At 38.3% G+C, this 214,807-nt stretch overlaps 1 protein-coding gene across 2 annotated transcripts; it reads left to right on the forward strand.

Moving 5' to 3' along the window:
- The first annotated feature begins 11,106 nt into the window (after window positions 1-11,106).
- On the forward strand, window positions 11,107-126,018 carry ATP11A (ATPase phospholipid transporting 11A). 2 transcript variants are annotated; one of them, XM_053970944.1, is made up of 30 exons: window positions 11,107-11,398; window positions 68,023-68,145; window positions 75,939-76,028; window positions 77,170-77,250; window positions 78,739-78,846; window positions 81,634-81,762; window positions 82,270-82,373; window positions 84,853-84,903; window positions 86,421-86,485; window positions 86,870-86,951; window positions 88,201-88,351; window positions 89,526-89,723; window positions 92,129-92,302; window positions 93,645-93,808; window positions 94,097-94,168; window positions 95,662-95,735; window positions 95,974-96,077; window positions 97,752-97,933; window positions 98,393-98,644; window positions 100,512-100,686; window positions 101,909-102,011; window positions 102,269-102,414; window positions 103,387-103,446; window positions 105,021-105,148; window positions 106,881-107,016; window positions 112,756-112,821; window positions 113,231-113,334; window positions 115,124-115,289; window positions 119,389-119,493; window positions 121,793-121,879. In XM_053970944.1, the coding sequence occupies exons 1-29, from the start codon at window positions 11,360-11,362 to the stop codon at window positions 119,476-119,478; spliced, it is 3,417 nt and encodes a 1,138-aa protein (XP_053826919.1). In that variant the 5' UTR covers window positions 11,107-11,359; the 3' UTR covers window positions 119,479-119,493; window positions 121,793-121,879. The 2 variants fall into 2 exon arrangements, with proteins under 2 accessions (XP_053826919.1, XP_053826918.1); XM_053970943.1 differs by lacking the exon at window positions 119,389-119,493 and having other exon boundaries at window positions 121,793-126,018.
- Window positions 126,019-214,807: the final 88,789 nt, after the last annotated feature.

Below are 214,807 nucleotides of genomic sequence, written 5' to 3' on the forward strand. Positions count from 1 at the left end.
TATCTACTTCATATTTTTCCACCAATTAATATTAAGTAAACATCCAGGCTTCTAGACAAGACTTTCTAGCGCATTTCTAAAACATTATATGCATATGAAGCACCTCAGTAGTTCTTTAGGTCTTTGAAGATGACAATAGTTTTATTACTAAATGTTCCTTTCTTGTATTATTTAGTAAAGTTATTTTATACCATTTTGTTTATGTGATGAACACAAGAATAAAACAAGTCAATACTCATATTTCAATCAGTTTTTAATTTCATGCAGTAAAAATGCCCAACCATGCTTCCACTGTAAAAGAAAGCTTTTTAAAAAAATCCTATCAGAGTATTTCACTGATTCTCATTGAAGTCCAATTACCTATTTACTTTCTGTATAAACACAGCTAAATATATCCTGATACCAGAAGATTCACAATTGTGAGATAAAATGTTGTTTGTTTGCTTTTAAATTTTTTTCTGCGTGTAACATAGTATTCCCACAGCCTTCTTTTGCTCGCTGGGTATGAGACTGAACAGAAAGTCTATGACTTAACAAATGCTTTTATTATCCAGGGTTTCAGTGCCATTAAGAGCTTTTCTAAAAACTACAGAGCTGTAATGGGGCCATCCAAATTCTCTTTAGGCTCACTAGCATAAAGCATCCTGGCAGCAGTCTACTCATGGAACTCAGACAACATATGCTGCTTCTTGACTAAAATTAGCTTTTATGTCCCATAATTGTAACACTTAGGGGATATGTAATACACTGTAGTAATACAGTTTCAGCTTCTGTATTCCAATTATTTTTTAGCAGCAAGTTAATCTCTACAAATAGTGTAATTCATATGTATCTGCATTGCATCATCCTGTATATGTGCAATATATACAAATGTGTAATGCATCAGACACCGGGCTATGCATTATTAGAAAGCTGCCATGATTTTGTATTACTCTATGTGTGTGTGCGTATACAGTGACTGGTACTAAAGGAGCTCACTGTAATCATGCTGTTAAATAGAAAAAAGAAGTTTGTATGCATATGGTCATGTACACATTTATAAATAATTATGTCAGGAAATAATTGATAAGAGCTACCCACCTTTGTTCTCTCTACTCCATTCCCCTTATCCCTCTTCTCTCTGGCTACCCAAGACCTGGTCAAATTTTTTCATAAGACTTTGTTTCTGTCTTCACTGTCACCACTCCTCAAGCTCAAAACAGCTCTACAGAAATGCAAGAAGCCATTCAGATTCATTCAGTGTGATGCAAATTCATCTGTTAGGAGCAAATTCATCTGTTTCTCATATGCCAGCCCACCAACATCAATGAGACTGCACAGTAGTTAAGCAAAGATGGGAAGGCAGTCTAAGGGCTAAATATTTCAAGTAAGGAATCCCTGACTCATGACCTTAAAGCATGGAAGCCTTCGTAAATCTCTTATCCCTTTATTGGGTTCTTAATATCTTGCCTTTGATGATTAACCTGAGCCACCTTCTCTTTTCAAAGGGGGAGGAAGGGCATAGCAGGGAAGAGTGGAAAAACTGACATTTCCCTTACTCCCCTCTCTAAGCAATATGGAAAACTAAGGCAAAAATTTGAAATTCCTCTTTGCTCATGTGCTTCTCAGTATAGAGGAAGCAAAGTAGCTGCTAATTGTAGAACTCAATTTCAACAGCACTATGCAAACATGAACAAACCCTCCCATATCCAGCTATAAATCAATACCCATTATAGGACTCATTCTAGAAATGTCACACAGGCACATGCACTCCCCAGTTCAGATGCATCAGGGCAGGCCTGTGCCTCTCGGGACAGAACTCCTACTTTACTTGGCTTTCAATCACAGCTCCATCTCCATGAATAGGAAAATTCAGCCACATTGATATTTCTGCAGAAACACAGAAGATCTTTTGTAATGGTGGCCTAATTTTAGGCAGTAAACTGCCAGCAAACAATTATTTTAGGAAGTAAAGAGGCATACTCAAAAAGTCAGTTTTTATTCTCTCCTTTCACCTGGGGATGTTAAAGTACTAGTTGTAGAAGATACCAACCATGCACTTGTCACAGCTTGGCCCTTCCTTTCCAGCACCAGCCAGCTTTGATGCTACATCAAAATGGGGAAAAGCAACAGCAGCCTTAATTGTCTAAAATCAGTAAACACTGAATGGCTGCTGCAGGATTGCCCTAGTTGACATGTCTATTTATAGAGTACCAAATAGTGTTGGTGGCACTTATAGTACTTAGCTTACTACTGATACATCCTCTCAAATGGTTTCTGGTTGTATTATCCATCTCCATTGTAAGTTCACTACTAAACATCAGTTCCCCTGGATTAATTCCTAGCTAGGAATTAATACCTAGGGTATTTTTTTCTGTCCCACATTTCTGGACACTAGAAAGTCAAACCCCCTGTTAGCAGCTTCTGCCTGGGTCCAGCAGAGGCTTTCACCCGTTGACAAGGTGGTAACTGATGTCCCTTGCCAGGACAGCCTAATCCAGCAAACAGGCTTTTCAGGTCAGAATACAAAGTCAGGAAGAGCTTTGGTTTGCCTAAGCAGAACTTAGCACCAGTTACATGAAGACATGAGCTTCCTCAGAACAAGCCACCTCAGTCTGCACAGTCTGAACATCTCAGGAAAGACTGCTGCTTTGCAAACTACAGCCTCTTGGTAAAATTTTTTCCTCACCAGCCTTTTCACCCTGTGTAGATGTTGATTCCCTTTCTGCTGTAAGTAAGTCAGGTGGGCTTGATTTCCCTACTCTGCTCTAAGTCAGGTGGGCTTCCTTTCAGAACTGACAGCTTTGGGAAGCATAATGACAAGGCATAGCTGCCATGACTACTGTTTATTACTCCTTTTCTATTTAGCACACAATCCTTATTCCCATTACATGAAATAAAAAAAAAGACACAGAAAAAAACCAAACCTGCAGTAGAGCAAAAGCACACAGAGTGTCAGTGGGCAAGCTACTTTCATAGTCACAAAAATCTACCTCCACGCTCTCAGCAAGCTGCACAAATTTTGTCATGCTTACAAAATTTATGCAGACCAGAGCTAGATTTGCCAATTTCTACATCTGTCCACAGAGAATACCAGCCTCTATAAAATCTGGCTCCCTTCCTGCTTCCCTCTAGAGGATTTAAATGTGAGGAATGTTAAACGAGAATATGGAATTGAAACATCTGTAATGATATAGAGATATTTTACAAGATAATATGCTGTGCTCTGGAGAGGAAAGATAAGACAATGAAAATGCTATTATCATTTTTATTTTTGCCCTTTTATGCAACTAATTTATGTCTTTATGAGCCCTTTTGTAAAGATGTAAAAGTTTGTGATAATACATCTCTGTCGGAAGGAAACATTCTTCTTGGAATTATTGCCTACTTAACTAAAGCAATTTTTCTTAATATACAAATGTCAATTGGAACAAACTTGTAACAGCAACTATATTAAAATTACAGGCAAACTCTTACATAAAAAAAGGAGCAATGGCTGTAGCCATTGCATGTTTCACAGCAAGTGACATGACGGAATTGAATGTAGTCATGGTTGAAAGCTTTGTGGATCTCACACACTTCACTGAATCCATCTACAAAATGCTAAGTCTCACTACGTTCCCTCACAGCAAGATTCCCAGTCCACAAAATGCTCATCATGCCCAACCTCTGCAGTGCTCAAGGAGATAAGACAGACAAGAGCTGCAGAAAGGGAAAACATAGCAGCATCTTAAAGAACTACTTCTCAATTTAATAAGCTGTCACCATAAAAGCACTTCTGATACATGCTACAGGCAGATGAAAAAAACATGTATAGACCATTAATACTGAACACATGGCCAAAAATTACTTTGAAAAAAAAAATATATATACAAATACTGATTTTTTTTTTTTTCTAATCTGAGAGGAAATGCTGATGCTTTTTGGACAATGGAAATGAAAGAGGTGCAGTCTGTGTCACTGTCAGCTGGGATTTACCTACAGGAAAAATAATGGACTATAGCCATTCTACTTCCACCCCTACTGACTGGGGGGGTCATCAGGAGGCATGAAGGGGTGAAGAAAGGACCCTATTTTGGATATTCTCCTGCCACCACCACTCCTCTACCATGTCCACTCCCAGCCCTTGAGCATGCAGGTTCCAAGAAGCATAAAGAGGCAAGGGAGGAGAGAACAATGCAAAGGCACACAGGCAGTGGGACAAGTCGGAATGCCTTAGGCTGCAGTGCCGTGTCCCTTTCTCAGGAATTTGTCCTCCAGCTAGCAGTAACTCTCAAATTGGAAAATCTGATGACTGTATGACTGCATCATTATTATCTAAGTGAAAGGCTCATTTTTGTAGTGTTTAATATTTCTGGTACTTTATGTATTGATTTGCAGTTACTCATGCTTCCTAAATAAACAGTAATAAAACAAATTGAACACAGTCAGGAGAAAAAGCAGATATTCTTGAGAAACCTGAACCACAGCTTTTTTTGAAGCCCAGAATGCTGATATTGCTATATTTAGTGTCTTATTTGGTGGGACAGAGCAAACCACTAAACGATTTCTTCCAGCTTCGATTGAATGCTACATCAAAACAAAAGTAATTTTACAGATGACATTAAAGTAGCCAGAAAGTGATATCCTTATTATTTACTACCCCTTTGGAGAATCAGCTGCTTGCTTTTATGGCTATAAAGTATTTTCAAAAAGTATTTTCACTTTTCACACTAACCTGGAAGTGTGTTATGATAAATACTAGTTGTACTAACTAGTCCATCTGGTAATTATCATGGAAAATGACAGGAATTTTCACACTTTAAAAAAAGTTATCTCTTTTTTTCTTGATACGTGGTGGGGGGCAGGGGGGAGTAGCCTCAAGACATGCAATTTATTTGCAATTTGACAGTTTCATAGTGTAGGACTACTATACAGATAGACTGTCTGATCAGAAATGTGTAAAAGGTGAAAAAAATGTATGTAAAAGTGGGAACAAGATCTGGGAAGTGCTACCAAAATAAAATAGCAAAATAATGTGCTTGTTCCTTTAAGATACCAAAAATAAACCACAATATTTTACTCATCTAAATCCTGATGCTGCACTCAGCTCTACAGTCACAGGAGTCTGACAGTGGGGAGTTCTCTGCCGGATCGAAGCACTGAGGTGTAAAATAGAGACATAAGGCAAGACTAACACTAATGCAAATCCAAAGTGAAGAGAACACAAAGTTCACAAAGCAGCAAGGACAGAATATTATTTACAATACTCATACATTCCAGCACTTTCCTTTCTTCTGTTTATTTGCTGATAATTTGTATATTTTTTCTCTTTGATTGTGCATGGCTGCCACTAATGAGATTTTTCACTATTCCAACAACAAATATCTCTGGAGGTACTTGTGCGTGGTGTTTGAATGAGAAAGCAGGTGAGTGAACAAGGAAGCAAATGGAAAATCACATTAGTAACCATAGCAGCCAACAGCAAGACTCTTCCCAGGAGAAGCTTTCCCTGGTGGAGGCTGGGCTTCCTCTTAATAGAGTTGCATACACTGTTTTACAGTGATGGGGTAAGCCTTCCAAATGGTCCATGTGACTGTTCTGTGCCTGTAGTAAGACCTTCCTGACTCCTGTGCCTTTCCTGATGAAGAGGATTGCTTTGCAGCAGCCAGGGACTGGATCTCTTGCATCAGGTAAAGCAGATGAACAAATTTTGGTTGTAATTGCAGTTGACTGCCTGAGCTGGCAGAAGATGGCAGCCAAATTATTTTAACTGATGTGCATTAGTTTGATTGCATCTGTTCAGAAGGCTCTGTTCTTTTAGAGGATTTTGTTAAGAAACTATTTAACAAAGGTCACCTTTGTTAGCAAGGATGTGGGAATTATATGTTGTCATAATGACAGTGCATTTAACTTTTGACTATAAGAGAAGTTATGCATTATTGCCAGAGGTTAGAAACAGATAGGTTAAAGAGCCAGAAATGTGTCTCTTTTTCATGTACATGTTTTCTGGGGAAAAAAAAAATCAAAACCAACAGATCTAGACAAAGAAAGTCAAGCAAGAGTGATCTTCAATGTCCAGTGTTTTTTTGAGTCTCTCTCTGTCCTTTGGGCTACTCTACTTCTACTGCAATCTTCATCAGAGCAGTTTGATGCTGGTCATTTTACTTGCTTTGTCTTCACCTTCAATTTGTTATCTGTCCTGGGCAGGTAAGTTGTCAGAGTACCACCGTAACTGTTAGTTATATTCTTCTTCAAATGAAGTACATCTGTCACAAACTCCAGGCAGTGAAATGTTTTCAACATAAAGCATATTTCAGAATTATTGTTGGTATCTCGTTTCACAAACAATATTCAGAAGGATCTGAAAAAATACTATTTCAATAGATCAAAACACAAACATCCGTTCACTAAGGGAATAATTTCTCTTTCTAGTACCAATTAACTAGTTTAAATATATGGTGACTCAAGAATGAGAAGTTGTTCTTTTCATTAACTTTTCAGAAATATAACAGAGGGAGAGACACAATTAAGAAGTGATATAGGGGAAAAGCCAGGAACACTGCAGGATAAACAATTTCACTCAGAGCACATACCAGTTTCTCAAGCAAATAAACTGCATACAATTAACAGCTTTTCAATCTTTGCCATTTCCCACTCCTCACACTATTCTCATACATGCCCAAGTCAACTCTTATCACCTACATACGGTTTTTCCAAGTATTTAGTAACTTTGGCCAGAACTACTAGAGGTAAATAGCCACTTCCATAATAGGAAGCAGGAACCTGAACAGATGTTAAATGAAAATCTATAACAAAAATCCTAAAGTCTACCATGTTATCCATTTACATTGTATCACCAGCATGCTTGTGAGAACTGTGACATGTTATTGGAGCCCAGCTTTAAATTCTGCCTTCCCACCCTCCAAAATCAAGGTGGACTAAATTGCAAAATATCCATTACTGCCTCAAGAAGAGAATCCAGCATGTAGTGAGCTGCTGCCCTTGGACCAGTCTCAACATTTTCACTGCAATGATGAAATCAAGTAACTTAGTAAGGGTTGAAAAGTAATAGAAAATACATCTGTACATAAGAAAAGTACATCTTTTGCACACTAATATATTCATCTTGATTTCTAATGCTATTATAGAATGAGTGTGATGTTTCAAGCAGAGCTGTACTGACACAGTAAGTAAATCAGAAGGGGTGTGAGATTCTGTGGTAAGGAGTAAGATCTAGAGAATGTGGTAATTCAGCTGGGCAGGTAGGAGTATCCTGAAAGGCCAGTAATGGACCACAAGGAATCAATCAGAAAAATAGGAAGGAGAAACAGAGAGCAATGGAACAGGTCGTCAAATCTGCAGTCAGAAAAGACACAAGAAATTTAGAAAATACAGCATACAGGTAATTTTAGGAATTTTTAAAATGAGAAAGGAGGAGTGAAATAAATGTGATGGCATATTCAAAGACAAAGATGATTAGTTTAATAAATTGCTTCAAAGTGAAACATTGCGTAATAGGCAGAACAGATCCTTGACCAATAAGATCAAGGCTCCTCATTTGGCTTGACTGCTAAGTCACAACGTGACCTTCAGCAGGTCACTTTAGGATAGATCCAATAAAGGACTCAGGCACCTAAAGCCTGACTTAGGCAGATTTGATGTACCTAAGTCTAGAAGTGTGACCTCTACACCCTCCTCAGTTGCACACCAGCCCTGGAGAAGCTTGTCACTCCAAAAGTCAAATATATGTGCTGTGCAGTCCTCCCTGCACAAACATGGCCCAGTTGGCAAGATCCTGTGCTAACTTTCAGTGTCCTACCAGTGCTATCTTCTGCGTTGCACAATTAGGTGCCCTTTTTGTGGAAATATGGGCACAAAGGACTAACGTAGCATGGGATTTCACCTCGGTATGTGCCCAGAACCCAACCGTGCTCATTTTCTCTTTTTCCTGGCAGTGTAGGGAAGGGCAGAAAAATGGCTCAGTTTTGTTTGAGCAGTAGCCTGGAAACAGATGTATCTGTGTGTCCTCTTGCCTTGGACTGAAAGAGTCAGTGAGGACAGGAGTTTTTTGGTCCCCTTTTCACCTCAGGGAATGCAGCCAACGTACACTTATGAGTCGCTTCCAGGCTCTGGATCTGAGGAAAATGCTTCTTCCAGCCCCACCTTGATTACCTAAGCTGCGGAGACAGCAAGGATTTCAGCAACATCTCCATGATGGTCATGCTTAGAATTGTACCGTTGTTAACTGTTCCCAGCTCAGCAGGTGAAATTCCCTTCAGAGATGCTCCATGAGGTGCACCAAGTAACGTGGGCATGGCACACAGGGACACTCAATGAAGTGAAAAAAATAGATTGCGGCATCTGGATGAAAGAAACTACTGAAAGTATTAAAAGAAAGAAAACTTTAGAAAGCAACTTTCTGCATAATTTGGAAATTTGCTTTCACTCCAAAGCCAGGTAAGAAGCAATGTCATTAAACAGATTGGTTTGACTAAATGGTACTGTTTGAATAAAAGCTGAATAACTTGAAAAAATATTACAAAATATGAATATTCCATAAGTTCTTTGAAATTGGAATAGCTAGACAGAGAGGTATGCTAAAAGGCGATGGAAATAATTTCCTATTACAGCTTTGCAATCTGTTTGCTTTGAAACTATCACTTTATGTTCATGAAGTTCTTCCGTAGTTTTTTCTTGATAATAAACTAGTTTCCTGAAGACTGATGACATGCACACATAATATTATTTTAATATGCAACTGTTCTTGTAAATAAACAGAAAATAAGGAAGTTTTGTGTTAACTCATGCAGAATTGCTAATTTTGAGAAAAACTCCTGTTATTTCATGATTTTTTTTAAATTTTCACCTTTCAATTTCAGTGATGATTTCTTGAAGCTGAAATGCAAATACAGAAACATATGTCACAGAAGTGTTAGGTCTGCAAATAGGAACATAAAAATGGGAGGTGCTGCAAAATGAATATAAATTATTAGTCGTAACCAAGATGAAAACTGGTGTTTACACCAATGTCCCTTTAGAGTTTGAACAGCAACATTAGCTTGACCACAGTGCACTTAGTGTGCATTAAATTATACATTTTGCAATCTAACCAGCAATAAAAACTGCTGAATTTATAAAATGCACCTACATTAAAGGTGACCTGTAAAGAAACAGTCATATGTTCTTTCTCTTAGTATTTATGTAATGATACCAAACAGTTCAATTTCTATTTTTTCTACGTGTTTGTTGTACTAGAAATTTATGTGTTCTTTGAGGTGGAATATTTGGTGTCCAGAGAGCTCCATAATTGTGACAAAACAAAAGCCAAAATAAGCAAATTCTTCATTGTTTAAGCCATGAACTAGACAATAAGGGATAGCTTATGTGATTGCTGCTAAAGAAGGGAATGGATTTTCATAAACATCCAATTCAGATTTTGTTAAAATCGACTTTTGTAGTAAAAGATTGAATTTTCTAAAATTAATAATTTTCAATTGATTTTTGAGAAAGTATTTGGTTTAGAGCCTTCATTTAATATGAAGTTGTACAGAGTAATCCGAGACTACCTACAAGATTCCTGCAAACTTGAGTGAGTTCCTCGGTATGAATGGCATGAAAAAACAACAGCTGCAGAAAACAAAGGCCTAAATACCTAAAAGGTGTTGTCTTAGGCATCTAGGAAAAAAAAAAAAAAGGGGGACTAACGATACGCTTCTACTTCTCCTCTCTCTACCTCTCCTTCGCGCATACTTCTCCTTCCCTCCTATTTTGCCGAGTACTGCTTACCCCTGTACCTACCACCAAGTAATTTCTACTGTTTACGGGCTTAGCAGGGCTGTGATATTTGGGCTTGTCACCGGCACAGAGGTTTCCTAATCTGTTCCTGCCGCGCTCTGCAAGCGGAGTGGGTCCCGCCTGTCCCCGCGGCGCTGCGCCCCAGCGCTGCCGCTCCTCGGTCGCCGGGCCGGGCGCAGCGGGGCTCGCCTCCAGCACAGCTCGGACCCCGCAGCACCGCTGGCAGCCCGGCCCGCGGCCGGGCGGGAGGAGGCACGCCGAGCTCCGCCGGACCGGCACGGCGGGGCAGCGTCCCCGGGAGGCGCCGGGGCGGGCGGGGGTCGGCGCCGTCCTGCCGCGGGCACCTCCGCCCCGGAAGGGCGCGGCGGCCGCTCCCTCCGGCGCGGGGCGCGGAGCGGCGCAGGTGAAGGCGGGGCGCAGGGATTTACCCATTACCACCGCCTGTCGCTCCTCAGCGCTCCCCGTGTCTGCCCAGTATCATGCATTGTTTCCCTCCATTGCTCCCAGTTTCCTGCCAGCACTCTCAGTATCACTTCCCGGCTCGCCCTAGTGCTCCCAGCAACATTCCCCGGCTCCACCCCCGTCCCCCCACGGTCCCCGTGCCCATAGTGGGGGGGTTGGACCTTGATCCATCTTTAAGGTCCCTTCCAACCCAATCCAATCCATTCTATAGTTATGAGTACTCCCAGCATCATTCACTGACTTCCCTTAGTGTTCCCAGTTCACTCCCAGCATCGCTCCCTGCTCTCATGCCACCCCGGTTCTTCCACTATCGCTTCGTGGCTACCCTCAGTACTCCCGGTTCCCCTCCTACTCCCCCCAGTGCCACTCCCTGGCTCTCCACCAGCGCTCCCAGTTCCCTCCCAACGCATCCAATATTATTCTCTGGCTTCTCCCTAAGTTTTCCCTTCCCTCCCGGTTTCACTCCCTCCAGTGCTCCCGGTGTAATGCACTGGCTCACCCCAGTGTTCCCAGCCCATTCCCAGGCACGGGCAGGTTTCCCGCCTCCCCCCGCCGGGAGCCGGTACCGGCCGCTCCGGGAGCCGCGCGCGGGACGGGACTGTCGGGACGGGGAGCGGGCACCGCCGCCGGCGCGCGCGTACCCGCCCCGCGTGACGTGCGCGCCGCCGGGGCCGCCCGGCGAGATCAGAGCGGCGCGCGCCGGGCGGGGGCCGGGCCGGTACCGGGCGAGCCCGCGCGCGCGCGCGCCAGGACCGGGGAAGGGCGGGGGGAGCGGCGCGGGGGCGGCCCCGGCCCCGCCCGCCGGATAAAGCCCCGGGCGGCGCGCGCGGCGGGCAGAGCGCAGCGGGCGGGGGCGGGAGAGCTTTCCCGGCGGCGCAGTCCCCTCCGCCTGCCCTCGGCGGGACTGTAGTGGCGGCAGCGACAGCGACGGAGGGCATGCGGGGCCGCGGGGCGACGCGCCGCAGCGGCGGCGGCGAGCACATGGCATAGCCGGGGGACGGCGGCGAGCGCCGGGCCGGCGTCACAGCGGGTCCGGCGGGGCGAGCGCGGCTCTCTGCATGTGGCAAGTGAGGAGGCGAGCCAGGGAGCCCGGCGGCACCGGCGAGCACCCGGCGGCGCGGTCCTGAGCCGCCCGCCCGCCATGGATTGCAGCCTCCTGCGGACCCTTGTGAGCCGATACGTGAGTACCGCCGGTGCCGCTCGACCCCGGGCGCGGGGGGGCAGCCCCCGCCGTGGCCCCTGGCTCGCACGAAGGGCTCGGTCAGGAGTTGGGCGGTCCCGTGACCGGCTCGGCGGCCGGGGAGCCTCGGGGCCGCCGCACGTGATGCCCGGTGCAAGCGGGGATGCAGCAGCGGCGGCACCGGGTGCCGTGCGCTCCCCGCAGCCCGCCCCACAGGACTGTCCTTCGCTGAACCTCAGCGGCTTGACCTGAGTTCAGAGCACTGTAACTCACAGCGTACTGCGATACGTGGTTATCAGGGCAGATAAAACCTCCAGCTCCCCAGCTTATTTTAGATATATATATATATATATGTTTGCTTTTGGTTTGTTTATTTCCTTTCTCTTCCCTCTATTGTTTCAGCCAAGCGACTTTTTTTTGTGGAATTGTCCAGTTTAAGTATACAGACGAATGGTCGGAACGGTCCCAAGTTTTTGTAGGTGTGTAGGTAGTAAGATTCAAACACGCCAGACTTGAGAGTGCTCCGGGAAAAGAGGACAGATGTAGCTTGTTGGTCAGCGTGTGAAAACCCATCCGCACCGCCCGAGAGAGCAACTCGGCAGCGCATTAGAGTGGGGTCCAAGTGTTGGCTGAGGTGCGTCAGTGAGTGCAGCTCCAGTTCCGTGGAACCCCTAATAAATGCTCAGGATAATGGTATAAGTAGATCAGCAGGATGCCTGTAAGTGTGGGGCTGTTCAGTACAAGGCATGGGGACCAACAATTCTGGGAAATGGCAAATTTCTGCTTTTGGGCGTAGAAGTAATTTTTAAAAGATAGGGAGAGATAATAGGAATTTTCAAATACAAATAGCTTTTCTTCCTATGTAGGAAGCAGTTTTGCCTTGGTCAGAGCACTCACGTTTTCTCACTTACACTAAATGCACTTAGTTTTGTGTGTGCCAAGAGCTGTGTCCACGTAATACAGGCTGAAGTCTGTCTTTTTAAAGTATAAATGAAGAAAAGTAGCAGAGATGAAAACTCATACTTTTTTTTTCTTCAGATTTACAATAGAGTAGATGTAGGATGAGGAGAGAGTAGAGAGGTGAGTTTTAAAAGCCAGCTGTGTGTCTATGGATCTTCAGAAAGTGGTCCTAAGAAAAGGTATACTCTAAATAATGTGTAGCAACAATAATAATGAGGTATAAGAGAAGCAATGGTCTCTATGGATGTAAAGACCAGGTGAGTTGTGTTGAGGTCTCTTTGGAAAAAGGTAGGATCACTTTGGGTGTAGAGATCTGTCAGTGCTGGTCTAACTGTTGGATTTAGTTTAAGATTTCTTTCTCTGTGTGTGCTCACATCTGGAGCCTGTACAAATGGCGTGTTCATTTTGCACCGAGCAAGCACGCTGTTAAATCACTTGTGCAACAAGCTGACCTCTTCCAAGGTAGGCTTAAGCATCAAATTTGAAGGAAGTGGGCTTGAGAGCAGCTGCAGTAAAGGCACATGAGAAGACAGTATGTTGAAAGTAAGGGGCTTGAGCTCTTGAGTTGTTGACTGTCACCACCCTCCTGCACTGCTGATGAGACTAATGCAGCAGCAGTCTAAAAGATAAGTGAAACATTATTATGTCCCATGTGAAGAAGGCTTCCTGTTGCCTAGGTCACACTACCTTCTGTATTGTGTGTATGCTGATAGGCTATGCCTAGGATGGTCTATGCTACCTTGTATATTTTCAGCTGTTACTTCTTGTTATTTTGCTTTTGCTCGGTGTCTTAACTTTGAAACCTTTCTTCCACGGAAAGGTAATTTTAAGGAAAAGGTGCTGTAAGTAAATTTGTGTTCATTTCAGTGAGACCATTGAGGTCTGGCAACCTTATGTTTGTGTTGTGTGGTTTTTCTCGTCTTTTTCTCTTTTTTATCTCCATGATTCAACTACTTTTGTACATCTATAGCAGTGAAAATGAAAAGTACTAGTTTGCTGGACCTGAAACTGACTGCTCTGCATGAGTAGCAGATGTACATGTCAGGTACATCACTCCAGAGCTGTTCACCAAAGCTCTGTGTGCACCAGCCAGGCACACAGATGTAGATGCGCAGTTACCACTTTCCAAACTGCTTTTAATAAGGGAGACAAGGCAATGACTCTTCTGTGGGAGAGCTGGAGTGGATAGTTACATCTTGTGCTTATTTCCAAGTAAGCTCAAGCTTGGGTTTAGTTGAAGTCAATACAAAAACTGATCAGGGTCTTAGAACTATGAATTTTTGTTCTGCAAGTCTCCTGGACTTGTTCAGCTGCAGGTCCTTCCTAGAGAAAGACTGGTCTCTGGATTATGCTGAAAACCTTGGCTGCTGTATCTGGGGATGCTGGGTTAGCTGGGAACTCTTATGGTATGATCTCAGTAAAACAAACAGTTGGGATGTGATGTACTAATGGAGACTTCTAATAGGATGGTTTCTAACAGTTCTGTGTCATTACTTTTCTTTCTTGGTTCTGTTTGTTGTAGGGCATAAAGGCATAAGTTAAATACTTTGTTGTGATTGGTTAGTTCACTCCCATTTCTCTTTCATTTGCTGGACAGTTTCTGTCCTGAAGCAGTGCAAAATCAGTGCATATATTTCCAAGGCCATGTGGAAGAACAGCAATGACTGGGTGCTGTCAGCTTCCTGGTTAGCATTTTCAAATATTTGCTGTTTTACTTGCATAGAGTGTTCTTTTTATATCTTCGAGGCATTGAAGAATTTAGTGATATGGGTTGAATAAAATACATTCAGCATACTAGTCATACTCTACTTCATATCTCTTTACCAGGAGATGCTGTAGTCTCTTAGAAGGACAGAGGGAATTGTCTTTATCTTACTGAAGTTTTAAATGGACCTTCTTTTGTTCTGCCTCTTAAGATGATCCTGCAAATTTTGAGTTCTTTTCACTTCACCTCTTGCTTCCTGTAACCATTCCTGTAGCCATACTCAGTTTACAGGACTGATGGTGAAAAATAACTTTTTTACAGAAAAATTGTTTGTTTCACTGCAGTACAGCTGACATGGAGTTCAGTTTTCCAAATCCTTTGGAAGCTGATAAGTAGCATTGTAATTTTCTTATTTGTGTCTATTGAGGTTAATCTGTATATTTTACTGCTTTAGAATATGTGTGATCTATATTAGAGGCATTTTTAAGTAACAAAATAGAAACACTCTAATATACAGCTTTGCTTCTACATGGAATCATAGGAACTGAGTAAGTCTTCTACATTAAGATAAATAAGATAAATTTTGACACAAAAAATTGTTATTATTGTTTCCCAAATAATGGCTGTGTGTGGGTAGTATGAACCCACTCCATAGTGGGGACCTACTATGGGGACCCACCCCATAGGTGGGACTATACTTTTTGTCACATACTCTATAAAAATAGAACCTTTTTTATAGATGTTGCTTTTGCATCAGACAAAATGCTTCGTTATCTTCTTCTTGGATTCCCCAGAGGACATGCCCTACCCCAGGGAGGGCATCTGCACAGCCAGAGAATACAGAATTAGCATGGGGTATCCTCTAAGTATCATGCAGAACCTGCTTAGTAACAAGAGAAACTTGTTGGCTTAATATTAAGCAGTACACTATTTAGGGGAGAAAACAAGCATGCAATGGCAATTAAAATTGCCTCCATACAAGACTAGCTTCTGTTTTATTTGGGACACTGTGAATATCATTAGATGATCTGTTCTGCCTGTGTGAATGCAGCTGCTTTAGTTTTCTCTGAGATTTTTTGCTGGTGATATGACTTCTGAAGTCTGTCCTCATCACAGCTGAAAGTTGGTTAATAATATTTAAGCACATTTTGGTGACATCTTTCACCAAATGAACACTTTCCTTAATAAAACATGGGCATATGTCTTTTGTAGCTGTTCATGGCTGAACACGGATTTGGATATTCCTGAATATTGTTGATTTGGCTATATCTGGGCAAACTGGGAAGATGTTGCTCTTCAGCATATGCCTGTTTGGACACTAAACGGTTGCTGAACATCTTGCTGCCTATGGTGACAGTCTGTTCTGTATTTGTAAGACAGCCGACCCTGGTCACTAAAAGCTCCTGCCCAAGGTTGATGCCTTTAGGTTGTACAGTAAATGCTACTGGGTCAGAGGTCTGTATTACTGAAGAGTTTTGCCTGTGTTACATAGTATATTTAGAGGTCTTGCTACTTTACTGTTTCTCCTCTTTCAGGTTCTCTTGTTACTTTAGGATTACAAATCTGCATCTTAAGTATTTACTACCTGTGTAAGTATCTCTAAATGAAGGTAGTAGCAGGTAAGATGTGTTTCCAGAAGGAGCAGTGATTTACTACAGCTTTGGTCTCTGGGGAGCTGCTGGCCTATTAGTTGTGCAGGTATTTCTGAAAAATCTCTTTTTTTGGGAGGCTGGAATAAATTGAATTTACAAATGGATGCTCTATTTTTCAATTTTGTAGAAGTGGGTCAACTTTAATTGTAGTTTGAAAAGACATTTGACTAGCCTAACCAGGAAGTTATGGTAGGGAGTTTTAGCAAGTTCTTAACTAAATTTCGTGACAGTCTGTGACTTTTTGTCATTGACTTAGATTATTTTGTTGCTTTTGATTGGCATTATAATTCTAAAACTGTTTTCTAATTAGATTACATAAGTATTTTACTTGTGTATGTAGTCTTAGTAGATACAAATTAATATTGAACTTGAGTTTATTTATTTATTTATCTAACTTTGATGCAGTAGAGGTTGATAACTGCTTTGACCTGAAAGTCAATGAAATTGTAAGCCTTGGCGCTTTATAGTCATTTGTGTCTTAAAGGACAATCCATTTGTCAAGTGTTTCAGATCACCTATTGTTTTTAATCAAAATTTAGTTAATTCATTTGAGGGTGTTTGGTTCTTGTTTTTACTTCTGAATTTATTCAGCCTCCTTTGCAGTCTTGCAGGTGCTGTCTGTTTCTTAGTCAATGTTCCTGTTAAACAGTTTTCTTCCTAGGCAGTAAGTCAAAAGCTTTGTTATGTTTTGTTTCTAAGTTCAGAGGTATAATTTAACAAAACTTGAAGCTGTTTTAAGCTGTGTATAAACACATCTATATGACAGACTTTGTCTGCTGGCTGTGTTGAGTGTACAAAAGATGCTCTGTGTAGGATCTCTATATGTATTCATGGGTCAACAATTAGGAACTTGCAGCTCTTGTGTCTATTCCTGGTATGTAATCCATTTTTGTTATCTCTTGTGCAAGTCTGTGTGTTACAATGTTTTTTTGAAACTTGAGATGCTTCCCATCTCTCAGCTCTGCTTCACTGCAGGTACCAGTTCTTCCTGCTGTGGAAGGTTCAACAGAGGGCATGAAACAGCACGAGTAACTTTTGAATTCCTGTTTCCCCAAGCACCATTGCTTTGTTATTTGCCTAATTGCCTTTTTCTCTTATTTTTTGGGGGGTGGGTATCTGTATGGAATGCTTCCTGCTGACTTTTCAGCAAGTTACTTTAAAAAGGCAAAGTTTCAAAGCTTTACCAAAAAGTTAATTCTGTTGAATGTGGCTGACAGAATTTGGCTCTCCTGCAAATTTAGCTCTTCATACTGGTAGTGAGTCTTGTGTTCACTCTAGTTTGTAATGTATTCTAAAGATATTTCAGTATTATTTGATGCTCAAAAGGCGCTCAGATATTCTCCCTTCCCCCCTTCCCACATCAAATATTTATTGCTGAAGGGCAATAAACATGGAGAATTTAATGAGCTCTGTTTTTTTCCCCTCCCCCCCCCACTCCATCAGTTAACTAATTTACACAAGAAAAACACAATTTCCTTCTTCTTTTGATAATAAACAAACAAAAATAAGACATTGCATATGTTAAACAGTTAACTTGCAGGAAGTCAGTGTACATATTACATGCTGGTTGCTATTGACTGCAAAATATTACTCATCTGCACTCATCAGATGTTCTGTGATAGTAGAAAACACTGCTTTTGGAGCATCTAAATTGTAGAACTGTTTCAGTGACTTAAAATAGATGAAGAAGTTTTGATCTTTTTTTAGCATCAAAAATCCCGAGATGAGAACTGTATAGCTGCTTTTGTCTTTTGATAACATGTTGTTTGAAAAAAGTTTAATATTGTTCTGCTTTTATGCATTTTCTCAAGCACCACTGAGTATCTGTTCTGCAAGCAGGAAGCCTTTTGAAAACTCTTTTTGGGAATGGAAGAGGACAAAGTACTGCATAGCATGTTTATAGCTTAACATCTCTGATCACCATTTCTCATTGATTCTTTTTCTTCTGTCATACAGTAGTGGTCATACCGCACTCAGAAAATGGTGCCTGGGCTGGCAAGTAAAGTGTTCCACAAACACCATGGCTGGCTACTGTTTGTGGTGTTGAGATGGACATAATAAAACTTGTCCATTTAATTAGGTTTAAGTGTGACTAGAAACCCATTGTGGTTTCTGAGGCGCTGCAGCGGGATTTACTGTGGGATGCCTGCTGCATGCCATGTGTGTCAGGGAGCAGAAACAAGAGAAAACTGTGTTGCAGAGAAGACTGAGCAGATGTTTTAGAACCTGTTATACAACTGGATTCAACTTTATTGGGTTTTTTCTTTTGTTTTTTTTCTTGGGCTTTTTTTTTTTTTTTTTGGTTGTGGTTGTTGTTTGAGCAAAATAGCATGCCTCTCCTCCTAGTCTTTTAAGACAGATGATGTTTTTTCCAGAATAATTCTGCTTATTCTAGTGGCTTACCATTACACAGGATAATGTATTATTTTTATAATTGCTGAGGGGCATTTCAGCAGAAGTTCATCCTGAGCTGTGAAGCAAAATGACACTGGAATGCTATTATCTTCTCTGCTATAATTGCCATGGCAACAGCTGCAGGTAGACAAGGCAAACTCAGGATTCTTATTCTATATCATATGTACCCAAGCTGTTTTTCTTCCCTCTCAGTAATGACTCTGAGAAGCCTGTGGCACAGACTCTTGAGTTGTCATTAGAAGTGTTTTATTTGGTGGTTTTTTTTCAATTTTACTTTGATTTTAATTTTGAAAGTATTGAGTATTTGTGATACTATATTAAAAAATGCACTCTTTTTAGGAAGAAACTGGCAGCCTAGCTTGGATTGTTCTAGGAGACTGAGGAGATGGGCCAGTGGCCCAGTAATTTCTTTTGTTTGGAAGATCACAGAAGACCATAGGCTGATGAATCACCTAGATATCTTTGTGGATCTGGATGTTAATTTCTATGTGCATTCATCCTTTCTTGGGACAGGGATGAGAGTATTGTCCACCTTTCCCATAGCAAGAAGTTGTAAGGGTACTTTAATGCTTCCAGGTAACAAAATTACTGTGTCAGAGGAGGAAAACTGGGTGTGAACGCAAGCTTGTAATGACTCTGTTTTGGGGTTGTTTTTTTTTTTTTTTTCTTGTTACCTAAGCATTCTGCATTGCTTCACCTGATACCACCTATTTCCCTCTTTATTTCTCCATCTGCATTTATATGCATTCATGTGCAGATGGGTGTACATGTGCTTCCTTAAATCGTGTGCTATTCATTTAGCAATGTCAAAAATTATGCCAAGATTTACCAGGGATACAGATGTGTATTGGTATTTAAGAAAAGGGTCTTCTTATGAGCTCTTTTCTGATTACTAAGGCATACTTGGAAAGTGTGTTTTGGTGTGCTTCTTATTTACATCATCCTTGTCATTACTACTAGCATGGAATCTTAAAAATGTGGAGATTTCATAGAAACTTTTTCCCCTTTTTTTTTTTTTTTTTCTTTTCCCTGTAGACTAATTTCCCTTTTTGAAATAGGAGAATCTGTTTCCTTCATTAATCATTAAGCTCATCTAGATACGGGCCATGGTGAGGTGGGAATAGTGTTTCTTTTTCCTGGTGACACTCACTAATCTCTTTGCTTCAGTCCAAAGAGGATTTCATCTAACCTATTTTGAATAGAGGATTAAGGACAATTAGGCTCTTCCTCTGCTTCACCATTAAGATGGGATGCTGTGAAATCCTCTGAAAAGAACATCTGCTGATGTGCCATTAAAGTTTTGCAAAATTAATGTTAATAATCAAAATAGTTGTATGCAGAAAACAAACCTTGTGTATGAAGTACTTGTCTGGAGATAATTGTATGGATGGACTGGGAAGAGGGAAGGAATACTGAGCTGTTTGCCCAGTAGGTTTTTTTTTTTTTTTTGTCTCTAATGCTTTGAATTTACATTGTGGAGTAGACGTGCAGATGAACCAAAATGGACTTTTTGTTATCTGAATTGCATTAGTTACTTGCAGTTCATGCTTAGCATTTTACATAGTTTTTCACTTCTTTTCAAAGTCCTATTAATGAGCTGTTTGCACAAATTATTTATGCTAGTTATATTCATTGTAAGTAGCATCTCTTGAGATGAATCTGAATCAGCAGTGGCATTTGATGGCTAACATGAAACTTCTATATTTGTTGAGAGGTCATTAGAAAATAAAACCGGAAAATGCTACTGTTACTGGAACATATATGATGTGCATAAGACAGTATAAAGATTAATGTGAAGGAGAAATGGCTGTGTGTATTTTTTGAGAAGTTTGCTTACGATTTAACACTGTAAATGATAGAAGTGGTTGCCTTCCATGAAGCATGGATAGTACCCTGTGAAGCTACAAAGAAGGTAGTTGAGTGACACTTGCCTCTGAGAAATTGCACTTGCAGTCTAATTTCATTAATAGCAGTTGTAGGTAGATTACTGAAACTCATAGGTTCTCTAGGTTTATTTCCTGCAGAACACTAGAGAGTCAAATCTAATCCTATTTTTTGGGATGGCAATATATCTGAAGAAGGGTTGTCGAGAAAAAACTGAAGTCTATTTACTTGGTCTTATTCTTGAGGTGACTATGAGTGGAATAAACTGTAATTTCCCAGGCTGGCATTATCTATGGTTTAGGAATGAGAGGAGTGTTTGGCTCTGGGATCCCAAAGCTCACTCCAAGGAGAACTGGGTTCTGTTAAAATGTATCTGGTGTCTTTGCCTATGGCTTGGGCTTGAGGCTATAGTAATAGAGGGCATGCCAGTTACTGGATGAATTTTGGGAATGTGGAGGAAACATTGTTGGGGAATTTGACATCTACTTATTTAGTGATTACTTTTTCAGAGAGGGAAGGCATTATTTAAAATTTAACTGCATGAAAGTTCTTAAAAACCAGGCTTCCATTTAATCTTACTATAAAATGTGCCTGTGTAGATATACACTCTTTTATTATGTGAAATATAATATGTATGAAAGAGGTTAGTGTACATGTAGGCTTAAAACAGTTTTAGTGAATCATGGCTAAAAAAGTAATTTTTTATGCTGATATTTGCAGAAGTGTAGTGTAAGTAAGTTCAGGTTAGATGTTTTGCTTTGGTTGAAAGGACTCCTTACACTCTAAGCAGATTTTGGTAGATTAATGTTAGTCCTTTAGTTTAATGCTTAACATTTTTACTGTAAACCTAGAATACACTGACATGCTGTTGTTTTTTATTGGTGTGTTGTGTGTGTGTTACAGAACATCTGTTAACTTCTTTCTATTAAATTGTGTAGTTCCTTTTTCTTTGGTGTTGGTTTTTTTTTGGGTTTTTTTTTTTTTTTTTGGTGGAATTACACTAACAATAACTGTTTTGTTTAGAGTTACCTTAATCTTTCATATTCTAGTCTCCTCACCATCAGTATGAACTTTGGAAAGTTTAACTCTGATAAATCAAATTTTTTGCTCACCTAGGCCAAGAAAAAATAATAAAGTAACCTTAAGTATTAAAAACATTATCAAGTTAATTTAATGTTTAAAATCCAGTATATAGATTTTAAAATATCTTATACTGTTTCTTTTTAATGAATATTTAGTGTTTTTATCCTTTTTAACCAGAAATTTTTATCAGATTTTCAATTCCTGACTACCTTAAACAAGCAGTTTTCAGAGTTCTAAACAAATCCCCTTTTTTATTTTAAGCTCTTTCTGTATTGTTGGTAGGACAGATACATAGCTAGATGAATATATGATTGGTTGTTAATATCATAGTGGGGAGGATGAGGGCAGGTAGGCTAAAGCTAGGCTAAGCAATTTGTTTAATGACAATAATTAAGCACATCTATGCAATTCTTTCACTTCTAAGATTAAAAAAACCCAAAAAGACAGCACAAAACTAACCCACAGGGTTATTGTAACTTCTCCTGCAAATGCTGTGGTATTGTTAATCTCCTGACCAATGTTAACTGACTGCTTGCTATTTACAGCTGTCCAGTGACCAGATGGCCTAATTTGCAGGAGGTGCCTGTGTATTGGGGCTGAGAGGGAAGAAATGTAAAGTGGGAAAAAGCTCTCTGCTTAGCTCAGAATGGCATGATTGCTTTAAGCTGATTCATGAATATGAATATGTTGACTTCTCGATGCTGTAAGCTTTTCTCTGACATAAGGAGGTTATGTTTCCATCCTGGTTGGCTGTAATGACACAGAAGCAATAGGAAAGTTTCACATGCTTTTGTGGAGCAGTGCACAGTGAGCACGGGTGGGTATAAAGACATGTTTATAAAGGGCAGTCTGGATTGTGGTTTTGCATCTCCTGCCTCTTTGAGCCCAGGAGGTCTCAAATTTAAAAGGCTTATCTTTTTGTCTTAAAGGAAGGTTCTTAAGCCTCTGACTTACTTCCTAAGAAGTGAAGAGGTTACCTTGAGCATTTTTACTCTGTTAGTGATATTTGTTGTAATTTGTTTAAAGACTTTTTACGGCAGCATATATATGAAAGAAATTTTTAAAAAATGACTTGAAGCTAGATTTCTGCTGGGTATGTAAAATTAAAATATCAGTAGTTCTTTGCTATTTCCTTGCAAATTCTAAGGTGTTTTAAGATGAAAATAATAATGTTTTTATGCAGGCATTTGCTTTCTTAAATGTTAAAAATGGTGACAAAAGCCAAACAAAGTTTGCTTGAGTTGTGGTAATAGTTGAGTCATTGAGAGAACTGCAAATACTTGCAGACCTTTAAGGCTTGTAAGGCAGTGGCATTGGCTTTTCTTGCTTTCTCACTCTGCCTGCAGTCAGAGCACTTAATTCTGCTTATAATGGCTATTTCTTGCTGCAGAATAGCAGCTGCTTGGCTATGTGGCTCGTAGCTGATCTTTGACAGTACATGATAAAGGGTAAAAGTGCTACTGCACTGTCAAATTCATAGTTATATCTTGGAGATGTGGAGTGGAAAAAGGTCTTTCCAGCCCTGTGGACTGGAGCACAGGGAGCTTCCCACCTGGCACTGGGCACTTAGGTCACTGCAGGAGTGAAAAAGCGTGTTTGTGGGGCTGCAGGCAGCTGCATCTTATTGCTTCTTCCTTAAACTGATTAAAGGTGTGATTCCCTTCAGTTTCCTGCAGTATGTGGAAAAGACCAAAGCAGAAGCATTAAGGAAGCTGAGGCAGTGGCATATAGCTTCTGGAGTCTTGCAAGAGCTGTCAGAAGGGACTGTGGCTGCACAGGTTTGTGCTTTTTTTTCCTCTTGGGATGTGCTGTTGGCTCGTTCATCGAGACATCTGTTTCACTTTGCTGAGTGACAAACCACTGGGCAGTGACTGTGCGTGGGTGCATTCCTGGAGAGGCAGCTCTGTTCCTCTGGGTTTGAAGCTGAAATGGGTGAAGCAGTAGCAAGTTTTGCTGTGAGGGAAGGAGTGCTGCCAAGTGCCAGAGTTGTAGTAGTGCTTCTGACTGGGTGACGTCCTTGAGTGCTGACTGATGAGTCAGGGGCTGATTTGGCAAGATGCTGACATCCATGGAACACTGCCTTGTTTTGTGAGTAGCAGCTGGCATCAGAAAAGAAGTAATTGGGAGAGGGGTGGGAGTTAACAGTTTGTGTAAATGTCAAGCAGCTTGATGACTTATAGAATGAGGAAAAGTATGTGGGGGACTACATACTGGAGGGAATGTTACTTAAAATTAAACCAACTGGGAAATAACTCCACTTTTTTCTACCCAGACTAACTCTCTGATGTGCATGCTCTTGCAGCACTTGTGTCATGTGGCTTGACCTTCCTTAAGTTCTAAGTGCAGTCAAAACATAATGATGTGTGGGGGAAATGGAACAACCCTTAAATGCCTAATGTTTCCTCCTGTGTTTATGAGGAGATGTTCTATAGAAATAAGGATGCCAGTGCAGGAATACTTCAAGATTATGAAAGTCCATAGTACAGGCAGCTGTAGGAGACTGGTATCTTTGGTTTAATGTGAAGACCAGTGTCAAATGCTTAAAAATCAAGGTTTTCTTTGCATGAAGACAAGGTGTACACAATCTATTTCACTAATGATATTTGGAATGAATTCTGAAAATGATTACTTAAATTCAGCATTGCTAAAACAAGCAACAGAAAAAAGTTGCTAATATCAGGCTAGTCTGAAAAAGCTTCATGCTTTTAACTCTTTCAATAAAAAGTGACAAGAAGATCTGGAGAGATCCCTTCTAATTTGCATTGCTCTAATTCTGAAATAAGAACTAGTGACTTCTGCTTAATTTAAAGGAAAAAACACTCTTACCTTTTTTGCAGCCATCTTGGTTTTAATCTCTGAACCTATGGTAGGAATAAGACACCCTGAAGTTCAAAACAGGCTTTGTGGATAAAGCTGCATAACACCCTTAAGTGATAACCCAGAGGCTGCACAGCAGCAATTAGACTGTGTGGTGCATTTGTTCATTTGTGCTTCAAGATCACTACAACAGAGGTTCACAACAACTTCCTTGTGTTTATCTGCTCAGTGAAAACTACTGTAGGTGGAACTGAGGCTTTCACAGCTGTGTTCCTGATCAGGCTAAATATTTCTTCTGGTTCCTGTTCCTCTAGTTAAAGAAAAATTATTGCAGTCAGCCTATACATGATTATTATCATCCTTCCCTACTCTCTTTAACCCATGTGCCTATTACAAAAGCTTTTTCCTTCAAAAATGGATTTTTCTCCAAGTAGTGAGTAAGTGTTAAGCTGTCTGATTAATGTACCTTAATTCAGATGTTTATAATATCTAAGGAAGTCCTAGCCTGAAAAAGGATGGTGGAGAGGGAGCTGTGGATGAGAAACTCTTGGAGAGCTGCATGCCTATAACTTAATTTGGAAGCTGCTGTTGTGTAAGTGTGACCTGAGAGGCTGGAAAAGAAAAGCTACTAGACTTTAATTAGTAACAAATAGTGTGAAAATGCTTGTGCCCTTGAGACTTAAGCTGGCCTGTCTCAGCTTTCATGACAAGATCGTTGTCACCATGGAGCACTGATGGGTACATGTGCTCTGAGGAGTTACTCTGCAACTCCATTTAGGTGCTGAAACTACATGTGTTTAGTTTTGGGAGTGAGGGAATGGTAAAAGGAAGATAGAAAATAGCATAAACTCTAGACCTTGTTATAGAGTTACTTATGCAATGCCATTAATATAGAAAAATACTGGATCATGGTAATGGGCATGTAGTAGTAAGCTGTTCTTGAAAGACTTCTTACTGGGTTAAGAGATTACAAGTTTTGGAAGGGATCTCAGGCCTTAAATTAAGGAAAAGGTGGTGAAGAGTATTTGACTGTTAGGAAGGAAAATATGAAAGTAAAAATCTCCTTGATCTCAGTGCAGTTGACATATTCTCTTAAAGTAATTTGGGTTAATGCAATGGGTTTCTATGTCTGTTTTAAAATATTAAAGAGAAGAATGGTAAAAGTATATTCCATAGAAGAGTGGGAGTCCTTGACTGGAAGAGAAACTTGAGCATCCTGACTTGATATCATGTGCTTGAAGTCATGTGTTGTAATGTGTCCTTCTGTGGTTTCTGGTGGCTGATGGAGAGCAGGCTATAAATACTTCTCTGTTCTCCACTTATGTGGTCAGTTGAAGCTTGATCGAACTTTTATTTAGAACTTGACCACTAAATTGGCAAATTAAGCCAGCTTTCCTGCTTCTGATTGGAGTTTACTCTTAAAAAAAAAAAAAAAGGCAAAGTGAATCTACCTGCTCCTGCTAAGTGTTTTAAATTGGGTGCACTCTTAGGAGGCACATTCTAAAAGAGGATCTGAAAGTTTAGGTAGACTATTCCAGGAACAAGGTTTTTTTTCCTCTCTTTGGAAGTAGACTTTTGAAGAATTAATGATACTCCTTTGGAAAGGCTGACCCCAGTACAATCCATTTACATAAAACAGTTTTTGCTAACAATTTTATTAGCAAATGTGTTAAAACATCTGGTCTTATTTTGCACTGTTCATGGATGTTGCCATTAGCCTTTAAAATACTGGAGGCATTCCTGAAAAGGGTTAATTCTGAGCCTAAGCTCTGAATGGATCCCGGAAAGTATACAAACCTTGCTCTGGAGGGCATCTGACAGCCTCACTTGGCTTGCTAAAGCTCTGTTTGTCCAGCTTTTGCTTCCTCTGCAGATGGTTCAGGATGCTCTGTTTCTCCATGTACTGTGTCAAAATAACAAATTAATCTTTGTCCAGATGCATCCTATTCCAGTACCTCAATTTCCCTTTGGTGCTGCCTCAGGTAATCTTACTATGGGTCCTGTTTCTTCTGTAAAGGCTTTCTTCAAGGTCTTTTTTTGCTCAGATTTCCTGGTTCATTGTTCCACAGTTATCCTCCTTGAGCCCAGATTGTGCCAGGAGCATCTCTGCAGTTCTTTGCCCACCTTGTCTGTCTCCTGGTATGCATCCCTATTGAGAAGTTACAGGAAGGAGCTCAGTGAACTCCAGATGAGTGCTCATGGCCTCCCCCTTCCCACAGTCTGCTCTGGGTCATCTGATCCCCAGCTGACCAGATCAGCTGCTGCAGTGTGGGGCCTTATACAGGAAGGATAAGTTGACCCTTGCTTCCTTTGAAGATCCCACTGCTTTGGGTGTTTGGAAAACTACAGCCAACAAATCCTGCTTTTGTTATCTCCCTCAAACTGAGCTGAAATGTATGACTGAAAGGATTATGCCACACTAGGTTACTAAATATATTTTTGCATGACACTCTTACACTAAAAAGAAAAACACAATGATAGCTATCTCCAGTATTGACAGGAGTACCTTCTTTAGTGGACATCAGTGCCAGAACTTTATTTTAGTGCCTTTGAAGTCATTAGTACAGAAAACAGTGCTGCAGCTGTCTTGGCAGGCTGTGCTAGGAAGAAGTGCAGTTCCTAATTTAGGGTGTATCTGATTGATGCATTTGAAAGTGGCAATTCAGCCTGGCAGCAAAAGAGAATTGAAAGCTGGTGCTGGAGCACAGTAGGGTTTAGCTTATGGTAGCTCAGGGCTACTTTGTTTTGTACAAAGGGGAAATGTTAGGTGTTACCTTGTGCCCTCAGAGAAATGGATTGCAGGATGTTCAGTGTTGCAGCCTGGCTGCTTCTTGCTGGAAGGAGTTGGAAAATAAAGATATATTTTGAAATAGGTGCCTTGCTGTCTTGAGGCTTTGGAACTTTGACTGGCCTCCTAGCTGTGAAGCAAGTTCTGTACCTGGGAGAACCACCTGAAAACATTCCCAACCAGCATTATTTTGGTCTGTCCAGATCTGGTTTACATTTTGGGTTATCTAAATAATGATCTGATGCTTAGGCTGGGAAGCTTTTGTGAGGATACTGGTTGCTATTGGGTCACCTCAAATAAAATCTGGAAGCTTGTTCTTACAGGCACATGGTTTGCAGGAGCAGTGATACATAAAGCTGTCTGATAGCAGTTTATAGAGACAGCAAGAGCCTGAGGGAAGCATAGTCCTTTGGCCTCTTGCTACAGACTCACAGGGAAAAATGGTTGCATTGCAGTGTGTGCTGAGGCCTGCCAAACCCAGGAATTGTGGTTATTGCTGCAGTGCAAGATGCATCTCCTTGATTGCAATGAATCTGGATGTCGCAGTGGGATTGCTGAGTCTCATTATTGTTCTGTGTGCCTGTTGCCTTGACACATGGCTATATGACTGTGACCAAGGCAATGGTGAAAAAACAGATTTAGTGTAAGCTGAAACTTTCCTTGGGTGACAGTGGATGGGCTTTTGAGGAAAGTGTGTTATCTTAAGGCTCCTGCATTCTTCATCTTAGGGCTTTTTTTGTAGATGTAACACACCTAGTTCGATTTGTTAGGTTTGCTATTCTGAAGATAGAACTGTTGCTGGCAGAGGAGGATAGATACTTTCATTGCATGCATGGAGTTGGTAAACACTTGTGACCTTTCTGGGTTTGTAATATACACCAGTGGAAAGCTTGGGAAAGCACTCACTGTCTGTCTTTCTGCTTCACTAGGAACGTTTTCTGATTTTTTTCTTGTGACAAATGTTCATTTTGTGGAAAACTGCTTTAAGGTCAACAATGCATGTTGACCTTAAAGCAAAGGGTTAAGCTGTCTCACGAGGCTGCTCTTTGTCCTGGAAAGAATCAGCAGTGAAAGTTAGGCTCTCAGCTTTGTTTGCATTTCCCAGCTATTGTGCACCTGCCAACATCTTTTAAATGTTTTAAATGTAGCTTTTGTATTTTTCTAATGCATAACATTTGTATGCAGTGGTTTTTGTGAGGATGCCAGAACAGCCATATAGTAAATATTTAATAAGTATAGTAAAGATTTCTTGTTCTCAGTGGGCTAAGTTCTGATCTAAAGGAAGTGAAACTGCCATTTTAAATTATTTATGAAATGCTGCTCATATGGAGATATGGTTTGTTTGCTTTATTATATGTAGATGGCAGGAGTAAAGGTCTCCGTTTAGTTAAGACATAAATGATGTGGGTGGGTTTTAAAGCATGATAAAAACCTAAGTAATCCTACTTTTATGGCTGTGAGGGATATATCCTCATCCAAGATGGTAGCTGTACTACAGGTTGGATGATGGAAATTCTCCTGTCACTCCATACTTCAGCTAACTCAATTTTTGGAGACCTCGCTTTGTAACCCTTTATCTGAAAAGCAAGAACTGTTTGCTTGAACGCCTTAATAATGGAACTGTCATTTGTGCTAAAAAAATTTTAAGATGGCAGACATGTCTATCAACAACTCTCATGGGAACATGAATTTCCTTTGTGTTTTACTAGTATTATAAGAGAAATGATTAGTGGTTTATCTGTAACTTCAGTGTAAGAGGAAAGAAAGTGAAGCAGGTGTGGTTGATGCTTTGAGCATCTAAGGAAACATGCGAGAAGCATTCTTTCCTCTTTGTTAAAATGCAAAAGTGACTGGGGAAGAAGTGAAAAGAAGTAGTGAGGTGTTGAAGGTAAAGGAGACTGAAGTTGTTACACAAGGGAAAAAAAAAAAAAAAGGAAACCTGTGTGGGTATCCGTTTGTGCTGAGACATAAAGCTTCAAGTGCAAGTCCTTGGGTGTTTAGTCAGTTGAGACACCCTGTGGCTATCACTTCTCCCCTCCCTCACTATCACTGTTTGATTTCTGATGTGTGGAATGCGGAGTGTTAAAATAGAGGAGAAATGTGAAAATTTCTGAAGATTCTGAAGTAGGGGCTTACTGGGTTTTCACAGTAAGGGCCCACTCTTTGAGGAGTTAGCTCTCTGGAAAGAGTGGACTTTCTTTCAGCATTATCATTTTCACAGGTGTTTGGTTTCATTGTGAGTGTTTGGTTGTTGGGTTTTTTGTTTGTTTGTTTTCCCTGGGGACCACAGCTCTTTTCAGGGATAATAAATATTTATTTCAAAACTGAGTCTGTGCTAATGATGGGAGACACGCACTGAGATGGCCTTTACCCAGCTCACTGCAGACCTTTAAATGTAATGCTGATCTGGTGAGAAGCTCCTGTAGTTTTTAGAGCATAAAAAAAAAGAATGAGCAAGATTGCCTGGCAAATAAATAAGGGCTGTACATGAGAGGAATAATACTTCTTTAAAGTGAAAAGCTCAAACGTGCTTTTTAACATACCTCAACTTTGCAGTTTACTTTTGATGTTGGGATTTTCGTTTACTTCCTATTATTATTTTTGGCTTATTATACTCCAAACAAGAAACTAAGTTGTGTTTTATAAGCTTGAGTGTATCTGGAGTGAAAACACATTGTTATATTTAAAAACATGAGTACGTACATGAGTATGTTTTGTAACTTTTAATATAAATTATCCAAACTCACTTCTTTGCAAATGAGGAAATTCAAAATAGAACCCATGGAAATTAAGCTCCATAAAAAACCCAAGTTCCTGCTTTTATATTGCATCTCAGTGGGTTTGCAGTTCTCTTCCTCTGTTTTTTGTTAAAATAAACCCATTCTGAAGCCCTTAGTGTGTGCTTTTATCTGGCTAGCTGTTTTCTACTTCCGTAAAAGGTGATCTTTCAAAATAGTAGTTCAAGGCACAAACATTATATTTGTGTTCAAATAATGCCATCTCTAAAAGTGCTGATAATTACTGTTTTATAAGCATGTTATTGTTGTAGTTTGGGCAAGATAGAGTAAATCCTTGCTATTGAGAGATTTATTTTTTTAATTTTAGTGTATGTGGTCTTTATAAGTCTTTATGAACACTTTTAAATGTTATCAAATATGCTATTGCAACATTAAAAAGGCTTTAATGATTGGGATTTTTAAATCAGTAGTGTTTGGCCTAAATCTACTATGGTTTGCTTTAAAATGTCTTGATGTCTTTGGGGGGATTGAAGTAGAGCCTGTGAGTTAACTTTTTGCAGTTGTTGTGCATGCTGTGTCTTTAATGAAAGACATGCTGGTAGATGTGTGCATGTTAATACTAGTGGACCTGGAGAGAGTTAATGGGCTTTTTGTGTTCTAAAACATTCTATGAATTAGACTTGACAATTTATTTGAAGCTGATTCCTTTTGAGGCAGTAAAGATGTAATTGCATGCTGTAAGTTCATGTATGTGTATACAAACATATAAAACTTCTTGTGGAAACAAATTGCATATTGTAGATACCAAGGATGTAGGTGTTCAGAGGGGAAATGAAATGTGAGAGCTGTTCAAAGTCTCCATATTCCTCTTTTAAGTAGCCCTTTACATTTCTCTTATTTGAATTCACCAGTTTTGCTTCTGAAATAATTTCTCCATTTCCCAATTGCTAAAATGTTTGGTTTTGTTTTGCATGCATTTTTTTAATGTTGCTTCCCATGTCTACTGCAGAAAAAGCAAATGGCTTTAACATAAGAAACAGCCAATTTCTTACTTATGGCTGGTTGAATCAACATTTGGGTTTTTCTGTGTCTGTGCTTCTGAGGAACCTGTTTCTCTCCTGGATTTCATGCTCAAGAGTCTTTTATAGGCAAATGCTTGCAGTTCTCTCTTGTCTGAATTTTGAGACCTCTTCCTGGCTTTTAGCATACTCTATTAGTTTAGTGCTTTTGTAGGAAGGCTTGTTATTTCTTCCAGTTTGGAGGAAAAGCCTGTTTCTTCTGTAGGAGCCTTTCTGGTCAGGACTGCCTGAAAGCCTATTTATCACCTGGTAAACTAACAGCCGAAATTATCTGACTTAAGGTCTTAAGTGGGTTGTTTTTGTCAAAACATAACTTTGTGTATGCTTGTGATCCTTCAAAGTGCCAAAATGAGTTTGCTTGTAGAGAATGAAGTGTTGAAACACTCATGATACTGAGCCAAACATAAATCCCCACTAGTTTTTCTTCTTATATTCAGAATAACTTCAGAATATGCTCTTCTTTCAGTGGAACCTTTGGGGTTTTTTTGTTAGGTGTTTGTTGGTTTGTTTGATTGTTTATTTGTGATTTTTGTGTGTGTGGGTTTTTATTTTTTTTTTTTTGTGCAAGGTGATGGTAAGAAAGGAACAGTGAAATAACGTACTATTCTTGTTATGTTTCCCCTCTTCTTATTTCAAGGAGTTAAAGCTACCAGCTTAGATAGCTTTCTGATTTAAAAAGGTGTCCTAGAGAAAGGATAATAAAGTAGATTGTTCCAAAGTGGTTACTAATCAGGAAGCCATGTTTTCAAGCTATAAACAGTATTGTCCATTTAGCAAATGCTTTTCCTGTACGTCTTAGTACTCTTGAATATTTTTGTTTGACTAGTTGCAGGTGCATGCAGACTTGTTTTGTCCTTGAGAGCTCTGCATGCTTTCTGTGTTCTAATGTGGGTCATGCATTTACCTGTTCTGATATAATAAAAACAGTTGTCATGGAGAAGTATAGGTAAGTGAAGACTTATGCTTGAATATGGAAGGGAAGCAGGGAGGGAGCCAAACATTAAAAATGGTGCAAAAGAGTAATTTATCAGAGCATATCATGTCATGGACTTGGACTTCAATTTCATACTTCATCTATTTAAAATGTTGGAAGAATTAAATACTTGGCAGTGTTAATCAGCTTAAGTGGACATCTAAGAATTAAACCTCAGAGAATGCTTAGACCCAGTTCCATGGGTTGTTTGTTAGGACTCTTAGTGAGAGGTGCTGTTCCCTGCAGGAAGAGAACTCTTTCTGAAACGGAGGAGTCAGGAGAGTATTGGGGCATCAGGAAGTGTGAGAAGCTAAGAGAAGTAAGGATTGTTTTTCTGGTTGTTTCTGCAGAAGTCCCTGAAGGCTCCTGTTGCAGCACAGTTAGTTTGAAGGATGCCTCCCTGATGTAAAGTGTTTTGTTCTCTTGATTAGCAATATTGCCATTTACCGCAGTGCTAACATTAGACTCCTCTACTACTACAGCGATATATGATAAAAGCCCAATCAGTAGAAGCAACTGCTCAGATAGTAATGACTCCTTCCTACAGTGCCATATTTATAACATTGATGACCTGGAGTAATGTGATTCTTGGACTGATATTGCTGCAGTAGAGATGGATATAAATGAGGAAGGAAGAAAGTGTTGCCTGCATAAAGAAAATATTTTCTAAAATCGATACAAGGTTTCCACTCCTTTGTATTTTCTGAATCTGATAGCATTGTGAACTACTATGTCATTTAGTAAAAGGTGTAAAGTTGCTCAAGTATGGTTAAGTAAATTATTTGAGCTTAGAATGGAGCTTTGGTAATTTTCTTGGCAGTTACTGCCCTTTATTGCACTTATGAAAAAAGCTCCCGTGTTTTAATCTTAGAGGATAAATCCCTCAAAATGTATTGTGATGGTACATATAGATGTTACCCTACTTCTGTGTATTTAAAAAGAAAAAAAAAAAATCCCTTTTTACTCTCGAGATTTTAGAATGTGCCTCTGATGTAATGTCTGCTTCTTGTGTGTGCATGTTTGAAGCTTTCATATTGTAAAGCATCCTGTATGCTGCTGTTATGCATTGTGGAAAGAAGCTTCACTCTCTCCATTACTGAGATAGCTTTCTAACATCCTACGGAATGGCCTTGCCTTTGTGCTCTCCAGCAGCGATGCCGTCTGTGAAGCATCCTTCCTTTTAACTGGTGTTACACACTAGCTGAGTCTGTTTCAAGGGAAAAGTGTTGCTCTCATTTCTCCAGTCATTAGGCCTGTCATTGAGAAAGTGGAGCTTGACAAGCGTCTCCCAGTGGCAAGTAAACATTTGTTCATTGAAAATTTTGGGTCTGTATCTGAGTTGTTCTTAAATTTTTGTTTTGTTTTTTTTTTTTTTTTTTTTTTTTTTGTCTAAGATACCAAAAATGAAGGGAGAACATTCAATGGGGTCTAGCATGTGGGTTGTACTTCTCAAGAACAAGTTTTACTGGTTTAAATCTTGAGAGTAAATGGCAGAAGCAAAGACTGAGTTATTACGTCAGGTCATCTGGGCATCTCAGAGCTGAAAATGGCATGCAACTAATAGCTTTAGTTTCCTAAGAGACCTTGAAGAATAGCATAACTAATAGAATAAGATTGTTAGGTATTTAGGTAGCAATTGTAATTTTGTTACAAAACAAGATTATTGATCTTTATTTTGGCATTCTGACTGTGGCAAAGTTCGTAGTCCAAATTGTAAGAAAGCTATTCATGCAATTTAGCTATTCATGCTGGGTTTGTAGGAGGACCAGCCATTATGTATACAGTTGATATCAGATGAATTAAAGCTTTGTGGAAACAGACATGTGTGGTGCCCCACCCCAGTTCAATATGTAAATAATTTAATATATTCAAGAATTCTTGTAATTTTGACCTTGGGAGATTAGCTAGGTCAGTACTGGGCATGCTTGATGACATAGCAAGGAAGTAAATGCTAGTGAATTGCTTTCTCTGTTTCCAGATCTGGTTGAGCTAGAGGAGTTTTTCATATGTGATGTGTACAGAGAGTTCTAGATAGGATAAACAACCTAGCCAGGGTCCCTCAAACCTAGTGGTGACAGTGAAAACGAGAATTTGTCTAGTGAATGCTTTCAGTAAGACTAGGCTTTCTGATAGAGCTGCTAACCTAAAATGGAGGTTTTAATCTTTCAGCACCATCTGTTGTGCAGGGCAGCAGCAGGTGTTCTGTCTATGGAGAGGACTGGTAGAAGTGGCTGGGTGTGCTGCAGGGTGGGTGGAGCTTTGGTGGCAGTGAAAGCACTGTGCAGTTATTTGCCTGCTACCACATTCTCCCTACCTGATTTCCATTCAGCAGTTATCCAGATGTTGGCTTTGAGAAGTCTGTACTTAGAAGACAAGTTAAGAAAAGCCACATCTTTGCCTAATGTTGTAAAATTACTTAGTATGTTTGGGCTGAGATCTCAGATCAACTGCAAGTATCCTCATTTCTCATGTTTACTGCTGTCACTTTCTTTCAAAGGCTCAGGCATGTAACACAGTTTAGGCATAGGATGTCTAGCTTTGACTCCCAAGGTTTGCAAGGGTAGGTGATGTGATACTGATTGCACTTGCACCAATGTACAAAAGTTACTGCACCATTCTAATCTCACACACTATTTGTCTGTCTTACTCAACTCTACTCAGAGACCTGCATGTGACACCTCTTGTGGTTGGTGAGAAGGTAATGCACAGCTCGATTGTAACATCATGTGGAAAAAAACTGGTAAAAGCAGAGAATGCTTGTATGGAAAATAACTAAGTTTTCCTTTCTTCAAAATCAAGTAGTTGATTTTAACTAATAAATGAAAGCAAATTCAAGCTACTACTTTTAGCTGTTTTTATTTATGGAAGCAGCATATCTGTGGGCTTCTGGATTTCCTTAAGACACCTCACTGCTATGTGAGCACCTGAGTCATCTAATTTGTTGTTTTAATTGTAGTGCCTACAGTACAGGAGTCTGCACTGGATGGGGGAGCAGTCCTCTGCTTCCTCTGCGTGCATACTGTGCAGGGCTGGTGAGCAGTCTCTGGCTTTACTTACCTAGTCAGACTTCACTTTTTTTCTTGTGACTGTTCATGATTTCACTAGCTCAAATGCAGGTTTTACATGTTGGGGCATGCTGAAGTGTGTGTATCACCAGCTGTGCTTACAAAGGTGTTTTTTCCATAGAAGAGAGGAGCGAAGACATTGCTTTGAGCAAAGCAGAAACTGGCAGGGTTGAACAGTGTCAGAATAGCAAGGAAACGCCTCTAATTTTGAGGCTGAGGGTTCTGTTTGATTGCTTTCTGTACCTTTAGATACTCTAGTATTTATTCTAATCATAAGAGTTGAAATAGAACAAAAATTAAAAAACTGTGGGTAAAAAAATTACTTCTGTTTATTTAGCATATTTATGAAAAGTAGTTTGCTAGTCATGATAGTTTTGAAAACAATAAAACCAAGAAGCCTCCGAACTCTTGGAAAAATTATCATGCTTAAAAAACTAGGCAAAGACTCTAATTCTCTGTTCTTCTAGGAGCAATGACTATGTAATCTGACAAAAAATGAGCATACTGTAATGTAATATGTCGTTTTTTTGGTGCAATAAGAAAGCTATTCCGTGCTCTACTTCCTTTCATGCTATTAATAAAAGGCTGACACATTATATTACTTTGTTCCTAAGCTGTGACTTAAATTTTTCACCCTTCAAGCAGGCCAAATTCAGTGATCTGATGCCCACTACATTTATTTCATATACAAAGTCAGATGAAGTGACAGAATAGCTGCTGGTTATGAAACTTTGACATTTCAAGAGGAGGCAACAAAAGGCATCAGACTTTGACAGCTAGTGAGCTACATCAGAAATGTCTAACAGACTGTAAAGGTTGCACTGTAGTTCAGTTTGATGTGTTAATAAATGGAATGCCATTTAATTTGCTGTGTGCTAACATTTTTAATAGAAGCATATATCTAAATATGTAGAAAGCATATCCCACCCAGAGAGCATCTGAGCCAGAATCAGTTTGAGACCATAAGTGAGGATTGCCAGCTGCTGTATTCTTACTGACCTTTGGGCATTTGTTAACACCTACTGTCAGTGTAGGTAGCTTTGTCTGGTGTTTTGTTTCAACCAAGTCTGGTTTTCTCAGGACTATTATGATAAGATGTGAGATGATAGAATCATTTAGGCTGGAAAATAATCCAGTGATTAACCTTACATTGCCAAATCCACTGCTGAACTGTAGTAGTCAGGTTGTATTATTGCCATGCTGTTAGTAATTTCCAGAGCCCAAGAAGTTCATATAGACCAGTATGTGCAGACAGGTGTCTGAGCTTGCCAGTGAGAAGGGTTAAGTGATGATGATAGAAAAGGGGAGCTGAAAGAAGCCAATACTGAGCAAAAGACATGCTTCAGGTAAGCAACAAACTTTTTAGACATTCTAATTCTCAGTCTAGTAGTGTCAGAGGAGATGAATGCAGAGTGCTTGGGTATAGTGACCTGCTGGTGACACTGCAATGGTTCATGAAACGTATGGCCAAGAAGGGGCTGTCTTAGGGCAGTATTTGAGAAGCAGGACTACTGTATGATGACGGTGAGCTGTTAGTCCTCCTAGGAACTGGTGAAGAGGCTAAAAGGTTTCTCAGTGGAGAGCTACTGGAAATGTAGGAATGAGCAGTGAATGGGGAGGTGAATTAAAAATGCAAGGATTCCCTTTTAGTCCCTGGGATTGGAGATGCACTTTGCCTGTTGTCAAAATCTGTAATGAAATTCAAAAAGTATCCTAGCTTTATTGTAATAAATTTTTTATTGTTCCTTAAACTGAAAGCTGTAGAAGAAAAGGGTTTTGATATTACTTCACTGAGTGATGAAAGGTCAAGGAAAATACTTCCATCCCTTTTTTCTTGTTGCCTCCTTTCTGAATTTTAATGTATTGCCAAATTAAGTCCTCTTAAATGGTATAAAAAATGGTATATAAAAACAGACAAGTTGATAAAGCATGGAATCTTGTATACCTTTACTAAAATGCTGTGTGCCTTTTGAAAAAGGTAATGGACTGAAATAACTATTTTTAAATGAGCTTGCTCATGCTAGAAGTGTTTTGAGAAATTTGACGGAATAGAGATAAGCCAAGAGACTGCTGTATCTGGGTGTGAATATGTAGGAATTGCATTACAGATGAGTTGCTTTAGTAGAAAGATGCTATATGATTAAGGAAAATGGGATAAAGTAAGATATATTAGTTTAAATGGATTGAAATACACCTTAAAGGGAGAAGGGGGTTAATACAGTTGCTGTTTTGTTACTGATAGTGTAGCTGTGCTATTGAGGCACATAAGAATACTGACAATTACAAAAATGCTAGAAGGCATGAAAAAAAACCACCAAAAGGCAGAAGTTTTGGTAAAAGTGGTACAGTTCATTTATTCAGGACTGAGGAGGAGGAACAAATCTTACTACTGAATGTGATGGAGACAATACTTATTTCAGCTGTCAAGGATGGTTTTTGATCATCTACCTTGATGCGCAAAGAGGAAATGTTTATCTTAGGCAATGCAGGAAGTCTGATTCAAGATGTTGCTTAGCAGTTTTCTTGAAAAAATTACCTGTGTTGTATTGGTATATGGCATTCCTGTATGAACAAAAATACTCCCAAATTTTTAATAAGCCTTATTCTTCTCCTTCCCAAAACCTAAGTCAAGGCTCATTCTCAGTGAGGCCAAGTAAGAAGAAATGAAGAGGTAGAGCTGTGAAGGTAAGTCTTGCATGTCAGGACAACAGATTGGAGACTTAGAAATAACACATGAAGAAATAAAAAAAAACTAAACACAACAGGTTAAATAGAATGAAAAAAGCTGATGGTAGTAATCTATCAAAGAGCAGAACTGTTTGAAGAATGACAGATTTAAAATTAAAACCCCAAGATAATTACTGACATCATTGACAATGGGCAGAATGTGAAGAAGGCTGTGGTCTGTTCAGTGGCCAGCACATCAGGGAATTCTTACAGAAGGTGCGATTACAGCAGACAAGCCACAGGAGTTTTTTGCAGAAGTGTTCACTGTTAGAAGACTGTACATGAATTCTAAGACTGAAGAATTTCTTACAGGCATAATCAACAAGATCTTTTTAATTTTTGTTGAGAGGCAATCTGTGTAAATTAATAGGACATAATGCAAACCAGTTAAAATTTACTCAAGGTGTAAAATACCTCAGACATGTGTCTAGTTTTTTTGTCAGAAGTATGTAATCCATCAGTTACAACAGGCTGTGTGTACCAGAGGAATGGAAGCTGCAAATGTGATACCACAGTGACCTAGGAAAGTAGAACTGAGTGCTTCAAGAAAGTAGAATACCATAAAAATTTTTTAAACACAGCAAGTTAAAAAGAAAAAAAAGATAGCCTTTTTTAGGTAGAAATCATACATCATGAAGCAGTTAGAATCCTTGGAGGGTGCAGGGAGGGAGAGGAGTAAGTATATGGCTGGTATAATGCACTTCGATTTATAAAAAGCATTTGACAAGACCTCCTGCCAAAGGCTTTTAAAGGAAATCAGCTGCCATGGATTAAGAGGAACCACCTCCTGTTGTATTAATAACTGACAAGAAGATAAGAAAAATGTAAGACTAAATGATCAATTTCCACAGAAGTCTTTCCAATGGGATCTTCAAGGATATGTGCCCTCAGCAAATTCATACATATTCTAGACAAAGGAACAAAGTGTCCTGACATTCAGCTAGGAATGCAAAAGCACACAATCCAAATCTAACAAAGGTAATTGTGAGATGTTCCAGAAGAATTTCAAAATAGACAGATACTGGACAATAAGTAGCTGCTGGGATTCCATATCTGCTAATTGTAATGTGATGTCTACTGCAGGAGGAAGATGAAAACAATTCTGATTTTATGTCTCCTTTAACAGAATCCTAGTTAGTTGTGAACCTTTGGCAGAAGCGTTTTTGGGCAATTCTTTCAAGGTACAAACTTTGAAGGCAGAAGGGTTTAGGAAAGGAATAGGAAGGAGAACAGAAAAGATCATTATTGTTCTTCCTTGGTATGCTGTATCCATCTTTGGTTCCTGTCCATGAGTAGTAATGGTGGTTGGGATAATCACCTGGCTTCTCTTTGAGAGAAGGCTAAACAGGATTGAGCAGTAAAAGGAAAATTTGTGGCTTAAAATTAAGCATGAGGTTCTTCTGGAAAAGGGACCCAAAGGATGTGTCTCTGTGCCTTTTTTTTTTTTCCTTTCTTTAGAAAGAGTCCCACCACTTTATTGCAAGATAATTTCCATTATATGGATTACTGTATGGTAGTAAAAGATGCTTTGCAGAGGAGATTTTATAGAGAAGGTCACAGAAGACCTTAGAGAAGAATCCTGATCAGGTTAAGAATGAATGCTAAATATAAAAAAATCACTGCAAATATAGCTGATTTTTCAAGGCTGTCATGTAGAGTGTCTATAATTCTGCTGTCTCTCTGTGATTGTGTCCTGTGTAAAACTTAGGAAATTTGTGTTTCTATTAACTACATATGGGAATACAAATGTGGACTAACTTGGGCAAGTGAGCTTTGAAACCTGAGAACCAACATTCCTAATAGAGGTGTTAATCACCTACAGCCCTGATTATCTACTTCAGGAGAAACAGTAGTGAAAATTCTTTAAAACAAGAGCAGCTTTAATTTAGTCACCTTTCTCCAGGCCCAAAGTAACAGCTCTGGTCTCCTCTTCAGAGACCTTGGTGAGTGTTTCTGGGTCAGGTTGATGGCTAAAGCACTGCTGTTTTGTGAAGAATGCAGGTGTTACAAATTCAGTTACGAAAATATTCATGTGTGTCACCCTGAGTGACTCACCTAATGGACTAGCAGAATCGTTGCCTCCCTGTGAGCTGTGGTGGTTGATGACCACCTAACTTAAATTGCTGTCAGGTATTATGGGTAGTAGAAGAAAGAAGCTGATCATCCAATGTAAGCTGCCAGGACTAATTATCATTTTAATTTTGATGTAAAGGACTGAGGTTATTAACCCTTCCTTTCATTTCCCCAAATTTCTAATAGAAATTTCTGAACAGTTTTTAGTGAAGTGTATAAAGGGAGATAAAATGGGAGTCACTTTTAAGTGGGGAGGAAAAAAAGCTCTGAAGTTTTACCTTGTCAGAAACAGTCTGGCTAAAACATTATGCTGGTTCTGTGCAGGAGTAGTTGGTGGTGGGTTTTTTAGTTGTTGTTAAAATTTATGTTGAGACGCATACTACAAAATTGCAAATGGAAATTGATACAAATTGAGATTTTTTTTTTTAATTTACTGAGTTATAAATTGTATCACAAGAGAACTGCTTTTGAAAGATTGTGGGTTTTGTCCTCAAATTAAAACCTGTGGAGAAAATTTAGCAATAAAACCTGGATTTTTATTTTGCATTTTTAAAAAATAGTATATTTTTCTGACCTAATGTTGTTAAATTGGATGTCTGTTTAATGCTATAAACCTGGTTTTATCACTTAAATTTTTTGTTGAACAGAGAGAATAGTCATATTTTGTATATGGAGATGAGAATTGACTACCCTCTCCTCTTAATGACTGATGCACTGGACTCTATATCTTAATAGTGGAAGTCACCTAAATATTAAACAAGTTAAAAATACAGCTATCTCAAGCAAAATTTTTTGTGAACTCTTGTGAAGATTATTATATATAAAGAAAGACACTTATAAAAGCCTATCAAATATTTCCTGTTGGTAGTCATGATTGGACTTTTGGAGCATTTTGAAGAACAGTACTGCCACAGCACTGCTCTTAAGCCTTTGACTGTATAGCATTTCTTTAAGGCTTTCTGTAGAAAGGAATTTTTAAACTCCAGTTTAAAACAGTCTAATCCATACCAGATCCAGATTTTTTTTGATAAAAATGAAGTTTTGCATTCTTAGTTCTGGTTGTTTTTATTGCATAGAAGATTTACGAGTATTTCCAGGTGTAAGTTCAAGAGCTCATTGTTATTCTGCAGTTACAACTTCAAAAATTATTCTTATAGGAAGATTTGTTAGTTTGTGCAAGAATTCATGTGGAAATAAGCTATGACAGGATTAGGTCTGCAGAGGGAAGGAACAGGTTCTCCTTTAGGGACTATGACTGTTGAAAATAATTTCTCAAAAGATAAAAATATTTGACTTCATTTGCAATTTGTATACACATGCCAGTCTTGTCTCTAGGCAAAATGCTTCATGTAATCAACCCCTCATAATTCCTCATTTTTTGGAAATGCCCAAATCTGTTTAAATACTTAGAATTCGTACTGTTTTGTTTGCTAAGTCTGACTGAAACATGACCACTAAATTGCTTCTGTTCATTTTGTCTATCTTTTGTGGTGGTTTACCATTTACATACTAAGCTACTTAAGCCCTTTTTCTACTTAAGTATTGTTAAACCATTTAATGCTGTGTAATGTGGGTCACTGGCTAAAACGATGTATACTACACAATTATTTTAACAGAAGGAATGATATGAAAAGGAGAAGACTGATAAACTTCTCCTGAGAAGTAGGGATTTGCCAGTTTTTCCTTTCTTAATGTTTGGGATTTTTTTCCCTGAAGAGGTTGCAGAAGTTGAACAGTTGAGATTTAAACCTAAAATATCTTCCTGAAAGGACAAGGTTCAGACTTACCTTTTTTTTCTTTTTATGACTAAGTCTTGGTGATTCTGTCAAGTTTAGGTGACTCTATTATTGGAGGACAGAGGTTTGCATGATGCTTTGCTCATTCCAGTGCAGCAGAAATTGTATGGAGAATTGTGTAGTTCATAGAAGGATTAATATTTCCCAGTTAGAGAATATTGTCTCAAAGCTAAAATTGTTATTCTCTAAGGTGTGGAAAGAACATGGTTTCAGGTTATTTGTGGAATTTCTAGGGCCTATTTTTAAAATTAAGGTACAGAAACACATCTGTGCAAGTGGATTGCAGTATTTGTATCAGTGCTTATGAAAAAAAAAGCTCTTCAATTGTGGTAAAAATCATGTTACATGCTTATTTCCACAAAACAGAAAATGCCCATGGAAAATGACAGATAATCTTAGAGGTGCTTATGAAGTATGAAATAAATACCTTATATGTGTATTGTTTGAGTGTCAATGCTGCTTAGCAATTTGCTAGTAGAGCACATCTTTCTTAAATGGATTTCTGTCAGGAATAGAATAACTTCTCTATTTGTGTTGTGTATAGCTCCCTTTTGAATGTGGAATCATATTTACCAGGAACTTCATTTTAGTGACATTGAAATGTGTCAGATTTATTTCAGAAGAAACATGTTTTTTCAGAGGACTTCCGCTTATTTGCTGTTTTCATTTTCATGACTCCTCTTTTCCTTCAGCAATTTTTTCCCCTCTTCATTCCAGCCTCTTTTGCTTCTTGTACTCAGTTATATGGTGCTGTCTTGCAGATACTATTGTTGCCTGGAAAATGAGAATATACTGATCTTCTTATGCTCAGGGCACACTTCACCTCTTGAGATTATTCTCTTCCTTGATATTAATTCTTTTGTCTTTCTACACATGATGTATTTTTGTTCCTGTGCTCATGCTAACCTATTTTCTTTGCTCAGAATGTATTTTGTTGAAACTGGATTTGAATGTCACATCTATTTCTTGTTTCAGAAGAGTGAAATTCTTGCCTCTGATGCCTATCTCTGCTGAACAGTCATGTCTGAAGAGTGCTTTACAGAGCTAATAATATCAGGCAGGATTTCATGAACTTTGTCTTAGTTGAGTACTAAATAAGGTTCTGTAGAAATGTGTTGAGATAATTTTTATATTTATTGCCATGTCCTCACAGTGAATTGTGTGGTTTTGCTGTCTTCCCAGCTGCCTTTGTCATATATGTTAGTACTATGTCAGGAGTCTGGGTGCCTTACATACAGGTGTTTATGTTTGCAGTTAAGGTAGAGTTTAAAGCCTCATTTATACTTCAAGACAAATTGTGTCACACCTGCTTTACAGAGACAGTGTGCAGTCAACTTCATGTTAGGTAATCCTTCGGTGTAAACTCACATTTCTTAATCTTCTGTCCCTTTGGTCCTCTCATTTCCTATGAGTCAAGAGTTGTCTGCCTTTCAGTGTTGAACACAGTTCAGCTTTGGCAGTATGGGGCTCATTATGCCCAGGGAGCCATCAAGGATGCCCAGCTGTGATTCTGTTAGCAATTACCAAGTATGGTTCTGCAGTTTAGGGATCACTAAAAGTTCAGCTCTTGCTGCCTGAAGCCACTAGATAGCTGGTGTTTGGTCTGTGAGTCAAATACTCTTAGAAGCCATGAAACAACTCAGTGTGGTATTTAGTGCTGTGATCTGGTTGACAAGCTGATGATCAAAGGTGCTGGACTCTGATCTTGGACATCCTTTCCAACTATAAGGATTCTGTTATTCAAAGCTGTAAATATTTCTAGCACAATGGTTATATCTCTTGCTTACAGTTAGGCCATTATTATATGGAGATTTCTGTGGGAAGTTGAATATATTAATATTGCATGACAACCCCGCAGAATAATATTTATGGGTCTTTCCAAGGCTGAAGTAGATGGCTTTCCATTAGCCATAGCTTAGGAAGTTTAGACAGCTGTGCCAGTTTTTTGCTAGTTTTTTGCTGAGGTTTCCTTCACCAGAATGACCTGTTATACTTTAAAAATTCAGTGAGTACAGCACATACAAAGTGCTTCAAAGAAGTACCATCACCTTCTGAGACAGAAGATACTTCTATGGAATTACTCTCAGCTTCTTCCTTATCTGTATCTTCAGGCAGCAGCTGTGTAGTCAGAAGCAAGATCGCTTTGTCTGTGCTGACACTTTGACATAAGGTTGACTTGGTCATACTGAAGTGAGAACAGAAGTTGCTTCACTTACCTGTGTTGCAGGCTATGAGTGCTCTTAACAGGAAATTAGGAGGGAAGAACAGGTTACCTGACTGACAGTGATGATTGATTGATTACATGTTGCTTTTAGTTTGTCACCTTTTTAGCCCTAAATATGTTTGTAGAAATCTTATTGCAAAACTAAGGTAATTACAGTGTAAGTGTAATTAAGGAAGATGTTTATGAGACTTCTGACATCATAGTCATCCCCATATAATACTACGGGGATACTCCCAGTTTCAGGCACTGTTTTCTTGGGCAGGTACCTTATGGACAGGTTTTTGTTTAAGCAAAGAACAGCCATGCCACTTGGACTTGATTTTTTGACTTGGGACTCTGTTGTTCAGTTAAATGCTGCCCCTTAACCCAGGAACTTAAAAACAATGTCTATAAAAAGGTTAAATTTAGCTGTGGTGGCTCTTATCCCAGTGGAGTATCCTTAATGGTAGGCAGTGATATTTTAATGACTGTAGTTATTGTACTGCAGGTTGAAGGCTTGAACGTTTTAGAATTGTACTATTCTCTTAATGTGTTTTGGAAACAAGGTTTTGTTTCCAAAGCTGATCCATAGCAATTAGAACAGGTTATTCTACTTCTTACTGTTGAGATTTTGTTAATATAGGTGTGCTGATCTTCAGCTTTGAGGCTACAGTCTGCTAGCCTTAGATAATTGAAATAAGCAAAGTCTAAGCTTCTTCCATTTGTTTGACACCTGCATTAGTTTTCAATTCTGACTATTGCCAGTTCTGTTGACTGCACAATACATATCTCCAATAAATACACATGTATAGGTGTAGTCATCTGTCTTATCATGTTTGTCATCAGAAAGGTTTCTGGGGTAGAAGAACATTTTAAGTGTACACTAGATAAGCAATTTGATATGTTATGGTTGTTAGAAGCTTTCTAGAACAGATGGCAGGTGATGTTTTTCTAAGCCCTGTTCTGAAATACTTTGTATAGATTTAGTAAAATAAAGTCTCATTATTTCAAGTGAGTATGTTTCTGTAATGAAAAATATTTTAGGACTTAACATTTTTCAGTAGAATGTTAACACATTTAACAGTGGAAGAAATATGCAGATTGGTGGTGACTTAAAAAAATTCTCAGTGAGAGATCATGTTTTTGTGAGCAAATGATGAGCAGTACCTTCCCTCTCTCAGATGTCTTTTGGCTTTTATTCTTACTTATAAAATTCCATATTCCAGGCAGCATTTTTGTCATCAATTTGCCAAGTTGAAGAATTGTTAGAACTTTTCCTCTTGGAAAGTTTTTCTTACCCCTCTTCCAAAAACGCCCTCTACAAACAACCAAAATTTTGCTACTTCGTTTGTAATCTTCATTTTCAGTCAAACTTTACAGACAATTGGTGCATATCTCTTCATAAACCAGGCATTTATTTAGTACTGATTCCTTTTTATTAATTTGTATTTTAGAGGAAAACATGTATTTTTCACACTTAAATGCCATGGAATCCTAGGTTTTCCTAGAACAAAGAAGGGTTTGTTTCTTCTCATTACAAAGACTCTGATTATTGATATAGACCTGCTATGTGCCTGGTTTGATTTAGATTGATCTTTTTTAAAACAAGGAAGGCCAGAACAGTCTTATTTTTTTTTTTAGATGCCACCCATGCCCTGTAAAATATTATCAGTACACTTCTTTCTCTACAGGCCCATCCTCTGGCCCTCTCCCAGCTGATGAACTGCCAGTTTATAGCCACAGCTTTTGCTTTTAGTCCTTAGAAGTGCTTCAGCTTATACTCAGTATGCTTTTTTTACTACAGTTCTCAAGGTGTTCTAGTACAATATCCTGGATCTCTTTTGGTGTCCAGCTTTGTGTTGTCATCAACATTTACCACTATTCTGTAAAACATTCTTGTGGTTGTTTCTGTGCAATGGTGTGGGTGATCCTCACTTCACCCAGGCCTTAGTCCTGTTTAGTACCAAGCTGTAGGTGTGCCAGGCTGCATGCTTGCTGTGCTGAGTGTCATCCAGACACATTGCAGCTTCCATGCTTTCATTATCTGGCACTTAGCCACAAAAAAAGCAGATTTGTTGTTCTACTCTGAATTTTATTTGGTTCTCTATAATACAGTGCAGGGCAATGGAATCATAAAGTGGTTTAGGTTGTAAATGGCATCTAAGATCGTAAAGTCCAACACTAACCCAGCATTGCATAATATTGTATATATATATTTCTTTTGGTCTGGTTCAAAGGAAAAGGTAACAGACTTGAGAATCTGCTTGTGGAATATAAACACTACCCTGCCTACACGCACACATTCCCCTACACACCAGCCCATGTAACATTCTTAATCATTTTTGGGGGACTGTTACAGAAATAACACATTGAGCTGCAGTGCCATGTGTGGTCCTGCTGCTGGGTTGGGCTTGGACCTAGCTCATTATTGTGTTATTCTTTAATAAGGAATAGCCTAAAAGCTACTTTTGTCTTGACTCACACTGATCTCAGTTGGAAAGGTTCTCAAGGTAAGGTGTGTTTATGATCAGATTTCTTTGTTCTTTTTGTTAGAATTGCATGTCAGCAAAGAACAGGATGAGCCGGCTTAGTTTCGAGAACGCAGTGTGAAACTTGATTTTTCAGTGGAAGTCTTTTGTCAATATGAATGCAAGACAATAGAAAGCAACGTTTTGTAGCAGAAATGGGTAATATAAATAGTGGAATAGCAGATAAGGATCTTATTAAAATATTGATACATTTAAGGGAAAAAGAGTTCTCATGTATGGCAGCCTTGAGAGAACAAAACTTAGAGATGGAAATACAAAGACCTTGTTTAAAGATCTTGTCATATGTCTTACAAAAAAACCTATTTTTCTGTTAGATTATGGTGTTTGCTTTATTTCCCCTTCCATGTATCCAGGCTATGGCAATGTAAACTGTTAAAGGTGGAGCAAGAGACACATTGCATAAGAGAATGCTGCTTGTTATATTATGTCTGGGTGACTTAACAGCTTATGCTATGACTTACTTTTCCTTAATGGAAGAGGAACCATTTTAATTAATCAAAGCATTTTCTTCTAGAATAATTTTGTATCATTCCCACTGTAATTGTTTAGATCATGTTATTTTGAATACAGTTAAGAATAAAGCTATATAGGAAAATCAAACCCTATTTTTTTTTTTAACTTGACAGTGTGTAGCACTATATTTAATATGATAATCTGATTCAAGTTGTCCTTTGTGATGCCTAGTGTAAAACCCGCAGTATTTGCAATTTGCAGATCAGTAGATTGCTTTTCTTCTTTTTGCAGATTTTTTTTTAGGCTTTAATATTAGTGGCTATTAGTAGATATCTTGTTTGTTCCGGCAAGTAAATCTTATTTTTCTGTAACATTTGGTGTATTGTTAACTTCTAATCTCTTATTAGCAGAACACAGAAACTGAAGTTTGTAATTCCAAGTACTTTGCTTTCCCAAGAAGAAAAAATTTTTATTTTGTGTCAACATAGAGTGAAGGGGTAGAAACTTTTTTAGTTTTTGAAATGGAGCAATATTTAGGAAATACTATATACACAATAAAATAACACTGCATGTATCTTGAAATAGGACAGAGTCTTGTGCCTTTTAGACTCATAAAGCAAGATACAGTGTTGTGAGTGAAGGATGGTAGGGCATGGGATAGTAGCAAAGCTTCTCAGAAAGAACATTCCTTTTTTATAGCATCATTGCAAATATATGAAAGTCAGTTGCTACAGTGTAAAAATTTTTGGTTATGGGCTATGTCTTTACTGCTTCAGAGTTAGTAGTTTAGCTGTTGAGGGAGGGAGGAATTTATTAGTGTATATAGCAAGAAAAAAATCTGAGATGCAGATTGCTTTGCATCAGTATGGGTAGGATTAGGCACATTGAGAGAATCTTATAGGATTATTTTTTTTTTAATTGTTACAGTTAGGAATAACCACATGTTATGTGGAGAGAAGTAATGATGGAGGGAAGTTGATGTGGTAATTGTTTATTTTACGTAAGCAAATTGAGATGTGTAAGATTTCTGAAGGCCTTAAATACCTGACTTACCAAGAGTAAAGTAGTTTTGCTGATTGGTATATGTCCTACATAAAAGGAAGGTTTTAGTGGTGATAAAGTGGTTGTCAAGTCACTGTTTATCCTAAAATTACTTGATTGTTGTCTGTTTAGCTTATTAACTTAGATGTGGCACGAAAAACATATCAGTTACATGGCTTGTTTTATGCCTTTGATGTGCAGTGGAAAGTTGCCTAGGCAGATTTGATTTGTGGAAATAGTGTTACATAGGTAAGTCATTCTGATGACTTCTGCTCCAGGGAGGAATGAGAAAGAATATTGTCATGGACTGGCTTTACAGTAATTTTCAGTGAAGAACAGTATCAGATTTAATTTTGTCTAGTAGTATATAGATTCCTAGTAGAATCCTTTGGATTCCTAGTAGGAGTCAGAAGTGATGCTGATAAGTGGAAGGCAAACATTTCTTCTGTGCTTGAGGCTTTTTGTGCCTTGGGCTTTTCTTTGTTGTTGCTCTTTTCCAGCTTATAGGAGCAAGCCAAATGCAAGGACTTAGGGAAGCATGACCTAGCATGTCCTTCCCCCTATGTATGGTAGGTCTTTATTCTCAATGGGTCATGAAGAAGATTACCCACATTTTGTCAACTTCAAATATGTTTGTTATGCCTAATGTGTTGAGAACCTTCAAAGCTTTACATAAAAATAGAGGCATTGAGCAGACAGGATTTACCAGGCAGCATAAGACATAGTTTAACAAAATCCGTCACCCTTCTGAATTTACAAGGTTAGCAGTGTTTTTGTAGAAATCTGTGACCAGACGATCTTTCCCCCCTTGTCTTTTTCTGATGGATTTCTGTTTATGATTGAAAGTTGGATATTGAAGGTCTTCTGACCTTGGAAATTGATCTACTTGAATTCTCTAGAGCCCGAACTCAGGAACCTTTAGATCCTGCTGTGAGGTTTACTTGCTCAGCATGTATAGTTCTTTTACTGTCTTGTTTTGACTTTTCATTTCTCTTCAGTTGATTGTTTGGTTTTATATTGAAGGAAGCATTTGTAAGAGGCTGAGCTGAACAAGTTATTTTTTCTTGTAAATGCCAGAAACTGACATGCAGTGTTGGTTCTTGGCTCTGTCTGTGAGTGGGGGAACAGGAAAGTTCCCTTTGGCAGATCTAAGTGATGATGAATTTGGTGAGTTTTTTCCTAGGATTAAAACAAACTACTATGTGTTTGCTGCTCTCACAGTAATTACTAAAGCTCAGAATTGATATTTAAATTATTGTAGAAAACACCTGTAAAGAATTACCTTGTGTATTGGTGTAATTCTGAGCAAACTGAAATACCTTATAGTGCCTTTTTTCTTCTGTTCCATTTTTCTGAAAGGAAAAAGCAACAGCTTCTGTGTGAAAGCACCTTTGTTATCGCATTTGGCCCACAAGACACAGTGCTGACATGTAATCCTGGGATATTGGTATTGAATGTCATTCTAGGGATGTTTAAAGAAAAAGCTGAACATTTTTAGAGAGCTGGAACAGAGCAAGTGTCAGGAGAGGATGTGAGTTTTAAAATGTTGCAAAATAGATGTCTCCTGATTGATATTTCAATTTTGGGTCTTGGAAAAGTAGTAATATCTTTAAAACAGCCTCACATAACTTTGATTTGATCTTATTGGCATCACTGGAAGTAATTGTTGTAATTAGAGCTGTGATCTGCTCTCTTATTGACATACAGGAGAATGGGAAAAAATAATTAAAGTAGAAAAATAATAGATTTGATGTGTATTGACTTATTACTAGCTGTAACTTGAAGGAAAAGTATGGGCCTTCTCATTTATTTATTAATTCCAAGGAATGGCCAAGGTGATTTCTTTTCTTAGCCTAGCCTTTTTCTATAACCTAGAGAATTTTTGTACTAAGATGATGAGACAATCCAATACATTACATCATTTGACTGAATTTAATGTGAGCTCCCTGGAGTGGAACTTCTTAAATCAATAGCATTAGAGCCACTCATTTTTAAAGGAAATGGCACGAACCAATAATGACAAGCTAGCAATAAAAGAGGAATAGCCTTTTTGGAGGCATTTCAAAAGAATAAGTGTGTTCTTAGATCTTCTGATGTGTGATCATTTCAGAGACACTGGAACTACTTAGCTAATGTTGAAGAGACCAAATCAGAAAGCTGGCCATGTGTTGGCTCTGTATAAAATGGGGGAGATTACAAGATCCTTGCAATATGATCAAAGATGCTATCCACAGTGAGATGCATAGTACTTTAAAGTAACACACAATTCCAGACCACCTTCAAGCCTTAATTGACAAAGTTCATTAGCTTGTGAAAATTTGAGTACCAGTACAAAAAAAAAAGGTAGTTAAAGAACAGTGTAAAGAAGTTTTAAGACTGTGAGTACAGGTTAAATGTATTGCTTTAAAAATGCAAACCAAATTATGCAGTTGTCAGTTGACTTAACTGTGATTCTCCTTAAAGGAAAGGACTTTTGAAGTGTAGTAGTTGCTGATTTTTCCCCAGTTTTATGATAGAAAATAAAAAATTGTTAAATCAGTGCAACAGCTAGTATTGGCATCGTCTTTTTCAGGTGCTGAGAATGGGCTGCATTGTTTCCTCTTCTCTCTTACAGTACTGATCATTTAACTGATTCAGTGGTGTGAACTGATCCACAGTATTAAAAAAGCTTGGAAATGAAAACACTAATAGATTAGGAGGTTAACAAGATAGCAGTAAGGGAATAGATTGTGTTTTTTCTATCCTGTGTAACTCTGTATAAACTCAGTTTTAACAGAATGCATAATTCAGAGCAAATATGTTTCCAGAGATGAAGTCCTACCAGGAATTCGATGTGGGAAAATACCTGTCTTCAGAACAGAAGATCAGAATAGCAAAGGAGAAGATACTTCTGTGTCTTTCAGCAGCAAGAGGTTGTTGTGGCAATCATTCTACAAGACTGTATCCCGAGTGAAAATCAGTATTTTTTATACAGGTTGTCTCACTGGGATTTTTTTGTGCTTCTCTAGATGAGATGTTCTCAGGTAGATGACTATCTCCATGCCTATAAATAAAGTTTGAAATTAATTCTCTTCAGTGCTAAATTTTTTTTTAGAAATTCTTTGTTTGCTTTCACAGCATCTTATGGAGATGTGGCAAAGAAGCTTTCTTCTTGATACTAATCTTAATCTTACAAAGTATGGAATAAGCAGCTTGATTTGTGTTACTCAGCTCTTCTGGTGGTGATGGCAGCACCACTAAGGTGGCTCTACTGTTACAGGAATTTGTGCTGAAGGTGGAATTTTTCCTTTTTTTTTTTTTCCCCCCTCTGTGAGAGACTTTATGAAATGAATGTGCCTGTAAACACTGGCATCTGTCACATGTTTGAGGCAATGGTGACTAAGTTACTCATGTGCTTGGGGCTGCCAAACAAGGATTAGATCCTCTGTAAGTGGGGTCAAGGCCAGGGTTTCAACAGACTCTGCCAAGTCACGGCATTCTGGTACTGTAAAGCAGTGGCCACTCTGGTGGCCCTGGGGACTGGATACTTCAGTGGCGTTCCATTTTGTCTTTCAGGCCGGATTTTAGGAGCACATGCTCTGCTAAACAGGGTGGCAGCTGTGTAAGTATGGCAGGGTTTGGTTTTGCTAGACTTTCAAAATAAGTTATTTGGAAAAATGTGTTTAACACAAGGAAACTGAGTATCATATGAATCAAATTCCTTCAACCACATGTGTACACTTCAAAAACTCTTCTGTTGGTGGTATGCGAATGCTTTAGAGTGTGTGGATGGTACCTTGTGAGGTTGGCCTTGCAGCAGGGGCTCTGCAGCCATTTTAGAGGAAACCATACCAGCTTTATCCACAGGCACCTCTGGTGTTCTGGGGAGATCCTGCCCTCCCTCAGCTGCTGCCCGGCCTCTGGGGAGCCTCCTGCGCAGGGCCTGGCAGTGGCCGGGGCTCCTGCCCTGCATTTCCAGCCAAGCTCTGCCTTCCTTCTGGCGCTCCCGCCGCGGCCCTCACAGACAGGGCCCTGTGGGGCCCTGAGGGGCCGGCCCGGCGCTGCCATGGAGAGTGTCCCCCTTCGTGCCCCGTGCCTGGAGCTCAATCCCCAGGTGGGTTCATCCTGTTGCCCGGCCTCCTTCGGCCAGTGCTTTAGTGTGTTACTTGTTTTCCACTCCTTTGGCCTGTACGGATTTCATGCTCCTTCCTGTTTTTAATTTTTCTTTTTTTAACAGCTCCTATCATCTAGAATTATTTTCATTTTATATTGTAAGTACAAAAGAGCATTATGGAGTTCAGGGTCTTTACAAATTGCAAAGGTTTTGCCCCCATTAACTAAGTCTAATCCCTTCAGTATATACCCTTCTGCTTGCTGGCTATTCACCTATTTTACACAACCAGTCTTCAGTTTAATTTGCTTAACAAATTCCATTGTGAATAAGTAAGAAAGAAATATGAAGTGTAGGTTTTTCCTGGAGGGCTGGCAAGGGTCATGGTGTGGCCTTTGTGTTCCTTCCTCTCTAGGATCTACCTGAGGTACACCAAGCTTGTACCTCACAAGACATCAAGACAAAACCATGTTTTTTCATGAGTATTCCTAACTATTGAATATTTGCTAAATCTATTGCTGTATTCAGCTTTATATTATTTAGAAATGCCTAGACTTTCACAATGGAGACATCAATGAGGATGTTAATACTAAGGTGAAGGATTAAAAGGGAAACAAAGGTGAAACCAAAATATTGAAGAGGTGGAATTTGGTTGTATTTTGTCTATAAGGTTTCCAGCTAACATGACATTTGAGGAAAATCCTTTTCCATGTGTCCAGTTTCATATCTGGCAGATGTCTAAACAAAGCACAAAAATTTATAAATAATATTTCACTTACTGCAAGTAAGTATGTAAAATTAAAATGGAAACCTTAGGAGTAGACAGATTACTATACGCCACTAAGAACAAAACCAGTATGCTATTTCTTCCTTGTTCTGATATCTACATTGTAAGAAATCTGGCTTTTTACTGCTCTCTCTCCAACACTGAAACAGTGTCTAAGAATTAGGAGAATTACCTTATACTGGTTAAATTGAGAGAAGCATAGAAATGAGTATTTCATGCCGTAGAACCATAGACAGCTGAAGCAATGCACATTCTGTATAATGGATAACCAAAAGCAAGTTGCTTCACGGTGTTGACACTACTGAAGTTCATATGCTGTCTCTAAATCTAGATCTGAGTAATTTTTAGACATGTTCTGTGTTACTGTATTATGAGATTTAAATACTTTTAGAGTTAAAAAACAACCTTCAAAGTATTTGTTCTCTTCATTCCAAAGAGTGAATTTGAATATAATTGTTGCTGGGTATTAAATCTGATTCTCACTCTCATGTCCAGTGACAGGACTTGAGGAAACAGTATGGAGCTAAGTCAAGGGAGGTTTACCTTGAATATCAGGAAGATGTTTTTTTAGCCAGAACGTGGTTGGGCACTGGAACAGGCTCCCCAGGGAAGTGGTCACAACATCAAGCCTTACAGAGTTCAGGAAGTGTTTGGACAATGCTCTCAGGCACAGGATGTGACTCTTGGGGTGACCTGACCAGGACCAGGAGTTGGACTCCATACTGATGGGTCCTTTCCAACTTGGTGTATCCAATGATTCTGTGATTCTGCTAGTATTTAAAGTATGGAGACCTTTAAAATGGTCAGCTGCATACAGCAACAAGGAGAGGGAGAATTGCTTGCTTAAGCATTAATTGAAAGGGATAGCTATCTGTTAGATGATGGAGGTTTTCCAGCAAAAGTTGCTTTATGACACCTTGTCGTTCCCATCTCCATGGTCTAGCTCACTTCCTTTGCACACACACACAAAGAGAATGCACTCTCTAAGGTTCATAGTGTTTCAGTTCCCTGAGCAAATGCAGAAGAGCTCTCTGAGAGTGTAATACTGTAGGGATTTTTCTGCAATAAGGCGAAGTAGAAAATGTGATTGTAACCCCTGTGCTCTCAGTAGAGCTGAAGTAAGCAGCTTCATCAGTTGGACACAATGCTGTTGTAGAGACATTGTATTTTTTTGGATAGTCTTGAGTGAAATGCTACTTATTTACCAAGTACCAAAATCAAGATTTTCTAAACCAGCCAAGTTTGATACTAAATTTACAGACTTATAGCAAGGTGCCTTCTGAAAATAATTACTGCTAAGGAAATCTAAGCAGCTTACAAAGAATATTACTACCGTTCTTACAGGGACACTAGATCATTGTAACTTTTATATTTGTGAGTTAGCAAGCCTTTCTTTTCACAATAGCTCCATTGGAATAAGTGAAAACATGCAATTTATTGTTTTGTTTTTCCTCCCTGTTAACATTGCAATGTTAGCATTACTTGTTACAAGGACACACTTTTGGTTTTATGTAGAGTTGAGGCATCATTTTATGGTCTTTTTATAGAGTATATGGGAGGGATGATACCGGTTCTAATACAGATGATTTAACATACATACTCAGGTTTTATAGTACTTGCTTTGTTTTCACTCAAGATTTCAACTAATATATACAAATAAAATAGTGGTGGTTTGGGCTGTTTGTACCTTTGAAATAGAGCTTAGTACTATGGCTCAAGAGAGGATGCTGTGTATGTGTATGTGCAAATGAAATCTGAATTTGTCTCCAGGAAGTATTTTTCTAGCATATTAAGATGATTTGGAGGTGTAGTTTTCTGATAGGACTTTTTTGTAGGACTTTAACTCTTTTCATTTGAAAGGATTTATGTTAGGTGCAAATAGTTTTTGGCTTATCTCCTATGCTTTCCTTTTACTCTTTCTGTAAATGTCAAAATTTACTCAAATTGCAAATGAAGCCATTATCTGTTTAATATCTTCCTGCTAGTGTCCTCACAAAAGCATCTGGAGGTTTTATTTCTAGAAGCTTGCAGTTGAATTAAGTTTTCTTCCTTCTGTAATGTTATATCTTCACTGAAAAAAAAAACAAACAACAAAAAACAAGAAAACAAACAACAAAAACTTCTCATTTAAACCCCAGTGTCCTTGGCTATTTGAATTTTGTCCATAATAAATTTCTCTAAAAGTTATAAACTTCGTTAACAATAGCAGATTGAACTCACTTGTGATGAACTGTTTGAACATTGCTTTCCTTCTAATGGTGGATCCAGTGCCATTTGCACCTCACAGTGCCCCCACTCATGGGAGATTGGCTCAGCTGAAGTAAAACGTTCCAGCTGCCATCGGATAGCCTCTTGCATAAGCACATAATCAACTTACATTAAGAAACAAAGTAAGTCATTATCTCCTCTTATCAGAACACTTGCTTTATTTGAATTCAATGTACAGTGTATAATTGACCTCTTAGGAGCCATGTGTACTAGGAAAAAAACTAACAGATTAACTGGTAGACTCACAATCTTGCTCTGCACTAGACCTACAGTGGCTATTTGCTTTCAGGGGTGTTCTTGTTGGATGTGTTAACTGATATGGCTGCTGTGGCAAGGCCACAGATGCAGTCATATTCTAAAAAGTAAGATAAATGTGAAAATATTTCCTGCTTTCCTTGATTTTAGTCATAGCTGCTTATTTATAAGATAAAATGTTGAGTGTACTTTTCTATTTGTACTGTGCCTCCTACAATGATTCAGGTGGGGGTCTATGGCTGGTATTCGCTCTGTCTTTATTAAATGTAGTTGTATTTTATTTCTAAGGAATTGTCTAATAGAATGCCTCCTAAAACCAAGAAGGATTAATTGTTTCTAGATGGCAAAAGTAAATTACTTTCCCCTCCTGAAATTCTCTGCTACTTATGGATTGTATCTTCTTACATTTAGAGGAGGGGAAAAAAAGGAAAGTATTAGGAAGTGGACAGAAATAACTCCTTTAAGACATTGTGACCAACCAGGGCGCTGCCAAGGATTACTTACCTCATTTGTAGTAATACTCCTTGGGCTATCACCTGAAGTTTTATTTTTGGCACTATTGTTTTGGTATCTTGCCCCATTTTTGTTGCCTACAGGACAGCTGATCCTGCCTGTAGGATACGTGTCCTGAAGAGTGCCCCATGTCGTGAAAACACATTTGGAAATGTGGATTTTACAAAACTGGTCATGTGCTCTTCTGCAGAGATCAAGTGTGCCTCATTCATTAGGAGTCTGTATTTCTGTCTATGGGTGAAGTAGGATTTCTAGAATCCTGTTATTTTACTGCATTTTGTGGGGGAATAAAAAGTTAGTCTAGAACAAGGATTTCTGATTTGATTTAGGGATTGCCTTTGGCTTTCAACATTTTTAAAGGTTTAAGGTAAAGAATTACCTAATAGAATAAATGTCATGAATGGTTCGACTTTTGTTTACAAACACAGTTGTGACTGAAATTGGCCTGGTAATCAATAAACTCATGTTAGCTGGTTTAGAAAGAGCATAGAATTGCTTTTCCTAAAATCACTGACTTCTAGGCATTTGTCTTTCAGTTTATTCAACCGGCTGATACATGGAAGTTGTTTAAGCTAAACCTCTGCTCAGAATATGGGCAGTTTTGTGGTTCATTGAACTTTGAAGTCAGTCAAATGTGATTCACACTTCCTTATTTGTAGATAGTATCAAATGATTACAAAGTGCAGAACTGCTGTGCACTTTTGACAGAAGCAATATTTGGAATATGTGTTCCAGTATTATAACAGTATTGGATATTCACTTTATAATTTATTCTTATTTCCTCCACACAGATGTAGGAAAAAAACTACACAGCATGACAAGCTAGTTCAGTAGTTCCCATTCATTTTCCTAACCCAATTTTGCAGCAACTGAGAATTTTCAGTTTGGGGTTTTTTTTCACTTGGACTGATTACAGGAATTTCTAGTCCAGCAATAGTCCAGCAAGAAAAGACATGTGAGGGGGCACACTGTTTTTGGGAATTAGTTTTATTAAGCATGAAAGCTGAAACTTTAAAAGAACATTTGTCTATTGGACTGTTTTCAAAAAGAGCACAAGGGAAAATCTATTAAAAAAATTTTTTTTGCTGTTGTAGTAACTCCGTTTCTTAAGTGTATTCATTTGAAACAAAAAAAAATTGTTTACAATTGTGCTTTTTCTGATTATCTAGCTATTTCACTTCATAGGTTCTGCCTGTCATACACAGCAGATTAAGATACATAATCCTGATGATTCTGATTCAGTAGTTTTTTCATACTTGTTCAGTTGAAGTAGTATCTCTCAGGTGTTATTTTTCTATTATAAAGGTGAATTGTTAATTTCTTGTTTTTTTTCCCCTAAGATAATCTGTCATACAGGCTATCTAAAAGCTGGGCATATTCAACTTGGTTTCTGAAGGAGATGTAGGGCCTGTGATGCCCTTAGGTATATGTGCACTTTTTAAAATTTGCTAAATAGAGGTCTTTCCTGCCAGCATGTACTGGGAGCTTAATTCTGTTTGCATTTCCCAAAATGTGGGGTATAGAGATTCCTTTTATTGAGGAGAAATTGTGGTTAGGTTTTTGTGGGTTTTTTTTTTTTTTTTCCCTTTGCTTATTATTGCAAAGGAAAGGAATGGCAGATCAGCCTTTGAAGTCTGAGAAATATTTCTTAAGGAAGATTATTAAAGATGTAAGTTGATGTTGTGGAGTATGTTTGTCTAGGGGGAAAAAAAGATTATTTTTTTTTCTTGGATTTTAGAGTCGTGAGAGAGTTTTATGGCAAAAAGCAACTATCCCATCATGAGTTGTTTTTAGGGGATGATGTATTGTAACCACTTGCCTCCATCCCTCTCCACATCAAAGAAGTCACAGCAGTAAATCAAAGCCTAAAAGTCAGTGACTTCTCTTACGTTTTTATGTATGCTGTTGCTGCTGCGTAGAAACCAGCAGCATCAAAAGGTTGTTAAACCTCTTCTGTGTATCACTGAATGACAGACATGTGGAGGTTGAGATTACACTTATCATCTCATCCCAGACAAACCTGCATAACCTCCTTTGCCTTTATTATCAAAATCATTGCAAGTCAGAATATATTAATCTCAACCTACAGTACAGTTCTAGACTTGATAGAAAAATCATTCTTTAAAAATACCTTTCCTTTTCTGCATGAAGGACACAGAACAGTTTTGAGATATTGAAGTTTAGTGTGGACATTTTGCCTTCCACATGTAAATAAAGGGAGGTGTATGGACCACTGAAAGAGTTTTTCTCACTTTAGTTCCCAAAGGGTATAGTTATAAACAGTCATTTTCACTGTTTTAAATGCTAAGCATTCACTATTTTGATTTCTTGAGTTTGTGATTTAATTACTTGTGTACCAGATATTCTGGGCTTTCTAGGTTTTTTTTTTTTTTTTACTAGCAATTGGCAACTAGCTTCTAACTAAGCAGTCAGTATTGTAATGAATTTTTAAAAACGTTATATCTTATTCTATATGTGACTATATATAACAAAAGGAAATGGTTCTAATGTAAAATAATGGTTTTGTATGAATATCTAACTTCTAAAACACAGAAAGCTAATAGAAAATGCTAATAAAGTTTATTTTTTGTAAATATGACTGATTACTGTACAACTGTAGAAGTTGAAGTCTTTTGATGCTTGTAAAAGTACAGAGTTGTGAAATATTTATTGTACTTCAGATTGTTCAGTTGCAAGTCTTTAAATCCATTCTTTGAGAGTAAAAGTAAATATTAAAAAGCTCAGTGCATCAAGAGTTGTAAAGTAATGTTTAATTTTAATGGAATTCACATTCCTTTCGTGCAGTGAAAACAAAAGAGGTTCTAAAATCTTGTGGCTATTGGTGTCAAACTTCTTATGCATCATAAGTAGGTTTACTCCTACTCCTGATGTGAGTGCTCAAAGCTACTGAATGTCCTTTATGTCGTTTTATAAGTTTAAAATTCTTGTCTTTCACCAATGTAGACTTTATCTGAAGTCAGATTTATGATCCTGATGCCTGCTAATTTTGGAAAATGTAAAAGATCTTCACTATTACGCATGAAGATTGAATGTGGCATTTCATCAGCAACACCTATGTGTTAGTAGGTAAAACTGTGAAATAGTTGGTGACCTCTTACCTGAATCAACATATGGCTTTTTCGCCTGAAATACTTCCACATGTCGCATTGCTTTGCAATATAGGAAGAAGTAATAGCTTAAAATTTTATATTCCTTGAATGTTTCAGAACTGTACTTGAATACTGTTGTGTATGTAAGAGTTAGAAGTATGTTCAATGTGTTTCAAGTAGCTCCAAATAAATGTTTCATTAACCTTATAGCCATGTGTAACTAGGATCCTTCCTTCTATTAAAGCATCTGTGTGTTCACCAAGCTGAATTTGCATAATACCAGATTTGGTGCTGATGTGCAACAAAAAGCATGGAAATGAAGGAAAATGCTAGGTAGCTTCTAATGCGACATAATTAGTCCCATTATTCTGAACAGCTAAGTTATTTTTGAACTACAAGTTCAAGATTATTTCAAGATTGAAGTATAGGGGTGCTGGGGTTATATTGTGACTCCTCAAATAGTGCTCAAAACCAATTGCATGGGAGAGAGAATTTGCATGTTAACTGCACAGGGAGTATGGCAAAATATAATTACTCAAAGTAGGAAATCTGGCTATTAGTATTGTCATTTTTGCTTATTCCAGGCCTTCCAGGCTGTTGATAAATTTACCAGTAATGCAGGCATTTGTACTATACTTCTTTACTTCTATGGATAGTTCTGTAGACTAATATCGTCTGGCCTTTGGGGGAGTAAGTTCAGGACCAGCCTACATGAGCAAGATCTTAATTTGAAAAGTTGTCAGAACATGACACTTGCCAATTTTACTGAGGATTTAGGTTTCTCCTTATAGTTGTGGAAAACTAGCAAGTAGCAATTGCTTCAGCGTTCAGTAGCTCCCACGTGGAAATTTTTCTCTCAATTTTGTCTTGGGTTATTTGCTTCTGATAAGGTTGCAGCCTGACCAGTACTGCAGCCCCAGTATGTGTGGTAGCATAGCTACAGATATATACTGGGAGACCTTTTTAAAAGTAGTCTTTGTGTAGCAAAGACAACCTCAAAAAGGTGTGAGTCACTGCTCTTTAAGAAAATGTAGTTCAGTATCAAATCTGTATAAATAACTAGGTATGTAAAAGCATATAGAGATATGATTTTACAGTAAATATTTTGGTGATTCTCCAGCATAAATATGTAGCAAGCTTTAGGTTGTTATGGATGGAACAGTTTGGACATTCAGACATTCTTTGATCACTGACTTGGTGGCCTGCAAGACCAGCATCTTACAAGCTGTTGGTTTTGCGGTATTGTCTTGGTTTGAAAAGACAAGTGTCTGCGGAGGAAGGCAGGAGCTGCAAGATGTGGAAATAGGAATAACAGTTCTTTACTAGGAAAATTAAAAATACAAATGCAATAGTACCAAAAAGAAAAAACACCAAGCCACTGACAGAGTCAGAATATGACCTCATGCCCTGTGGGTCAGGGTGTTGGTAGCAGTCCCATTAAATGGTGGCTGCAGTCCTCCTGCAGTGACAGGTGTGGTTCTGTTGAAGCAGTGAGCCTGTAGAAGGGTTCGTTCTTCCTCTGAATGTCCAGTGGTGATGTAGATGGGCATGGTCTTCCTCTGGGAATCCAGTGGAGAAGACAGCTGCCCCTCTGGGAATCCAGTGGGAAAAGGCTGCTGTGGTGTTCCAAATGTCAGATTATATCCAGGTAGGAATGCTTGGCTTCTCCCCCTGGATGGAGCATCTCACAATGGGCTTATGTAATTTTATCAGTAGTGTGTGATACTCAGTGGCCCATTAACAGATATCTCCTGGAGGAAGGATTGGTTTGTGGAAGAGATAAAGAAAACTGCCCAATTAAGAGAAGAGAACTGCCCCACCTCTAACAGATGGCAAATAGAATACACACATCTCACAACCCAGGACACATGTCATTATATAATACAAGAAGGTTGCCCCACCTTCTGTCTGCTAGAATCATAGCTTCACTAGCTCTGTATCCACTTAGGAATTAAAATAATTTTGGAGTCTAACAGGCACTGACCGTTAAGATAGTGAGTAGTTGCTACTTGGCAGTGAACTTGTTTTACAGATTTAAATGTGAGGAGAAGTGTTTTCTTGACATCAAAACTACATTATGTTTTTGTAGTAAAAGTAGGAATAGAGGTCGGCTGCTCAGCTGTGTGTCAGTAGACCGCAGAGTGCAATAGTTAACCATCCTTTTTTTTTTCACCCATATTTTATTTGAACAATTTAAAGACCAGCAAACATGTAGATGAGGCGTTGTCACAGCCTTTGTACTAAGTATAAAGAAGAATACAGAAGTCCATATATTTTAATTATCTTTGTCCTGGAATTCAGATGGGAAATTTGACTCTTCCCCTTTTGTTTGCCACAATCCTCATAGAAGGTGGTGTCACTCTGGCCAGTTCTGATCCTGTCTGATGGTGGTTTACTGTTCTAAATATATAGCATATTTTTAGGAAACATCTACTTTTGAATAATCTGAAGCTCCTGTAAGAATACCCTTTAGGAATGGATTTTGTTGCTTCTGATCTTGTAAATCCTGCTGATGCATCTTGCATACGTTGTTCCTTGTAAAAAATTCACAACAGGTATTCTTGCTTGATTTTTCTTAATAATTTAGTTACTTAATTTAATAATTAATAATGTTGATTTAAAAGAAAACTAGTGGGGCATATCTGTAGGTTTATTACTTATTTTTAAATGAATGAAACTGATCTGCTGCTTGCTTCCATCCATCCTCCTGTTTCTTTAGAATCTGTAAATATAATTTTAAAAAAAAATTCCTTTTTCTGCCCTGAAAATTTTGATAGCTTTAGATTCTTTTTCTTGTTGAATTACTGCAAACAGAAGTAGTTATTGGCAACTAAGAGTAAGAAAAATCTCTGCCTTCTGAAGTATCTATACAACTCTCTTGGAAGTATCTTTGTAAATACTCTGAGTGACATGTAGATCTTAATGGACTTCAGTTGCCTTAAAAAAATGAAATTGCTCTTCTTTTACAGCTTTTCTTGGCTGTAACAGCTTAATTTCAGCTGTTGGTCTGGAGCTACTTAGAAATAAACTTGATTTTTAATTAATTTAAGTACTAAGGCTGTCAAATATCCTGTGTCTTATGTGACATTTTCCCTTCTAGTTCCTCTTACCACTGCACTTTGCAGTGTAGGTTTTTTTCTCATTTGCCTTTCTAATTGCAAGTGAGACCCTTGAAAGGATCTCCATGTAGAGGCGGTCCTTGACTGGACCTGGGCAGAGGAGCAGGAGGCACATGGTGTCCTTGTCCCAGTGGCAACAAGGGGCAAAATGTTTCAAAACTGCTACATTGACAGGAAGGAAAAGTGTAGCAAAAGGCATTTTTCCAGTAATTCACATACATCAGAGATCTACTTTCTTACCGTCTTTGCAGTGATACCATGAAAGTAGATGAAGATTGCATATGAGGATGGAATAGGGGACTTTTATCTCTACCACTTTTATTGTTACTTTTCATGGAAATAAACAGGGAAGCTAAAGATTTTCCTGAAGAGAAAGCACACACATCAGAAATAGCTGTACCTAACTGGCCAGTAGGTCAGCAGTATTTGGAATTTACGTTGACTGCTTAGAAAAGATCTCAGTCCTCCTTGAATAACTGAGGTGAGTTTTTATGTGTGTGAAACAAAGAATTATTGTAACCTTTTTTAAGAGGATCACAGATCACTGGCTTTGTCATCCAGGAGGTCAAATTATTCAACCATTCAAAGTACAGAGTATAGGGAATTCAGATAAAAATTATATTCCGGACTGGAAATCAGAAAGGAGAATTAGACTATCTTCAGAGTGCTATATTGGGGTGTCCCAGTGCCAGCTCATGTGACAAAACTGGAATATACTTTTAGGATAGCTTCAGAAATGTTTTACTTTAAGATTTACTTTAAGATTTAAAATTCATTTGCTGAAATGAAATGCAGTAATATTCTGTGGCAACAGATCCCATTATGAGTGACCCATACGAAATGTGTTAATTAGTCACAGAAGTTTCTGGACGAGAGTAGTTCTGGGGCTTTTTTGTTTGGTTGGATTTTATTTTTTTTCTTTTAGTTTTGTTTTGTTTTGGGTTTTTTTTTTTGTGGTTGCATCTGAAGAGCTGCAATTTGGTATTCCATTAAATTAGTTCTTTAATGGCATATGTCCATGACTTGTAGGTCAATGAAGTAATTTACTTTCTGTTTACAATGTCTCATATTGAGGTAGTCCTTTTTCACAATATAAAACCTGATAGGGTATTTATCTGGTAATTATAAAATAGTTATAATTATATTATAATTATAAAATATATATAAAATAAAATCATACAATATATATTTTATATATATATAATTATAAAATAATAAAAATATTCTTTTATCTGTGCTATTCTATATTCCTATGAAACGTAACAACCTGAACAGCTTTCAATGTTATACTCTTCATTCTGAGCTTGGCAAATTCAAATTCATCATGGTATAATGCTGTGCACAAAAATGTAAAGTTTAAGTGCTCTCGCTATAAGGTATTTGTGAGTTGGCCTATCATTTGAGAGCGAAGATCCTCTAAATGTATGAGAATTTCACCCTTTATCTCCACAAATACATACATACAAATTAGAGAATTTTTTTTTTTTGCAAAAGTGGACTATTTAAAAGCTTAATTTATTTTACTGGTTTGCAACTTTAAGAAATGCAGATTACTGAAAAATTATTTCTTTAGATGGCTTTTTGTTATCTATAGATCAGCTCTATCCTTAAAAGGTGTGGATTTGGAAAGATGAGGTAAAAATGCACTATGCCATTGTTTGCAAAAGGAGATGGCTGCACCTATTCCTGCAGGATAGTGTCAAGTGTAAAAGAGCAGGTACTCAGAACATTTGACAAACGAAGACAAAGATGTGATTATATGATCTCATGGTTTGGTAAATAGTGTATTATAAGGATGGTTTCCTTACAGTATTAGAAAGGAAACAACTTTTTTTCTTTTCACTTAAGTGAATTACAGCTTTGAGAAGTTGTTTCTCTTCACTGAATGAAAAATTGAAAACTGAGAGCCTTTAGTGCAGAGCTGTTGTAATGTGTGAATGTTTTTTCACACTGTGCATTATTAGTTCTTCCTGTAGATTCTGAGTGATAATGGCTTGTCAGTATCTGTTATCCTAAAACTCCGAAGTGGTTGAGCAGCTGTATGTTCGGTGTGCAGTTTTAACAGTGGTGCTAATTGCTTAATTGGCATCAAATATTCGTGATTCAGTAAAACACCAGGCTGTTAGGAAAGCCTGCCTCTATTGGTATAAAGTACTTCTGTGTGGAGGAAAGGAGTCACAGCCTGGGTGAATAAGGCTATAACTGATGGTGAGAATTTGTTGCTGTCGAATCTGTGGTTAGAGTGAACTATCCCTTTTAATCAAAGAGCATTTAGAAAAAAGTGGAAGAGAATACTGTTCAATGAAATGTACTTTGAACTTGGCCAGGGCAGATTGAGTTTTCAGCTGTGCTTAGTGCATATTAACTTATTTTGAATAGTGATTGTATTTATATTATTTGGAAAGAAAATAAAATATTGAACTGAAGATTATTGCTGGTAATTATGCCTGAGTTAATAGTTCAAGTGGAGAGTCAGGAAATGTCATTCAGTGTTTCCACTGATTTCAAAATCATACATTAAATCTCTTTATTAAAAATATGTGGAAAGACTTGGAATCTTTTCAAAGTCAGTTACTTTTACAGCAATTACCACTAGCACCTTCCTATCATCCTTTTGCTGTCACCCATTGAATACCAAGCCCCTTGTTATTTCAGACAATACATTTGTTTAAATTAAATCTAGATAAAATTACCAGAGGAGCATGAAGGTGAATCTCAAGCTAGTTTGTATGATTTTTTTTTTTAAATCAGAAAAAAATAAGCTGCAGAAATACTTAAACTCTTAAGGTAAAATCCTGTTAACTGTCTCTGTGTCTGTGCCTTAGTCTTTTGCTGGTCTTTGCTTTCATGGTTGCTGACACTGCTTGAAAGAGTAAAAGCTATGTAACATTTCATGGATGTGCCAATAAAACTTGGTCTCAGTACATTGAACTTTACACTATAAATAGAAGCAGATAATGCAAAAGTATATTTATGGTTTCTTGGACATATTCTTAATGGGCTTAAGCAATGGAATTTAAAAGAAGTTAATGTAGTTTGTTGTTCTGGCAGTGGCATCAGACTGCTTATTTCAGTGATTCTGGTGTCATTCTGTAAGTTGCAATACCAGAACACTAAAAGAACTGTCGGATCAGGGTATTTGGCTTTGGAGGTTGGCATTACAGGACATTCAGTTGCTGTAGTTTTTCTCTACGTAGCCCATGTCCTGACTTAGAGTGCTGATTTTCTAAAAGTATCTTTTTCTGCTTCACACAAGTGTTGCCATATTGAGCAGTGCATGTGACTTTGTGCGTTGCAGTTCTACCTCACTGGCAAAGAGAGCCTTACTCTTCCATGCTTAATTTTTTACACTTGTACTGTGAATGGTTTTGGAGGTTTGAAGTTGTTGAATTAGGTTGGTGAAGTGCATTTATTTTCTATAACCTATTAACATAATGAAAAATAAAAAAATGTTCTGTACTAACAGATAGTTTAAGTTAGATATGGTTTTATACATTTGTGGTAAATTTATCAATCTGTGATAAAACCAGATGAAATTAAGCTAATAGAAGAGATTGTAGTTACTTTACATTGATGCTTAAAGTAATGCCTTGCTTTAGGGACACAAATTCCAGGGTGGTTGGCTTACTTGGTGTTGACACAATACTCCAGGGCTATCAAACCTGTAAATACTGGCAGTAATAGCAGGAGGATGCTGTTTAGAGCTCTATCTTCCCAGGTTCATAGGTAATTTTGGAGGCCTGTTTTAACTGAGTCATGATGAAGAACCAATGTATGCAGTGAAAGTTTAAATAGTGCTTTTTTGAGCTAAGAGTGTTATCAAGCTGACTTAGACTGGTTCATAATAATTGTGAGATAAATTGTCAAGCTGGGCCTCTGCAGAGGAAAGTAGAAGCTGAGTGATTTCTTCTTGGTTTTCAAAGTTTATGTGGCATTCCCATTAGCTGTTTAGATAATCATCTCTGAACTTAGCCACTTCACTTATCAGGAGTAATGTTTGTGCTGCATTTATGTCTGGAATGCATTTATGTCCATCCCAATGAAAAACTAAAAAATATTGTACAATTTGATGCATTATACAGGAATATGTCACATTCCCTTGCATTTCTAGGAGTATTAAGTGGTGCAAGTGCCAGTAGATAATTTGTGCATTGTACATTTAGTGTACTGACAAGATTAAAAAAGTATTATGTACTGATAAAATGGTAAAAGGTACCATGTTTTGTTATTGCCATAGAAGTAAGGTGGAATATGGAAACATTGTCATGCTTCCTTCCAAAATGTTTGGCTTGCTCAAAGAATGTTACCTGGCCTTCAGGAGTGGGCTGAATGACACTTGACTTTTTGACAAGTCCACTTGGTGGTAAGGGAGAAGTTGTCTGACTGGAAAATCAACACAATTTTTATAGCGACCCATGTCCTAGTTTTGAGTCTGTGCTAGCTGTGGCATGGGAGAAATGTGTGTGCACTCCCACTGAGGTAGGGGCAATTACAGGGCTTAGCATAAGCCCTGACTGGGCCATTGGTGTGTCTAATGGGGGGCTGTCATTTTTACTTCATTTGTGAACAGCTTCATATAATGTATAAAGTGACTCTTTCCAATTATCGGAAGTTGAATAACACATAAGAAAGATGTGGGCTTTACTTTTGGCTTTAGTTTTATGCTTAGTATTACAATTTGGTCCTTTGGTATGTTCTGAACATAGTACCTTCATTTTTCTGTCATGTGTAAAAATCAAGTAATGATTTTGGGTCCTTTGTGTCTGCTCCTAGTATCTACTTCTGGGATGGCAGAAGTTGCTTGTCTTTAATCCTTCTACTTCACTTTACATTTTACTTGATGGCTCCTACTCAGCTATTTTGTGGTTAATAGTCTGTGTCCGATAGGTTTTCTTTTTATATTTTTGATGTTCTCTCTAACCTCAAGAAAGTCATGCACATCACAGAGATAATTGTTTTATTAGCCTAACTGCTTCAAATCTGCAGAGTATTGCAAGATTTTGTACGTCTCTTCTCAGTAAATTATCTCGAAAGTGATCTTCGGATGTGGTGCACTTAAGGGCAGTGGAAAAATCACTTAGATGTGAATTGATGAAGAAAATGTTAGGGTGAATGTTTTTTAAGTTTGAGAACTAAATTTTGTTTTAGGCTTAATAGCCAAGTGTGTACTAGTAAAGTAAATGGACCTATAACTATTGACATTAAGACTAGTTAGTAAAGAAGGAACTATGTCTGTATGATTAAATTCTGTCAAGAACTGCACAGGTACATCCAGCTGCTGTGGGGAATGATGCTTTGGCTGTGGTGTACCAAATAGTGTACCAAAGTCACACTATTTGTTTGGGGTTAGTTTGCTCAGTGTCATTCTGACAGTTCACCTCTAGAGGCAGACAAGCACCAGTGCCCAGGAGCACTTTCAGGACATATTTAATGTACTAAATACATGTAGCTGTTGAGGATGCAGAAAAGAAGCTTCTGTCTAATAATGCTTAATGAAAGAATGTGTAAATGCATCAGTGCAACATAAAGCAGAGGTTTTGAGTTTAACTTACGACATATTTAAATTACTCTAGATTTGACCATATGATGATGTTTAAGTTGCTGATGACTGGGCTTCTCCAAGTTTTAGGAATGTGTTCTGTGCTTCAAAAATGTTTTTCATAAGGTAGGTGTGAATTAGACTGTTGACTAAGAGATGGTCATTTTATAATCCATGTCTCCCCAAAAAATTAACTTCTAAATGAAAAAAAAATGGTTATTTTGGTTTTGTGTAAATACTTTTTTGCAGTGATTTATACTTTTTTTACAGTTAAAAGAACACAGAAATAGTAATTTTGGAGAAGCTATAGATGTGGTGGAGTTTGATGTCAATGTGAAAATTTAGCACACCTACTTTTTTTTCTACAACTTTCATAGAAGAGGAAGTGCTCTGAGTTGACAAGCTGAGGTCTTCTCCTGGCAACCTAAGAGTCTCTAAGCTTATTCATATGTGGGGAAATGATTACTACTAGTATTTCAGGAGAACAGAGTTTTGCTTTGCTGCAAATGAAATTTTGAGTTATGGCTGGCTAGTCTCAAAAATGTGAAGAATTTGTCATATATTAAAATATTTTAATTAGCACAGATTTTTATTAGTGGTGAAAAGAGTAAGAAACGTATAAATACTACATGTTAATTTGACTGAGAATCTTAAACCATTCACCCCTTTTTCAGTTATAAACAAAAAACAGTGATTTTCATGGATGCACTTTCATTGCGTTGTGGGAAAGTGAAGTGCAGTTAAGGCAGAGTTTTGACATTTGACTTGGCTTTAGGTGTTTTGGTGATCTTGAGCTGATACAGAAAAGTGTGAGGGGTCATGTGCTGCTGGCTGTGTATGTGTTGATGGTCAGGCATGTGATTAGTTAATTCAGTGTGTGACTCATGTTACTGCAGAAATACTGAGTGAACTGACACAGTAACTCTTTTTTTCCCTCTGTAGTGTGCTGGAGAAGAGAATTGGGTGGACAGTCGGACTATTTATGTTGGCCATCGTGAACCACCTCCAGGCGCTGAAGCATACATTCCACAGAGATTTCCAGATAATAGAATAGTCTCATCAAAGGTACCAATATTTTCTTTCATTCATTCAGCTAAATCAGCTGAAGTTATTCTTTGTTTATTTCTTCAAGATTTTTCCTAGGCTTCCTGTATATTTTTCCTTTCCACAGCCCGCAAAGGTAAAATGAAGATATCTCAGATTTCTTCTAGAGAAACTAATTGCTAATTTGTCTCTAAAATGAATAGAAATAGAATAATTTCTCCCATGTTTACTGTAGTACCTAGTATAGTACAGTCTTTGAGTAATAATGAGCTTTTCAACAAAGAAAAAAACAATTTTCATTTGAGGCAATCCTGGGGTAAATAAAATCTTTCTAAAGAAAGACTGCATCCTTTGTACTCGAAAGCAATACCTCAAAGTACTAGAAATAATTTAATTTGTTGAGCACTTAGATTCATCATACTCTCTCTACCCGAAGTGTCATTCCCTTCAAAAGCTCCTACTGTTCCTGTGGGATTTTGTCAACAGTCTTTGTTATACACATGAAAGCGCATCACATGTAAAGTCTTGGTAGTGTAATATATTTGTGCTGCTTAGAAATCTTTTAGTTGTCCCTTGCCTCAATTAGTAAGTTTTAACTTCCATAAGCTCCACCAGCTTTTTGTGAACAGTTGGGATGTTGGTGCTTTCCAGCTGGCTTTCTTTAGCCAAAGGTTTTTATTGCAGTGGCATAGAAATTTGAATGCTTTCAGGTGATGTATGGCTAATAACTCAAGAATTCCCAAGTTTGCAATATATTTAGATTTTAATCTTCATGAGCTCCCACCTTCAGCTAATAAAAAATAATCAATTCAAAATATCTCCTTTACTGGGAATTTCTTTTTGAATAGTGTCTCAAATCCTCAGCCATTTTGAGAACCTTGGCAGCATTGTGATCTCAAGGAGCTGAGTGACTACCCTCGTGCACCTGAACACTTACCAGCCATTAACATTATGAAAGCCAGACTTTTCACAAATGGTGTGTCAGTTCTCATGTGAGATTTTCTATTTGCTACCTTCTTACCATACTTCATTCAAAGAAAGTGTACTAATAAGCAGTGTAGTATTTAGGCATCTTTTATTAGGTAGAATGCTTGACAGGTGAGGCATTCTGTACAGATTAAGTACAGTGGGAAATCTTATGCTCTACACATTGGTTTGTATTGCCTTTTGAATTATGGAAGAGTAAACACGCTTAATGCAAATTTTTGTACTCCTGTAAGTAAAAATAAAAATTTTTCTTTTTTAATCTGATTTGAGATGTATGTAAATAAAGCCATTGAAGTTACTGCTGATAGTTTTATTGAAATAAAAACATCCTATTCAACTATGTTTTGACATATTAAGTTGGTGGAAGTTACCAGCTGCTTTGCTTTGCAGAGTGAGATTTTTAAAGTATGACTAAAACATGCATTGAGCTAGGGAATCCCTGCCAGCAATTAGTAAGGATATATGACTTCAACCAGTTCAGGACAGAGACTTCACTATATTTTTATTTAGATATAAAGCATATTCAGTTAAATATTTTAAATGTTAAGCTATTTAGCTGTGAACTATACCTGTAAATAGCCTTTCATAAACAAAAAGTATTAAAGGAAATACATTTCATATATATAAGACGTTTCTCAGTTTTTCTGTTTATTGATTAAACTTACTTAAAAAGTAAAATTGTTGTAAAAAGTAAAAAAGGTTGTCTTTGTGGATGTAAATACAGTGGTGATATTTCAGGAGGGAACAGAATTCATGTAAATGCTTTATAACATTAAACAGTTCCTTAGACTGCTGAAAGCTGTCTTGATGTCTGTTGCCTGTATATGAGAAGTTCCTATGCTGTCCCTTTCAAGTGAACTCTCATATTCCCACACTCCACCCCAGACAGCCTGAATAAGCGCCATTGTGACTTGTCTAGCATTTGTTCTGATTCTGTAAGCTGCTTCCTCTTACCCTTTCACCCATCCTTGTCCCTTTCTTGCTTATGAACCCTCTGAGGGGGCACCTATTACAGCATAGGGAATGCAGACATTTGTTTCCTACTAAATGCTCAAATGTGCAAAATTAAGATGGCAAATCCATAATTGTTAGAGTAAAGGTACATGCTTACAAGCACACTGTATAATGTTACCTCAACCATGAAGGATACTTCCTTTATCTTTCATCAGCAAGACAGACAGTAACTTTCAGCTGGGCTTTTATAGGTGTTTAGTGCTTATGTAAGAAGGTGTATGATTGCTCTTCAAGGATGAGAAACTCTAAACTTCCAAGTACAGACTTTACCAATTTAAGACAAACTGAGTTTCTAAAAAGGGTAGTTAAAAAGCATGAGGAAATGGCATCAATTTGTCTGTCTGTATGCTGCTTTACTAAAAATGTCATGTCATAATGCCCTGAGAAAGACATCACCTTGCAGTGATATGAACTTTACTTGGTCCTTCCAAAGGTACACTTTGCTATGCTCCACCAGAGGCTTTCTGGTGTCAGCAAGGAAATACTTTGATTCAAGTGCAGAGGGACAGTTCATGTACATTGCAGTGTAACTGTGGAATGTGGTTAAAGCTCTGTCTGTTTAATTCCTGATTGTGAAAAGTGATACAGGGACAGACACTGGCTAGACAAAAGTGTTCTATTGGTTTGTGTTAATTCAATTATGATATTAATAATATATTGCAAAAAGTGTATGTTGAAGTAGTAAAAGACAATCTCATTTCTTTCGGATTGTGTGTGCAGTTCCTTTTACCTTCTAGAGACAGTGACCTTTATAACATGTATCCTTTTGTTGATTTAACTTTTAGCTACTTCAGCTGCCTTGGGTGTTGGCCTTTGAAGTGGCTGTTATGTGCCCTTGATTGAATATATCACATGACAGTGCTGCAGCATGGAAAAATATCAGCTGGTAGAAAAATCTCAATGTTTCAAATGTAGAAGAAAGAAAATAATCGAATGAGCAGGGAGGTGGCATGCCTTTTTCTGGAAAAAAAAAAAAAAATACACATTTTGATACTATTTACCTTTTGGTGGAACTTACAAATTAAAAGGAAACTAAGTTAAACTAGGCAGCCATAGCAGCTACCAAAATTTAGTGAGAAACAACCTAATTTCCTTCTGAAACAGGATTTTGATTTTTGAAAAAACTGATAAATTATAAAAACTTTTTAGTACAAAACTTCCTTAAGGTTCAGATGTCATGTTATTGTGCTGGGAATATAATTTTGTATTTAGTAGTTTTTAATGAATTTCTCCTCTGTGAATTCCTTCAATACCTTTTAAGCCCATGTAAATTCTCAGAATAAAGAACAGTTCAACTGTAGAAATGTTTGCCAAAAGAAACTATGAGCCTTTATTTTAAAACTTCCTGCTAATTTGAGTTAGTCATTGTCAGATGCAAGGCTTTGGAATATAGTTATCCCCTGTTTATAATCTTGTTTCTGTTGGTGGTCTTCCACCATATTTCCTGTCCAGGAGGAATGGCCTGAGCGTGTTCAATAACTTTTTATGTGAAAGCTGCTCCATGCCTTTGCTCAGGTTTGGTCTGTCCCTTTTCCCAAACCAGTGGAATCATGCACAGAACATCCAATATGGATTTATGTAGTGGCATGATGATGCTTTTAGCTTGTTATTAATCTAATATTTTTCAATATCCAAATTCCCTTTTACTGAAGTTAATCTAATACTCTCCTAGAATTGCTATACTTCAAGGAGCTAATTTGTTGACAAAGTACGGATCTGCACTTCTTGTTCTACTGGAATGAATGAATTGAAGACTGATCGAATGCGTACATTTCTCTTGAACAGAGGGGAAAATTGTACAGAAAAATAACATCTTTTTTGAAGGAACAACATGGAGTTCATTGGAACATGTTTAATTACAGCTGCTTAAGGCTTTTGGGAAAAAAAAAATCAATCCTCCCAAAAAACCCATAAAGAAAGAACCACAAGAAAGAGCCAAAGATTTCAAAAATTCCTGGATAGGAGTAACCTGTTTACCTTGAGGATGGTGAGGCACTGGAACATGTTATCCAGAGAAGTTGTAGATGCTGCATCTCTGGAAGTGTTCAAGGTCGGTTTGGATGGGGCTTGGAGCAACCTGGTCAAGCGGAAGGTGTTCCTGCCCATGGCAGGGAGGTTGGGACTAGATGCTTGAGGAGATCTTGAATGTCCTTTTCCACCCAAACGATCCTACAGTATGCACACATGCCTGCAATCTAGTTTGCAGTTTTAAGAATGTATTGTTTCTTGGTAATTGATATAAAAATGTGATCATTAAAAAAACTGAAGTCACCATGGACACAAATGAATGCAAGATCAGTTTTTCTCTATACTATTCTGATTTTATTGTCCTCGGGATGGATTTTGTTTTGCAGAAAGGATGAGAATCATCATAGGAAGACGTCCACAAACCAGGGCTAAACCAATATAGTAGATGTTTTTATTTTAGTACTTTTAAACATTTACAAGAAACAGTCAAAAAGGTTGAGTGGAAAGAGTGAAATCAGGGTGTGTTAGAAGAGAGGTGGTGACTATTTAAAACCAATAATTTGTTTTAACAACTGAGGTGTTGACAAAACTCAGTACAAAGTGCTTTTTTCTTACAGCTTCAGCTTTTGATGTAAAGTGATTACTTAAGAAACTCTCCTTTTACTTAAGAGAATATCTACCTCTTAGGGTGGAAAGAGAAGCTTGAAATATGAGCCAAAATTCTGGCATGTGGATACCAAATGGAAAGGTCAAAATACAGTGTCAAGAACACTGTCTTTTACATTTTTGAACTTGTGTGACTGGCTTTGGAGGTGTTGTAGCTGAAAGCAAGATGGTATCAGTAAAGAGCAAGAGGGAGCCAGGGGCATGAGCAGGAATACTATGGATGTGCTCATAAGTGCAGAAATACACCAGCACTGCAGGTGCTACTGCAATTATAAATGGGAAGAAAATCTACTTGGTGCTGTTTTGACACCAGATTTGTCTTACAGACTCTTGCACAGTGCTTCAGATGCATCTGTTGGCATTATGTGTTGTTCTTTTGGCTGGATTCATAATTACTACTACTTTGTGTCTGATGTATTACCTCCCATATGCAAAAAGCACCCTTGTGCTCTGGCCTGTAGTTCTTTTGTAGCATTTGGAAAAGATCAGTTAAGCCATCTCCAACTTGAAAGCTTATCTAAATAGTGTGTAACTGTTTGGATAAACTTATATCCTTCAAGTGAATTATAGTGAAGAAAAAAGATTGTTAAATATACATAAACTACTTTTCAAGAGTTTACAAAGAGTATGACTAGAAATTATCTGAAGAAGAGAGATGATAGTACTAACTCTCAGCACAGTTATCCGATGGATTTAATATGGTCAGCTTTAATGGTTTTCCTTTAAAAATTTTTGTTTTATTCCTGTCTAGCTAAGGTAGAGAAACTGCCTTGAATGCAGCAGTCATGAGATAAATCTTGTTCTGAGTGGCAGCCCCTCAGTTGTCTCTCTGAGGAGCGATTGTGTTGATTAAACATTACTTGCGCATTTGTAGATACTGCTCTGAGCTACTGATGGCTCGGGTAGGGGAAGGTCTGTCTAGACATCTTAGTGTACTTTCTTGCCTGAACTGCAAAAATCATTACTTCTCTGTTGAAGATGAATGGGCAGAATAAATACATACTTAGTATGCTTGAAATGCAGAGTCATAAAGTGCTAAAAATTTGTCAGATTGGAAATAAAGTTTTAAGAAGTAGTCTGTGTTAAAGAAGCATCCATTTTACAAAGCACTTTTCAACCATAAAAGTGATTTGTTCCCATATTACTCACTTTTATTCACCTAAGAGAGTTGCTGATCAAAGGTGGAGGTGTGCTAGACTGGGGATGCAACAGTAGACCACAGCTTGGCAGGGAAAGGAGTGAACTAAGGTTGGAATATGAGGAGGATTGGATACTAAGGGTAAAGGTGAACAACCTTTTTATGGATTGTTGTTTTTATTGATTTACTTGATTCCTCAATCAGATATTTTAAATGTCTAACAATAAAGTGGTCTTACCAGACATTTAGTCAAAGAACCCTCTAGGAGATTTAAATTGGAAGCTATTACATAAGACATTACATTTTTATTTAATGAATGGTGATTTCGGGGGCTTGTGTAAATCATTGAACTTTTCATGGTCAGAAGACCCTTTACCATGGAAAAAAATATTATTTCTATAAAAAGAGCTAAAAACAAAAATGGAAACAAATGTTTTTCACTTTTCTTTCCCAGCAGGCAGAGATTCTTAAAAAATAAATGGATAAAATTAGAAAATAAAGATAACTGACCTGGTAATGTTGAAAATATGCAATTATTGTCATTGAATAGAATCCAGATGGTCATCTATCATAATAGCAGTTTTGAATGATCAGCATTGTTGTGCAAGGAAAAATAACCAAGTGTAACTCATTCCCTTTGAAAATTCCACATAGCTGGATAATGAGTAGTGCAAACTGCATTCCTGTCTGATGAAAAGTGTTCTGATTGCAAGACTAGAACACTTGATTTTCTAGCTGTTGCATGTCTGCCTGCCTGAGTTTTGGCTTGCTCACAGGTGATTTAATACTGAACTAGCTGTTATGCAGGACTAAGTGGTAACTTAGAGCATATTGAGGATAGATACTGATTTTTGGCACACAACAGAAGAACATCATTTCATTCCTACACATGTTCAGGCTTTAACACCCAGGAAGTACAAAGATTGCTCTATGTAACAGGGTTTCATATACATTTAAAGCATGTTTCTCATGGATACTTTTTGTCTTCAGATGTAATGGGAGTACTTTCCTTCTGGAGCTCTGTCTTTGCCTTCAGGGCCAAATTCAGAAGATGTCTAGCTCTTGGAATAATTTGGTTATCAGCAAGTATAAGTGCAATCTGCCAAGAGGAGACAAGACACATTTGTAACAGAGCAAATAAATTAGGATAAGCTTCTTTCCCCATCTCGTTTGAAATGAAAGTTTTATTGGACTTGTCATTTTATTATGTGTCAAAGGATAATTTGGATAATAAGATTATTCAAAGTGTAAGTTTTCTCAACCTATTTTTCAAACCTTTTTACACAATTTTAGCTGACATTTTTTTACATGTGTTCCAATAAGCAATCCTTGCAATGTTTTGCTGGAGCTACAGAGTGAGCTGTGTAAAAAGAGTGTAGTTGAACCTGCTGCAGGGCAGGGGATGGGGACTGGATGATGTTAAGGTCCTTTATCACTTTAACATGACTTTTAAAATTTGAAGTTTTTACATTTTCTGTTTGCAGCTTTATGTACTGCTTCTTATGTCATTTTACAACACTTATTTGTAAGATCAGTGCAGAAATATGCAGCCACTTACTCTTATTCACCACTGTAGTTTATCTTGAGTATTTTTATGTCCCTGCCAAGGAACAAAAGAGCTAACAGCATTTATTTAGTTGTCTTGCTATTACAGTGTAGTTAACTCTGAGTGCCACCTATCTTGAGTCGTGAACACAACATAAAAGTGAATTAAAAGTGCTCTTTGAAATTACTAAGATGCTTTTAAAATCCATTAACAGCTTTAAATAAACCATTCCATAACTAACTAACTCTGGACAAGTATTGTTGCTAGATAAAAATGATTTCAGTCCCTAGGACAAAGATTATTACAGTTCAGGAAAACAATACTATTATAAGAATACACGATTGTCAATTAAGATTCAAATTCAGTAAATTATTAAACTAAGTAACAAAAACACTGCTGCTTCTTGTTTAGTTTCATCTTGAAATGTGAATTATAAAATTGAATGTGAATAATATTTTCTTCACAAACGCTCATAATGTGTGCATTTGTTTTCAGTACACGTTTTGGAACTTTATACCAAAAAATTTGTTTGAGCAATTCAGAAGAATAGCTAACTTCTATTTTCTCATCATTTTCCTTGTTCAGGTAAGCTATCCCCATTTCCCAGTAAGTTCTGTGCTCTTTCTAAAATAAGGAGAAGTTGAAAAAGGTTTTAAAATTACCTGATTTTGATGACCATGGAGATAAATGGTTGTGCCTAGAAAGCCCTTTTTTCACTGATGATGTGACAAAAGAGGTTTTACTTCATTTCCAGGTTGTCAGTATGAATTTAATCTGAAGAGAATTTGACAGCTGCGCTAGTTGGACGGCAAGACCTATGTCTTGAAAAAATTGAAAAGAATATCTGTAATTTTTATTTTATAATAAACATCCAGATCAGTAAACTGTTACTATAAATTCTGTTGATGACAAAGTTTTCTTTGTTTTGCAAAAATAATATATTTTATAACAAAATAATGTCTCGATCGCAGTTTTCCAACTGTACTGTGATCAAAGCCTATGAGAACTGAAATAATAGGTACTGATATGATGCTTGCTTAGGGAGGTACATAAATACTTGTTTTTGAAATGAGTTCCATGAATACTTAGTGTGCTGCTTTATAGACGTCTTAGTTCTGAACCCGTCACAGTCACTTATTGTGTTAAATAATAAAAATCTTACTAAGTTAAAAGCTGCATTACTTTGCAGACCAAATTCTGTAGAAAAAAAGCAGTGCAGATTCCCAGCACAACTTAGATTTTGTCATTTGCACTCCCTCTGTGAATTCTGCCTCTTTGTTTGTATTTGCAGAAGTTCCAGCTCAATAATTCAGAATTTAGTCTTTGTGTGCATAAGAACAGCTCTATTGTATAACATATAAATCCAGTGCCATGCTAATTTCTAATGGTGCTCCATAATTTTGTGTCCAAAGCTGCAGCTTTCCCATCTAACACTTCCTTAAAGTCTTGTACTTTAAGGCAAGTAAAGTCAGATGTAACAAGGCCTTTACATCTGATATTAATGTGATCTAACTACAATATTGTATCTTCTTACAGAATCCAGTTTTCAAATTTTTATCAGTATAGTACACATTCTTAAAGTTGTATTGAAATACTGTTTTTTCAATTAAAATTCCTTGATGTCCTGTAACATATTAATGAAATTGCTTGAAAGATCTTACTTGAAAGATGGACTGCTTACATTCACAAAAATATAACCAGAAAATACTTGTTCTTTTTGTTGCAGTTAATTATTGATACACCTACTAGTCCAGTCACAAGTGGACTTCCACTTCTGTTTGTCATCACTGTCACAGCTATCAAACAGGTGAGTAACGTAGTGAACGAAAGTAAAACTAAAGAGAGAGTTGGGTCAATTTGGGTTTGCTGTCCAAGCAACGCCCCCTCCCAGCCTCTTACCCACCACAGCCTGCTGGCCTGCTGTGGTAGAAGGTTGAAGAGAAAGCCTTGATGCTGACACTGTTCAGTAGTAGCCAAAACACTGGGATGTAACCAAGACTGGCTTAGCCCCAAGTACAAAGCACAGGACTGTTGTCCTGTGAAAATTAACTCCACGCCAGATGGACACGAAACAGAATAATTTCAGCTGTCCCTTAATAGATACCTTACTACCTTCAGAGTCTTTATGCTAAATGCAGACTTCATGAGTCTTCAAAGAAGCTATGGAGAGTTGTGTTTCTCTTTCTTTACAGTGGTAACTATTCATAATTGAGTATATTCTATAGTTAAATTCAGCACTTCTTGGTGAGCAATAGTTGTGATACATGCAAGAGCTAGTATTTTAGTGTGGCTTTCCCACTCTTAAAATTTTTAAATGTTACACTTAGAAGTCCTACTGTTAATAGTGACATACCAAAGCCTAGGTTATGACATGCTATGCCTGGTATTGCAGTTCTGTGTATTTCCTTGATTCTTCTTCCCAACAGCTTGTGTACATTTTGGCACCTACTTGAGGAGCTGTACCAACCCCTGGAAGCATATTACACTAAAGTTATAAAGTCTGTGTGAGCTCTCAGAGTATTTTTGAGAGCATCCATGGTAGTGATACTTTTGTTCTGCATTGAATTTTCAAATGTAGATCTAAAAATGCTATGGACTACAAGTGGTGTTTTCCATCTCTTAAGCACTGATTACTTTGTCAGTCCTAGTCTTTGTCATATGGCTGGGCCTTTTCAATAGAAAGTTGTAGATTGCCTATCCTTTAGTTTGTCTGCTTCTATAAACCACAATTTCATAGGGTAATTGAGCACTAAAAATAGGGTACTCTGCAAAGTTTCTTGAAACAAAATTCTTCACAACTATATGTTGTATATACGAGTTAAAAGGTTTGGCTTAATTGTATGACAGTCATCAAATATAGCAACCTTTTGTTATGTCATGTCTATCATCTTACAGGATAAAGTCCCATTCTTCTAAAATATATTGCCTACACTACCACCTTCTTGACAACTGCTTTTATAAGTACTGCGCACTTACTCGAGTCAATAGATCATGAGCAAGAGATGATCACTTAAATGCCAGAAACTGTCCTACACTTTAGAAGCCCTTATTCATCCAAATGTCTCCATTGAAATGGGTTTTTTTGACTAATTGTAATAATGAATGCTCTTTTTCATAGATATCCAGTACAACTCTGGTACTGACATGTATCACAATTTCATTTGTCCTAGTGAGAATATTTTTCCCTTACAGTGATCAAGGATAATTCTTAAAATTCTTCTTACAAGCTAGAGCTGTTCTGTGTCTTTATAGCCAAATGTGCATTGCTGCATTATTCCATTTCACTCTTTTATAGGGTTATGAAGATTGGCTGCGACATAAAGCTGACAATGCAATAAATCAATGCCCTGTTCATTTCATTCAGCATGGTAAACTGGTTAGAAAGCAAAGCCGAAAATTAAGAGTAAGTAACTATGACTTAGCAGGTATTGTGAGTCAGACTTTACTTCACCTTTCTTGTACACTTTACACATAAAACAAGTTATACAGAAATGTAGTATGATGGCAGAGCATTTATTGCATTTAATGATTAGACCTATTTTATACTAATTTTTAGTTGTATGTCTCTGAATAAAATATTTTTATAGAATTAAACTCCTAATAAGTTAAACTGTCTAATGAAATTAGATAAATCTCACTTATTATCATCATTCTAAGATTTTATTTTTAGATGTTACTATTGCTGTGTTTTATCAGGCTGTTTTGCTTAACTGGAATTAACTAACTCCTTCTGTAAATGTTACTTTCATTTTCCAGTTTTAACTTGGAATTTCTGTCATGATTTATCTTTTCTCTATTTTCTGTCCACTATGATTATCACAGGATCATAGGATACTTTGGGTTGATAGGGACCTTAAAGATCACCCTAGTTCCAATCCCTGTGCTGTGGGCAAGGACACCTTGCACTAGACCAGGTTGTTCAGGGCCTTATTTAACCAGGCCTTGAACACTCTCTGAGAAGGGGTATAATTACTATTATGCACATTAATAATTTATTTAAGCCAGATTGTGACAGTCAGTGCTACGTATAGAGATGCATGCATATGTACAGACAAAACACATTCTAAATATTTTCTCAAAATCCATCAAATCACAATCTCTTCATTGACCTTGTAATGCTGCTATATTCCCTTTTTGGTATATTTTCAAAAAATTAATTTTTGCTGCTTGGTTTTTTTGGGGTTTTTTTGTGAGCAGATTCACTTCTTAACATTATTTTCTTTAGAACTCAGAAAATTTGATAGGTATTTGGAATTTTCTTAGTTTTAGTATGTTTGTTTGGATGTCTTTTTCTGCTCTGCTGTTTTTGGGCATAAGTGTATGAACTGTGTTCACAGGCTTTCTGCTGTGACCTTCCATTTGAGTGTGATAGCTTCTGCCTAGGGCTTCCCGGTAATAAAACAAAATAGGACATCACATGCTTGAGAATTCCAGGTGTATTAACTAACCAGTTAAATATTCCAAACAAAAATATATTCAAGTACCATGTAACTGGATTTTGAGTTTTAGTGGTTAATCTGTCACCCATATTTTCTTAATTTCTCCCCTGTTTATAGCCTTTCAGAGGGTGTATATTGAATGACTAAATGATAGGAGAGACAGACCTTGAAAACACTTGCATAGAAAGGGATATCTGTGTGTATTTGTAAATGGGTGAAATTCTCAGATCTGTATTACATGAGAAAACAGACTAGGTTGTAAAAAGTAGACCCCTCTGCACCTAAAGCCTGAGGACACTTCATTAAAGAAGGAAAAGAAGAATTGCTAAAAAAAATTTATTTTTCACACAATCAGAGAATGGTTGAGGTTGGCACTGACAGTTGTGTTACTTTATTTTACTGGAGGTTTTCTGGTCCAGCCCCCAGCTTCAGCAGGGCCACCAAGAGCTGTTTGCTCAGGACCCTATCTAGACAGGTTTCAAGTCTCTCCAAGGATGGGGGCTCCACTACCTCCCTTGGGCAGCTTTTCCAGTGCTCAGTCAGCAGCGTGATGAAAACGAGGTGGAGCCTCCCACATTTCAGGTTGTGCCTACTGCCTCAGGTCCTGTCACTTTGCACCAGAAAGAACCTGTCCCTGTCCCCTTTGCATCCTTAGCTGACATACTGGCAAATACTGGAACAGCTTTTAAATTGTATTAAGATGCTATGTACTAGTACTTGGTTTGGATTGAGGAACATGAGAATTTCATACCTGATTGTTGCAGATAGGCTTAGAGTTTGTGTTCTCCTGTGCCATATGTACAATCTGCAGTTTTTCATTGCCATTGGTTAAGAAAAAAAAAGCCTTTTTTATATCTACAATTAGATAAATCTCATTTTTTATAATCACTCTAAAATTTTATTTTTAGATGTTACTATTGCTGATTTTTATTAGACTGTTTTGCTTAACTGCAATTAAATGATTCCTGCAAACTGCTAAGGATAGTGGAATTTAGCTTTATAAGGGTATAACAGGCACTGATTAAGCTGAGTCTTATTACAACAAATTATGACATAAAAGGATATTGGACAGATATTGACCTACATGGAAAATCGCAAAAATTATGTATTTTTGATGAGATTTTTATTAAAACCCTGATATTCTTAGAACATGGAGTATGTCTTTGCCACTTGTTTAATCTTCAAAAATGTAGAAAAACTCATTTTTCTTGAATAATTTGCAAGAATATTTTGAATTTGTAATTGGTTGGCTGCTCTATTGCAGGATTCTAACATACTGTAAAATATTGCCCATGTTTCCATGAATAAAAATTATTTTGCTCACCTTTAAACATGGATAAAAATAGGATGGACTTCTAGTCAAAAATTCTGCTAAAAATGTGTCCTGTTTTCATCAGCAGATTGAATTACTGGGTTCTAAGAGCAGCTCATATTTCCTGTTGTGTTTGAAACAGTTTTGTTGTATTTAGTCTTAAAACAAGGAAAATATTTTCCATCTCTCAAATAATGTTGCAAAACTTATTAAAACAGTAGTTGCAGGGTGGTTGTCCTGAGGGGAAAGCCAGAAAGAGTAGATCTCAGTCATTCCACAAGGTATAATTCAGTTTTCCAGAGATAGCTAGTTTTTGACTCTTGTGGTAAAATCCTGGTGTAAATAAAAATCGTTGAATTTTCAAAATATTTACGTTAGGAAATCTGAAATTTGGGGTGCTACATACATGCATTTTATTTTCTTGTGTTTTTTTCCTTAGGTTGGAGATATTGTAATGGTAAAAGAAGATGAAAAATTCCCATGTGATTTAATATTCCTATCGAGTAGTAGAGGAGATGGAACATGTTTTGTTACAACAACTAGTTTGGATGGTGAATCCAGTCACAAAGTAATTAAATGTTCTACATTTCTTTTATAAGGCAAAGTTTGCTTTTAATTTTTGACACAGATCGCAATATGACTTCATGCCTATATGTGTAAGCAGGTACACTCATTTGTGTAGTTTGTTTCTACCATTTGACTTCATTTCTCTAAAAGTAATATTATTTTATGAAAAGTTTTAAGACATTTATTTGTGATTTTGTTTGTGTCCAGTATAGGCATGCAGATTGCAGCGGTAATACTATAATGTTTTGTACTTATACGCTTTCATGGTGACCTGATTCATGAGTACACTGCAAGGTACTTGCACATTAGTGTAGAATCATTAAAAAACAAGGTGGGAAAAGACCATGTAAGAAGATGCCCAAATAGGAGCATTTATAGATGCTTCTTATTTGAATTATGAGCTCTTAGATAAAAGTTAGTAAATTTCATGCTGAGCTGCATTGTCTGTACAGATTGTCTTGTGTATCTGTTCTTTTTTATTTTATCTACATGTTTTTATTGATTCCAGACTTACTATGCTGTTCAAGACACAAAGGCATTTCATAATGAACAGGAAATCGATGCACTACATGCTACCATTGAATGTGAACAACCTCAGCCTGACCTTTATAAGTAAGACAATAATTCTTACCTGTTTCATTTAAGGTACCTGAGCAATAAATCATAAAAAATCATAATGAAAGGATACTGGCTGCATCTCTCTGGTTAGAGTGAGCCCCAGAGTGAACTTGAAGTCAGGTAGGTCTTCCATCCATACTCCTTTTGTGCAGGTAGCTCCCTAGGTGTGCTCTGGGGTAGTGATTTCCAAAGGGGGATATCACAAAGCAGTCCACTGAGGAACATGGTGAAAATTTTAAAACTTCAGTTTCTTTTTTTTTTTTTTAATACAAAAATAAGAAAGAAGATGAGATTAACTAATACTTAATATATTAGTATACTTCTTGATATTGGCACCCTTACCTTCTCTGTTACATACCATTTGTGAGGTTCTGCAGAGGAAGAGTGTTCCACAATATGGAGAAGTTGCCTGTGGCATTCACTCCTTTGCTTTCAGTGTATTGCGAAGTATTGTCATTTATGTGTGCCCAGTTAAGTGGATTTACAAATTACATTATCTAGTTTTAACTAAAATAATACTCATAAAATGCTGAAGTGGCTTAAAAAGACTCTTACAAAGATATTGCAGATTGAAAATAGTACTAACATTCTAGCACAAATGAACAGTAAGTAAATGGCAAGCACTTCTAGTCCTGGTAGAGGACTTCATCAGTCACATTACAAAGTAAAGCCACTGTCCATCTAATCAGATCTGACAGGATGTCAGCCAGAAAAAATTTGACTATTTGAAATACAGATTTTCATCTGCTGTTGTTAACTGTGAGCCTCATACCATAGGCTTTGGAATACCAGCTAATGACAGCATGAAGCCATCATGATTAGGAAAACACTTTAATGCAGAACATGAAGAAAAATGTCTACAGTTGTATAAAGTCGTACAGTACTCAGTATTTTACAAAAGAGCTGTACACAATTCCACTAAACCTAATGAGAAATCTTGAGAAGCCCCTTTTGAGGATTCTTTCTTAATAGTAATATAAGAAGTCCTATACCATTGAGGGAACACTTGTTTTTTTCTGCCACAGTAAAAAATAGCTGAAATAATACACTGAAAACAATATGATGTCAAGGTAAAATGCACTCTTTTGGCAGCAAATACTGTTGGAAGATGCAGAAGAAACATTGCTTATTTCTGAGGTGTGAAGGCATCTCTTTTCTCTGATCTTGGTGATTAGAAGCTGGTTTAGAAATCTGCTTGAGAATGGGTTCTTTAGAGTATCAAGTCCATCACATGCTTGATCCTTTTTTTAAATACTTGGCTCTCAAAGTGAATGACTGCAAATTGAAACTCATGCTATTATAGATGGTGAAATTCTTTGGGACAGCTCTTGACACAAAAATAATGAAGACGTTTATTGGTAGTCAGCTTGTAGTATCGTGATGCATCATAACCAACTGTACATTCTTGTCTTCAGATGTGGCCCTACCATGTTGTATAAGCCTCAGAGGTTCCATTTCAGGGTAACAGGCCCACCAGCTCCCCAGTTTCCTCTACCATTGAGAACCCTAATGTCCAGCTTAATCCCCCTTGCATTAGATTGTCCACTTGGACAGTGGTATTGCAAATACAGTGTACTGAGTCTTAGTCTAGCTGGAATGAAGTCAGTTATCTTCATAGCAGCCAGTGTAGTGTTGTTGCTCTGAGACTAAAAGAGCATTAATTGCACACCATGGTTTTAGCTATTGTTGCCAAATTTTTACAGTGTCAAACTTTTTGTTCCTCATTTTACCCCTCCAGCAAATAGACTGGGGATGGACACAGTGAGGATGGCTGACCTCTGTTGACCGGAGGGTCTGTGCCATATAGTGTCATGCTCAGCAATAGGGGCAGGGGCAGTTTTCCAAAGCAGCATTTGCTTGGAGACTGGCTGGACATTGGCAGGCTCATGGGAGGTGGGAAGTGATTGCCTTTGTGTCACTTGTTTTTTTCTCTTCACTTACTAAACTGTCAAGATCTTGCTTTTGCTCTTCCAGTTCTCTTCCCTGTCCTGCTGGGGAAGGAAGGAGCCAGAGGCTGATGGCTTAGCTGCTATCCAAGGGTCAAGCCACCATATACATATAAAATGTACTGACAGATATTAAGAGGAAGAATTACTTACTGGTTCTCTGCTTTGGTTTGCTTTGGTTTTAATTTAGCTGTAGGCTTTAGATGTTGTAAAAGATAGTAATTGCACTGACTTATCTCAGGGAATAAGACTTTTTATTTCTTTTTATTTATCCCTACTTTTTATTTATCCCTAATTTTTACACCTCTTTATTTGCAAAATTTATGTCAAGTTACCATTCTCTGTATTTTTGTATTTACATGTTTTAAGTGTATATCTATATGTATCTCTTACATTCTTGTTCATGTTCTGGTTAATTGGAGCCTGTTCAGTTGGAAAGTGTTCTCTGTGATGCATACTTCCTAGAAAATACTTTTTAAATAATCTATTAGCAGTACTGTTAAACTACTTGTATATTTCCCTTTCAGATTTGTTGGTCGAATAAATGTTTACCATGATAGGAATGAGCCTATTGCAAGGTGGGGAAATCCAGAGTTTCTACACATTTAAATATTTCACAGTTCAATAAGTATCAATAATGAGAATTACCTTTGCTTCACCATCATTGTGCTATGTTTTAGTGATAAAATATTTTTCTCTTAGAAAATTCCAGACTGCTATTTCATAAATAATTGATATTTCATCTTCTAATCATATTTCTCTTTAGTATTTTAATGTCTTTATTCAACTTTTTTCAAGATTTTATCTGAAATGTATTTAGTTTGTAAATGATGTTGATAGGATTTTGACAGCACTTGTACAATACTGCCCCATTAGTGTGAGATCTTGATAGTGCACTAAACAATATAAACAGTATCACTTGTGTATTTAATTTTTCTTATATTTTAAAGGGTTTGAACATGTCAGATAATTTTTTTATAATTTTACTAAATGTGTCTGTACTTCTGTGTAAAATGTCCATAGTGCTGTGTGTTCAAGGAAGGCAACATCCAATTTGCTGCACCTGATTTTGTTCTGATTCTTGCCACAAACAGGCAAAGCAATAGGAGGAAAAAGCTGCTTGCTGGGGTGATATCCAAGGTCCCAGCTTGTGGGGAGTTAGGCAGTGCTGGCTAAGTGCCTTCCTCGCCTCAATGTGTCTGTAGATACATTTTCTGTCACAGTCTGCTATGGAAACTGTCGATTGATCTGGGTCATTCATGTAACACTGTTCTACTAGTCTCTTGAAAGTAGTTTCGAGTTTTACATCAGAATTGGGGCCTGTTTGTTTGGAGTTCCTTTTTTTTTTTTTTTTTTTTTTTTTTTTTTTTTTTTTTTTTTTGTGGATTTTCATACCACAAGTGCACTTGGAATAACATTGGAAAACTCTGAATGTACTTCTTGGTTTGATTTTTAATTGCTGTATAGATAGAATCTGACAATTCTGCATGTCTGTAAAGTAGTCCTTGGCTTTGAACTCATATGATGATCAGTGTACATATCATGTTCCTAAATATTATTTAAACTTCATTGAGGTCCTTACATTAATTCCTGTACTCTTCAATAAATTATTTTACCTATATTTAAAATATATAAAATTATAAAATGTATTTTTAAAATATATAAACATATATTTTAAAAAATGTTTACAGCAAGTATCAAGAGTATCTTGTATGCCATTTAAAATAAAATGGAGGAGTGTATTGTCCTTAAGAAGTTCTAACGTACAGGACACTATATTTTATATAAGCCTAAAAAATAACAGAATTAATATTTGTAAGAATAAGTACTGTGCAATTAGGATGTTGAGTCTTTATTTGGGTACCTACATCTGTGGGGTTTAGGTGCATTGGTTTAAAATTTGAATTGTGAGATTGTGAGCTTAATTTTAGGCATCTGTTTATCTATTTTTAGTTTTCACTTTAAAATTTTAAATATGCCTTGTAACTTGTTAAAATAAAAGGTTTTTAGTAAAACTAATTTCCTGTTTTATGTGACTTCTACTAATGATGGTTTTCTCTAAATGTTGAAATTTTGTAATACTTACGTTTTGCAGGCCATTAGGATCTGAAAATCTGCTTCTTAGAGGAGCCACTTTAAAGAACACAGAAAAAATCTTTGGTAAATATTTCTATTGACTATTTTAATGGACCCTGAAATAATAAGCAAACCCCAAACAAGGTTACAAGCTTACAGTTACTACTGGGCTTATGGTTTCTACTAAGTCCCTTGTTTTACAACTTTTTAATGAGGTTTAATATTGTTACAGAGAAATACTTTAGCAGTTGGAAACTGTGGCTGGAATGGGATGTAAATGCTGCTTAAAATTTCAAAGTACCAAGATAATAAAGCCATTTCTAATTTTGGGTTGTTATCCAAATCTGTGGTTTCTTTCTTCAGACTAAAGAATTAAAGAAATGACAGAGTATAATAACCTAATGAATTGTGCTCTTTTGAAATTACTGCACTATGCAACCTTTAGTAAAACAAGTTGTCTAATTTCAGGTGTTGCTATCTACACTGGCATGGAAACTAAGATGGCATTAAATTACCAATCAAAATCACAGAAGCGATCTGCTGTAGAGAAGTAAAATTTCTAATACTTATTTTGGGGTTTGAAAGCTGCATGTTTAAATTGTGCAAATCAGATTTTTTTTTTTCTCTGAAAGTGTATGTTTCATTGATTTAAATGAAAGAAAAGAGGTAGAGGGACTTAAAATTTGCTTATTTTCAAATAATTTTTTACTTATAACACAAGTCATATAGCACCATATAAATGAGGTTCTCATTGTCAAATTATTCTTGTTAGATGTTCAAAAAATAAAGCCATTTCTTTCTAAATGCTTAGCTCTTCAATGTGTGATGTTTTGTTGTTCCATAAGACTTTTCTTTTACTGTTTAAGAGTACATTTACTGACAGTTTTCCAAGGCTGTATTTTTTATTATCCTAGAATTCAATGTTTTTTATTGCAATTAAGTCTTGAATTCAGTAAAAATGCCTTCTCTAATGCACTTCACTTTGGATCAGCTGCAGTAACAATGCTTGTCTGTGGCATGTTTCCCATGCTTTAGCTAAAATTAACAAGTTCCATGCAGACATATATGATGGGAAAGTATGAAAATGCTATTCTTAAGGAGTGAGCTAACATTGACTGCTTACTATTCTGTATACTACTCTATCTAAAATCATCAGCTCTGAGTTAGGTGTCCAGCCTTGTGAAAAAAAAGATGTCATTGATTGAGGCAAGACGCACTGACCAGCTGACAGCCTTTCTCTTACACAGCGACTGAGCAATGATGATGTGTCCCTTTCTGTTGGTGCTGGTGTATAACCCATGGCTTTTAGTTCATGCCCATCGTTAATGAAAATATAATCTTAAATGCAAAGTGTTCTTGCTCTTTTTTTAGAGTTAAAACATAAAAGCTACTTAGCAAAATGTTCTTTTTTGTTTTTTTATTTCTGTAAAAGTACTTATGGGAGTGATCTTATAATGATTCAGTGAAGTGGCATGAAAAGGTCTGCAGATTAAAGCCCCATTATTCAGTTATGATTATATCTATACTGTTTTCACTAATATACTAGTTTTGGTGATTTGTCACACACATTTTGGAAACAACTATAAAAACAGAAAAATAGAAATTAAAAAAAGGAAATAATGTCAGTAATATTTTTCCTCATTGGAAAAGCACTTTGGAAGAGTTATTTGATGTCTTAGCATTGTTAGACTTGCAGCAAATACTAGACTGATATATAACAGACTGAGTATAACATTTTCTAATAAACTCTGTAGTTTATATGCTAATGGGATTCTTATTTTGCCTTTTTTTTTTTTTAGATCAATGAATGTATTTCTTGTTGTATACCTCTGTATTCTCGTCAGTAAAGCACTAATAAATACTGTTCTGAAGTATGCCTGGCAGAGTGAACCATTTCGTGATGAGCCATGGTACAATCAGAAAACAGAGCCTGAAAAGAAAAGAAATTTGGTATGGAAATTAATTATAATATACCAAGAAAGTTTCCTGAAACCCTTAATTTATAGAGATTCTGCTGAAAAGTATATACAGCCTGCTTACTTACCAGTCATGCTTTTTTGCTGACAGTGGTGATAGGGTACTTATAGAAAGCTTGTATGTTAAATTTTTGCCCTTAAGTTGTGTGTGAGAATTTAACTGATGAGAAAATGTCTAGTTTAATATAAAAAGCTTCATGAAAGTGTTTTGGAACTGCCTTGTTAATTATATAAATTGCTAAAAAATTGACCTCTTGCCGAGAAATACAAGGGAGGAAGGAATCCCACAGCTATTGGCAGTCGTGTAAGAGACAACTTCAAAATAATCTGCTGTGGGAATCTCCATAAAAATGCCCCTCAACAGCTTAGTTTCATATTGCTCTGTTATGAACACTCAAGGCATCAGAGAGCATCAGTCACAGTGCCAGATGTTCTTACAGGAACAGGGACATGGTCCTGAATGGATGCCCAGAGGATCTAAAGCAGTGAGCTGAACCCTGCCCTACAGAAAGCACAACATTTATTTCACTAAATTCTCCTAGTCAGACTAGGGGAATATTTGCTTCCTTACCCTAAATGCATGAGGAGCACATGCTAGGCAGTCACTCTAGGGTTCTCATTACCACCAGTAGCACTGTCTCAACCTGCTCCATGGGTTGACTGTAGCTCCACCAAGTCTCCACCACTGAAAAATTGAGCCAGATTATGTGCATACATTCTGATTGTGTTGAGAGAGTTATTTATGAAATGCTGCCTGAAAGTTATGTATTTTGGTAATCCTTGAAGGAGTTGCTGTGGAACTATGTTATTTTTTTGGTAGTTTTTGAATGTACATGTTAATGTTTCCCTTGTTCCCCAAAAAGTCTTCACCATGCTCATTAGTTGCTCAATAATGCTATGTAACAGTATTCTGCACCTGTATAACTATAAAGAAAAATGCAAATTTCAAAGAAAAAGCTCTATTGCATGCCAGTTGTGATGTTATAAATCATGAAAGTTTATATCCTGTGCTGAACTGTGAGCTATGAAAGGCGTTGCTTACTGTTCAAAAGTTATTTGACAAAAAACAACTTGTAAATACATGTAGTAATCTTGCAGTCTTTAATGGTACATGAAAAGTCAATATTTCCATCTTGTTTCTTTGTCAGTTTCTTCAAGCTTTTACAGACTTCCTTGCATTCATGGTTCTTTTCAACTACATTATTCCTGTATCCATGTATGTCACTGTGGAAATGCAGAAATTTCTTGGTTCTTATTTCATTGCATGGGATGAGGAAATGTTTGATGAGGGCACAGGTGAAGGACCACTGGTGAACACTTCTGACCTCAATGAAGAGTTGGGACAGGTAAATTTCATTGGATGATACTTTTTATACTTTTTTCAACTGTTTCTACTGTAGGTTTTTATTTTAAAATTGTTACTTCAAGGTTTTTTAGTTTTGTTTTATTTTGGAGATTTTTGCAGCTACACGTGCATTTTCTTTAGTGCTGATTAATTTTAAAAATAAAATGAGACACTTTTATTTTCAGAATCAAAAATTCTGCTTTCTTACCCAGTCAGTGAAATTCAATTAGTACTACTATAGTATTAAGGGATAAACATTTCCTCTCCATTGATTATAGAGGGAAATATATAAGCATCTAGCTTCCTTAGATTAAAAGTTAGATGCAAAAAAAAAAAAAACCCAAACCAACCCCTTTTTGTTTGACTAGACTGACACTCCATCTCCAGACACAAGTTTCATCCATTAAAATGATCAATTGTCAGTCTCATTTTTGAAAAGAAATTCTGTTCTGTGTTAAGAAAATTACCACCTTGAGACAGATGCACATAAATTTTGTTTGAGAAGATACTTAAGATCTCAGTTAAAATGTTTTCATATGGTTTTCAAATAAATAAAATGCTGTATTTCTTTCTTTTTCTAGTCAGACTTGTAATAAATGTTTTAAGGATACATATCTGTTTGGATTAAGGGTGGTACCAGGTAGTTCATTATTATGGCAGACAATTGACATTGTCTCCAATAAGATCCTCAAAGAGGATGTGCTGAATTACGGCCTGGATGAGCAGACAGTGAGGTGGATTGAACAGGGTGTGAACAGCCGGGCTCAGAGGGTGGTGGTCAGCAGTGCACAGTGGGAGGCCAGTATCTAGGAGTGTGTGCTGGGGGTCAGTACTGGCTTCCATCCTGATCATGAATGATTTGGATGACTGGGGGCCATCCAGCTGGAAAGCCTGCGAGTCCTGATGGAAATCAAGTTCAGCATGAGCCAGCTGTCCTTACGGCAAAGAGGGCCAGAGTGTTGTGGCCTGCATTAGGCAAAGTGTTGCCAAGAGGTATGGGGAGGTGATCCTAGCCCTCTCCAGGCCTCACCTGGAGTGCTGTGTCTGGCTCTAGGCTCCCCAGTACTGCCACGTGGGCATACTGGAGGGAGCCTAGTGAAGGCCACAGAGACAGCCGAGGGACTGGACTTTTCATGGCTCATACAGAGACAGGTAGAGGGAGCTGGGCCTGTCCAGCCTGGAGGAAAGAAGGTTCAGGGAAGATCTTACTAATCTATACAAATACCTGAATGGGAAGGTACTAAGACAGAGCCAGGATTTTCTCAGTGGTGACCAGATGCAGTGGACACAACCTGAAACTGGAGGGTCTGTCTGAACATTAGGAAACACTGTGACAAAGCAGCACACTGAATGACTTGATTGATAGCATTTTGTAAATTTTATGATGAGACTGAAAGTAGGGGTTGAGATGAAAAGAATCCATATAAATTCCATCCACTCGGAAAAAGTTTATTGTGGGTATTTTGTCCACAGATAAAAAGCCACCAGAAAATTTGGTTTTTGCCTTTTTAGATTAGTGCATATGATAAAAGTCAATCTCAGTGGAAAGTGTGCATAATTAATGATGTTTTTGAAGACTGAGCAAAAATTTATTTGGTTTTTGGTTTGCTCAGTGCACTGTATAAATGGTGAAGTTTGATAAACAATCTGATGGATTCTAAATAATAGCCTTATTTTCAGTGTTTACTTCCTTACCTTACTTCATTTTCTTCGTTTATCAAATATGACATACAGTATATATACAATACCTATATCCAAAATTAGGATACAGGATCCAAAATTGAGCCAATCTAATTCTTCTAGTTGATAGTTCAGATTTTGGTTTTAGTTTTAGTGTTGTTAGACTTAAGCATTGTAAAAGATAAAGTTAATGAAAAATTCAATATCGAGACAAATTTGTGTTTCCAGGGCAATTACAATGCCCAGGCATATAACTGTATGTGTCCACAATCCTGATTTAAACTAATGTAATTAGTAATGGGGAATTCTGATACTACCCTAAAGACTGTTCTGACAGTAACTGAGCCACATGCAGGCTTATGCATTAAATAATAATCTCTGGGAAATGAAATTTGTATGCATTTTGTTTCTATAAATACCTGTCTTGCAGCAAGAAAGACATTAAAGACTAAAAAGGACCTAGAGAAGAGTGGAAGTAGGTGAAACACATAATTTACATGCATTATGAGGCTAAAGATAGCATTACTTGATTCTCTTGTAGCATAAAATCTTTCAGATCCTATATTTCTAAGAAGATAACTGCCAAAAGAAATTGTTGTCTTCCTTTTCTGAAAGAGCATAAGGATTTTCAAAGGAAGATGTAGCCCATTAATAAACTCAGTTTTGTTCAGAGATGTTGGAAAATCTCTGCTCACATTCATGTTTTTATTTTGTGCTTGTTTGCAGATTGAGTATGTCTTCACAGATAAAACAGGAACATTGACTGAGAACAATATGGAATTTGTAGAATGTTGCATTGAAGGGCATGTTTATGTACCACATGTTATCTGCAATGGACAAATCCTCCATGATTGTACAGGCATTGATATGATTGATTCATCTCCAGGAGGTAGTGGAAAGGTATGATAACTCTATGTTCTTGTTTTTTTACAATGAAACGTGAAAATTGAATTGTACTGATGAAGGGAATATTAGAAATTCAGCATTATTGAATTTTACTAATCAAAGTAGATAACCGCATAGACATTTTCATTTCCTAGTTAGAGTAAGATTTAAAGGCTTAAGGGGAAGTTTCTCATTTTAATGCAGTTGTAAAGCTGAGTTAAAACCCAAATATATAACTTTCTCTGGTTAATAGCTACAGACACAGATAACTGGTTTCCATTTAACTTTAGCTACAACAGAGAAAGCAAGACATGAAAATCCTCAAAGGGGAAAATGGGGGCTTAGTGCAATCACTTATTTAGTCATCGCTGAGTGAAAATGTGGCCAAAGAATGGTTTATGATCAAATTAAATTACTTTAAAATGTGACTTAATTTAGCCACATCTGAAGTGTGCTACATACAGCATGTATGTATTGTGGCTATTTGCTGTGTTGCAAGTTCCGGAGTCTTCACATGTCAACAGGTGAACAGGGTGTGTATGGGCAGGATAATCACAGCCAAAGTACAATGCATTTTTTATTGCATCAGTACAGTATCATATTCACACTTCATATCATACCCTTCACTGTGACAAAATGAGGTCTCTTAAAATATGTTGGTGTAATTCAGCAGCCTTATGTCTCTCACCCATGGCCCTCAGAATGTAGTCCCAAGGTATGCTGAGTTTTTATATTGGAATCACAATGGCACAGTTTGTATTTAACAGCACAGAAGAATAGGTTTCAGGCATAAAGATATAACATAGACAGATATCCATGAAACAGAAATCTCTTTCTGGTGCCAGGAGCTGTCATTACCAAACCATCTGAAATTTTATAGGAAGTGGTTGGCTGGAGCTGTCAATGTGCACTTCAGTAATTTATTTAGTTCTGAGGGTGTTCAAACTGCTCAAGAGATTGAAATCTGTAAGCCCTGCTAAGACCTGTGCTCCAGGTACTACATCCTTCTGTGTGAACTCAGGACTTCTAAATTATCCCTTGACTAGTATTTAATGAATACAAGTTGCTAAAGTTTAAGAAAAAGTAAAGAAAAAACACCTTCAGCTACATCTAGGTATTCAGAGGAGGTAGAAGATGCCACGCTGGGGGTTTTTTGCATCTTGATTGGTATGGCAATCCTAAGGGTACAAACAGCTGAGACAATTGTGTGGTTACCACAGGGAAAGACCTGGCTCCCCCTCAAGGAGCCTGCCTTTGTCTGATTAATAATCAACAGCAATCAGTGATACCGATCACCTCCCAAAAGAAGAGTTTTCAAGTGATAACACGTTATGACAACTGTTCTTTTATTTTTCAGGAGAGAGAGGAACTATTTTTCCGAGCTCTTTGTCTTTGCCACACTGTTCAGGTAAAGGATGATGATAGCGTAGATGGTTTGAAGAAAAACCAGGTACCAAGAAGATCTTGTATATATATATCATCATCACCTGATGAAATTGCTTTAGTCGAAGGAATACAGAGGTATGTGTGTACTTAGGTATTATATTTTTCTAAACTACAGATCTAATCACTAAAGCTCAAATTGGTTTTCAGAACAAAAATTGTAATAATAAACACCAAGTAATCTACAGCTGATTGCTTTCTTAACATGAATTAATCAATATTCATAGCCTAAAATCAACTAAAAACAGTTTGGGATTTTGGTGTTTATTTTTTGTGGGCTCAGTCTTAAATCCTTATGACAGTTCTTAAACTGGATAATTATATATTTGTTGCATTCATTCTTTTATTCTGTGTTTTGTTTTACAGACTTGGTTACACCTATCTAAGGCTGAAAGACAATTACATGGAGATCTTAAATCGGGAAAATAACATAGAAAAGTGAGTGGTTAAAAATAAAACAAAATAGACTAACGAGTTTTTGTTGATATGTTTAATACACCATTGTTTCCTTACAGATGAATTTTTAAGTCAGGAAAGCCAGGAACTTTGCATTTTAGTAGAAAAATAAAGAAAAAATAGTAATTTTAATTAGTTTCACTTTTTTTTTGACATTATATGCAGTATAAAATATGGATATGAAGGTGGTGTGGGATTCATGACCTAATCTAATAATTCTTGATGGTTTTATATATTCTTAATAGAAAATGCTGTGTGCCCAATTTGCTGTTCACAGATAATCAGAATTTACAGGAGGGTAATATCTGTAGAATAAATTTTGTGGAATATAATATGAGTCAAATTTTCAATGACATTGAAATAGTGCAGCTGTTCTGTGGTATGTACATACCCTTGAAAATTTGCCTTACACTCCTTTAGATGTCTGCTGGTTAAGTCTGTAGTATATCTGTGTCTTCCTGCTTGGGTACTCTGCTAATTGTAGAGGGACTCTTGGACACAAATATAGGAACCCTGCTGTTACTTTACCCCCTTTTAGGATAATACGGAGACCTTTTTTGGTTCAGCTCAAAAGAACTGGAGTCAGTATCATTTAGTGACTCAGAAGAAATCACTGGGAGAATTTTCTCCCAAATGCATCACAGTTTGTAGACATAGGCCTGATGCAGCTTTGCACAGGTCTGAGTTCTAGGGTGTTAAAAGGACTTAGGACTGAAGGATCTAATTAAACAAGCAGACTTTAGAGACCAACCCTGAAAAAGTTGGGGTTAGTGATTGGATAGCTTATGTTTGTGCTGGAAAAGAGAGGCTCTCTTAAATTAACGGAAATAGATAAGAGAATAAATTATAGAAGTATACAATTATGAAACCTCTGATGAAACCAAAACAGTGCAACAGGAGCTTGTGCTCATTTTTCCTCTTAAAAAGGAAAGGAACATGTGATAAAATCAAATAATAGGAATAATGGCAAGTATAAAACCAGTAAAAAGAAATATTTTTCTTTTCGCTTGAATAAATTATCTATCAACATTTGAGCAAGATTATGGAATTAGGTCATCACTTTTGGGAGAGTAGGAATAATAAAAACTAGAAAAATATAAAATAAAGACTTGAGTGTAAGCATCCATTTCAAGTTCTAAGTCTATGTCTAAGTATTGTACATAGAAACTTACTTTATAATCAATACAGTGCTCTGCTGCAAGGTTTCTAATCTTCTACTTAAATTAGAGTGACTATACATCTGAAGATACTTAGGGACATCACAAGTTCTGTTTCAAGTAACTAGGAGCTAAGGCCTTTCCTCACTTATTATTTGTAACCTGCTGTTTCATTCTGTACTAGTTCCACATTCCATCGTACTCAACATAATCTTCCATATTAGAAGAAATGCTTAATTTATATGCTTGAAGTCGTAATAACCAGTTGAGGAATCAGAAAAAATAGTTGAGTAAAAAATAGTTCTGTTTCTGTTTCAGGTTTGAATTATTGGAGGTTTTCAGTTTTGATTCTGTGAGACGGCGAATGAGTGTAATCGTTAAATCTTCAGCAGGTAGGGCTGTTGCATTCTGTTCAATCTTTGTCTCACTTGAATTTGTTTCAGATTTATCAGAGTTAAGCATTAAACCCAATCTGTATGCCTTTCTTTATAAAATAAGGGACCAGGTACTAGCATGAGTACAAATGTTACAAAAAAGTTGGAAGAAAACATTTTGAAGACTTACTAATTTGGATGATTTTTGAAGAAAGTATATTTGGTCATTTTGAATTCCATATGCTGTCTCTTTTAGGTGATATATTTATGTTTTGTAAGGGAGCAGATTCCTCCATATTTCCTAGGGTTAAAGAAGGTAAAATTGACCAAGTACGATCCCGAGTACAACGCAATGCAGTGGTAAGATTCCATTTTATTGATCTGTTCACATGATATCAGTGTCCAAAAGAAATTAAGTGTTCTGACCTCCTGCTTTTTCTGCTAACAGATTTGTTTTTACAGGTACCAAGGTTATTCTATGCCAAGGTTCACTCAGGCTTTGTGGCTAGCAGTCTGTATAACTCCCTTATTTGCATCTGTCCTCCATCTCATCCTCCAAATGTCAGTTGTGGTGCAATATGAATACATTAGATATGCACAAATGTATGCTAAACCAGAGGTCATCAGTTAGCTCGTCAGAATGGCAATTTCACAATTGTGGTTTGAATTAATTTTTGAATAGAAGAAAAGTGAAAAACAGTAAATCTCTATAAAAACTATTGCTAGTTTCAGCCCCTAGCCTTAGCAACTGTGATTTGCTGCCTTTGCTTTACAAGCTCTGGGGAGACAGTGCAGTGATCAGCAATATCTTATATTTTTGCTCGCTAAAAATCAGCTATGAACTGGCTGATCATCTTCAAAAGAAATTTAGAACTTGGTTTTACCTGAAAGTAGTATTTGGAGTGGTCAAGTATTGAATTTTGTTGTATCCGAAAATATGCAGAACTCATTGCGATGCAGGACAACTGCCAGTCTTACATAGAATATAATTTGCTGGCATCTATTACTCAAACTGAAAACAAAGTATTATTACAGATATGTGGGAAAAAAAAACCCTACAGTGTCACCTGCTTTTGTTTTGAAGCAAAAAGCTCTCAAAGTGCTTTACTAAGCTTCATTATATGGGACAGCTGTCTGATAATGACAAGTAAAAGAGGCTAGTGAAATTGAAAAGTATTTACATATCATATCCATTCAGTGTCTGTCAAGAAAAAAATCCCCACCAGCACCTATTTATTCATCCTGCATAATTGGAAATAGGACTGGCTCCTACACACAAAAGTCTCTTAAAGAAAATACCTGGCACCTGCTTTTATGAATTTCAAGAGGAAGGGAGGTATTTTAATAATTGTCCTTCTTGGTTTGGTAATAAGTAACTATACAGAGACCTACTGGATGAATTAAAGTTAAGGAAGCTGAAGTGCCAGTTAAATGGTGTTATGAAAAGCAATATATACCTCACGTGGCAAAACTTTACTGTGTTTCTCCCCACCTTACACAATCTATATACTCCCTTTCTTATTCATCACTCGGTCCTGAAGTTTGATGCGGTCTGAAACACTCACAGCTAAAGTCTAGTTTTCACTTGACTGAAATGGTACAGTTGGGTTTTCACTTTCAGTTCTGTTTGTGATGTTTGGTCCCTGTCTATGGATCTGCTGCAACACAGCATCAAAATCAGACTCTGCAGAGCTACTATTTATATTACAATTTATTCTGACTCATCCTGCCTAATTATACATATAGGGAAGGAAACATTTACCTTTACTTTGCCTTCTCTTGTAATCTCATATCCAGTTGGATCACTCAGCTGTTTATCTTCTGGGAGATTGAGGTTGGTCCATCAGGTTGCAACTGCTTCTGGGGCAGAACAGAATTAAGCTGAACCATATCCTAGTCTATACTATACTGTACTAGTCTATACTTAGTGACTTCATGATGTTCCTTTTTCAAATCCTCCAGCATAAACACCAGCATGAAGTCTAAGAAGAGTTTTGTAAAATGCATTTTGTTTCTTTTGATTGCATTCTTTAGGAGGGACTGCGAACTTTGTGTGTTGCATATAAGAAGCTCACAGCAGAAGAATATAGCAATGTACAGAAGCTGCTTCAGAGTGCAAAGTTGGCCCTTCAGGAGCGGGATAAGAAATTGGCAGAAGTGTATGAGAAGATAGAAAGAGATTTTATATTACTTGGTGCTACAGCTGTTGAAGATCGGTTAGTTAGCACATTTCTTAGTTTCTTATCTTCACTGATGATGTCAAAGACTTTTTCTGCATTAGAGATTTTTTTGGAAAACCCCTTATTTTAATTGATTCCACACCCTTAGCTTACTAAAGTTACACACGGTAACTTTATAACCTAGTAAGCAAGTAATAATAGTTATGTGTACAAAAATCAGTGTATTTGAACCATGTAATAATTTCTTGATTAAGATATAGGCAAAAGTTTCAGAGGAAAGGACTACAAAATGGGTATTGAGGAAATGAAGGAAGAATCTTTAGGTCTTAAAAAGATTCAAAAACATATACTAGTCCCCTAAACATTTTTGGAGTCATACTTAGGGGAAAATTTTTATATTTGATAACTTTTATCGAAACTTTATTTGTTTATGAAAATCTTGTAATAAAGACCTTTCTCATTTCTATCAATGTATATTGTCAATTAACTTTACAGACTACAAGAAAAAGCTGCTGACACTATTGAAGCACTCCAGAAAGCAGGAATTAAAGTTTGGGTTCTGACAGGAGACAAAATGGAAACTGCTGCAGCTACTTGCTATGCTTGTAAACTCTTCCGAAGAAATACACAAATACTCGAGCTAACCACAAAGAAAATTGAGGAGCAGAGTTTACACGATGTGCTTTTTGACCTAAACAAAACTGTCATAAGACAAAATGGCAGCTTAACCAGGGATACCTTCTCAGGGTAAGGACAAAGTTGGATTTTAAGGGCAGAAATGGGCTTCTGGGCATTTTGCAAACAATGAAATTTTGACCAATTACCTTAAGAACAGCAGTACGTTTCAGTTTCTGTTGCTAACATGTAAATTATTGTATGGCAATAAAGTATAAGCTTGTTTAGATAAATTTAAGGTTTCAGTCATGGTTCTTTATCTCGCTTCTGGTACTACTTTTACTATTAAAAGAATAATCACAACTGATACTGTAGTAATTTTTGGGCCATAAAACCATTCACAATGACTTAACAAGCATTCGTGACACTGTTGTAGCAGAGATTTTCTATAACTCATAGTCTTACAGCTTAAATCTCTGAACCAGATAATTTTTCATAGCTCTCCTTACAATTTATACCCCACTGGTCTAGTCAAGAACATTTGTATATTCAGTTAAATAAGTAATTTTTCTCCATGTCATCTGTACCATTTTGTTTAAGTACCATAGGCCTTACAAGTTGTGAGCAAACATGTTTGTTTAACTTTTTGTGCAATGCCAGTTTTCTACATGTTAAAACTCTTTGGATTTTTTTTGCCTTTATCTCCAGAGCTGGAGAATAGTACTAAGATAGTAAAAGCAGGATTCTGCCTGTATGTTCAAATAATTCAGGCTAAAAATATTTCACTGTAATACACCAAACATTCAGAACAAAAGTTCATTGCTTGAACTTTGTAATGATACTTTTTCATTTGGTATCATTGTACACCAGTGGCATTGCCCTATTTTTGCCAACGGTAGCAAAGTGGCGAAAATATCTGGGAACTGTTATTAAATGTAGTTTACAGAATTTTATCTTACTTGTCAAAAATAGCTTCTGTTCTAGTAAAAAATGGAGATGTCTAAAATACATAATAAAAAATCTGGTGTTTTTCTCACTTAACACTAGTCTTGGTGAAACCATGGTTGTTGAAACCCCATGCACAGTAGTATATAACCTTGGAACACTGCAAAGAGAGTAAAAATAAACCTCGGTGTACATTTATACAACATTCACTGTTGACCTGGAGCCTGAGGCTGCTGTGAAATGCAGGCAGATGCAAGGATGCTCTGAAATAACTTGTTGGGGTGCCACAGAAAATGGTTCTTGCAGTCCAGACCATCTATCTTCCCCATTATTCAGTGTATGATAAAGTAGTGAATAGACTTCCTGTGGCTGTGGTTACACTTCTAGCAATGCTCAAATTACTACAGGCATACTGCTAATAGATTTTTATGAGTAAGAATATATTGTTATATTATAGGAAACATAAATAATTATTTTAGTATTATAAATAAAAGTAAACCTGTATTTGACTTAGCCACTATTCTATAGGCAAAATATCCATACTCTAGATGTAGACAGTGGCTTTCACCATCTGGGCCAACAGGTTTCTTTTAGGCATTTCATTCAAGGCACAATTTACTTCTTTAAAAAGACCTCATCGGAGTACCAAAGGCCTTTCCCTTTATTTTATTTTTCCTCTGTGTTATGGAATGTGCCGCAAAATTAACTTTATTTCTGCAGCTTGGTTTACCTCACTGCAGTTCTTGGAACCTTTTCAAACCAAACTGAAAAGTCATTAATTATACACTCATACTTACTGGTGAAGTCACTGAGGTATCAGATTTATGTATTTGAACTGGTGAAGCACTGAATATTTCCAACATAATTCAGAATTTTAAAATGTTGTAAATACCAGTTTGATACAAGGAATTTCCTTTAGAAATATATTAACTTTGCAGTATTCTATACTTATTATTTTTTCATTAATTTATTTTCACATAATTCTTATTGCCAGATTTGAAATGTGTCTGAGAATTTTATAGTGACACTTAGTTTATATTTTATCCCCGAACAGACTTTCAGCTGATATGCAAGATTATGGTTTAATTATTGATGGAGCAGCATTATCATTAATAATGAAACCAAGACATGATGGGAGATCTGGTAACTACAGAGAGATCTTTCTTAATATTTGCAGGAACTGCACTGCAGTGTTATGCTGTCGAATGGCACCTCTGCAAAAAGCACAGGTTTGTGTTTAGTTTCATAATAACTTGTTAGCCATGCACGTATGTAAATATTGAAGATTAATACTCTATGTGACTTATTATGATAACTTAAGATGCTACCATTCACTTTTGTATCTTCTAAAATGGAAAAAGTAAAAAAAAAAATGGAGAGGGGAGAATTTCTGCTGGCAAGCAATTTAGATAATGATATTGCTAAAACAGCACCCAGCAGTGTGCCTGAATTTGATTTAGGTATGTACTATTGAAATTTTATGGTTGGTATATGCTAACATGAACATATTTAATAAATGAACTAACTGCTCTCTTTTTTACCAAACAAGCTTTGTGTAGTCTACTCTTTTGACACTACAAGAACCTGTGTTACTTATTACTGCAGAGTGGTATTTTTTTCTCGGTTTTTAACATAAGTGGAAAGCCAAGAAGAATCCAGACAAAAAGTGTGTGCATTACCATGTTTAAGTATACCTGACTGTTGCATTTGTTGTTTGTATCAAGTAAAAACAGATCCTTCCATTACTGAAACCTCTCAAGATAGCTGAAGAACTTTTAAAGGAAAGAAGTACTGGAATAGGCATTCCTTTTTTCTTTCAGTTTGTTATGTCTTTTTCTCAGTGTGCAGGTACAGCATATGTAACCCTTATTCACATTAACAGATGTATTTATCCATCACTATAACTATCTGGAAGTTTGTAGAAGTTTTTAGTTGCAGCTGACTCAGTACCAAATTTACAGAGGTGATAATTTGTAATGGAGAGATTTGAAGTCAAATTTTTGGACCGTTTATACGTCAATAGCTTTTATAGGTATACAGAATCCAATATATTAAATGTAGGAAAAAAGTTCAACACAGATGAGAAAGCAGAAGTTTTTAGTCTTTCATTTCAGGTTTACTTTAAAGTGGTGCACTCTGTCTCTGGAACCCTCTTAATTTATTGATGCACTGACACACCATTAAGCAATCTCAACAACATTATTCAGCTCTTCCTCCTGTCCCATCTCTCTCAAAGTAGTTCAGAAGTATTTAAAAAATGTTTGGAACAAATATTTTGTAACATGAAGAAACCGATCTTTATGCATAGCTGTTGCATTGAGTAATGTTGCTTTTGTATTCCTTCAGAGAATTTCTTAAAAAACTGTCTTGGTAATTTTTTTTGAATGTTACACTAAGGCAAAATAAGCAAACCATTACAGAGGAGAGTTTCTAACACTATTTTTTTTCCAGATTGTAAAGTTGATTAAGTTATCAAAAGAACATCCTATCACATTAGCAATTGGTGATGGAGCAAATGATGTCAGTATGATTCTAGAAGCACATGTTGGTATAGGTAAGCCTGCTGCTTAGTATATTATTTCAAGTGAAACGACAAAACCCATATATTTCTTAAAAATAGGCAATCTTAAAGAATCAGGTTATATGTGTTATAGACAACTTTTAGTGCATTTATCCTAGCGATTTTATGAGATACAGTTATCTCCCATTACATCAGTACCATAGAATTATTATATAATTTGACAATTACTTATATCTTTTTAATTGTTCTTTAGTTATTAAATAGCTTCACCTCTTTTTTGTTTCTTAAAGGAATCATTGGCAAAGAAGGTCGTCAAGCAGCAAGAAACAGTGACTATGCAATACCTAAATTTAAACATTTGAAAAAAATGTTGCTTGTCCATGGGCATTTTTATTACGTTAGGATATCTGAACTTGTGCAATACTTCTTTTATAAGGTAGGGTAATGCTTATTCCAATTACATAAACCTCAAAAATTTAAATGGTAATATCTGACTATATACAGTTTTTGCAGCTAATGGTACAAACCAGCAAAATTCCATAAAAAGATTTTCTTGAATACCAGATGCAGTGCTGAAATTGGATTATTCATTTTATTCTGAACATGAAGTGAAATAGCTTTTATATAGATAGATTCTGTAATGGATGTTACATTTAAAACAAAAATTTTAAACTTTTTTCATATCCTATAAATTCCATCTCAGACTGATCTGCTTATTACCAGTACCTTCCAGGTTGTCTCTATAGTGAACTTTTAAATCACATTGGAAATGGTATTTGAGAACTCAGACATGACTGCAAATTAAGTTATGCTAAATTCGTTAGGATAGTGTAGGTGGAGAAAGTTCATAGTGAGCATCCCCCTATTTAGACAGTTTTGTTATTGCTAATTGTTGGCATCTAATCCAAGTTGTTTTAGTAAGCAATTGACTTCTTTAATTATAGAAAGGAACTGTCACAGGGTAATTCAGGGTTCTAGTGTTTGATTATAGGTATAATTGGGGGATGATAGCATTTGGGGTTACAGCTAGAAGCATCTTACAGCTGCTTTGCTGGAAACCACGCTAACCAGAGTATCCATGCTTGCTTATCAGGGTTTATCTCCTCCTGCAGATTGTCCCCTTTTTGCTTTGCTTTAACTGAACTGTATTCCTGGATCCCAAATTTCACTGCCCTTGAATTTTCAAACTGTAGCCTTGTATGATTATTTTGAAAATATTTTAAGTGGATTTTTTCCTAACAGTACTGCTGCAAGATATGACTATTGGGGTTTAATATATGTAGTTTTGTCTACTGTTCCTGCAATGCTCGCTATTGTTAGTGCTACAAAACTGTGATATACATATCTATAGCATTGTATATAAATTAGTGCTTGCATTTTGCTTGACAACAGTGACTTTGTTTTTCAGAATGTCTGCTTCATTTTTCCTCAGTTTTTGTATCAGTTCTTCTGTGGGTTTTCACAACAGGTTAGTTGATCTTTCTCCATTAACGTCATGTTATCTATTTTGGGTTTGTTTTGTAACAAAAAAAAGGATTTTCCTGAGAATTTAGTGTTAATTTACAAAGAAAAACATCACTTCAGTTCATATGGCATTCAGTGGTAATTGCATTTAAGTTACAGAAGTCAGTTTTATGAATTATCACAAAAGCAATGTTAAAGTCACAGAATCCAGAAATACAATATTTGGAAATGGCAGTACAAAGTGAAATGTCTGTGGGAAACATACGGTCAGTCAGATTTAAGCCTACTGGATGTGAATAACAGAAACCCTGAGAGGTGAGTAATTGAACCAGTTGTTCATTTTTAGAATCCAGAATAAAAATGAGAAAATAAACCAGTCTTCTGTAGCATGAACTGGTATGAATTGCAAATATCAGATGAATAGCAGCATTCAATTAGTTGAAAAGAAAATATAAAATCTGAAAAATAGAGGAAAAGTAAACTGTTGCTTACCAGAAAAGTGCCAGCATTTAGAAGATGATCCAGTATTTGCCTTCCTAATTTTTTATTTATTTTCTCTTCTCCCTTGCTCTCATCTAATTTGTGTCAAAAAGATCTACCTCTTCTTTCTTCTGAATGAGGGAGCAAAAAACAAAGGAACGAATGACTGAATGTAGACAAAAAGTGTTTATGTTTTCAGTAATAAATTGAGTGATAGTTTGGTTTAATTGGGAGAAAATAGTACTATTGCTTTGAATTTGTTGAAAGAAAGCCCCAGGAGGAGTCAAAATGACAAAACTATTTTTCTGTTTTGGTTTCCATTTCAAATGACCACTGAAAACTATGTAGGTTCTTATAAAGTATTATTATGATTTAGATATGAAAGCATGTGTTATGAAAATTTAGCCTAATTTTTATCCTTTTAAGTGATAAATATAATTTTGAATCATAAAGGTGGTTTTGATAGCAATTTTTCCAGAATAAATGATCACCAAATCGGTTTTGGGAAATAAACAGCTCTTTCTGTGGGGTGACATGGTAGGTTTGAGGGTACACTGATGATACATAAATGAAAAAGCATCTCAGTGAGAAGAAGAATCAAAGACACGTTGGGATGTTTGGGAAGCTCATTGCTGTCATAGACAGCTGAAAAAACATCTGAAGTCCTCCTGCTTCTTCTCTGAATATCTCCGTGTTTTATAGACATTGAGGAGATAAAAGGGAAGTGAGATACATGGATGTTGTGTCAGAGAAGAATTTCTTCTTCTAAAGGAACGTGCTCTTCAGTGTGGGTACTTTGGAGCTGATATTACAGCTGAAACAATAGGAGGGGCCAGTATGTGGACCAGAGGTCCATGAAATGGATTTTTCTGATGATCTTTTTCCTCCAGGTAAATGGAATACAAGTGGAGAGTTGTGTCCTATATCAGTTAGCAGCTGTTCAGGGATATTTGCCTCCATTCTGAAGGAATATAACTTTGGTTGCCTGCAGAAGTTCATGTATTCATTTTAAATCAAGTCTCATGCAGATAATTTAACTTTAAATTCAGATTTAATTTTAAATTAAAAGTAGTTGATTTAATTCTTTTCCATCTACAGACTTTATATGATACTGCGTATCTAACACTGTACAATATCAGCTTCACCTCCCTTCCTATCCTCTTGTACAGTCTAATGGAACAACATGTCAGTCCAGACACACTCAAGAGAGAGCCTTCCCTGTACAGGTAAAATTAAAACACTGCACCCCAAAGTTTGACTGTTCAGTTGTGGGATCTGTGTCTGTTAGTGTGGAAGTCCTCAGGATTTCTGTACCAAAAGGATACATCAGCATCAGATACACTGCAACTAAAGGGTTGAAGACCTCATGCATGGCCTACAAAGTACAGTGGATAAACATGTATTTTTATATGCACATTTACAAATCACACAATGCATTTGCTACAAAGGGAGTGAGAGCAAAATAGAAATCACTGTTTAGAAAAATCACATTAGGAGATTTATTTTAGTACTCTTTATTTCCTCCAACCATGGGGAGGAAACATGGGGAACAAGTATTTTTAAAAAAGAAAACATGCTGGTTTTTTCTATATACATGTTTTATTCTGAAAGAAGAGATGACTGAGTGTTAGAGTGTATCAGAGGATGTATTCTATGTGGTGTCCAGCATTGTCCTCTGCATTGACGACTCACTTCTGGGCATTGGAATTGACTTCTTTAGGTTTTTAGCCACTTGAAATACAGTTCTTGCCAATTAGCTGCATTTGGCCATCTAAATTAGGAACAGTGTCCAATTTAGATCCTTGTAGCTGCAAAACTAGTACATTTCAGGGAGGGTAACAGTAGATAATCAAAGGAAAAGCATTCTTTGAAAGAAGTAATATTAGCTGCCCAAATGTTAATTAATGTAGTGGTATGTTTTTACCAGTGAAATTGAAGAGGAATACAAGAGATTACTGTTGAGTTTTAACAGTAATGTTTTTATTTTCTCTTCGATGTTTTGAATGCTTTTAATTTAGAAGGTAATTCAGAAGCCTTTTTTTTGTTTATGAAAGCTAGCAGAGTTTATTTGTCAGAAACTTCTGGCTTTGATACTGAACAGAGCCTATTGCTAAGCTGTTTTGGGCAATAGTAGTTGTTCTGGGCCATGTGAGGCTATTGTTGACCACACATGGGTTTGCAGTCTGTATTGTTAATCTCTGGGGAAAAATTACTTCATATGGTCATCAGAGGGTCTTTATAAAATTCCTATGGTGGAAGCACTGGTTGATAGTAAATATTTCTGTAACTCAGGGTTTTCATTTCACTGTGTCCTGATTTACTCTGATGTGTTCTATACTCTATGCCAAGTTGATACACACCCATTCTGTGGAGAAGAACTCTAGTTGTAACATTTAATATTTTTTATAGTAAGAAAATGCATGCTAGTGAGGAGTTCTGTTTGTTGACAAATCCCTGTATGTTTTTGTGGAAAAACATTCAAGAAACTGTATTTGACCTGAAGCTTCAAGCCAACTGCAAACCCCTTGTTTCACATTCCACATAAAATTAATGTTTTATTTTGTTGCAATAGTCTGTATATAAGTATCCCAGGGGAAATAAAGCAATGTCTCCAGAGACCTCTAGTGTTTCCATTTAATATCTGCAGTGGATCATGACATGCACAGTAAGCATTGGAAAAGAGATACCTTCTCTAAAAAGATTGAAAACTAAATGGGTACAGCATAGGGAGTTTGCCATTGTAGAAATAAGCAGAATTACAGGGAGCAGTAAAAAGTGTGTAGTAAGAATTAAATAAAAATAAATAAAGAGGACATTTTGAGGAAGGAGTTAGATTTGAAGTGGTAGACACTTAAAATGTGGAAATGTGATGGCTTTCAAGAAACAATATGGATTATCTCATTTATCTGGGATGTTCAGACCTGCTGATAATGAGTACACGTTTCTTGTTTCACACAGAGATGTTGCCAAGAATGCTTTGCTGCGCTGGCATGCATTTATTTATTGGACATTCCTAGGAGTGTTTGATGCTGTGGTATTTTTCTTTGGTGCCTATTTATTGTTGGACAACACAGTTGTGACCAGCAATGGACAGGTTAGTGTTGGATTTCATCAGTCAATCAGTAAATTTTTTTTAATGTCAGTTGCGAAATGAACATAGTTTTAATTGTTTTCTTCAATATTTCATGCAAGATGATAACTTTTTTATGAGTTACTGTGAGATAGATGGGTTATCTGTTTAATAAAATCTGAACTATGCAATAAAACATACTGTGTATTAGTAAGCAGAGACATAGGATTGGATACTAATTAGGAGAAATATATAGCATAAATTCCATGTATTCTGAATTTATACAGTAACTTTTCAGTTTCATACTTAACATGCATCTGATGAATATCTCTTTAACATATCAAAAGACTCTCAGTAGAGTAGTTATGAATGATCATAAAAGATCTTAAATATAACAGGCTTTTTAATAGTTTAATTATTTTTGACATATAGCAGCTTAAAACAATCTATCTCTACTTGCTTTGCAGTCACATGAATGCAAATTTTATGAACTTTTGCATTTTATTTATTTTATCCATTGATATTTTGGTCTATTTTATTTGTGTGCTTTTTTTCTTTTTGCTACTTGCTTCTCTTCCTATCCTCAGCTAATGACAACCAGCACTCACATGGTAAGACTATTGTGGATTTGTCATGATATCCATTTCATCTTTTCACTGTTCTTAAATTAAACTGTTAAAGAGCAGTAAAATATAATTTAAGCCTACAGGTAGAAATGTTCTTTATAGCTACTCTATAAGTACTTAAAAGAAAGTTTTTATACAAAGTATATTGAAGTATATGAGGTGTGGTAAAGAACCATGAACTTTAAAAAAGCTTTTTGCTTCCTTGCATTTTGTTATTCTGTTGTATGCTTTTCTGTAACCTACATTTTGTTGCTGACTCTCTGCTATAGAATTTTTTTACAGTTTATGCTATAATGTGCTTTAATGGCTTTAGAAAATGTCCTCAAAGTTAGAGAGAAAATAAACTCAATACAATTTTGTTGCCTGTATGCAACATGCACATTTGCTAGAAATGCGGTGTTGAGATATCATTAAAAACCACCTTTGTGACATCTGTCAGGGAAAAGACCTTCTAGTGTGAGAGACAACACTTGTTAAAAAGCGTTTTTCCTAAGAACACAGTGAACTTTCACTAGACAGAACTGTACACTGCACTATAGCTTTGTTTGGTACCATTATTCTCTCTGTTAGATGTCCAAAATTCATCACCACCATATACTTACGGTGTTGAAAATTAGAGTTACCATATCTGTACCAATTTTGTAAACAGTTTGTATTGCAAATATTCTGACTCAGTTCTTTTCTGAAATTCTAGTCAACTTTCACTGCACACATTCAATTTAATTCTAAGGCTCTAAAGCCAGATTAATGCCTAATTCTCAAATTTCAGATGTTGAAGTCTACAACTAGATACCCATGTTAACACTTAAAGATAATATGTTGCTTGCGGGGACATTGAGTCTTGAATGTCTGTGATCGAAAATTTGTCATTACTTTGAGGATGCATGCCTGTGTATATGTATAAAACTTGAGAGATACTGAGCTGCAATTTCAGATTTAAAGGCTTGAAAATTTCAAGTGTTCAGGAATAGTCAGAGACACTTACATGAGTTCATACACACATGAATGCTAATATGTGTTGATAGTTATTTGCTAGTTTTTAAATTATGCTTACATCTGGAAAAAGTCAGTGAAGTATTTGAAGGTTTGAAAGGTTTGCTACTGCAACAAGATGTTATTATTGAACAAGGGAAAGGTAGAAAGCAGTAAAAAACATAAAAGAGCTGACAGTAACACTAATGCCATGAGAGATACATAGTGATCGAAGTCAGGTTCCAAATTGTTAAAATGAGTACTGAAGCAAAAATTTTAAATTTTTTTCCCACAAATGAACTAATCACTATTATTGTAAAACTAGTAAAAAATTACCAAAGCCAAGATCTTTTATTCCCATACAATGATGCCTGTCAGACTAAAATGATTGTACCATTAAGCTTGCTTCCAAACACAATTCCCCCCAAAATGTTTCTCAGTATTTAAAAATTAGTTTGTAACTATTTGCTTCCTGTAGTGTCATATTACTAGAATAATGGAAAAATGTACTTCTAATTACTGAGATCTACTTCATTAATGCCTCCCTTAGTCATTTTCTGGTAAGCAAAGCTAAGATGCCAAAGATGTCCTATAAATTGCTATTAATTTGTGATAGTGCTTTGTGTGTATGGTGTTCCACTATGGATAGGACATCATTGTTGGTGTTGCAAAAACATACAGTTAGAAATCAGCTACAGAAGAAAGGTAAGAAGAAAGGGTGGCACTGTAGAAGTCATTGCATATTGCAAATGCCATCTTAGTTTACCCATATAATAAAAATGTATTTCCTGGGTGATTTTCTTTATTTTCACATTTGACACAGAGTATATTAAATGCAATTCATTTAACATAGTTGAGAGAGACTAAGTTAAAAGGAATAACTGAATGAGAAATACAAAGCACAGGAGAGAAGATGGATGACCAGAATGCTGAACTGGAACATGGAAGATCAACAAATACAGTCACAGTAGGAGGAAGGAAAGTCTTGGATAGGCTGGGAGCAGAACACAGAAAAATACTTGTTAAGAAACTAGATGTTAACAAACAGACTTACAAAAGAATGATTCATTGCCTGAAGGCATGAGTAGTATCTTGAGACATTCAGTCCTAAAAAGACATTGTGAATTTTTGTAACTCACACCTTCCCATATTGCTTTACCTACCTTTCTCTGTGCCAAAGTAGCAGCTTTATGGGTCTTGCCCCTGTGCTGGGACCTTACTTTCTGAGTCAATAAGATGGGTGGATAAGGGGTTTGGTTGCAAACCAATGCTTTCTATCTAGCCTAACAAACAGACAGGGGAAGGTTGTTTCAAATTCTTTATTCCATCTAGCAGCTTTTATTGCAAATATGGATAAATCTGTTCAGTATACAGAAACTTAGACTGACAGTAGGTTCTCTGAGAGATGGTACATATGACATGAGAATATTGTAAAATTTATCTGCAAGAAGAAAGTTGGTAAATGCCATGATTGGAAGTTGCTGATCCAGATTCCTGTCTGGTGTTAACTGCACAGGTTTTTTTAGGGCACAGAAAATATAATGATGGCATGAGCATATTACATATCAAAGTAAAAGATCAAAATTAAAGGTTTTCTGAATTTTATCTAGTGTTCCACAGACTCACAGTAGTTTTAAAAGAGTGAAATGATTACTGAGAATAATGAATCTTTTGGCCAGTCATTTGTTTAATTTTTTTTTTCCATTCCCAGTTGATTGCATTATCTTAGCCTAGCTTCCTACTGATTTATGTTCTGTGGCTGGCTGTGGTCTTCACTCAAAATTTTTCACACAGAGCATATTTGTGTGATCATCTTCCCACATGGATACCCTGTCGTGTAATATTGGATGATCTCATACAGAAAAGTGTAGATTGGACATAATCCAGTTCAGCTCACTGCTCTGTGCAGGGCTAATTCAAATCAATTTGCTGAAGGCTTTGTCTAGTCTTTTTCAGGTTTTCAGTATCTCTGAAGATGCAGATTCCATAACCTTCCAGGGCAACCTCTTCCAATGTTATTCTGTCTTCATGGTGGAAAAATTTATCACAATATCATCAAAAATATTATCAAAAAAAAGCAGAATATTTCTTGTTGTTGAAGAGGAATTTGTTCCAGTTCTTCATCTTTGTAGTTCTTCAGACATTTGTGGGCAGCTGCTAGATTGTTTCTCAACCTTCCCTTCACCAGACTAAGCTCCTCCACCCTTCTTTGCAGAAGAGCTATAGGCTGCTAAACACCTTGGTTGCCTGTCACCGATTATTTCTTATTTTTTTCACATCACTCATGAACTGAGGGGCCCAAAACCGAGCACAGTGTTCCAGGCTCAACCTCACTGTAGTTGAGTAGATGGAAATAATAACCTTTCTTCAGTGGCCATGTTCCTTCCAGTTGCTGTGCAGTTTACCTTATGTATAGGGAGCACAGTATAGTCTTGTATTCAGCCTGTAGTCCACATAACCCCACTGCAACTTCCCTTTCAGCAGGGCCATTGCACAGCCAGTCACTACTCTATCATAGGTGTAAATCTTTGCACTTCTCCTTATTAAATTCCATAAAGTATCTGTTAGCCTGCTTCTCAAATCAGCAGAGGTTCCTCTGGATTGAAACTCTGTCATTCATTATTTTAGCCGTTCTCTTATTTTTATACCACCTGGTAGTTTGCTCATGATATTCTGTTACCATCCAGCTACTGACAGGGATATTCCACAATTTCCAGCCCAGTCACTGTTCCTAGTGTGGTTGGCTGATTACCAGAAGCCAACCATCCATCAAGGACTTTTGCGTCCAGTGGTTCAACCAGTTTTAAACTCTAGTAGTAGTCCATTTAGCCAGCCTCTGCTTTGTCATTGTCCAAGTGTCAAATGCCTTGCTAAATTCAAAATACATTGAAAATACACTGCTTTTCCTTCTTAAAAACAACTCAACCTGTTGGTCCCACACTATTGCCTGCTCCTTTCCTTCCCTTCCCAAGCTTTGCTACTAAATCCAAGGAGCAGGTTTGTTAGTGAAGACTATTATCCAGAGTATTGAGTAATTGAGCATTTTCTTTGAAACCTTCCACTAGATTGTCTTAACACTCCATCAGCAGACTCTGTTCTTCCTCTGAAGCAAGGATAGCTGTAAATATCTTCTTTGTCTCCCTCAACACCCCTCAGTAATCCTAGTTAGAGGTGCATTTTGTCTGTGATTTGTTCTGCTTTTATGCTGTTTGCTGCCTGCCCATATTGTCATCTCTTCAATGCTCCCATTTGGCCTTTTTGTCTATGCAGTAACATCCTACTTTGCCAACTGGCTCTTCTGCTGAAATTCCATGCCTGCATGGAAGTTGTCTCATTCCTGAAGTTGTAACTGCAGAAGGAAGTTCATGAGATCTCAAGAGTTATCTTTCAAAGTAATTTGGATCTCTTGGACACTTCTCTTTCATGGGTGCAATACCCTGAATCAAACACAGTCTCTTCTAAAATACAGCATCCTAAATGTTGCTTACTTTGCCAGTATTTCTGTGGATCCTGAACCTGGTCATCTGGTAGCTGCTGAAGTCCACGCAATCCTCTGTGACAGTATTCATCACTAGTTCTTCCCTGTGTCAGCATTAATGGTCATTTCTGCCCACTTGAAAAGCAGAGGTGTTTTTATGTCATTATGCAAGTGGGGAGAAAATCAAACACAAGTTAAAAGTGGTTTATCTTAAAACATATGTGGATGTTTTTGTACTTGTATGGTTATAACATTCTTATGCTTATCTGTATAATATGCTGTTGAATCTCCAAGAAATTGTTGGATGCCAAGGGACATCCAACAGAGAAGGGACATCAGGCAAAAGATGACATCCAAGAAGATTAAATGAGTGCAGTTTGTTTTTCAATCTCAGTGATTTGTTAATTGTGCTACCCTTGATTTGTATTAGGAAATATATGTGTGAACTTCAAGTTCAGAGTAGAGCGTTGGTTGTGGTCTTTTTCTGTCTGTCTGAAATCTGAGGTGTGTACACACAGAGCAAGAAACCAGAGCACTTTGCACTGGCTAGATCATGTAGGAATTCAGTTTTTGCTCAAGTGTCAGGTCACGATACAAGGCAATACTAAGCTTTAAGATATTTACTCTGAACAATTCGCAGCATAGTGGACAATATTGCCTGTAACTGCTTTGGACCATTTTTTGTAGATATTTGGAACTTGGACCTTTGGAACAGTGGTGTTTACTGTGCTTGTATTCACTGTTACATTTAAGGTAAGGTATGCTGTATTTTATCCACTGAAACTTTCTTAAAACTTGTTTTTTAATTGTTGCTTTTTTATATTGGGTTCTTTATATCACCATGCATTGTTTTATTACTTTATATAGAGAGTTTGCGATCTGTGCCTTCTTAACTGTGCTCAAACTTGACAGATATTTTTAACTACTTCTATGTAGAATTCTTCCTTATTTCAAACTGTGCTCAAACTTGACAGATATTTTTAACTACTTCTATGTAGAATTCTTCCTTATTTCAAACTGTGCTCAAACTTGACAGATATTTTTAACTACTTCTATGTAGAATTCTTCCTTATTTCAAAAGGTATAATTCTATTTTATCTCCTGCTGGGAATTCCTGCTGCATCTAGATAGTAATAACATCATATAATATCTTTTTTTTCAGCTTGCAATAGATACACACTATTGGACATGGATAAATCACTTTGTGATCTGGGGATCGCTGGTATTCTACATTGTCTTTTCTCTGCTCTGGGGAGGAATTATTTGGTATGAACCCTAATATTAATTGCATTGTAAAAGTTGTTTCAGAAACATAAAGTTGTTATATTTCACCTTTTTGTCACAAAATTAAATTTAGCCTTTATATAATGCAGCACTCTATTTAAAACCCATCATAATTGCTAACTAGAGTGCTCAGCTCTTCTATCAATGAATATCTGCTAAAATTTTCTTAAAGTAGAATGCAAGGAGAATATCAGACCCCAGACTACCACTGGGTTTTGTCTCTGTAGTGTCAATCAAAAGCAGCCCAAGGGTTGGTTCAAGGAGCTGACACTGCCTTTCTGAATCAAAATGTCACAGAATAGGTCATGTCTGTGCAGTAGGTGACTGCCCACCTACCTGCTGGGCTTGTGTTGGAAGCTATCTGTAGCAGTCAAAACTAGAGACAGGGAACAGAACTCAATATCAAAGTCATGTGGATGTCCAAGAGTCCTGTGTTTGAGCTTATTGTTTTGCCTCCTTACTTAGCAAAGTGGAGTTACTGTAGGTGTCTGATGACCAACTTATTAATGTTGGTAAGAAGCTTTGTAGGGATTAGTGTAACTCTTGTGCATAGCCAATTTAAAGTGTTGGGGGGGTTTGCTATAAAAAGTTCTGTGTACTTGAAACTGAAATTTTTGGAAAGGAAATAAAGTTGGAACAAATTCAGTTCCTTACTGTGTCTGATTGCCGTCAGGAGCTAGAAATTTTATTTCACACTTGCAGAGATCTCAGTTACAAGGCCATCATTTTAACTACTGCTAGAGCCATTCTACTTTGCATTCACAATATTCTGAGAGATTAAAGGAGAGGGCTAACTATTGGTTGGTGATTAAGATGCCATTTAATTTAGAGAAAGGATTTGTATTTAGCATGTCTTTTGCAAATGAGTAACTACGTCTTAACTGCTTGGATATTTAGCTGCCTCTTCTTTTTTCTAGTAAGATCAGATCTCAGTTTCTTCAGCATCAATTTGCAGAAGTGACATTTTCCCAGATAATGTTTTCCAACCAGCCTTGCTGTGTATTAGATATGTGACTGTGTGTATATAAAAATGTATTTCAGCTTAGTTACCTTTTTAGTATGCAAATACTATCAAATTTTTAAAACTGTCAGGAAACTGCCCTACTGGTTTTACACTGCAGTGTTGCTGCGAACTGTCCCTTGATCTTGGTTCTCAGTGATTATGGCCTCTGGTTCCCAGTGCCATACAATGGTGGCATTTTAATTATCATCCAACTGCATGAGATACAGGGAAATCGGGAAGAGAAGGTATTAATGGTATGGTCAGATAAGTATGTGGTGAATAGGATGGGGAACATAACATGAAAGTGTTAGAGATACTTATGGGACCCTGAGAGGTATGAAAATAAGTGTGGTTAACAAGCATTAGTCTGAGGTTACATACAAAGGAGTGTGCCTTAGCAAAGACCAGGGGAATGGTGGGTGGGACAGTAAGAAGAAAGGTGGAAAATACCTGGGGCAAGATAAGGGTGTAAGAGCATAAACACATTAAGAATGAACTTAATTTATCTTTGCAAGGGGGAGACACTGTGCAGGGAGGGGACAGCATGATATTTCCTGCAGTCTGGAAGACAAAAGGAAGGTAGTTATCTCCAGATGGTGCATGGTTAGCACCGGCTCCCTTTGAGAAGACTGGGATGGATGAACCCCCACAAACTGGGAAACTGAACCTGAAGTATTTCACCACTGGCATAATTCTTGTATTTCATACTGTCAGCCTTTCTTTTGTGTATTGAAGTGTAATAATTATTTTATCTTTTTTTCCTCCCAGGCCTTTTCTCAATTATCAGAGGATGTATTATGTGTTCATGCAAATGCTGTCCAGCGGTCCTGCGTGGCTGGGTATAATTCTGCTCATAACCGTCAGCCTCCTTCCAGATGTTCTGAAGAAGGTCTTATGCAGGGAGTTGTGGCCTACAGCAACAGAAAGAATCCAGGTAAATAATCTTTTTCATTGTGAAGTTAGGTTTTCTTTGTATTACAAGTGTCTAATCACCTAGGCCAAGGTCAGAGATGAGATTAAAGCAGAAGTTCCCCATCTGTGGTGTCTGAGCAATATGGTGAAAGATGCTGCCTGTTATTTACATGGTGGTGTTAACCTGAATCCTGGGGCAACACTTGTGCCTCCATACCAGCAACCACAGGGAAGTCAGCTGATGAGGATGGTGGGAGACAGCTACATGGCTCAACATGATTTCTGATTTGAGGAGATAAGAAGGGCAAGGGGATTGGGATCTCCATAAGGGTAGATAAGAGGCACTTACATCTGATAACATGCTGATGCCTGTTAAATAAACACATGTATTAAATCTTACTCATATCCTATTAATAATTTTTTTCTCTTTTATATTTTGACTTATATTTTGCCTGTTCTGATCCATTATTTATACATAAATGTGCCTTGCTGTGCCCTTGGGAAGAGGATTTCAAAATCCATTCTCTCCTTTCATCTGATCAGCCCAAAAGGAGAAATGACTGTGTAAATACAGGCCAGCTCTTCTAAGGCTGGAGAGGAAGCCAGGTTCTTTGGGAACCATGGTACTATGATGGGGACATGAATAGAAAACGTTTTCTGTATTTTAATCCCAGTAAACTTTTATATGTTATATATGTTAGATGTGAAGGACAGGAGAGGTGTGCTGAATTTTAAACTTAATGTTACTGCCCTTGCCCTTTTCAGTCCATGAGCTGCCACCAGTAGGTTAAAAGAATGAGTTACCAACAACAAAAGGGACTAGGTAGCGTTTTGATCTTTAATTGTGAAGATACTTTGCATTAAGAGGAAGGAATAAAGGAACTTTGCTACCAAGGAAAAATTTGCCCTGTGGCAAATGTAAAACCCTCTGCCACTCTTTTGTATTCCTAGAATGTATGGGTGTAACAATGCGTTTCTTCAGGAAAGAATAAAGAATAGCAGGAAAGCATTCCCAGGCAGATCAGTACTTAACATTTTTTCATTCAGAGATGTTAGATGTCATATGTACTACTTGTGAAAGGAGTTGACCTCAGTATAGATGCTGAATAGTTCATTTAAAAGTCTAAAGAGAGAGAATGAGCAAGGGTTAAGGTAAAGAAACAAGCTAGTAAATAAAAACCCCCAACAAAGGTTTTGTAGCATTTCTTACAGACATTGTGTATTAGTACTGGAAAATGAATCAGTAGTAAAGCAGACTTTGGGCTCAACACTGACAATATTCATTTTTTAATATTTAGTCAAAGATCTGTGACTTTTAACCAGTTATATTGCTTGTGTTTCTTCTTCCCTTTGTTTCTTCCTGTCTTCCAATCCACTTTGTCTAAATAACTGCTACCTTGCTTTAAACATAAATGATGTGCTCGGTTGCTTCCTACAATCTTCTGGGGAAATCAGACTAAACATCAGTGCCTTTCTGTTGAGCAGTCCACCATCTTTATGCTTTCTCAGACTTCAAGCAGTCTAAGTTTCTAATGGAACAAAAGGTGACTTTTTTCTGCCTTTCTGCATGCTTGGCCATTTCATTCAAAGGACTTTATAAAGTTTATCATCCGAAGTTATTTACCATACTCATTATCTCCATTTGTGATTCATATCAACTGTATTTTGAGGAATACTATTTAGTACAGTTTTTTCCTTCTATGTCTCTCAAAGATTGTATGAATTGTCGTAGTCTATCACTGTCACTATCAATTTTTGTCACTGTTCTTGTTGTGTTTTACAGAATGTTTCTGCCTCAGGAATTTACAATTCTTATATTCCCATTTTAATCATTGGTCTGTCTGTAAATGTAGATGTTGTGTTTCCATTGTACCTAAATAAGTAGGATAGTGGCCACACAAACAAGTGATAATTCTAATTAGGCTGATGTTGCTAGCATCATACAGAAAATGTGGTACTGGAAAACACTTCAGCAGTCTTTGGAATATATTAATGTATCTTCTCTGCTGCTAGAAAATGCAGCTTTTTTCTTTTTCAAGCATACATTTTGAAACTGAGCTTTCCTTATGTTCCCTTTTATGAAATTCTGTGCTCTTTCTAGAAAGAAAACAATACGGGATCTGAAAGTTTGACATTATTTAATGTAAAAGTAGAAGAAATGCTAGTAAATCTTGTTTCCCCTACAGTCTGCAAGAAAGCTGTTTTTTACTTAATATTCACAGACTGTTGGTTTCCATTTCAGATTTTATATCTTTTTTTTTAAGTTGTTAAGATAAAATATGTATTTCCTCCTTCATTCCCCCTCAAAAATATATAGTCAATAAAATTTACTGTAATCAGAGGGAAAATACAGTTTTTTTCACTATCGACAATTCTGACTAAAATTGTGTCTTAGGGTCTCAGGATTGGTTTGAACTCAGCTTATAAATAAGTATTTTTAAATGTACTGCATTCCTAAAAGTGATATTGCTTCCTTTATAACAAAAGGGCTTCAGGAACAATTGAAAAGATTAACGTAGGACTAGTGACCATTTCCCAGGTTACTAATTTAGTTCTACTCAGGCAATAAGAATGCATAAAGCCTTTGAAGCAGCTCTTATACTTCTAATTTTTTCAGTTATTTGAGGGTCACTCCAGTGTGTGGTGAGCAATTGTTTACCATCATTAACATTGGATGTTTTACAACATGTCACGTATAGCTCTGGGTTTTTTTCAGGGAGCTTTTCCTTTATATATATATATATATATATATACAGACATATATGTGTATACAGATACATATATGTGCATACAAGCATATGTATATATATATATATGCATGTATATTGGTATTGATATATATACATACATAGGAACTGTTACCTTTCTTGGGCTAAAACATCTGCAAAAGCTTTGGAGGAATCTGTTGCCTTTTGGAAATTTTGGTCAAAATCTGCTTATTTCTTATACATATCGTCTCTGCAACTCTGGCTCAATGGCACAAATTGAATTTTGTGCTTTAACTGGTGACGGTGCAGCTGCAAGGTTTCTTACATCTTTTACTTTTAAAAAGCAATAGGGTATTTTTAAAAATATATCCAATCTACACTGATTATTTTTTCTTTTTTCTTCTTTCATTAGCAGCAGAATTTCAGCCACTCTGTTAGGGAAAATATAAATTCAATTTAAATTATCCTATTTCCATTTTTATAATTTTCACTTTGATTGACAGTGGTTTAGCAATGCCAAGTATTTGGTAGCTGAAATACTCGGTGTTTAGTTTCTAAGCTGTAAATTACTTCTGTACTTTCATCCCTTTTTAAGAAATATTTTTCTTTTTCTCTTTGTTTTTGACTGATTTTTTACTTTGCTTTCACTCAGTCACAAGCTTGGGCCATCAGCCATGTTATGAGATCTTTACCCTTTGCTGCACCTGGGGAAACCCAAAGTGGTCCTTTTGCCTGGGGAAGCGTCTCTGGGGATTCATCATTCTTCTGTTTCTCAGTGGGCTTAGCTGCTGTTGAACAACTGCCCTGGGTGCTCAGACAAGTGTTCACCAGCAAACTGCTGCCTTGTCAGGCTCCTCCTGTGTGGAAACAAAGCAATGGATCTTGCTGTTGCAATATTTGAATGCCGTGGAAGAAGTTTCCTTGGCAACTCCCCGGCCCTCTCTGCCCATAGTGTAATGAGGAAGCTGTAAGTCAGCCTTCATTAGCACTGCCCCATCACCCCGTGTGGGGCACTCCCTTCAGTGTGCCAGCTGTTTCGGGGAGTAGGGGAATGGGATGTCCACTCCCTCGTGTAGGATCAATTTGGCCTCCTCGTACCACAGGCACCTCTCCCATTCAGTACAGGTTATTGTTAGAGGGGCAGGATACACAGCCCACAGTACTTAGTCAGTTTAGTGCACTTGAGAGTAATTTTTAACAGAGTTTGAAATGGAATTAAAAACACCCTCAAATGATTAATCTCAGGATCCAGAAATAGAAACCTTGTTTTACACTGGATAACCTTTCCTTTTTAAGTCTGTCAGAAAATCCATCACTTTTACAGGACTTTGCTATAACAGTTACCAAATGGTACAATTCATTCACATTTCTTGTATTCATCAAGAGTCTCACTGTTTTTCCTCATCCTTGCAGAAGAGTATGAGACATAAAACAGGCCAAAATGCACTGGCGAACTGCGATGGGCCACTTCTTGAAGGAAATCTTTCACCTTCCGAGCCATAATTAGATCAAAGCTAGGTAACAGTACTGTATGCGTTGCCAATTTGGATTAATTTCTATTGGTGCTATTTACAAATCAACTGTTTCCTCCAGAGTTTTTGATGTACTTTTATCAGTATTGATACAAAATCATTATGTTTTACTTGGAGAGCCTAGTTCTTGCAAGAAATGTTCCATGCCGCAGGTAAGACTTTTTTGTCTCAGAAACTTAATCATGTAAAGCAAACCAATAAATGGATATACCCATATTCATGTTCTATAAATACATTGTATTATGTATAGGTGTTGTGTGACATTTCTTCTATAAGAACTGCAGTCATTATTGCAGTGTGTACTCACGTTACACCAGTGTAGAATACACAAAGTCAGATGTAGTTCTTACCCAGGAGCAGTTTATCCATCATCTTTCATGTTCTTGAATACGTATATAGACCAAATGCAGATGGTAACATGTGAAGATAATCATAGCGAGTTACTTATGGATAGGACCTTGGGTCAGAAGACCGGGGCTGTGCGTGTGGCAGTGTCTGCCACAGTGCTGTGTTCTATACAGACCAGGGCATTGCTGTGTTACTGCCTCAGATGGAAAGAAGTGTGAATGTCTGAGACAGCAGCATAAGCAATGAACTAAATTCCTCAAACAGAAGGCCAGCAGAATGAAGTTCTCTGTTTTACATCATCTCCCTGCTAATGCCACTGATTAAACAAGTTAAGAAGATACACTCTTTACTCTAATAATTCCCACCTAGATGCCATGACTGTTCCAGTCCCTTCATGCTCTCCTGACCTCAAAAGCAGCACATGAGGAACAAAGTAAAGGTGCAAAGTTAGCAGTATGTGAGAAGGACAGATGTCATGTGCTCTGTGTGCTGTAGGACTTTAAGGTAGCTGAAGGTAGCTAAAGTAGGTGATTTGCTTTTAATGACTTTTGCTGATTTGATTTTTAATGACCAGTAGTAGTAGGAAACACCAACTTCCTTGATTAGCTTCAGGCTTGGTAAAGGCTCTTGTCTCAGAGCCATGTGTAGAAAAAAGCATTTTATTTTTAGAACTATCTATGGTAACTAAAATGCTTCATTTTATAGCTGAAAGAATAGGAAAATTAGTTACCAAACTGTATGACTACTCCCTCTAACATTTCCAAAGCAAATCTGCTAATATGTTACCTGATTTTTATGTAATGCTGTTGCTATTTGGTCTATATGTGTTTAAAAGAACCCGGGCCTCACTGTGGTGAGCAGTTTTGGATAGTTTTGTGACCTTTGCAAGAATGTCTTTTTAAGAGAGCTTTCAGATTACTCTAGCTTATGCAATAGAACTGTTTCAAGCTTGTGATTGGCATTGAAGTGTCATATTACATTGCAGCCAAAGTTCTATAAGCTATATCATTAATATTTACTTTGTGATTTTGTCCTTTTGTTACTGTGTTCTCATTAACAGCGAAGAAGGGAATGATTAAGAATATAGGATTAACTGATTTATATAGCATTCACGGAGAGATAGATAAATAATATTGCTTTGAACCATGTTTATAATGCATTTATATGTTAGATACCATCACAAAACCTCCATACCTCTATAAATTTCAGTTTGTACACACATCCAGGCTCTTGTCATGCAGCTGTGGTATTCTGCAGTCCTGAGCATTTCCTGAGTGGAAGTGCTGATTCTGCCAGAGTGTGGAGTGATTATGTGAGAAAGATAAATTTTAATAGGCAATTAGACCAAGATAGTACTCAGATGTACAGTGTAAATTGCCTGTATAGATGCTACACATAACCTAAGCAAGTCTAAACTTTAGTATTGCTTAGAAATACAAAGCAAGTGCTGGAACCCTGGAACCTTCATCTGTTAGCAAAAACTGACTAAAGAATTTCCTCTATTTGGAACTAACGGGCAAAGTATTTGAATCTGTCCTGTCTTAAAATTCCACATAAGAAGTTCAGGGATAAAAAGATGTACTGGGAGAAATTCCAAAATTAAACATAACCTTGATTTAAAACACTTTCATTTGAAGGCAGGTCTCTGTGTCTTCATCTCTTCTCTGAAGAGCCCATTATCAGGTTTAGAAGTTGAGTATAAAATCATGCCTGGTTCTGTAGGTCTTAGTATAAAACTAATCATGTTGAAACTGGTTGATTGCAAAGCAACACAAGGGATTATACTTTCACATGAAACAAATATCCAGAGTGGTGATCCAGGGAAAGGTATTATTATACCAAGGGGACAGTGGTCCTGTGAAAGAAAATAATTATATACTTTTGGTTCCAAGATTGTCTATTTACTGTGTATTTGTTTCTTTTTTTCCCTTTAACAGAAGGCATCAAGGCACTGTCAGGAGCACATCTCGGAATTCACACCTCTTGCCTGTCTGAAAAGCCCAAGATACAGGAACAGTGACTGCAGCAATTCCCCAGCAAGAAGGTCTAATTCTCATTCTAAAAAAGTGATGTTTACGCAGTGGAGAGGCATTGATTATTCAGTACTTCCATCTGTCTTTGGCTATTCAAATAAGCATTGGCGTTCCAGTGCAGGCTACCACTACAGTGGGTCAGGTTTGGAAACGACCATATGACAGAACACCAAGTCAAGCCTTTAAAAATTGTGGGATTGTTTATTTATTTTTTCAGGAAACAGACATGTCAAAGAGGCATATTAAACTATATGTGGCTTTTGCTGTCTGAGGTAGTGTTGAGAAAACAGTATCAAGAGCTAGAAGTATGAACCCTTCCAGGCCAATAGGCCTCTTTTTATGTTTTGAACTAGTGGAGCAATGAACAATCTGCACAGTCTGGTACTGTGAGACTGGTAGCACTAAAAATTCTCTTCATCCTGTGTCAAGACTTCTGTGTATTTACTACTTCTGTCATCTTTAGTGATTTTCTTTGTTACTTGAAGTGCATAGTTTCAGTCAGGGACCTACATTTTGAGATCAACAGTTTTAATTTTCAGACAGGAGCAATTGTCTCAGTTATCTCAAATGAAATTCTCCTAAAGCGTATTTAAGAAATGCTGTTTCTGATTTTCCTCTGTCCTTTTTTCTTTCTTTGCTCTTTCTGTAGAACAAACTGGTGTTTCCTCTGTGCAAATCTGCTTTCAAGAAACACTCTCTAATGTTCACTTCCTTGTAAGTGGCCAAATCAGGGCTATGTATGGTTTTGGTTAGTTTTCCCCTGTAGAAAGACAGGCAAAACAATCCTTGTGTAGATGCACACACAATATGAAGTCAAGTTGGCTGTTAAACAGGTAAATATCACCAGTGTTGGTATCTACTTATAAACTGAATGTAAGCATTTTGCCTAAAACACCTTAGAATTTGTCAAAGATGCACATTATCTGGTGTTCTCACTTCCTGTCCCTATGATTATAAAATATATATAGCAGAAAGCTTTTTTTGACACAGTTTGTTGGGGATTTTTTCTTAGAAGAAAAGCTGTTTTTCTGGATGACTATCTTGTACTATGTTGATTCATCCTCTTGATTTTTTTTTTTTTTTTTTTTTGTGTGCGTGTATGGTTAGATACTGGCTAATGGGCTTGGTAGATGTATTACAAAGCACACAACTGTTAGCTTTTGCAAGCAAACCACGAGGTGGCACACAACTGTTGACTAACAGTTGAACCACAGTTGGGATAGAGAAACTAATTTGACTGCAAGGATTCTGTTTGAATTCCCTTAAGAATGACAGCCAACTTGCACTTCTGTTTTCTCTGCTACATTTATGTTACCTTGCTATTCAACTATTAGCTGCATCCTTGTGCTGTTTCTTTAGTCCAGTGTTTTATTTTGGGGTGCAAAAATATCTGAAGTAGTAATCCAATTTCAATTTCAGCTTGGTGGTTACAACTGATTAATAGCCATCCTCATTCAATACCTCTGTGAGGACATTACCTAAAAATGTATTTCAGTGTGAAAACAAATTATTTGGAATCAGACCTGCAGCATTTATTGGAAGACCTGGCCAAGACATTGTTAGTTGTCTTTCACATGGACAAGGGTGGCAGAGAAAAATTATTTCCCTTTTTGTGTTTTAACAAGAAAAAACCAAGGCAAAATAAGTTTACTTACTACTTTACTTTTTAATAAAAGAAAAATCAACTTACTAGAAAATGTCCCTCACAGTATTCTGTGTAGTTTTCGTATTAAACAAACAGTGATTTATTATTAAAATGCCCTGGGTCAAGCAGAGATTGTAAAGTGAGTTATGAAATCTTCAGTATACCAAAGATAACAGAATTTTACAAAGTCTAACAGTGAACACCACAGATAAAGGTTTTTTATCATTTAACATATAGCACTTTTTAAGTTTCAAAGAATATCCTTCTAGCAGTAGCATTTTGAAATGCATACACATGTGTGGGTGTGTGTACATATACTTGCCATTGCAGACTTGAATGTTGGTCAGTTAGAACCGTCCCCTACATAAAACACTGGTGTATATATTTTTAAGAAGTTAATATGGGTATACATTTTATACCAGTAGCAGTGAAAAATTTCTTGTGTGTAGTTAACAAATTATTTGTAATGTATTTTTTAGAAATCTTAAAATTGCCTTTGCACTGAAATATTTTTCATACTGTAGCTATTTATAAATCTGTTTTACGCATACATTTGTTAACACACCATTTCTATTTTTTTTAAGTATATGTTTTGAAGGCTTTTTTTATAACTATAAGTTTTGGCCACTTAAATTTAGCTTAGAGTGGAGTTGTGGCTGAATGTTGAAATTCTAATGAATGTCAAATTAGAAATACAGGTCTGTTGCTCTATGAGTCTCACCCAAGTTATTGATGTTTTGTTGGGATTTGTGGTAGCAGCGATTAGAGTGCTGTACTTGCAGTGCTGTATTATAACTTCTAGCTTTTTTACTCTATAAAGCCTCCTGCTTTTTTACTTTGTGAGTTCTATCTTTTAGCCTTAAATAAGGAAATTTTTGCTTGATACTTTTAAAAATGCTGCATTCCTGTTCTGCCTACTAACAAACCAGTTCTTTGCAAACTTCATGTAGCCCTGTATTTACATATTGTTGACAACATTGTTCAGGCTGAAACACCTGTATACATTTGAGAAATTTTAGTTAAACATGTCATTTTTTTGAGGAGAAAGAATGCTTGAATTTAAGTGGAAGTTTCTGCTTTGATTTAGCAATACTTTTACCTTTAAAAGTTGGTGCTGTTTGTTTGTTAAAATAGACTGTTTAATGAAATGAACATAAAACATCAACTTGGCTTCACTTGATGTGTTTTTGCTTCAGTCCCTGTTACTATTGCCATGTAAACCTAGTCCACTGCAGCAGGTGTTAACTTGTGAGTTTTACTGCAAAAGATAAAAAAGATGAAAAAGTAGAAATTAGATCAAAATGCATTAAGAGTGTTTTATTATGGGTAGGAGAATTTCCTCACTGAAAGGAGACAGATTTTTATGTATGAAGAAAAAAAAGGAAAGAGGAAAGGTCTAAAAATCTATGTAACCTTCTAACTTGCCTCATTTAAATTGTTGCAGCTTTAACAGCATAATGTCTCCATAACTGCTTCTGTAAATGTCTTGAAAACTGGTAAGCGCTAAGCAAATGTATGTGAAGACTTAGAAAGTATTTCAGGCTTTTTGGCCACAGGAGCTCATATATTCCTGCAGTGGCTTGTGGCAAAAGATCTTTTTTGTTTTACCATGTATAATAATTGTTTGTTCAGTCACTTAATGTAAAAGCTTACAGTTTACTTTCTTGCTTGCATTAGCCTGTGTGTCTTGAACCAACTGGCTTGCAAAAATAAGAGGAAAAAAATAGCGTAATTGAGGAACTGCACTACTTTTCTTTTGGAAGCCAGTGGGATCCTTGTGTTCATGCTACTGTCTCTGTTAAAAAAGCTTTAATGGAAATTTGTGAAAGTATTACAAAAGTAAAAACGTACATGATTCTACTTTGCAGAATAATCAAAAAAAATCAGTTTATACAGCTTTAATTTTTTACCTTATGAAAATTTACAGGATTTCAATCTGCATTGTCTTGGACATAAATTCTGTGCTATGTACACTTTGCATTTTTGAGGTTCTTTCATGATCTAATGTAAAGTAGAATCTGTGAAAGTTGCTGTATGGGGCTGGGGGTAGTTATCTGTGCTTTAAACATTAACGATGTTTGTAGTCATCGGCACCAAATACTAACATTTATTTTTAATTGAACAATTTTAGGTGCATTTATTTGAAAATAAATCAGCCTTCAAATCTAATGTTCAGATTATCCTATACTACTTCATTTATTTGATTTGAAGAGTCAATGTGTGAATACATTACTGTAAAGTTTCTTCTCAGTGCTATTTTTAACTTTTATTTCTGTAGACAACCAAATATAACTTGTTTATATTCAGCCACATTTTGGATCCTTATGTAGAATATATAAGCAGGAGATACAAATCTGCTTGCAATAAATATAAACATTCAAGAATGGTTAAGTTTGCTCACAAGTAATTACAGTAATTCTAGTATGAATATAAGATGGTTTCATATTAGTCTGTAATAAAATACAAGTATATAAAGAAAACAGAATGAGTGTTTGATTCGGTTATTGAATATGTTTGTACTCACACTCATTTCTCATACTGGAGCGGGTTCAGCGCAGCACCACAAAAATGACTAAGGGGACTTGGAGCATCTCTCTTATGAGAGACTGCAGGAGCTGGGCCTGTTTAGACTAGAGAAGAGAAGACTGAGAGGGGATCTCATCAATACCTATAAATATCTCAAAGATGAGCATCAAGAGGATGGTGCCAGGCTCTTTCCAGCAGTGTGCAGTGACAGGACGAGGAGCAGTAGCCTTAGAGTATAACACAAGAAGTTTCACCTCAACATGGGGAAAGAACTACTTTACTTTGAGAGCGGCAGAGCACTGAACAGGCTGCCCAGGGGGCTTGTGGAGTTTCCCCTCTCTGGAGACATTCAAAACCCACTTGCACACATTCCTGTGTCACCTGCTGTAGGTGATCCTGCCTTAGTTGAAGGGTTGGACTCGGTGATCTCCAGAGATTCCTTCCAACCCTACCAGTTCTGTAATTCTGTGATTTTCAGAGTGTGTGTAGCCAGCTAAAAAACCAAGTTAACAAAAAGAAATTCAAAGAAGGCTGGAACATGAGCTGGGGGGTGGGGGGTTGTTCCAAAACTAATAGAAATTGGTACCAGTCCAGGAGAGCTTTGTTTCTCCTGCACAGATTAAGTGCTAAAGTTCTTTCCAAACTAAACTCATAAGCTATACATGAGAAGGTCTGCTACATTGCCTTGCAGTTCTGCTGTGTGAGGTACCCAGAACTATTTCTCTTCTCTTTTGCAACGTGAATTTAAAGAAGCTAAAGTAAAAAACAATGTGCTCTGACATCTGAGTTGGTAGCAACTGCTGAGCGCATGGAAAGACCCTGATTTTACTTCATTTGGTGATACAATTTTACAGAACTTCCTTGAGTTTCAAAACCATTACAGGCTCCAAAGTACATTGGCTCCACCAGGGTGAAGGTATCCCAGCCTCCACAAAGCAGTTCAGGGTGTCAGGTTTGGTCCCTCCTTCTGCTGCTCTGAGGATATGTAGAATGCTTAGGCCTTTGTTTCTATATTGATTTTGCACTTCCCATAATAAAGGTTTCAGAGGAATGGGTTTGTATTTATATGAGATTTTTATCAAAACAATACAAGAATGTTGTACCTATCTCCCTTTTGTACATCAAGAAATTTTGTGTTTCTACTGAATGAACTCCTAGAGAAGGTAGTTTGAAGGGGGTGTGTAAATATGGAAGATGTTTTTCCCTTTATTCATGCAAAGAAGAAAAAAAATGCATAGATTGCAATTAGATAGTATATTATATTGAAACTGTTTTTGACAAAAAAAAAGTGATGATGTATCTGGATTTCAGGAAGAACACAGTACCTATACAGACATGTTACCACACAACTTCATTTTGCACATAAAATTACATTTACTTAAAGGAAGAAAGGATAGAAAATAATTTAAGTAGCAAACAGTATTCTCAGTCATATACCATGTGCTTCCCATTATCTTTTAAGTTATGCTCTTTTAATAAGCTACATTATAGAATTGATTGAAAACTGGTTTTTATATTCTACAGTAAGGCTACTCAATATTTTCTGCAATATATGCAACACTGCTCTATGAAATCTTTCCTGAGGGTTATCTTGATATGAAATGAGGTAGGTTGGAGACAGACTGAAGTTCCTTGGGTTTGTTTTTCAAATATTCCTATTTCCTCAAGTGATACTCTACAGGAATTTAGAAACAGTATTTGACTATTCTATTAAAGCTTTGTTGTTTCCACTGCACATACAGGTGTATTAATTTTCATTTTATTCAAATGCTAAAGCTAAACCCATACCCACTCAAAGGCTTCATTTACACTAGGAAGTGATAAGATAGGGATAAAATCAAATATATCCATTAACTTCCTTCATTATACAGATCAGTTTATCAGGTGCCTAATGTCCTCATCTAGGTTTAAAAGGTTTTTTAAAAGAAGATTGCACTGTGTGATCTTTCTTTGTTAACTGGCAAGTCTGCAGTAAATTAATAATGTTGAGTCTTAATCATTTAAGTGTTGGTTTTCCATTTAAAGGTGACAAACAGTATTCAGTTTTGAACCACCAAAAGGCTTGTTGTTTTCCATTATTCATTTTGGTTTAGAAATCTCATGGTGCATTATGCTTTTAAAAATACATAGGATGCAGTGTCCTGGTAGGTTCAGAGGCTTCCTATTTCAGGGAGAATTGTTGAGTCTCTCCTTATTTAATGTGGGAAAAACTGATCTGTTTTTCTTCCTAACAAGATAAGGAATGTAAATATTTTTTCCAAAAGTACTTCAACAACTTATCTTGAGATTTCAGACATCTTTTGTAAAGATACTTCATGGTGAAATGTTAACCAAATTTGAAAGCTCTGAATCTTGCCATCTAATAAATACTGGAGTCTAGAAGAGAAGGAAAACAAATCCTGGTCCACGGATCAAGCCATCAAGTGGTATGATGACTTTTATTTCAGATAATACTTCCAACCAAGTAGCCAGCCTATAAGAGCATTTTTCTAGAAAGTACTGAACAGGTTGCTTCTAGGATGAACAAAATTGCATAGCTAGAGAAAGTTGTCAGTATTAATTAGGTTGAAATCTGATTGTTTATTCCCAGTTATGAAGAGGTTGGGTGTGTAATTTCGTTCTAAGTTATAGCTCGGAAATAAATATTTCTCCTCCTGAGTGGTTTCAGGCGCAACATCAAAAAGCCTAACACTGATGCTTTGATAGAGCTCAGTAACAGTTGGGATTCACTTGGCTTTTAAGTAACTCTTCTTAGAAAGTCCAAATTAGGTATTAGTTTAGCACAAAAGCTATGTTTGTGCATCATTATGTTGAAAGGAACTGGTCCAGATGGAAAAAAGCTGAAGATCCTTCCACTGTAGATTGTACTGGAACATGAGTCAGGCTTCTCTGTCTTCTCAAATACAGTGCACAGCGGATGATTTGAAACCCACCTTTCTTGAATTGTCCATCTGGAGTTCAACTAGGGTTTCAAACTTTAATGTCTGCTCAACTCTTGTTCTCCCTGTAGGTAGAAAATGGCATACATATTTTTACATTTCTCCTTACTTGCCTCTTACCTGGTGTGCTGGGGTACCTCCCTTTCCCCTAGAAGTCTGTGTAACATAACATGTTTAATTCTGAAAGGAAAAAAATAAAAATAAAATCCTTTTATGATTGGGCAAACATAGTTCCATGCATTTTAACAAGAGTGTTCTCTCTTTTTCATGCTTTCTCAGAAGAATATTCAGCAGGCAAACCAGCAGATCTCAAGTAACATGGTCACCAGCACAGTGGTTACTTGCCTTGGTTGCTTTTACACAAAAAGTACTTGATCATGTGCACATAAACACACAAACTTTGTGTGTCCCCATCTCGTGTGGGACATAATTGCTCATCTTCATCCTGCTTTTCCCCAGGCCTCTTTCTCAGCAAATTAACTATCAAAGTAAGCTGATCCGTCCTTTTCTTTACTGAAATTGGGCATGTGTGGGAAATTAACCTTCACCCTACTGAGTCCATTCATGCAAATTGTTTCAAAAGGATACATTATTTAGTGAGTCTCATGGGACTCACTAAATTTATTTTTTCTTATAAAAAAATGTGATTTGAAGGCATTGGGGAAAAAAAAGGAATTTTTAACCCAATTAATTTATTGCAAACTACCTCTGTCCTACAATTTTGTCTTGACAAAAGAAAAGGTCTGTTTTCATACATACCCAAAGATTTTAAGCTAAAATAGAAAGGGAATGGCTATTTAAATTCTAATGCCACTGCCACTAAGAAAATTCTTATCCATATTCAAAAAATAAATTTCACTCTGATCTCCTACTGATCTGATTCTGCATCAATCATGATTATATCCTTCAATCAACTTTGGGAAATATGCCATTATCCTGAGTCCATGAGTATCTGGATATTCTGTATCTTACTTAAATTCCATATCTATTATTATATTATTGTTATTACTGTTCCATATCCTATCTGAATAATGCACTTTGGCATCTTCTATATCAAGATGTACTTCATGAGAACCATCTGTCAACACTTTATTTCCAAATGTGTATGAACTTTGAAATACAGAAAGTTGAGATGTATCTTAACTTCACTGGCAACTAATCCTCTCATTCAAGAAGGCTCCACCCTGACTCATTGTTTAAGAGTTGTTGCTAGAAGCTACTTGTGTTTTCCATGAGGTTAATTGCCAACCACACTATTAGCTTTTTAACTGTTTCAGTCTATGAAGATTTACATTCCCCTTACATTTCACAGAGATGCACACTTATCAATCCTTATATAATTAATTTTATATCCAGGTATTGAGACACTAAGTTTGGAATTCTCCTGATTTAGGGAGAAAAGTGCATGTTGTGCAAAAAGCCCAGGCTACTGCTGCCAGGCACTATAAATCCCACAATACTCTTGTCACTGATGTGTTTTCTCATCTATATGGACACTACAGGTGTTACATGAAAGGATATCAGCTTGGGAGTTAGGAAAGTTAATTAGAGTGGCATAAAAATAAATTTCACTGATCCACAGTAGAGTTCAGGCATCCTCATGTGGATTGACCTGTAAATCTGATGAATGTCCATTTGAACATTTGCCTGCACCTCACCTTTTACATCACTGTTCACAGACATTTCATCTTTCTGCCATGTCACACCACTCTTCTTATAGTGTTCATGGGTTGCAAATCCATTTATTCTCTCTACCACCACATTAGATGTACTAAAAACTAACATGCTTTATTAATATTTTTAAAGAAAGTCCATGATTTTTGTTCAATCCCAAACAATTTCTTTACTGTGAGTCTTCATTGTTTCATTTCAGTTGTTTCTTGGTGCACAGCCCAAAATTCTGACCTAGACTGTGTTTCCCACAGAACAAGACAGGAGCACCTATGACTTTGAAATTCCTGTCTCACATACTGCAGACCAAAGCACACGATGTTTCTAGTCCCAGGAACTTTTCCAGTCCCCTCTCCCTCTCTGCCTCTTCTCTGCACAAGCAGAATTAAGTGGGAGTTGTGTATTTGGACAACTCAACCTCAAAATATGATTCAAGAAGCCAACTGTGAGATTCAGGTTCAGGCACTTATGGCTGTTTGTGTTGAATGCAGGTGTTTAAGCTCCCATTACAGCCAGCAGGAGACTTCCTGTTGGGTGAAATAAAACCAAATTTTTAATCATACATATTTTTAATCATGACATTCAGCCCAAGTTCTTTAGTATTTATTGTATTTGTTTGTGTGTGTTTGTATTTGTATTGTCTAATTTACTGGGCCTAAGCACAGTGAACTCCATTAATTATTTCTTTTTTTTTTTTTTTAAAGCTCTTGGGAAAGCTAAGGAAAAAAGTAACCAGGAGGGAGAGAAAACATACATGCCAAAGGATGTTCTGCATCCATGTCAAAGAAAAAAACTATAGAATATTCTTGGTGCTTTCTATCACTATGACAACAAAGACACAGAGACACAAAATTTGCAATGTGAACAGCAAAGGTAGAATTTGCACAAGCCATTAGCGGGATGGATGTACAGCTTAACCCTTCCATATGAACTTTGCTGCTTCTGGCATGTCCCCAGTATACATTCTAGGGCTAATTTATTTAGCTGATAAGGTCTGTAGAGTTTTGTAGGACTGAAGCATCTTCAGAGTCCCAAATCTTTAGCCAGGGAATCTTCCTCCTTCCATTTAGACACTTAGGGCTACAGGCAGACCTCCCAGTCGTCCCAATACCTTTAACAGCTGTGGGACTGCTGGCAAGAGACCTCATCTGACTTGTTACCCTGAAAGGAAGGAAGGGAGGAGAGGAAAGAGGATCATGTGCTCCACAAGTCAGATATGTTCCAGGAGTGGTGGAAGAGTCTGATTCTGTGCCAACCACCCAGGTAAACAACAGGACAGATTTTCCATGGCCACTTCCAGAATTAATATTTGCTAAATCAAAATATGGGGAGATGCTTGCCCTGTAGATTTCCTTATACATGCAGGAAAGCACCTTCTGTCTTGTGACAGGCATTTAAGATTGCATTGCTCTTCCAGGCCCTTTTTGAAAGCTCTGCTGTGCAGGGTAGCTATGGCACATCAGCTGCACGAACTCTGATTGCTTTTTGCTGCTAATGCTGTTCGCAGTGTTGATTCAATTAGAATGGAAAAGCACAGAAAAAAAACCCTTTTCAGATTTCATAAGATCAGAGGAGTTTTTTTTTTAATCTGCCCTTTTAAAGCCATGCAAATGAGAGGCTTTCTCCACATTAGCTGTAGTTTCCCTTGGTCCCCACTCTTGTTGCTATGGGTTTCCTAGTACCTTCCAATAGGAAGGTCCCACCAAAGGATTCTCTTTTTATTACCTGATTCCCTGGAGATGATGTTTGTCCTGGTTTATTCATTCCTCATACATCTTACAAGACTGGAGTGTATCTCCACTTCTTTTCCAGTGACTGGTTCAGAGAATTATGGCAATAAATGGTAGGAGTTTTACAAAGGATGACTTAATCTCCAGAATCCTGTGGGTCTTCACACAAGTAGTGACAGGAAGTCTCTCATTGGACCATCTGGCTTTTAAATCCCAAGCTTGTGCACTGTTTTTTCAATAAGCAGAGTTCAGGGAGGGCATCAAAGTGCAGTTGGTGTGCAAAGCTTTTTCCTTGTAGCTAATTAGCTTTCTTACTATTCACTGCACATATTTGAGTGTCTTGTCCATTTGATTCCTGCCCAAGCCAATTCCTTTCCCATTTGTTAAAGCAGTTGTTCTGTGTTTCATCAAGAACTCTGGTGGACACAAAAGGAGTATCCAGCCATAACAAGCTGAATGTTCCACTGCACCCTTTGGATAAAATCTAACTTACTATAGCTTAAAAGGACAATCATGGCCTCTGCTGGTATTTGTAGCCAAACACATTCAGCTTGAATTTTCAGCCCTAGAGTAACCCTGAAATCAAGAACTTTATAATATGTATGGAGAGACTGGTGTTATTTTACTGAGTTCTTAGGATTTGCATTAAAGTAAATCTTTCATACCAGAGAAAGAAGATACTTTTGCCATCAGAAAGCAGAGTATGATTGCAATACTGTTCCCTGAACCTATGAGTCATGTTAATAATTTTCATGGTGTAATAAGAAGACAGGCTAGATTTTCTAGTAACATGTTTTGCTCACATCTTGTAAAAACATGGAATTGTGCAGCTTACCAATGGGATTCTCTAAAGTCTTGACTCTTCTTTTTCCCAGTTTATTCAAATTTTCACTATATTTGCCACTAATACATTTTTCAGCCCTGTGTTTTATCTCTATTGCTCAGTTTGGGTTTTTTGTTTTTGTTTTTGTTTTTTTTTTTGTTTTTTTTTTTGTGTTTTTTTGGTTTTTTTTTGGGTTTTTTTTTTGTTTTGTTTTTGGTTTTTTTTTGTTTGTTTTTTTTTGTTGTTTTTTTTTAGCCTGCCTTAATTTTAATCAGAATTGGTTTACATCATTCACTAATTATTGCTATAATTATAAAGAAAATACTCATTGTCAATTTATGTAAAAAAAATAATTATTTCCTCTTGCCTGTATACGGTCATTACTATTTTATTCTTGGTATGTTTCAAAAATCTCCCTAACTTACCCTGGAGAACTTCTGCAAATAACAGCTTTGAGTCTTAATTTTCTTATTTTTTCTCAGTACATTACTATTATTTTACTGAGAGTTTCCGATTCTGTACAAGTTGTGGTTCAGACCAGTTGCTCAATAAAGGTCTCAGATTTTTGATAGACCCAATTCATGTAATCTGTTCCTGAAAGCCAACTGGTTGTCATTTTGTAGCCCCTCCAGACTTCATAACTGGCAGAAACAGCTACAGCTGATACTAAGAAAATTTCATGCCATAGTGCCATAGTTAATTCTTCTCTCACTTGAATTTTGTGCACATGATAATGATTCCCTATTTAGATTCCTTGGTACATCTCTTCTTACTCCTTGAAATTTAAAGTAACAGAATTACAGAATGAATTAATTTTGAAAAAGCCTCTGAGATCATCAAGTTCACCATGTGACCGAACACCACCTTGTCAAGTAGACCATGCCACGACAGGCCACATCCAGTCTTTCCTTAAACATTTTAGGGACAGTGACTCCAACACCACCCTCGGCAGCCCATTCCAATGCCTTTTCACCCTTTCTGTGAAAACTTTTTACCTAATGCCCAACCTAAACCTCCTCTGGTGCAACTTAAGACTGTGTCCTAAACGTGTAATCTATAGTGTTCTGGACAATTTTGGCAACAGACACAGGGCACTACGTCAGGAGAAGTTAATTCCTGGACTAAAGGTCCTTCCTTCACTGAAAATATTGTCTTCTGCCTTCCCAGTCAGACTCCCAAAACACAGCTCTGCCAGTGAGTCTCAAAACACCTTGCAGAGTTTATCCATAATCCTCAACATTTCTGTAAGAGATGAGTGAGTTTGGCCCTCTGTTCTCATTAGATCCTTCTGGTCTTGTCCAAGCTTTTGTATGAGTTGAAAAACGGAGTCATCAACACTAGCCCCATATTAATTTATAAACTTTCACACTGACAGCATCAGAAATACCATGTACATGTGTGTGTACAATTTTTGCTAGAGCCATAATCCTTCACTGTTTTACAATTCTTAGAAATCTCACCCTACTCCTCATATTTAGGACAGATATTTTAAGAAAATTCAACCTCTTTCCAACCCACTTTTACCTTCAGCTGTTGTAATGTGAAAGCACACGTTTGCTCTAGTGACTTTCTTTATTAATTTCTTCAGACCTAAATGCCATCTGCTCTTGACATTTGCTTGAAACTTAACTGCTCCTGCTGAAATTCACCCCAGCTTCTTAGCATTAGTCAAAACAAAAGTATTTTCCATGGAGTAAGCATTCTTATAAAAGCCAATATTGTATTAATGAATATATTTTACTTAATGTAGAAGAAATAACATTTCTGAGTCTATTCATAATAAAAGTCTATTCATAATATGATCCATTTCTTCCATAAACTCTCGTACTACTAGCCAATGCAACTCTATCTTCCTTTGAGCAAAGATTTCTGCAGAAATCCTGCTCAATCAATAAAATGCTCAGATCTTCAGTCAGTCTGACTTCTCACTGCTTGACTCCAGCTGGTGCCTAAGGTTCTGACTTGACACAGAACCCAGCACAAAAGTCAAAAGCCTCACGTTTCTACTAGCAAAAAAAGCAGGTCAGCAACTGTCCTGTGGCACAGGAACCAGCTGGCACAACATGGCTTTCATACACACAACTAAACTCTTATCTCCTGACATAGGTTAGTTCCATGCAGACAGTCTGCTGGGACTGCCCCAGCACACACACACACCCTTGAGCTGCACCTTAGGGACTGCTGTTTGCTAGTTCAGCACCACACCAGGGACACCACCACCCAGGGAACACTACAGAGGATGACCACTGCAGTGCTTTAATCCTGAACCTCAAGCCCATTTAGTTTACTGCTGTAGGGGTGGCTATAGGGATAGAGATCAAAAAATGCCTGCGACACCAAACAGAACTGAAATCTAAATTGTATGTTTCATTGCTGCCTCCCTTGTGCTTCAGACTTCTTTCAAAGCTATTTTTGACAGTATCTCCAAATTAAGGCTTCCTCTCTGCTCTTTCATAATTAATTGGCCTTTTTCCCTGGATAACCAACCAGATCTTTTCAACCAACACTGAAAATGTTCTTGTGAGGTACTGAAAAAAAAAAAAGAAAAAACAGCAATCTATCTGAATCTGCACTTTCTGTCTGTGGTCCCCTGTTTTGCAGTGAGGTGTCACAGGTCACTCTTTCCCATGACATACTGGAGCACAGCACATCTAATGCCGAACAGACCATGGTTGCTGCTAAGTTGACTTGGTTACCTATTTGCATCTCAGGTTCTGTTTGATCTACATTTTGGGCTAAGCTGCCCTTAGAAGCTGCTAGATACCAAAACCTTGTTTCTGTAATCCGTTTTGTGACTCCACTCTGGGTCATTGGGCTTTAAGAAAGAGCATTTCAGGTTATTAAGGAGACAAGTGTAAAGTATATCTCTGTCATCAGATGTATTTTTCAAAATCACAAGCCTCTAGCTCAAGAAATAGGAAGTGCATGAAATATGTGCTAGCCCCACTTTGTCCTCAGCTCTGGAATATTTTTCCTGAAAAATTTAGTGTCTGAAACTATCATGAACATAAACAACTGCTGTTGCAGCAGGGATGGAGAGAGTAGCATTGAAGACTGCTGACTGTGTGAGAGGAGAGGGGATTGGGAAAGCCTGTGGCCAGTTAGGGACTCACCTTGGGTGCTTCTCATGAAACACGCATCTCTGCAGCTCCCATTTCTCATGTGTTTGTACATGCAGCACACAAAAGCACATGCTGTACATTGTTTTGCTTAAAAGCAAAGGTTTTAATGCTTGGGGGTACCTGAATAAAAAAGAAAATACCTGTTGTTGGTTGGCTTGTTGTTTTTTTTTTTCTCTTTTCATAATGAGAAAACCAATCCACTTCCAGCTGTTTAATTGTCTGATCAAGATATAAGCACAAAAAGTGCTGTTACCTTCACATACACATTCCAGTAAAAGCAAAACAAAACGCTGGGAGCCAAACGCTGAAACACTAGGAAACATCGGAACTGAGGCTACAAAATTTCACGTGGCACACGGTGTACCTCTCTGCTATTGCAGAACCAGGGAACTGTTTAGGTTGGAAAAGACCTCCAAGATCACCAAGTCCAACCCTTGACCCAGCACTGCTACTAAACCATGTCCTGAATGCCACGGTTCCCCAGAAGATGAGGCGATACTCCTACAGGTAGCAACAGCTTTCCTGGAAATAACCACTTTTCAGCGAAGAAGGCACACAAAGCCCCTCACTCCAACAACCCCTCCCTACCTGGGGAGCACCTGTCCTTTGTAGCCCGCGGCGAGGAGGCGGCGGTGCTTCCCCAGCCCTTACAGGTGCTCGAGGTGAGCGCGCCCGGGGCGGGGACGAGCGCTGCGCTGCCTTCCCTCGCCCCGCCGCACAAAGGGCCCCGGCCGCCTCCCGCGGAGCAGGCACGGGGCGGGGGATGCCGGTGCCGGGGCGAGGACCGGAGCCCGGACAAAAGGCAGCCCCTCTCCGCCGCCTCCCCGCCCGCGGGCGGGGCCCGGCGGCGCCTCCCCCGCACTCCATCCCATCCCGCTCCCTCCCTCCCTCCCTCCCGTGCCGCGGGCCCCGGCGGGAGGCGCTGCCCCACTCGCCCGGGCGAGCTGCTGAGCGCCGGCGGCAGCGGCCACCTGGTCCTCGGGGCAGGGCGACGAGGTGAGTGAGGCGGGCGCCTCATGGCCCTCGGCCGCCCCGGGATCCCCGGCCCGCGGAGCCCGGGCGGAGCGGCGGGGCCGGGCCGCGCCCGCCGGGGCAGCCGCGCGTGTCGGGCGGCGCGGCCGCTCCGCGCTCACCGGCGCTCCGCGGCGCGGCTCTGCCGGGCGGCGTGCCGCTTCCTTCCTCTCTGTTTTGCCCCCCTCAGTGTCGGCGGCGATGGGTCCGGGCTGGGGGAGGAAGCCAAACAAAGGCAGGCACGGTAACCTGCCTGAAAACGAGCGGGCAAATAAAAAACGTGGCGCTCAGCACTGGATGCCCTCTCTTCTCGAGGGACGTGGGGGAAACCGGGGCTGCCCCTGCCCTGCTCTGCGGTGGTTCGAGCAGGGCTTGTGCCCTTGGGGTTGCTTCCCCGAACTCCATCCCTGAGTTGTATCCCCGAACTGGAGAAACAAAGCGGTCCTTTGGTATGAAGAAGGTGTTTTAGGTGCGGGCTGTTGTTGGCTGGTGTTACCTGCAATGGTTAATCACAAGGACTATAAAAGAGGATGTTTCTGCCGCTTGTGGTGTTTATTTCCCTTTTGTATTTCACTGGGGCTGGACTACTAAAATAAATTTGCCGGCTATGTTTGTAGATTTGTTGATGGTTTTGTTGTATTGGGTTTGTTTGTTTTTGTGTGTGTTTTTTTTTTTTTTACTTCTGTTTCTTTTTTATCTACAAAAGGAAGGATATTTAAGTGTTTGTAATCTAAAAACAAGAAATAAAGGTTTATTTAAAGATATTTTTAGTCAAAAACCTTGAAAAGGAATTTAAAACTTTATCTCGATGGATTTGGCAATGACAAGAGCCTATTTGCTCTTGCAAGCCCTTTATTTCCTTTATAGAGCCAGCTTGATTTAGTGATTTCAGAATGACTGAGACTGTGAATAGCAGAGAAATAGAAAAACTCAGAAAGCAAATAAATAGAAGCCAGTTGTTCTTTCTTAAAGATCTTCTGTAGGTTGCCTTTTTATGATAATCATAAGTGCTTTTTGGAGTTTATTAGTCCAAACAGAGCTTTTCTGGCTTGGGGAGTGGAACAGTCAATTTAATGTTCAGTAGCAGGGTCTGTGTTTATTAAAGGTACTTACCCTGTGAAAATTTAGTTAGCATGTTGAAAGAGAAATAATGCTATTCTGAACAGAAGTAAACATCGTTTTAGTAGGAGGAGAGAGGAAAAAGATTTGTTGTGCACTCTAATTCAAGAAGGTGCTAAAGCACATGTCTAATAAAGGCACAGTGGTAGGGTAGGGAATTGAGCATTGATTTTGTACTTGACGTTGCATGTCCTTTCTTGTGTTTTGGGCCTGGCTGCTACCACACAACCCTCTTGTCCATTCTTCTCCCTTCTGTAGGGAGGTCTAGGTCATGCACATGATTTTTTTTTTTTTTTTTTTTGTGTGTTGAACTTTGCAATTCTTGGGTTTCAGATGGCTTCCAGAAGTGATATGCTTCACTGATTTGGCACTGGACTATACAAAAGTTATTACAGAAGTTGTGTGGGAAGGCTTTTTTTTTTTTTTTTTAATGATGTAGGTCTGTAAAATCAGTCTTGAAGGCAGCCACCTGTGTGCACTGTTGAGGCTTTGCAGGAGCTTCAAAATAGCTACCAGATTTAATCGTCTTAAAACATACATCTACTTGAAACTTCGAGCGCAGTGCTTCTTTCACAATTAAAGTTGTCAGTTGCTGTTTCTAACAAAATTACACTGTTGGGTGAATCTATAACAAGTTCATTAGGAAATATTCATCATGGTTACTTAACAGGAAATTAAATCCAAGTAGGTTGAAAGAGAACTTGCCTCCCCTTTCCTAAAGCATTACCTTTACTTTGCACTTAGGTTCAACAAATTCTGCAGGCACAGGACACTGGCAGTGCTCTCCATCTCTGTAGAGATCTCCATCTCCATCCCCAGGCAGCTGGGGAAGGTTTCTTGAGCCTTAGGAAACCTCAGCCATGCCTTTTTTTTCCTTCTGTTTGTGTGATGGTAAAAGACTGAATGCTTAAGCTACAAGTCTTGAGGGTTTTCTTGGTGGGTTATTGCAAAATGCTTTTGATCTGCCACAAGCTGGGTTCGGGGAGGGGTGGGGGGTGGGAGGAGGAAGAGAAGGGACATGTGGAGTAGATGTTCTGTGAGCCCTTTGAAACTGGACACCTATTATATGTTTGTCAGCAAGTTGGTGGTATGAAGTGACCCAAGTGATCTCTCAGGGACCTGTGTCTTCTAAGCTGAGCAGAGCACGTACTCCTATTTTACGGTCACTGAACAAAGGCACTCTCCTTGGAGCTTTCTGCAGAGAAAGGTCTTAGATGTTCCGAGTTCTGATTCCAAGAGAAACTGCTAAGACTATGATGCTTGTTCCTGTGATAACTAAATTAAAAACCAGAACGTGCCACATACTCCCTGACCTTCAGAAAGTAGCATGTATTTTTCTTCTTTCAGCTGAATTAGTCTGGGAGTTGGGATTTGCATGCTTGGTCACAGGTACCTCCGAGTTAAACAAATGGGATTTGTGCAGTGTCCTCATCCTGGTGGGCAGCATCTTGTGTTTGTCACGGCTTTGTGCATGGAATAATGCATTGGTGAGATGGGAGTTTGGGTTTATCATGACAACAGCTTGAACAAGGGGAGATTTATCAGCACCTTGAAATAAGTGGTCAAGTACAAAGCCACCTTATTCTCCACAGAGTACTGTATAGCACTATCAGCTTCTATTGTGTTTCAGACTTAATCTAAAAATGAAACCTGGCTTGTCATTCTCTGGGATCTTGGAAAAAATCTCTGAAATATGTGATCTGAGTGAAAATAGATACAGTGAACTGTTCTAGAGAAGTATAAGCTGCTCTTCATGCAGCATTAGAAGACACTGTGTTCAGACCAATATTTTATTTGACATCTCATGGATGAAAAGAGAAATAAGTGGGAAAGAAAGCTGGGGCTGTGGGGGCAGTGTGAGGGGGCAGGAGGAAAAGTTTAGATATCTAATTCCAAAAGCTCCGTTTTCAGGAATGTAGGTGGTTTGGTGGGAGTTTTAAGGACTAAGAAAATTATGCTTTTGCTAATAATGATCTCTAGGCAACTGAAATTCTATAATATGGAGGTTTTCTCACACTTACATCAACATTCAGACTTTGACTTCTCTTTGGTTATACTCACTGAAAATATGGAAGTCTTGTATTCAGTATTAGAATCACTTTTGTACAGAAGGAACAACAAGCCACTTTTCAAATTCCATGCTGTATAAAAGTTGAAAGCCCTGTTTTTTTTCCTGTTTGCAAAGGGGAAGTGTGGCATATATAAGGTCCAGGTTTCTGTAGGACATGAGATGCAGTTCAGGTGAGGTTGCTTACATCCAGTTGCTTTGTCCCTACCCCATTTCATTCCTGCATGGAGCTGTTGTCTCCTTGTCCTTGTGCTCTGCTCAGATGGTCCATGGATGGCTTGGTGTGCACTGGGCCAGCAGCTCTGAAAAGGAAGAGAATTTGTCTGAGTACTTGAAGTTCTTCCTGTACCTGTGTGCAGAGTGGGTAGAGTCAGGAAGTAGGGAAGGTTACTCGAGTCTTGGGAACTCAGCTACCCTCTGCCATCCCAGGTTTATCTTTTTATTGTTTTTGTTAGAGGTCTTAAAATATACTGAGTTGACTAACAAAAGATAAACTTCTTATGGCTTTCTGCCCCAAAAGAAGTAAGGAAGACAGATGATTGATTTCATTTAAATTTGTAAGCAAAGAAGTGGCTGCCTATAGGATGAAAAACTGAATAAATAAGAGAGCATTTTTCTTATGAAATGCATTTCATTTTTTTCCTTTGTAGAGGCCTCAGGTTAGCTCTTGCTAAATAGTCTTGCATTTTCTTTGAAATTTGTATTTTCTACATCAGCCTGTTGATGACTTTTAATGCTTTGTGAAAGGCTTTTAAATACAAAATGAGACCCTTTATCTTGAAGGACTGCTTAGTATTCAAGTTAAGTGTTGATCATAGTCCAATTCCAAATGAGAAAAAATTTAGACTTTAAATTGATTTTGACTTAAAACATGTAAGGGTATTCTACATGCCTTAGAAAGAGTGGGGCTTTGTTGCTGATTTTTCCTCTTCATCTTTCTGAACGAAATGTAAAAGGACTGGGAGAAGGGCAAGAGTAGAAATTCAGTATCTCTGTAGGAAAAACTCAAGTAATGTCACGGACTTTACTGAAATCCTAAAGTGTTGTATTGTATTTATTATGAGACTCATTCTTTGTGGCACTCTGTTAGTAAGGTGTGCAAAAGTGTGACTTTTAATTATACAAACTCAGGTTCATCTGCAGTTGCCTTGGACTCTCTGGAATTGAAGTAAACCTCAGAGGATGCCCATCTCTCTTACTCCAAGGAATGATGAAATCATGTGGGTCAAGTAGGTTCTTAACTTAAATATCCCAGTTTCATATCTGATCTTGGATGGGAGGAACCTGGGCTAAAATGTGTCTGTTGTATTTTGCACTTTCCCCTTGCATTGGGTGATGGGAGGAATGCCTGGCCAGCATTGTAAAGTGTAAAAATTGGGAAGAATGCTGTGGACAAACACATGCACCTGAAATAAGATTCTCACCGGAGCAATACTGGCAGGTTAAAATATCATTCAGTGTATTTTAATCCATCCTGAAATAAAGAGATATTATTATACAGATACTGGTGTCCAGTTCAGTCCAGTTCTCCTGCAGAGACCTGCAGGGTACATGGATGAGCTCTTACATCATCATCTGGACTCTGCTATCTCTATTGATGTGGGCATACTGAGCTTGGTGAATTACTAAGTTTAAAGCTGCTGTCCAGGCTGGATATTGAACAGTTTTTCTTTAAGGGCTTTGGCATTAAGTGTCATCATGTATATGGAAAATAAGTGTGTGAGATCTTAGTAGGTGCTGAATTAGGAGTGGTTTTCCCCACACAAATACATTTTATTTCTCAGTGACTTAAATGGAACTATGATGAAAGCACAGTAAAATGCTGCACTGATTACATGCTGAGGGAGGTAATTCACAGGACAATCTGAAAATATCACACAAGTGGTCTTATAAGTAAGATATATTTAAATGTTTGTGTTACACCTGACTAGAAATAATGCCCTTCACTGGGGAAGTGACTGAAGAAATTACATCAAGTGTCAGCAACAGTGGTCTGGTAACAGTGCATGGATTGAGGGTGATGGGGACCCTGGGAGTTGGGTTTAACTGTTGTGGTGAAGTGGCTGCAGAACGTGGATTTAAGTTTATAAGAGAACTGTGTGCCTTATGTAATCTGGTTACATTTGAAGATAATAATTAACTACTGCCTTTGCAATGTCATTCTTGAATTAAAGGGGGATTTTTCATGGAACACTGAAGTAAACTCAATGAAATGTGTGTGCAAAGTGATTGAAATGGGATTCTTGCTTTCAAAAACTTTTGTCTGAGTTTCATAAGCATTGTTTCAGGAAGCATTTGCACCTTAATTAAGGAGTAATGTGGAGTTAAGAATCAAGGATATTAAGAATATTATTACTTATGTACAGCTCATGGGCCCAAAGGTAGAGAGGTCCTGGCTGCAGTTAAGTCTCCCAGTGCCTTTGTGTCCTGACAAATGAATCTAGATTATGCCCCTGCTTTTCCATGGGTATTTCACCAACTTTGATGTCTGCAATCTAATTTGAAGTAAACAGAAAAACTCAAACTCTCAAGCAGTATTGGTTCTAGCACATGAACTGAGGTTTGGGAGCAGTTGTTCTTCAGTGTCTCTGCAGTGATCCAAGAGGAGGTACATCCATCAGGGATGCTTTGACTATTTGGAACATCTTGTGTTGGCTCATAAACCAAAAGAAAAAGTTAAGATTTTTTGGGGTTTCTTTTTTCCTCTCTTTTTTATGTTTCCCTTTTTCTAGGAAATCTTGGTCAAGAGGTTTTATGAATGTGCAAGCTGCCTCTCTTCATGGAAGTGTGACAAGCATATATAGTGACTATCTCTCAGCTCTCATGTATTTTTTCCCCTCAACTTCTTTGCCCCTAGAGTTCCTACTGTGTTTTCTTAAGATCTAAGTTCACATTACCATTCTTAAAAACAAGATGATCAGTGGATCGGAATATAATTAAGGATTAAGGTCATAAATGTGTGTCTTTAACCGCGTGTTTGTGTATAATTATTTCTGGTAATCTTCAGGAGTTTCCATAGGTAATAAGTTAAAAAACTATTCCTAGAGTAATTTGCTGACTTCTGAAGGATAGATCCAGCTGCTTTTCAGTTCACCTTGCACAGGAGCGGGGAGAAAAACTGCTGTAAGTTTCTGGGATTCTTGTCTCCTGCAGAGAAGACCTCCCCATCTTTGCCCCAATTCTTGGGGTAAAAAGTGGAGAGCTTTAAACTTTGCTAAATTGCTTTAAGAAGTAAAATCTATTTAGTGTCTCAGATACAAGGATAATTGAAAGAATTCCCCCTGCTCCCACAGAATTAAAAAAAAAATTGAATTGCTATGAAGTGCTTTTTTTATGAAACCCCTGTGCACACTTGTGCCTGTCACTGCACATGGCATGCCAGACAGTTGTAGAGGCAGAGGCAGCTTAAAACTGTGTCCTATTTGCTACATACATTATTTACTAGCAGAATGTGCATTAGTACAGCTGGAAGTGTTTGCCACTTTCTGTGTGACAAGGAGGATGTGTGCAATGAACCTGTCCAGTTCAGCAGCTATAGAAAGAATGGAGCAATTTGCTTTTAACTCCATTACCCATCCTCTGACAAGCACTGCAAAGCCAAAGTCTGGAAATAGGCAAAGAGAACTGAGGAAATGGCAGAATGTTGTCTAAAATAAAACAAAATTGCTCTTTTTAAACTGGGGAGAAGATGCACCTTGCTGTAATATTTGAAGGATTTTTTATCTGGAAATCTTCTTTTCTGTTGAAGCATTGCAGTAAGTGCCAGAGAGAGTACTTTATTCTTCATGGGTGATTCCTGAGGGATCTGGTCTTTTAATGTGTCTTTTTTAAAATAGATAGCTCTTTTATATTAAGAAGGCTTTTAAAGTGGATTTTACTTTGTTCAAGTCTGTAACTGACACTTTGAAATGTAATACAGAGAATGCAGACATATTGTTAATATCCATGGTCTGGAGTGATGCTTTTACTCAATTTAATCAGCAGCTAGAAACAGATACACTAGAAATACTTGGATTTTGATGCTTGCAGGACAAATGAAGATTGTGCATCTGTTTCTTTTCTAAAAAGCATTAAATTTGCCCAGGGGGATGCATACCTCCCCTACTTGAGCCTGGTGATTTCCAGATGGACTTGGAAAGGCCTGTCAGATCCCTTGTGCTTGGAGATTTGGACCATTATTTTTCTTGCCTGTATGCCTTCTGGTGGAGAGTGGGAACAAACCCATCTCTGCATGTGGTGTAATTTCCTGAAGAGTACAGGGATAGCAAGGACAGGTATCCTGGGAAGAATACAGGGATGCAGTCCATTCGTAGGGTTGTGGTGAGAAAGGCCGAGGTGAAACTGGAGCTGAACTTGGCAAGGGAGGCAAAGAGTAACAAGAAGGCATTCTATGGGTATGTCAGCCAAAAAAAGGAAAGTCAAAGAAAGTATACCCTGCAGATAAGCAAGGCTGGCAAACTGGTAACAGTGGATGAGGAGAAGGCCGAGGTGCTCAGGCTTCACTGGCAGCCTCTCTTCCCACGCTTCTCAAGTAGAAGAACTGCAAGATGGGGACCAGGGCAGCAAAGTTCCTCCCACTGTAGGATAAGATCAGGTTTGTAAACACCTGAGGAACTTGAAAGTATGGGACTTGATGACATGCATCCCAGAGTCCTGAGGGAACTGGCTGATGTCGTTGTCAAGCCTTTCTGCATGATTTCAAAAGTCATGGCAGTCAGGTGAAGTCCCAGGTGACTGGAAAAAGGAAAACATTGTACCCATCTTTAAAAAGTGTAGAAAGGAGGACCCTGGGAACCACCAACCTGTCTGCCTCACCTCTGTGCCTGGAAGATCATGGAACAGAACCTCCTGGAAGCTGTGCTCAGGCACATGGAGGACAGGGAGGTGATTCGGGACAGCCAGTCTGACTTCACCAAGGGCAAGCCCTGCCTGACCGACCTAGTGGCCGTCTATGATGGACTGGCCACATCAAGTGACGGGGGAAGGGTTACAGATGTCATTGATCTGGACTTCTGTAAAGCCTCTGACATGGTGCCCACAACATTCTTCTCTCTAAACTGGAGAGAGTTGGATTTGATGGTGGACTATTCAGTGGATGAGGAATTGGTTTAATGGTCATATACAGAGGGTGGTGTCAATGGCCCAGAGTCCTGATGGACATCAGTGACAATTAATGTCCCTCAGGGGTCTGTATTTGGATCAGTGTTAACTTAATATCTTCACTAATGACAGCGGGATTGAGCGCAGCCCCTGCAGGTTTGCAGATGACACCAAGCTGAGTGGTGCTGTTGACACGTCTGAAGGACAGAATGCCATCCAGAGGGACCTGGACAAGCTCAAGAAATGGGCCCCTGGGAATCTCACGTCGTTTAACAAGGCCAAAGGCAAAGTGCTGCATGTGGGTGAGGGCAACCACTGGTATTGATCTGGGCTGGGGAATGAACTGCTCAAGAGCAGCCCTGTTGAGAAGGACTTGGGGGTGCTTATGGATGAGGCGGTGCCCAGGTGCTGCTGGACAAAGTCCAGCCATGTGCACCTGCAGCCCAGAAAGCCATTGAGTCCTGGGCAACATCAAAAGCAGTGTGGGCAGCACATTGAGGGAGGGGATTTTGCCCTTCTCTCTGGTGAGACCCCCATCCAGCTCTGGGGTCTCCAACATCAGGAAGATGTGGACATGTTGAAGTGAGTCCAGGGGAGAGCCATGAAGATGGTCACAGGGCTGGAGCACATCTGTGACGACAGGCTGAGATGGTTGGAGTTGTTCAGTCTGGAGCAGAGAAGGCTCCAAGGAGACCTTACAGCACCTTTCAGTACCTAAGGGAGCCTGTGGGGAATCTGGAGAGGGATTTTCGACAAGGGCATTTGGAGATAGAAAAAGGGGTAATATTTTTAAACAGAAGAAGGATTGGTTTTATATTAGATGTAGGAAAGGAGGGGCTTTTTGTTTGGTTGTTTTGGGGTTTGTTTGTTCTACAGTGGGGTGGTGAGACATTGGAGCAGGTTGCCCAGAGAAGTGGCAGATGTCCCATCTCTGGAAACATTCAAGGTCAGGTTGGACAGGGTTCTGAGCAACCTGATTAAGTTGCTCATTGCAGGAGAATTGGGCTTTGTGCCTTTTTAAGTCCCTTACACCCCAAACTGTTCAATGATTCAACTTTGCAGAGTTCCCAGCTATCCTTAACAGTGATTAATTATTTGGAAAGATCAACATGTTTCCTCACGTGGACAAAATCTTTCACCATTAATGCTGTTTTAGTTGTTATTTCAAGAAGATGGTGATTTTTGTTTATATTAAAAAACAAACCTCCCTGTAGTTCTCTGGCATAAACTGAGAAGCTTACAGGTGTTTAAGGATGTTCTTGCTCTCTTACCTGCAAGCACATATAATAAGCCTGGTAATTTCTAGCTCCTTCTAGGCTAAGGGAACTGTTGCCCCTTCCTTCTGCTCAGGAAGAGGGCAGCGGTGAAGGACCTGGGTGCTGTGTCAGAAACTAAAGCATCTCTTCTTCCTGCCAGATTTCAAGTGTCAAGGTTTCATTCAGTTAATTTGTTTGTGAAAACTTTGAACTGTAATTTTGACCTCCCATATAATGGCAATCATAGTATCTTGTCCTTTTTTATCATTTTTTTTTCTTTCACTTTTTTGACAACCCACGTTCTGGTGTGTTCTTTCACCTAGTTAAACTTGGCTTGCGAAAAATACAGAGTGATAGTGATTTTATTTTTTTTTTGCCTTTATGCAGATCACATGTAATTTGATGTTTGTATACTGTTTTTTTCTTTTTTATTTTATGTTAGCTTCCTGACCTTTGATATAAGCATTTTGGGAAACTACAGGGAATTCAGAACTTTTTACTTTGGGTACTATACCTTGGATGACTATTGTAAACTGCATGTTTTTTCTTCAAATCAAAGATATGATAATTTGTATACAATTGTTATCCTTAATGTTTGAGCATCTTCTTTCAAGTAGCTAGGTTTTTTCCTTATGTTTTGCAGAAAATGACTTTCTGTTTGTTGTTATATTTCAGAAATCAGCTTACAGAGGTTTCATGTCTGACTACTGGTATCGGACCCTGCTCCTGTGCAAAGAAACTGGAAGCTGCAACTGTTTTTCAACAGCCAACCAACCTAATGAAGAGAAAGAAGAAGATACCAGCCATCAGGTTGTGGTGTCAGATACCATGCAGCTTGTGCAAGATAAGCAAGAGGTGACAGAAATCATGGCAGGTGAGAAAAATATGGCATATTTTGAAGCTGGCTGGCTGCCAGACTGTTAAGAAGAGGACGGATGGCTTCAAGAATTTTAGCATTTGTATCTCATCTCTAACAATGACAGTAGGGCAGGGAGCCCAAGAAAAGGAATAGCTGAGTATTCACTGGATGTCACAATGAAACTAAATGTTTTATAGCAGCCAGTGAAAACCTGTACTTGGGAGGACTGATGCTTATAAGGAATTAAAATCATTCCACTAATTAATTGTTTAGCAAAAAATAGCCATCCCAGAGAAACCTGACCTACTTCCTATAGTATTAAAATCATAATTTTGAGAAACTGCTGAGAAGCAAGTAAAAAATACCTCTGCACCATATCACATTACTTTTGTTGCTGTGGACCATTAGCAGAAAACTGTATTGAGTGCTAGTTTATGGTTGCTGGAACTAAAAATACTTTTTTTTTTTTTACTGTACCATCTGATCTTATATTTACCCATGCAGGAGGTTGCCACATAGTTCATGTATGAATAGAAGCTTTTCTGTGGTACTAGTGCAGATGGACAGTAATTTTATAATTTGATTAGCAGTTGCATCTGATGGCATTTGGTCTTTATTAACACATCTTCATTTCATTTTGAAAAATGTTTTTATAAAGCTTCCTAGGTAATTAAATACCTAAATATATTTATGCAAACCTCTCTAAGCTGGAAAGATGTTCCAAAACTGGAAAGGTGGAATTCACTAAAATACAGTTTTGCATTTAATACACAATCATAAAACAGGATATGACTCCTTTGTCCTAGCTGGAATGAACTAATGATGTTGCTACTGCAGAATGATTCATGGTCTGCTCTGACTTAACAGGAAGCAGTGATTAGAGGAATCATTTTACTTTTGTACCAGTGACATCTCAGCCAGAAGGAGGTTTCTTTTGAAGGCAACAAGGAAAGATGCAAAAAAACCCTGCAGTAATTCCAGAGGATGATGTCAGAGTTGATCAGATATGATTTCTTGGAAATAAGATGTGTGTATCTAGACTACGAGAGAAAACTGAAGGGAAATCACACATTCTGACTTTCTAGTGGAGATCTGTTCTAGTTATGGAAGAAGGCGAACATTGTTTCAATTTTCTTGTTGTCCATAACTATTACAATAGGAGCAAGAAAATGTGGACTTGATCCCTGCAGAGAAGATTTAGACCTAACTGGGGCAGTTGTTAAACAAACTACTTAAAGAGTTTGTGCAGTCTCTAGCTTGCTCTTAATGAAGTCTCTAGTGAAACAAACCACTGCTAGAGGTGAGTTGGGTGTACTTGATTCCATCTCAGTGATTTAGGCCAGGCTAAGAGCATTGTGCTTCTGTGGTGGAAGAAGAAACAAAGAAGTCCCAGGAAGGCAGGGCTGGAGTAGGAAGTTAGAGGAAAGATGGTTCTGTATTGTGTCATCTGGAGGGTTTCAACAAATGGGAAATTGCTATTCCCCTCCCCAGAAATTCAAGGGAGAGCTGTGTTGGGTTCAAAGTTGCAGGTTTATTCTCTGCTGAAGTGTCAGTGAATCAGTGGTTGACTGGTTTATCAACAAAGGAAGCTTAGTAAACTGCAGGGATTGAAATGAAAGCAGTGAAGGCAGACCAGGAACTGAGTGTAGAAATGTACTTCATAGGCATGAGACTGCCTATATTAGCCTGCATATTCTTGACTATGCTAATTTAATCTTCTAGCTGTGGCTGCTGCCCTTCTATCACTGCAGTGTATGTAAAGGGGACATGAGATTTAGTGGAAGAAGTTCTGAACTAAGTTTCCTGGCCTGAGAAGTAGCAGATTTTTCACTGGGGATTATATCTGTGTCTGGCATGACAGCTGAATTGCAAGCCATTAGTTGAAACTGCAAAGCACATCTTTATCCCTGGAAAAAATGAGATGTAGTTTTCAAAGAAAGGTATGTTTGTTTTCTTTTGACTTGAAGACAGCAGTGTGTAGACTGGGAAAGGAGCTTTCCCAGAACTAGGCAGAGACTACATGAGAAACTTAGCAGTAGATAATTTTCTACTAAAGTTCATAAACTTTACAGGTAAATAAAGTATGAAAGGTTGTCTGTGCCATATTTAATATTGTTGTTGCTAGTATTGAGGATTGACCGGATCATTGTTTGTGGCTATTTTATTTGGGTTTGATTTTTAACAAATCATTGCTCTTAATTCATGCAATTTTTATGTTAAGGTTTTCTGACTTCATCAAGGGACTGCTAAAAAAGAGTCTGCTCTGAAAAGAGCTACAGTATCATAACATGGTGAACATTTAAAATGAGAAGATATTTTCCTCTAGTTTTAATACTTATTCAAATATTTATTTTGAGAAAACAGGCCAGTATTTTTTCTGTTGGCAAAGGGAGCCATAGTGCCTTGTTCTGTGAAACTAATCCTTACAGTCTTCTCATGGGAGAGATGCTGCCATGGAAGATAATGTTGGAGTCTTCTCTCTTGTTATTTTTGACTTCTGAAAGCAAATGTGATGGGTGTTAGTCTCCCATGCAGACTAATAATACTGTATGATGGAGAGCATCTTTCTGCTTTTATTTAAACCATATGTTGCTGTTGATGAAGTTTTAATTCCTCTCCCTCCCCAGGAACTCATCTGCTGTGCTGTTGATGCCATATTAACAGCAATATTTTTACTGCAGTGTCTTCCTAGAAGTTATAATTAATATCAGGTCTTCATTGTGTCTGTTAGTGCACACACACAGAGAGGATACTGCATCTTGAAAGCTTTAAGAGTTGAGCTTGAAAGCGATAGATGAACCAGCATGCAAAATTCAGCTTGGGGCAGAGCACAAGTGAGATGGAAACATCATAGCATCAGACCAGCTTGTGTGTACTCTTGCCTCAATTCAAATAGTGTGTGTAATTCAGCCTTCCCTCTCCTGTCTTCAGCAGAACCTGAAAAATGGTAAGATCCTGGAAATGAATGGAGGCATGGAAGACAATAATGAGCCTTTACTAATAATATTTTTAAAAATTCAAAATTAGTATTTCTGTATTTTCTCAGTGGCTGTTATGTTGTTCTACCTCTGTGACATTGGACTTGAGGAGTGATAGCTTGGAGCCCTATTTACATACAATAATTGGTTGGGTTTTTTTTTTTCTCTCTCCCTTCAAATGGTTGACACCTTTTCTTTATTTGTTTGAATTTTTTCCCCCTGTTCGCTTCAGGTCTGTTTGGAATATAATCTTTTCATGCAGGGGGTTTTAGCCTCCTGCCATGATGCAGCAGAGGAAACTTTTTGTGGTCTCAAGATTTGGTAGTGTTACATCTTGGGAGCTGTAATTGCTGAAGTAGTAGGAAATAGCCATGAGGGTGCTACAGTCAAAGCTTTTACAAAATGAGGAATCTGCCCAGATTTTGAAGAATCCAAGAGTGCAGGTGACAACTGACTGAAGTCTGAAGTCTCCTTAATCCAAATTTACCTAAGATGACATACTTAAGGAGTAGGAAAATATTTTTTTAATTATTTCAAATTATAAAATGTGTGTCATTTTATCAATTTACCTGATTGTTGGCATTTTTGCATCTGAAATTACAAAGCAGTGAAAAGAGCAAAGTGACTGCGATGTGCCAATTCTAACGCATGCAACAGTGCTGCAAAGTACAGTATCAGCTGTTGCACTCACAGGCACTTGAAATGCTCATCTGTTACAGTCATGCTCTTTGAAAGAAATGTGCATGATATCATCCCATAGTGTTAAATTTTGCATTGTTTTCCATACATAAACACCCTTTTAGGTACTGCTCAGTGGCATTACTGAAGGTGACAGTTTCATTATATACATCTACAACATGACTGGAGCAGGATGCTCAGGTTACATTATCAAGACCACTGATGTCTCATCACCTGCATCAGAAGAAGGGGTAAAACAACATTTCTCTTAAACACTTGTGCGTCTGGTAACTTCAGTTATCCTCAGAACCCATACTGTAACTTCAGCTACATGTATTAGCCCTTTGCTTCCACTAGTCAGAACTGTGTAAATACAAGATTTCAGAAGTAATGCACAAGGGAAACATTGTGGGTATTCATTGTTACAATAACTGTACTGTTTCAAATTAAGTGACTTTTTTGAAAAAACAGTAGTTAATGCTGTTTGGATTGAGTCCTTTCTATTCCTTGATAGTGTACAAAGACAACCTTTAAAAATCTTTAATTAAAAACTAAGAAACTGAAATCTGTCTCTTAGAAACTGCTTGTATTGGTAGCTAGAAGAGTGTCATTCCATTTTTGGGAGGAGAAGTCTTTCATTTATGCAATATATTTAGAAAGTTTCTTGATTCTTGGAGCGTTTTATATTCTCTAATAAGCTTTATCAGATTTGATATCTTAATAGACATTTAATTTAATTGGCAAAGTTGTGTACATTGCAGTATGCTTCCACTAACAACTTTATGAAAAAGTTTTCAGGGGATAACTTATGAACTAGATTGATACAGTTAGAAGGTACATGTGAAAAATGAGGCTATGAATATCATACTGAGTATTTTCTATGAGGTTGTTTGCATACACAAAAAAAAATCACAACTAAAGTGTCAACACCTAAATATGTGAGGCAATTGAAGAATTCCTTTTTGTTGGAATTGTAAAGGCACCTACCAGAAGACCACTTTGTTTCATGGCTGTGACACCAGTGTACTTTCATTAACATTAGTCTTCTGTGGAATGCAGATGGCATTACAGACTTCTCAGCTTCAGTCTTCTTCTCAGTTGTGCAGGTGCTAAATAGCCCATGACCTTTTTTACCTTTAAATACAAGCCAACTAGGGCAGGAGTCTCTAAGCCATAATACACAAGCCACTTAGTAATACACGGTCCAGCACGTAGCCAGGAGCTATTGTTGTCCCTGGTGGCATCTGTCACAACACTCAAGGAGGGGGAACCTGGGATTTGTTTTCTTTTTTATGAACATGGATCTGGGCTCAACATAATTTTTTGGCAGAAAAGGGTATTTGTTTTGCTGTACACTTTTCTTCCATCTCCTTGGTGTCAGTAGATTGCCCTTTAAAGACTGGTTGTGTTTTGCTGTGGAGCTTATAAGAAAATCCATGTAGAGTTTTGTTTGATAATAGTGTTTTGATTGATGTAAAGTGCATGTCCAAGTAGGATACAGAAAATATTATGTATGCAGGGCTAGCATTTCCCATTGTTGGAGGCTATTTGCCTATAAATGTCTTTACAAGCCTGTTCCCTTGCTGGCTGCTGTAGGACTGGTACCGGTCTCAGCATGTGTTTGTGAGCCAGTGTTTTTATGTGTTAGCTAAAGGAGCTGCTTTTTATTAAAACTGAGTTTCAACTGAGGGAATCTAGCAAATTCTTATGAGATTTACTCCTCAAAATGAGACACGTTTAAAACTAATTGGAATAATCTGTCTAACAACATGGAAAAGAAAGCCTTTGCATGGTAAACCTCTTCTGTGTTGTGTTGGTGCTTTGAGTAATAGAGCAGTGAAATCCAGTCTGATTAAAATCAGTAGGAGTCTTGTCAGGATTTTCATCTTAAGACTTCTAAGCTAACCAAGTTAACCACCCTCTTAAATGAAATTAATATTAAACATCTTACTCTAATTCCTTATTTCCTGGGAATTACAGCAGATATGGAATATATAAAAATAACTTCTTCAGTTCAAGAAGTTAGAGCAGAAAAGCTTCATTAGTGTAAAAAGGCATTGCCAGCTAAAAATGAGCTATGCAGAGGCAGTTTGGCAATGCCAGGAGTAAAATTCTGTGTATGTGTATATATGTATGCATCTATCTGTCTCTTTCTCTGTCTTTGTAATTAAGTGCCACACTTGATGGATTTTCAGTTCAGCTGTTGCTTGCTGAAAAAAAAAAAAAACATTTTCAGGAAATGGTCCTGTCTGAAATTGCTCTTAGCTTTTATCAAAGGCATGAAAGCATTTTTAATTTTTTCTTTAAAGTTCTTTGAATTCTCTTGAGAAATATTTCAGAGAGATATCACAAGCACAAGTTATAGGTGTTCTTTGGTTAATAATCTATTTAAAATCTACAGCCATTTCATCAGAAGGGAAAGCAGTAACATTTAGTTTATTAAGACAATTCCTAACTTTTGTGATGCATCTGAATGTAGTGAATCTTCCTCTTTTTATTTAAATTATGCTTTGCTTTTCAGATATTCTTAGTGCAGGATGAAGCAATAGATGCTTGCTGAAGCAGGAAAGCTTTGTCAATTCTGTTTAGTCACTGACATGAGTAGCTTTGTGCTTTTGGTGCTTCAGGTGGCTCCAAAGAAATTGGAAAGGTATCTAAGCAGCAGCATAATTGAAATTCAAGAGGGGTTACATGTCTAACCTGCTTAGGCATTCTGTAAATCCCATTTTCCTGCATCTGTAGGTGGTTGATATCTTTGTAAATCTACTTGATTATAATAAGTAAACAGAAAAAAACCCAAACTCTATATTAGAAACTGGCTTATTGTGTAAGGGCAGGCTGCCTGCTGGATTTGGCACTTGATATCAGGCTGGGAAGATGGAGAAGTCATGAATGTAAATGTTAGGTCTTGGATAGGTGCAGTAGGAACCATCTGACAAGGTCTCACATGCTGCCTTAATATCTTATCAGTGTCATCCATGTATCTGTAGGGAAAATGTGGGGTTACATAGACTCACTGGCTTCCAGCTGAACTGTTTGTGCTGGACCATTTGTCATGGAAATAAATTGCTTTGCCTCAGTTCTAGCCAATAGCCAGATTAAATGTTGGTTCAGTTGTTGCCTCTGGCACTGAGGAATTACTCAGAGCTGTTTCATGCAAATGCACAGATTTTCTGGGGCTAATCAATGCACTCTCTTTCAGTGTTTAGGAAGTCAAACCCTCATTACATAGGAGGAGGGAACTTTGGTAACACAAAGAGTTGAGAATAATGAAATCAAATAGTGAAGTTTCTTTTTAGCTGTAGGTTTGCTTTCTGCTATAGCTGGAAGCAATTTAAGTTGTTCAGTGAGAAGTTTTATTTTCTAAGCTCAGCTTATATCTGTTTAAACCTATTTCTTGATCATAAGGGGCATTAGAAAAATTGTGATTCTTTAAAATTATTTGTTGCACATAATTATATTATTGTAGTCTTGAAATGTCATCTTAACTAATTATTGATCAGACTAATATGTTTTCCACTGACATTGCTAAACAACTCTTTACATGGAGAAGAGGGAAGTAAATTTGATATTGTATCTGGAGTCTGTCAGTGAAAATTTCCTGCTGTCAAATTTGTGCAACCTGTTTTGCAAAGACTTACCTGGGGAAATGTACTTACTTACTAAGTGTGTGGAGGAAGGAGGGGAAGGCCTTGTGGTATCCCTGCAAGATGTGTCACTTCCATCTGAAAATCATGGGGAAAAACAGCTACACTGAAAATGATTGCTTCAGTGGAAAATAAGCCACCTGGGGTTAACTGCTGCCAAGGAAACCTGTCCAAAGGTGAAGATTTTGGAGAGAACACATTAATAGTGCTGCTGTTGAGATTTCCTTGAGGTAGGGAGCAAGTCCTCGAAAACCAGGCAGTCTTGCCAGCAGCTTCTGTTTCCAGTAAGGTGTGTGGATACATGTATGAGGCCAGGTATGTGCAAAGAGCATACTGGGGACCTCTGTAATGCTGTCAGGAATTGCCAAAAAAACCCAACTGAAACAAGGCTGGTGGGCCTGGAAGCAGTCAGTTCTCTTAATGCTGCCTGAAATCCTCTTCACTAGCATTCTTTGTGTTGTGGACAAATTTTTTCTAGGTGAAATACTAGCAGTTGCTTTTTTCCACAGACAGGGTTTGCAGTCAGAGGAGTAGGGGGAAAATAAGGAAAAAATGCCACATTACGCATGTTTGCTCTTGTACTTTTTTCCCTTCCCTATTATTGCATCTTTTGAGAAATACCTCATTGTAGGACACTGATTGTATGTTCTGCAACCATACTGTGTATTGAAATTTGCTGTTTGTGTGCTGTACTGTGCCTCTATGTTTTCAGTGCAGAGCCATGCTCTCATGTGGTGTATTGTGTACCTGGACATCCCTCATTGCACAGAAAAGGGCCTGTGCCTGCCCTTTTTACTGTTGCAAAACATATTTACATAGGAAGGCTATTAATGAGATTATAGAAGGTATCAAAATGACAGCTGTGTGTGCAGCCAGGACCAGTCCCAAATGGAGCAGTTGGGTTTTCCTGTTTTACTGACTGGTGGGGCTCCAGCAGTGCTGCTGGACTTTTGTTCACTGCACTGCAAAGAAAGAGGCTCCCCAGCAGCATGTGGGTGAGCAGTGACAATGTTTGGGGCACTTTGGCAGCATTTAGGTATTTAAAGTCTGAGAGGGTGTAATTCCTTGGGTAGTTTTTCTGATGAGGACTGAGCTATCTCATCATGGGTTCTCTTCTTACCTTTGCCCAGAGCTGTAGGCACACAGTGTGTGGTCATTGGCAGTGGGGCTGTGGCCGAGCCTCATCCCCAGTGGGCTGCAGCTGTGAAAAGCAGGGGAACAGCATTGACAGCAATGAGCCATGGAGTGCCCAGGTGCACTGACCAAACACCAAAGGAACAGAGGGCACACGGGTGCAATACATCAACATGAGGGGTATAAAAGGTTGGGCTAAAGAACAAGAAGGGCAGATGCTTGCAGCCCTTTGATGTGAAGGCTTGCAGCCCTTTGATCTATTTGGGTTAAAGCCAGCTGAAATTGTATGTTGATAGTCTGTGTATCCTGGCTCTCACAACTGTGATATGTGCTGTGATACAGAGCTGCTGTCATTCTTGAGAAAGCTGTCTGCAGTTTGGTGGGTGTGGTGCTCTTGAGCTGCTTCATGTGCCCTGCACACACCTTGTTTGGCTTCCCAAATGGTAGGGCAATCAGCTTCATGCAGAAGGGATACAATGGCATTGGGGTTCCTGACATATGCCAGAGCAAAGTGAGTGGAGCACTGGCCCAGAAAGAGTGCTCTCCAGTTTCTTCCTCAGCCTGGAAGTCTGCCTGGGTGCTCAGTCTGGCTGCAGAGCTCTTCCTGGGTGAAGATGCTGTATTGAAGAATTGAAGAGTTACTAGACCAGAGCGGGTGGTAGCAAGGGGAAACTTGGTTTGCTGCTGACTGTGGCCCCAACTTGTAATAGAAAAGTCTTTGAGTTTCTCTCAGTTTCCAGTAGCACTTATACTTCTAATACATAATCACTTGTTTTGTGGTGCATGGTGAGTGCTTGGCTCTTCTGATTACATTTTAAAAGAGGGAATTGTGTAGATCCATGCAAGAGCTATGACTGTGAGCCCTGATCGGTGTGTGCCTTTCAGCAGGCAGGTGAAACACCAGTCCCTGCAGAAAGGCACCAACAAGGATGAAGCTGAGCTTGTCCTTATTATCATTTTCTTTGGATTGCTTTGATGAGCGTGTCAGAAATATGGGTTGTCCTGTGCTCCTCTCACAAGGCTCCAGTTATTATATTCTAGAATATAGGGAAATAGGGAATTTAGACCCCAGTAGGTTCTATTATGAAAGGAAAATACTGGGTGTTATTAGGGCAAAGTTCTTTGGAATCCTTGTTCTGAGCATTTATTAGGTTAAAATGTGTTCATCTTGTTTTTGTGAAGTTTTGGAGAACTTTGCTTGGTCTGATCTGGTTGGTTTTTAGTCATTGCTGTTTGGTTGGTATCAGTTTGGTGGGGTTTCCTTTATTTATTGATTTATTTATTTTGCAAATCTGTGTAATTGTTAAACAAAGAGGGAAAACAGATTTAAAGAGCAAAAAGGTTCATAATAAAACTCTCCATTGCATGAACTTGAAGAATATTTGTATACTTCTACTGGCAGAATTCTTGTCAACTGGTTCTGTTAGCCCAGTGTATCTAATATTCCAAACTGTAACATGTTATTTGTCATATATATGTCATTATGTAATATGGTCTCTCCAAAGGCTACCAGGAGTCAGTGCTGTCCTTCTGTCCATCTTTCTGTTGGGTTTGTTTTCCCTTCTGAAGAGGTGAAGAGAAAGCAAATGCATATTTAAAAGTTTTGTTAATTTCTGGTTTCACAGTGACTGCCAAAGTATCCAGAAATAGGTACTGTAAGTATTATATGCTCCTGTACCTGGCCTTTTAATCTCTTTCAAGAAATTGAATCTTGCCCTTATGTGCCCAGTAGATGTTGCTGTTGATTCAGTAACACTGAAAGAGAACAAGTAGAAAAATGCCTTAGGAGCTCAGAAGATTTATAAATATTCCAGTATCTTACTGAGAGAAAAGAGGATACTTATAAAACACAGTGCCTGTATTTTAGTTTATATATTGGCCTTCCAATCTGTATCATAAATGAGAAGTAAGCATTATGTGTGTTACTGATTTAATGTCCTGTGGAAGAGCTGCATTGAAAGTGGATTTTGTACCTTGCATTTCCATTATGGTTTTACTAAGTATTTGTATTTTTATCCTCATCCTAAGAAGCATGAATCATACCAATCATAATGATACCTCTGTAGCATGGTACAATTCTGCAAAGCTACGCTGTATGATTGGAATAAGCATTCCTGTAGCCTCTCCCAAGTCAGCATTGTTTCTTGGAAGCTGGAGCCTTGCCAAGTTGTTAGAGCACTTTTTGGGATGAAAACCCACTGTTGCACAAGGTGGGTTTTGCACACTTTTATTGAAGGAGACAAAGCAAGGGAGGTAGGGCACTTTTGGAGAGGGGACTGGAGGAGACGAAAGAGGAAAACATTTAAAGGTGCTGTTTACTGTTCAGTAAGGTCATATGTAGGGGAAGGTTTTTAAAATTATTTTTTAAAGCAATCTGGTCTTCTAACAGAGTTTGAGAAATAGTTTGTTATTGAGACCAAAATATATGTGACTAAAATACTGAGTAGATAAGCTCACTGCTGAATCTTCATTCCCTGGTGTATGGGAAAACACCTGCAGCTGCTGGTTTCCTTGGTAACAAGTTCACTGCAAAATCTAAATGCACTGCACTAAGCCTGTCAATTGTACTGCATTTGAGGAGAGTTTAACATGCACATTTGGACCTTTTGATACATGAGTTTCTCAAATGCCGTGTCATTTATGCTGTTCTTGCTTAAAATACCTAATTAAAGGAGATGTGCGACATGTTTTGGATTTTGGACAAAACTACAAAAAAGGTTGGTATTTACAAGTCTAAACATGGCCTCTGTATGTGTGTGTAAATATTTCCTTACTGCATCTTGTTTTCTGAACACTTTTAAAATCTTGCCTTTTAAAGCTCAGTGCTATTGTTTGCATATTGCTTAGTCTTTACTGCTTTTTGGAGTTGGAGATCAGAGAGCTGCTGAAAGAAGTTGCTAGTACATGTGCCATATAATAGAATTTTGGCAGGATGTTGGTTTTATTTGTCTAAAGTAATTCAATATGCGGTGCATGTATATGTTCTCACGGATGAGTATTTTTGCTCTGACTGAAAGGAGTATGATTTCATATATTGTGTTAGAAGACTTTAGTGATGCTTATGGTTAACTTCAACTGTTTGAGCCAAAAAAAAAAAAAAAATCTATGGAACAGTGTGGTTGTGTTATTATACCAGCAAGAATTAATTTAAAACCTGTATTGTTGTACTTTAACAAAGAGAAACACTGTTAAAGAGTTGGATTGTTTTTCAGCAAGTATGTGTAGCATAGCTTCCTTGTGTGTACCTGGATCACAAGTACATGAAGTAGAAGTCATTTGTGAGTGCCTTTCTGTTTCTAAAGGGGTTTCCCATATTTATTGGCAAAATAACATACAGTACTGAGAAGTCTAGGCAATATAAAAAACCACAACACATGTTGACAAAACACTGTCTGTAGCTTGTCAAATATTATAGCCATCTGGCAGTGACTCCATGGTGGGATTGCTCTCTAAAATAGGCTTTTAAATGTTTCATAAACTCCTTTTTATTTCTAAAAGGAGGCAGCTGTTCACATGAAATAATGTATTAGTTTAGTTACTAGACTCTTTGCATTTTGGGTCTTATTCATGAGTATTAAACAACCTTTGAATCTGAGACCTTGCTGTGTTTCCCCCACAGATAATATTGAATGTCATTAATGAGGTATATCTTTTTAAAGAGCTCCCTCTAGACAAGACTGGAAGTTTTCATGGACTTTCTTTTATTACTATTTGTTTTGGGTCCTCTAAGTTAGTATTGCATCAGAAGGGTCCAGGAGCTCTGTGTGTACAAGCTGAATCTATTGGGGGATTGAGGAGGTGCGGAGAGCAAGCTGATGCTGTCTTTTACATGAGAAACCAATCTTTAGTTTTAAATACTCCCTTGCAAATGTCAGGGGAATAGAAAAGGGACAAAAGGAGAGTGAAAGAACTATTTGTAAATGCAGTTATTCGTGTTCTGTTTTCCAAGTCCCATCATACCCCTTCTTGCTGCCTTTACATTTTGAAAAATGTAGACAACAAAAATATTTTTTCTATTGTAGAGCAAACAGTTTAGTTTCTTGAACAGCATCCTGCCTCATTCTGTGAGGGAATAAAAGTTAAACTGTGTAAAACTACTCTGTTTTTGAGAGCTCTTTGCTTTCAACTCACTGCACCACTGATAATTACAGCATCTCCCATTCGCGCATACATGTGACAGTGAAGAGAAATCTGATACTTAGAAAGATAAAGTAGAATAACAGTTATAAATGTAACTTTGTACTATGGAAAGCTTTTGGATACTTAAAGAACCTCTGATTTCTGTATTTGATGACATGATTTCAAACATTAGTTGTTAGGTTGTTTATAGTTATGCATTTCTTTGGTTTTACAAAATAGGGCCTTCCAGACGGAGTTACATAATGGTTTTTGCTTCTGTAACAGGGGATGCTAGCAATGACAGATCCAGCCATGCTGAGAACTAGAGATGCAAAAGTGACTATTTCCTTAACATCTGTCTTGTTTTTCTCGAAAGGGTTGGTTGAGATCTTGAAGGAAGTAAATGGGTCTTGGGGGATGCTAACACAGATCAGTCTCCAGGGCCCACAGAGACTCTTCCTTCCATGTGTGTTGGTCTTGTTATAGGTAAATTTTCAAGTCGGGCCTTCCATGGTATCTGGTATCCTTAAGCCTCATCTTATGCTGCCCTTTGGAATTCTGCTTTTAAATTACATTTCATAACACTGACATCCCTGTTCTCCCTGCTGCTTGTCTGTGCTCTGCTGGTGCATTGACAGTATTCAACCCTGAAAATGTTCTTCCTCTTGGGTACACAAGTAGGAATGGTGAAGAGGATCCAAGTGTTCTTCTTCAGGTATTCAGACTTTGCCATGGCACTGATGTTTTGAGGCTCTGGGAGGGAGCTGGTAGTTTAAGGAGTAATTTTCAGCCCATTGAAACTAATCTTGTAAAGGGAAGAGCGCTGAGAACAAAATTTTGCAAAAACAAACTTGAAGCATTTAAGAAATGGCAAGAATGCATGACCTGAAATTTTGAGGAAATCTCACTTCACATGACTTAATGAAAACAGGTACAGTGCAAGAGCAGCATGATTACAAAGCAACTGTTGAAAATATCAGTGTTGAAGGTACTTTGGTTGCACTTCTTGGTGCATCCTGGAGATGAATTACCAGTAACTTTCTGCAGCTGACCTGACAGCATCTGGGTAAGGTTAGAAACAAATGTCTCCTGAGCTGGAGTAGGAAATGGTGTACTGTACTCTGGGGATGCGTCTGTGAGCGTGTCTCTCTGCATTAATCTTTGTGGATTTATGGGCCAGCTCTTGATCGTGGTTGTGATATTTTTTAAAAGTATCTAGTAATTTTAAAGCTTAAATTATTTGAAAGTGAAATCAAGAAAACCTCTTTCTTTGATCATAAAGACTTAATTTTACTGCATTTTAAGTAAGTAAAAAAAAAACAGCATTGTATTAAGTTTCTCACTGACAAGCAAATCCTTGGTTTGGATTGGAAATAATTATGAAGAATCAAAGAGGGAAAATAATAAAAAGCAACATGTTTACATGGTATATAATCAAAGAAACAAGGAAATGTATACATTCTTGCTTATATTTTTCTTTCAAAAGCAGTAACAGTTTAGGACTGTGGTCATTTGAGAAAACTAACAGTAGTACTGCTCTACTCCATATCTCTTATGACTTACTCCATAAGCCTGTTGAAGCAAAAATTCAGTCTTTCTGTTTCAAGGAATCATGAAATGGTGGTTTGGATTCGGCTTACAATATAAAGAAATCTAGATGACATTTTTCTTTCTGACAGTTTTACCATAGTGCAGCAGAGTAACTATAAACTAAAGAGCAGTTGTTTTCCCTGATTGACTGAGGGGTTTGTGCATATCATCTCCCAGGAAAGATCAGTTTAATTTGGCTTGTTTGAGAAGTACCATATTCCATGAAGAATATTAAATGGAAAATAAAGGGGATCTGAAAGTACTCACTATTTCATATCCAAATTTTTAAAAATTAAAAAAACTCATTGTAAATTTGATACAGTGATTTTTGTTTGTCAAGAAATAAAAAAGTTGTAATTGCTTGCAAAACATTTTTTAGAGGCATTTTTTTCCCTACCTGGAATATTCTGCCACTTTTGATGATACCTGCTGTATTAAGCATCTGCCAACAAAAATAAGAAAATAATGCTACTTTATTTACTCATGATTGTTTGCATTAAAATAGACAGGGCAATAGGTCTGGTAAGGAAATAGAGAAGTTTTCAAGCTCTATTGTGAAGGACACAACAGTACCATTGCAGGACCTGTGAGGAGTGTGAGCATTCTGCAGCAAGACTTGAGACCCTGTTTGGGGCATGGCGTCTTTGGCTGAAGGTAAAATATCTTTGTGGTTGTTGGAAATTACTTTCCTTTTTCTACATGATTAATAAAAATAGATTTCTAGATTAATAATAAAAAGATTACTTTCCTATTTTGAGATTTAAAAAAAATTTCTGGTTTGCATTAAGTGAAAACCAAGTCCATTAATTGTGGCTGAGGTGCATTCCATGAGGGAGGGCAGCACCCAGTGTGGGATGGTAAGCAGCCTTGGGGCAGCACATCTGCCAGAGGTGAGTCTGGCAGCTCAGTCACAAACTGAATATTCCCACCTCAGTGCATCCCTGAGCATTGCACTACATCCTTTTATAAAAAGGAAAAAGCTTTCTGTCACCCTAAAGCTCCACTGAATGCCTGAATGCTACTTCTTAAGATGTACAAGTGGAAAAGGGTGGTCAGATTTTAAGATACATCCCATTCCATCCCTGGAGGTATTTAAAATATGTGTAGATGTGGCACTTGGGGACACAGTTGAGAGGTGGACTTGGCAGTGCTGCGTTAATGGTTGTACTCGATGATCTTAAAGGTCTTTTCCAACCTAATGGTTCTGTGATTTTAAAAAAGTTCTAAATTAAAGTTGACATCCTTCTACTGAGCCCTTTATCTGTGTTAAAATTTGTCAGCCTGTTCCTCAGGGGTAAGCACTTCAGTTTTATTCTGTGTAATCTAAATGAATGGTCCTGGAAAAACCCTGCTTTTTTATTCTGAGTAGGTTTTATATAGTTGATTGTATGTAAAATTAACAATTATATGTGGCAGTTAAATATCACTTTCTGTTACGGAGAAATTTCCTGAGTGTTTTAAATCAATCCTGACTTGAGTGGTAGACCTGCTGAACTTCTATGTGTGCAGCTTGTTCTTTTGAAATAGGGATTTTTACAAAGTAGGGCATTTAGACTTTTAATACTCAAAATCTGAACACACACAAATAATTTGATTTAAAGCCCAGTACTTTTTAGGAGACCTCAAAGGTTTGAGCTCTAAAAAAAGTTGGACAGACTCTTTTGGTGGGAAGAAATTAATTTTATGATCCCTCATCCAGCATTTCCTTTGAAAAGAAAATCACCCTAACAACAGGAGACAAAAGGTGTGTGTTTTCTGGATCCATTTAATTTCAGCATTTGCATACATAATACTAAGTCTGTGGAAGAATATGACTGTGGCATCTCTGCACCTGTACTCTACCATCTAATTAATTATCATGGTACCAGTAGCTGATCTCTGAAACCAGAGCTCCCTGACATCCAGTATTTAATTTTATTTTATTTTTCTACATTTAAAGTACTGTGGTTTCATTTATTTTGGGGTTGGAGTAGTTTCCTTTGTGAGGCCTTTCTTTTAACTATACTATTGAAGTGCCTCAATGAAGAAAATAAGTGATGCTTCATTTCCCTCCATATTACTCCTTTCTGGAGCAAATTCATTCCCTGCTCACCTTTATGCTTCCTGTTCTCAGTCTTCCTAACTTCCTAGACAAAGTGCTTCCTTCATCTATAAAAATATCTCCGTAAACTTAGAAAGGAAGGGTCTTACTTGGCACTGCATTGGCAAAAGGCAACATTCATTCATTTATTGCCATGCCTGCTTTTAGAGGAGTGCAGCTGTGGGCACATCTGGATAGTTTTGCTCCTCAGACTGAAGAAGAATAAAAGACTGAAACACCCCTCAGCTGGAGCAGGGGCAATTGGAGGTGTTAAATTAAATAAACTCTTTCAAGGCTGTTGGCTCTGCAGTAATTACTTAATCCCATGTGGCAAAAAAGGACAAAGAAGAAATCTGAATGGAGCACTTACAAAGTAACTTGAAACACTGCAGACCAGTAGAAGAGATTCAAATGACATTTCTTCCAAGCAAGGGAGGCTGGGGAAAAAGAAGGCCCTGCCTGTTATGCTAGGAAGTATTGAAACCTGTGATCTAGTCAATCATTTTAAGTTAATTCAGGCTGAAGAGCCTTACTACAAAACTTCACAGCAGTATGAGGAGTGCTTCTCTAGTGTGAAGCTGAGACATAGTTACGAAAGAAACAAAATAGGGAAAATTAGTAACTAAATTAAGCTTTAACTAATAATTGATGTGGTTTGAGTTTGGTTGGGTATTTTTGGGGTTTTTTTGGTAGGGTTTTTTTTAAGGAGAGGCTAGATTGCAATGGCTGGGGGAGGAAGCAAGCTGTTTGGGGAAGACTGAAAGTACAGGAAGCTGGATTGTAGCAAGATTGGGCTAAATGGAGAAGAGGCAATCAAATAGAGATGCATATGTTGCATTTCAACTCTTCTACTACTTTTCAGCCATGGGCCTGAGCAATCATGGAAAAGGAAGGGGAGGGTGAAGCTTTTCCCCTACTGCTAAGTACTTGATCTGGTGTCACCTCAGTCTAGTCCCTGTGTGGGGGTATCACACATCCCAGATGAAGAGCAGCTGGAGGAGCTCTTCTGTATGGCACATACTTTCTCAAAGAAAAATTTATTGAGGTTGAGGAGACACTGAGGACTTGATGGAGCTTTGGTAAATTAATATATTAATTAAACAAGGTAAAATTTTGATGGAATGATTCTATTAACTGCTCTTGCACATCTGAAAGCTTCTTTACTCTCTGTTCCTGTATGAATGAACCTTGCCCATACTCTGGCTTTGTATGAGTGTTCTGAGTGTCAAGTTTTTAAAAGAAAAACTTTGATTTTTTGTTTCCCCTCCTTCCTCCATGTATTTGCTAAGTTCTCTGTATTTCTTGAGATTGTGAATCTAGGAACAATTTTCTCCTTGTGAAGGAGTGAGGTGTTGCCAAAAGCAGAATACTGCCATCTCTGCTTATGAATCACAGTTTCAAATCCCAGATGCTTTACATAATAAAGCCTAACTGGGCTGATTACCAAGAGAACTCAGTCATTCAGGGAAATAAAAGGGAAAAATCCCTTTTCTTCATGAAGGAAGAACTCGTGCCAAGAGGAGGTTGAAATGTTAAAAATGCATTTTCTGTTTGGATCTTTCATATCAACTGTCCTGTTTCCCTCTTCTTTCCCTTTTATTTAAGGCTGGGGATCAGTATCACCCTTGTGCAGTGGGTGTATGTGTCAGTTTTTTGTAGGATCTGAGAGGACCTAAATTTATGAAAACCACATTCAATGGGTCTCTTACCTCTCTGCAGGAGCCCAGCTTAGGTAAGTCTCCCTGGCTGTGTTTGCAGTGTCTTTAGAGAGCCGTGGTGCCATGGGTGCTGCAGCTTCACTGCCCACACAGTCGATAGAGTTCTGGGGCCTCTGGTGGCTGCGGCCATCCAGGAAAGAGCGTGCGGGCTTGGCTGCCTGATGCCGACCATGTGGCATCACTAGAAAGCTGTATGGGATGTTTGGCAGGGGATTCAGCTGCACAGGCACAACCAGCCATATGCTCTGCTCTTCCCTCTGCCACAAGCGATGTGGCAGGGTCTGTGCAAAGCGGCAGCGAGGAAACCTCTGTGTATTTTCATTTATTGTAGTCCTACTTTATAGTAGATACGTAATTTTTCTTCTGCTGCAGCCACTCTTAGGCTCTATGGGTTAAATTGGAAGCCCTCTTGTGGATTAGTAATTGACTGAAAAATAAGAAATAGAGGGTTGCTTTAGGTGGTCAATATTCTGTGGGTGGAGGGCGAGTTACTGGTGGAGAAAAAGCAGGGATTTCTGCAGGGGTTGCTGCAGCTGTTCAACATAATCCTAAATGAACTGGAAATGGAAAAAAGTGTGGAAAGAGAAAATTTGCAAATATGTGAAAATATTTATTCAAAATCCAGTGCTGAGTGCAAACTGTTGGAGAATAAATTGGTGGTGCTAGGTAAGTGATCAGTAGAGAAGGTGAAATTAATTGCTTGTACAAGCAATACAGATGAGAAAAGAAAATGCTATTCTGTGAGCTAAGCTGTTACCCTCACTGAGAGACATTGACTGGCTGTGGGTAGTCCCCTGAAAACAGCAGCAGCTCCGTTGGCATTCAGTGTTGGTCCGAAAGGCAAACAAAACATTACAAACCACTGAGAGGGAAACAGAGAACAACAAAATCCTTCTGTCACTGAATAATCTCTGCTGTGCCTAGTTCTGGAGTACCATGTCCAGTTTTGTTCCTTTTGTTGGAGTAGAATTAGTGTATGTGGAGGAACGGTGAAGGCGGTCAGAGGTATGGGGTTGCTTTTATACAAATAGGAGCTAATTAGTGTAGGAAATTTTCTGCCTGGAAAACAGGCAATTGGAGGAGACATAATATCACCTACAGTGGCAGTCTGTATAGTCATGAATGGCTTGGGGATGTGAAAAGAGAGTGTTTATTTCCTGCAGGGTTTGTTTTTGTTTTTTGTTTTTTTCCACTGCTTCACAGAGGAGAAACTGGGGCACACAGAAGAACTTCCAGGAAGGTAATTTAAGCAAAAACACAGTACATAGTTAAATTTTGGAACTCTCTGATAGCTGATATTACAGAGATCAGCGTAAAGTTAGCAGAGAAATCTTTAGGTATATTACTGAAAGTATAATTTGCTCAAGCAAAACTGAATACATGATTATATGTTAATGACTTATGGTTACCGGTCTGGCCCCCTCCAAATGGAGTGGATAGCTGTGTGTTACTTCTGGAACATTTTCAAAATCGCCACCATTTCTTGAAAAACTAGGTTATCATATTTGGGTGAAACTGTTTGGAAGTAAAATACGTGTGATGTTGCTGTGTTTGAACAGGATTTGCTGAAGACTACAGCCAAAACCAGAGTAAAGTAGAGAACTGAAGGAAAAAATAATGTTGAAGCTTTCAAATCTAATAGACATTTAGAAAAAAGTCAATACAAATCAGGTCAAATATTATACCCATGCAGCCATGGAAATCAATTGATTAAATTAAATACATTTATGCCTCTCTCATTATCTTTGCAGTTTCACTGAAATAAACCAATAGATAAAAAATGTTTCCAAAGCATTTTAAACTTCTAAGACAGAACTGAAAGGCTGTGTACTCCTCAAATTTCTTTATGAATTCCTCTGTTACACCAGGGGCTTGCCTGGGACTGGTGCAGGTAATTTTTGCTGACGGTAATACATTAGCAGAAGTTAAAAATCTGAAGGTAATACATTAGCAGAAGTTAAAAATCAGCATTCCAGAAGCAGTTTGAATTTTTAATTTAAAAAATAATTAATCATATTGTATCTGAAAAATGACAGCATTTCCTGTTGTATTTACAGATTCTCAGTGCTAGAACTGGGCATTAGTCCTTTTACTATAACACTTAAATTAGGCATGAGATGTGTGGGACTGAAATGGCATGTTTAATTCCATAACATGTTTGTCATGATGATCCAAAGGGGTATGGGGATCAAGTAAAAACTTGAAGAGAGTGAAAACTGCAGTAGCTCTTCCCTGAGATATAGTCATGTTGTATTTTCAAGACTGTTTTGATTCCTTACATAGCTCACGGTCACGTACTGGATTGCTTCATGTTCTGAGAAAGCTCAGTTGGGTTTTCCTGTTACGAATTGATTTTAGTTTAAGGTCTGTTTCTTTAGTCTGACTCAAGGTTGTTCATGAAGCCATGGATGATGTTGTGTCAAACAGCAGAGATTGTAATCCCACGTTTGGTTAAGTATCTTGAAATACTCTCTGTTTCATTCAGTAGAGAAGCTATGCCAAAGCTTCTTACTCAGGAAGACAAGGCTGCCTGATTTCCATGAATGGACATGATTAAACAAGTACATAATTACAAATAATCCACTTTTAGGTAAACTAACTTTCAGCTCAGCTAACTAAACCTTTCACATGGATGCTGTGCTCATACTTGGCATGTTTGGGATTTGTTTGAAGGTGTAGAAAGTATATATAAAGTGGCATTGTTGGTGTAACTGAGGTTTAGCTAACATATTAGGGTTCTCCATTCATTTTGCACAAGTATTACTTATTATGTGCTTGTGATTCTGAAAGTTGACTGGTTGACATGGTAAAAATCCTTCACTACATTTTTGTCTTCCTTTTCATTTGTTATTTCACTGAGAAACTCCATCAAAAGATGGACCTTTGATGTATGGGAAGATTAAGCAGTCTGCTCATTCTGCAAGGAAAACATGAAATTACTATTGAATTGAGTCAGGATTCTCAGGGAAATCTGGGATTGAACTGTCATCTTCTCTTGCAGTAGGTGCTTATGAATGAGTGAGTACATTTGCTGCACTTCTTGCTGCACCAGGAAACAGTGTAATCTTACAAGTGAGCTTTGCTGTTCTGCATATGCAAAAATGCCTTAGGCCTTTAACTTGCTGCAGTAACAAATCCCATTGACTGTCTGGCATCTGGAGTTCTCCCTGGGCTGTCTGTGGATGCAATATGGTCACACAGCTTTTGTTTGATAAGGAGTCTCAGCTATCCTAGTGCACCTACAGACTTGCATATCTTTTCTCATGCATTTGCTCCTCCTGAGTCACCACCAGAATGGCAAGAGCCTGGTCTGGTAATTGTGGTCTCGCTGCCCATCACTTGTTCCTTTGCATAAATGCAGTCTCAAATGGCAGTCACATAAACAAAATACTTTCTGCATACAAAGTTCCTCCAGATCCTGGTTTTCAGTGGTAATACTTTGTTATGGAAAAGCTTGACTGAAGATGTCATTTTGTCATTTCTATTAATATTGAAATGGAAACGTAAATATGGCTCTAGTCATTACTAATACATGGAGCTGCTGTGGGCCTGTCATAGTTTGAGTGGAAATAATGTGGATTAATGTAGTAAATAAATTATCTAAATTAATTTTATTGGCAGGGGAAGCCTAAATAGTTTGATGGGTCCTCTTAAAAACTTTTTTTAGTTTATATCCTCTCTAATGGTATTGTTGAGAGTTATGAACAACTCATCACAGGTGTCCACTTATTTCCCTCTGGAGGGCTGTTATTTTTACCTGCTGTATGCAATCTGTAGAAAAGAATCTTTATCTTAAATAACACAGCACAGTCCTTTTAAACATAACGAAAACCATCTCTTTCTTTCAGCCATGGACAATTTGTTAATGTTTGTTAAAAATTAGGATAAAACCAATGGGATGGTTAGAAGAGTGGGGGAATTCAGCAACATTCACCATCAGCAAAAACCTTCAACACTGAGATTTAATAGGCATCAAGATGATCTTTGGAAATAAAAAATGTTAAGAGCATCATAGTTTCAAACTTGTAAAACAGTCTGTATAAAAGCAGTGGAAATCAATTATGAGGAGCAGTTGTATAGAGAAGCATTGTACTGCTTTCAGTCTTGTAGGTTTTTCTGTCCCTGAAAGTTTTCCAGTGGTACTGTACCCTCTATAGTATGTGGAAATTTACTGGTTATGAGGTTTGGTTTTCCTGGCTACCTTCTGCAGCAGTTCTGCGGCCATACACCTTGCGGGGTCCACAAAGCCCGGCTCTAAAACCCCTTCGCCTAAGGTGGGAATACAGTTGCTGTGGAAATACAGATTTCACAGAGTTATAAGACTGCTGTGGCACAACATTTAAGCAAACTCCTCCAAAGAGTCCAGAAGACAGCTGCGTTTAAAGGAAATTCGACAGCATTTAAAAGAAATCTGAGGTCCTTAGCCTTCAAAAATGACCGGTCCAAACCGAACGTGGACTGGTGAGAGAGGGATTTCCCTGGCGTTGTCAGTGGGAAGGCATTTTCCTTCCAAGCAGCCCAACCTGGCAGGAAGGTGGAGGAGCCGCGGCGTTCACGTGAGTGAGGATGGGGCGTTGTGCGAGCGCCGGCTGCTCCCGCGGGATGCAGCGCAGCCCTTCCCAGCGCCGGCCGCGCGTCGGCTCCTCAGCGCTTCGCATCGACCCCGCCTGAGTCTGAGCGCTCCGCTGCGGGCGAGCCCACACGCGGCTGGGGGAGAGAAGTTCGGAGCGGTGCTGCTGTCACCAACACTCCCGGCTCCGGCTGCCAGCAGCCCCTCTCGCCCGGGCTCTGCCAGCAGGGAACGTGGGCTCCTACCTCCCTTTGTGCCGAGGGGAGCCGTGCGGAGCGATTGAAATGCAGGGCTGCGGAGCACTGCTGTAGCGGGCTGGTCTGGGGCTTTTTCCCCCCTGCCTCCTTTAGTCCTTGAGCAGGGGGGGCATGCTTGCTGTGGATTCTTTTTGTTTTATCTGAGAATGAGATGCTGGCTGAAAATTGAAGAAATGGCCCTAGAAGAATTGATGCAAAGATTAAATGCGGTTTCCCAGTGCGCTGGTAGGAGGAGCTGCTGGTCTTAAATAATGTGTTGTGTGGATGCTGTTAGTGATTATGTGGGATTTACAGAAAATCCTGGCAATCTGACTATGTTTCTTTATGCATGCTCTCATTAATAGGAAAGAGAACATTAGGAGCTTTTGTCAGCAGGTTAAACTTTCATTGATATTAGCACTAATTAACATTTTTTTTTAGTGCTCAGTTGTTCCTGAAGCATGCTTTAGAACATCATTTTGAATAGCTGTTAGCCCAGTCATGTACTCTAAGTGGGTCTTTCAGATTCCCTTTTTTATCTGACTCGGCTGTACCTAAGTTGGAGGAATTACAGATTTGTCTAGTGAAATGAGTCTGATATGAAGCATTGAAAAGCTGAGCTAACTGTAAGCACTGCAAGCCAGTATTTTGGGTGGATCTAAATTGCACTTCTATGAGAATGAAGAGTTGCATTAATTAATCATGGTAAATGTCGTTTTACATTTGTATGGATTAAAAATTAGAGCAGATCTGCTAAAATGGTTTTAGCACTGTAGAAAGATTATGAAAATTTCTGAGATTGTTTTATTTGTTGAAAATGTAAATGCTTGTGTGTTCAAAACTAGAACTAAGAAGCAGTGCACAATGAGGTGATCTTTTATTAGATCTAGGAGTGTTATCCTGGCTATTGCTCATGCAGAGATGTGAACATATTTCAGAATAAAAAGTTACCTGGAAAGACAAGAGAGGTGGTTTTTGTATCCTTTGAAACTATTTGGTTTGCCCTTTATTCTTGGTTGACAGATTACAGAAGTGTTGCATCTTCTTGTCATATGAGGCAAAACAGTGGTTTGAAAATACAGAATATTATAAGGTATTATTCATTGCAGTATCAAAACTTGGAATTTATCTTCCCGTTTTCCTAGTCTGCTGTTTCCTAAGGGTGACTTTTTCATCTTTTTCAATTTCCATGTGGTGGAAGCAGATAATTAGCAAGATGGCTGATGCTGTAGTCTGATGAACACATAGATTAAATACAAGTATGGAATGAACAGATCAGCTGCCTCTGTTTTCTTGGATAGGGAAAAAAGATATTTTACCTTCTTCACATTTTTTGGGGGGGAAACAAGATTTGATCTGACAAGAACAAGCATTAAATTACAAGTCACACATCTTTTCTCCTTCTTTGTTTTTCCTATTGATTATCTTCCTATTTTCAAAACACATCTTTATTAAATATCTGGATATTTGTTTTATTTCCTGTTTTGATTTTCTGAATGCTTAAGAAGAAAGCCAGTCTGATATTTCCTAGGGCATACTGTCTATTGCAGTTTATTTTTGTAATTTGTACATTACTTTTTCCACTCCCACGAAAATGCTGATCTAGTTTTTTTTTGTGGCAAGATAAATTTTAAGAACATGTGCTGGATTTGGTTGGGAATGTGGGAGCCTTTTCTTCCTGAGCTGAAGGAGTGGGAGGTTTGCATGTGTCACTGCCAGTCTCTCAGCTGTGCAGCTGCAGGTACACTGTGACCTTCATGTAAGGCACCAGCAGCTCCAAATGCAGTTTTCATATTTGCTGGCAGCTCTGACCACGTGCTGGTTTTTAGCTTGTTAAATTTGCATATTTAAAGAAAAAAAAATACTAAAGCCAGCTTTTACTTTACAGCCAATTTCATGTGATTTAGCTGGTCCCTCTCCTCTCCCTTCTCTTTCTTCCTCTCTGTTATAATCCTTGTGCAGGTATTCTCAGGCCACAGGCAGCGCTTTTATACAGCCAGTGGTTGTATTTATAGGTGACTGTTTCGGGTTTCCTTTTTCCTTCACCCCCCCTCCCTTCCTTGCTGCTTTCAGGTTGCTCAGACAGTTTCTCTGTCGCTGTCTCCCATTCTTGGGCTGTACACTGTCCTTGGGTCTAATTATCCTCTGTCTGCCTTCACAGCAGTTCTGTTGATTCAGAAACCTTTTGTAAGCAAAGATTTCCTTAACTGCCCAAGATCACGTTCAGACTTTTTCAATAGCTCCGTGCTCAGGAGTAATTGAAATGCAGATGTTCCCCTGGCTTCCCCCTGGTACAGCTGTCCACCTTCAGGCATCGAGGGATTTTCTCCTTTGTAGGATTCTAGGAAAAAACCCCAAAAACCTGTTCTTCTTCCTTAGTGTATTTTTTTTCCCTCTGAATTATACTCCAGGCAGGCTGAGATTTATCCCAGGTAGTTTTAAGCTTTTGAGTCAGAAGAGGAATTCTAAAACCCTTGTGCACCGAACAGAGAGAAGGGGACGTGTTAAGAAGGAAAGTCCTTCCACCTTGTGAGGTGTGCTGGTTGTTCCTGTGACTGGGTCGGGGCCAGGAAGCCTGGAGCAGCTCAGCTCCCAGCCTGGCATCTCCTAGTGCCTGAGGTTAGGAGTGGTGAGTCTGGGTGTGTCTGTAATCTTTCACTGTTCTACCAGAACTGCCTTTGTGCCTCTGGCTGCTTTCCCGCTGCTGAGTCCCCTGTGTCAGTCTGGCATTCACACAACCTTTCTGGGCTACTCATCCCTCACTGCCACACCAGCACTTTCCTTAGAGGTCCTGCTCCCTCTGCTCTGACCAAATTCAGATTTTCTCACGTTCCCAGCCCCCATGGTAAATTACTGACCTCTCCTTACTCTCATACAATGTGTGATCCTCTCACTGAGTCCCTCGAGTGCCTTCCTGTGCCACTTTTCACAAATCTGGACAGCTTTCTCTGGCAAAGCTTTGATTGATTATTTCTAGTCTTCCTCACCTTCACCTTATTCTCCAACACATTACATTATCTTCTCCTTCTGGACATACTTACCTGCTAAAATCATACTTCTTAGTTTAATATTATCATCTGCTTCATATTCTAGCTCTGACTCCTGCTCCACAGTTCAAAATCACCTTGTGCCCTACACTTTCCCAATGACTGTAAAGTGTGTTCCCATGGCATCTTCTTTCATTTTTTCCCAGATATGCTCCTCAGTCTGCCCAGCCACTTTCCTTCTATCAAATGGCCACCTGGATTTGGATGACCAGACTAATTGCTTTTGTTGTTCTCATATAAATCCATAAAAGGCAGAAATTATTTAAAGAAATTCTCTGGTTTTTTTTTTTCCTCATTAGGATGTTGAGGTTATTTCAGAAAAAAACTGTGAAATTATTACCAATACTGAAAACCAAAATCCTATTTTTGTCCATGTTTATTGTTTTGATGGATAATGGCATCGTTTATCTTTATTTGGATGTAGGTTTTATTTTTCTTCTTCTTTCTCAGTTCCTTTGCTGTGTTAAATTCAACCCTCTTCCACAAATTTCTGTTTATGGGCAGGACTTCCCCTCCTCTCGGAATAGTAGCTCCGAGGTTGAAGCCTGAGATGATAAACAGTTCTGACCTAGGACCTCATGGATTGTCCTGACTGACTGCTGTGGGGATTCTGCTTAGGACTCCCTTTGCTCTGACTGACACAGAAACAGTATTAAGGCACCAGCTGTTGGTGTCAGCTACTACCCTACATTTGCATCATTTGGAAGCCTTGCAGTGACGTGTTTAATTCGTGCAAACAGGCAGTACAGATCTGACATTCTCACTCTAAGCTTGTGGAAGCCCCACTATAATGGTTTCTTTCCACCTTGGAAAAGTGCCACTATTGCAACTACCATCTGTTTCCTTTCCTCAAACACAATTTTAATGCTCTGCAGAAAGAAGAAACATCTGCAAACCAAAGAAGGAAAGCATGTGGTTCCTCAGTAAATATGTAAGCAGTGCTGGTATTTTAAGTACAGGTAGCATCCCATAGCCATTTCAGTCACTTTTCAGTAGCTCCACATTTTCAATCTTATTCACAGTCTGGGCCAAAGCTTTACATTACATTTCCTTGGCTTTCTGTTCTTGACAGGCAGGCTTTTGAAGTTTTGAAGGCTGGCTCACCTGTCTTGACAAATTAGGCACAGATGTGGGAGGAAGGGACTCACACACTGTCTCCAAGTACCTGGAATCATTGGGGAGAGTTAGATTATTGCAAGGACAGGAACATCCTCAGGCTTACTGAAGGGACATTTTAAAGTTGTGGGCAGCTGGAAGGACCTCTTCTGTGTGTCCTTCCCATTCCTACTCTTGGGAGCTTGACTGCTCTTTCTTACCCTTGTAGCTTCTGTCCTCAGTTTGCTTGATCTTCAACTTTGGGAAGTAAAAACATATTTCTCCATGTGGCAGAGTGCTCTGTATGCTTCTGTTGATTTGGCAAGTAGGCAGGTCTGAGCATGAAGGAATTGATTTACTACTTGGCAACTTTTTCAGCTTTCTGTGTAGCTGGTAGAGTTGGAGTGATCCATGTGAGAGCTCTGAAATCTGCAGGTTGTGAGCACATCCACTGCACCCAGGTGGCCTTTAGTGGTAGTGGGGAATGCCTCTGCCTGGTATTAACTTGCTGGCCCTTTGTTTCAGCTTTTCTGCTGAAAGTAGAAAAAGCAGGCATGCCCTTCCTGACATGAAGTTTAAAATTTTAAAAGTAAGGGTGGGGGCTGCAGTTGAACAGACACAAACATTTAGGAATAGATTGCTCATATTTTCTGTGAGGATGCACTGTCATGGATCCTGGCAGCACCTGCAGGGCATCCATTTCTTAGCATATTCTGGCCTAAACAAAACTCTTTATTGTACTCCTGAAACAGCTGAATCTAGTGAAACTAGTGGGAGTAAGGTTCAGACATGGCAACAGAATTGTCCTTATTAAAAGGAGCTGGCTGCCCTTTTGGGAATCTGAAAAAAAAAAATTTTGATCAACATTAAGGTTGATTACATTTTCTTTTTAATGAAGCTATTATTGCTTAAATATTGTGTCCCAAAATGCTTCATCACAACAGGGTTGGTTTTTTTTTCCATACAACTTCCCACCACCCCCTCCTTCCAAAAAAACCCCACCTATCACTGACTTCATATCCAAAAATAGGTATTAAACAGTAAATGATGGCACATTTAGAATGGCTTTTCAGGGGATTGTGGGGTGCATATTTGTCAGTCTCCTCTTCAGTTTATGGACTTTGGGTATATATACTTAAAGCTTGCAGAGCTGGGAGAGCCCTGCCGGGATTTGAGTACTTAGTGATACGAAAGAAGAAAAAAGCCTTTTCCTTTGATGTGTTTTTATAATCATGGTGTGTCAGAATATTTTCTTGGCAGGAGTGCCTGGCACAGCTGCCTGCCACGCTTCCAACCACAGAGTGCCAAGCTGCAAGATTACCTCGTGCATCTCAAATGACAGGGAACAGTGCAGAGCAGGGACGGAGTGTCTGCATGTAACACAGGCTGCGTTGTCTTCAAGGTGTTTGCTCTAAGCTGATGTGTTGGCCAGACTTGGGAGTAGGAGGCATTTGGGTCACTCACTTCTTCACTAAATGAAGATCAAGCCTGCTACTTGAGATTTTGTTGTTTGTGTGTCAGCTTCAACAACTTAAGGTTTTCAGTATCTGAAACACTGTATTTCAGCTGGAAGTTTGAGCCTGCTGTTTTACAATATCTGGCTTAGTTCCACTAGTTCTTTTGTCTTGTCCCATTAAATAACAGCTCTCATTTTGGACAGAAAGAAGAGGATCTAGAATGCTTTTATATGGATCAATCACTTGTAGGTCTCTTGAGTTAACCCTGCAATACTGTGTTAGCTATTTTGACCTCTCTCCAGTTACTTATCCCCACAACTACATAGCTCAAGCATGAGCCACTTGGCTCACCACACATAGGAATGCAGATTTGTGGTGATGCAAACTGTCTGGAAGTCCAGCCCTTAACATTGCCTTTAACAGCACCATGGGTGCAACCTCCTCATGCCTTGTGGAACAGTCAGCCTGAGCACACAGTCCTGGGTGCAGACAGAGGTGCAGATCATCATCTTGGAGGTTGACATCCTGCACAGAGTGGCAGATTTGGACAATAGATCCCCTTACTTACAGCAGTCTCGGATGTCAGTTATATCCTCAGTCTGCCTCTGCTGTTCTTTTTGTGGCTTTTGAGTTTTTGTAATAATGCTTTAAATTTCTTGATGACTGATGGGAAGTGCTATTTGAGTTGTGGTGTTCCAGGGGCATGGAGCTAGCTGTTGAGCTTCCCACATGGTTCCCTGGAGCAGCAGGGAGTGGGACATAATGAAACCCTTGCTGCAATGCAGAAATGTTAAACTTGGTCACACAAAAGGTATAACTGTCTGTGAGTTTCAGCAAGGGAGAAAGCTTAAATGGAGAAGCCTTGTGATAGCCATCCCCAAATGTTTCTACCTTCATGTGAAGGTTGATGGTGTTTGAGCTTGGTAGGAGCGAGTGCGATGGTGCCTTAGGTACTTAAATCCCTTTGAGGACACAGGGCAAAGCAGTTTCCTTGTAGAATGTGGCACTCAAACTGTGGTGAACTGATAAAGCCCAGTGCAGCATGGTACTGCTAGGTTTTGAAGATTTTGGTATGTAATGCTGCTTGGCAGCTGTCAGCCTTTTTGAAATTGATAATCTGGACAAACGGGTATTTGGCAAGTTGAGAACTGCACTGCTGTGCAATAAGTAAGCTCCTGTTTTTCACCTGTGCTGTTACTTCAGGGCTGTGCATGCTGTCACCCTTCCTGTGCTTCGGGCATTTGCTAAGTGACAGTTTTACTAAAAGTCTTTCTGCCTTCAGCATTTCACGTGGCAGGCAGAAAATCTGCACCGAGAAGTGACTGTCCTAGTTCTTCTAAAGTCTCAATTCTTGTTGAGCCAGAAATGTATCTTCCTTTTCTTGCTCTTCCTGCCTATCATCTGATGGATTTAAAGGGAGGGTGGCTTTGCTTATGAAACACCTAGATAATTTATATAGTAGCAAATGATGAGAATACACATAGCTGATTTAAAAAATTACTCTTCAGGCTACAACCTTCACTGTTAAAAATATCAAATGATAAATTGCAGCCTTTTTTTATAAACACTCCTGTGTCTGGCTTCTGGAATGAACAAAGTCATTTCCCTTGGTCACTATTCTGTCTTGGGCTGCTGGTTTTCTCTCCAGTAACCCTATGTTACTTAGCTGGTCATTTGAGGTTACCTCATGTCATATGCCTTGTGTTTGAACAAGGCCTTTGTAAAACCAGTCTTGTATCAGCTTTTGGCCCATGAACCAAATGAACCAGCACGTTGTGTGACTGATTTGTTTCCTCTTTCTGTGTTTACCTTGTGTGTGTTACTACAGGCACGATGCCTACTGAAGCAACTGCTGTGGAAAGGCCCTGCCAAACTGAAATGTTCCTTATGGCTCTGTATCCTGCTGTAATTGAACTGTAATGAATTTGTAATTGAATTGATTGTTCTCTATTTCTTTTATCTTAACATTTGCAATTTTCAGATTTACTGCAGTGAAGAGAATAATTTGGTAATTCATTGGTGAGGTGAAAGCTGAGTGGGTTTTTCTGATTCCCTGTCTGCCCTTGAGAAGTGCCTGAGCTCTCAGGCAGGTGTCTTGGGGGTGGGAGGGAGGATGAAATTTACCCATCTTGTATCCTCTTGTTGATACTTACATGAATTCCTCTCTCCAAACACCAGGAAATTCTTCTGCTGGCTTTGTTTTCAGTTTCCAGCTGGGTCTGGAACTTGGTTGTTATTACCAAATGGATTTATAAAAGGAAGCTTGATGCTTTCTTACTTAGCATTTCACTTTCTTGAGACACTTTACTTGGCCTTTCAGCATGTTCGTAATGGCAAAGTACATTTATATAAAATATTCTTGTTAAAGTACTTAGAAACAAAATTAAAGCTCCCACCCAAACATTCAGTGAAACAGAGTAGATAAAAAAGCATGTTTGTGTTTGGGAAAGGAATTTTTCCAGCTTACTTTGAGGACTGTTGACAATGGGAGATGGGGAAAGAAGGAAGCAAAACAGGTGTGTTTGGTTATGCAGCTTGGATGAGAACCAAAAGCTGGCAGAAATGAGGTGATATAAAAAGATTCTCTGGATGTTTTGCTCATAGTTGGGCATTCAGTAGGACATGAAGCTGGGTCCCCATAATACACTGTCTGCAAAACAATAGCTTTATGTTCAGTAGTTAGGATGGAATATGACCTACATTCACAGAATCACAAGAGTGATGAAAATTCATCATCATTACTTTATTCATGCTTGAGTACATGCCAGGCTCTAATTACGAGATAGCTCCAGTCTGCTCAGGACCCAGACATATACTGTGTTCCTGGCACAGGTGGTTTTGTTGAGGACAGCCACAGTCAAAAATTCTGTTTCTGGGTTCTATGCAACAGCTGCTGAGGCTGCAAGCGACTTGTGGGATGTACACTGGAGTTCTGATACTAGAGATTTGAAGGCAAAGAGCATCTGAGTGCACTGGAGGTATCAAAAGGAAGTCAAAAAAGTTGTTGATGGTTTTCAAAATGCTGCCAACAGCTGACAGGAAGAAAAAAAAACAAAAAGGGATCTTTCCACATCAGATAAATCACTTGTGAAGTAAAGGTAAGAAAAAAATACAAACCAACACACAGTATTTTTAGCTTTCTAATTCCATACTTTTGTAATTTCCTTCTGCTGAGTCTCTTCAGTGTTTCTTACTCCCAGCTCATGCTTTACTTGCCTTTCAAGGACATTGCAATCTGCATCTGACTTCAGTGCCATCATTGTTTCAAAGTCAATTCCTTTGAAAATTGTATACCTGAATTTCTTTGAGAACACAAAGCCTGGAGCAGGAGAGGGATATTAATAGCAACTGCTTCTCTCTGTTGTTGTATAAAGACAGAAGATGAATTATTTCAGTGTGGCAGTGGGAGGTGTTTTTCAAAGCAATTGTTTACATTTTTGATCTAACAGGGAATTAAAAAGGTCTGGGTGGCACAGAGAGCTGCCATAATTTTGCAGAAGGAGAGTAAAGGTACACATCAAATGCCACATTGCTAATTTTGCAGGGTGTGCTTAGCAATTATCCAAGTTAAAGTAGTACTGACAGTTCCCACTCAGCCTTCAGAAAATCAGGAAGAAAATTTGCAGCATCCTACCACATGCCTTTTAAAACATGGAAACAGAACAATTACTCCAGGCCTTATTTGATACTCTTTTTAAACACCCTCGAACCCCACAATGATTCTTTTAGGACAATAGTCTAGGGCTGAATTCAGTAAAGGCTCTGCCTGACATTCATATGACGCTGCAGGGAACTCTTAATTGGAGCTGGTGGGAAGAGGCAGGATTTAAATTTTATCCCCAAAGGAGGGTGAGAGTTTAGAGATCCAAGAGTGGTTTGAAGGGAAATACAGGTATTTGAGACAGGCCTGATGTGCGACTGCCAGGGCAGGAAGGGATGTGGGCGTTACCATTTGGCACTTGGATTGCAGAGAAGCCCCTCCTGTTCCCCCACATTCCCTCAGGAGTTCCTCTCCCATCCTTTCCCATCAAGTAGCTCCTGACTTTCTGCACGTGGACATTCTCTGGGCTGCAGTGTGGCTGGTGGCTCTTTGGTGCGCATCCTGCCTGAGAGGAAAGCAGGAGCAGGCAGTACTACGAGACAGAGGAGCCTTCCCACGCACTCACTATCACCACCACCCTGGACCAGCAGCCTCGCTGGTTTGACAGCCAGCCTGCAAGTTTCCTGACATATGAGACATGTGATACATGGCTGGCACAGAGAGCTAGACCTGTGTCATTAAATAGCAACAAATGTAGTTTATAATATTCAATTTTAAAGGAAGCAAGACGTGTACATCCACTCTCTTTTCTAACCCTTTTCTCTGCTGCCTTCTCCTGGCAGCAGATCAGCTGTGGGTTAGCCTTACAGGGGGATATTTTTGGTCATTAGGCTCTGTGGGGTTCTCACAAGCCTTGCCACCTGTGTGCTGCTCTCCTGTGCAGGGAGCAGGGCCACACTGGGTGCTGTGCTGGGGGTTTGCAGATCTTGTTTCTCCACAGACCCTGCCCCACAGACTGCAAGGGCCACCCTGTCCATTGGGACCCCTTTATCCCATAGAGATCACAGTGCTTCACAAGCAGCTGCTGTGGCTACAATTTACTGGAGTTGAAAAGTACTCAGGAAAAAGTTATTAGAAGTGTCAGGTTTGATTTTATAGCATCATTAATGCTGGAGACCTCAGACTTTGAAAATTATCAATGCATTGGTAATTGCAGAGGGAAGAACTTAGTTTATTTATGCCTTTAGAAAGGAATTTTGAGGGTCAAAGCCTGATTTTTAAAATGTTTTGCTAATAACACATTAAGCAATGAATTAGTAAATTATTAAGCTATGAATAAATGGAATTGTGTTTGTTTTAAAGGCTGGTCATTTGCTCTGCTCCATTTTTTGTACAGTCTGCCAAACCCTTCACTGGTGAGTTATACTGCTCTGGACAGATCCCTGCCTCGAGAAACTTGTTATCTGTATTTGACACAGCAGAAAAGGAAACATCAGACAAGCGTGGTGGAATTGAGGAGGGAGGGAGGGACGAGCATTCCTGGCAGAAATAAGGTCAGGCACATCACTGCACAGTACTGCCAGTGGGCTTCAAGCAGTTTTTTTGTCTGGGAGAAGAAGGGGCGTGTGCCCCATGGTATCTCTTGGCAGGTCTGGTCCTCTGCTTGCAGAGGTGAGAATCCGGTTGTGTTCCTGCCCAGCTCAGTCACCTGGGTTTCCTTTCCTAGAGGTGAGGTGAGGTGGGATGGGAGGGAGTAGGGCAAGGCAGAGCTTGGCACTTGTGCATCTCCTCCCCTGATAAAGTCAGGGCACGGCAAGGGTGGGAGCTCAGGGAAGCAGCAACACCCGTCTCATCCGGAGGCAGCCTGGGCGGCATGTGGCCAGTGATGATTCTGCGTAAACTCGAATATCTGGGGCTGATACCTGCTCTTGTTCTTCACCTCAGCTGCTGTCCTTTCAGTCCCCAGCTGTCCCTCTCCAGTACCAAGTTCCTTTCCTTCCACAGGCCTCCTTGTAGTGTCTCCTTGCACTAGAAGTTGACTCTGTCCAGCCTCCTTTCCCATTTTGCTGCAGTCTTACTGACCAGCCTTCCCCAGGCTGTGGACTGGGGTCCACCCTGTGCCAGCAGCCCTGTGTTCTGTGCAGGGGATGCTTCTACCTCCCACACCTGGTGGTTTTTCTGCCAGTGAGAGGAGGCAGGGGCTTGCATCAGGGAAAGCAGTGAGCTCCAAGACCAGACTGAGTGTTTCTGGGGAGCTGTGGCAAGCCCCAAGGCTGCAGGTGCTTTAACCCTTTCACTTGCTGTCATTCCACCAGAGCTCAAGTGCTGAACACCCTGTGGATAGAAAACGACCTTCTGGCTGTGGTGGAGCTACTTGTAGGTGCTCCAAGGGGTTCCTGCTGAACTTAAAGTCAGCGACAAGCCAGAAGAGTTTGTCAGAAACAGAGGGTAGAAGAATGCTAATACAGTGTGGATACGAGATGTGTGTGCTTGTTAGGACGTGGAGGAAGCAGATCCTAGATCTTTACTGCTGCATAAGATTGCATCACCCAGCACCTAACAATAAGTACTACTTTCGGAGGTCCTTTGTTGGTGGGGCCCCTTTCAGAAAAGAAAGGAGATCTTGTTCTGCCAATCCTTTAATGACTATGTCTCTCTGTGTGCATTCAGGGGAAGGGGGGGTTCAGATAGCCAGATGAATTTTAACAGAAGGTCTTTGTGTAAAATATATGCACATTAAGAAAGAAATATATTTAAAATCAGTTTTCAAGAAGAATGTGAAGTTACAGTGGGGAAAAAAGTGTAGTGGTACTTTGTTCTGCTTTGCAGTTTGTAGAAAATACTCAGAGCATGGTGCTTCAAAACTATCTCCATTTTCCAAACCTATTTCTGGTTAAGTTTTATTTGAAGGAAGTTGTTTATCTGTGTGTATAAGGCAGTAAATACATTTAGAGACTGAATTATGAGGAATTCTGTTTGCTGTCCCTGTCTTCATCATGCGTAGAGGTTATTTGGATTCGTATAAAAATTCAGCAGTTTAATATTTGCTCTTTATTTCTTGAGCACCAAAATAAGAAGACATAATCTTTTATTCAAGCAAACTGAATAGGGTTGGTAATTGGAGACTTGAGGATTTAGGATGTTTGTTGTTTTATAGCACTGTCCACCTGTTAAAAATGAATTTGTAATTTATCCTCCCAGTCTGTGCTAACCCAATCAGCTGCCAACACTTGACAGTTCTGCACACTTGTGATCTATTCAATTCCATCTTTCTAAAACATGGAACAGGGTTTTAATTGCCTTTTGTGAAGATTTTTGCCAGCAGGGCAATGGAGCCTCATTCCTTCATTTGCAGACAGAAGCTGCTTGATCTGGTAGCTCTGAAGTTTGTACAAACTTTGGATCTACCTTAAATACATTTGCTTTAGCTCTTTCTTATGCCTGAAAAAAATAACAGAAAATTGAAGATTACTTTTCTCTCCTTAGACAAAGGACTTTGGCTGTTATGCCTATTGTTTTTGTACTTTCTAACAACTGTTAAATATATGATGCACCATTTATCTGCCTGCATGTGTGTACAACTTGTAAATAATTTAATGCTTTACTTTACCACTTGGCAACTTTGCATAATTCTAAAAGGAGGAAGATAAAAATTCTGCTAAATTATTAATTCACTGGGAAATGGAAACAACCGACATAAATTAAGCATGGAAAATGGTTCCCTTTTCCTCTCTGGGAATCAAAGCAGTGAACACAACTGGATAACATCAAGGAAGCTAAATGGACCAGATGATTATAGAATAATTTAGATTGGAAAGGGCTTCTGTGGATGTCATCTTCTCCAACCACCAGCTCAAAGCCAATCTACTTTTTAGAGACATGGTTGGCTGAGTCTTGAATGCCTCCAACAGTGGAGATGACCCAGGATGGAGGCGCTCAGGAGTCTCCTGCGTCCATGGCTACATAGACAGGGCACATCAGATCTGTTGTCTGTCTGGCTGGTGGATTTTGGTGGTACTCTGCAGTGTTAGAAATTTTCCTGCAGGTTAAAACCTTTGCAGCAAGGTGTACATGTGCTCCAGTGCCATTGTGGCAGAGCAGAAAATTTTGCAGCTTGCTCTAAATGGATCAAGGTACAGTGACTCTGTGACGGCTTCTAGGTCTTGCAACTTAAAATAATTTGTTTGTGTCGATTTTCCTGGTAGCCAGTTGTTTCTTTTAGTTATTTACTGTGGCACTTTTTGTTTTGCCATATTCATATAGTATATATTGTAGCAGTCATCACAGATTGTTTTAAATGTTTAAAGATAATTAAATGATTGTACAAAGGGAAATGTGGCAAGATATTATTAGTATCCAGAACAGCAGCTAAGTCCAGACATGTAGCTGCAAAGCACAGCAGAGTATAATTTGTGGTTTAATAAAGAGCCTTATAAAGTTAAACCTGTGTTCTGCAAAATTTCTGCTCTCAGTAACAGCCTTTTCTCTGATACTACTTTGGTTTTGATCTGGATTTATTTTGATTTGAGAGCATCTGGGGGCTTCTGAAATATCTGAGTGTTGTATATATTTAACATGAACTGCAGTATCTGTGCTTGTTTTGTTTTCTTACCTGCTTTTCACTCCTGGGATATATCTGGGAATCCTGTACATTCTTCTGAAGGAAAAAGGCAGTTTACATTATGCTTTCCAGATGCCCTGCTTGTATTTAAGGATACATAATAAAAAATATCCCAGGCAGACCTGTACATAACTAATAGGAGTGCTTGGGGCTGGTGGCCTACAAATCACAAGTCTGAGCAAAGATTACTCCTATGACCATGTCCCTGATTTGTGTTGGATTGCACAAGGAGAGGACCAGTTCCCTAGATGATCCTGTCCTTGGGTTTGGCATTCCACTACTGATTCTTGAACATCCTGCTCCGCTAATTGTTGTCAGCCACCCAGGTGACATCCTGGACGTTGTTTGGGAAGCAAATGAATTTTTCTGTGGGGAAGATAGGATGTGTGCAGAGACTAAAATACAGTCAGTTTAAATGCACAGGGACAGTATATTTGACGTGGTGGACAGAGTGATTGTCACCTGGAGGAGATGTCAGCTTTCTGGAGAAGATCACCTTCCTTAAAGATCCCAACTGCTGCATCCTGGAGACCAAATCCTCAGTATCAGTCTTTTAGGGGGAGCACTTGTGCCTCTCTTCCTCAATAGTTCTGTCCTCAGTGTTATCATCATCTTCCTCAAACAACCTGGGATTGATTAAGTCAGTTTGATGATGAAGAGTCAAGCCACGTTTTTAGTAATCAGAATTTCCAAAAACACATCCTTAATGGACAGCAGAACATGCCTGTGTAACATTTCTTCTGTATAAAAAAGGAACACATAAAAACTGCTGTCACAGTGCTGTCTTTACTGACAGCATTTAGAATGTCTGGAAAAAATTAATCTGTGAATCCAAATGTAACAAAGGAAATCAAAATTTGGGAGGGAGAAAGGGACTATTAGGTCAGATTAATCTTTGGTTTTATGGCTTTACAGCTATGGGGAGCCACACTGTGTGCCCTTTGCAGGCTTTAGTCACATCAGAGAATATGCAGGCTGAGGTATAACCTATGATTTTTTTGGTAATGTCTTGACCTTTTCTTTCCCAGTAGCTCACATACTAATAATGTTATTTCCCCCAGTGTTTCCATGCTGTATGTCAAGAGGAGCCATGATTTCATCACCGCCTGTTTCTACTTCATATATTTAATTTACAAAATCTTCAGTGTCTTTCAACACATTTTGATGTGTAATAATTTGTTTGGCAATTGTAACTCCAATTATGTATTTACCCATTGTGCCTTTATTTGGGTTCTAAGTGTACAGCCATAAATAGTCATTATTTATGCTATTAGTGCTATTTTATTTTATTTATGCAATAGTGCTGTTTTATTAAATCATGTGAACGTCTCAGCTGAAGAATCCAAACACAAGCACATTTTGCAGTACTATTTTAGGAAATATTCATTTAATAATACACCCAACCTGGAATTCAATGGATACTTACAATTTCAGCAGCTTTCCACATGCCCCTTTGTGTACCATCATATTTGACTTCAACCAGGAGCCACATCATGTGTCTCTGCTTTTCCTACCTGGAACGTATCCATGCATAATTCACTGTTTGGCTGCACAAATGCAAATGCCCACACAAAGGAAGCAAGAAGTCACTGGGAGCAGGAATCCTCCTTTTGGCAGCAGTATGGAGTTAGGTCAAACAAAGTGCCTGTGTGATTGTGGCTGTATTCAGTGTTGGTGCTTGATGGTAAGATGATAAATATGGAATGATTTTCTCTGTCTTTTTAAAGGTTACAGTGATAGTAACTGCATATCATACAGCACTTATTTTAGGTTTTCAGAAGGAAATCGTTGATTCTTAGTTCTCAGAGAATTTTCACTGCTCAACTGAAGCATGGACTTGTAGTCCTTTGCAGTTCCAGATGGCATAAAGACCCTTGGTCTCTCTCTCACTGTGTTTAGATTTATTTGCTTGCATGTCTTTAATTATGACTGTGTAATTAAAATATATCTATTAAAACTGAGTAGCTGATAAGCAGAATGAGGCAAACTAACTCTGAACAAACTAAAACTTTGACTGTCTAGGAAACTGTTGAACATCCCACCAGAAATCCCTTCATCCCAGTTCAATTAAGCATGCTTATCTGTACACAGGAAAAATCCTGCTTTGCTAGAGGCTGACATAAGCATCATCGAAATCAGTTAATGAATGTTCATTTATATTATGAAAATCTCATTCCTTCTCCAAACACTTAAGTGCTTTATCTCTCTAACCATTTCAAAAGGTTGCAGTACACAACCTGCTGTGCTGCATCCTAACAGTAACCTGAGAAAAATTGTATGAAGTTCTTACAGCCTAAGGATTTTTGCAACATTTTTGAAAGGTCCCTAAAAGGTATTACTTACAGCTGCATACAAGCTTTGTAAGGTATTAATAGCACTACTTCTTCTGTGCTGAGTGGATTACTGCCACATACATTTGTAATTGGTGTAACAGTGCATGCAGAAGAAAGCAGCAACTCAACTGAAAACACTCTCATTTTATTAATAGCCCATCCATGAAGAGACTAAAAGAAGATTGTGAAAAGCGTAGAAGAAATCTGTAGAAGAAGTGTAGAAGTCTGATAAGAGAAGATGTGAGAACTGAGGACTGGATCCCTCGGGTCCAAAGCACATGGCAACAGAGAAAATTTTTCAGAGGAAGGAAGTTTAGGGTAGCAGAGACTGAAGGCTGAAAGGGTGCTCCTGGCCTTTGGCAGCACTACAAGGCAATATCCTCTGTTTATGTAGGTGCTCAGCAGTGATTTCCCTCTGTACACATTAGATTACTGAGAACACCTGAAGCTGTAGCCAGGCCCCACCCCTGCTGGGAGTTGTCTGGATGCATTGATCCAGCAGTGGTCTATACAATGCTCTGTATTTCATAGTTGTCAAAGGTATCATCTGCAGGAAATTACCTTCTCAAAATCATGGGGTTTGCATTTTCTTGGCCCCCAGCAAAACCAGCCCCTCTTGAACAATTGAGAAATGTGTTCACAGGTGCTCTGTCTCCTTCAGAGAAACTGAGGAAGCACAGGTTTCACTTGTGAGCTGTTTGCTGATCTCGAATGCTGCAGATCCAATTGGGGAAAGCAGCAGCAACTGTGTAGAGTGTAAATGTATTCAAACCCCCTCTCTGCCTGCTTCTGCCAGAACTCAACCTGTTGGGAAAACACTTTGTAGCTGCTGTGTTTGTTAAAAGATACAACTTTTAAACTAGAATTCTCTTTTGAGCATAGTCAAAGATTCCTAAATGCCAGCCAGAATTTTTCCAATGTCAGATTTTGGTTCTCTCTTCCCCAGCTCATTCTGCACAGAGCTGTTTGCTGGGAGGTCAGTCAGTGTTGTTGACTGCATGTGTTACTCGTTTCCATACATTCAAATGTGTTTGCATAGGCATGTATATGCACATATTAGATGCAGGTGATTTTTGAACACAGCTTTCACTAGCATAACTCAATATATAAAGTCAGCTATTTATCCTGAGTCCCTGAGTTTGATTTACTAGCTGGTACATGATGGGAGCGACCACTTTGCCTCAGGGTGTATGCACAAGGAATGGCTGATAAGCCTGAAACAATAGTATCTTTATAGGACATAGTCAATAAAGCTGTATTTTGTAAACTGTCTTAAGCCTCTTCTTTTTGCTGCCAATTGTTTTATCTGATTATCATCAGCAGCTTCCTCTTCCACAGAGTGCAGGCACCAAAAGTCTCCCACCACTTTCTTTCTCCTTGTCTTGCTTCGAAAATCCATTCTGTACAGGATCCCACCTGTGGTGGTCTCCTCCCTCCCTTGCACTGGGCTCACAGAGCAGCAGCAGTCAGATGCTGAACTGTGGTTGAGTGAAAGTAGGGGTCCACATCAAGGACTGAAATAATTCCCAGGAACTTCCTATACTTCTGTCTCCAGGAGCAGATTCCTCTTCACATGCTTTCACTTCCAACCAAAAGCGTAGACCTCATACCTCTGACAGATCTGTTCAATCACCACCTGTAATTGTCATCTTCCAGGTAATTTTACCAGGTAGAATTTAAGTAAATGGTGAGCTGGTGCCTAATTAGCTCCAATATCACAATGGATCTACCTGTTGCTTTGCATTGGCACTGGATACTAATGAGGCTTTGCCCATGTTCTGACCTCCTGATCTTTGTCAGTGAACATGCAGTTTCCTTACTCTTTCCTAGAACATCTCTGAAGTTTTGAAATTAATTGCTATTTGCCTGCAAAAGTGAAAGGACTCAAAGGACAAAGGGGAAGTGCTGTTTTGTTAGATGTTAAACCCCACTTCACGTGGCTGATCCTAAAAAGACATTCTCCTCTGGTTATTTCTCTGATCCACTGTGATTTCCAGAGTATTTTCTATTGCTAATGGTGAAGGAACTTGTTCTTTTGGAGATGAGTCACATTTATTGCTAACCCTCAGGAAATTCAGACATGCAATGTAAGATTACCTAAATTAGAGGGACAGATGTTAGGCTTTAGGAGCTTTTTGTTATCTTAACAGTTAAGTGTTAACACTTCCTGAGTATTGAAACCCTAATCTTTGTAGTTTTTGTTTGTTTGTTACTTATTTAAATTATGAAACACTCTGTATAAGGTTTAGGATTTGTTTTGGTTTAATTTTTTTGACAGATCTTTCTGCTGTGAAGAAAGACTGGCAGAAGTAGCTCAGCAGCATAATGTGCAAGTATAAATAGAATGCAAGCTGTCCATTTATCTCAGTCCTGATCTACTTATATTCATCTGATGCTTATTACAATCGTGGTTTGTCTCTGAGCAGATACATCCAGTTAGGATTAAGCTTGGACAACTAACCTAATTCACTCTTGTAACTCGCTCTTGTAGCTTAATTCAGGGTTTCTGTCTAGATTTCTTGTGATACCAAATAATTCTTTAAACACCCAGCCCTTAATAAATCAACATCAAAATATGAAGAATATTTATTGCTGTCTATGTTTTTATGAGTTACTGAGTTTGATTGCAGTGGGTTTTAGGTTCACCCAGATATATCTTCATTCATACCTATTTATGAAATTTCTTCCCACTCCAGCTTCTGCTGCTATGTAATGGTATTTTATTAAATATATTTTCAGATGGCAGATTCTCTAGAATACTTGATAGGACTCTCTTTTTGCTAGAATGTTCTGTTGGAGTAGTCTAAAAGTAAAAAAATAAGCACACTTGTCCAAATCTAAGAAGCATAAAAATAATAAAGGCAAATGAATGTACCTGGACTTTATATTAATCTCATCCATACTGATAAAGGAAGATTCAATCTTTTCTTGTATTTCAAGAATCTAGAATATCCATGGAATAATGATTTATTTATTGGATTTTCAGACAGGTTTTCTCAGCATTTTCACTCTACAAGAACCCTGTGGGATTTGTGGATGTAAAAATATCAAGCTTTGTGTCTTTAACATCTCAGCTACGTTTTCTTTTTCATTTAAAATCAGCCTCTAGTTGACTCTTTATTGTTTTAGCCTAGTGACTGGTCTCTGGCATGGATTAATCTTTGACAACTTGTTTTCCATTTTAAAAATTAACACAACCAACTTGCCATAATTCAGCACTTATTTAGGGTTATAAAAAAGCTCAGGACTAATCATAATAACAGTCAGTGCTAACTTGTTATGCTGTGTGGGTGTTCAACTCTATAGAACAACTTATATTTCAGTTTAGAAGTTACTTGTGTATTATATTTTAATGTGTGCAAAACAATCAGTTTGTACAAGGATGTAGCCTGAGTCCAATTTGTCTTTCTGTTTGACTGTTCTCAACAAAACAAGTATGCAGAACATAATTGATGACACATGATTTGAAGAGAAAAATCTTAACAACATTTTCACTTTTCTTCCCCCTCATTTCATTTCCACTGTTACTGCAAGTGTGCTGGAAGATGCACATGGCAAGATTTAGCTTGTATGTGCCCTTATATTTGCTTTTAGAAACTGATCCAAGAAACAATCATTTCTGAGCTCTGCATATGTGTATGGTAGATGCAGTTCCCCATGTAATTTTCAGAGTCTTTTATTTTCTTCCTGTGAGATCAGTCCTGCAGTCCTCTGGGTTGTTGCTGGGGGTGTGAAGGCACTTCTGCTACTGGAGTTTCTCCTACCTGCCAGAACTCCAGGGAAAATGAATGGGTGAGTGGAAGATACAAGGGTGCACAGGTGGACTCTTGTGCCCTGTGTGAGTGGTGAGATCTTGAAGTGCATGAGAGCTGCTATGTTTCTTGTCTGTGAGATGTACTCTTTTCCCTGAAAAACATGGTCTGCAGTTGGAGAAATAGCAACACCAGGGGCAGTGGCTTATCAGGAGATATGAAGAAGTGTGGAGAATTGGAATAAATTTAGAAAAAACTCTATAACAGTGATGATTCTGCTGCCAGAGCCTGCTGCTCTGTACAGTTAGGAGGGATACATGCTCCTTAGTGTGATTCTTTCAGCATCACATCAAATGTGAGGATGTAAGGAAGGGCCTGTAAATAATTGTTAGGATTTGGAGGAAAAATCACAGTAGGACATTCAAGATGTCCTGTAAAGATAAGGCCCCTGTACAAACAAAAAAGATCAAAAGCCACATTTAGTGGTGAAGAAAGTGATGGCATCTAAATTTAATGATTCCCAAGTAAACTTGAAGTCACTGTTCTAAAGTATTTTGTGGGTCCCTGGGAAAGGAGGAATCAGAGAGAGTGTACAGCTGTAGGTCAGCGTGGCTGCTGCTTTGTCAATGTGCAACACTCTGCCTGCAGTCAGAAACAGACCTGGAAATGAAGCATGAGAAAAATAAGCCCTATTTCATTGCCACAATTGTGTTGATTCCATCAGGCTGTCTACAGTCATTTAAAGATAATTGGAGAGGTGTTACCCACTGAGTGTTACTGTTTATGTGATGTGAAAAGAGAGATAGGTGCAGTCTAGTTGGTTCTGCCAGCTAATACTCAAAGAATATTGCTGTCTATAAACTCTGGGGTAATTTGCTGATGCTGTACAGAGCAGAGATATCCTTCAAATAGGAGCTTTTGTTATAGTAATGCCAGCAGCAAGGGAAAATATTCAGATTATTTTCCTGGAGATAGAAGCTGCTGCTGTTTGGAAAACAGTGCATTACACCATCTGTTTCCTTCTGATTGCGCACTACCATAGCCATTGTTGTGATTAATTTCTTTGCTTCTAGGCACAAATTTGAGTGCTTGAAAGAAGATTAAAAGCTTGTTTGCGGACAGGGATGTAGCTAATGGCTAGATTTCAGTAGCATTGTGTGTACTTACCAACTTTACAGTTTAAGTCATCAATCTTCTGCATGCATTTGATATGTGAAGAAAGAAAGAACATCCTTTTTTCCTTGTAATAAGCCTCTACACGAATTGCTGGTGAGGTTTTCACCATGTGCCACTGGTGCCATCACACACTTAAAAAACCACTGGGACAAAGGTCACTTTTCATAGAATCATAAAATCATTTAGTTTGAAAAAGACCTTTCAGATTATCAAGTCCAACACTGGCAGGTCCACAACTAAACCCTGTCCCTAAGTGCCACATATATGTCTTTTTAAATACCTCCAGAGATGGTGACTAAACCACTTCCCTGGGCAGCCTGATACAGTGGGTGTCAAATGTTTTTGTGAAGAAATATTTTCTAGTATTCAATCTAAACCTTTCTGGTGCAGCCTGAGGCCATTTTCTCTTATCCTATCTGCCTCATTTTCTAGTGGCTGCTGAAAGAAGATGTGTAGTTTCATCCTTATCCCACTTGATTTGTCAGAACAGGTCATGAGGCCGATGTGCCCCGAGAGTCCCAAACAAGTAGTTATCCTGCCAGGTAGGAGGGAAGCCCTGCTGGCTGACAAATGGCCACAGACATCTCCTGATGACATTTGGTGCATCCACTGGGAAATTCAGCAAGGAGCACGTTAGAGTGCTCTCTCTGCAGATGTTGTTGTTACCCTTGATCTCGCCAGAACTGCTGCTTTGTGCCCCCCAGTGACAAGCAGCACAAGAAAATGTAGAATTTTGCCCAGTATGGATGCTGTGTCTTACCTCAGTTTCCTCTTTTCTTTGAACCCTGAGTATACAGTTCAGTGGCAGTGTGTATCATGGTGGCGTTCCACCACTAGGCTGTTCCAGTCCTTCCTTCCTGTGAATTTCTGGGTGCTTAAATAAGTTTGAAAAGCCTTTGATCCAGGACATGTAGCATAGCTGTGAGATGCAGTGGTCCATCTGCTTGATACAATGAATTTGCAAAACAAGTGATATTTGCATTAAACTCATCTGGTTTTAATTATTTTTTTTAATATATTTTTCTTGGTTGTCAAATTTCAAGATTGTCACATTTGTCCATGATTTCATGTCAAAAGTGGAACCTCTTCCAGCTAGGATTGTAACAATTCTCCTCTGTTAACACAGTGTGGGCAAACTTATACTTTGTAATAGGGTGTTTAATATTTACTTCAATGTGACTTAATTAAAGTTTGTCTGTTTGAATTTGTTTTCAGATTGATAGATGATACATCATATTTTAAAACACTTCTTCAGGATGGTGTGCATAATGGTATATATTTGGGTTGTGGCAGATCTGCGGCCATGCAGAACATAGTAAAACAGAATTGAGAGGAAAATCTTGACTGCCAAGTAAAGCAGCATTATCAATTTCCTCTCTCCTGCACTGAAAGAGACAGGGGAGCAGACAGTGTAGGGTTTCCTGATATGTTTTAAGCAAGCCTGGGATTCATTTCCCCTCCCTTCCTTCCTATTAGCTGTTTGTTAACTCCCAGGAAGACCCAAGTTTTTCTCATAAGATCTCTCTGCTCACCTATTTTGGAAACGGGCTCTGCCTTCGAAGGGCTCAGTCCTCTGTGCAAATACAGGGGGAGGAAGAGGAGTTGTATTGATGATGGGAGTCTGACTTTGGGCAAATGAACTGAAGAGGAGTTTCTAACTGATAGCATTGAATTCACAATGGTATTTTCTTCTAATTCTCTAGCATGAACATAGCACTTGTCCCTGAAGGATACCAGATGCTTGAGACAAAATAGGAAATGTAGTGAGTGTCAGTGTGAGATTTCTGTCTTCGGAGTGTGGAGCTGTGAACTCACAAGCAAGACTGTAAAGTTAAAAGAAAGACATTCAACTTGCCTTTCTTCAGGAGAAACCTCGTGAGTTTCTTTGCAACAGCTGGACATCCCTCACGTTAAGGAGAAGGATGTGAAGAAGGAGGTGATTGTACCAGCTGCTTGGGATGAGCTCTGGTATTGGATCTCCCTGTGTGGCTGGAGTGTGTTGACAACCTGGATTTTTTGGGGGGGCTTTCCTTCATCCTAAACAGCTCAGGGCTGTCAGTTTGGATATAGTTATTTTGGATAAAACACTAAAATAGAGACAGTTTTGCACTGGTTTTTTTTTTTTATTTTCTTAAAATGTCACTTGCTAGTCTGACCTGCGTGTGTGAGGAGCTGTGACTTCTTTATTCATACTGATCACACTGAAAGTAGACTGAAGCTGTGGCAAGATGTCCTGTCTGCTGGGTGCAGCATGCTAGGAACTGAGAGGGTGTTGCAGCTTTCATGCAGAAAACATCTTGGTATTTTCAAGTGCATTAACTGCAACCAATCTTTCTTTTTCTCTTCTACTGGAACTAGGTATTAGTTCCTGAAGAAAAGCATATATAATACAAATGCTCTTCCAGGACTTTAAATCTGAGGCCTTTTTTCATCATTTTTGAAATTTCACACTTCTTTGACATTTAAAAACAAAATCAGAGTGTTTTTCAGTGTGTTAGAAGAGAGTAATTCTAAAGAAGAGATCTTTTATTTCCTTTGCTGAATAGTTTGGTGAAGATACACCCATGTCTCAACGCCGCCTTTTAAGGGAAGGACATGAAAGTCCTTTTAGGATCCTACAAAGATTCTTCCAAATCCCTCACGGCAGAAGACACTCGAGAAATAACCCACATCAAATATGCTCTGGTGAGGTGAATGTATACGTGATCCTATATAGTGTGATGTGTGTGTACACAGAATGTTGCAACTAAACTGGAGCAGCATGTGAGTTGAATATGAGCAGTAAGCAGCCTAGGGTGTGTGTTACTGATTTCTTTCAACTGATGATTCTTGCAGGAACATGTGTTTGTTTGGTTTTTCCTGAAAGGGTACTCATATAGGGATCCAGCAACTGTTACAGTTAAAAAATACAAGTCTTTATCTATGTTAGGTACTACTCATGATAGTAATTGCTCTCTGTCACCAGTACCTACTGAAGAAAAGCGTGATACCTTGTTTTTACTTGCATTTCCAGGTGTATGACAGTATCTAACATAGATTTGAAAGCTTTACATCAGCCCAACTTTTATATTCTAGAAGAATATTGCTTGAGTATTCCTCTCTTGAAAGTATACCTATTTATGCAGAAGAAAATATTTATAACTGTACTTAAAAAATCAAGAAGCCTCTGATCACATCTGTACTGCACTAATTTTAGGACTTTTCCACCACTTACTTAGTCTCAAAATTTGCTTTATACAGTATGTGTTAGTGTGACTGATAATTACATTTTGTGTTTAGTAAAGCTACATTTTGTTTTTCCTTTTTTTGTCTGAAATGAGTTAACCCTGACTGGCTAAGATAAGCAAAAGTAGATTTCTCAGTAATTAATTAAAACTTCTTTTTTTTTTTTTATGCACAGTGACATGTTATGATCTTAAAAAAGGAAAAGGGACTTTTTTGTTTATTTTTAAATTAATTTGGAAATCTACATAAACATAAACTAAGTTACCTTTATTAATTTTCAAGGCTTTTCAGTATTCCTTTATTTGATGTTGACATTTACTCTTAGGAAAAAAAGAAAACAAAGAGAAAAATGCCCATCTGGTGATTTTATTTCCTTACACCTTCACTTGTACTATGCTCACTGTGTCTTTTGTTATCTATTGTGTTTGGAATTAAAATTATAATTTAAAATATAAAATGATAATTTAAAATATAAATGATAAATTAATTTATATAAAATTAATTTCCTGACTTACCAGTTCTTGGCATTTGTGAGGCCAAGATTTGGTAATTTTAGGAGTTCTTACTAGTAAATTATCAAAATCTAACAATTAAGTCTGTTCAGCTGAGACTAGAAAAAGTTTTGGTGTAAATTGCTGTTAATAACAGTAAAAAAAAAAAATCAGGAAATATTTAGTAGCATTTTAACCATGTGGAATGCCATCCTGTAAAGCAAAACAAAACAAAGTCTCCTCAAATTTCAGTCTTACTTTCATGTAGGATTGAACTATCATTTGGTAGCAGTCACACTGCAGTCAAGGCCATAGTGTAGTCATGAAAGCCACTACTTTCACCAAATATTTTATGATATTTGTGTTTTTATGAGTTTCAAGCACCTGCTGGCCATTCATTAATGGATTGGAGCTAATCCAAAGTATAGGCAAAGCAATAGGAGAAAAACACAAATTTAATATATTGAACACATTCTAACAGATGCTATTCCTAATTTTTACCTCATTTTCTTTAGACCAAGATCCTTAATATAAATCTTACAATGCTATGCAATCATGTCTTACATACATCTTCCTTTCCTTATTTAGAGGTGTGTGTATAGTCAGAAAATTGTATGTTTCTGTAGGAAGCTGTCTGTTCTGTCTCCCACCCATCTTTATTATTATTCCAAAACTCTTTTTGATCAAGTGGCAACCTTTTCTGTTTGAAGTCTTCAAGTATGCAAAAATTCTGTTTCCTTTTCTTCCTGTTACCCATTTTATGTTGACAGTAGGAAAGCAATTACAAGCTCTTAATGTTACCCTTGTATATCCAGTAAGAATTACTCCATTGTTTTGGTCAAAGCTGGTTTATGGCCTTTTGGACTGATACAAGTTTTCCCGCCTTCCTGGTAGCAAACCTCGGCTTTCAGTGGCACTTGCAGACAAATGTTACACAGAAGGTGGATCAGAGTTTTAGACTGTGGAAAGGCAGAGGTATTCTAGCCCGAGAACATTTCTGTCCTGTAGCTATGCTGGGTAAAATCACAATTTTGGCAGAATGTATTTCCAAAGTAAATGTGCTTGTGATTCTATGAATCCCTTGATGTATGCACCTCTCTTCTCCTTGTGACAAAGTTGAGCTGCTCTGTCCTGTTGTGCCAAGTCTCACAAGGCTTGGTTCTCTCTTCATTAGCATCTCTGGAAATTGCTGAGAGCATGTGTGCTTTGCTGTCACTTCATCCTTTCCCTGCATGTTAAAATATTTAACATAGCATATAGAAACCTTTTACCAAACAATAAATGTTCTAGTTCATATATTGATTTTGCATTACCTTATTTACCTTAATAAGGGAAGCTGGGCTGGCTTCCAGAGTCATCATACTTCATCAAATCCATCTCTGTTTTATTTTCATTTTAACAAAGCAGACTTTATTTACTTACAGCTTGTTGACAGTTGGATCTGTCCTGCTTGGCCTAATCTTCATTGTGCTGTTCTCTGCAGGTGTCTTTTACTCAGGGCAGGCTGTGTTGCCTTTATCTGCTCACCCTGGTTGAGCCCAGGCTCTGGTGACACTTGCTCTTTGGAATGCAGACGTTTGGGACCAGGTGCCATGTGGCCCCTCCTGCCTGGAGAGGCTGGGCTCAGGCTGGTACAGCGAGTGTTGCGAGACAGCATCGCGTTGTCTGAATCCATCCCTGACTCTGTACCTTCTGTGTGCTTCTTCATCTCTGACTGCAAGCAGGTGGGACAGCAGTTGTGGGTTTGTGGAGGATTTCAGCCCTGGGAAGCTGTGGCTCTGAGCACTTCTCTGGGGACACCTGCCTGCCATCAGCAGGGGGGATTTTCCAAGGTGCTGTGGCCCTTTGTGACGGGCATCCCAGCGTAGTGCTCACTGACTGTGCTTTGAGGTTCTCCCTCTTCTCGCTTTCTCTAAGCAAATGGGAACAGTAGGTCAGCCTGAACTGAGAGCTGTAGAACAAGTCTGGCAAGGGGAGATGCCTGAGACATCTGTCTTCAGTCTGGCTGTGCGTGGTATGGATGGGGAGTATCTTTGGAGGCATCCTGTAGTCTGCATCTCTTCGCTCTGGATTCAGGTTGGTTTTCTGACGAAGATGGCTGAAGCTCTAGGGTAGTTTTTTTTCGTGTGTAGTTCTAGGAGTGTGATGAATGGGTGGCTGAGGAGACTGACTGTGTCACAGGGTCCTTCCAATCCAAAGAAGTTCTGTGAAAAGGCACAGAGAGCAGCACTGTAATGTGGGTGTCTCATACTAATAGGTTTCTGTAGTGAGTGAGTCAGACAGAGTTTGGTTAATCCATAACCTGAATAATCCACCACAAAGAGTGAAGAAGAGTCTAGAGGAAGAGCACTTCTGCATCGTCTGTGTCAGCCAAGGGGATTCAGATGTGGTACATCTTTTCCTGAAGCTGTATGGGTATTTCTGTGGGGTATTGGGCATTCTTATAAGGGGAGAGAGAGTTGGCTTATGGGCAGGCTAGCAAAATGTGTGGATGCAGGAAATGTCAGACTGAATACACAAAAATAGCAGAAATATTAAAGTACCTGAAGGCTTCAGTGTAGCCAAAGCCTGCCTGGAGCCTGTGCAAACACTAGCATTTCTGGTCAGTGTTAAAGTCTGCCACAATAGGTCCAGGTGTGTGAGGCTGTGTTTACTGTTTGCTGCATACATGCCTTTGTTTGCTGGCTGCATAAAGGTGTTTAAAAGGGATTCATTTGAGATTTTGAGTTTCTCTGCTTGGGACTTTGCTTAACCTGTCCTGCTTTAAATGCTCTTGCACTTTTTCAATCAGAAAGATGGAGAAGAGAGTTAGGTGTGAATCCATAGCAGAGGTGATAAACTGGACCTGTGAGTGAGCAATTCAATATGACTAGTTCCAGATAGCATGACTATCTGCATGAAAAACAGTTTTGCTTGCCTTGTTAAAGCCTAACATGAACAAAAATATGCTAAGGGCTTATGCTTATATATACTGTATCAGACACTGGGTGTATCAGCAGTCTGTAAATATTCAGGGTGGGGTGGTGAGGGGAAAACACTATAATTAAAGAGATAATTACAAGAACAATGGCATTAGTGGGAATAATATATTTGTAAAGTCATCTTGTGCCACCTGTTGCATTTATGGAACAAAGTTCAGATAATGCAAAAGCTCTTACCTTCTCAGAGCAGTTTGTTCTGAGCAGGGGAAGGGAAAAGTGGACCTCTTTCTTTTCTGATGATGGATCAGAGAGGAATTTCAGTAGCAGAAATGAAGAGTTATTATTTTTTCTCAGAATGGTGTTCATGGCTGGACTTTGTAGCGCAGGGTAAGTTGCCTTAACTTATAACTCCTAGATCTTGTAAATGTAAACAGACCTGTGTAGTCTGCTAAGTTAGGGGTGTGTAAGGTGTGTGACTTGGGGCTGTGCTCTTTAATAAAACATTTTAAACATGTTTTATATGTGCCAAAAAACCCCCATGTATTTCAAGAGTTCTAATATAAACTTTGCTAGCTCATTGATCCTTGAAAACACACTGTTAAAGAAAACACATAATTGGAGAGTCTGAGTGGTAAGTGGCAAATTGGGTTGCACTTAAAAACTCTTTTTCCAAAGGAAGTAAAACATCAGGAATTTTAGGATTTAAATTTTCATATAAGGTTTTTATAGACCTTTTTTTGTTTCAGACAGCATTCCTCAAACTTATTACCATTTAATAACTGTGATGTATATAAGTGATTTATTTGGTTCTGGCAAGTTACTTGGTGAAAAGTGAGCGCATCAGCAAAACCAGTCACAGCTGCCATCCTTGTGGAGACAGAAAAGGTCCCAAGCTGGCTGTCCATCAAAAGTGAACTGTTTCTTCCCTGAAATTATTTTCAGAGCATCATCATACAATTTAATAGGGATGTGTTCAGTATATATTTTCTGATAAAGAGGTTATCACTACCCAGATACCAATTCAGCAACACTGGCTATTGTTTTTCTTCCTTCATTAAGTGTCTGTATTGACCTATCCTATAAATATGAGGGACCTTAGCCTCCTTTTTTTTTTTAATTTAAAAATTTTTCTTTTTTTTGTGTGTTAAAAAGTAAAAGTGAAGGAAACGCATGATTTGAGAATTGTATTTTACAATACATTAAAATGCATGCTGTGATAGAAAGTAGAAATATCTAAAAAGCAGATTTTATCATCAGCAGCAGATTTGTGAGATTGGTTCCACTCAATATTCCTGAATCTGCTTATTATGTCCTATTATTTATGTTAAAGAAGTGATTTGCATACAATTAGAACATTCTGAATTGTGCTGTTGTAAAAGTTACTATTTCTAAATTTTTGGTGCCTTAATTCAGAGGAAGGAATGTTACTTCTCCAGCTGTGCATAATAAAGAATTAATAAGTTTTGGGATACTGCTATACAGACCACCACTTTTAGGCTCCTGGATGATGATTCTTCCAAGAAAATAAAGACTTTTAAGAGTCTCTCTAATGAGCAAGAGACATGCACACAGAACTGGGGGCAATACAAGACTGTGCATCGAGGGTCCTCTTCTGTAGATCTACACTGAACTCCATGAGCCTGCTCCCTTGGACCTCTTCAGCCTCTCTTTTTCCCTGTTTGCTAAGATTTAAGTTGTCTTTGAGTTTTCTTACAGGGAAAAGACCTATTCTAAGGTGTTGTCATTGTGTGACGTTAAGGGTTGCACATGTGAATGGAGGAAAAAAAAGTGAAAAATAGTTCCATTGCTTCAGTACATGTAAAATGAATCCTCAGAAAATGAAATCTGACTGTGCCTTTGACTCTTGAAATGGGGGAAAAATGTCTTCCTGACCATTAGTGCTATTTGAAAAGCCCATTTAATTAGAGGGAGTAGCTATATATGACATTATACCATAATAGGCAGTTAGCTAGTAGGAATTTATATTTTTCCTGCTTTCATGGCCACTGAAGAACATATGGGAAAAAAAAATACAATAGTGAAAAAAGAACTTCAAGTTGCCCTGATCAATAATTTGAGGGACGTTGCTTCAGTAATTTAGAGTTAAAATGACTGGCTTTTTTTATATTTTGCTTTCCCACATGGAGAATTGTCAACAAGTAGATATTTACTCTCTGGGCAGAACCAGTCCTGGAGCCAGGATGTAGCTTTATTTACTCCCTTTATCTTCTTCATTGTTCTTCCAAGAAGTTGCCAATCTCATGTGCTGTTGCAATCTGTTTCATTCTGCTGAAGTCGTGCTTAATAGGACAGTTTGCACTACTTCCTCTTACTGTGTATGCTTACAGTGTTTAACGAAATCCCACATGATCTTCAAATTAACCTCAAAGGTTAAGCCTACCTGAAAAGGTCAAACACACACGGCCTCGTGCTGAAGCAACCTAAGCCAAAAGGATCAAAGTTTATTGTAAGATTTCCAGCACTTCCTGACTAAAGCTAGCTCTTGTATTTACTTATTTATTTTATCTTAAAAATAAAGTGGTTTGGAGCCATTACATGTTCTTCCAAAGCCAGAAGCGGAGATCAGTGCAATTTTATGTGTTTCATTTCTTGCTCAGTGATCTAAAAAACATCCCAAAAAAGATTTTATCCAACATCGCAGTTTGTTTTTTGCTCTTGAACTTCAGTATGGCATGAAGCCTTCTGCAGTCTTGTTGGTTGGTGGTTTTTTTCTGAAAATAATGGCCAAGGGCTGCCGACAGCTCTGGTTTTCACATATCCTTACTCTTCATTAGTATCTGTCAGGAGTCTTTTGACAAAATCATTGACTGTGAGTTTGTCAACTTGCTCACAATTCAGTGTGAGGGACCAGGCTGTTGAGTAAGTACATTCTTTCCTTTTGGAGTGAAGCCAAAGAACTAAGGGAAAGACCTGGGAATTTTCTGTAGGGACTGCTTCTTCTCCCTTCTTATGCCCCAGGTGGAAAAAATGTGAGGTTTTTCCACCTGCACTGTTGACAGCATGCAGTGAATCTCAGCCTCATCTAATTATTATCAGTCTTACCCTTTGTAACTTCAAAGTTTCTAGTCAACTCTGGAGCTTTTTTAAATAGAGGCCACAAAAAAGTGAGTCCAGGGACCAAGTTAGACAAAGATCCTGAAGGGCTCTCTGGGAATGGATTGCAGTTGTCTTTTATTTAGGAGTTTTGTCCACTTAACAGACCATAGCAGTTGGTGGAGCAGCTGGGAGGGAGTGAAGCTGTAATGTCAGGTGTGATCAGTAAGTCAAGAGTACATTTTTAAAAATTGTGTCCAGTCAATTCTCATGAAAATTTATCTTAGAGTTGTCCTGGATTACAACAGCTCTTGTGATATGTGAATTACCTATAGTAATCTAAATCTGGACAGGGCTGTGTTCTGAGAACTATTAAGAGTTTCAGATGGACAAGCTTAACATAGTTGCTTAGTTGTGTTAGTGATGAGTAGTTCTCGAATCGAATCGAATCGAATCGAATGATTCCCTCTCTTGATTTGTTTCTCTGAAAAATCACTTTAGAAGTATGTGACTTATAGTTTGTATGATTCTGTGGCAGAGAGCTAATGGAAGAACTCATTAATCTGTGCCTTTTGGCTTTTGGGGAAGGAGCTCATTGCTTTTCAGGCTTTTATCTGAAGGAAAGATGCGATATGTATTGCCTTTGTTTTTGTCTTCTTTCATGAAACTTGTTGAAGCAGAATACTCTCTGATTCCTAAGACATCATGATTAAACAAGAAATATCTTCTCTGCTTCAGTCAAACACTTACATGAGTCTTACCATCCTTGGTGTTTTCCAAAGGTGTATACGAGAAAGTGGATAGGGATTAATACGTCAGTTGTTTTTAAAGAGAGGCAGTAAGTGAAATGAAGAATTCAAGATGTTGCCTCTATCCTTTTACATTAGAGAAACTTTATCTTTCTAATACTGTTTGTAATAGCTGCATTTTTGAAACAAGCTTGAAACATGTCCTTCTGGAGAGAACATAATTCTCCTTCAAGTCTCCTTTCAAACTCTCTAGCTTCTACCATCCAAAACTCTAGTAGGGTCTTCAGACATGTTAACTTGACTGTGCATTTGTGTCATCTACCATGATGGCTATCAAAGACTGTTTAAGAACTTCAGGTGCAAGTAAAGGTGGTGTCTACTACTTTCAGTGTAAACTTTTCCCCTTTTGGTTGATAGCATTTGACCTTCTGTCTCTGATTTTTTTTCTGACTTCCAGCTATTGAAAATGATGTTCTTTGTCTGCAAGGTAAGTTGTAATAATAATTTTTGCAGATGTTGTCATTTGTCTTTAGAGAGTTATTTTAGGGCTCAATTCTTTGAGAAAAAATTTCAAGATTCCGAGTTTTTTGGGTGTTCCAAGCTGGTTAGCATGCTCCCAGGTATGAGTAATGTTTAGTGTTTAGTGTTTAGTGTTTAATGTTTAATGTTTAGTGCAAAACCAACCTCTGCTGCTACATTCACTGAAAGCATTAAAGGAGGTTTGCTGGTATCTACCTTTAATATTAAAGCCTAAAAACATAAGAATTGTCTTAGTGGCTCCCAATAAAGCCTGTTTGTTTGCCTTTGCCAAAAGAAGGATTTGGGGGTTTGGCCCAGTCCTTGAAATTTCTTTCTATATTCAGTTGTCTAAATACATATCGAATTGTATGCAGAGAACTTGGGTGTGTTGGAAGAATCTGTAATAACTTTAGGTTTTGCGGAGTCAGGAGGCTGTTTTGGGGATCATGTGCTTGGACTCAGGTGACCGCTTTCTCTCTGAAGGTGCCCAAGCCACCATTTGGCAGTGTTTAATCCCTAAACAACTGGGATTTGTCTGTCCTCTTCTTCGAGGATAAAAGTCTTAGAGTCACAAGACCTATGGATCCTTCACCCAGTGTTTCCCACTCTGGCATGCTTCCAGTGTAAAAAAGAGACAAGGTATTCCCAAGCCCATCTTATCAGATGGGGTTTCAGCCATTTGTCCAGTTTCAGGTCACCTCAGTTTATCCCCTGCATCATTACAAAGTAACCCAGCATATTTTCTGGGAACAAGGAGTCATAAACAGAGCAATAGCAACTGTTTTCCACATTAGTTTGCTTCCTTCTCTCAGTTACAAAACCCTATTATTATTATTGTTTACATTTAAACAATGAGAATGCTCTGTCCCTGCACATGCCAGCCTCAAGCCCTTGTGGTCCACAGGATTTTTGTGGATGCTCTATAGCACAGTCATGGTAGCGTGCTGCTGCCCTGAAGTCTCCTCTGCAAACAATGGGCTTGTTCACTCTTGAATAGTTCAAATTTTTTAAAACTATTTCCTCTATGTGACCATGTTTATTTTAGAAAGGAAAAAAGCAGAGGTTGCTCTTGTAACCTGCAGAAGGCAGCGGTGCTTCAGGGAGAGAAGTCATGTTGTAAAGCACAGTGATGGCAGTTAAGCAAGGGAAGGAGGCAACGTGGTATAAAACAATAATATAAAACCAGAGAAAACGTGACAAAGTAGGCTTTGGGTTGCAGTATGCCAAATTGTGGAGAAATATACTGATTAGCTGCCAATCTCTGCTGTTGCATGGGAGGCAATAACTTCAGTGGAACTGCTGCCACAGATGGGAATGGGCTTGCATTTGGTCTATTCCTCAGCATTTAGGCTTCAGGAGAAACTTTGTTTGCTGGTTTATAGCACAGCGCTTGATCTAAAGTGCTCCTTGCAAGAGGGGTATTTGCACAAGCTCTTTATCAGCCAACTGCTGGTGGCTGCACCTGTAAACCTTTAATGCCTGTGAATTCACCCCAGTGGGGCTGGCTGAAGCTAAATACCACTCAGCTGCCAGGAGGTGCCAGGCAGATGCAAGTGCTTTTGAGCAAGTTCATAATAGAGCTAAGTTTTTTCCTTCCACTCAGGTGCAATGAGAGCTTCTTTCTGCTTGCTTGAAGAAGAAAACATGAAAAGAAGCTCAATAAAGTCAAGGCTTTTTGTTATTGGTTTGTGGAGAATAACATACTTATATGCTGTTACCTGTTTGTAGCTGAGCTGCTGTTTTCTTCACTAGTTAATAAAATAGAGTTATTAAAAATAAGATGTGCATTGGTTTTTTGTGCCCTAAGGAATTACATGCAAGTAACAGCAGGGACTTGAATATGTCTTATATGTAAGCTGTTTCATATTTGTTCATAGCACAGGAGAAGGAATTCCATTGAAGAAAAAATCCTGAGAACTGATGGACATTTCCAGAGACTCAGAATGGGGAAAAAATGGAATATTTGAGGCCTCTTATACCTTACTCCCCTAAATGCTCTGAAGAAGTATGTATCAGATATTTGTGAAAGAAAATTTCAATTTCTTGCCCTGAAACTTCCCTCAAAAATATAGTTCAGCAAATCAATTTCTCTTTGGAAAGTGGGGGTACTTTTAATACTCTCAATACTACTTTGCTGTTGTTCTTTTTGTCTGAGGAGTATATTTGGTTCTTTGCTGATCCTTTGAATTGGGTGGGTACCTGCATTTGGCATCCTTTGTATTGAGCATTTGGTGTCCTGGAAAGGTGTCTGTGAGTGTTCACCATTGGCTGAAGTGCTGCATTGTGGGGCTGAAAACAGCAGCAGTTACAGGATGTGCTGTGTTTGAGCATGGAGAGATGGAGCCTTTTGGCAACAGACATAAAATTTGTCATGTTAAAAAGACACTGTTAAATACTTCAAAGATGGGCTATAGGATGAGACCTGAACTGAAGAGGCCTCATTTGCTGCCACTGTAGAGCGGGGAACTACAAAGAGTGCCCTCACCTTTGATCCACTTGCTGTGTGCTTTCTCGCTTAGTGCAAATACAGGGGTAAGAGCTCAGTTCAAATTATGTTGAACTAATCAGGTACAGACTTGGTAAGGCAGGAGCTGGTCGAAAATAAATGCTTTTTTTTGCAGAGTCAACAAGAGGAAGAGCAGAAAGAATGGCTGGGAGTTTAATCTCTGTTGTGTCTTGTTCTTGTGAGATTCATGGGCATTAGTTCAGCTGCTGCATGTGTCAGAACAGGTGGAATTTGCTCTTTGGCCTTTGTTTCATCTTTCTTTACATCTTCATTCTCCTTATGGAAAGGAGAAGAAACACAAAACTGTTTCAAAAGCCTCTTAGGGTTGAGGCATTTTCCCAGAACTGCAGATGTGCGGGACCCCAGAGGCGTTGCTTTCTGTTAATTGTGACATCCTAATTGGTGGAGGTTGGGAGGTTGATGTGGTGGGCTGCCAAGTTTATATAGGTTTGCATAATTACATCTCTTACATGGCTGGTGCATCTCTTTCTGCTATTACTCATCTTGAAATAGTGTGAAGGTTTTTAAGGTGTGCTGAAAAACCCAGCCTGATGAGAGGTTGGCGCTCACAAACCACCCTTGGCAGAGGTGGGGTTTTGTTGTCTCACGCCACAAGCCAGCCTGTGCTGTCACACCTGGGCCAAAAGCAAATACAGTAACAGGGCAAGTAGCTGGCTATAATGTGGAAAATGAAGGTAATGCTGCTGTTAAAAAGTTTGTCCTTCACACTGCTGCCCTGAATGGGCAGGAAGCATCCCAGGGGACTGGAAAAGAGGAGAATGTTGCTTTAGGTTGATTAAAATCGCAGGGACTGGCTGCTTTTTCAATCAGGTAAGGGCATAGGCTTCCTGTTTGGATCCCAGAGACTGGAAACAGGACACGGGTTACGGCTGCTGTGCTGCAGTTGTTTATGGATGTTACAGCACCTCTTTGCAGGCTTAGTTTTTTTGTAATGTATTTTATAGAAGTGGCTCATTAAAGGAATCACTTTCTTTTAAAATAATACGTTAATATTTTCTTTTAAATCCTGCATCTACAAAATAGAAAGGTCAGGTGTGATTTATGACTTTTCACAGAAAGCAACTCCTGTGAGCTTTTCCTCTTCTCCACTGACTAAATTTAACCAAGAATATTGTGCTGCTAAGTACGAGGGATAAGGTATTTTGTTCTCTCATTGTAGTGAGACTTCCTTTCTTTAAAGGAAGTGAATTTCTGTTGAGAACCAAAAGCAATTCTCCCAGTTGCCTCTCCAGAAGAAGTCAGTCTGTTTTCTGCTTCTTTCCTTTTTGATCAGTGGAAAGTGGCCTTGTCTTTTGCTGGTGTTTAGTATCTTGTATTGAGGAAAATGTGGAGCTTGTTGAAGCCCAGAAGGGTGAAAGAATTGGCAATGGGAGAAATTGAGATACCATTTCGGAAATATTTAAGTGGGGGGAATAGTGACTCTTGAGGATTGCTCTGTGCATTTGCTTGCATTTTTTCACACTTTTCCCATGTGTGGGGACTTTGTGGGATGCACAGCCACAGACAGCTTGCTGCAGTGTACACGCCCAGGCCACAAAAATTCCAAATCATGAGTCAAAATCAAAACTGCCTTGATAAGTAAGAAGACAGTGGCATTTTTATCCTATCAGTTATGTAGATTTTACCATTTTCAAGTGTAATCTCACAACAGTGTGGGTCAGATTTATGCAGTGTAAGAAGGTTGATGGCCTATTCTGAAGAATTATGCTTATATTTGCCAATCTAAGATGACAAGTAATGATATGATCTTATAACCAGATTTTTTTATATTCCATTTGAAGCTATGAGTAATCCTTCAGTACTGAAATATCATAATTAACTTGTCCAAACCCACCCCAATTAATCATTTTAGAGATGTGACGGAATGAATATTTTTTTAGCTCTTAATTTTGCCTCACATCAAAAAACAGGTCTCTCTTCTTGGCTTTCTGTCCTGTTTGCTCTTTATGGATTTTTGGAAATGACTATTTCTGCAAATTTTCCTTTCCTTCCTTTGTAATAAATAGTTTTGTAGCCTTTATCTGTTCTCATCAGTATTGCAGGAGCATATGATATTTTCTTTGGAACCGGTTCTCCCACAACTTTTGACCTGAAAGTTTTTCTGCTTCCCGAGTATCTTGTTCATCTGGGGAAAAAAAAAGGTTCTGTGTACTTTAAGATTCATAAAAAGGGCTTCCTATTGCTGACAAAGTTTTATTTTATACTTGGGCAATAAATATATTTGTGATTGTGGCACAACACTTCATTGGTTGTAGTGGTCTCCGTTGGTTTTCCTTGCTTACTGAATTAATATTCTTACTAATATATATGTTTCAGAATACATAATAAACCTGTTTTTCCTTTCCTAATTTTAATTCCTGTGCTACTTTCATAATGTGTTTCTGTTCTTATTACTCGCTGTTGAGTTCTTCTTTCTGGTGCCACTAAGCTCCACATCCATTTTTTCCTACTTCATTTGCTCCTTTAATCCCACTGCTGGTATAAAAATGGATCTCATCCTCTTGATATTTCCAAATTTTAGTCCTGCCTTCTCTCCAAGCTCAGCAGTGATTTGGTTTCCACCTCTAATTACAATTTTCAGTTGTCATCAGACTGCTGGATTTTGCACACCACTGTAGAAACCTTGAGCCCCAAGCCAGAAGTGCTCCTCTCCTCACACCAGTGCAGTCTGAATGGCAGTATCTCTGTTTTGGCACTGCTGCTCTGACTACTGCTGCTGTTTGTGGAGTTATAAAGGTCACATCCATTTCTTTGTTGGCTTTGCAGCTGTGGACAGAGGGAACTGTCACTAAATACTGCAGGATAAAGTGCTTACTACTAACTCCTGTATCATTAAATTAATCCTGAAAAAAGTCCGGGTTTTTGTCTCTCTGAAACAAGAAACCTTGGTAAACCCTGCAGCACAGCCAAGGAGAGGTCTGTGATTAAAGACTTGTGGGAGAGCTTGTTAGAAAGGACATGTAAATGAGAAAAGTATAAACTGATTAAAATTCAGTTCACAGAACACCAGAAAGATGTAATTTTTAAATTAGAAATTGAAACAGATGTGTGATAACTGCATTCAGTGACCAGGCTACTGTCATGGCATTAGGGAAAGCCCTTAAGAGTAGTCATTTGGCCAGAGAAGTATCATCCTTGGTAGGGTGTTACTGTGCCTTAAAAGTTACTGACATGTCCTTTTGCCTTTTGTTTTACTTCTTAGATACCTGGTGTGAAGGATGTGTAATCTTCAAAACTTTGAAGTTTATTATTGTCTTACAGTGCAAAGTGTACTTTTAACATGTAATTTCTCAGCAGCTTTCCTTATGTTTTTTCCAGGCATTCTCTTTTTGAAAGATAGTACAGGGTTCAGCCTTTTGATTGAACAGCATTCTTTTCTTTTAAGTGCTCCAGAAACTATTTGTATTTTCCAGCATGCTCATTTTCAATAGAAAGAGTATATTTCTTCATGGTTGGAAGTTGTAATAATGTTGTTGTTGTTGTTGTTGTTGTTGCTGTTGTTTCCTGACCATGATTTTTGATTGGTTGTCCCTGCTTAAATTTAAGTTTGGATATCATGCGGGGACTTTTTTTGATGACTTTGCATCCAAGCTGAAAATTGCCAAAGCAGTTTCAAAATGGATTCGTTTTGTTGCTGTGTGAAGATTTAACAAGCTGCTTAGTATAATGGATTTATACAAACATATATGTTTGTGTGTGTGTGTATAATGGGTGTATAAACTAATTTCAATCTTTGGAATCTTTTGATGTAAACCAGACAGAATTGTAAATCTTGAGTGCTTGAAGACTTCAAAAAAGAATGAAACCTCTTTTGCATCCATTCTTTGAAAAAAACATCAAGAAGGATTAGAAGAAGAAAATTAATGGAGCTTTTAAATAGTCTAGTATGCTAAACCAGAAGCCAAGAGATTATGCATCAAATTGCTCCATGTCTTCAAAACTCCACAAATTTATAAATTCTGCAGCTACAGGTGTGAGTTAGGTGTATTTTGCTAGGGTTTTTTTTTTTTGAGAGAGTATGCATTTGCATTATGCTAAGGACGATCCTATAAGGATAACTCTTGTTATGCTGAATGCTACATTATTTTATTAGTGTGCTTTTTGCTAAGTATAGCACCCCTGAGGCAAAAAAATGTTTAATAATTGTATTTTAATGTTGAACTTGTCAGACTTTAATATCCTTTACCATGAGCATTGCCACCCTTATGCTGCACACTTGCACATGCTTTATAAAGCAGGTACACTGTCTTGTATATTTAAGCCACAGTTGTAGCTTCCTTCTCTGGCTTTTATAAAACTAGGATAACACAGTCTTTAACCTCAACTGACTTTGCATCCATCCTTTAAGAGCTTCTCCCACAGTGTTTTCCTCCATTCTGCAGGCTGGAGCCTGTCATTCACATCCCATGCTGTGGTGGGAGGGAGAATTAACCTGAGTGCTGAGCTTGAGTGGAGTTGAAATTAATTCCTTTGCATTTATAAATACATACTCTTGTGCCCACCAAGATTTTCTCAGGAGGGCTCTTGCTTCTTTGTGTTTTAATAGAGCTTAAATTTGCCCTAAAGTCTTCTTGCTAACATGCAAGACATAGCACAGTTTTCCTCTCTGATTCTATTTTAAGCAGGATCATGAAAGCCAGGGAAAGGTTTTCTGCTTCAATGCTTTTGCTCTTTCTTTCTGCTTTTCTCTGAAATGCACAGCAAGGAATTCAGGTATTTTAACCACAGAGCAAACATTTCTCCCATGCACACAGTCCAAAATAGAGTGCTAACACAAAGAGACATTTCGTTATTGGCTGGAGCCCTCTTTGACTGGAAGAGTGTTTCCCCAGGTTCCCATCAGTCCAGCTTTCTGTGCAGAATGGAACTGCTAGGGGAAAAATCACTTTTGCCTGCAAACAATTTAACCAGGCATCTGAGACCAAGTTCCATAGAGACACTCTGTGGGCTTCTGTCCCTCCAGCAGAGTGGGGGGCAGGTTCCATGACTCCTCCACAGCAAACACTGAGCTCTCTGTATGTACTTTTTCTTCACATGTGTTGCTAAGTCTAAAGACATTGGTCTTTAAAAGAGGGAGGTGAAGGTGTGCCTTGTTGGTCAAGATTGAAAGATAGCAGGATTGGAACATACAATGCTTTATTTTGGTGCTCTTAGCCACAGACATTATTACATCTTGATCAGTCTGGGGAAAAAAAGCCCTGGAGGTGTTCAGGGCCAGGTTGGATGAAACTCTGAACAGCCTAGTTGAAAAGTGTCCCATGGCACAGGGATTAGAACTAGATGGTCTTTTATGTCCCTTCCAAACCAGGCCATTCCATGATTCTATAATATATGTAACTGTGGGGTGTGGAGATTTAAGGCTAGGAAGGTGTAATTTAGATGAGAGGCTGGAGCATGACTATTCCAGGTATCTATTATGCTAATCCAAGAAATGAAATTGTTTTTAAACCAGTATTAGTGTTTCACCTGAATGACTGTTTTCTCTGCTGTGAAATCTGAAGGCAAAAACCTGTTAAAATGTGGTTGTCCACGTTGGGTACAACTTGAAGGGACTCTGGAGAAGTCAGTGTTGATTAATACAAGGATTTATAGTGCCTCTCAGTCTTGACAATGAGAACAAGTACAACCAACATGTTATAGGTTGTTGTTCTTCCTCTTTTACATTCATGGGTTTTTTTTTTGGTTTTGTATTTCTTTTTTCTTACGGAAGTAGCCAGCTTGCCAAAGTATCAGGTTCCTAGATCTTATTGTGTGGATCTAGGTGGGAGCATGGTTTCTATCTGGAGAAAGGTGTAGCTCCTCTTTTGCATGGTTTTAATCTCTGAAGGAAGGCTATAAAGCTTCCTCTCCCCCTCTGTGGGTGTTTGGAAAGTGTTCCCGTGTCTGCTTTGTCATTTATTATCAATCAGATAATAAGGGTTATATTTCCTGCATGCTGTGCTCCAGGTGACACCAAGCCCATGCCACTACTAACAGAAGTATCTGGTCAGCCAAGCGTGTTGCAGTGGACTCTCTGCCCACTGTTTGATACCAGCTTGCTGCTGCTAAGCAAGAAGTTAATATCGGAGTGTGCACTTGCATCAGGTATCTGAGACTGTTCTTCTGGAGCCGTGCTGTAGCGCAACAGCCAGAAATAAAAATGCTGTGAATTGTGATCTTTGTCTGAGGAGTACAAGTCATGATACTGATCTGGGAGCACACTCCACCCAGTGGGTTAGGTGGCTGTCCTGGAGAGGAGGGAGTCTGGGCTTAGAGCTGAGACATAGATCCTGTGTCTGACAGTGCAACAGATGCTGTTACCTGATCTAAGAGAGGTCACCTGCTCCGTCTCAGCTTGCACATGTGAGCATATTTACATGACTTGTGGGAGTGGTGTGAAGACTCATTCACTATTTTTTAACTCTATGTGCAATCTAATGTGCTAATCACTCATAAAATACAGAATAGTTAAGTAAAATATTTCTAAGGAGTGTCACTTCTTTTAAATCTACCTTTATTTAAAAACATCTGATATTGCTTAGAAAACTCTTGTTTTTTGGCTTACTACAAAACATAATGACCTCAAAATGAAACAGCAGCACTGAAAATAAATTATCATGATTATATTCTTCAGGTCACATATTAATGTCATGCACTGAATAGAGCTGCTTGTATAGTTGGTAAATTTGTTAGAATACATCTCACTGGTGTGGGATTATCAACAGTTCCTGCCCCAAGGCAGATGAGTGGTGGGAGCACAGATAAGGGGTGCTTCAGAAAATAACCTCTAGTGTGGTCTGTGAGTGACCTGGGTTTCTTTTGGTTTGCTTTTATGGGATCGGTTGATGGCTGGGAGTGCCAATGCAGAAATGGAGCTTTTTCCCATCTGCAAATGGGATTTTGTGAACAGATGTAACCATCAATTCAAGCTTTTTATCCTCGCTGTCCTCTTTCCTTGACCTCTCTTGTTGGGAGAGGACTCTTATAACACTGTGAAGTGAAGAAAAACAATCCATTTGTTTTCATATGGCTGTTGCTGTCACTCTTGGCTCACTCTTAGTATTAGTGAGTCTGAATGGCCGATAACTAATCTCAAGTGTGTATTAATTAACAGGTAGTCTGTCACTGGGCAATTACTTTAAAGGATCAGGTAAAGCAAGTCCGCTCAGCATTCATGTCTGAAAGGTCATATGGAATACTTCTGTTCTAGTTTATTTTGTCATTTGTTGCCTTGTTTTCCATTCTCTTATTCATTGGATTTCGATGTATTTCCACTTGCAAACTCACATTAGTAGAATGCCTTTTTGTCGGCTCCTGCTGATTCGGGTAGGCTCCTTCATAGGGAACAGGTGTTTGATGGGTTTCCCACCAAGGAAAACACCCCAGTTCGGTTCCACCAAAGACATGTGGATGAGAATTCCCTTACAAACAGGAAAAGCTGACTGTATTTCTGGGGAGCTTTCTAGCTAAAGATTAATGAACCTGGAAAAAGGGCAGTTAATTTCCCTGGAGTAGGGGTGGGTGGTAGAAAAAGATAATAATGCTAGATTTACTGTACCATTGTTTGTTAGAACTACAGCTTTTAAAGGGAGGGTTTCCAACGAGGCACACTTAGGATTAATTTTTTAATGCATTCTTACGCTGATAATGTTTGAACAGTGCATGTGTTCATATTTGAAGCAAACAGCTTGCATCTAATGCATGCCAGTGCTTTATGCAGAAAGACAAGAAATGGTAGCCAGCAGCCAGCAAGCCCTTCGGAGGACCTCAGAGCCTGCTGACAGGCACACTTACTCTGCATGTAATTTGAAGAAAGGCATTGTGCCCCCAGTGGCTTGGCTTCGAGTGAAAGATGGAGTTTTGCGCTCTCATTTTGCACTGAGGATGAGCTCACAGATAAATAGGTCACTGTCCACGGAACTATTTTGCTCTAAATCGATTAGAAGCAACATGACCTTAAGCCTGATCTCCTTGCTCTACAAAGATATTGCTGAATTGTGGCTGCTTCTGAAGAAATGCACAGGTGTGTCTAGTATTTCAAATTTTCTTAGTTGCTTGATTGCAGGTCAGGCAGGAACTTTGGCAGATAACGTTATTCTACTGAGAAAAATGGGATCTGTTTTAGTACAAAGGCAAAAGTTGTATTCTGCTTGTGTGCATTCATGTATAAATATAATTTACTGGTGTGTGTGTGTGTTCTGTCCTTGCGTAAATTTGCAGTATGTAATTTTATTTGCAGATGTATCTTTCAGAACACCATATGTATCCACAAACTCTATTCCTGTATTTTACGTGGAAGATACTTTGCTCAGGATTCATTCATGCCGTGATTATGGTGATCGGAACAGCTGCTAAAGCTTACAAGGGAGAATTTGCTGTTGCAGAGAGCTGTCCTGCTGTTTCTAGTTTACAGTGTGTTTTAATTTTCAATTCACTGCATTTTGTGTGAGTATCAGATACATAATTTCTCCTGATCCCTATTGGAGGTAGAGAAAAAGGAACGTTTCTTTCACAGGATACAGTTTGGCATCCCCTAGTTGTTAGTATAGGCAGGTTGATCTAAAATGAATTATTTCTTTAATTCCTTCAGTCAGAGCTTTCTATAGAAATGTTGTTTCTGTTAAGAGCTAATGAAATAGTAGGGATATTATTTGCTGTTAATAGTGTAGCCACAGTCCATTGCAAAATGAAAGCATGTTTTGTGGAACAGGGACAAGCAAAAATTGCGTCCTTATTCTGGTGCCTGAATCTACATTCCCAGTTCTGTTTTTTGCTTTTGGTATGCATGACTATTGCAGAAGAGACAGAGCTCCAAGCCCATGGACTGATGTCTAACCTTCCAATACTGTTGCTTTTGAAATGTCAGATTTAAATAAAACAGGTATGTAAAGGGTGGGTCTTCTAACTAAAGGGTGGATCTTCTTACTAATCTTTAATTAGTGTTACTAATTACCAACACGTGAGTCTGAGTGCTCTGCTTCTCAAGCAGTGCTTGATGCTACCAGGGGTAATACTAAAAGGCATGCTGCTTAGGAGGAATGAATGAAAGGTTTAAGACAGATGAGGATAATCAGATGGAAAGGGTGGAGTAATCAGCCTGAGTAACTTTTCTTCCTTATGTGCATTCTCATCTGCATCCCTGAGAGGGGAGGGGTGGATTTAGGAAACCACTGATTACTGTAGGAGACAGTGAATGTAGAACCAGAGAGTGTTTTGTGTCAAATCATGGCGGTGTCTATGTAACCATGTCAGGACTACTTGTGTAAATTGCCAATTTTAAAATAGGGTGTTTTCATTTGTATTTGATCACTGAGAAATAAGTGAGCAGGGCTTTTGTTAGCAACTGCCAAGGCTTGATTCTCATCTGTTGACTGCCACCACTTCTTGTGGACATGTTCAGTGTGCCAGACATCGTTCCTTTCTGGAGAGCTGTTGGAACACTCTGCTCAAAGTGGGCAGAAGGGTTGTCCCATTCCCTGGCACCGTTCTTTCCTCTTTCTCCTGAGCTTTGTATGGAGTATTTTTTGTGCCTACAGTCAGCAGAAGGGAGAAAACATAAGTGAAGGAAAGGTCTCAGCAAGGCTGACTGTATTGCACTAAATGATTCTGTAGGTGCCTATGGGAGATACTGAGCTGTATCTATGTCTTGCCTCTGAACTACCTGAAGTAATTCATATTTGCAGTGCTTTAGAGAGGCACGACATGTTTCATCTTTTTCATGGCACTATTCAGTGCTTCAAGAGCATTAACAACTCTGTCATCTGTGTGGTAAGGTGGGGCAGCCAGTTGGGTTATGAATTCAGCAACCTCTTC

Source organism: Vidua macroura, chromosome 2 (genome assembly GCF_024509145.1).
Source record: "Vidua macroura isolate BioBank_ID:100142 chromosome 2, ASM2450914v1, whole genome shotgun sequence".
NCBI classification, from domain to species: Eukaryota; Metazoa; Chordata; class Aves; order Passeriformes; family Viduidae; genus Vidua; species Vidua macroura.

Bases quoted from the DNA above. Each gene is read 5' to 3' on its own strand.
- ATP11A (XM_053970943.1), top strand. From the start codon at position 11,360: ATGGATTGCAGCCTCCTGCGGACCCTTGTGAGCCGATAC. The intron at 88,352-89,525 runs GTATGGAAATTA...TTTCTTTGTCAG, and splicing joins CTGAAAAGAAAAGAAATTTG to TTTCTTCAAGCTTTTACAGA. The intron at 102,415-103,386 runs GTAGGGTAATGC...TTTGTTTTTCAG, and splicing joins TGCAATACTTCTTTTATAAG to AATGTCTGCTTCATTTTTCC.